This window comes from Camelus bactrianus, chromosome 1 (assembly GCF_048773025.1).
Source record: "Camelus bactrianus isolate YW-2024 breed Bactrian camel chromosome 1, ASM4877302v1, whole genome shotgun sequence".
NCBI classification, from domain to species: Eukaryota; Metazoa; Chordata; class Mammalia; order Artiodactyla; family Camelidae; genus Camelus; species Camelus bactrianus.
In genome coordinates this window covers 11,146,663-11,390,455 of record NC_133539.1, presented here as the reverse complement: position 1 = coordinate 11,390,455, position 243,793 = coordinate 11,146,663, and the positions used below count along the sequence as shown (strand labels likewise).

Here is a 243,793-nt window from a genome sequence, read left to right as displayed (position 1 = left end):
TATTCTACATGTTTATCTTAATGACTTCTGCTTTTTTGATTTCAATCAAGTCAGTAGTGCTTTTGAAAAGAAGTATCAGGAGGCTTTCTAAAAATATCCATCTTTACAGGAACGTTCAGATTTGAAAATGAAATGTGTCCCTAGTAATCGAATCCCCCTGCAAACCAATTCATCTCAGTTCTATGTAGCAAAGAAAATTGCAGAGTGAGAGGCGTGCCTGTAGCTCATTACTTGTGCTACATGGCTTGCAAACTTGCTTGAACAAAACCCTGGAGCCTAGATGTCCACAAAGAGAAAATTTAAGTTTTTAGTTTTATGATAGTGATATGACACTTCATCTCTTAGAACACGATTGTATTCTATGGGTTTTCATCTGGTTAGGGACTGTCTTGTCTCTTTCATTTTTTGCACACCTTTAGTTATATTAATGATGGGTGTTATACTGACACATAATCTAACTTTTATAGTTTTGCTAAAGGTGCAGAGTAAAGAAACTTGCTATCCTATCATATTATGTAATGTGTCTGTAGCTGCATTTATAATTTATTGTCAATATATAATCAAGCTCTCCCTAAGCTTGTATTGTAAGTTCCACACGCTTAAAAGTTGCACGTTCTAGGAATCAGTTGCTTTCGTGGTACCTAATATTTAGGTTAGCCAGTGTGATGTTCAACTGCTACCATTGTATTGGGAAGTTGGCCTGCAAAAAACATGCATCTATCTGTTTGTCTCTCTTCGGGCAAATGCTATTAGTGGAATAAAATGCTAAAGGCTTCCAGTTTTTTTTATTAAAAATAAAATGATTCATAGTAATTTTCTCCCCCAACTTTTACTGAGATATAATCAACATATAATATTGTATTAGTTTAAATTGTACAACATGATTTGATACTTGGATATATATTGCTAAATAATTACCACAATAAGTCTGATTAATATCCATGACCTTAGATAGTTACAATTTTTTATCTTATAATAAGAATTTTTAGGATCTAGTCTCTTAGCAAATTTCAAATATACAATACAGTATTGTTAACTACAGTCATGATACTGTGCATTACGTCCTCAGATTGACTTATCTTATAACTAGAATTTGTACCTTTTGACCACCTTAGCCACCTCCCACCAGCAACTACCAATCTATTCTATGTTTCTATGAATTTGGCTTCTTTAGAGTCCACACGAATGAGATCATACAGTGTTTTCTTTCTCTGTCTGACTTATTTCACTTAAGTTCCATCCGTGTCGTCCCAAATGGCAGGATTTCTTTCTTTTAATGGCTAATATTTCATTGTGTGTATGTGTGTGTGTATATTCTATTCTGTGTGTGTGTGTGTGTGTGTGTATATATATATATATATATATATATATATATATATAGTGTGTGTATATATATATAGTGTGTGTATGTATATATGTGTGTGTATATATATACACACATGTATATATAATTTATCCATTCATCTGTTGATGGACACTTCCATTGTTTCCATGTCTTGGCAATTATAGATAATGCTGCAATGAACATGGGGATGCAGATATTTCTTCAAGATAGCCTTTTTATTTCCTTCAGATATATATATACCCAGAAGTGGAATTGCTGGATTCTATGGTAGCTCTATTTTAAATTTTTTGAGGAACCTCCATGCTGTCTTTCCGTAGTGGCTGCACCAATTTACATTCCTACCAACAGTGTAGGAGGGTTCCCTTTTCTCTATATCCTTGCCAACACTTGTGATCTCTTGTCTTTTTGATGACAACCATCCTAGCAGGTGTGAGGTGATATCTCATTGTGGTTTTGATTTGCATTTTCCTGATGGTTAGTGATGTTGCCTATCTTTTCATGTACCTGTTGGCCTTGTATATGTCTTCTCTGGAAAAATGTCTACTCAGTTCCTCTGCTCATTTTACAATCAGATTGTTCATATTTTGGCTATTCAGTTGTATGAGTTCTTTATGTATTTTGGTTATTAACCTCTTAGCTGAAGTATGATTTGCAGATTTTTTTTCCCATTCTGTAGATTGTCTTTTCATTTTGTTTAATGGTTTCCTTTAAAAAGGATGTAGTTTGATGTAGTCCCACTTATTTATTTTTGCTTTTGTTGCCTTTGCTTTTGATGTCAAATCTAAAAAACAAATTGTCAAGACTGATGTTAAGGTGGGTACTGCCTATGATTTCTTCTAGGAACTTTATGGTTTCCAGTTTTATGTTCAAGTCTTTAATCCATTTTGAGTTGATTGCTGTCTGTGGTGTGAGAGAGTGGTCCAGTTTCCTTTCTTTGCATGTGCTGTCCAGCTTTTCCAGCACCATTTATTGAAGAGACTTCCCTTCCTCTGCTGTAAATTTTTGGCTGTTTGTTATAAATTGATCATACAAGCACAGATTTGTTTCTGGGCTCTCTATTCTGTTCCACTGATCAATGTGTCTGTTTTATGCCAATATTGTACTGTTTTGATTACTATAGTTTTGTAAGATAGTTTGAAATCAGGGAGTGTGATGCCTCCAGCTTTGTTCTTCTTTCTCAAGATTATTTGAGCTATTCAGGGTCTTTTGTGGTTCCATACAAATTTTAGAATTATTTTTCTATTTCTGTAAAAAATGCCATGGAGTTTTGAGAGGAATTTCATTTTAATCTATGGATTGCTTTGGGTATTACGGACATTTTAACAATATTAATTCTCCCAGTCCACAAGCATGGGATATCTTTCCATTTATTTATGTTTTCTTTCATTTCTTTCATCAATGTCTTGTAGTTATCAATCTACAAATCTTTCACTTCTTGGTTAAATTTATTCCTAGGTATTTTATTCATTCTGGTGAAACTGAAAATGGGATTGTTTTCTTAATTTATCTTTCTGATTTTTTAATTGTTATTGTATAGAAATGCAACTGATTTTTATATACTGATTTTTATGTCCTGCAACTTTACTGAATTTGTTTATTAGTTCTAACAGTTTTTTTTTTTTTAATGGAGCCTTTAGTGTTTCCAATATATATACATGTCATCTGCAAGTAGAGACAGTTTTACTTCTCTCTTTCTGATTTGGATGCCTTTTATTTCTTTTTCTTTCTTATTGCTCTGGACTTCCAGTACTATGTTTAATAAAAGTGGTGAGAGTGGGGATCCTTGTCTTGTTCCTAATCTTAGAAGAAATGTTTTCAGCTTTTCACTGTTGAGTATGACAGTATCTGTGGGCTGGACATATATGTCCTATATTATGTTGAGGTATGTTCCTTCTATACCCAGGTGGTTGAGACTTTTTATCATGAACAGATGTTGAATTCTGTCAAATGCTTTTTCTACATCTATTGAGATGATCTGTAGTAATTTTCTTTGGCTGTTTCACAGCAGCAGCAGATTACTATCCTGTAGCAGAGTTCATTTTCAATGACATTGTCACTACTACTGATGCCAGCTTCTAATGAACAGTACTGACATCTTTGTTCAGTAAGGGTTTCTTACTGAGTCTTTCTAAGTCCTCGCCCTTTTAACATGTTGTCTTCCTGTGTCAATTAAGTGACCTCTAGCATCACGAGGAATTCTTCGAAATAGTTTGAATCTTGGTCCAGCCACAGCTTTACATGCTTCAGTATGTGGTGATGGACTCAAACCCTTGCTTCTTCTTTAGGGATACTGGCGCTTTCTTCCAGCTGCTTCTCTGGGTTCTGGGAAGAAGATGAAAATTTGTACATGAAGGGAATATAAATTGAATTTTAAAAAGATGAACTAACTAACCGTTTAAGATCTCTTTTAAAAATTAAGGAACAAAAAATTTTCAGATGTGAAATTAGCTCATGTAAGTTCATTTAATGGATTCAGGCCACATTTTGTTTTTCTTAGACCAAGAACATTTTTTTTTATATTTGTACTCTGTATCAGCTAGGGCTTTGGGGCTTGAATTATGCAAGAATTATGCATTTGTAGCAGGGTCTCCTAGTTGGATGAGGTTAACAGGGCTCTAGGGATGTCTGAAGCCTAAAAGATAACAATGGACACATAGGAGTATCTGTATTATTTCTTGTCATTTTTACGAGGTCCAGAACATCCTTCAGAAAGAAGTTTACTCCTGTTGTTGGTGGTCTGTATTCGTAATTCATGATGGATGGCATAAGACACTGCAACTTAGAGGAAAAGTTGTCAGTTTTTCACCATTGAGCAAGAAGGTGAAGAATTCCAGATATTTCCCTAGTCCCCACACAGGGTCTCAGGTCTACAGTAGATTTGTCTGATCCTATTTAGAGTTTGCAGAAGTTGTGAAAAATACCCCTAAGATATTTTTATTCTTAATTAAAATTCCAAGAAGAGGACTGGCCAAGATGGTGAAGTAGGAAGACCTTGAGCTTACTTCCTCCCACGACCGCACCAAGGTTACAGCTCTTTACAAGCCAATGCCTGGTGAGTAAAACCAGAAGCCTAGCACAAGAGATCTGCAGCTAAAGATATAAAGAAAGAGCCACAGTGAGACAGGTAGGAGGGGCAGAGACGTGGTATAGTAGTCAAGCCCCACACTCTCTGGTAGGCGACCCACAGACAGGAGGATTACTACAACGGCAGAGGTTGTCCCTGAGGAGCGAGGGGTCTGAGCCCCACACTGGGGTCCCTGGTCTTAAAATCCTGCACTGGGAAGATGGGATCCCAGAATATTTGTCTTCGAAGGCCCATGGGGTTTACTTTCAGGAGAGCTAGAGGGCTGTGGGAAATAGAGACTTCACTCTTACAGGGTGCACACACAATCTTACACACCCTGGAACCCAGGGCAGAGCAGTCATCTGAAAGGAGCCTGGGTGGGACCCACCTGCTGATCTTGGAGTCTCCTGGAGAGGCAGGAGGCCACCAGAGCTCACTCGGGAGACAGAGACTGTGGCGGCAGCTATTCTGGGAGCTCATTCTACATGTGGGCACTGGTGCTGGCAAGCACCATTCTGAAATCATCCTTCTGGCTTTCGGACCCAGCCCCATCCACCAGCTTTTCTGCACCAGTAAGGGGAGGCCAGCCTACTAGCTGGGCAGAGACACAACCCCACCCACCAGCAGGCCTGCTGACCTAAGACCCTCTGAGCCCACAGCTGCCTCAAGATGTGGCCCTGACCACCAGAGGCCCCACGACCTGGCTCCCAGGACCCCCAGGGTCCTGAAGCCAGAGACCTTAGGACCTGGCTCCATGCACCAATGAGCTGGCACCAGCCCTGGGATCCCCTGGGCCCTGATCCTGTCTACCTGCAGGCTGATACCAGCACTGAGACACCTTGGATCCCTCCACCAGCTGCCCGGGATCCAGCCCTACTCGCCAAAAAAGCCGACACCAGCTTTGGGACATCCCAGACCCCACAGCCAGCTATGTCAGGAACTGGCCCCACTCTCCAGCAGGCCTATACTGCTGGATCTGAGCTCCCTGGCCTCACAACCACCCACCCCAGAACTCAGCTCTGCCCGTCATTGGGCCAGCACCAGCCCTGGGACCTCCGGGGCCCTGCAGCCAGCAGCTTTGTGACTTGGCCTCATCAACCAGCCTCTGCACAAGGCAGGACCTGGCAACCAACCAGACTGAGGGCCAGCCATACCTACAAGATCACCCACAGTAGTCAGCCTGCTATAACAGAAGGACCCATGCAGCCCACATAGAGGGCACCTCTAGAGCATACATCGATCAGAGGGGAGTGCACTGTTGGGATGCATAGGGCATCCTACAAAAGGCCACTTATCCAGGGTCAGGAAACATCACCCACCTGTGAGATACATAGAAATAAAAACAGCAAATTAGGCAAAATGAGGTGACTGAGGTACATAGTCTAAACAAAGGAACAAGGTAAAACCCCAAAAGAAGAACTAAGTGAAGTGGACACAGGCAGTCTACCCAATAGAGACTTCAAGGTAATGATCAGAAAGATGCTCAAAGAGCTCAAGAGAAGGAGGAATGAACAGAGTGAGAAGTTAGAAGTTTTAACAAAGGGGTAGAAAATCTAAAGAAGAACTAAACAGAGATGAAGAACACAACAACTGAAATGAAAAATGCACTGGAAGGAATCAACAGGAGACTAAATGATACAGAGGAATGGGTCAGTGAGCTGGAAGAGTGGTGGAAATCACTGCTGCTGAACAGAAAAAAAAAAAAGGAAAAAGAATAAAAAGAAATGAGGGCAGTTTAAGAGACCTTTGGGACAACATGAAGTGTACTAACATATTATAGGGGTTCCAGAAGAAGAGAGAGAGAAAGGGGCAGAGAACATTTTTGAGGCCATAATAGCTGAGAACTTCCCTAACCTGGGAAAGGAAGAGACATCCAGGTCCAGGAAGCACAGAGAGTCCCAAACAGGATGAACCCAAAGAGGAACACACCAAGACACATTGTAATTAAAATGGCAACAATTAAAGATAAAGAGAGAATATTAAAAGCAGAAAGGGGAAAGCAACAAGTAACATACAAGGAAACCCCCAAGATGCTGTCAGCTGACTTTTCAGCAGAAATTGTCCAGGCCAGAGGGGAGTGGCATGATATATTTAAAGAGATAAAAGGGAAAAAGCCTACAACCAAGAATGCTCTCCCCAACAAGGCTCTCCTTCAGATTTGATGGAAAGATCAAAAGCTTTACAGACAAGAGCTAAGCGTTCAGCATCGCCAAACCTGCTTTACCAGAAATGTTAAAGGGACTTCTCTAAGCATAAAAGAAAAGACATAACTAGAAACATGAAAATTACAGAAGGAAAAAGCTCATTGGTAAAGTCAAGCATACAATAAAGGTAGTAAATCAGACACGTATAAAGCTAGTACGAAGGTTAAGAGACGAAAGCAGTAAAATCATCTATAGCCATGAGAAGCAGTTAAGGGACACATAAAACCGAAAGATGTAAAATATGACGTCAAAACCAGTAAACATTGGATGGTGGGGTGAGTGAAAATGCATGACCATTGAGTCTGAACTTAAGAGAACAGCAACTTCAAATAATCACACATGAATGGATAGCTAGCTAGCTAGATAAATACATAGACAGAGAGATACAGATATAGGTGTATATACTACCATGTTTAGTGTGGGAAATGTAGTCAATATCTATGTAGTATCTGTGTAGTGGCATAACCAAGCTTATCATGGTGATCATTTTGATATGTACAGAAATACCAAAATCACTCTGCTGTGTAACAGGAACCAACATCATGTTATAGGTCAATTATACTTCAAAACAAACAAACTCAGAGAAAAAGAGATCAGATTTGTGGTTTCCAGAGGTGGGGGGTGGGGAGGGGGAAATGAATGAAGGCAGTTAAAAGGTACAAACTTCCAGTTATAAGATAAATAAGCCCTCGAGCTGTCACACTCAACATGGTAAATATAATTAGCACTGCTGTATGTTATATATGAAAGTTGTTAAGAGAATAAATGCTGAATTCTCATCATAAGGAATTTTTTCCTATTTCTTTCATTTTACATCTATATGAGGTGATGGATGTTCACTAAACTATTGTCATAATCATTTCATAATTAAGTCAAATCATTATGCTGTACACCTTAGACTTTTACAGTGATGTATGTCAGTTATATCTCAATAAAATTGGAAGAAAATAAATCCCGGGAAGCCCAGAAATGTATTGACAGCATAAGAAAATCAAAACAGAAATACTCCACTATCTCCACTCAGGAATGATACCTCCTCACATTTTTTTCTTCCTGACTATTAAATACGAAAAGAAAAAAAAAAAAAAAGCCCAGCGGTTTCTCAGTATATTTCCACCAAGTTGTTTTCACCTTGCTGCCTGGGTTTTTCTTCCTTGGTGGTCGTCAGCATTCTCTTGGAAGTGAGGACACACCATTGGTCCTTCACCAAACTTTGTTTTTCTGCCTGTTTTCTTTTGCACAGTGTACCACATCACCAACAAGGCTATAATTTTGACTTTAATTAAGGTAGACCTCATTGAAATCTTTTATTACAGTTTTAGTACAAGTCTGGACTCTGAATTTGCTGTTGTGTGTTTAGATTTGTTTGTATAAGCTAAAATGTGCATATTCTTAGATTCTCTTTGGGGATTGCTTTGTATTTTAAGTTTTATGCTTTTGATCTAAAAATAACATTTAGCCTTTGCATTTCTTTTACTTTTCATGCCCATCTTGACATTGGAGGATGCACTTTTCTTTACCATTATAGTCTCATCTCCCTGTTAAAGGCTAGCACCTCCCTCTTGCTTGGGCATGGTATAGAGGCCTTGGTCTCTTGGTCCAACCTCCCCTCCTGGCCAGGAGACCAATAGCTAGGGTTAAGTCACAACATAATACAACTGGTGGAGTGCTGGTGTGAATAAGGGAGCAATACAACCATTTGCTGGAGGAGCTGCAGGACCCAGCCAACATGTACTGGCAGAAGTCCAAAAAGAACAGAAGGAACTGGCTTCTCAGGTACTGGATGAAGGGAAGTGGAACATACAGTTGGATAAAGGACAGCGTGTCAATTTAGGAGTACTCTCCTGAGATATAGGATCTAACAAGCTGGGCAAATATATGTATAATTATATGCATACAATAAATAAATATATGTATTTGGACCTGACAGACAATAAAAGAATAAAAATAGACAAATGGGATCACATCAAACTGAAAAGCTGCACAGCAAAAGAAACCATCAACAAAATGAAAAGGCAACCTACAGAATGGGAGAAAATATTTGCAAACCACATATCTGATAAAGGATTAATATCCAAAATCTATAAGGAAATCATGCAACTCAAGAGCACACACACACAAAAATACCCTGATAACCCTACTAAAAAATAGGCAAAGGACCTAAATAGACATTTCTCAAAAGAAGATATACAAATGGGCAACAGATACATAAAAAGGTGCTCATCTTCACTAATTATCAGGGAAATGCAAATCAAAACCACAATGAGGTATCACCGCATATCTGTTAGGATGGCTATTGTCACAAAGACAAAAGATAACAAATGTTGGTGAGGATGTGGAGAAAAGGGAACGCTTGTGCACTGTTGGTAAGAATGTAAATTAGTGCAGTCACTATGGAAAACAATATGGAGGTTTCTCAAAAAACTTAAAATAGAACTACCATATAACCCAGCAATTCCACTTATGAGTATATATCTAAGGGAAATGAAATCAGTATCTTGAAGAGATATCTGTACTCCCATGTTTATGTCAGCAGTATTCACCATAGTTAAGATATGGAAATAACCTAAATGTCCATGGATGAATAGATAAAGACAATGTGGTGTATACATACAGTGGAATATTATTCAGCCATGAACAAGAAGGAAATACAGCCATTTGAGAAAACATGGATGAACCTGAAAGAAATTATGCTAAGTGAAATAAGCCAAACACAGAAAGACAGATACTGAATGTTCTCACTTATATGCGGAATCTAAAATTGTCAAACTCATAGAAATGGAAAGTAGAATGGGACTGGGAGGAGGGGAGTATGGGGAGATACTGGTCAACAGGTACAAAGTCATACAAGATAAATAAGTTCTGGAGAGTTAATGTACAATAATGTGACTATAGTTAACAATATTGCATTGGATGCTTCAAATTTGCTAAAAGAGTACATCTTCAGTGTATTCAAACCACATATATGAAAAAAGGTAACCCTGTGAGGATATGTTAATTAACTTGATTATGAAGAATATTTCACAATGTGTGTGTGTATAGCTATATCTATATCTGTGTCTCAAACCATCCAGTTGTATCCCTTAAATATACACAATTCAAAATTGTCAATTAAAACTCAATAAATTCAGGAAAGCAGAATAATTGAGGCTCCTGCCTTGCCTTCTCTTACAGATTACTGCATTGGGGGGAAGCCAACTGCCTTGCCATGAGGATGTTCGAACCACCACTTGGAGAAGTTCATGTGTCAAGGAACTGAGGCCTCCTGCCAACAGCCAGAATGAACTTCCCATCCTTGCATCTTGGAACTGCATCATCCATATTTCCAGTCATGCCTTCGGGGATGGAGCATGAGGAGGGCCTGAGGGCCCAAGCAAGCTACTGAAGCAGGTAGCTCAGACCTACATAACCTGCATCCTTGTTGCACCAGCAACTCTCTATCAGCTCGTATATATGACCACATTTGGAAGGGGGATCCCTGATGACATACTTATGGAAGAAGCCAATGCACGAGCTTTGTTCTTGCTTGGTGTGTGTGGGTACAAGCCCAAAATACACAGTAACTGCACTACAGCTGCCCCCAGAATTGGCCTTGAAGACAACAGGGAGGGGAGTTCCTTCCAATGGGTGGAGTTTCAGTGCAACTGGTCACCTACTGGTCCAGATGAAGAATATATACTATCAATCTTTCTATTATCTATACACACAGATTCATCGGCAGTAACAAATGGCTTGTCAGTTGACCAGGGACCTGGAAGGAGAAACATAGGAAGATCATCGTTAAGGAGGTCTGAGGTGGAGGCATGTGGATGGTCCTACGATGGTAGGCACAAAGCATGATGCTTATATCCATGTCAATATCCCCCAGAAAGCCTCTACCTCAGAAGGAAGAGGCTCTAAATGACCACATCTTTTCAACCCTTCACCTTCCATTTTATTTTAAATTCATTGTTTTCCAATGTATGTCCCACACACTTTCGACTTTGACTTAAGATGACAATAACCAAGGTAGCTTTTATATTTGTAGCACATTCATATATATTTGCCTCATTTTATCCAGGCAACAGTCCAGGGAACTAGGAAGTACTGAAAGGAGTTAATCCCTTTACAGATGGAGAAAACTGATGTTCAGAGATGATAAATGCCCTGCTCAGGGTCACCAGGCCAGCTGGTGAGGGAGGTTCTGGGTTTCCAGACTGGTTCTTTGGGCTTCCTGGCAGGCTGTGAGGGAAAGCAGAGGGGAGTCAACCAGCAGGGGGCGCCTGACTCTCGTTGTCTGGGTCTGGCCACTGCCATCCTGAGCAGGCTTCTGCAGTCACTCACTGTCTGAGTGCCAGACCCATGACTGGTGAGTGGGCTCAGTTCCAGAATGCCCTTCCTCTTGCTGACCCTCCACCCACTGGTCACATTTTAGAGTTGTCCCACTGTGTGCTGAGTCTCCAGGTGCCACTGCAGACCCAATGATCCTGCTCGGTTCTGCCCAGTCCGCAGCCAGAAATGGACAGTCATTAGCACCCATATATGGAGGCCATCAGTTTCCAGCCTGAGTGCTAATAACCACCTTTTCCTTCCTGCCAGAGTACAAATGTGTGTCTTGTTCTAGAGGTTTATCTTTGTGGCATGAATATTGATTTTTTTTCCCAATCTGTCTTTATGAGGCATGCTTTCCTCAGCAGAACTCACTTTTGCTGGGTTTCTTTTTTCTGCTTTCTCATGTATTATGGTCCCCTCTTTGGCAATGGGAGAACCTGTAAATTACAAATTCACTCAATCACAACACATTTGTATTGCATCCTTCCTAGGGGGCATGCACCACACAGAGAGCACTGAACAAAAATCACAGCCCTCATGGAGCCTCCATTCTAAGGAGGGAGACAGACAGGAAACAACATAAATAAGGAAACTATAGGGTTTGTCATGTGGTGTTCAGTGCCAGGAAGGAAAATCAAGCAGAGAAGGAAAAGAGGGAGTCCCGGAGGTGGGAGTCTGGGGGAAGTCTGCCTTGTAAACGAAGTGGTCAGACATAGTCTCACAGAAGGGGTGGCATTTAAGTCAAGACCCAAAGATGGTGAGGGGGCCAGCTCATGCTGGAGTGAGCTGGGCATGTGTGGGAGCAGCACGCAGGCCAGTGTGGCTGTGGCAGAGTGAACAGGGGGAGGTGAGTTCAGAGAAGTAAAAGGATGGGGAAGGGGTGTAGGTCATAGAGCGGGAGGGGCCTCAGGGGCCGTGAGGATGGTGCTGGGGTGGACCGCCAATAAGAAATGCATGCAAGGAGAAACGGTCCGGAGGAGTATGTGTGACGCCCTCTCACTATATAGTATTTTAACTTCCATTCCTCCTCAGTAGCCTCTATCTGGGATTTGAAAGAAGGGCCCAAACCCCAAGGAGTGGCCTCCTAAAGCCCCAGGTTCCCCTGTGGCTGTGAGGTGGGGGATAGATTTTTCTTACAAAACAGCCATGGCATCCGACTCTTGGGGACTGATGGAGGTACAACCATGATAGAGTCGGACTCTCCCAGGGGCAGCCATCAGGATCTTGTCTGAAGAATGCCCCTTTCTCTTCCTGATATCAGCTGGGTGCTGCTGGGAAGCCGTCCTGGGAGGGCAGACTTGGTATCACCAGCCACTTTCTATGCACGAGCAGACCAGGAGTTGAGATGACGTTCTTTGGGTGCTGCTGAGCTCCTGCAATATGCCTGCCGTGCACAGGGGCTGCGATACAGACAACGTTCCTGGCTGCGTGCACAGAGTTTTGAGGGAGAGAGAGACAATAAACACATACACAAACCAATGTGCACTCTTCTGTCAGCTACTGACGAATGGCTTGAGGAAATACTGAGCGGAGTGTGGGTTAAAGATGGCAATTAAGGGACCTGGGGAGGTCTCCCCGCCTCTCTGATCCAGAGAGCAGAGCCCTGAATGAATGGAGAAACAGACCATATGCAGATAGAGAAGTTTGTTGTGGGCAAAGGGAAGAGCAAGGGCAAAAGCCCTGAGGGTGGCTTGTAGGACGAGCGAGAGGGAAGTGCAGCTAGTCAGTCTCAGGAGGTCGGATGCTGAAGAGGGAGGCAGGGGCTGTGCAACAAGGCACATGGGGTATCTCTTCTGTGATGGGGTTCTCTTGGATAGTTTGGGGAAGGGAAGTGATGTTGTGATCAGATTTCCATTTTTAAGAGATAGTTTGGGCTCTAGTGAGGCATCAAGGGTTACCAGTTAGGAGGAGAGAGATGATGGGGGCTTGAAGAGGGTGACAGAGGTGAAGGGGGATGAGCAGTGGTCACATATGCGTGTGTTGTGAAAGCAGAACCCATAGCATTTGCTGAGGGATTGGATGTGAGACTCAGGAAGAAGAGGCAGCAAAGGATGACTCAGATTTTGGGGTGAATTTGGGTGAAGCCCTAGGATTGGAGTGGGGAGGGGTGTGTGTGTGTGTGTGTGTGTGTGTGTGTGTGTGTGTGTGTGTGTATGTGTGTTTGTGTGTTGAGCCCAGGTGAAGTCTGAGACCCTTTGAGACCGCCTGGTGGAGAAGAAGAGTGCTGGTCACAGGACTCTGGATTCAGGGAAGTGATCCAACCTGGAGAAAATGTTTGGTTTCCTCCATAATAAGGACGGTTGTGTTTGTGGAATCCTGGGGCATTCCTGAGTGACTGCTCCCAGTGTTTTGATGATGATGGTATTGACTGAAGGAATGAGAGCTCAAATTCTCCATAAGCTTATAAGTGCCAGGTACTGGGCTGAAAGCTTTCTGTGCATAATCTCATTTAATCCTCACACTTCCTTAATATCACAGTTTTACAGATGAAGGAGACCCAGGCACAGAGAGGTGATGAGTCACGATTCATTTTTAGAGAAGAACTTCACTGCAGGGTGTTGCAGGCTGCCTGCTCGCCAGTACCAGGCTCCGCTGTCTCCAACACCCCAGTCTGTGGTGGAAAGACCCTGCCTTCCTCAGCCTTTGCACCATGAACATTCAACAGCTGGGCGCTGTGCAAAGAGTAACGGTGGACCAGAACTCTGGGGGCATGAGTTCAAGTCCTGCCTCTATGATTTATTGGAAGCTTTGTTTGGAGGAGAATTAACATACAGAGTTCACAGAATGTCTTCCAGGCAGTTTATGCCTGCCGGCTGTCTTTGCTCTGCTATCCGTTCCTTCTCCAGTAACCAGCCAGCTTCTGCCAGCCTAACCCCTCTAGCCAACTTTCATTTCCTGGCTGTGCCAGCCTGATTACTTCTAATTGTCTTTGACTGCTTCCAGCTGGGTCTCCTAGCTGGCGTTCTGTGGGAGCACAGAGACAGTCTCCCAGCCATATGGAGGAAGGAGATGGGGAAGGAGACAGGGAGGAAGGAAGCAGCCGGTATGAGTCAACTGAGAAAGCTTTTCATGGCTTTCCAGCCCATTGCAATTCGGTGATTTTTTTTTTAAAGGGTTAACTCACCCAAGTTAGAGAGTGGCCCATCTTTGACAAGACAAACAGTTATATTTGTTGACCCCCAAGGGTAACCAACTATGTGACTGCAAATGCTTTTAGAAAGTTATTTGAAATATCTTTCCCCAGGACAGATGGGGTCTGGCTGTCTGGAACAATGAAGCTCCACTCACTCGAGAATCAGTGAAAGATAACTTTCATTCATTTATTTGACAAATATATATTGAAAGATGATTATGTCTCAGGCACTGTCCTACGTGCTCTAGAGCAAATCGAATATGAAATAAGGCAGCTCCAGTTCTCAATGAGTCTAAAAGAGAAGGACTTTCACAGGAAGTAATATTGGACTTAAGGAGAGTAAGTGATATATAGTAAGAGAGAATGGAGGTGTGACCCGTCTCTTCTAGTTCATTGATTATGGAGGGCTTCATGGGAAAGGGAACCTCTGTGCTAGGTAGAGATGGGTCAGAGGCAGCAGACTCGGGGTGGGGGTGGCAGATGCAAAGGTGCAGAGGTGAGGAAGTCAATCCCAGATGAAGACAGCTGAAGTGTAGTGCTCAGGGAGATGCCCCAGGAGTGGGATTGAGTTTGGGACAATTGGTAGAAAATCAGTGCTGGACCACTGTCTTTCAACCAGATGTTTTCTGCACATCTATCTAATATGCGGGCAGTACAATGTTTTGTGTCCTAATCTGTCTTACATAAAGGAATTTCTGGGGTTATTCCTTATTAAACAGGGCCGTTTCAGGGAACAGGACCTGTGGTTCAAAAACCAGTTACTAAGCCCAGGCAGAGTAGGATTTGGACTTCTCTTTGGCATCCATCCCAGCTGATGGAATTAGCAGTGAACTTGAATCAAACCCAGGCATCAGGCTTGAAAAAGAATTAATGGGCCTGGATTTTCTCTCTTCTTCACCTCTTTCCTGACCTCCACCCTGAGAGCATAATTAAAAGGAAAGAAAATCTCTTTCATTGTAAGTCTTTCACCATTTTTGAAGTAAGCTAACTTTTTTTTGGCCATAAAGATCCTTTGATGAACTGTCTCTGACATTTATTTGCCTTTACTATAATAAAGTAATTTCTAAATTTTCATCTAGAGCTAATTGTCCTAAAATTGAAAGAAATTCATACTTTATTAATACATATGCTATTAATTTGCAAAACTCTAAAACCTTTTTTGAAAGAAGATTCCGAATGGTTTTGATCTCAGTGTGAGCTCCTCATCCCTTAGATGTTTGCTGAGCGTTCACTCTGCAGGCACTATGCTATTCCGACAGCTCCCTTCTCCCTCCATGTTATTGTCCTAAAATCTGATGATTGAATAGGAGACATTATAGCAATTAGATTGGCCTTGCAGAAATGATAGGGGTGGAGTGGCCGCGAAGAAGCTCCTTAAGCACAACAAGAAAAACATCTGAAAGTGTATTTTTAATACTGGCAGAAGGGAACAATGAGAAGACTGATGGAAAAAACACGCTCAGTCAGAACACGTGAGTAGTTGATCATAGCATATTAGATCTACTTAAAACAGGCATTTGTCTGGGTCACTTTTCAGATGGGTCAGGAAGCCCCCAAGACATTGGATTATTGACAGCTGTACCCCCTCCCAGTCCCGCCCCAATCTACGAGCATTTACGTGGATTGTGCCATAATTGTTTACCTAGGAAAGAAAGGAACTTGTTTAGGACCGAATCCTCCCTTTCAACTCTGCTGTGGTAATATCAGGGGTTAAGTGTGCATTAAACGCTGGCGCCTTTTATCTGGCTGTTCAACAGGTAGCATTTTGTAAATGCCTCCCACTACCTTCTTCCTCCCCCCGCTTCTCCCTCACGAGTCTTCATTTTTGGTTTGAGAAGACACTGGGGAGCCCGTAGAAGATCAGAGTCGTCAGGGCAGCTGCACTTGTTTACGAGGGATGAGCAGAGTCAGGGCGCGCACAGAACAAAAGCCTCCAGGAGCAGGGAGCGCTGGTCCACCTCCTCCTGCAATCGCCCGCATCATTTCAATGGAAAGCAGAAAAGGTGTAAACGTACAAGCAGCGACAGCAAGCGCCCTGGTTCCTACGTTACCGCTGCTACTATTATTGTTGCGGCTGCTCCTCCTCCAACACAGTGTTCCCGTCTGGTGTGAGCCCGGGCAGACGCCCCGCCACCTCTCCACCCTTTCTTCCATCCATCCTATTTTCCACCCATCCAGGGTCCAGCGGGCCCTACTGTGTGCAAGGCCCTGGGCTGTACACCCACAGGGCACCTAACCGACAGTCCACCAGGTCCGAGAGCGCCTCCCTCCCTTCCTCCTGCCCTGGTGGGTGCGGCCAGTGGTGGGGGATTTCATCGCGGAAAGGACCAGAAAGCACAAGCCCAGAATCCGGGCAAGAGGCGCAGCGGGAGGCGGCCCGACTTGGGCGGCCCGGGAGCGCGCGTCTCAGCGGCCGCGCGGGGTCTCCCCGTCTAGCGCTCAGGTGGCTCCGCCGCCCACTCGCCGCTCCCCTCCCCGGGCCCTCCCCTCTCCGGCGAGGGTCGAGTTTGGCTGTTGCGCGCGGAGAAGGAGGGGCTACGAGGGATTTGAAAGTGCACAGGCTGCGGAGTGGAGCTCGCATCTGTTCCCGCCGCCCGCGACCGGATTAAATTTCTGCAAATTCAAACTGAATGGGGCTTTCTTCTGCTGCCTTCCAGAGGGCGCCTGCAGCCCGCCGCGCGCTCCTCTCGGGCGGGAGCGGCCGCCTGGCGCGCAGCTAGGAGCCAGCGAGCCGGACCCGAGCCCGTGCGGGCCAGCCGGCGGCGGCGAGGGCGGAGGCTGCGGAGGCGCCTGGGCTCGGGCACCAGGCACTCCGGCCCCGGGACCCGGCACCGGACCGCGCCCCCCGCCGCCCCTCCCGGACCAGCGCGCCCTCTGCACACCCGAGCAGGGCGACTGTCACTAGCCGCCCGGACGGGACCCGGAGTGGGGTCTCTAGGTCCCGAAAGGGGCCCGGGTGACCCTCCGAAGAAGAACTTCTTGGGGGCGGGTCCCTGGGACCCCGTGGCCCAGGCGGCCGCTATTGTCTGCGCGCAGCGCTCGGCGGCGGCTCGGGGCGCGGGAGCCGCGGGCCGGGCGGGGCCGAGCCCGGGGCGGCGGCAGGAGGAGCCGGGGGAGCCGGGGAGCCAGACTAGGAGGAGTAGCCGCGAGCGCGGGAGGCGAGCCGGAGCGGCGCGGGCCGCGGGCTAGCGCGATGCCGGCGGCGGCGGGGGACGGGCTCCTGGGCGAGCCGGCGGCGCCGGGGGGCGGCTGCGGCGCTGAGGACGCGGCCAGGCCGGCGGCAGCCTGCGAGGGAAGTTTCCTGCCGGCCTGGGTGAGCGGCGTGCCCCGCGAGCGGCTCCGCGACTTCCAGCACCACAAGCGCGTGGGCAACTACCTCATCGGCAGCAGGAAGCTGGGCGAGGGCTCCTTCGCCAAGGTGCGCGAGGGGCTGCACGTGCTGACCGGAGAGAAGGTGAGCCGCCCGGGGCGCCGGCCCCTGGCCCTCGGACTGGGCATTCGGGGCGGGAGGGGCAGCGGGACCCTCTGTGGAGAGAAACGCGCTGCGAGTCCGGCTGCGGAGCCCGGGCCGGGCGCCTGCCTCTCCGCTTGCCTTTGCTCGCGGGTTGAAAGAGCGGTCGAGCCAAACGCGCGCGCAGGCCCTCGCAGCCCTCCCCGAGGGGTAATCTGGGGTCGCTCTCCACGGTGGGCGGCTGGTTTACCCGCGAAGCCGCCCGCAGCCTTTTTGCTCCTCGAAAGGCGCCGCCTGGCGGACAGCGGCGCGGGGGGTAGGGTAGGGGGACGCCGCGCTCGGGGCCGGTAGGGGCTGCAGATCAGCGCGGAGGCGGGAACCAGGGCTGGAGTGTGTGGGTCCTTCTGTTGAGGGTGGGAGAGCTGATTAGCCAGCCCTTGGGGGAACTTGTAGTCTGATCCCCATCCTAGGCTGTGGGGAGGAGGTGGGGGAAAGGCCGAGATCCCAGGGGCATTCCCCCCTGTGTACTGGGGCGGCAGGGGGAACTTTTTCGTGCTCAGAGTAGTTTTCACACGCTGCCTTTCCCTCCACCCACCCTCCCCACCCCTGCATCCCGCTATCACCGCCCATCTTTTCACCCCCCCCCCCCACCACCGCCGGGTCCTCACTCCGGTTGCTGGGGTGGGAGCTGCAGTCAGGACCCTGCTCTGGCAGGTACAGAAGCACACACTGATACCCCCAGACTGCAGAGGCTGGGAGACTCTTATCTTTCTAGAAGAGGGGAAAGCAGAGGAAGACCCCCAGAGTTGTGGAGGAGCACCCCCTCCAGGCTTGTGAGAAGTTGTTGGGTTGTGAGCCCTTGCCAGGCACGGCCCAGATAGACCTAAGTTATAACTTAGAAGACACTGAAAATATGATGACTTATGTTTAGGTGAGGATGCCCCAGCCTGGGAGTTACTCCAAGCTTGGAACTATTTCAGACTAGGGCTGCCCCAAGCTCATGGTCACCTCAGACTCAAGGCTCCCCATTTTGCCCCTCTGCCCCAGGCTGGGGCTTGCTTAGTACAGGTGAGGTAGTACGCCCTTTATGTGGCCCATTCACCAGGGACGCATCCGCAGTATGGGAGGGCCAAAGGAGCCCCTGGCTTCCTACCTGCCCTCCCACCCTCTGCCCTGGCATCTTCTGCCCAGCCTGGGAGTTCCTGGGAATGCTCTGCAGTGACCTCTGATTACAGGGCTAGCAGCCTGCCCTCTGGTCCCCAGCCTCACCTATCTTTAGTTACCATCCTTGGTTCCCTACTGTGTCCTGGAGCCCCTTGCATTTGAGTGCAGATCTCATTTGTCCTCTGTTTTGCAGCTGCTCTGGGTGGGGTGCTCCTTTGTTTTGAGTAAGTGGGGTTAGAGTGAGTAGTTTTGGAAGTGCCTCTTGCTTGAATTTCCATGCAAAAGGCACGTGTTCAGAATTTACTTTCTGAACTGAGGATCCCTTCAAAGAAGAAGGAAAAAAAAAATCCTCCAAGCCTCATTCTCGTCTGGAGGGAGCGCCGCGCACTTTCCTCCTGGGTTCTCAGTGGGCTGAGAACTTACACAACCCGTCAGGGCTCCAGGATGCCCAGGGCCCAGCTCGCTGATTACACTGTGCTCAATTCTCCGTCCCTGTGTAAATTCCTCTTGGCACAGGTGGCAGGACTTCATTTTCATTCGAAATGTGTAGGATTCAGTCAGGTTGTGTATGCTTCCTCTTGAAACTTAACAAAAAGAGACCAGGCTTTATGTTGACAGTTTCCTGCGTGGTGTTGTGGCTCCAGTTCCTCCCCGGTGCATTTTTGCCCCATAATATCAGGCTGTTAGCCTTGGCGGAACTGCCCGAGGATGCTCTCAGAGCTCAGTCCCCAGCCGGGTGCTTGGGTTCCGGAACACTGTGCGGGGCCCATGGGCAGACTGGAATGCGGGAGACTCCTGCCCGAATAGGGTCCAGTGAGGAGCCCTCTGCACCCTGAGGTGCTCATGCCCATTTATCTCTTCTTCTTCCTTAAGTGGTGAATCTCACTTCATTTCTGCGTCAGGAGGAACTATAAATTGGATGTAAAATTATTTTGCTGGACTGACTGGATCTAGTGAAGGAGGATGGTTCTGAGGATGGAGGAGGGGCTGGGAGATTTTTCTGACATGGTCTACTTCAGCCAGGAGAATCGGTACTCCAGGGACTGTAAGAATCATGAGAAATCTGGATTTTAGTTCACTTAATTGCCAGCTTTAAGGAAACATTGGGTGTCATTCATAGCCCTTATCTTCCAAATCCAACACCTTTAATGCTTAACTAATAGATTTAGTTTTTGGCAGGTCATAGAGATTCAAGTGATGTGTGTGTGTGTGTATGTGTGTGTGTGTGTACAACTCTGCCTGGGAAGGATTGCTGAGTTCATGAGTCCCCGCCCCCACTCATGTTCTGGATATTGTCTTACTAAGGCCAGGACAAAGGTGAAGTCAACCTCACACTATTTGCAGCCTTCAGGTCTCATTAAAAGGTGAGCTATTAAGAGGGTTTTTGCCCAGAGAAAGGAGTAATCCTGTGAGCCAAACAAGGGGAGACCTTGAGATGACAGGACCCGAGGCAGGGTAACAGGTGTCCCCAGAGGGTGATGTTAATGTCCCAGGAAGGCCTCTCACCTCAATACTTCCCTCCTTGGCGGAGGGTGTACTTTCTGGAGAAAGCACTTCACTTTTTTTCCTTTCCTTTTCGAAAGGCCACAGACCACTGCAAGAGGGGAATTAAGTCATTAACACTGTAGTAAGAAATAGATGTAGCCCCTTATGCCACCCCCTGGGTGGAAGGATCCAAGGAAGTTGTTGTGAGGAATCAGTTCATTAAAAATCTGAAAGGGGGGATGGAAAAAGGGAGGAAGAGGAGATGCCCCACATTTGGTCTGCTTCACAGTTGAAGTCTCAAACTGTATACATTGTTTTGGGTGATTTATGCCACAATTGAGAGTATTGCTGGTTTGGGGGAACTTAGAGTGTGTGTGTGTGTGTGTGAGAGAGAGAGAGTTGCTTTTTGACTTGGCACATATTCCCAAAACGTTTTGGGTTTCTCCCATGGTTCGCGGGGAATTACTGAGTCCAATTGACAGAAGGAGCCCCCTGACGTTCATTTCAGGCTTCAATCCTGTCTTATTACGAGGCTCCTTTCCCCACCACTCCTGCAGGACAGTATTTTTTTTTTTTTTTTGCCTGCCTCTTACTGAAGTTGTTTGAAAGTCATTTGAATCAGGACTGCCCTTTTACTGCCTGAAAATAAAGGCTGGCTTTGGGCAAGACCAAATTTTGTCCTCCTTTAGCTTTGAGTTGGTGCGACCTCCGTTAATGTGGCTTTAAAAGTAAATAATTCACTCGATCATGTGAAACTCTTAATCGGCGCATTCTCAGTCTGTCTTGGACTAGTTGATGATTAGACGAGGAAAAACGATCACAAAATCAGACTTTGAAAAGTATTCTCGGTAGCTTTGAGACAAAGAGCAAAGTTGCTGAGCAGGAGAATCAAGTGACAACTTTAAAAGACCCAGAGAGAGGTGTGCTTGCGACCTCTGATGCTGGTCCTCAAAACCTGGAAAGCGCATAATCGCTGGCACTTCACAGGTTGTTATTGCATTTAAAAAACGATAAGGTGTAGCTGCAGAGGCTTACAGAGAAAAGCACAGGTGTATCTCAGGTGTCGAGCTGGTTTCACAGGCAGGCAAAGCTGCAAAAACGGGCAGAGAGTTGATGCCACAATTACCTTTTTTGTGATTGTCTCCCTAAGAGACAGAGTTGGGTACATAAAATGATTGGTTAAGATGTTTCAATATCTTGTTCTAACCATTGGTTTAAAAAAAAAAACCCCTGAGGGGAGGGTATAGCTCCGTGGTAGAGCATGTATTCAGCACGCATGAGGTCCTGGGTTCAATCCCCAGGACTTCCATTAAAAAAAAAAAGCCTGTTTATCACTTTCATTGGAGCTATTTTGGGGCTTAAAAAAAGGATTGCCTGCTTAATAAGTTGCCAATAATTATACTTCGGGCCCTACAGTGCCAGATACCTGGAGTGAAGGAGTTACTAAAAATACAATTTACTATGTTTTTCAGAGCAGGAAATATGACTAATTTTAGAGATCGCCTTTTGGCAGATTGTTTTTAACGAGTATTTCTGAAACAAACAGGTGCTAAATCCTTTTTTTTTTTTTTTTTTTTTTTGTAAGAGCTAGAAATTTAGGGGTAATAGCTCTGAGGAATAAGAAATACTTAAGAGAACTGGAAATTCCTATTAATCCTCAGCAGGGATTTCTTGGCAAGCAAGAGGCGTTTGGCAGAAGCACCTGCTCAGCATGTCATGTGTGACAAGGCAGTGCCTATAATTTCCGAGATTGCAGTTTGCAGGCACAAGCTTTTTGAACTTCCTGCCCGGCCTCATCTTTTTGAAGTCCTTGCGAACGGTGGAAATTGGCACTTAGGGCTGGCTTCTCAGTGTTCACTGATACACAGGTCCCATGGACTTCAAAGGGCGCTTGGAGTCGGCACAACAGTGCTGAGCGGTGCCCACGAAGAGGAGTGCAACCCTCAATTTTCTCTGCAGGTGTGGAGTCACCGGCACAGGCTGGGCTCAACTGCATCATGTCGTACAACGCCGGCTGCGTGGCAGTCGTCCATCCCAGGGCTTATCGTCCCAGAAGGTGTGGGGGGCGGCAGCGGTGTCTGCCTGGGGGGAGGGCCAGGCGGGGTGTGCTCTGTGGGAAGGCGGTTTGGGCACGAAGTATCATTTACCTGGGGATGGACACCTCGTCTTAATTATTCGTGATAACCGAGTGACCTGCTTGCTCCCCTGGCTAATTGAAACCCACAGATAATCCCCGAGCCTTATTTTTAGCAAACTGGTGAAACCTTTTCCTCCGCTCAGCCTGGGCTCTGGCCACTTTCAAGTGCTGACCTGAATTGAATTTCACCCTCTCTAACGTAGATGCTCTTGCTTGCTAGGATGACCAGAGCAGGAGAGGGGTGAATGGCACCCGAGGAGACAGGTGGAGAGAGCTGTTGCCTCTCCTTTCTCCTACACACCAGCTCAGTGGTATAGTGCTTTGTGGTGTATTCAGGGTCTTCCATGCATTTTCTCGTTAGATGCTAGAAGTGACCCTGGGTGGGTGAGAACCAACTTGCCGGTGTCCTTATCCCCATTGAGCATGTGGAGGTATGCCCTGGCTAGATTCTTCCTCAACCCTTCTCTTCTCTGTGGCTCAGGCTGCCCTAACAAATGACCTCAAACTGGGTGACTTAACACAACAGAAATGTCTTCTCTTCTACTTCTAGAAGCCTGAAGACCAAAATCAAAGTGTTGGTAGAGCCTCTGAAGGCTCAACTGGAGGGTGCTTCCATGTCTCTTCCAGCTTCTGGTGCCTGCGATCCTTGGCGTCCCCTGGCATGTAGCTACCGCACCCTCATCTCTGCCTCTGCCTTCACGTGGCCTTCTTTTCTCTAGGTGTCTTCCTGGGCGCCACATCTCCCTTTCCTTATGAGGACATCAGTCGTTGGATTTAGGGTCACCCCTAAACTAGTAGGAACGCCCTTTAACTTGATGACATCTGCAAAGACCCCATTTCCAATCAGGCCACATTCACAGGTGCCAGGGGTTGGGACTTGAACACTTGGTTTGGTGGGATGCAGTTCAACCCACAACACCTTCTTAGCTACGAAGCTTGCGTTGCAGGTGATTTCCTGGGAAGTGGACCTTGAGAAGGAGAGGGATTTGGTCTTAGGGCTTATACGCAGGACCAGCACCTGGGAAGGGAAGTGAGGGGAGGGGAAGAGAGGGGGTGCAGCAAGGCAGCATTAGGCAGAGGAAGAAGTTGGGTCCTGATGCCATCCCAGCCGAAGCCCCCACCCTTGCCATGGTGAGCTCGGGAGCTGAGATGTCCAAGCTGGGGCTCTATATCTTTATATTGGCTGAGGTGTCCACATTGGGGCGAGGGGACCAGGCCTTTATACTTTTGGACCCATCATTAGATGGGGGCTGCCCTGGGAGGGGGCATGGCTTTGAACACTTGCTGAGGACAGTTCCTCTGGTGAGCTCACAGCAGACAGCCAGCAGCAGCAGTAGCTGGGGAGGAAGTTCTTAACCCAGAAAAGTGAGCAGTGAGGCCGGATGTCCACGGCTTGCTGGGGGAGACAGGGCCAGAGCACAAGGTCTCAATCTGAGTTCAAGCCGGTTCCATAAACAAAGTGGGCAGCTTCCCCAGCCCACTTTGCCGACCAAGTTGTGGTGCCTCCACCTGAAATGAGGGAATAGCCGACAGAGTCTATGTTCTAAACGCTCTGAGTATCGTGGGACTATTCTGGGCTCACGTTTCTTTGCAGTGAGGATCCTCAGGGCTCTCTGGTCTGTGGGTACTTTTAGGGCACTTTCATATGTTCTCTGTGTTTTCTCTTGAGGAATTTATGTCAACAGAGTTTGGCGAACTTGTTGACCAGTGTGTCTGTCTAATCATGAGACAGTGGGAGAGACCTTCCCTCCCCCATCACTCTGGAATTGTGGGAAGTTGGATTACTGTCAAATAGAGTCACGGTCCCAGACATTGGGATGACAGAAAGATTGCTGGAGGGGCTGGGGAGCCATCTCTTAGCATCCTCTTAACCATTTTCTCCTTCATAGCACCGGCACTGCTCTACCAGGCTTTGCAATTTCTAATTACTAGGTTCTTTTTGGTTGTTAATCACTCACGTGTGCGTGTTTTAAGATTCATATGGTTACATTTTGGAATAGGTAATGCAGACACATGGTCTACAATGGAAAAGTTTCAAGAGGGGAAGCAGTGAGAGGTAATTCTGCCTTCATCTGTGGGCCTCAGTGATGAGTTCCTCTCCCCAGAGGCAGCCCGACTTCTAGCCTCCTGTGTGGCCCTCCAGACATACTCCATCTGCATATAAGTGTACATACATCTGATACTCTATGTGCATACATTTGTAAATGTAGAGAGAAAGATGTATTTTTACACTGTACATGCTGTTCGGTATCTTGCTTTTTTAGCAACTTAGCAATATGTCTTGAACATCTTTTCCCTAAATTACTACAGAACTGCCTTATTCTTTTTAATTCCTGCATAGTATTCATTGTATGGTGGTACCGTGTTTACTTTTCCATTCCCTGCTGATTCAGTCCATAGATGTTATTTAAAAAATTGAGCACAATTGAAAAATGGGCATTTAGGTTGTATACAATTTTTTTTTTACTCCCAAATTGTGCTGCAGTAAATTTTATCTGTGCCTATGTGTCATCTTGTAAATGTTTCAAGTATACCTAAGGAATAAATTCCTAGTCTTAGGTGAGAGGGTATGATTATGTTAACTGTTGATGAATATTGCCTGCCATAGAGGTTGTCCCAGTTTATACTTCCATTAACCTGGTATGGCAGTATCTTTCCACATCTTTGTCAATATAAGGCAGTCTCAAACTTTTTGATCTTTGCCAATCTAGTAAACATGGTATCTTGTTTTATGTGGATTTCTCGTATTTTTGAGTTGAGCATATTTTCATATGTCCAACAACAATTTTCATTTCTGCTAATTTTTTCATGTCCATTCACTATCTTCCCTTGGGCTTTTGGTCCTTTTCTTATTGATTTATAGGCACTTTTTATATATTAAGGCAGTTAGTCCTCTTTCAGTGATATATTTTGAAGCCTCCTCCATCTTGCCTGCTCCCTGTTTATTCTTTTTTTTTAAATTGAAGTATAGTTGTATAGTATAACATAACATTGTAGTTTCTGGTGTACAGCATAGTGATTCAGTTGTACACATATAGATATTCTTTTTTACATTCTTTTTTATTATAGGATATTATAAGATATTGAATATGGTTCCCTCTGCTATACAGTAGGACCTGTTGTTTTTCTACTGTATATATAGTAGTTACCATCTGCAAATCCTGAACTCTCAAATTACCCCTTCTCCCTCCCCTTTCCCCCTTGGTAACTTTTCCCCTTTGGTAGCCATAAGTTTGTTTTCTGTGTCTGTGAGTCTGTTTAGTAGATAAGTTCATTTGTATCATATTTTAGATTCCACATATAAGTGATACCATATGGTAAGTTTTTTTTCCTCTTTCTGACTTACTCTACTTAGTATGACAATCTCCAGGTCCATCCATGTTGCTGCAGATGGCATTATTTCATTCTTTTTTTTTATGGCTGAGTAGTGTTCCATTGTGTATATATACCACATCTTCTTTACCCAGGCAGTGGATATTTAGGTTGCTTCCATATCTTGGCCATAGTAAATAGTGCTGCTGTGAACATTGGGGTGCATGTTTCTTTTCAAATTAGTTTCCTCCAGACACATGCCCAGGAGTGGGGTTGCTCTCACCGGCTGTATAGTTTGCTAGTGCTGCTGTAACAGAGTATCACGCGCTGGGTGGCTTAAACAGTAGAGATTTATTGTCACACGGTTCTGGAGGTCAGAGTTCAAAATCAAGTTGTTGGCAGGGTTGGCTCCCTCTGACGGCTGTGAAGGAAGGATCTGCTGCTCTCCTTGGTTTGTGGATGGCTGTCTTCTCTCTGTCTTTTCACACAGTTTCCCTCTGTGCATGTCTGTCTCTGTGTCTGCATGTCCCCTTTTTATGAGGACGCCAGTCATACTGGACTAGAGCCCGCCCTACTGTCCCCTCTTTAATTGATTACCTCTGTCAAGATCATTGTTGCCAAATAAGGTCCCATTCTGAGGCACTGCAGTTAGAACCTACTATAGTCTGAGTTTTGTGTCCCCTCAAAGTTCATACGTTAAAACCGAATCCCCAGTATGATGGTATTAGGAGGTGGGGCCTCTGGGAGGTCATTACATGATGGAGTTTGTGGTCTTAAAAAGAGACCCCAAAAGGCTCTTCCCCTTCTGCCATGTGAGGACGCAGCAAGAAGATGGCTGTGTGTGGACCAGGAAGAGAACCCTCCCCAGACACCAAATCCGCCTTGACCTTGGACTTCCTCACCTCCAACTCTGTGAGAAATAAATTTCTGTTATTTACAAGCTACCTAGCCCATGGTATTTCTTTTTATAGCAGCCTGAACAGACCAAGATAGGTCTTAAACATACGAATTTGGTGGGGGGGTACTCAGTTCAGCTCAAAATCTCACCTGATCCCACGGTATATATTTATTTGTTCAGGTGTTTATTTGTCTCCCCACAAGACTGGAAGCCCCATGAGGAAGGGGTCTGTGCTCCGTCCTCGGTGGCTAGAATAGTACCTGGTACAGAGGTACAGGAGGTGCTCTGTAAGTAAACATGTTTTGAATGGATGAAAGAATGCTCTGCTCTCCCCAGGACATGAGGTCAGCCTTCTGGACGACAGTGTCCCCATTTGGCCAGGGATGGGTCTGAAAGCCCTGTCTCTCTCACCTCTTGCAGCCCCTCGGTGTGTGTGTGTGAGCGATGAGTAGATGGGACAGGCTGTCTAACCGGCGCTCTTTGGGAAGTATCCCAGCCCCGGAACAGCCGTGTCTCCTGCAGGGACTTGTTACGGGACTCGGTATCAGAGTGACCAGGCAAGGCAGAGGAATATTCTGCAATGTCATGGGGCTGTTAATGGACCCTCAGTTCTTTCCTGAGAAAATGTTCCAACAGTGCAGCAGATGGGCGAAGTTGCTATTTGCAAACATACATTTTTTTTGGATGTTTCCCATGGAGATATATGAAGTTTTGGATTCTGTCTCTTTGACTGCAGTTTTTTTTTTTTTTAAATAAGTTTATCAGTCTCTTGGCCAAATTGTTGCCAAAACATTTAGCAAACCTGCTTACTTCTCTTACCCGTTCTCTGAGCCATTTGCTCTGTTCTCATCCCTTTCCTTGCATTACTCCTGTCACTTTAATCTCCTGTGAGTTCTTGTCTTACATCCTGCCCCATGGCTTTTTGGGAAGGTGTCTGGCCATCTTTCTGACTCTGTTGAGACAGTCTTGTTCCACGAATTTCCTCTCCTGGTCATGACTTGCTCTTTGTCAGCTCTGTGAATAGCACCCGGGAGGGTGGACAGCGGTGATGGATGTACACACTGCATGTGGTGCTGAGGGACAGACTGTTTAGGATGATGGGATGAAGTTCAGGTTCTGGAGCAGAGCAGGGCTTTTGTGACCTTCTGAGTCACCAAAACCTACAGGAAAGGACTGAGTGCTTCCTCTTGGCTTTGACCATGAGGATGTAATACTGATAACGATGGTAATAATTAACATTTATGGATTGCATACCATCCGCTAGGCTATGTCTGAAAACCCTGTCCCTCTCTGCTGCATAATAAAATTTATTCCTTACAATGTTATTCCTTACCATTGTCCCGGTTTTGCAAGTTAGGTTGACCAGCCATCTTAAGGTGCCCGAGAGTCTGGAAAGTCCCGAATTTTGGGAAACTCCTCAGGTAACAGCAAAACCAGATGAACCCAAGGGAGTGTTTCATCCATGTTTGGAATCTTACTAAAGGTTTTCAGATACAAGTATTAAAAAGCAATTCATCAGATTGTGAATCAGGGATGAATGAACCAAAGCCCAAAGCCCAAAGCCCTGGGCATAACTGGGATGCTTGCTGTGGGTGATGACCTCCATGGATGGTCCCGGGTAGTGAGGGGGGCCTTTTCCCACCCCTTGGCTCCAATGTGCTAGGTTCACAGTGCACTCCAAGTCTCCAAGCGTGGGCAGAGGTACTGGGCTGTCATCTTTTCCAAGTTCATTATGAGATGAAGAGCTTGAGCCTGGGGTGTATGTATGTGTGTGTGTGTGTGTGTGTGTGTGTGTGTGTGTGTGTACTATTAAATAAACATCATAGTACCAAGCTAATTTTAAACACAACTTTTTGGTAGCAGATTTTTCTTTTTTTAAACTTTTGAAAAATTGAAGTATAGTTGATTTACAATGTTGTGTTGGTTTCTGGTGTACAGCATAGTGATTCAGTCAAACATATACATATTCTTTTTCAGATTCTTTTCCAAGATAGCGAATATAGTTCCCTGGGCTATACCGTAGGTCCTTGTTTATTTATTTGTATGTATATAATAGTGTGTGATGTTAATCCCAAACTCCTAATTTATCCCCGCCTTTCCCTTTGATAACCATAGTTTGTTTTCTGTGTCTGTGAGTCTATTTCTGGTTTGTAAATAAGTTCATTTGTATCCTTTTTTTTTTTTTTTTTAAAGACTCCACATATAAGTGATATGGTATGTCAGTAGCAGACTTTCTTAATGAAGGAAGCAGTGGGGACTGGTAGCTACTTTGAGTTGCTCTGGTTAGCGTTTGGTCTTAGCTTTAGTACCATTTTTTTGCCCTGGAGGAAGAAAAATCTGTATGAGGGGAGAGAAGATTTTTTTTTTTAGAAGATTTTTTTTTTAATAAACTTTATTCTTTTAGAGCAGTTTCAGGTTCACAGCAGAATTGAGCAGAAAATACAGAGAGTTCACACATAGCCCTCCCCACCCACACATACATACTCCCCTACTGTCAACATCCCTCATCAGTGTGGCATATTTGGTTTACAATCGATGAACCAACATGGGCACATTATTATCAACCAAAGTCCATAGTTTACAGTAGGGTTCACTCTTGATGTTGTACATTCTATGGGTTTTGACAAATGCATAATGACATGTAGCCACCACTACAGAATCATATAGAATAATTTCATTGCCCTAAAAATCCCTTGTGCTCCATCTGTTCACTGGGGAGAGAGGATTTTTGAATCTAATGGTGAAGCTGCAAGAGGACTTCTTACGTAGCTCACTGAACAGTCTGTTAGAGCCTCCTTGTTAGACCACCCTCCTTCAAGGGTGAACACAGATTGTTTATTAAAAACAAAGCGAAACACCCAGTGCCTTTGTCTTGCTTTTTACACTAGGTTGGAGCTAGGCTAGCTTTTGGAAGCCTTTGCTCAGCCCCCATTTGGGCTGAGAAGGGTCACCAGAGGCAGATGGAAGGAGGAAGTGCCCGAGTGAAAATGAAGCTTCAGAAAAAGTTGGCTGTAAAGTCTGGGATCAGAATATTCTAGCATTTTATCTGAGCCCTACTTCAGTGAAACCAAAGGGATGAAGATAAGTGTTATCAGTGACGTAAATCTGGTCTTCAGTCGGAATTACTGGTGCTCTGATGTAGAAGTCTGGCTTTTTAAGTGCATTCTTTATTCCAGGTTAAAAATTTAATTAGAGAAACTAGTCGATGACTCAGTTCTCAGCTGAGCATTTACATTATACCACTAATAAAAAACTTGTTTTGAAAACACTTCTTCAGGTTTGTAAAGTGTCAGTCCCACAGGATGACATTTTATTCTACTTAAAACTAACATTTGTGAGCAGTAGTTGTAATTTCAAGCCCAATTTGACATAATGAAACTTGAATTTCCCTCTGGAGGGAAGGTGCTTTATGGCTGTTGTACTCCCACCCAATTCATTACCCTGAGATGCTTTTTCTTAGATCAAGAATGAGCTTTTTATCATAGAGGGCCATCAAATTAAAGCACCTGAGAATGTGTAGGATAACAAGAAGTTTCTTTCCAATAATCAGACTTAGAGTAATGTCCTACATGTTTCAATGGGGCATATTTATATTTATAAATATATATATAAATGAAATAAATCATATATAAATCATCTAATATAAATTAGTGTTTTTTCCTGTGATCAACTATAAATATTTAAAAAATAATTTAAAAAAATATCTTGGACTAAGTAACTTGTGTTTTAGGATTCTTTAAACTAGTCCAGTCACAGGTACATTCTAGAATATTTGAGGTTTTTAATAAATCAGGATAAATCCTAGGCTAATATTTGTTAATTGCCATGTATTTTTTTCTTGCATAGCCACTTACAAATAATATTTCATTCTTAACTCTGCCACTTGCTACCACACTTGACTAAATACATTTCATCATTTACTCCTTTTCTGTTTTTAGATACCCTAAAACAATTATCCTGTTTTTTTTCTGATTCATTAAACATAATTCTCCCCTGTCCCCCACCTCCGTTCTCCCCCCTCCCCTGGTTCCTCATGGAAATTAAAACAGAAACACAAGGCGGAAAATAAAAATCACCTGTAATCACACTACCCAGTGATAATCACTGGGTTAAGGTGTTCGAGCTGGTTACATTTGATACAGATATATATATATATATATTTATACACGCATACATATATATGTGTGTGTATATATACACTTAAAAAAGTGTATTTTGATAATTAGTAGGGTGTATCATAATTAGTGTACTTGATTGAAAATGTGTTTTCTCTTTTATTAACTATTGTTAATAATTTTCCCCCATTTTCTTCCTGTTTGTCTTATTGATTTGTACAGACTCTTTACATATTAAGGATAATAGCTTTTTATCTGCTTTATTGCAGATATTTTCTCCCAGTTGGTATTTAGGTTTTGATTCATTTTATGATTCCTTTTGGGGGGGTACATAAAAATTTTATATTTTGTCTAGCCAAACCAATTAGTCTTTTTTCTTTAGTTTTCTCTTATTTTTTGATGCTTAAGTAAACTAGAGGGTTTGTTCTTGGTTTTGCTTTATAAATGATCAGTAAGTCTTGCCAGTGTTTCATTGTTGTCTGCAGAAAAATCTTTGTGTTGGACAGGTATTTTTGACTGAATTTTTTAACCTCTTGCATAATGATTTAACCTAATGGGGTCATGTAGTAAAGCACAGACTCAAGAGGTGACAGCCTTGGGTTCCTATGGCCTTTCAGCTGCTACCTAGTAGCTGAGTGATCTTGTGTAAGGTATTCAAACCCTCTAAACTTCAATTTTTTGTATTTGTAAAATGATGATAATAATACCTCATTGGTATTCAGTGGAAATTTGATTAAATGTGTGTATAAAATATGTATGTATGCATATGTATAATATACATACATATATGTTTTACGTACTTTTATGTGTATATATGTGTAAAGCACATCATTAGTCCGAAAATGTATTCAGTGCTGTGTTAGTGAACTAAGGCAGTGGGTTATTTTCTTCTGTTAGACTTTCACATTTACATTTAACCCTTAAAGATATGTGCTAGTTAGGCTCTTTTAGACAGCAAGTAACAGGTACCCACTCAATTTATCATGGAAGATGAAGTGTATTTTAAGGATGAAGGGGAGGTGAGGAAGATGACTAGGGCCGTGTCTCCCACCTCTGCAGGAAACACCGCCCTGAGGACGGGAGGGTCTGCAGGACTCCCCAGGGGTCTGGATGTCTGCTTTCCAAACATTCCTCTTCCCTTCCCTTCCTCTGCCTAGAACTTCTCTGACTCTAGAGAACATTCCTCTGTCTGCCATCCTCTCTGCTTTTTGGCATCTCTGCCTCCTGGTTTTCCCTTTCTAAGGGTTGTTTCCCTGACATTTCCTGAATTGGGAACATAGTGCTTGGAAGTCTGATTGCTGAATCCTTACTGTCCTGACCTTCTGGTCTCCTTTTTTGGCACTGAGCATCCTTTAACAGTAGAAAATCATTTTAACAATAGAAGAAAGAGTAAATTTATAGGTGATTCCCCATGAGTTCCCAGATTGGTACAGTTTAGGAAAATTTATTAGACAACTTAATTCCTCATGTTTTTGATTTGGTTGCCAGCTCTTTCCTCAACACTCAGTAAAACATTCTACTGCCTTTAGGGGTTATGATTTCTTCTCCATTTGTGGTTTGGGGGATATGGGGCTACATTTGTTAACTGGCCCGTTGCTGGAAGTTTCTGTTATTTCCAGTGTGTTCTAAGATCTCTTTAGAGTCCAGGATTGGGTTAAGAATTTTTTTTTTTTGGATTATTACTGCCAAAATATGTGTTTCCAGTTCCTGTAGTGCCCCCCAAACTTATCCCCCGCTTCAAAGGCAACTTTATTCTTGTACTTTTTTCAGCTCCATTTGGCCGCCAGTCGTCCTGTGATGTGAGAATAGAATATTGATTGTTTCCTGTTGCTTGTGGGACAGGAATGCTTCTTGAATTAGAGCTCATTTTGGAGTTTAAAGTACTAACCGCCAACTTTTGAAGATAGCATGTCTAAGATCTCTTTGTTACACAAGGGAAGGTCGTCCAGGGCCGAGGGGAAGGGAAGGGAAGAAAGAGAATGGAAAAGAGAGGACAGCTGATGACTTCTCTCTGTTCTAAATCATTCCATCTACACTCATGGAAGACCCTTCCCATTTCCATAATATCCTTTTAGAAGATTTATTCCTTAATCTGAAGCCGTTGGCTAGGTGTACTATGATGTCAGAATGCTCATGGCTAGACATTTCCCGGCTGTGAACAGTTTTTAAAGAAAGCCTTATCTCTCCTTGGCCCTTGGAGATGATAGTGTGTTTTTTCATTCAGGCATTTATTGATTGCCGTCTTCATGCAGAGTTGCTGGCCACTTGTATGGGCTTTTGTGTAAATTAGAAAAGGCATATGTGTCTAGGTAGACTTCTTAGAAAAAGACGTTGCCCTGGGCAGACTGTTTAGAAAAAGGCATCCCCTTTGGTAGACCAGTTGGAAATGGGCGCCTCCTGAGTGGCTGCAGCTCCATGGTATGTGGTGCCACCAGGCCACACGGGTTGGCAAGCCAAGTGGAGTCTGGGTTTCTGTCCAAAATGGCCCCCTCCAGTGGATGTTTTGTGTGTGTGTGTGTGTGTGTGTAATGCACTGTGAACAGGCACAAGAATCAGATCTGTCCTCAGGAAAGCGGGGACTTTTTAGAGTCAGAACCAAGCCGTGAACCACAGACACATAACTCAAAGTATCATGGGAAATACATTTCCTCAAAGAGTGACAGATGAAGTGTCCTAGGCTTTTAGGAAATCTCAAGTAAACTTCTGCAGAATCAATCCTGCTTCCTCTCTGGAAAAGTCCTCTCTAAGAGAAAGACAAGCAAGATGAAGAATCTGGATGAGAAGTAAATTCAGTTGTGTTTGTGTTACTCATTGCCTGGGAGACCCGAGGCATACTCTGGCGTATGTAACATTAAGATCTTGGGGGAAATGCCCTTCCCTGGAGCCTCAAGACCTGTGACCCCCTGTCTCCTGAGTCATCATTCAACCCGATGGAGAGGCCTGAGGCTCAGATCTCCCGTGTGTTAAGAGCTGCAGCAGCTGTTCAACTGGAGTCCCATGGATCCTGCTCTACAAGTCCGAACAGAAGAATTCCCCCAAAGTGCTGATTGGGCCTCAGACCCCTTCTCACGATCCCTTCCTTGGATGGGTAAATAGTGTGACAGTTTAATAAGGGGTCGGTGACAATTACATGCAAGTGGAGAGAATGAAGAGCAAGAGTCTTTGAACAGAGTTGGTTTTCACTGTTGTTTTTCTGGGAAAGGAGCGTAATGGTTTGGGGTTTCTCTGTGTGTCAGCTGAGAGGCACATCTATCTCAGTGTGACAGAGGAAGATTTCAGCAGGAAGGTAACTTTTGATTTATCACACACAGCTGGGTGGGCCATGCCTCACTGGTGCCCAGGCATAAGCAACCTTTTAAATATAGCTGCTCAGTGTGGCTTCTGCCCCCCCAGGGGCTTGTAAGCCGGTGCTTGGTGTTTGCAGTGGTTATGATCCACTGTCCTGAGCATCCTCACACAGAGGTCCAAGTCTTGCATCTCTTTGGTTTTTTGTTATGGGCTGAATTGTCCCCCTTCCTGCCCCAAATCCTTTGTTGGAGTTCTAACCCCCAGGACTCCAGAATGTGGCTGTATTGGGACTTTAAGGAGATAATTACGGTAAAATGAGGTCGTGTGGATGGGCCCTAACCCAGTACCACTGATGTTGTCATAAGAAGAGGGGACCCGGGCACAGATTAGGACAGAGGGAGACCATGTGAGGACCCAGCCAGAAGGCAGCCATCTGCAAACCAACGAGAAAGGCCTCAGGAGAAACCAGCCCTGCTGGCACTTTGGTCTTGGACCTCCAGCCTCCAGAACTATGAGAAAATAAATTCTGTTGTGTAAGTCACCTGCATTGTGGTATTTTGTGGCAAATGCATACAGTGTTTATATATCCAAATTGGCTGGGTGTCCCGAAAGCTAGGGCCAGCCTCAGGAATCGTGCCTGGAAACTTCTGTGGGTTATCGAGACCACGTCCTCTTGCTTCTTCAGTACTTTTTTCCTCTTGGAAAGGACCTGAGATTTTTTTTTTTCCCTCACACTCCTTGCCTCACTGAGTTCTGCTCTGTAGTGAATTGCCTTCTGTCCAGAGACTATAATCTCTGGAAACAGCCACCTCCTCGCAGTAAGGAAAGTGATGTGGCCAATTGAACTCCTGGTTTGTTGCTGTTGTATGATGCTGCAGGCTGTCTGATTCCATGTAGGAAAAGCAAAAATAAATAAATAAATAAATAAATAAATAAATAAATAAATAAATAATCCTTCTGAAAACATTTAGTGCCGGTTGTGATTTCTGTTTTCCTGATGTATATGTTTCTACAGCCTTCAGAAGAACAAAAGCGGTTTAAATTTCTACTAGAATTTCTTAAAGGACACATTTAGGGGTGTGAAATCACGAAGACAGTTCGAAAAGATACTTATAGTTTGTTTGTTTATGAAATATTGGCAAGTGGCTTATGAATAATTTGCATATGATGTATGTGAACCCAAAAGCGTATTCTGTGAACCTCAGTGTGTTTACCCTGAAAGTGTTATTATTGCCGACAGCATTTTGTCAGGTGTGTTGGTTTCCTAGATACTTTGCCGTAACCAAGTATCACAGACCAGTGACTTAAGCGACAGAACTGTGTTCTCTCCCAGTCCCGGAGGCAGGCGGGAAGTCTGAAATCAAGGTGTTGGCAGGGTTGGTTCCTGGTGAGGCTCTGAGGAAGGACGGCAGCCTCAGGCAATTCTTGGCTTGTAGATGCCACTCTCCTTGCACCTTCACACTGTCTATCCTCTGTGTGTCCAAATTTCCCTTAATATAAGGACGGTTATGCTGGATTACGACCCATCTAATGCCCTCATCTTAACTTTATCATCTGCAAAGACCTCATTTCCAAATAAGGTCACATTCACAGGTCCTGGGAGTTAGGATTTTAGCCTCTTTTGTGGAGACACAATGCAACCCATAACATCGTGTTAGGATTTCTCTCTTTCTTATCCCTTCTCATTCACTTCACTCGTCCCTAAAAGGCCTTTGGACCCTTGAAGCAAAAAGCAAGAGACAAATGAGGTCAAGGGGAAGGAAGTGGAGTGGTTAGGGCCAGAATACAGACTGCCCGGGCTTTGGTGTTCCTTGGGCTTCAAGTGACGCGAGCTGCCTGGACCTTCTATGGAGTTTCAACCCCTCTGTTCCCCCTTATCCACCCCTGTCCCCCGTTCTAGCTTTCTGGGGTACTCAACCAGCCTCACTCCCTCCTATGCTAGTCACTGTTAAGGGCGCTTGGGGCTCATGGTGGAGGACCGTTCACTTGGGGAGAGGCTCAAGGGAGGTGTGTCATGGGAATGCAGATGGTGATGCTAATTAGACATCAGAGGACACACTGGACCCTGGACCCGGACCTGAGCTCCACCTGAGCTCGCAGCCCCGGGTGGGCGGGCTTCCGTGGGGAAGGCAAAGAGGTGAGCGACTCAGGGCAGTATTTCTCAGCCTTATTGTTCACTCGCATGCCCCTGGGTTAATCCCCACCTGGCGAAACCATTTTATGTTTCGGGGTTACTATCAGGACACGCTTTATCTTTTGTGGTTTTATTAGGGCAAAAGTAAGTGTACTGAATGTGCGTTTTGCAAGCTCTCTTTTCTTCCAGACTCTGAAGGCCTGTCCGCTGTCTCTTGGTCACCTCTCTGAGAGGCCTGGCGTTGAACTTTGGGGTGGGGCAGGGTGGGGATGGGGCTGAGGCTGGTTGGAGACTAGCCCTGGGTGAAGTAATGAACCAGAAGTTTGGAGGAAAGGCAGTTTCTGCTGATACTAAAAGAGACTGATTTGAAAGCCAAGCCTTTGATATGCACAAAGCCCAATCAATGCGCCCACATAGCTTGTTGGGAGCCTCTTGAGGAATATGGTTAGTGAACTTACTCTCTTTTATGGCTTAACGTTACAAACATTCATGATGCATGTTACAGTGGAGACAGTCTCAGTGACTGTAAGTGATACCCTCTCCCACTGTGCTGGTAGAAGTTATCTGAGTATAACCAGGAAAAGCAAATTCCACACTTTGTGCTGTGGACGAGACGCCTTTAAAGCTGGCAGTGATTTCCCGATGAACTAACCCTCCTTCCATCTTCTGTTTTCACATTCAGTGTTCATTTCCTGGGCCTGCTAAAACAAAGCACCAACAAGGTGGCTTAAAACAACAGAAATTCCTCATCTGACAGTGCTGGCGACTGGAAGTCTGAAATGAAGGTGTGGGCAGGGCCAGGCTCCCCGTGGAGCCTGCAGGGGGATTTTTCTTGCCCCTCTCCCAGCTTCTGGTGCTTTGCCAGCAATCTCTGGTGTTTCTTGGCTCATAGCTGTATCACTCAGTCTCTCCCTCCGTTTTTACAAGGCGTTCACCCTGTGTCCCGTCTCTTCCTATAAGTATACCAGCCACATCGAATGAGGGACCCTTCCTGCTCCTGTAGGACCTCATCTTGTCTTAACTAATTGCATCTGCAATGACCCTATTTCCAAATAAGGTTCTATTCTGAGGTCCTCAGAGTTAGGATTTCAACATACCTTTTTGTTTTCTTTTGTATTTTTTGTCTGAACTTAAAAAAAATTAATTAATTTATACTGAAATATATTTGACTTACAATGTTGTGTTAGTTTCAGGTGTACAGCAAGGTGATTCAGTTATACATATATATTCTTTTTCAGATTCTTTTACATTATAGATTATTAAAAGATATTGATTGGCTGGTGCCTTTATTATCTGCAGAGTGGATTCCAAATGCCGTCCCCTCCATCCAGGCTTCTCAGTTTTCAGTCTCCGAGCCGTGTCCTGGTCCCCTCCATCCGGGCTTCACAGTACTCAGTCCCTAAGCTGTGTCCTGGTTTCTCTCCCACCAGCGTTTGTGTCAGCCCAGGCCAGGTGGATTCTCTGTCCTCCGCATGTCCTTTGTTGGGGCGTGCTCGTGTGCCCCTGCTCCTTGCTGGTGCCACCTGCAGACCCACCCTTCCAGCCCTGCTGAGATTCACCTTCTTCCAGGGAGCCTGCCCGGATCTGCCTGGTTCAAAGAGATGTCTCCTGCTTCTGGGTCTCCCCTCCCCCATCACCTTTCACACTCATGTGACATCTTGGGCATAAGCGAGTGTGTGTTAGCTCCTTCATCAATTTGCCGGGTTATTTAGGCAGAACCAGGTTTGAGCTGTTCAGAATAAAAAATACTCCTCTGTGCCTCTCCTGGTGTTTCGCAGATGGTGAGTCCCGGACAGCTTGGTGGAAGGCAGGTCTTCCTGCGGAGTCTCCGGCCATTCTTCTGAGGCTTTGTCACCATCCAGAGGTTTCCTTTGGACAACATGACTCTACTGAGCCCTGTGTGAGACCTCAGTTAATCAGTACTTTGGAAGTAAGCCTTTATCCCAAGTCAGCCTCCGGTTTACGTGGTTTATTTTTAACTTCCTGATGGACTGGATGTGGAGGGCTTGGGAAGGACTTCCCAGAGGTTTCAGGGTGCACTGGGGATGAGTCCTGGATTGGTTTCCTGGGGCTGGGTAACAAAGTACCACCAGCTGGGTGGCTTAGAACAACAGAAATTATTTTCTCACGGTCCTGGAGGATGAAAGTCCCAAATCGAGGTGTTGACCGGGCCAGGCTCCCTCTGCAGGCTCTAGGGATGGCTGTGTTGCAGGGCCCCCTCTCCCCAGCTTCTGGGTGCTCCTTAGCCTGTGGCAGCGCAACTCTGATGTGCACGTGGCCTCTTCCCTGCGTGTGTCTGTGTCCAAATCTCCCCTTTTTACAAGGATGCCAGTCATAGGTTTAGGTCACCCTAGTGACTCATCTTAACTAATTGCATCTGCAGCGACTCTATTTCTAAAGGTCACGTTCTCAGGTACTGGGGGGCTGGGAAGTCAGAGTGAATGTTATGGGGGCACACTTCAACCAGTGACAGCACTGAGCTCTGGCTCTTCTGTGGGCCAGGGATGTGCCTGCCTGGGTGCCTTGGGTGAGGCACTGATGTCTGCCAGGGAGGAGGGATGCATGCTCGGAGGTGAAGCAGGTGTGGAGAAGAGGGTGCCCGTGCCCATCCGCGCTGCTCCCTGTGGTCCTGGGAAGCCACCTCTGGGCTGTGGGCCTGGCTGTTGATGCATCACCAGCAATTCTGTATGGAGGCCTCAGCCTGATGGAGGAGTGACCTGCTGGGCTCGGGGATGCGGGCACTGGTCCGCAGGAATTGGCAGTCCCTCCTGGAGGGGGCTTTTAAGGTCTCAGAGCTAAGGACCTTGCATCAGTCACACCTGTGTTTAGCTAATGTTTAAACTTGGGACTTGCCCTTTTCTGTTTGCACTGTCCCACCTGTCCTGTTTCTTCCTCTGTTAGCCAAGTTCTGAGCATCAGTGGGACCGGACTACTTCCTCTTGGCTAGCACAGGTAGTGTACGATGTCCCAGGAGGCAGTGGAATGGTGTAGAGACTTGGGATTATGCTTTTAAAGTGACCGTTGTGCATAGTAAGATGAGTTGTTTTTGTTTTTGTTTTTCTGGGTTATATTGAATTACCTGATTTATCAGTTTACAGTGATCAAATAACCCACTGGGTCATCCAGCTTGGACTCCAACCCAGATCCAACAGCCCCTCTACATGGCAAGAAGCAACTTAGCTGTGGGTTGAGAGTCAAACTCAGGCTGTACCATGTCCCAGCTGGGCCACCTGTGGGCAAGTTTCTTAATCTGTGGAAACCAAGAGTTTCCTCTCTTGTAAAAAGGGAAAGTAGTAGGGTTGTGGGAGACACATGGGACAAATGATGTAGAACGTCTTGCAGAGTCTTGTTTGGCAAGTGCTTAATGAATAGGACTAGTTCCGATTTGAGCTTCATGTGGCTCAGTGACTGTGGTCTACACGTGTGCCTTTCATGTTTTCACCCCGGGTGACTGGCAAAGAAATGGCAGTTGTCCAAATAGCTCATTAATTTTATGCTTATAGACAGCTCAGCTAGACAACTTAGATCATGAAATGGATCCCCAGCCAGTTTGAATATTTACACAGCTTTTAGTTATTCAGTTGATTGACTGATCGATTTATCTGGACTAGGGAGAATGACCCCTAATTACAACATGAATTTTTAATACTATTCACACTATTAATCTTTTCTTTCTGTAATGATAAAAAAATGTGTTCAATATAAAGAGATTATCACTACTGATCCGCTTAAAAAACTTGATAATGATCAAAGTGTCTTTTTTTTTTGGTGGAAGGGGAGAGGAGGTGGTGTTTGCAATGGGTAAATCTTGTCTCCTATGAAAGACTCTATTAAAATCTTTCCATCCTGATTTTGACACAACAAAGCTCCCCTAATTTTGATGGAAGAAATAGATAACTGGTATTTGACCCAAATTCACATTATGGGACCCAGTAGCGTTGGAAATCATAAACTGAGAGTAATAACTCCAGTCACAGATACCCCTCCACCAAAAATGAAAAAAAGATATCTCAGAATTTAAAATGTATTTTCATAGTGATCACTTTCTTTTAAGTGGGAAACATCTCTTTGAAGTCGATGATAGTCTGCTCTTTTGAAATGATTCTTTGATTGGACTTGACTATATAAATATTCATGTTGCTGTGTGTGTATGTTTCATGTTGTTTCATTAGTTACTTTTTTGCCATTGGAATAATAAAAAATGTTTGCTGGCTACCGACAATACTGTTGAGTTCAAAATAATTTTAATTCTTGGCCAAACAGATTAATTTATTCTTGCCCCCAAAATCACCTTTGCAGCAGGCAGTTGACTCAGTGATGAATAAAAAGCCTGTATTTTAAAAGAATTCTGAACATTGGTATCCTGGATCAAGTTGGAATAATTACATTCCAGTCAGGGAATTGCCACATTGTCTGCGTCATCCTCGAGAAGTCCCAGAACTCCTATTAAATACAATTTACTCCCTCCCATCAGTGGAAACAAAACTAAACTCCCAATCCTTTCTTAATTGCTCAAATTTTCAGACAGATGTGCTAAGAAAAATGCACTGTCACAAGAAGAAAGAGATTTTAGAGAAAATAAAAGGAAGGTTTTAAGTCTTTCTAAAACATAATCAGGTTGTATCTAATGGGGTGAACAACGTTGCTTAAAAGTGGTTTCCTCTTCTTTTTGATAGCTGATTTAAATAATGTTACTCTTAAGTCATGATACCATTTAAGAAAACTAAACAGTATTAATGGAAAAATAGGCTCCTTGGGGATGGGTGTGAATTTCTCATTTGACACTTGAAGTTACTACAAGAGTTTTAAAGACCTCTTTAAGGAGGATGGAGGCAAAAAGCAATTCTGTTCCTTCCTAGAACCATCTCGAGATCCCCTTTCCTGTAAGCTAAGCAATTATTCACAGCTTCTCTGTTCAGCATTCAGATTATGACTATTCACCACAAAGGACCGGATTTTTATGTTCACATATTGAAATCCTGGCAGATTTTTGACATGGATTTGCTTCAGGAAATCTTTTTGAGTCTATTCTTGCATCCTCTTTCCGTCTCTGTTAATTTTTTTGCTAAACTTTAAATGAACAAATGGTAAAGAGTAGAAAGTGTTTTTATCTGATTCCTAAACTTTGTGCATCACTAAAAGCAGTTGAAAAAAGAAAAGAAAAGAAAACCACAAGGACAAATGCAAATAAAAAGATGGTGACCTCCTTTTTCAAAGATGAGGAGGAAGTAAATGTCCAAAATTAAGATGCAGGAGATATACTTATTTGTAGAAAAGTGAGTAACTTAAGATAGTAAGTATGTTGAAAGTCATAAGCAGGGAAAACAGGTGACAAATAAAAAGAAACTCAAAGCAGTGTGATTGTTGGAACTGAGTTTACTCAGGTCACATTGTTGGTGAGCTTCCTTCTCCTTTAGATTTGTTGCTTCCTTTCTCTTAAAGTTTGTGAGACGTTTTACTGGATGTTATGGGTTGAGTTGTGTCTCCTCGCCAAATTCCGATGTTGAAGTCCTAACCGCTCCCCCCCCCCCCCGAGTTAGGGTCTTTAAAGAGGTGATTAAGTTTAAATGAGGTCACTTGGGTGACCCCTAACCTAATATGACTGGTGTCCTTATAAGAAGAGGTGATCAGGGCACAGACATGCAAGAGGGAAGACCACATGAAGATGCAGGCTGAAGACAGTCATCTACAAGCCAAGGAGAGGCCCCACAAGAAACCTACCTGTGGACACCTTGATCTCAGATTTCAAGGACCCTGAGGGAATAAATTTCCATTGTTGAAGCTGCCCGTCTGATGTGGTTTCTCATGGCAGCGCTCGCGAACAAATACGCTGGGAGACATTAATTAAAGTGATTGCCAGAACAATCTATATTAAAAAGAGAAAAAAGAATCAAGGGCTGGTGTCCTACGGTTTCCCCCAGGCACTCTCCACGCGGTCCCCGTTCCGCGCACAAGCGCAGGCAGACACGCACGCCCCTCCCTCCTAGTCCCGTTGTGACCTGCTTGTGAATTCCTTGTCTCCCCTAAGAGCCATTATCTGCTGTCAGTGGGAGCAGAGCATTCAGGATTCCCAGCAAGAGGAAGGGAGACCAGAAGGATTTATGGTGTCACTGCAGGAACACAAATTCTGCTTTCACCCAGACTGACACCATAAATGGAGGCGTATAAATCAGAGCGGAGAGGGAAAAAGACCTAGTTTTCTCTTTCTGATGAACACAGGCTCTGAGGCCAGCCCTGATGTTTAACGCGTGATTTAAGGGGCGAGGAAGGAAGCTTTGTGCGCACGTGGCACAGGGAAGCCTTCAGTAGACGCTGATTGAGGACATCGTGGGAGAGGGCATCAGCCGTCCGTCCGGGGCGCTGGAGACGGGAGGGCTGGTGAGGATTCCTGCGCTCAGTTAGTGCACAGCTATTATTCTATCCTTTCCTGGAGCCGCATCTCTCCCTCCCCCGGGCCTTTGCCCTCCCCCATATCGTGAGGACCGGTGAACTCTTTTCCACCTTGAGCAGCACATCCCTCCTCTGCAAAGGTTTCCATGAGACACTCCCTTCTCCCCCTGCAGTCCTCCCTCCCTCCCTCCCTGTCTTCCTTCCTTCCTCTCCCCATTAGCACTATGTCACTAGAGCAGCAGTATCCTGATCCTACTGTGTTCTTACTATTGTTTGCTCAGTTTTAACTACAAATAATGTGTTCACTTTGTGCCAGGCACTTTACATGCTATATCTTGGCCACCATCATCATCCCTCAGTTTACCGATGAACAGCCTGAGGTTTACTGAGGTTAAGTTTTTTGCCTGAGGCAAGACCTTGGTTGGCTCCAGAAGGCATGCTTTTATTTTCACTACAAATTGGTGTGATTGGTAATCTCCTACACAATTTGCAGATGAAAACAAGGGAGCATTTCTTCATTTCTTTCTTCATTCACCAGACTTTTTTCTAGTTGAGTGCTTTGTCTCAGTCTCAGGCAGACATTGTGCGGGGTCCTGGGCTCAGAGGGTGAGTGACTTGGCCAGAGCCATGGAACCAAGACTGCACTATCCAACCCTGGCCGCTTGCCACATTTGCCTGTTGAACACTGGAAGTGTGCTTGATCTCAACTGAGATCAGCTGAGAGCGAGAAATACATGTCAAATTTCAGAGAGTTAGTGTGAAAAAAATGTAAAACTGTCTTGTTAAGAATTACTCACAATAGCCAAGATATGGAAACAAATTAACAGATGACATCTGTTGACGGATGGATGGATAAAGAAAATGTAACATAATGCATATATAATAGAATATTATTTAGCCACGAAAAAGAAGGAAATCCTGCCATTTGTGACAACATGGATAAACTTGTAGGACATTATGCTGAGTAGAATGAGCTAAACATAGAAAGACAAATATTGCATGATCTCACTTATATGGAATCTTAAAAAAAAAATCAAACTCATGGAAACAAGTAGAAAGGTGATTACCAGAGGAGGGGTCGCAGGGAGCTATTGCTTTAAGAGTACAGAGCTTCAGTTTTGCAAGATGAAAAGAGTTCTGGAGATGGATGGGTGTGATGATTGTATGACAATATGAATATACTTAATACCATTGAATGGTGTACTTGATAATGCTTGATTTTCTGTTAGGTGTCTTTTATCAAAATCAAAATAAATAAGAAAAAAACAGACAAGAACTTAAGGAGTGTGTATGTCTATTTTCACTATTATGTGAAAACATTTAAAGAATGAAGACTTTATGGGACTGAAAGCAGTTGGGCTAAATGAAAGTTGATGGGATGCAAGCTAGTCAAAATAAAATTTGGTTCAAAAAGAAGCAGAGGGGGAGGTAAGGGTGGCAGGGTGCTAGTACCAGATTATGAAGGATTTTTAATTTCTTATTAAGGAATCAAGTTTGTATTAAAGATTTCTGAGCACAGAAGATGATCATAACCATCCTTAGAAAGAAAACATGCCTCAGTGTGTAGACAAGGAAGAAGCTGGAGACTTGAGGGAACCTCAGGGAGCCCTCAGGAGGCTGGACCAGCAGCAATGGGGGTGGTGAGCAAGGAAACTTACAGAAGAGACTTGGTGATTGGTTATCTCTGGGGAAAGGGGAAGGGGGTGGAGGGAGTGGACTGCTCAGCCAGTAGATGGGGAGGATGATGGCCTCAGTGTGGAGAGCACAGACAGCGATTGTCTTAGGGGAGGAACATAGTGGGTGTGCTCTTGGAGAGGCTGTGATGGGAGGTTTGGGTTGCAGGCTGTCCATGTGGGTGTCCCCGGGGCAGTGGGGAGTTGCTGTTCTCAGCCAGTTGACAGTGATGGCTGGGGAGAGGTAGTCATGCCTAACCATGCCATTATCTTTTGGATTCCATGGATCAATTGCTTCTAGATGATGTAATTTGAGGCTTCCTCAGTATTGTCCCCGAGTTACGTTCTAGGTGATTAAAAATGGGGCTGAGTTGGAAGAGAGATGGAGCAGGATGAGGCTGCTGGGGGATCGGTGTTGAAGGGTATTTGAGACAAATGGGCATTCAGTTTTTTAACCAATGTATTTAGTGATTTAATGTATTTTTTGCTTCGGGAGCCAGGCGCTGTGGGGAATACCAAAATGAATTACCCCTGGTTTCAAAAAACTTGTATTCTTGTTACTGAGCTGGGGCTTTTTGACTCTCTTCCAAAACCAAGGAGGAATGATTCTAGCATTACCTGTTTTAATTTGTACCTCGTCTCCCCTTAGGATTCCTGAATTTTGGTGAATTCCAGCTGGGCAGGGAATTAGGGGTTACTTTTATCCTTATGGATAATAAATACATTTTGATGAAAAGGAAGCACACATATTTTAATGAAGTAGATGGGCTTTTGGCAAGAATTCCAACAATTGCACAATTCTGCCCTTCCTGAGGCACCTGGTCAGGCCACCTTGCTGTCTCAAATTTCTCTTGCATTTTTCCTCCCTCACAGGAACCAGTTTCTCGTTTCGCACCAGCAGGATGTTTCCAGGGTGTCAGGACGTGATTTGCTTTCTGAATCAGAGCTGGACTCATGGCACAGAGACCCGGTTATCGTGGCTTCAGAACTTCCCGGGGAGGACATGGGAGGGTCTCCCAGCCCTGCATTGTGAGCTGGCTTGATTTTTTTCTTAAACTAGAGTTGAGCTCTTTGCATTTATCCAGCTCTGGGTTCTGCTCTTGTCGCCAGGATCGGTCCTAATGAGCTCTGTTGTTTAAACTGGGGAAGGCAACTTTTCCCCCTCATTTCCACAAAGACATTTGAGCGTGCCGCCGCGGGAGGGTGGCCGGCGGGGGGCCCGGGGTCAGAGCTGTCCTGTTTTGCTGTATAAATAGCAGCAATTAATGGGCCCCTAGAAAAGAATTTGGCCTTGCTGTCTAGCATCCTTTCTCCGGGAATTGGAGCAACCCTGAAATTAATTATAAAGCCGGCTGGGGATATTTTCTGCTTTCTGTTAAATAAGTATCCTCCACACAGGCGCCCGTTTCACTCCGATGCGTTTACACCAACCGTTTCTCGGAAAGAAGGCGTGAAACCAATTTATTTCCAATACGTCCCACTGGGTCATGCTAATCACCACAGTTTTCAGCCCTTTTACACCGAATTCAGGCTTGGGCTGGAGCCTGGAGCCTCAGAGCTCTCGGCCCCTTGCTGTTTTCTTTGTGGCTTTCGGGGCGTCCCTTCCAGCTCAGCCCCGCTCAGTGGACTTCATCCAGTTTTGTCACCCAGATTTGATTGTTGTAGTAACATCTACAAAGCAAGCCATCCTGTCATCACTCATAACTTTCACGAAGGTTCTGTGTTAGTCTGCTCAGGCTGCCACCACAAAATACTCCAGCGTGGTGGCTTAAACAACACATTCAATGTCTCGCTGTTCTGGAGGCTGGAAGTCCAGGAATAAGGTGTCAGCCAGTTTGATTTCTCCCGAGACCTCTCTCCTCGGCTCCCAGATGGCCGTCCTCTTGCTGTGTCCTCACATGGCCTTTTCTCTGTGTGGGCAGATCCCTGGTGTCTCTTCCTCTTCTTACAAGGACACCAGTCCTATTGGCTTAGGGCCCCACCCTTATGTCCTCACTTCACCTTAATTACCTCTGTAAAGACCGAACTCCAAGTTCAACCTTGGGGGTTGAATCTTTAACATGTGAAGTTGAGGGGAGACACAATTCGGTCCATAACAGGTTCCGACATAGTTAATAGAATCATTTCTCCCAACTGCACTTGCATTTATTCTTTCGTTCATTCAAGATGTATTCACTGAGTGTTGTCCATGAGCCAGAGACCCTTCTGGATGATTAGAAAATGACAGCGGAGGAGACAGAGGACTGTCTCTTCCCTCTGGGAGCTGCCATGGGTCAAGCAGGTTCTACACTCAGTAGATGAGTTCTGTAGGATTAAAGAAGGGATAAGTATGAGGGGGACAAGCAGACGGAAGGGGATGGTGAGTGCCGGGTGGGTGTGGCTGTCACTAGGTGGGTCAGGAGAGCCCCTCTGAAGTGACACCTCGGCAAGTCTTGGAGGCGAGGGAGTGAGTCTGTGGCCAGGGCGGGAATACACCTGTCACATCCTAGGAACTGCAGGGAGGCCAGTGGTTGAGCAGAGAGAATGAGGAGACTGGAGGGGGATGCGGTCAGAGACGTAGGCAGCTGTGTGTGGGGTCTCCAGTCTATGGGAGACATGGGATTCTGGTTGGTTCTTGCTTTGGGAGAACTTTCCTGTCCCTTGAGATTAGCTGTTCTAGAGAAGGTGACAGATGGTTCAGACAAGCTTAGGGGGGAGAAAGGGTGTACCTGGCAGGGGTACAGCCCAGAATTAGACGTTGGGGTGGGAGGGAACTAAGGGCACACGGGCGTGGCTGATGAGAGAATGAGGCTGCTTCCCTGATGGACGCCAGGTGCCCAGAAAGCAGGCTTTAACGCAGATCATGGCTATCTTCTCCAGCACCCCTTCCCCGTAGTGACTTCTCCCAGCTCTCAGCCAGACTTTCAGGAAGTAAGAACCTGCTTTCTGCAGCAAGATGGCTGTACAGCTGCGGTCCACATGTGGTGAGCAGGAGACCACTGTCCCTATGCCTTTAGCTTGGCAGTGGTCCTGAGTTTCAGTCTCTGCTCTGGCTCACCCGAGAGGGTCACCAGGGATACTGTTTGTTCAGGGTCATCTGATCTGTATTCTAGCAGGAGACCTTAGTGTGCGTCGTCTGGCTTCTGTAAGGCATGCATGTAATGGGGGTGCTGTGGCCACCTGTCCACCCTCCCTCTCCCCTGGCCTCCTCCCTTCCTTCCTCTTTCCTTAACTTGCCCAGACGTTGGCTGTGTTCTTGGTCCAGTACGTGTTTATTGAGCTTCTCTGTTCCTGACACTGCGAGGCACTGGGCATGGAAGGGTGAGTGATGTTTGCAGTGACAATGGGGGCTGGTGCCAGGAATGGGGTTCTAGAAGAGTATTCTATGTAAAAGGATGAGGCTCGAAGAAGAGCAAGAAGGATCCAGCAGGGCTAATTCCAGAATCTAGGGAGGGGATCTGGAAGTGGGAGAAATGTGTGCCGGGGAGGAGGAACGTCCTATTGTTGCCCAGTGGAAAAGCAGAATATAGAGTAAAGGGATTGTGGAAGCTGCCGGCTGGGAGGTGGGGGGAGGGCGTGGGAGCAGCTCTAATCAGGCCGGTTAGGGAAGGCTCTCTGAGAAGTGGGGGGTGGGGGCTGTGTTTCTGCACCACAGTCACACATGAGCTGAAACCACGTCCACAGGTGGCATCACATTTGATCATTCTAATGGTTGAAGGGAAGGATTTTGGTCCCCCTGTGTTGTCGCTGAGGAAGGCGAGGGCTTGAGGGGCTAGGTTACCCAAGGCAGGCGTAGAGATGGCCCCAAACTCACCATCCTGACCGGCCATGGCAGATTGGGGGGATCTTTTGTTCTTTCTTTTCTTTCTTTCCTTCCTGTCCTTGGTCTTGATGAGCCAAGCCCAGGGCTGGAAGCCGGGAACACAAAAGTAAGGAGGCCAGACAACTCCTGCTTTACTGGAAATGACAGCGGGGAGGGAGTCCCCAGTTGTTCAGAGTGTGTGTGTGATGGGTGTGACAGCTGGGGAAGTAAGTGCAGGGTGACACGAGCCAGTCTGGAGGGGAGAAGCCAACTGTAATCTGAGGTCAGAGAGAGGACTGGGAGGTGGGAGTTGGCCAGATGGAGAGCGCTGGGTGGGAGGGGATTCCAGGCAGGAATAGGAGACCGGAGGTAGGGAGAGGAGCCCCATCCAGGCCAGAGAGGATGGTGGTGCAGCACGCAGTGGAGGGGAATGGGGAGGACAGATTTTAAGAGGTGGAGGTGACAGGCCCTGGTGATGAATGAGCTGTGGGACTAGGAGTGCGGTGGGTGGGGGAGGATACACAGCTGGGGTTCAAGGGCGCCTGTGGAGGGAGGTATCTTGGGCTGAGCTGGGGAGCCTCAGGGAGGAACAGGGGTAAGTGATGGCTTTGGAAGCCCATGGACCATCCAGATGGAGATATCTACAGGCCCGTCAGAGCTCGGGAGAGAGGTATGAGCGGGATGGAGGAGTTGGCACTTCTCAGCATATGGAAGGCCATAGGAGTCACGGAAGTGGAAGAGATGGATGGGACATCCCTAATGTGAGGAGGGAGGAGACCCTCGGGAAGGCTGGGCTGGGAGGAAGAACAGGAGGTGCAAGGCCCGCAGACGGCAAGGAGAGGGAGTGACCTCATGGACTGGGTGGTCAGGAGGCACCAGGGACCCTGGCAAGGACTTAGGCAGTGATGGGGATGGGAGCTGGGTGACGGGGGCTTCCTGGCTTCTGCTTTTACTCACTCTTCCTGCACAAAATATGCAGATCCTAACAGTGGACCCTTATTGAGGGCTCCCATGAATGTGCCCAGCACTCAGCATCCTTCCTGGGTCTCCTCAGTTATATCCCCAACATCCCTGTGAGGTAGGCACTATTCTCCGCCTCAGTTTTTATAACAGTGAAGGAACTCAGGTGGCAGAGGCAGGCTCTGAGGTCAAGGCGCCCAGCCCTGGAGCCTGGGTGCCCAGCTGCTGTGCCGGACCACCATCTGAACTTCCACAGTGTGGAAGGCAGGGTGATGTCAGGAAAGGGGCCATCAGATCTGACCCCGGCCCTTGGAGAATGGACGCTAGCCCTTGGTTCTTACTTAGAGTCAGGCTCTTCTGCAGGGCAAGGGAACCCTTAGAACTGTATGATGCTCAGACGGTCTGTTCTGCTTGGCCAGCTATAACAAAAGACCACAGACTGGGTGGCTTCAATGACAATCATTTGTTTCCTGACAGCTGTGGAGGCTGGAAGTCCAAGATCAAGATGCCGGTAGGGCTGCTTTCTGGTGAGGCGTGCCTCCTTGGTTTGGAGGTGGCTGTCCTCTTGCTGTGTCCTCACATGGCCTTTCCTCTGTGCATATGTGGGCAGAGGGATCTCCAGTATCTCTTCCTTGTCTTGCATGGGCAGCAGTCCTACCGCTCTTATGACCTCATTTAATCTTTTTACTGCTAAAGGCCCTATCTCCAAATATAGTCACGTTAGGGGTTAGGGCTTCAACATGTGAATTTGGAGGTACACAGTGCAGCCCATGATGAGTGGCTGTCTTAAGCCACTATAACAAAATCTGAATTATCCCTGCAAATGGGCCTGAAGGTCCACATCTCTTTCATAGTGTGCGTTTGGCACGTAGGACAGTGTCAGGTATATTTTAGGTGCTTAATAAATGTTTGCTGAAGAAGAAAAGATTCATTTGCGTTTAACATGTAGTATTCATTAAGAAACCAACATGTTTTGGAAACAAATCTCTTTTTGGCTAATTTCCATGTAAAAAGAAAATTCAGGGGGCTGGGTATAGCTCAGTGGTAGAGCACATGCTGAGCATGCATGAGATCCTGGGTTCAATCCCCAGGACTTTCATTAGAAAAAATGAAAAAAATCTATAACAAAATTGAAAAAAAAAAAAAAAGAAAATCCAGCTGATCAGGGCCTCCTATTCTCTTTGTGTTCTGATTATTTAAGATTTCACGGTATAAAAGCACTTTGATTAGAGAAAGACCAAACTCAGGGAGTGGGAGGGGACAGACTGGGATTTCAAAATGCAGAATAGATCACCAAGATTATACTGTATAGCACAGGGAAATATATACAAGATCTTATGGTAGCTCACAGAGAACAAAATGTGACAATGAATATATGTATGTTCATGTATAACTGAAAAATTGTGCTCTACACTGGAATTTGACACAACATTGTAAAATGATTATAACTCAATAAAAAATGTTAAATAAATAAAAAAAGAAAGACTGAACTTACAAAAACACATGATACATTGTCTAATGGGTAAACATATATGTTTTTGTGATATTTTAAAGAGCAGTGTCTTTGATCAGGGGTTTCCTTCCTCAGCCGTTTTACATCTGCCTTTTCATTCTGGAGATTGGCTACATGAACAATCCTTGATGTGTTGCAGAGGAATGAATTTAAAGGCAGTGAAGGGTGACTCGGGATGAAGGGATGCGTTTTAAATCCTGTTAACTCTGATCCCATGTAGACAGTCTCCACTGAGTCAATATTTAAAGAAGATGGGAGACTAGACTGATATTAAACCACTGCCTTGGGATTTAAAAGTGACTCTATTCCAGAGAGTTCAAAACACTGAAATGTAGTTCAGGCTTCTCCTTCTTCTTTGTAATATGCTAAAGCACCGGGTCAAGGAAGTCACATTTTTTTTTTCTTAGCTGAACTTAGCTTGAATGCTTTTCGCCCTCTCTACAGGTTGCCTCAGTGAAAGTAAAATGGTAATGATAATAGGGGCATCAATTTCAGGAGCATTTACTAGGTGTCAGATGTTGTTCTGAGTGCTTTACACAGTACGTTATCTCAGGTACCGATTGGTTTGTGGAGGTGTGAGCCGTGACCGGGGCCATATGCCTTTGTGCATCCTAAGTAAAATTCTATGCTGGAATTTTTCTCCTGATACATAGCCAGGGCCGTGAAGCGTGAATGCCTTTCTGCAGCTGGCCCCTCTCCTAATGACCTGGGATCCACGTACTCCCGTTCCTTCTTTCCTGCGGTGGGGACGGTGGGGGACAGTGGTGCCCCTCTTCCCTGCAGAGAGGAGTTCCTCCCCCTGTTCCTTTCCTCCCTCAGGAACTCCTTGCCTGAAGTCTTCCCTTCTCTCCTGTATCTTCTATTTCTCTGCCCCACAGGTGCTGCCTCTTCCTCTTAAATCTGCTCTTTTTTTTTTTTTTTTTTTTTTTTTGGCCTTTGGGGATTTCCTTTTCTTTCTTATGGGCTTAGCTATTTAAAAGTTTACTGATCTTGTCCATCACTGGTAGGTATTTTTCTGGTGGTGGGAGGTGGGACTTGCCATATTGTGAAAAGTGCAACTTCTTTTCACACTGAGGGAAGTTGCTGAATAATCCGGTTCAGCTGTGCTATTCAGGAGCCGTGTCATTCTCTTGCTACTAATTTCCCGCCATTGGAAATACGGGGGCAGTCTGTGAAAACAGATTCCTCTGTAAAATTTTAGGAGGCTTTGCAACTGGGATCCATTGAAGAGAACCAGGTTGGGAGTTCCAGTCTAGTCCTTGGACTTGGTCCTCAGTCAGTCCGCGCAGATTTAATCTTTAAAACTCTCCTCACTAAAGCAGTTTATCTTTTCAGCTAGAGACCCATCATCACACTGGGCTCCACCCTGGTAGGATCAGTGCCTGTAAGTCTCTGATTACTGTCAAATTAAATTAGATGCTTCCCTTTGGTAATCATTGATCATTGCCTTTTCCTTCATTTCCCATTCAGTTTTCCCATTTTGATTGTTACAATTGAAGTTGATGAAATGATTTTGTGTAATCAAGAATGGCATTCTATTTGCAGCATTATCAGTGCAGAGCTTACAAGTTTAGGGATGCTTACAAGAAAGGGTGTTTAAAAATAGAGAGAGGGCTTTATAGGAAACCTTCTCCAGGTAAGGCTGCCTAAGGGTCCAGGTTTTTCACTGAGGGACTCTGAGAATCAGTAGAACTTGGGAACCAAGAAGTCAGAGGGTGGTGGGGCACACACCTGGTGTGTTAGTGTCCTGTGCTGCTGTAATGAATTATCACAAACTGAGTGGCTTAAAAACAACAGAAATCTATTCTCTCACAGTTCTGGAGGCCAAAAGTCCAAAATCAATCTCATTGGAACAAAATCAAGGTGTCGACAGGGCTGTGCTCCCTCTGATGGCTCCGGAGGATCCGTCCTTTGCCTCTGCCAGCCTCTGGTGGCTGCATTACTCCTTGGCTTGTGGCCCATCACGGCCATCTCTGCCCCCTTCATCACTTGGATGTCTGTGTGAATGTGTGTGAAATCTCCCACTGCCTCTATTTTAATAAAGACACTTGTGCTGACAGATAGGGTGCACCCAGACAATCTAGGTTAATCTCATCTCAAAATCCTTCCCTTTTTCCAAATAAGGTCACATTTACGTGGTCCAAGGATGGGGACTTAGTGTCTCTGGGTAGCTGTTATATAACCTGCTACAGGCAATTAAAGGGTGAAGCAGAATATCCTAATGATAATCGTGTGCTCTGTTAGGGAAGGCAGATCGTATTACTGCTGGGCTTTCAGGCTGTTGTTTATTCATAGTACTTTTAAGAGTTTCATTGCCAAAGGGTGTAATTTTTAAAACATTGTAACATAGACTCGAGCAAAGATGGAATCTTATTGTACTTTCCAGCATCCCTCTTTCTCTCCACCCCCCACAAGATGATGGAGATATATATATATATATGTATATAGTCACAAATGTGTACAGTTTTAAAAGCTTTTAGTCTAGTATCTGTTGAACTAGGGGGGGTCAAACTACAGCCCGCTTCTGTGAGTGGACAGCATCACCCTCACATTGCCCTGGGACAGTGCAGGCACCCGGCTTGTGTGGTCCAGTGGCTCGTTATCCCCTCTTAGTCATAATGGGTCTGAAAATCCCCATTAAAATGGGCGAAGGTGATCAAAAGGTACAAACATCCAGTTATAAGATAAAGAAGTCCTGGGGATGTAATGTAAAATGTGATGAATATCGTTAACGATGCTGTATTGTCCATTAGAAAGTTGCTAACACTGAAGATCTTAAAAGTTCTCATCCTACACACAAACTTGTAATGATGGTGATGGATGTTAACTAAACTTATTGTGATAAATATTTCCCAGTATATACATATACCAAATCCTTATTGGATACTTGAAACGAATACAGTGTTATATGTCAACTATATCTCAACTCAAAAACTAAAAATGAAAAAAAAGACTGTTCTCTAAACATTAAATGTTTAAATGTTGGTCCATTAAATTGATGTTAATTGGAAGGGTGTTTAAATTTATAAATGAAAACAAAACACAAACAAACAAAAAAGACTGTTCTCCAGAAGAGAGAACAGATGAAGCTGTTTATAGCTATTTTTGCTTCAATGATCCAAAAAAAAAAAAAAGTTCACTGATTTCCTCAGTTGGTGACCAAGTGGTCACTTGTTTACAAAGTACCATGTGAGGTGAAGAGAGGAGGGTCCCCGCAGGAAGGGATGGGTGCTTTAAATGGTATCGCAAGTGGTGGGTGTGGTGGGAGCGTAAGGAAGGAGAGGTAAAGAGACTTTCTAGAAGGCGGTGGGACTGGGGTTAGCCTCTGCAGGAGAGGGGATTTGAATGGGTGAAGGGGTGGTGTGAGTACAAGCTTGGAGCGTAACTGAGCGTTCTGGGAGGAGACCTGTGTTGGGTGCTGGGAGTCGGGCTGGAGTCCATGGGGCTGGGCTGGGGTTGTGGACCTGTGGGTGGCAGTGAGCCTCCAGAGAGCTTTAAGCAGGAAATCAGAGTTTTAGACCTGATTTCAGGGCAGAGCATAGAGTGTATTCAGGGGTCCAGGAGGAATATATTGATGTCATAGTCCAAGCTAGTGGTGGCCAGACTTTTATTACTTTTTTAATCAGAAACCTATGTCAAGGAAATAACTTTTGAACCCCTCACTGCAAACATGTATCTGTCTACCTACCAGTCAGTCAGTCGTTTATCAATCTTCTATTGATTGATCACTTCTGTACTTATACATTGAGTGCATTATGAAGCAGTTACAAAAAAAGGAAGTAAACAGACATGGAAGGCCCACTGTTTTCGTCCTGGGGCCCAGTGAGTCAGTACCTTGTATGAGAATGTTCCTTGGGTTACCAGCATCTTGCTAGAGACAGCGCGTCCGGGTGCTATGAGGCAAGGTCCTTAATGAACCCGATCTGCGTGGGAACAGAGAGGAAGGAAAAGTGAGGGAGGCGGTCAGCAGAAGGAATCAATGTGGCTGGTCACATTCAAGAGGAGTGAAGATATAAGGCAAAAGGAGGGCAACCAGTGGTGTGTTTCAAGGCCAGGTGAGTGGACTGGTGACAGCCGTCAAAAGACAGGGGAGAGTGGGGAAGGGTGCAGATTTGGGCAGAAGACGATCTTCCCTTCCTCTCCATCCCTCCGTCCTTAGGTCCATTCTCCTCTCCCTCCCTCTGTCTTTCCCTGTCTTTATACAATGCTGGGAGGTCCACACATGTGATTTTGGTTGTGAGGGAAGTGGCCCAGGAGAATGTCCAATGGGCAGTTGAGATGGGACTCTGGGGCAGCAACAGGCTGGGGCCTGGCTTAGGGCCAAGAGTTAACCTGTGCAGCGATCACAAGGGGAAGAGGTAACCATCGGAGGGCAGAGGCCGCCTGGCCTGAGGGGGAGGGGCGGGGTGCTGCATCACTGGGCTTTGCCACCCCCAGCTCCCGAACCATGCCCTCGAACTGAAGATGGGGGCGGATTTGGTGTTTCAGAAATGGAGGCGCTGGGGGGGGGGCAACCTTGAGGGATGGTGTTGAGGCCTGAGAGGGAGTAGGGAGGGGCCTTTGCTGGAGGAGAATTTGTTTTCACCTTGCGGAGAACCAGGTTTGACACCGACTCTTCACTGAGCCTTTCAGTCAACCATTCAAGTTTGCTTAAGTAAATTTCATTCTTTTCTCTAATAATTGAATCTTTAGAGCTTTGCTGATGTTCCATTTTTCTTTTTTTCCCTTGATGCTATTTCAGATAAGGTTTTCTCCTGGTGCAGAGGAGTCGCTGTGTGTTTTCCTAAGGCTTTGTGAATGGTCAGGGAATAAATTTTGCCTGCAGTGTCTGAGTGCAGCCATATTCCTGGTGTCTCTTTAGGTGGCCATAAAAGTCATCGACAAGAAGAGAGCCAAAAAGGACACCTATGTCACCAAAAACCTTCGGCGAGAGGGGCAGATCCAGCAGATGATCCGCCACCCCAACATCACCCAGCTCCTCGATATCTTAGAGACGGAAAACAGCTACTACCTGGTCATGGAGCTGTGTCCTGGGGGCAACCTGATGCACAAGATATATGAGAAGAAGCGGCTGGAGGAATCTGAAGCCCGCAGATACATCAGACAGCTCATCTCGGCGGTGGAGCACCTGCACCGGGCCGGGGTGGTCCACAGGTAAGGGCCATGCCGTGCTGCTGATCGCCAGCTCCGTGCCAAATGGACGGCGCTGACACAGTGTGCTCCAAACAAGGCTGAGTCCTTGTAGCATGTTTTACAGTTCTTCTACATTTTCGATTCATGGAACTGTTTTGTGAGTTGGGTTAATGCTAATGTGGGGTTAAAAGAGTGGTGTCTGAAGCCAGAGGTGCCTGGATTTGCATCCTGGCTCCGTCCTTTAATAGTTGCGTGGGCTAGTTACTTAACCACTCTGAACCTCAGTCTCTTCTTCTGTAAATGGGAGTAATAATGATATATATCTCATGGTTGGTGTAAGGGGAAATGAGTTAATATATGGAAAGAGCTTGGAAGAGTGTTTGGTACATAGTTACGGACTTGTTAAGTGTTGGCTGCTCTTATAATTATTTGTAAAGTTATGAGAACAGTTACTCAGGTGCCCGAAAGAAGCATCAGTGTTAAGATGGCATGAAATGGCTTTTCACTGAGTGATGGTGCTTTCATTGTATTTGCTTTACATATGGTTTTTGTTCAATAGCTGTTTTATTCAATTGAATTGAATCACCATTTGAATTGTGAACTTGCTTTTGAAAGTGAGGGATGTTCCCCATAAGCCAAACCCACCTTGCAAATTATTATGAAAATCAACCTTTTTTTTTTTTTTTTTCAACAGCCTGCTTCCTCCTGAGCAGGAGCTTTGCAGGCAAAGTGAACAGAAACAGGATTCTTAGCAGTGTTGCCATTGGTGGTGGGTACCGACTTCTCATGCTAGAGTGAAATAAAATCAGTACAATACAGTAAAATGAAAAAGGAAAGTGCCCTCTTTTCCTCCCAAGAAAGTGTTGACTTCACCAATAAATGCATTGTTCTTCCTTCATGGAATTATAATTGATAATTACTCTGAGTTGTTGAGAAAGATTAGGGCTGATGTTTAATTGATTCTCACTTAAAAATCAAGAGGAAGGAAATTATATATATGTGTGTGTATATATATATATATGCACACACGTGTTTAAAATATTTTGTATTGAGATACAATTTACATACTATAAAAGTCACCATTTTAAAGTGTGCAAGTCAGTCATTTTCAGCATATTCACAGAGTTGTACACCTATCACCACTATTTAATTTTAAGGGGGGAGGGTATAGCTCAGAGGGGGAGGGTATAGCTCAAAAGAGGGAGGGTATAGCTCAAGTGGTAGAGTGCATGCTTAGCATGCACAAGGTCCTGGGTTCAATCCCCAGTACCTTCTTTACATAAATAAATACATAAGTAAGCCTAATTACCCCCCAAGAAAAAAAATTTTTTTAGAATATTTCCATCAACCCCCCAAAGAAACCCCATACCCATTAGCAGTCAGCCTCCATGCCTGCCCCTCTGACCAGCCCCTGGTAGCCACTAATCTCTCTGTCTCTATGCATTTGCCTATTCTGGACATTTCATATAAATGGAAACAATATGTGGTTCCTTATGGCTGGGAACATAAGGAACATAACATAATGTTACAAGATTCATACCTGTTGCAGTCTATTAGTCCTTCCTTCATTTAATGACTGAATAACATTCCATTCTCTGGATAATCCACATTTTGTTTATCTGTTAATCCACTGATGGACATTTGGGTTGTTTCCACCTTTTGGCTGATGTGACTAACGCCACCATGAACATTTACATGCAAGTTATTGTGTGAACGTATGTTTTCATTTCTTTTGGGGAATTCTACTCTTAGGTGTGGAAGGGCTGTATCACAGGGCAGACTCCAAAGTTTAACCTTTTGAGGAAACATGTCTTTTAAAAATTCAACTCTTAATGGTGCCTTTTATCTGTTTGAAAGCCATTCATATTCTGATCAGTGAGAATGCAGCTTCCAAGTCTTTAATCAGAAGAACTCAAGGTGGAGAGGGCTGTCTCTCTACCAGTGGGGTTGGCACTAGGGGATGATCTGCCCTCTGTGCTAGAACCTGGGACAGTGTAGGGGAGGTCCCAGGTTCAGGGGGACACAATGAGGAAGGTCCTGTGTCTCAGGGGGACACTGTGGGGAGGTCTTGGGCTCAGAGGGAGACTGTGGGGGAGGTCCTGGGCTCAGGGGGACACAGTAGGGGAGGTTCTGTGTCTCAGCGGGACACTGTGGGGAGGTCTGGGGCTCAGAGCTTTCCAGGAGCCAGCCTTGGCCAGGCGCCATTCAAGCAGATCATTTCCTCACCAAGGTAAGGCAACCTCTCCATGTACGTATTTTTAGTCACACATATTGTCACGAAATCACGCCTCATTAGAACTCTTTGAGTTTCGATCCACAAGGAAGGGAACATTCAGAAATTTGAAGTGAATAAGACTATTTTTGGCTCTTTCCAACAATACCCTTGTGTAACCTGCCGTGTCATAGTTCTGCCATTATTAGGAAAATGATGGTCGTCAGAGTGCCTGGTTCTGTCTCCGTTGATTAAGATGACAAAGGCAGAAACCTCACGAATGAATCAGCTTGGATTACTGACTCCGCAGGTCACGGCGGAAAATAGAACCAGGGGAAGAGCTTTCTGAGGGACTCAGGGTGTTATTACAAGGGTTTCCTGCTGTCAAAAGTCAGATGCACACTGGACTTCGCAAGATTTTGAGGACGACAAAGGAAAAGCCAGTGAAGGCTGTGCCTTGCTGGCTGGTCCCTCCTGCAGGAAATTCTCAACACCCTTTTAAAGTAATTTTAACAAAAATCCAATCCCTGTCAGCGCAATTACTGTCAGAATGTCAAAGGAATGAATTTAATAATGTTTTGATAGCAAAGATGGTGTGCCTTTTCTTTCTCTGCTCTCCAGCATTCTAATTCTTCCTCCCTCTTTGGAAATATATTCATAAGCCAATCCTGGCAAAGCCTCAGGTCCTGTGTCTTAGCGGGACACTGTGGGGAGGTCTGGGGCTCCCAGTCAGGGAAGACTGGAAATCTAGGTGTCATTTCAGAGGAGTTCTTCATTTTCCTCGCTAGAAATCAAGTTAATGAGTGTCAACACACACGGATACAAGTGATTAGGTGGCTGAAACCTCACGGGACAACGTTTGTTTAGAATAGACTCATGAGTGGCTTTACATGGAATATCTTGACTTTGAAAAGTTCTATACCACTAATTTTTAGTAGACATATCTGGCTCCCTGCTGGTTATATCCTGTAGCCCTTTTTAGTGATGGAGAATTTTCTCCTTTGTGCTGCAAAGGTGGAATGAATTTCATAAATTATTTTGAGGTTAGATTTTTCAAATGAGTAAGAGAATTTAGATAGCATTTCAGAGATGTCCCGGAGTCCCCAGCAGGCAGATTTCTGAGCACACAGATCGGATCATCCGAAAGGATTTAGGATGAATTTGGCTACATTATGTGATTTAAAGGGTGTTTGGTTGTGTGTATTAGAGGATGCTCTAAAAGTTCCCGATTAGGCTGATACCATATCGTCATGTCATCGTCAACTTAATGCATCTTAATAGCAGAGTCCTCATTTCCTGTGAAATTAAATCTAAATATTTAATTATCTATATGGAACTATTTAAATACCATTTAAAGGAAGAAGATCTTTAAAAATCATGTAACTATGACAAGTAGAAGGGGAAAAAGAAAACAAAACGTCTATAAAGCAGACTTCTTTAGCTGGCAGAGAACTTCGTTTTAAACTGGACCTGCCATAGCTTTTGTGTCTTTTGCTGCAATAGGGCTGTTTTTAACTTCTGCAAAGTTAGAGTATGGTCTTAACTTCTTTATTACATCGTTTTTGGATTGCCTGAGATACTTTGAGTTTAAAAATCTAATGAGTTTTTTTTTCTTTTCTCAACCATGCTCACCCAGCAGGGTGCCAAAATCTGATGGTCCCCTAATCTAGGTAGACCGTTGACTCTTAACATCCATCATCAAGAATGCTGATTCTGCTGAGAGGCTAATTTGAGATTCATTTGTTCATTCAGAATAACAAGGTCCAATCAAGCTATGCAGACAAAACATACCAGGGTACCACAATACCACTGTCCCTAAGCAGGAAGAGACAAGCCATGGGGGCCCGAAGGACTGGGAGAGAAAGAATGACATATGATCAAAGGGAACCGGAGCCTGGGCTTGGCTGTGTGTCATCGCGGCCGCTCCCAGGGCCATGACCTTCCTCACTCATCAACATTGGGAAAGGGCCTTCTGCACGTGGGAGGAATGCAGGGCAAGAGAGGGGACCCTTCTTTGTTCTCGAGGGCCTGACAAGAAGCAGGCCCAAACCTGTACTGGTGGGGTATTAAGAAGTTCTTTTAACTCAGGCTTTCTCGGAGAGAGGAGGGAGGGGAAGTCAGATGAGAAGGGAGTGACTTCTGCTCACACCCAGGGGCTGTTGGAGATCCCAGGGCCTGAGCACCTATCTGGAAGTGCTGATTATATAGATCAAAGGCTTTTCATTTAATTAGGCTTGAAAAAACATGATGGGAAATAGATTTTACAGAGCTCTAGCCCCACAACTTTATGGATTGTGATGTACAGTGGTTAGCCGTGTGGATTCCGAAGCCAGACCGCCTGCATCTGTCCACATGCCGGGTCTGCCTCTTAGAAGCTGCCCTGGGCAGATCACTCAGGCTTTTGTGCCTCTCTCTCCACCGCTACACAATAGAGATAAGGGATTATCCACTTCACGTGGCTGTTGTGAGGATTAAATGAGTCAATTCATGTAAAGTGCTTAACACTGGGACCCTTGGTAAGTACTGAGTACGTGTTTGCTGTGATTACTACTCAGTCTACCTCATTCATTTTATCCACGGAGGCCGAGTTCTGTGTACTCAAGGCCTCACAGCTGTTCTCTGCTTGTACTGGCCTTGCTGTCTTTGGCTGGCTGAGTTCTGCTCATCTTTCAGGTCCCAGCTCCTCCTCCAGGAAGCCCTCCAGGCTAAGCACCCCACCCCCCACCGCCCCTGTCATAGACTCGCCGGAATTCTACTTTGATCTCCAAATACTCTTCACATGATCACTTGCTTGTTTGGTAACTGTCCTCTGCACAGGCCACCACCTAGCCCAGTGCCCAGCCCAGCATGCACACAGTAAGACTGTTGGATGAATGAAGGGAAACTGAATGAATACAGCTAGTGTCGGAGTTAGCACTGGCATGGAAGCTTCCTGGTAGCCAGTTCCATGTTCTTTCTGGAATGTTTCATATTCTCCCTGGAATTTCAAGGGAGTCTCTTCATTGACGTCGTACCAATTTGTTTATTTTTCAGGTCACGATTTGTAGAGTGGCATCTTTTTAGTGAATGACTAGCTGTTTCATTTTATAAACAGAATTTGTTCCTGGGGCATTGTAGGAGCTCAATACAGGTTTCGTTTTGAATAAATAAGTTAGGTACACGCTTAACAAATTATTCATGTGTTTTACCAAATTGCTCATATTGTAAATAAATCAAAGATTAAAAAAATCACTTGGTTTTAATACGGCGCTTTTGAAGATAAAACCTAACCAAAAAAAAAAAACCTCTTGTTCAACCTCTGCAAAATGCCTGTTGCCTTGAGGAGTTACGTACTTTCCTTGAATGCTTTATTCTTAGCTTATTACTGAAATCCATCTTGTGGCCGTCTGCACAGGCACAGCTTCCTCCCCAGACCTAATCCTCTGTGAGCTTGGTCCAGCCTCCCGCCTCCTGCCCCAGTCCCTTCTCTCTGACCTTTCATTTGAGGGCTCGTGCCTCGCAGTACTGTTTGCTTATCGCCAAATGAACCACCTGTTTCAAGTCTTTTCTGGAGTCTCCCCCTTCACGTTGTCTTAGAATCTTTAACGGCCTACCCTCACCTCACCTCACCAGCCTCTCACCTCTTTTCAGAGGTTGTTCAGCTGGGAGCGGCCCACTTTCTCATTTCCACCTGCAAACGGCCCTCTTATGATGCCATTTTCCAAAGAAGAAGCCGAGGCTCAGAGAGTTTAAACAAGTTGCCCCAGGCCACTCAGCGGGTCAGAGGGTCGTTGGAGAGACCTGGCCTCGGCTGCCTGTCTTTCTCGCCTCCCCAGGCTGCCCTGTTTGTCCAGGCTTTGCCCAGCCCCCCGACTTTGGGCCTTTGCTGGCTCCTCACCAGCTGCTCCAGGTCCCACTCCATCCCTCTCTCCCCTCCCTGGAATCCTGGCAGCTTTCTGCCTCTTGGTTCCTCACTTTCTTTTTGGGTCTCAGCCCTGGGTGGCTCCCGCAGGCTCCTTCTTGAGTTCCTGTCTCTCCGTTGAGGCCTGGGGCTTGTTAGTAGCCCGACCTTCGACCTTCGCTGCATGGCCTGGTGAGGCCCAGGAGAGAAACTTCCTTTGTTCCCAGCCCAGTATTCTGGAAGCATGTGCGTGCACACACACACACACACACACACACACACACACAGAGCATGCCCATGTGTACACATGGGCACGTGTGCTCACAAACACACTTGCAGGCATGCATGCAACATATATAGTCACACACATGCACCCTCATACACGTACCCCTCCATGGAGTGTGTGCACTGCCACACACGTGCACACCCATGCACAGACTCAGGTGAGTGTGCACACACGCACTCCCACTCCCCACTCCCCCGTGCTGCTCCTGTCTGCCTCTGCTCTGCAGGGTCCTAGCAGCTGCCACTTCTCCCCACCCCACCCCCAACCACAGTGCATGGGGACTCTGTGTTTTTTAGGGCAATGGGGTACCTCCCCACCCCTCTGTTTGGGAGGGCAGTGATTGGAGTTCACTGTAGCCAGTCTCCAAACCCTAGAGATTACCATCTTTTAAAAAATGGAAGGAACCTTGGAGTGGTTGGGTGGGGGGAGGGGGAGGCGTGCTTGGTAGCCCGTGGGTGAACTTCAATTGTTAGTCATGGCCTGTTTGAGCTTGTTCTTTTGAAATAACCTAGAATAAAGGGCTGGTGGTTAGGGCTCTCCCCTGGGCCTTCTCTCAGTCTCTGGAAAAATGCCTCCCCACCCTGACTCCCCACCCCCAAACAGTGCAGGGAACAGAATCCAAGGTCAGGTCTGCCAAGGGCCGCCATGATGAGCCCCATTAGGCATTTCTCCCTGAAATGGCCTGGTTACCAGAGAAGGGTCCAGAAGCCTCTGAACCTGCACTCTGGTTGGCCTCCTCTGGTCTGGGCTCCCTCCTCATGCTTTGCTGAAGGGCCACTTCACTGGCCACTTCCCTTTGTTCCCAAGACACACTGTTCCCACCGCTGCCCCTTAGCACTGTCCTAGTCACCAGGTCCTCCATACGTGCTCCCTCCCTTTTCTTGCTTGTCCTGATGTTGGAGCAGGCAGATAACTAGATATAAACAGAGAAAGGTGGGGGGGGCATGGTCCAAATGGCAGGAAACCATACATCTTGTGAACAGCTGGGGTCCTTGGGAAGACAGAAGAAAGGAGGAACCTCTGGACTGATAGATGACACATTTAGGGGGTGACAAGTGTCCTGGAGGCAGGCAAAGAAAGGTGGGAAAGGGCAGAAATTTCCAGTGTCCAAGTGTAATTTTGCTCATTATGCCCTCATTACAATAAAATTAGCCTTGCAGATTAGAAGTACCCCTCATGCACCGAGGCCATGACACTTCCGATCCAGACTAAATAAGGACAAAACCCCTCCTCCCCTCGGATAGGTGGAGTTGGGATGAAAGTCAAGGACTAGGACCCCAAGCCCTTCCCTCCCCAATGAATATTCCACCCATTCGTTTTTACACCCAAGGTAGCCAGATGCCCAAGAAACTCAGGGAAGCTGCTCACCTGAGCCTGCCTGCCCTCCCCTTGAAAGGGTACTGTCCATCACTTAATAAATACTCGCTTAACTTTCTTGACCTCCACATCTTGGCTCTGAATTCTTTCTGGGATGAGACAAGAACCTAATTGCCAGCAACACTGACTCCTCTTGGAATTCCCTTTTGGCCAAGGAAAAGCTATTGCCTCTCCAGCAGGGACCATTTTCATTCCTTCCCTTTGGCTTTCAGTTATAAGTTCATACCACGTCAAGTTTGCCTGCCACGGAGAGGAGCCCCTCACACTGTAGGACTAGAGGAAGAGCCCTCTACTCTCTCTTCACCACAAAGTGAGTAATCCAATCAAGGAGCGTTAATGCAAAAGTGAGCATCGCCCCATCATTAAGTGCAAACCATCAACTGTCAGAACCTTCCTTCCCATCCGGTGGCTCTGACACTTAACACAGCCACCTAGTTTGCTCTCGGGGTGGAGCTAGGGTAAACCCCATGCTTTTCACTTGGACCACAGGGAACTTTCTGGATAATAGAGGCCTGCCAGTATTTTTTTTTTTTTAATGTTACATGGTAATACACTAACACTAAAACCTTAAGAATAAGTTCATCCTTTGTTTATTATTCAAGACAATAACTTTCAATTCTGTGGCCTCTTAGTATTATCTGTGGCCTTTGGGGTCATTGCTGAGTAGCCAGGCAGAGGGTCTGAGTGGCCCACTGTACTGAATGGATTCTTAATTAACTTCAGGTGGTAAGCATGCTCGAGCATGAACATCCTGAGTGAGGCAGTTGGTGGTAACCATAGCATGCCTAGTACTGACCTCGTAGGAAGAGGGGAGATATCCAGGTACTACTTAAAAAAATTAATAGACTTTAATTTTTAAAGCAGTTTTAAATTTATAGAAAAATTGTGCAAAACTGCAGAGTTCCCACCTCCCTCCCACATTGTTTGACCTATTATTAGTATCTTACAATAGAATAGTACATTGGTTACAATTGATGAACCAATACTGATATGTTATTATTAATTGTTTCCATTAGGGTTCCTTAGGGTACTCAGTACATTAAGATACTCTTTGTATTGTACATTCTATGGGTTTTGACAAATGCATGATGTCATGTTGCCACCATTATAGTACCATACAGAAAAGTTTCACCACCCTAAAAAAATGTGCTCCACCTCTTCACTCTACCCTTCCTCCTGCAACCTGTGGCAACCAGTGACATTTTCACTGCCTATAGTTTTGTTTTTCCCAGAAGGTCATGTAGTTGGAATCATACAGTACATAGTCTTTTCAGATCACCTTCTTTCACTTAAAGACATTCACTTAAGACTCCTCCATGGCTTTCATGGCTTGATAGCTCATTTCTTTTTGTTGCTTGATGCCCCACAGTTTGTTTATCCATTTACCTACTGAAGGACATCTTGATGCTTCCCAGTTTTGACAATTATGAATAAAGCTGCTGTAAACATTCATGTCCATAAGTTTTCTGTTTGTTTGGGTAGATACCTAGGCTAAAACTACTTTTATTTGTTTTTATTTTTTATTGAAGTATAATTGATTTACAGTGTTGTTAAAACTATTTTTATTTTGGTGGGGAAGGTAATTAATTAGGTTTACTTATTTATTTATTCTTAGAGGAAACTGGGGATTGAACCTAGGACCTCATGCATGCTAAGCATGCATTCTGCCACTTGAGCTATACCCTCCCTGAAAACTATTTTTAAAAATGTAATTTTAGAGCCTTTTTCCCTAAAGAGTTGGAAGGAAAGTATCCATCCCCTCCTTCTAGGTAAGTCTCCAAAGACAAAGCAGGAGGTGGAAATAAAGCCAGAAGAGATCTAATGTTCCTTTCATTTGGGTAGATTGAGTACAGAGACAGATGTAGCTACCTTTCCATTAACTAGTCCTGGAACCTTTAGGCAGTTAGATTGGTTATTGCTGAAATCTTTTAGAAACCTTAACAAAAGGGTAAGATCTGCGTAAACAACCAGTTAGCCAGATTTGCACTGAGCATTTTTCCCATGGGCTGGGGTAGGTTACTATGGGATGCAACGGGTGAAAATAAACCGTGGTTTCATTTTTTTCATTTTGCCTAATAATTACCTTTTAATACTTTCTCCCCTGGTTTTATGACATTTTCCTGATTTTAAAAGTGGGCATTTTTTTTTCTTCTGCATTTTCTCTTATTTTTAGCCTTCCATTTATATCATTTTTCTAATCATTGTGGTTGTTCCCTGGGCTTTTGTGGCCCCAGAATTATCCAGCTTAGTTTTATTATTCTTGTCAATTGCTTTCCTTTACCTCCTGTCTTTAAGAGGTTTTTCTCCATAGTATTTGTTCTGAACCAAATTTCTCCTTTAATGCCTTAGTGTGGCTTCCATTCTTCCCAGGGAAAGAGGTTTAATTTTGCTGGAAACAAACTGTGGCCCTCCTTTAGATGAAAATAGTGCTGCTGCTTTATAATCAGTTTTCACAGAATCACAGTTTGGGCTATTGCTGGCACACTGTTTTGTGAGTCTTTGCAAGTAGCTGGGAATTACCGTATATGCTTGAATATAAGGTTAAGGTTATATTCTGTCCCCATCATCTCCAGGGAAGAGGAGGTGCCTTACAGAGTGCTTGCCAAGTGTCTCACAGTATGAGGGCACAATCTCAATTATTTTATTTTCAACAACAAAGTACCAGTTAACCTTGACCTGACCCACTGATGACTTTGGGAACTCTGGAAGTCACCTGAGGAAGCCAATAGAAAGGGAGGCAAAGACATTTTATATAGTTTTAATAATAACTTCTAAAGGGATATGACATAATTGTGAGCACTTGTGAGACGACTCTAAACTCAATTCACTGAACAGTGAATTTATAGACATTCAGAATGGATGCCTGGGATAGTATTTCCAGCAAGTGCATCATGCACAGGTTTGAAAAGTGCTTCATCTCAAACATCCAGTCCACCTAAAGATCACGTTACACTGGAAACACCCTGTGATGATGCTGTCTGTCATCCTGCTCCTGCCTGTGACAAGTTTGAATGAAACTGTTTCATAAAATGTGGAGTATGGGAGTGATATTTCTAAGGTTAATTATATTAACCTTATAGTATCTTGAATATGACGGTGCAGCTCTATAGATAAATATCATTTGGTAATTTCATTGCATTTCTAAAAATTATATCTCTGTGCTTTTCAAAACCCCTCCTGAGGGGCAGGGTCTACCCACTGGAAGAGTGAGGAAGATCACCTTATACTGGGGGACATCCTGCATTTGGACACATGTGATATATTTTAACGGCTGGGCAGTTTTTCAGTACTCTGTGTACTGTTTCGTTTGAATTGAAGTGAAGGTATACAATTCTTCCTCCCATTGGTGGATGGGTGTGTGTGTGGTTTGGGGACCGTCTGTTTATCTTCCCCAACTGCCAGGTTCAGCGCAATCTCCCTTCTCATCCAGGTGTCCAACCCTAAGGCTACCAGCCGCCTTCCAATTTTGCAATCCTCCGGTCAGGTTTTCAGAGCTGGTCTTTTTCTGCATTTGACTTAACTCTTCTCATCTTGAAATGCTGCCTCTTGTCATTCCTGTGCTGATACTTCCCCGACTGTTCCCTCCCAGCCAGCTCTGAATGTCAGTGTTCCCACCAAGATGTCATCCTTGGTTCCCCCGCCCCCATCATCCTCTTCCCTTTCCTTGGGCATCTCCTGTCCTTTCAAGGCTCAACCTCCATCCATACTGAGGTTGAAAATTGGTAGCCTGTGGGTTGTATCTTGCCTGCGAGGTTGGCCCACGCATTGTGGTAGTTATTGTTGTTTCAGATGTGAATTTGTTGCCAACATTTAAAAATTGGGATTGAATCCAGATTTCTGGCTTCTCTTGGAAAACAGGAGGCGGTGGCTGTGCTGAGACTGAGCTGTGAGCTGCTGTCCCCGTTAGATGGGACACTTCGTGCTCTGCTGGGCTACCACAGTCCTAGAAGCTGCTCCCTTCTGCCTCAGCTCTTCTGACACCTGCTATCAGTTGTTGTTTTTGTTTACCATGACCACGCTATTCTAGTTCTTACAACAGAGATAAGAGGACAAAAATAATTCTTTTGCCCATATCTCTATTCACAAGTGGGAAAAATAAAAACTGGACCAAGGATGCTATGTTTCAAGACAGTGGAAGAAAGCATTTTGTGTGTGTATAGAAGGGAGGAATATTCTTCTATATTTAATATTCATGGTGTGTCTGAGTTGAGAGGCTACAACGTAAGATGCTCATAATCATTGATGTAGATGGTTTATTATTTTGCCCACAGTTTTAAATTCTGGAATTCTAAACAATCACTTTGATAATTAGATGCACTGATATTTACTAGGTATAGAATGTGCAAAGGTACTGGGGCACAGTGGTAAGTAAGGCAGACGTGTTTCCTGCCTTCAAAGGGTTGACAGTCAGCTTGTACGGATGCCACAGGCCCCTCACTCAGCATGACCCTGAGTGCATTTCTTCCTCCCACCTCCTCCAGTCAGCTCAGTGTCCACTATCAAAGTCACCCATCATCTGATTAGCACTTAATTCCCTTTGGTCATGTCATGTTAACATGTCCTCAGGCATAATACCAGGGATTAGGACCCTGACATCTTTGGGGTTTATTTTTCTGCCCACTGTAATAGCTGCTTGCTAAATAGATTAATTTATTACCACCTACCAATTTGTGGGTAACACCAAGCTTGGAGGTTGTAGGACTAATGATTATGTCAGCTTTCATTTTTTTTTTTTTTAAACTGCTTTCCTCGATCTTTCTTACTCTGGCTGGTGTTGCTCACCGACTCACAAACACGTGGCCACATTTGCATTTCCCGACTGTTCTAGCGGAGCCTGCCTGGAATGATGTCTTCCACCGTCTCCCAACCCCGGTTTCCTTCACTTCCAAGTTTCAGTGTTGGTCCCGCTTTTCCCAGAAACTGGTTTGTTCTGCCCTCCTTGCTGTCTGTCTTCTCTGAAATCATGTAGCTTTTTCAGTCTGCAGCAATTACTTATATCACGTTCTATAAATATTTACTTATCGATTGCGTGAGTTTTGGCAGAAAGCTTTATGAGTTGGTTCAAAGTGGCTCTTAAACATTTTCCTTTCAGAAGCAAAATGTTATTCAAGTGCTTATCTGAAATGTTGTGTGGTTTTCTTTATTTCAGAGACTTGAAGATAGAAAACTTGCTGCTAGATGAAGACAATAATATCAAGCTGATCGGTATGACTTTTTTTTCCTTAAGCAAGATTATCCTTCAAGTGGTGTGTTGTCAATTCTCAATTATTTATTTTCTGACTTTGAAAATTATCATGGTCTATTTCTAATCCCCTGACAATACTTCTAGAGCATCACCTTTTACCTCCAATATTTAATAATAGTTTTGAAAATGAAAATTAACTTTAATAATAATTTAAACATAAAACTAGTTCTTAGGATTATTCAAACTTCTGCTTCTCCATTAATTCAGGTGGAGCTGAACTTTTCTAGGGGCTCTTTTCATTTGAATTCACCAGAAAGCTTCTTAAAAATAGTGGAAAATAGTTTGATTCAGAAATGCTGCCCTTAGCTTGACCACGCCTTATTCCACTTTTCAGTGAATGCAGAGGCACTGAAGTAAGAGGAACATGACTTGCTTTCTCTTTTTAATCCCTTTATCCCAGCCCTGTAGTACACTGGTGGTCATGCAGAGAGAAACCCCCACGGAGGGCTACTTAGAGGTCTGTACCAATCAGAAGGAGGTTCTGGAATGGAGTGAGTCACCATCAGTTTACAATTCAGGGTCCATAAGTGAATTCACACTCACTGTTTAGAAGAGTCCTGTTTCTGTTTGCCTGTATGTTTGCTCTTGGCAGGCTCTCAGGGGATCATTTTTATACCCAGATGTGAGCACCATCTTTTACTCCTTTTTTTCTTTACCCACCTCAAATGCAAGTAGTTTCCTCCACCTTGATCAACTTCAAACAACTTTATATTAGGAGTAAAGAGAAGAATCAGTAGAACTTTGTGAATTTAACGTTCATACCCAAGAAGGAAATTCTGTTTGGCAAATACTGAAAACTATCTCAAGACTTTCTAAAACATATCATTCAGATGACCAGTTATATTCTTTGGAATCCCAGTTGGCTTCCAACCCAGAAACAGGCAAGGTGCTGCAGGGACACCAGACCCCTTGGCTGGGTGATTAAGCACCATTGACAGGTGTCGATAAACGCACTCGTTGTTATTAGAAGATTAATAAGAGGAAACTGATTCCTGCCACCCCCCCCCCCCAAAGATTTTATAGGATGTATTCTTAAAAGATTCTTGGGCAATTTGAAGAATTTTTTTTTTATCAAATTGTTTTGCTATTGCATTTTCGTTGTCCTGAGGGCCAAATACAGCAGCATTCAAGGCAGACGTTGAAATGCCTGTAGGATGTCTTTCTGGCCCTCATTTCCAGGATCTGTGGCGTAAACAAAGGCACATCCTAGTCCGGGGGTGAGGGATGGAGGAAAGGAGATTGTAAGTTCCCTGGCAGGCTGCTCTGGGACTAGCCTTCAGATAATGTGGTGGTGACAGTGACAGGGTTTCCCTAAAGCAGCAGAGATTGTAAGAGAACAGGCTGTGTGAAGGCCGGATGCACATTCCAGTACGAGTTAGAATAATTCGTTTCCCTGTGCATCGTCTAGATGGAGGCTGGTAATTCTGGCAAACTGCAGACCACGGAGGGTGGTCTCCATTCCTGCTCAGCATCCCGCATCTTCCTCTCACTTTGCCTCCCTCTCTGCCTCTGTCCTTGCTCTCTCTTCTCTTTCTTCAAGCCTTAGGTGACCTTTTATAAGAGCAGGTGTGTCCGAAGGAATAAACGATGTTGAAAAGCTCAGACGTTTTCATTGCTGAGAAGATTCTGAAAGAACCAACCTCTAAATAGCGGATGAATTTATAAGTAGCTCATAGATTAGTTGCCTAATAAACCCTCTTAGAGGAGACCTGCGCAAAGAAGATGAAGGAAGGATAGACCTGAATTAGAGCCCACGGTTCCCCTGGAGGTGAGTGGGGGGACCCTTTAGATACCAGGAACCATTTTATTCAAGTGCCTTCGAGTTGTCACCTCTTAGCTTGGCAGTCACTGGACTGGCACCCACATAGGCATTGCAGCTCATCTGGACAAAATGTCAGAAACCAGGTGTCAGAAACCTGAATTCCCAAAACTGCTGGGAAGGAGGCTCCTATCCCTGGATGTCCCTTTGTTAGAACTTTTCACTTGGCGCCCAGTTCTCTCCTGACCAGCTCAAACCCAAGAGCGCTAAGGCACAACTCAATGGAAAGAGACATTCTGCCATCCCAGAGGGCAGCTGCGAACTGCCTTTAGTTTAGCAGAATCTGCATTCCCTCATTTTTTCTTACAGAGTAGGCTGGAGGAGGGAAGGAAAAGTGCTGGAGGCAAGGAAGGCCCAGTGTCTTGTGGGCTTTCTTGTCCCTGGGTTGGGCAATTTGGAGCAAATGCCTCCACAACTGTCTCTTTGCAACTTGAAAGCCCTTTGAACCTTTTCTTCAAAGGGATTACCTAGTTGCTTATTCAAAGGTTAATTATAGCTATTAGCATTTTCTCTTAATAGTTTCTCTTTCTTTGAAATAATTTGATTTAAATAAATTTACTTAAGCCATGTAAGCCGTGTTTCAAGTTAACTAGAATTAACCAGAATAAGATTTGATATAATCAGGGTTCCCCCTCCTTAAAAAAAAAAAAAAAAGCAGGCTGATGTTTTTAGTTTAGTGTAATCTTAAAATGTAAGAGCCACAACTTACAACAGTTTTGCACTTCAGTTTTCCAAAACAGCGTTCGTTGGGGCATTTTTTGAGATTCATTTTGTAGCTCTTAGAAAATTGAGTGGTAATTGGCTTATGTGTTTACCAAATCTAATTGAGGCAGACCAGTGTGGCATTATGGGGAGGCGAACTTCTCCCTCATTCCACAACTCTAATTATAGGCATATGTGTAAAACTTTAATGCTTACAATTAAGCATGTGAAACATACCAGTTATTCCTCTACAGTGTATTTTAAATTAAGCCCTTTTGGCTGGGTCAACATAAGTCACTTAGAATGTAGATTTTTATCTTCTTCATTCCCCAGATCCTCGGCTAATTTATCTTCTTGAAACTGTGCTTAAGACAAGGCAAGACGCTGTGTTAGCAAGCTTGCCTGGGAGCCTGGGGGGTGATCTGGCCTCTTATCTCTCCTCCCCTGCCCTTTTGTAAAATCAAGCGCTTTGTCGCTTTGTCGTAGACCCAAGTCAAAAGTTGAGGGAAGAAACTGAAGGAGTTAATGGAACCCCATGGAGATTAGGAAGGGAGGTTTTTAGGGGCTCCTAGGAGATTGGGCTCTAAATCACTGTTTATGAAAATTTCCTTAAAATGTTGCCCCAGTTAATATAGTCTTTATTCCTTGGTGCTATGTCTCCGTCTCACCATAGAGGGCGCTCTTTACGCGTTGGCTGTTTCCTTCAGTTTCCTTTAGGAATTGTAAAGGGCCATTCAATGTAAAGCTCAACAAGATTTTCTACTTCCGACCACACCCTTCTCCCACTTCCGTGATACTACGGGGTGGGGCCTGAGATCAGGGGCCCTCAGATCCTTTTGAACAGCAATCTCCTCCTAAAATACAAATCCAAGAGAGCCTTGGGACTCATGAAGGGCCTTTTTGGCAGGTCGTGTGGGGCCTACTGGTGCTGACTGGGCTGATGGGAAAGGAAACGGGGGCCAGGTGAGGGTGGGAGTGGAAGAACTGGGAGCAGAGGAAGAGAGGAGGAGGGAGGTTAAGAGGCAAAAATAAAATCATACACCCCCTCCCCTCCAACCCCAACCCCAAAAGAAAAGTGTGTGAACAGGCAGCATTCCTGGTTGGTTTGCCAGTCCCCGTCTTGGCTCTGATTCTTCGTTCCAAGTATGGGGTTCCGTTTAGAAACGCTCTTTGACTATACAGCTTAACCCAACGACTGTCGGGAGGACTCTTAGCGGTGCATCTTGTAACTTCGTGGACTCACAGCTCTACCCGCCGCCCTACCGATGTTTCTCCTTTCCTGAGCTTTCCTACAGCTTTCCCAAGAGCCACGGCTTTGCAGGTAGAGACGTGTTAAAGTCGAGGAGAAAAACACAGTAACAAAATTAGATGTAAATCCTGCCAGTTGAGAAAGTGCGAGGGTTTTGTCCAGACGTGAAGCCTGTCTTTGACCACAGCCCCTTTCTGACTGAGCCCTGTGGGCTGAGTCTTCTGTTTGGGGACCAGAACCATAATATTTACATTGAAGTTCAAAGGAGGAGCCCTGGTCTTAATTCTGAGATCAACAAAGATAGAGGAAAGCTATCAGATGAGGCCCTGACACTAACAGCTCTCTAATTACCTGTCAGTTGCCGAGTCTGTAAGAGCAGAAGTAAACACAGCACAAAAGGCGTAACGGACCCTTTAGGTGCCCTGGGCTCGTCTTTCTTCTTCCCCGCTGCCAGGATCAAAGCAGTGCTGGGAGGTCACTTAGTCTGGTTCTCATTGCTATCTTTTCTGGCGTTATTTTTCCAGCCAACATTCAGCATTGTCTGAATCGCTGGGTGTATTTTTTCCCCCTCTTCAAATCACCATATGTTGCCGCATGCGTTGGGAGCATTTTTAAGAGACTTGCATGAAATGAAAACATTCAGCCGCAAAAGTCACCTCTTAACTGGTAGGATCGCATGTCACCTGGGATGACACTAGTGCCAGCCAGAGAAAATCGATCTTCCTTCATCTTTTTCCCACTTGGCCAGTTGGAAGCCAGCAGGCTGACTCCAAGGACTTCTGCGTGTTCTCTCTTCCTGCCTTAGTCCTCGAAAGCGAAGACTATCTTTTTTCTGGATGACTCATTTCCAAGATTTGATGAAAATATGTTTTGGTTCAACATACGTTTTAGCTCGAGTTGGATTTTCCTGGGAGGCCTGATGGAAACTGTTTCCAGTTCAGCGAGGGAACCACTGCCTGAGATTCTTTTGTCTTGAGACCCATATCCAGAGGTTATGATTCCCAGCTGCTGGTTTTCCTTTTGGATGTGAAACGATGTGTTAGCCTGAGAATGTTTCCTGCCCCGCTGCCTCACCCTCTCCTTCACTTCCACAGTTTTCTAATTCAGAGCCTTTTTTCCTCCCCTCTTTGCAGACTTTGGTTTGAGCAACTGTGCCGGGATCCTGGGCCACTCCGACCCTTTCAGCACGCAGTGTGGCAGCCCTGCCTACGCCGCTCCCGAACTCCTTGCCAGGAAGAAATATGGCCCCAAAATCGATGTCTGGTCCATGTGAGTTATTGAGCTTCTGAGAGTGAATGCTCCCTCCTGCTGTCTCCACCGTCTCCTTCTTATGAAACAACATTTGAGTGTTTGATGAGAATGAGTTATAGGCTCTGGGATGTGTATCCAGTGATTCTTTGGGGTCCCACTTTCCATCTCTGTTCTTTCTGTCTTTTATCCACAAATTGCCCAAGAGGCTTTTATTAAAATTTGTTAAGGTGCCCAGGGAGAAGCAAACATTGCCCTGCACTCGCCGAGATCATGTGCTGGTTTCATGCATCACTCATGTCCTTCCCCGGATCAAAGTCTCCCAAAGGTTTCCATCAACATCAGCGTCAAACCCAGACTCGGTGCCCAGCCACGCTCCTTGCGGGTCTGGCTTTTGCCCACCCCTCCTGCCTCTTCACCCACCACCCCACCCTCAGCTCCCGGTTCTTCAGACACGTTGGCCTGTTTTATCTTCTCTACTTCTGGTCTATGCACTTGCTATTTCTTTTCTTTTATTGAAATATAGTTGATGTTATATTAGTTTCAGGTGTACAACATAGCGATGTGACATTTATATATATTATGAATTGATCCCCACAGTAAGTCTGGTCACCACCTGTCACCATACAAAGTTATTGCAATGTGATTGACTATATTCCCCATGCTGTACATTACATTCCTGTGACTTACTGATTTTAGAATTAGAAGTTTGGACCTCCTAGTCCCCTTCACCTATTTTGCCCCACCTCCCACCCCCCTTCCCTCTGGCAAGCACTCTCTATTACTTTTGCCTGAAATGCCGTTTCCTGGTCATTCAAATGGCCTGTCCAGTCCCATGTTCCAGTGTTAATCCAGTGTCACCATGCAGGGTCCATCTCTTGTTGTTCCAGGGATTTCTCAGCACCCAGCATAGAGCCTTGGCTGGAGAGGAAGGAAATAATGAAGGAAGGAGGGAAGGGAGGAAGGGAGGAAAAAAGGGAGGAAGGGAAAAAAGGAGGGAAGGGAGGAAGGGAAGGAGGGACAGGCATTTGGTCCAGGTGAGCTGAAGCCGGAGGATCTGGGCTAAAGTTGGCAGAGGAAGCAAAGGAAAGTGACCCAGTGAGGGGACTTCAGGAAGTTCTGGTTGGAGATTATTCAGAGGAACCAGAGATAAGAATGCCATTCTGAGGGCACCAGAATTCTTGGAACTTTCCCAGAAAGGACCAGCTCTCCCCGGCACCCCAGCTTAGCCTGTTCAGCCAGGGGCTGAAGTGGGTTAGTCAGGGACAGCTGCTGAGTGCATGGAGTTAACTGTCCCCCGTGGTCCTCAGGACAGTGTGTGAGGCCATCTCAGCATGCTTTACACAGACGGGGGATGCTCAGTGGTTAGTGCAGCCCCGGGACACACGGCCTGCACACGGCGGAGCTGTGCTTTGTGCTTGAGCCTGAGCTCCTGGTTTCTTTTCCTACCTCTCGAGAGGAGGTGTAGTGGAGGCTGCATATGGAGTGTGTGGGTGCTGATGACTTGTGCAGGAAGGGGGACAGGGGTCGCCGGGGTGGGTGGGAGTGATAGCAGGGAGCAGCGGCAGAGGACACCTTCTCTTTTGAGGTGCCCCGGGTGGCTTGGGCGGCATCGCTAATCACAGAGTTTTTATATGGTGCCCAGATGGGCCTCAGAATCCTTCTCAACATAGCCCTCCAGACAGCCGACACCAGTGGATTAGAGTCAATATACAGGTGGAATCCATTCTTGGTCTCATAAGTGTCTGGCACATAATCTGTTCTCAATAAATATTTATTTATTCATGAATGAATAGAGCTGTTTTGAGTCTATAATCACCTTCTTCCCTTAGGTATAACTTATTTATGCTAAATGGGAAACTCTGAAAGAGAAAATCTATGTGCCAAAAAGAAGGCTATGGAGAATGGGGCGTCTGAAAGACGAGGAAGTACAGGGGTGTCTCATAACTATGGCAACAGGGAACAGGGTGGGCGGCATAGTGATCAAAGGGAAAGAAAGGTCGGTAGGTTGGAGAGGAGGTTACAGTGTGCTCCTGAGATCCTGCTCTTGAGGGGAATGGACAATACAGTGTCATCACCGGTTGTCATGGTGATGAGACTCAGCCTGTGTAAGGGGGACCTTTCCAGTCCGTGGCTGATACAGCAGGCATCTCCAAAAGGTCTAGAGCTGCTGGTAGAAGGAAGGAGTGTGTGAATCGTCAGAGCTGCAGGAGAGCACCTGGCCTTGTAACCAACACTGAGGCCTTTACTAACCTCCACTTAATTGCATTTTTTTTTAAGAAGGTGACTTGCAGCTGAAGATCTCCTGAAAGCTCTAATCAGGCCTTATTCTTAGTCATGATGCCATCAGGTAATGTATGCAAAAGCCTTTGATACACAGTAATGCACTGTACACACTCTGGTCTTCTGTCCATCGCGGCAAAGCTCCGGAGTCCCACGTGGGATTTCCAGGTAGACCGGAAACCACAGCCCCACGAGTCCCTGTTTGGGTGCCCTGTGGCAGGGAGTTGGGGTGGAGAGTTTTACCCTTGCTCAGCCACAAAGGACCGTGTTTTAATCTTTGTTAGAAATGAGGTTTGCCTGGAGCAACCCTGTGTTAGCCGACTCCATCCTAGGGGGTGAGACCCCATGACCCACACCTAATTCATGGGGATGATATAAACTAGGCCCTTTTTAGAAGCTGTTGATGAAGCTTAAAAAAAAACAAAAGGAAGCTGCATGAGCCAAATGTTGGCTTACTAGAAATTTGTTCATTCGGCAAATATTCGTGGAGCCAGGCGCTGAGCCGAGTTCTGAATGCACAATGGTGAGAAAGACAGCCTCGGTCTGTTCTGCTCCTGTGATGATCATTGTTAACCCTCACACCCTCCGACTGAGTGATGGGCAGTGTCCTAAGGGCTTTGCATGTTTCAGCTCATCTCACCTGCCTAATAACGCTTCGAGGGAATGCTCTGTTGTCCCACTTTACAGATGAGGACACTGATGCCCGTGCCCAGATAATACAGCTGGTGTGTGAGAGAGCCAGGACTCAACCAGCTGGTTGGGCTCGAGTCTGCCTCATCACCCTCTGCTGCTCCTCCTGTGTTGTTGTCCTTCTTCTTGGAGGGTTTACATTTTAGTGGGGCAGACGGACAAAATTTTTTTTTTAAGTTGTAAATTCAGTGTGGTCACTGCTGTGAAGGAAGTGGGTGATGGGGGATGCAGGGAACGAGGATTGGGTGGCCTTTTTTTATTGAAGTATAGTTGATTTACAAGGTTGTGTTAGTTTCTGGTGTACATCAAAGTGATTCAGTTATACATATATATATATATATATATATATATATATATATATATATATATATATTCTTTTTCATATTAAGTTACTGCAAGATATTGAATATAGTTCCCTGTCCTATACAGTAGGACCTTGTTGTTTATCTATTTTATGTACAGTAGTTTATATCTGCTAATCCCAGACTCCTAATTTATCCCTGCCCCCTTTCCTTTTAGTAACCATAAGTTTGTTCTCTATGTCTATGAGTCTCTTTTGTGTTCATTTGTGTCATTTTTTTAGATTCCACCTATAGGTGATATCATATGATATGTGTCTTTCTCTAACTTATTTCACTCAGTATGATCATCTCTGGGTCCATCCATGTTGCTGCAAATGACATTATTTCATTCTTTTTTTATGGCCGAGTAGTAGTCCAGTATATATATATACCACATCTTTATTCATTCATCTGTTAGTGGACATTTAGTTTGCTTCTGTGTCTTGGCTATTGTAAATAGTGCTGCTACGAACATTGGGGTGCATGCATCTTTTCGAATTAGAGTTCTCTCTGGGTATATGCCCAGGAGTGGGATGGCTGGATCATATGGTAAATCTATTTTTAGTTTTTTAAGGAATCTCCATACTGTTTTCCATAGTGGCTGCACCAAATTACATTCGGGGGAGGCCTCTTGAGAAGACCTCAATGTCAAATCCTAAGGATGAGGAGGACTCAGCTATGGGAGGAGGGAGGTGTTGGGGGAAGGCTCTAGGCAGACGGAACAGGATGTGTGGAGGCTGTGGATGGAGGGTAAGGTGTGGGTTTGGACTTTGTCCTAAAGGGAATGAGAGGCCATTGGATGCTCGTAAGCAGGTGGGTAACAAAATGTTATGTGTTCTTCAGAAAAAGATATGTTGGAACTCTAAACCCCAGTCCCTCAGAATGTGACCTTACTTGGAAACAGGGTCTTTAATTAATTAAACGAGGTCATGAGGGTGAACCCTAGTCCAGCATGACTGTGTCCTTTTATAAAGAGGAAGTTTGGACACAGAGAGACCCAGGGAGAAGGCCATGTGAAGATGAAGGCACGAATCAGATGACACATCTCCAAACCAAGGAGCCAGAGATGGCCAGCAGCCTGCCAGAAGCTTGGGGACCAGCAGGGACAGAGTCTCCCTCATGGCCTCAGGAAAACCAACCCTGCCGACACCTGCTTCTCAGACGTTGAGCCTCCAGCACTGCGAGGTGATGCATTTCTGTTGTTTAAGCTCTGTGATCTCAGGAAAGGTCCAAGGGGAGTAAAAACTCACCATGCCAGATCCCAAGAGCCATTCTCCTTCCCAGGGTACATGAAATATTTCCTTTACTGAATCAAGTTCGCTAATTGACAGATGAAACGGACTAACTGAAGTCTTCATCATCCTTCTCCCAACAGTGGAGTGTAAGTCTCCGTCAGTCCTCCCAACAGAGGTCACTCCATGGTCAGATCAATAAACCACAGTCTCAGTCCTGGCTGTCCCCAGTAGGCCATACATTATTGGCTGCATGAAAACCAGAAGCAAAAGAAAACCACAAGTAGAACTTCGTTCACATGATGCTGGAAGAGTCCCTGGAGTAAGAGAGGACAAGCCTTGGTGCATAAGCACTTTTCAAGAGGCCTCTGTGTCACATTTGCTTACGTCTCTTTGGGTGAAGCAGATGGCATGGCCGAGCCCAGCATCAAGACGAGAGGTAGACTCCACCCCTTGATGGAGGGAGTGGCAAGACATCCGTGGCTTTTTTCCCCCCTTAACGGAGGCACTGGGGATGGAACCCAGGCCCTCGTGCATGCTAAGCATGCGCTCTACCACTGAGCTATTACCCTCCCCACTGTGGCCTTTTTTTTTTTGGCAATTGAACACACTCATCTATTGCTATGGACTGAATCATGTCCCCCCTGCCACAATTCATATGTTGAAGCCCTAACCCCCAAAAGTGTTTGTATTTGGAGGTGGGGCCTTTGGGGGGAAGGTCATGAGGGTGAAGCCTTCACGATGGGATTAGCGTTCTTATAAGAAGAGGCTCCGGAGAGCTCGCTCACTCTCTGACATGTGAGGACACAGGGAGAAGGCGGCTGCCTACAAGCCCGGAAAAGAGACCTTACCAGAACCTGGCCTTGCTGGCACCCTGATTTCCAGCCTCCAGAACTGTGAGAAAATAAATTTCTGATGGTTAAACTACCCTGTCTTTGGAATTTTATTATGGCAGCCTGAGTTGACCAAGATACCTGCTTGTAGGTAGATGACCTGTAAGTCACACCTGAAAACAAAGCGGGGATGTCAGGAGGCACAGTGCAGAGAACAAACAAAGCCCCCAGCTAGCTTAAATTCAAGAAGGATCAGAAGAGAGTTGAATCTGCTCCTGATGGGTGAGGTGGACTTTTCCAGGTGGACAACAGGAAAGGAAACTTTCCAGGCAGAGGGAACAGCCTATGCAAAGTCAAGAAGATGTGAAAAATCTGTTTCCTCTTGCTCTTCATCTTGGAGAAAACAAAACTTCAGAGCCTTCTTTAAGAATTCAATTTTCCACCGGTTTGGGGTGTTATGTCTGAGAAACTGGTCGGGTCTGTGTCTGGAAAACTGGTTAGGTTTCTCTTTGGTGCCCACGACTTTGCTGCCAGAATTGGAAATGGAAGACCCAAAAAGAATTTAATTTTAAAGGCTGTTTAAAAAGAGAATGAAAGTGGACCGATCTTCTCCCCGGGTCAGGCACTGTTATTTTAAAACATCCCTTTTTATTGCTCTGAAACAACGACAGAATGAAGGGTTCACTTCCAAAATCAAAAGCAAACTCTTGTCTCCAGAATTTTTTTTTGGACCTTGGCAGACAAATGGGCCTTTCTTCAAGACTTCCGAGACTGACTTAGGAAGAAAACCAGCTTGTCATTCAAGGAAACCTTGCTAAAGAAAGCTCCTCCCCACAAATGGGGCCCCCAAGATCCTCCTCATCTAGTGAATCAGGAAATGGAAGATGGCACCTGCTATCTTGAGGGTTTCCCATTATTTTCAGTGGTCATTGTTTTCATATTTGGAATCATATATGAATGTTTTTACATTCATTCACTTCTTTCCCTTAGTCCGTGTGAATGAAATATCTCTATCTCTAATGGATTTTGAAATTTCAGACACAAAAATAAAATGTTCATTCTGGTGCAGCGAACCTTTTTTATTGCTAACTGACTTGTCCTCAGAGTGGCATATATGCTAATTAAAAAAAGAACTTTAATGCAGATGTACTTTTTAAACGAAAAGAATCAAAATTAACTTAATTTTCAGAATATTACAATGGCCTTTTGAGAACTTTGGTGAGTCTCTAAGGATAAGGAAAACAGGAATTGAGAATTCTATCCTGGAAGGATTGAGAATGCAACATTTTTTTCACCAAAGCTGCTCTTTGGTCTCATGTGGATGTGTGAGGTGGCGGAAGCGTTTGTGTGAAGTCCTGGTGCTTAGTGGAATGTCGTACTGATATGCCCAGACCACCTTCCTGCGATCACTGGGTCTGTTTTCACCTTGTGAGAAAAGCCTCTGTCCCAGCACTGTCCCTTTGGGTAGACACGTTGGCCGAGGGCACCATCTTGTTTCCAGCCCTACTATCCCCATATAGGCCTAAGCATTCAGGAGGGAGGGTGGGAGAATCTGTTCCAGTCCTCAGGCCGTGTTTTGTAAAAATACTACCAGACACCATCAGCTACTTCCAAGGGCAAAATATGGCAAAATAGCGCCTCCTCTCCATTCACACCCCCTTAAAATGAAAGTAGCAGGAGAAGGAGGCAGAAAGAGGAGGCTGATGGCTTCTTTTAGGTCCTTTAGGGCTTCTGACTTTTAAAAGAGAAGATTTATTTAGCTTCTGAGATTTTTCAGTTATAAAATCCGAGACTTTTTTGTTGTTGTTGTTTGCTTTTTGTTTTTGTTGCTAGCATGTGCATTTAAAACAGAAGGGGGAAAGGAAGAAAGGAGTGGGTGGGGGGGACTCTTAAAATCCACAAGAAAATAAATTCTTGCTGAACACAGACCATTTAACGGGGAAGTCGTGAAGTTTGAGATTTTCCAAACGGGTGGATCTGTTCCCAATCTGCTTTTAAGACGTTAAAGCGGAAGTTGTACTGAAAGTTGATACTGAAAGATGGAAGGATATTGCCTTTAGGCAGAGAGTTGTTTTTAATTTTTCCAAGGCAGTTTCTTGAAGAATCACGCAGAAATAAGTTGTGTTGGCTGAAGGCTCTCTCAGTTGCACGCTGGTATAGAGTGGGCTGCCCACCAGCCCCCTGAGAACCAGTATTCACACCCTCCCCTGACACCACACCTCTGTCAGTTGCTTTGTCCCTTGCGTCTTGTTAAAGTTGCTGGCTGACTTCTCCAGGGAGCTGTGTCTCCAGGTCTTTCCTTTCAGAGATGCCGAGTGATACCCCGGCTTTTCCTCCAAGGATTATTTTTGTGTATCCGACTAAATATCAGGACCCCAACTTGGCTCCTGATTTAATCCCAAAGATTCCACATCTACGTTTCCGGGGCCCCTTTCTCTCTTCTTCCAGCATCAGCTTTTCTTTCTCTTTTGACCTCGGAGTATTCCACCTGGCCAGTCTCCTTGGATTTGCTTCCATCCATCAGTGACTCACCCTTATTTCTTCCTGCTTGGAAAGCCCTGAATTATATTTGCTTGTTGCCATCTCATCACTTTCTTTAAAACTATCTGTGGTTCTTGGGGGCCCCACGTCTGCCGTGGAGAAGCTCGAAAGCCCCTGGGCCATGTTTCAAAAGGCACATCAGGAAATTCTGAACATGTTTTGAAACTCCTACTAATTCTACGGGATTACGGAGGTTTATAAACTGCATTCCACATTTCCCCTTGGTATTCTCACATACTTCCGAAAAGTCAAAGGGACTAGATTTCTCTTTATCCAGATATGAAACGTGTATGAAAACTCCCGGGGTGGGGAATTGAGATGCTCAATCTGGTTTCCCTTTTAAAATCTCCTGTGGTTGTGTGACTTAATTAATTAAGGTTTCCGTTATTCTTTGGCAATAGGGTACAAATGTATTTGCAGCTTTTTATCTCTTGTTTTTGAAAGTTTTGTGATGAAACAACAGATCACATTTATCAGGCACTCAATTCTTGCCAGGCATAGCATTCAGCATTTTCTGTGGCTTAGCTCATTTGACCCACGTACAACCTAAGAAGCAGGTGTTGTTACTAACTGCATTTTATAGATGAGAGACGCTGGATGAAACAGCTGTGTCCTCCTTACAGATATGGGACGTTTCTGTTGATGATAAATTCCTCCAAGAGAAATGGAAATCTGGAGGGAGTTTGGTAAAATAATCAGTTAGAACGCCTGTAAAAACCACTTGCTCGATCCTGGTCTGACCACAGAGTTCACCAGCACTGTCTTTAAGACAAGCATCCTTCTCCTTGATCTGTGGTCACCACCAGGTAGCAGAGAGGGGCAGTAACTGGAGGAGATTTTTGTCATCTTTTGTAGCCAGGGGTGACAAGAAGACACGCAGTTTAATGTATTAAGAACTCTTTGAAGAAAGAAACTTCATGAAGATTTTAGAGTTGGTCCTCTGTTCCCATATTACATTCGCCAAACTCCTTCAGTTGGATCCCTGCCCCATTACCATAACACCCCACCTCCTGTAGCATCCTGCATTATTTTAGGCACCCCACCTGTGACAGGACGCTCAGCATCCCTAAAGATAAAGGGAAATACGAAAGGTAATAGGGCAGCATTCGTCAAACTTGAGTATCGTCCACTCTTCTTGTAAAGGAAGAGCATTCTTGGTAACCCCTCATGTTGACTTCTCATTTTTATTTAAATTTTACTTCTTGGGCATAAATGTAAAATTAAACTCCTTTTATTTAGGGTCCTGTACAAATGAAAAACCAAAGCTAATTTACAAGTTAAATCTAACCAAGATGAAAAAGGACCCTCAAATATTCAAAGTAGCAACATTCATTAAATGCCATGGCTGCTGTCCGCAGGAGCTGAATTGCTGTACGCAGTCTGAGTGGGAGTCTCACTGCTGGGCACAGGCTCTTTGAGCTGCTCAGGCCCAGCTCACTCATCACTTTTCACTGTCCCAGTGGCTCTCAGCCTTGAGTGTGCATCCAAAGCACCTGCAGGGAGCCCCCCCTACCCCGAGCCTGATTCAGAAGGTGTGGGGCCCAAGAATTTGCATTTCTAACAAGTCCCTAGATGCTGCTCCTGCTCCTGGTCAAAGGACCACACTTTGGGAACCACTGTGCTCTTCAGATCATCAGGAGGCTTTCTTTCCCACAGATAGAAATACAGGAACGCCATTGACAAATTAAGTCTGCCTCTGCTCCTTTCTCATTAGCCTGTGAGAATCAAGCTGATATATTTTAGCAAAAAGTGTGTGTTGGTAAGTCACAAATGCAAAAAGCAGGTGAAATGAAATGAAATCAAGTGTGCACAGTGGAGGATGACTGAGGAGTATAGTGGCCGTCTGATGTCCCTGGTTGGGCTTTGTCAAGTGTTTTAGTGTGTCCCCAAGAGAAAATCAAAAGTGGGGCTGCTGTGGGGGGAGGGTATAGCTCAGTGGTAGAGTGCGTGCCTAGCATGCAGAAGTCCTGGGTTCAATCCCCAGTACTGCCATTAAAAAAAAAAAAAAACCCTGATTACCACCCCCCAAAAAACCCCTTACAATTAAAAAAAATTATTAAAAAAAAGTGGGACTACTGACCCCCTGAGGTTGTGTCCATGGGCCTCAGGGGGAGAATCACTGAGTATCATAAAACACTCACTTGTGGGAAAAATGATATTATTTAAGTACCAGGTGCTTCAGCTTTGGGTGAGCATGTTGGAGCCAGGATTAAGGCACACAGAGGTGAGCAGGGACCGGCTGACTGGTCGTGTACACAGCCAGTGGGTGGAAGTTACAGACTTCGGCTTAGTATTTGGAAGCCCCTTCACGTGCATCGAGTTGCCCTGAATGGCAGCCTTAGGGAGCTTGACCCCGAGGCTCTTCAAGGGTCTTCCAGCAACAACCCTGTGGGGTGTCCTACGAGGTTTCCAGCCATAAGAGCCTTGTGTCCAAGACCCCTTCGAATGCAAAAATGATACAGTTTGGAGGCCCTCTTAGCTTTCCCTCTGTCACTCTCCAGGGCTGACGGAAGCAGGGATGGTTGGCTCTGCCTCAGACACACCCACAGTGCCGCACTGCATCGTAGGTTCTCAAACATGTCACCTCCCCTGAACCCCCTCCCTCTGCCCCCCAAACTGGCTCCCCTCTCAGCCTCTTCGACTTCATCACCATCGTCGTCCTGCTTTCCGCCTTTGCATCCTGCCTCGTCCCCTTCAAATGTCTCCATTGCATATTTGCTTTTCTCTTTCCACTGTACACCTCCCCTCCCGCTGGGACTTTATTCTCAATGTGCTAATTATTGCCACAGTCTCCTGCTCCCTGTCCTGAGCCCCTTTCCTCCCCTTAATGCCAGATGACTGCTTCCCACATTATCTGGCTGTAGAACTTTTATCCCCCCCCACCATCTGTTCTTGCCCTAGGGAATGGTTTCCATGAGGCACATACAGGGAAATGCTGCTCTAAGCAGCTCTGGCTGTGTTCCGTCCATTCTTACCTTCTGTGCTTGGACTATACAGTTTATCCTCATATGCAGCCAAAGACAGATACGCTCACACACATATACTTACCCCCGAGAGGCCACCCGTCTTCACGTACTTACTACGGTCCTCTCCCTCCCTTAATTGAACTCCTCTGGGGTCAAGAGCAGCCAGAGCGTTTTCTTACCCTCTCTGCACTCACTGCTTGAAAGGCTTGTGCTTATTTATTTGTTTACTTGTGACTGTCCCTTCACCCCACTCTAAGTCCAAGATGACGAATCCTTTTCTGGTCCTCCCTCCGCAAGGCCAACATCTATACCACTGCCTGGGGCCAAGAGCCAGCCCGAAAGCATTTGTGGAATGAATGTGGAGGTGTCTGTCTCTCTAACTCAGCTGTGACTTGCAGAGCAGGAACTGGGTCTCAGTGGATGTCTGCAATTTGAGAAGGATTTCTGGCTGGAGCTGGGGGGCTCCAGACCTGTCCTTATCCAGAGCACTGTGGTTCGGAGGCACCTCAGTGCAATGGGGCCCCAGGGATCTTCATTTCAACCTGTCTCATGGGATTTGCTTTGACTGGAGATCCTGTTGCCTGTTTTTAAAACAGATTCCCTTGGGCACTTTGAGCACTTGAGGCCTCTAGGCAGGCAAGGCATTTCATCCCCATGAGGAAATCGCATCAAAATGATAGTAGGTTTGCACATCGGGAAAATAAAAATCCTCCAAGAGATGTTGCTGTTCTCTAGTTTGGCTTTGGACGTAAGCAGTTAAGCCCATTTGGAAGGCCTTTTGACCACATCTGAGATATTGGGCCGGGGCTACGTAGCAGAAACTCACAGTACACAGTGATATAAAAGCATAAGAGCGAGAAGGAGACCCCTCCCCTCCCCTCCCCTTCCCCTCCCCCTCGCCGACCCCTCACAAAGGAATTTCTCTAGTTACAGGTCCAAACAGAATTCGAGGCAAGCGCTAAACACCGGCTTGGGGTATAAGACTTGTTTCAAAGGGCGGCGTGGAAACCAGGCAGGCTGGCCAGGCTGTGACTTGCCCCTCCGTGCAGGGTCTTGCCCTGAATATTTGGTCTGGCCTCCTCCAGGCTCCGCTTTGTAAACCACACTTGGAAAACCACATCGTGGCAGAACTAATTTTATTCAAGGTTCCTGTCGTCCCCCAGGTATTTTTTCACATCATTTGGTCTGGCCAGCCTGCCTGGTTTCCTGGTTTCCTATGTCCCTTCTGGAAGGGACATAGTTTCCCCTCCTGAAGGGGGTGGGTAGCTCTGGATAAACCCCTCTTACAGCCATCGTCCAGGTCCTCACAGTTCGCCCATGCCTTTCGCATTTGCTGTTTCAAGGCAGAGCTAAGGATTCTAGGAAATGACGGAGAAGGCGTATCGAGGGGCACGCGAAAGCGACAGGGCTGCCGCCGGGCCAGGTCCGTGGCCTCTTTGTCACCCTCTCCTGGGGGTTCTGGTCTCACGCTCCGGTGTCTCTCTTTTCAGAGGTGTGAACATGTACGCCATGCTGACGGGGACCCTGCCTTTCACGGTGGAGCCTTTTAGCCTGAGAGCTTTGTACCAGAAGATGGTGGACAAGGAAATGAACCCCCTTCCCACCCAGCTCTCCACAGGTAATGCACCTGCTACTCCGATTCAGGGTCCAGGGTACTCGATCTCTTCCTAGTATTAAAACGAAGTCTCAAGAAACGATTGGTTTCCTATCTGCAAGGAGCCACTCCCCTCATCTGCCCGCAGTCCTTTTTCCGTCATAATTCTGATTCCCTAACTTCCTCCTTCCTCCTGCACAAAACACACCTGTCAGAAGGACCGTAGTCTCCATTGGAAAAATAATGGAGGCTGAGTTGTTTTAAGACTCACCCTTTTATAGTGTTGACTTTGAAAACAGTGTTTGTCATCACATTTCTATTGTGTCTTCCTTCGGCAAGCCACTCTAAAGAGATATTAGTTTCATTTGAGTTTGGTCTGGGATTTGTTTTGCAATGTGGGTTTTTGAGCCCGTTCAAAAGCGTTTAAATCTACATGGGTTCAGTTACTCGATTAGACTGAGTCATCAGGTGTGTTTGGAAAGTACACTCAAACTTTAGCTGGTTCCCATTTCAGTAAACAGTTCCTATAAGGTTTGGTTTCAGATCCAGCAGATTAGTACAATTTGTTCTTTTGTTTGGTTCACAATTCACTTCAAGTTCCTGGCCTCGGCTTGGCCTTGATGGTCGTTTAATTGGCTCCTTAGAATAAACTCACCTTCACTGAGGTAAGGCACGTGGCCAAAAAAAAAAAAAAAAAAAAAGGTGTAATTATTTAATTTCAATTTATGATACATGGTTCAGCTAGAGCACTTTTATTTTACTACTGTTAGGTTTTTTTTTTTTCTTGAGTTTACAAAGCGTCTGTGAAGCTGACCCAGAATTTATGGTTGCCAAATGGTGTCCAAGCTGAAATGTGTTCTTGTCCGTAATTACCTAGTTCGGTTCATACTTTCACCTCTGCTGGGGAGGGCAGAATCTCTGCAGGCTGAAAGCGAAGCAGGCACTATGTTCTTGGGAAGATGAGTTACAGTTCCGTCCATATAAAAGAAATAGTTCTGTACTGAGAGCCGTAACTCCTGGAGTTAGAAAATGTGTGAAATGTTGACTGAGTTGTTATACTTAGGTTTTAGAGCTTTCAGAAATGTTGAAAGTGCTGCAGTGAAAGCACATTCGTGCCTTCATTCCACGTTTCATATGCATTCACTTGTTCTGTGACTGCCATTCACTCATTCCATAGTTCACGTGCATCCACTTACTCCACGAATATGTACTGAGCATCAACTATGTGCTAGGAACGCTCCGTCACCAGGAAGAGAAGTAAGACAGTCTTTACCCATATACAGCTTACCTATCAGCAGGGGAGGCAAAAAACCAACCAGATAAACACATGTGATGTTTGGTGGTTTAAGTGCTCTAAAGAAAATAAGAGAAATCAGGATAAGAGGATAGAGAATAAAGATAGTTTTTTTTTTTTTTTTTAAAGCGGTTAAGGTTTTCAAAAACCTTTTTAGTGTGGTGTGATTGTAGATTCATACAGAGAGACCATCTGTCCTTCATCCAGTTTTCCCCAGTGGTAGCATCTTAAATAACTGTAGTTCAGTATCACCACCAAGACATTGCTGAAATCCATTGACCTTATTCAGATGTACGTGTCGCTGTGTACTTAGTTCTGTACAATCTCATCACATGTGTAGGTCCACGTGACAGTTACCGCAGTCACGATACAGAACAGTACCATGACCAGGATTCCTCATCCTACCCTCTAAAGCCACAGCCACCTCTCTGTTTCCCACCTTCCCTAACTCCTGGCCACCACTCACCTGTTCTCTGACTCTGTAATTTTTGTCCTTTCAAAAATGCTGTATATATATATGTGTGTGTGGATAGATAGATAGATAGATAGATAGATAGATAGATAAGCTTTTTTTTTCATTCAGTGTAATTCCATTGAGACCCATCCAAGTTGTTGCATGTATCAATCCTTTGTTCCTTTTTCTTGCTGAGCAGTATTTCATGGTAGAGATATACCATAGTTTAAATATTCGCCCGTTGAAGGACACTGGGTTGTTTCCAGTTTCTGGCAATGATAGATAAAGCTGCTATCAACATTCATACATAGGTTTTTGTTGAACATGGTTTTGTTTCTCTGAGATGAATGCCTAAGAGTGAAATCACTGGGTTGTATACAGTAAGCACGTATTTAGTTTTGTAAAGAATTTCTTCACTCTTGTTCCTAGTGGCTGTAACACTTTGTGTTCTCTCAAGCGATGCATGAGTGATCCAGTTTCTCTGCATCCTTGCCAGCATTTGATACTCTCACTATTTTTTATTTTAGCCATTCTGATAGGGGTCTAATGATACCTTATTGTGGTAACAAATAAGATTTAATGTTTACAAATAAATGCAATCTTTCAAGGTAGTCTCTTTTAAGAGTCATATAGTCATAAATCCTGCCACCTTTCAGAGTGATTCTGAAGTTCCTTTTATGGTTTAGAGGCTGTTTTGTTCTAAGTGGTCCAATACAAAGAACAGTAGGAGGATGTTGGTACCCTCATGCCTGGAAAAAGCAGACAGTGCTCACTTTGAATCCCAACGAGACACTGAAGAACTGGAACTGCTTCTCACTGTAGTAGTCAGGATAACCCAGGTTATGCTGCAGTAACAAACGGCTCCCAGATCTCAGGTGCATAAGACAACAAAGATTCATTTCTTATTCATGCTAGATATCTGTTGAGAGTTGGATCAAGGGTTGGAGGGTTCTGCTCATCCTAGTCAGTCAGGATACCAGATGGTTGGGGTAGCCACCATTTCAAACGAATCTGGTCCCCGCAGGGGGAAAGAGAAGCCTAAAAGTTCTCTTGTCAGTAATGAACTCTCCCACCCATGTTCCAGTCATAACTCCTGACTTTGTAAAACATGTCACATGGCTTCACTCAGCTAAATGAGCTGGGGAAGTGAACTCTGGATGGTGGAAAGCCAGGAATATCTGTTGATCAAACAGCATCAGTGTGAGCTGCAGGCTGTAGGAGGAGGAGCAGGTGGGACCTGGCGATCAGCACTGGGGTGAGTCGGGTAGCTGGACAAGGACAGGTAAATTAACAGCACAAGAAAATCAGTGTCATTGCTTCTGAATCACCAACCTTGTTTTTACCCCAATACTATTATCCAGACTTGGCAGGCTAGGCTCTAAGTGTTTTCTTATTGTGACAATTAAATTTACCCTTAAAGAAGTAAAAGTTGCACCCCTGAAAATGTTATTAAAAAAAGTAGTCCAAAGAAGTTCCTCAGAAAGAACTAGAAATGTTCCAAGCAATTTTAGCATCACTGGAGTTAGTGTCCAGCCTCACCTAGCTCCTGCCCTGAGCATCAGTTTTGACTTTGGCCTTGAGCTCTGCGTGTGTGCTTGTTCACCTTCACACTCCTGCTAGACTTTGTGGTCTTGACCTGTCAAACATGAACAAGCATGAACTGCATTTCTAGGTCTGATTTTACAATTAGGGAATTTGGACCTGTCCCTCCCCCTTTGATTCTTTTACTATTGGGATTATGTAAATGTCCACTCACCTCGGGCTTTAACCCGTTGTGCCAGGTATGAGGCAAACATTTGCACCTAGTAGTTGCTCAGGGAATCGAGGTTGCTGACACTTATGTTAAAGTGTGTGGGCTGGGAAGGCAGCCCATGGATTCACTGGATTACTCGAGGATGGGAACTGGCCCGATGCGGCAGGACCCAGAGCTGCAGAGGACGCCCAGGTCATCTTATCTTGTTTAGAGAGTGAATGACTTTAGTTTGGGGCATCAGCCACTCCCCTCATGCCAGCCCCCAGCTTCTCCAACCCTTTGTCCTTTGCACCCCAAGTGTACAACACTTCTTTTCACCTTCATTTATGATACCATCTTGTTTACATCCCATAATACTAGCTTGCCAGTAACAAGAGTAGCTGCCATTTACTGAATGGCCATGGGTGAGGGCTTTTCATAGTATCTCCTGTTGTCAGGACAGCTCTGCATGATAAGTTCTATTATCCAAGGGGGAAACTGAGTCTCAGTGAGATGGTATATAGCTTCTCTGTTTCTGAATTTACACCTGCTTGACTCCCACACCTGGATTTCCCTACTATCCTGGGCTGCTTGTCTGTCTTTCCTTATTTTATTTAGCATAAGATGCCCCCACTCCCCTCCCCACCCCAGATTCAGCGGCATCATCTGTTGTGCCTCTGTTTTGAGTAATATCAAAATTGAAATGTCCAACTGGAGAATGTGCCATTTAAGGGTCTCACTAACACATCTTTATTAATTTGATGATTCTGTCACTCATACTTGTAGTGCTCTCGCCATGTCTATTATAATAGTACTCTTTTTTAGATTAAGTTGGAAGAATTTCTGCCAAATTTGAGCTGAAAAAAAGCACAGCGTTCTTGCCCTTGGGAGCCCATTCTGCGCGCTTTCGAAGAATTGCCCCTCTTCTCTACCATGTGGGTTGAAAGCATAAGCTGTTGGGAGCTTTCCCATTCTGGCTTCTAGACAGTTTCTCTGTCTGCTTTGTTGGTGCTTTTACATCACAGAGTCGTGACTGCCTTTCATCGGTTCCACATTTGCTTTTCCATCACGACGCCTCAAGGATGGCTCTTAGAATGCATGCCAGGCACTCACTTTAAATCAAGAGGGTTTTGTACCGTGAAGTCACTGAATTGATGCTGAAGGTGGGATGTTAGCATTTGCAAGGGATGAGCCAACACCAATTAAGATTTCCAAGAAGGCTAGACGGTCCAATACTTGTTGATGCTGCTTTCTCCTGGGAGGTGATGAGGGAAGAGCCTCAGGTGGGGATGGGACCCTGCTTGCATCCCATGGGCTGCATGAAAGTCCGATGGCTTTGTCTGTTTCCTGTGGCTCTTTCCCTAGACACAGGGTCAGGGTGCTCACACAAGCCAGTCCAGGCTTTGGAAGGCTGATGCTCATGGAGGAAAGCAGGTTTTGCACCCAAAGAATGTGCACCTTCTGTGACGTGGAGCACAGAGCGGGAGCACGCCCCATGTGGGTCGTCCCTATGCTTAGGTCTGAATGGAGACCCCCAAGCACTGGATCAGAAGCCATGCCTGCCACTGCTTTCCAGGACAATGGAGACTACCTTAATCCCTTTTGCTCCTGAGTCATAGAGATACTCAAGACCCTAACATAAACTTCAAAGGCTCTCAGGATGTCTTTAAAGTCCTTTTCGGGTAGTAATTCAATATCTGTGATGTCCAAAGAAAGAAAACTCACCAGTGGAGATCTGAACTAAAATTACTTGTGCTCATCAGCAATTTGTGAAGATGCAGAGTGCTTGGTTCTGAAAATAGAACGAACACGCACATCCAGTCTGTTCTTAGCTCTTCTGGTTAATCATACTCTGAAAAAGCCTGGGTTGCTGTTCAGGTCCTTTGAGGGTAAGCAACAGAGATGTCTCAGAAACATCGCTAACTGAATAGCCTCCCCATTTCAATTCATGAAGCCGGTGTCTTTTCTTTGACCAATAGATGCCCCTGATTAAGCATCCTAATGACTCTTACAATGAGGGGAGTCGGGAGAAGGGAGAAGAGGGTCCAACAAGAGGAACCCCTCTTCTGGAGCCCCATTTGCTTTTCAGACTATTGAAGAACATTTTAGAAAAGTTTTATTTGAAGACCCAGCTATAAAACTTAGAATATTAAATGTAACGCATGATTGCTCTGACGTCTACACATATACTTTTACCCACTACGTTTTCAAAGGGAAATGACCCTCTGGTGACCTCATCAACGGTATAGGAACCCACCTGGAGGCATGACCTAGCAAAAGGTATTTCTCTTGGGTTGATTCTGGCATCCCTATTAGCCCCTCTTCTGATGCCTTCATTTTTACCCTGCAACAAATGGTTGACAGTCACACGCATCAGTCTGTAAAGGACAGTTTTAAAATGACAACTAAAGCTTGTGAGAAAGTGAGAATTTTTATGACTTTTCCTCGAAAGGTTAGATTATCTTAGAAAACTGAAAAACAGCTTTGGAGAGAAGAACAGTAAAGTTTGGGGACCAAGCAAATGAAGATTATTTTCCAGAACCTATCATTTGGTATATTGGAAATTGGAGTTCATGTATTTTTTCTCTTGCAAAGACGTGATCACAATGCTCCATACAACGAGTATAAATAAGAAACTATCACGATCCCACAGCTCAAGCAAAACAGACTATCTTCATTTTGAAATAATCCCTGGGATTCTTTTTCCGTATGTGAACCTGCATATTCTTGTGCTGAACAATTTTGGAGGCTGTGACCTTCATGTGCATTATAAACATATTTTTCCATGTTGTGTAGTTGTCTCCATTGTTCTAAACCTTTTTTTTTTTTTTAATAGCGGTACTGGGGATTGAACCCAGGACCTCCTGCATGCTAAGCACGTGCTCTACCACTGACCCATACCCTCCTCACTATTCTTATAATCTTAAAGGATACAAATGTTCCATTTAGGGACAGACCAGTTTCCTAACACTAATGCCTGGGTGGACAACAGATGCTCTGTACATGTTTATTTAATGAAAGGAAAACAGGGCATCTGAAAAAAACATTTTTGCCTGGGATGAAAGGGGAAGGGGAGGTGAGGATTTCACGATTTGTCAATCATGTCACACATCGTTTGTTTACACCCCACGGTCCACATGACTGATGTGCTGCAGCGAGCTTCGGTGGGCTAGAGAGTCAGGACAAACTTTATTGGCATATATTGTGCCCAAGACAGTTCAAAAGGAGCGGGCCCAGCAGGTTGACGTGGGTTTAGAGTGCATGAATTTTGTCCATGAACTAAAATTTAAAAACTGGAGTCCTTGTTACAGAGTTTACTTAACACTTTAACCAAGTCTGGCTCTCTGGATTTGTTTTGCCCTGACTGGCTCAGCTAAGTGCACCGTCCGTTCACAGAGTCTGGGGAGTAAATGGTGACCCCGGAGAATGGCTGTAAAAGAAGGGCCCAGAAGGAAAGCAGGACGTCCCTGTCCTCTTGAGACTCTGGGCATCAGTGGTGAAGGCCATAGTGGAGGGTCTAAGTGAGAATGTCTTTACCCTCTGTTTCCTTTCTGAGTCCTCAAAACCCTACCTTGCGATCAAGCATTGTCTTTTCACTTCCTTTCATCCCTCTCTGGCTCACCTTTAGAGGTGAGCCTCCAGAAAAGACCACCGGTGGTTCTGGGAAGTGCAGGGCGTGGGAAGACCCACACTGGTTCTTGCTTTACCACGTCCCAGGTGCGTCCCTTGGATAGATATCTTAAACTCAGGACTTGTGGTACCCAGAGAGCCAGAAAATAGATCAGCCGTGGCTTGGCGGCGTGGCGGGCCGCCTGCCTTGAGTCTTTGTTCAGCTTGTGACATGTGCCCGTTCTTTGCCGAATGTCTTCCCAGGAGCTGTGAACTTCCTGCGTTCTCTCCTGGAACCAGATCCTGTGAAGAGGCCCAACATCCAGCAAGCACTGGCCAACCGCTGGCTCAATGAGAATTACATGGGCAAAGTGCCATGTAACGTCACCTATCCCAACAGGTAATCCAGTGCACCCAGAGGGACCCCTTCCTGGGCAAGATGGGCCCTGTCTTACAAGCCCTGAATACTTCTGGACAGGAAGCTGTATGTGATTCAGGGAAGAGCTGCATCTTCTCTTGGCTGCCCTTTCCCCCTCTGCACCCCCAGGCCCGCAGACGAGCCCACCTCAGCGCATAGGAGGAGGTGTGGACAGGGCCACCGCAGGCGGCTGTGCAGAGCGCACCCTGCAGGGGGTGCCCGGAGGCGGGTGGGTGCAGGCTGAAATCCAGGCCACACTCCCATGGTCAACCCTGTCCCTGAGGATGTAAGGACTTACATCTCTCCAGAGTGGTGCCTCTTTCTAATTCACACAAAGGGACCGTTTAGACTAGCCATGGCTTGAGTGTGTGTGTGTGTGTCTGCGTGTGTGGTCCACTCAAGAGCTCTCCTGCCAGCATCAGGTAGAATCCTGTGGAATTGCCCCCTCCCCTTTCAGATCACCCCTGGGCTCCTGTTCTGCCACTTCTTTGCTCCGATGTGTGTTGCAGTCCTGGATCCCCCGCCTTACAGTGTCGGGGCAGGAAGAAGGGCAGGAGCAGGAGCCCTCGAGGCCGTGCTTCCCTGTGGACTTCCCAGGAAGGCTGCACCTTGGCCGTTTCCATGGGGAGGGCTCTTTCAGGAAGGCTTACAGGCCGGAATGCACAGCGCGGAAACCCTGAGGGACACCTGATGGCCCACGCGTCCCCATGCGGGGGTGTCGACTCCAGATTTGAGAACAAGTACAGGAAGGAAGACATTTCCTTGTACTTTTTTCCTTCTCATTTGACCTACTGTTAACTCACCGGAGGGAGGGAATGAGGACCCCTAACCCTAACCCTAACCCTAACTCTTCACCTTGGTGACTTTAGAGCAAACATGAAGACCACGTGGGTCAGATACCCTCCAGGATTGGGAGCTACCTTGAGTCCTTCTTCCTTCAGACCGAGAATGGCCTGCACATTCTAGATCTGAAGCTCAGATGAAGACAGAAGAACCACTGATGAGGGGGGACAGATGGGGGACTGACAGGCTAGGGAAAGAGGTGTCCTCTATGATCGCATGTTCAAAAGGCCCAGGAAGGTCTGGAAGCATCCACAAGCCTTATGAAGGAGGCAGCACTGAGGTCTCCAGCTGAGACGGGCAGGCCGGGCTCTGCCTCGGGGAGGACCTTCTAGGAGAACTTCAGGGGGTCTGGGGGTGGGGTGTGGGATGTGCATCTAGGCTACTGGGCCACACTGATGCTCGCCTGGCCATAGGTGGGGTGCTTTCACTCAGCTGCCTTCTAGAATTCTAGCGTTTCACCCATGGGAGGTAATTTAAACGAAGTCTAGGCTACTCAGGTTACCAAGGGAACCTGGAAATAGACTGCTGGTTTCCAGTGCTGGCTCGGTCTGGTCTAGTATCTGAAACAGACACCAGGATTATTACCCTAACAGAAAGCAGAGCCGAGGACCCATGCCTCGTTCCCAAGGCTCACACCGCACTGAAGCGCACAGGTATGCTCTCCGTTAAAAGAGGAGGCATTAGTAGCTTCCAAATGAGTCATTAACCTAATGTAATCACTGTCAAAATGAGCATAATCAATCCACTCAACGGGGCAGCTGTTGAAGGAAGGGAAACCGGTATTAAATACAGCCTCCTCCCTCCCTGCTGGCCGCGTCTTCATCCACGAAGGCTCATGCCCTGGCATCTCATTTTGTACCTTCTCCCTGGGTTATAGGCAGGCTTTTGTAGATTAAAACTTAAATTCTAGTAATCTGTATTGGCTTTGCCAGATTGATAATTTTTGCATTTGGACTTGGTCAAAAGCATAAAGGCTACACGTGATTAATTAGGTAGATCGTAAAAATGGTTAAAATCTTGTATATTAACGAAAACAGCAGCTCAGTGCCTACTGTTTGGTTAAAGCCCATTATTCATTTTATACTAGAGCCAAATCCATGTGTGGTTTTTAAATAATGAAACCAGAACTGTAAACTATTGGGGAAGACACGTGTTATTTACAGTCTTTTTATTTTAACTGAAATATAGCTGGTGTACAGTTATGTTAATTTCTACAGTCTTTATTTTGAAAAAAATATATAAGGCAAAAAAGTGCTTTTGATAATTATCTTTCTGGTTTTACCAGCACACAGATAAATGGAGTAAGGCTATGTGACCAGGAAAGGAATATTTTCTTTATAAGGTCTATTTTATAGCTTCCCAACATGTGTAGCCCCAGATTTAATTATTTTAGGTGTTGTCAATGTTTTACTTCTGGGAAAGAAAGAAAATAAAGGTCCCATGCTTTACATCACTTTTCTGTAAAGCCTTCTGTTCATTCATTTGGGCCTCCAGGTTGACTTCCAAGAGGCAAGAGGAAAATGTCTTTAAAAGTAAACTTTTTGTAATAAATGTTCATGCCAGCCAGTCACAGATGTTGCCGTGTGCCGGGCTGGCCTCCTTGTTCTGGGAGCTGACATTTTTTTCAGAGCAGACCCTAAGCCGCCCCCTCCCATTGCGCTGCCTGGGCCTGGTCAGTCTCCCACACCTGTAGTTAGCGCTGGTGATGGGTGGGAGGGGAAGGAGGCCAATGGTAGCGCAGGACAGAATTAGACCTCAGTGGAATAAAATTGGATTCATGTTACTCAGAATTATACCTAGTGTTCCGGAACATTTTATTACCATCGTCTCTGTAATCCAAACATGGAGCGATGATACAAGTTCAGTAACTGACACAGGAAAGCACCAAATATACACATTGCTTATTGAAAATATTTAAAATATTCCTCTCAGTCAGGAGTCAGCCCACAGCCTATATGCTGGCAGAGCTCATGTGTTTTTGAAGACAAAGGATATGAAGGGCAGAGATGGGGTGTCTGCCCTTGCTCACTTCCTCCTCTCTCCTCCACTCCCCAGCCCCACCCGGGTGGCACCCCTTCCAGGGCCTGCTCCCCAGGGAACCATGGTTGATGTCAGATAGCCAGGGCCTTCTGGGGGTGGGGTCATCCAATGTAGCTGTGGGTTGATTGGTCAGGGGTGGAGGGAGGGTCACAAAAATCATGATCTGATTGGCTAGGGGTGAGGCCACGAAGCCATGGTCTGATTGGCCAATGTCAGGGGCACAGCAGGGATCTCACTGGCCAGGGGTGGGGTCAAGTGGGGGTGGTGATCTCCTTGACCAAAGGCAGGCCTGCCCACACTTGGATGTTACCGGCTAGTTTCAAACAGTTGTGCTTTCTGTGTTAAGTGCTTTGGCAGTCTTCAAGTAAGTGTATCCTTTTTAAACAAACGTTATTATTTTTAACCATTAATCATGCCAACCCTACTCAACCTTTTTTCTAGCATTTGTCATTTTGTGGCCATCAGGAGTGAAGAAGGCAGACCTCCTGGTTTCTTGGGTGTGTTTTCTTTGGCCGGCACTTAGCCAAATGTAGCAGAGGGAGGGCCGACGTAGGTTACACTGAGGGTGGTGGAAGGTGGCCAGCAGACCTGGGTCTGCCCTTCCTGCCCCTACTAACTGGCCTGTGGACTTGGCAAGTCGGCTTCCTCTTCTGCACCATTATGGGGGTGTACTGTGTGGTTTCTCCGGGTGTTACGGTTCTGAGGTTCTGTCAAAAGTTGCAGCCCCAGAATTCAAACCCGAGCAGCCTAGTTCAGTGTCTAGATGAACCTCTACACTCGCTGCCTCTCAAATAGCATCTTACTTTATGGCTGAGCCCCAGATCCCCTATTTGTGAGCTCGTAAGCTCACATTGTTCCTTTAAACACGGGCTGGACTGGCTCCTGAACACTCTCCTTTCCCACACCAGCTTCCACCCAACTTAAGTGCGGGCTCCGCCCATGTCCAGTAAATACACTTTAAGGGAAAAGAATGTCAAATTGCAAAGACGTTTGGGACAATTGAGGACATCTGAATATACTCTAGATATCAGAGAAGATGAAGACATACTAGAATTTTGTTGAGTATTTTGATGGTATTGTGATTCTGCAGGAGATGCCCTTGGTTTTTAAAGATGCACACTGAGGTGTTTAGGAATGAAATGTCACGATGTCTGGGATACAAAATACTATAGAAAATAAATAAATAAAGCAAGCAAGCATGTATGGTGACACATTAACAATGGGTAGAGCCATGTATGGGTGCACACGTAGGGTAATCGTACTATTCCTTCTACTTTTCTGTACATGGATTTTTCATAATAAAAAGTCAAGTGAATGAAAGAGTGAATGATGGATGTGGTTGTCCATGGGGGGCGTGTGTGTGTGTGTGTGTGTGTGTGTTGGGGGTGGGGGTCTCTGTGCTGCCATGTTTGTGAGCATCACTAAGCAGGCCCCAGGGCCTCTCAGGGAGGATGGAGATGTGACTGGTCCTCTGTCCCTCTGCCGAGCAGGATTTCCCTGGAAGACCTGAGCCCCAGCGTGGTGCTGCACATGACCGAGAAGCTGGGCTACAAGAACAGTGATGTGATCAACACAGTGCTGTCCAACCGTGCCTGTCACATCCTCGCCATCTACTTCCTCCTAAACAAGAAACTCGAGCGCTATTTGTCAGGGGTGAGTGGGGCCCCACGGCGGCTCTCTTTACCCTCTGAGGAAAGAGGAGCTCTGACACCCAAAGTGTTTCCTTCCCGGTTGCTGACACTTGATCTGAGCTGTTAATTGAAGCGAATGTAAGGCTGGGTTTCCTGAACGTGGGAGAAAATAGTACCCAAACCTGCTTCTCAGAGAGCGCTTTTGATCTGAGGTGTTTTTCAAATGTTCTCCCACAGAGTGAAGGTCTGGGCAGACTCGGGAGAGGTTCGAGCTTCTTTTTCCTTCAGTTTCTGGTAGCTCCTTGGGTTCCTCACTTAAAAGGCACCAGGGACGTGTGTGGCTTTAAAGGTTGGGGAGCAGAGGCTCTCAGGCATTCACCTCTAAAGCTCGGGGTATGAGAAAGCCACTGTTTACATTTACTTTGCTAGAAAACAAGAATGAAATGGAACTTCACCAGCTTGACTTTGGCCCCTTCACTCCATCTGGGCATCAGAAAGTCCAGGTGTCATGTGTTGCAGATGAGGGAGGTACAGCTGGGAGTCGGGGGGGATGGTGGTACCCGCTTGCTTTGGGCACCTTCATCCTTCTGCCACCTGCAGTGCATACGTGCCTGGGTAAGGGAATTTACATGCTTCCGTATCCAGTCAACTCTTTCTAAATGGACAATGGCTAAAAAAGAATTCTGCAAAGAAAACTGGATCAAAGGCAGTGATAGATCCTGTGTATCACTCCTTCTGTTTCTCTGACTCGGAGTGACGGGGGCTGACCAGATCTAACAGGACGCCAGCCCGAGAAATTTGGAATTGTCAGGGAGCCCATCTGAAAGCTGATTTCATACCCACTGTCTTGAAGGATGATCTTCACCCCGTGTCTGTGGCGCCTTGAGATCTGATTGTGGGGGTTTGTCCCTGTTGTGACATTTACAATCCAGAACATGAAGACGAATTTCTAAAGTTTTCCAGTGCAATTTAAAGTCACGTGATAGCCCAGGATATCACAAAACTTCACTAAACAATAGTCTTAGAAACCTTTTGTGAGGCTTTTATATTAGAGCGAAGGACAAAAATCCACTGACAGTTGGGGAAATGATATTCTCCCTGATGAGGCAGAAATGACCAAAATGACCAAAATGATGCCCGGAAGACAAGATGGTGAGAATGTGTCTCTTGTTATCAAATAGATTTGGGAGGCATTTCAAAAACATTGCCGAGCAGATGAAGGAGCTTTATGGGCGTTTTGTTAAACAACTGAACAGCAGTCTTGATGTTTCTAAGTGGATTCAGCTTAGGGTCCATCACAGGTTTGACTTCAACAGGAAATTACCCACAGAACAACTTTTATTTGGTGAAACACCAAAGGAAAGATGTAGACAAGAAGAGACATTCTCTATAGTAAAAGGCTTTTTTAAAAAGAGTAATGTTTTATGGGGGGAAAATAAAACACTCTGTAAGCAGTGATGGGACGACACTTTGGATGGAAACAGGTATGCAACTTTGAGGCTAGATTTCAGAGACAGTGCCATGGTCACAGGAAAGCTACTGCCGGAGAGACGTGGAGGCCAGGACCTTTGACACGTAGTGTGTTAATTATATCATTTTATTGTGCAATAGGAGTGATTAAGAGATTCTCCTGTACTGTGCAGAGGCTCCGTTCACCTATGGTGATGAGCATAAAAGACATGTTAGGCTTGAAGCTGTTTCTCATTTCTCTTCTGTAAGGAGACCATATGCCCTATATTTCTTCCTTATCTTATCCTTTAAAATTCCTATTTTATTGCATATTTTATAGTGTACGTGATATATTAGTACAGTACATGCTTATAATTTTTAAATAAATATGCACGTATTATTGGTGCCTGCTGACAACTTTTTCACGCGTTATGAGCTCAAGGTCACACACCATTTGGGGGGGCCACCGTGCCAGGAGACTAGTAGTTCTCAAGTAGAAGGAACAGAGGAGGGTCAACACACTGATTTTCTGTTTGAAATGATGAATTTGTTCAAAAAGTAGTTTTTAAAAAGTGTTTCCACGAAACTGGCTGTAAAGTTCACGATTTCACATATTTAAAGGATGACACTGCTCTTTTCTCAAGTAAGCTGGCAGATTCAGACATTCTTCTTTTGGCAGAACTGGTTCTCTGGCTACTGATCAGTAAGATAGAGGGGCTTTCGCTTTAAAAATAGTTTCTTTCTATGTCAACCTCCACATCTACAGATGCAAACTTTGGCTGCTCGCGCCCTTAAACAATCACGCGGCTCCTCCCATGTAAGAGAGGTTTGCCTGAAGCTCTTGGGCTGTGTCTTGGTTTCTCCGGGTGTCTTGCCATCTGCTTTGTTTGCCCAGCATCAGGGCTGCGAATGTTGCAGGGCTGCAGAGCTCTGTGGTTTTATCTGCTGAGAAGTTCCCAGAAACTCAACTAATGTAGTTCTAACTGGAGAAGGTTCTTATTTGATTGTGTCTGTTTCAAAATTTACCCTTAAATCATAGGACGTAGCTGGTCTGAGAACCACTGTCGAGGTGGGTGGCTGCTTTTAAGAGTGAATTATTCCCCACAGACAGTCATATCTGGTCTGATAGTAATTTCCACACAAGGCTACTGTCATTGCACTGTCCCAGTTAATAATATCATTCGCTAGTTACTAACAAACACGTATAATTTTGAGAGTGAAACTAGTGAACTAAAAAGTAAATATTATACCTTAATTATTTGTCATTTCTCCCCCTCTCCCTTGATTCTTGTTTCCTCTTTCTAAGACCTAGAGGCCTGGACTTTAATTTGGAGAGCCTGTAAAGGCATCCCATGAATATTTGTTGGTTGATCAATTAATCAGTCATTTAATTACACCTGCCACCAAAGAGCATTACACCTAAGTCATGCTCCTGGGTCATCTTAGGGGTGGTTATCTGTCTTCTTGAAACGCTATTATGAATGGATGTGACTTTTATTGGGCGGGGCGGGGGAGGGGGCAGGAACTAGGGCTGTTTTTAAACAAGCAAGATCTGTGTCCTAGTCAGTAGTTCGATAAAATAAGTTGTCCCTCCCTGCTCACATATTCGGTCTCCACTTGCACGTCTTAGAGGGGTCTTCTCACTCTCACAGGTGAGAGTGCTGAGGCCCAGCGAGGAGCAGTGATGAGCCCAGGGCCGCCTGGCCCTCTCCTGGCAGAGCCAGTAACAGAGACAGGTCACCTGACTCTGGGCCCGGCGCTCTCCCCGGGCTCCTACGGGCTGACCTCCGATGAGGCTTTGCACTGCAATTAAGGGCCTTGCCAACCACATTCTGCCCTTTCTCAGCCGAGCGCTGGTTTAAAAATTAATGACTGCTTAATGGACATTTCTGCTTCCCATGAGTTAAGCCAGGCTTTTTTTCCCCTCTTCTCTGGTAGAAATCTGACATCCAGGACAGTGTCTGCTACAAGACCCAGCTCTATCAGATAGAAAAGTGCAGGCCCACCAAGGAGCCCTATGAGGTGAGTGACCCCCAAACACAGACCAGGAGCTCTCCGGAAGAGTGAATTTCCATTTTTGTGGGGGTGGAGTGGAAAGGAAACCAATCATTATGGGACACAGAAGTAGCCAAAGGCAAATACTCGCTTAATTAACTGAGCCTTTGAGACATGGTTTATAGCCAGACCACCATCGCTCAGTCTCCAGACTGTGGTTCTTAGCTGGGCCGTACATTCGAATCCCCGGGGAGCGTTTGAACATCCGGATGCCCAGGCCGCACTTTGAACTGATTCTGTGGAATCTCAAGGGGTGGGGGTGGGGGTCAGTATTTTTTTAAAGCTCCCTGGACGATTCCCTTGAACAGTCAAGGTTGGAAACCACTGGCAGAGCTCCAAAAGGCGAAAACGAGATGCTGAAAAATGGAAGTGAAGGTAACACTGGGTATCAGAAGAAGAAAGTAAGATGAGGAACTGCAAAAAGTGTCAGATGGAATCAAGCCTTTCCAGGCAGTTGTCCTTGGTGGCTGGATGCTACCTACCTAGAACATACCTGAGAGAAAATACCAAGGTTCTTTGATTTCAGGGTAAAGACTTGTATCATATTATCCCAAATTTGGACCCCAGATACACGCTTGTTAAGAGAATATGCCTGGGAAATTCAGATCCGGGGTCTGGAGCCCGGTGCCCCCAGGGACCCTCATTTGCTGTTTTGTTGAGTGCGGCTCCTCTGCCTTCTCAGTGATTTTCCATGGAAAACGGAACCCACTTCCATTTCCCCTCCAGAGCCTCTTCCATGTGCCTGAGTCCCCCTGCCACCAGAGCGTCTCCTGGGACACCCAGGAATTCCTTCATTTGAGGAGAAATCAGAAAGGGACCCGCCCTCCATGCTCAGTGGGAGGCAGGTGGCCTGTCCACTGCCTCTTCCCTCTTCTGACCCATAAGTTTTCACCCTGATTCCACAAGCCTCACATGTCACTGGAGAAGGAAGGTCTCCTGGGTCTTTGAGAGGCATTGAGGGGCCGGGGGGTGGTGACTGAACACTGCTCTGGGCTCCTTGGTGACAGCAGGAAGTAATTGGGACACGACCCAGGCCAACCTGGTGATGCAGGTGATGGGGTACAGAGCTGCCAGATGCCACGTGTAAAAGTGGCTGCCCCAAGTGTGGAGGTGGGCAAGGTGTGGAGCTGGGGAGTGGTGAGGCTGACCGATCTAGACAGAGTCTGGAGGATGGCATGGTTCAGGGAGGCAGAGGAGACACTTTGATGACAGAGAAACTGTCAAAGATGACGGAGCAGCCGGAGACCCAGGAGGGAAGGGTGCCCAGGAGGACACAGTTAAGGTCAAGTATAAAACGGTCCGTGGTGACAACTGAGCAGTTAGACGTCCTGGAGGAAGTGGCAAAGGCAGAAAAGAGATCGCGTGTATTTGGGGGAGTGACGACAGGGAGCATAGGTCTCTGGCAATGATGAGGAGAGGATGTGGCTTCTGCTTGGAGATGTGGGGTTGGGGAGGAGCCGCGGTGGGGGAAGAGGAAGGAACACCAGGGGTGAGTGGGGAGGGGTGTGCATTCAGAGCAGCCTGAGTGGGCCTCGCCTTGACCCCAGGCTGGAGGTGAGCCTTTGGAGGGGGATGTGCAGCCTGGGGCTGAGCTGCAAGCACACACATGGCTTTTAGGTGGAGATGGTGTAGGGGCCAGGCTCCCCTGAGCCCCAGACGCCTCTGGCCAATTGCTAACTAAGCCTCCTCTTGCATAAGCAAGATGTCTCAAATCTAGCACACCTGGAACCTCCTCTCTCCTGACCCCTAGTCTCTGTCTCCAAATGGCAGCCCCGCCCTCAGTACAGGGCAGAAACCCGGGAGTCCTTTTGATTCCTTGCCCTCACCCTGAGAAGCAGCACCGCCCCCACTCTCTCCATCCCCATTCTCCCCTCTTGCCTGGACCGCTGCCACAGCCTCCTAACTGGTCTCCCTCCTTCCCCACGACTGCCTGGCACTCTGTCCTCCACACACTAGCCAGAGTGAGCTATTCACACTCAAGTCAGACCGTGTCACTTCCCTGCTCGAAACTTTCAAAGGCTTCTTTCCATATCCTGGAAGGCAAACTCTGTGACGTGGCCACCATGTCCCGGATTGGACCGGCTTCTGTCAGCTCCTCCAGTCTCCTCTCCCAGCCCCATCCACCCCTCACATCCCCAGCCCCAGCCCTGCTTCTTGCTTTGTGCTCTGTCCAATGGGTCTTCTAACTTCTGTGCTCTCTTGGCTGCCAGGACTGTGCACGCCCTGTTCCCTCTTCCAGAATGTTCTCCCCACCCCTTTCTGCTGAGTTGATGTCTATATATCTTCAGATCCCAAGGCAGGCTCCTGTTCTCCTGGATCTCTGCCATTGTCTGACCTCTGCCATTAGATTGCACCCCTCCAGTGCGGGCTGTCACACCACGTTCTGCATCCTGGGGCTTGTCCCACTGGCAGGGTTTCATTTGTTTAGGGACTATTTGAATGTCTCTTTCCCACTCTGGACTGTGAGTTCTTAAGAGCAGAGAAAGTCCCTAGAGCCCCCACAAAGCCTGGCATGCAGCAGGGGCTCAAGAAAAAATTTGCTAAATCAACAAAAGAAATAATCGAGTTGACTTTGACCCAAGTCTCAGAAAAATAGAATTGAGCCAGCACCTGGAGAAGCTTGAACATGCCAGGTGGGACATCTAACTTGATCAAGGTAGAGGCACTGCTTGCACTATAGTACACAGATTGAACCCTCATCCCCTGATGGCCATGCCCTACGGCAGGGAGGGACTTCTTACAGTCATTTGTACTGTGGGCAGTCACCTTGGCTGGGGCCCGGGGTTTGCAGAATTCACTCTTAGGCTCCCCTGCCTCTTGCTTTGCATTTGACCTTTTAGGGCCTCAGGTAATAATGCAAACTGAGATATACCACGTGCCCCCACGTGTGTGCCCCGGGTGGCCTCTAAGCCACTTGGCTGATGCCCATGTCCTTCGTCGCTCTGGTACCTGACCCGGCTCATGTGTTCAAACGTGTCGGAGCCACGATGGAAAAGGGGCCCCCTTTTTTTCCATCCAGCTTATTTTTCTCAGCTGATTATTTCTTTTGGCCCCAAAACACATGGTAAGCATTTTCAAACATTTGTTGAAATATTTAATGGTTAGGGTTTGAATAGGAACACTAGTGGGAAAATAGCATTTCAGTTTTCTATGATCCATTTGTTTTCTCCAAACTGCAGCGATCCTTGTGCTAATTAAATTACAGGCTATGACTAGATTATCCAACTCGGCTCTGTTGGAACCTAGAAAGTGGAATGGGGCCAGTTAGAAAAGGTGGTAAGAAAGTCTGAAGGAGGCCAGGTTTCCCAGGTGAAGCCCACTCAGAGCCTCTGTGGGTTTCCTTCCAGTTCCCATCAGCGGTCCCGGAGGAGAAGCCACCAGGCAGCAGGGGAGCCGGGGTGGGGAACAGGAGCAGTGGACAGAAGTTCAAGGTTGCACACAGACGGGCTCTGGGGCCGTGTCCAGGCATCGAGGTCATGTGATGGCCTCTTTCTTCTTCTCAATTCCAGTTCTTTTTCTCCTAGGAGACAAAGGAGCCAAATTAAGTTGAATTAAAAAACTTCCCTTGGGATGACAGTGCTGTCAGTTTACGACTTGAACACTTTCTCTACCTCTTCTTCCTGTAACAGGCAGAGTGTGTCTGGAAACATGACACACTTGTCTCATCGAAGAGCACCATGGGCATGTGACGCCTCTGAGACTCCTTTCCCTAAAACAGAGGCCCTTGAGGACTGTGGGGGTCATGGAAGGGTGGTCATCACTTTTAAACTGGTTTATTGAAGCCACAGAGAGCCATTTTTGTTCAAGTTTTTAAAAATAATGCTGATTTGTAGGAAACTGTACAGTAGCACGAGGAGGGCTTCTCTGTAGTGTCAAAGCAATATTGCAGTTTGGGAAGAAAAGTGGTGCCGAGGGTGGCGGAGGGACCGTATGAGTTTGCTCCGGCGGCCATAACAAAGTCCCCCACACTGAGTGCCTCAAACAAAGGAATGTGGCATCTCACAGGTCTATAGGCAAGAAGTCCAAGGTTGAGATGTCGGCAGGGTTGGTTCCCCTGAAGGCTCTGACAGGGATCTCTTTCATGCCTCCTAGCTTCTGGTGGTTTGCTGGCCACCTTTGGTTCCTCGACTTGCAGAAGCATCACCCCGATCTCTACCTGCATCTTCACATCGTGTTCTGTGTGTGTGTGTGTGTGTGTGTGTGTGTGTGTCTGCGATCAGTTTCCTCTTTCTATAAGTGTACCAGTCACACTGCATTAGAACCCACCTAGATGACTTCATCTTAACTTGACTACCTCTGTAAAGGTAACATGAACAATTACTCTTCTCAAAGGCAAAGGAGAGTGAGCTTTCACACCCCTCCAACTCCCCTCCACCCCCACTCCCGTCCCCAGGCTTCAAAGGGGATGTGACAGGCCTGTCTTGACCCTGTCTTCAAGCAAGGTCACATTCTGAGGTCTAGGGGTTAGGATTCCAACATACGCATTTTGGGGGACTATAAACACTTAAAGGGGACTATAAGTTTAAAGGTAAAGTATTACAATGTTGGCTTTGTATCTTATTGCAGAATTTGTACAAATTTTAAAAATAAATTTTGGAATCAGGTCAAGCTGTGCTGTTAGAAATCAGAATGGTAGTTACCTTTGGGGACGGGGCGAGGACATGGGGCACAAGGGACTTCCAGGTGCCCGCTCGGTTCTGTTTCTTCATCAGGGTGCCATTTCCATACATGCTTCTGCTGTTTGAGAAAACACTGAACTACTTACTGGTCATCAAAGCACCCCCTCTATTACGTGTCCTAGACTTTAATAAAAACCTTACCTAGAAAATCTATTCAGGGCAGGAATTAGGACATCTGATGCCTGCTTCCACCACTATTTGATTTCTTGTCTATAAATATTGAAATGAATAATCTTTCATCAGAGCTGTCAGTGGTAGGGGGTAGAGTTTAGGGAATAAACAACAGGTGCAGCTTCTTGAATTGTTGAAAAATGCTGCTTTTTACAGGCCTCCCTGGACACCTGGACAAGAGACCTTGAATTTCATGCTGTACAGGTAAGAACTAGGGGGTTGTGATGGACAGTCAGAGTTCTCCAGAGAAACAGATCCAAAAGGGTGTGTGTGTGTATGTGTGTGTGTGTGTGTGATGCCTAGACACCCAGGGAAGAGTTGATGTTTCAGCTCGAGTCCCAGAGCCTTCTGGAAGCAGAATTTGTTCCTCAGGACACTCCGTCTTTTTCTCTTAAGGCTTTCAACTGACTCCATGAAGCCCACCCAGATTGTGGAGGGTAGTCTGCTTAACTCAAAAAGCCTGCTGATTTAAATGTTAATCACATCTAAAACATACCTTCACTGCAACGTGTAGACTGGGGTTTGACCAGACACGGGGTACCCTGGCCTAGCCAACTTGGCACATGAACGCAGCCATCACTATGGCTCTGAAGGCTGGCGGATCTCTGCCCGGGGCTCTGGACTCTACACACCCTCATCTTGTCCAGAATTAAAACCTGCAGAATCCCGCTGTAAGTGGATTTATCAGAATCTCCTCGGATCAGACCAGTTCTTTCTATGTTTAGTTGACTTCTATTGTTTCTTTAAACTGTCTTGCTATAACTACACGCTTGGCTATGCGTTCATGTTTCTATCTGCATAGATGTGGGGGTTGCAGCAGTCCAGGGCTTCCCGGCTCAGTGGCCTAACTTAAGAACCAAGCCCTCTTTTTCTCAACTCATTCGTGTGTTTCCTAAGGCAAAATCAGGCCTCTGTGGCTTTCCCTTATGTTATGGGCAGCAAGGAACCAAAATCAACGAACAAATGACAGCTGGGTCCCTGCGCCATCCCGGGTGTCCACAGTCCACATCTAGTTCTGATGCTCCAAACTGCCATGTGAGGTTGCCTCATCCGCACGGGGACCCCAGGCTCCAGAAAGCCCACACTGAGCCCGTCTTGATGGTTTCTCAAAGGGGACACTTTGAGACCCTCTGCCGCGCCATCACGCTCTGGGGTCAGCTCTTCGCTGTGCGAGGGGTGAGGGGGGCCCCTGCCCCCGCCCCCAGGCAGCACTTCTTCCTACAGCCGGGGTGGGGGGGTGGGGGGGAGGAGCTCAGGAGGCATTGCCGCATCTGTCCTTGTTAGATGGATGCCTTAGCCTTGCAGGCAATGAAGCAGGCGAGATGTGAGGTTCATTTGTATCCCCAAAGAGCTGGGAGGGACCCATCCTTTTGGTTACAGATGGGGAGGTGCAGCCCTCAAGGGGAAGTGACTTGCCGAAGGTCACCTGACGATGCCTTCAGGAGCAAGACTGGGAAGGCAAGAGGAGGGGTCTCTCTGGAACCTGGAGTCGCAGGGAACAGTCTAGAGGCACCAGCCTCCGGGAGCTCACGTCTCAGAGGCTGAGGACCGGCTTCCTCCTTGTTCAGGCTGCGGAACCTGCAGACCTCCCCCTCTAGGAGCCCAGTGGGTCATCCTCACTGGCTTCTTCCTCTCCTCCCTTAAACAGTCCATGACATCCAACACGTCTTGGGTAGATAATCCTTCACAGGGCCACACTTTCAAAGTGTCCAGTTTTGTAAATGTCCTTGCACATGTGTGGTGGGTGGAAAATGGTTTAAAGGAAACAAAAAGCTGTTTTGTGTGGGGCTTGCTTGCATCCGGTGTGTCACGTGGTCTCCTCTTGGCTCTGCCTTGAGGGTGCGGGATGAGCGCTGGCGGGGGCAAAGAAGACCCCCAAACTGGCAGCTTCAGCTCCATTGCCCACCGACAGGTGCACGTGGGTGAGGGGTGCACTGCCCACCCGTGAGAATCAGCAGGACACCAAAGAGGCCTGCAGGCAGCCAGCATTGCTGGGCGGGGCGCGGGAGTGGGTGCAGGCCTGTCGAAGGGGGAACATAATTAGTCCTTCTGAAGATCTGTTTCTGTTACATAAGGCAATTTAGCATCCTGCTCCCTCGGAAACCTCCTTTGGAGAAAATAGGCCATGCAAATGAAAAGGTAAAACTGGATGATCGGTTGCATTTGTAACCTGTGTCTGGAAGACAGGAGGTTGGCTGCTTGTAAACAAACCTGTGTCCTGCGGGCTGGTGATCCTTCCATGTGGACTGACCCAGGGGTTTGTCCCCTGCAGGGAGCGGTCAGGTGATGAACTCTTGGCATCCCCCTAGAAAACTGGTCACTATGAAGTCAGCCATCCTTTTAAGCTGGAGAAGGGTGCTCTGGAGGGTTTTGGAGGAAGCACCAGGGTTCAAGACCCTGGGGTTAGTAAGTTCAGCAGGGGGGCCTAGGCAGGGCTTCCCGGAATCTTTAGTCCTAATAAATCCACATACCCATTCTTCTGCCCGCATCCGGGCTTTCTACTGATTGCCAAATACCCCTTGGTCAGTTACAGCAGAGACTTCTAGAACCAAGCTTGGTCTATTTCTGCAGAAGAATCATTCTTGGACACCTTTTGATTCATGAACTCTGGGTGGTGATACTGGCCCCTTAAAAGTTTGTATCTTGATCCTCCAGCGTTGAGGACCCAAGGAGACTTGGGAAGGAGCTGAGGTGAATGCAGGGAGCCACGCAGGAAGCCCTCTAGGTGTGGGGACTGCAGAGCAGCCCGAAGGACGGAGTGCTCATCCTTCTAAAAAGCACCCTTAGACAGGATGGAGGGAGGGGAACACTCAGTTTTGTTTTTTCTTCCAAATGCTGTTTTATAACGTATCACCAAAGTACATTTGATTTCTTTTTTCATGTTTAAGATGTAAACAGGTAGAACGAATGAGTTTTCTCATAAAAACAGAGATAGGAAGAACGGAGCCAAAGGATGGAATTCTGCCAGACTTTTTGGGACAGGAATGTGGGGAGGGGGCAACGTGAAAACTCACTCTCCTTTGCCGTAGAGAAGGGGGCCTGTTCGTGTTTGGTAGATACAGGGAGAGGAAGGTGGTGGAGAACTGTGCTTGGCCTTGACCAAGATGACCAGGAGCAGATGTCCCCTTTCCCCTTCATAGCATCCTGCACATGGCCCCCACCCCCTGTAGCATCCTGGATACTGACCTGTAGCCCTCGAACTACAATGTGGTCCCTGCCCATGGCCAGTCGCTGTGTCCAGCCTCTCTCTCCACCCCTGGTACCGCCTGGCCCTGCCCCAGGCTTCCAGAAGGCAGCGTGGAGTCAAGGGTTCAGAACACGGACTTTCAGGGAGGAAGGTGAAAATCTGGGATGTTGTCTGGCTCCTACGTGAATGATTTAACCACTGCAGGGTCCTCTGGAAGAGGGGAGGACAGGATTTGCCTCATCGTGGGTCCTGCCAGAGCAGCATCTGGCATTCAGGCATCCTCAGTGAAGGCATCGGTGGCTGTTCAGATGCCGGAGGGGAGGCATTTGTGGAAGTGTCACCCCTCTTTTCCTCCCGCCTCACCCCCGCGGGACGAGCCACCTCAGCCAAGGCCCAGGCTCCTGGGAGCTGCTGTCCCCATGGTGACACTCAAAGCTGGGCTGGGGGTCCCCACTTCCCTTCTCTTCCCTGCTGTTCTTTCCCACTCAAAACCCCGGCATAATGAACCCCAATCCAAAAAAGCTTTGAAAATCCTCATTAGAAAGGGCTCTGCAAGTGCAGGGAGATGTTTCCTTGAGAAGCTTTTCAACAACATCCATGAAAAATAGATGAGCTCTCTTGAATTGCAAATGCTCTTAAAGTTTAAGGCAAAAATGTGAAAATCTGTCTCCCCTTTGCCCCGTCCCCCCTCACTCGGGGTGAGGTCAGGGATTGGGTTGCCTCCGTTTACCAGCAAGCATCAAACACGATCTTTAGGGCCAGGAAAAAAACTTCTTAGTGTCATCACCCTTCCCAGAAGCTTGAACTCAATTCATTTTAATTCAGTTCAGCTTCCACTGGCTTTTTTGTTTTTGTTTTTCAATATTTCAATAACTGTTTATTACACTTTCTCTCCATGCCTTGGCTTTATGCCAGAGGCTGTGGGGTTGAAGATTTAGAAAACAGTCAGATTCACTCCCATCAGACATTCTAATTGAGTTCAGTCAAGGTAAGACTGACAGCGCAAACGCTGAATCGAGCCAGTTTAAGTACACGAGTAAGTGCCCCACGACCAGAGGTGGGAAAGTGGTCAGAAACTCACCCAGGCTGGCTCCGGGCTCCTGGGGGCTGTTGTCCACCCCCTCGGATTGACTAAACACACCAACACTGAGGTTAAGATGGAAGCGGTTATGTTTCCTTTGCAAAGCTGCCTTTGCAAAACCACTGCTGTGGGCAGAATCTTAGGGCCCTGCTTTCAGTAAGACGGCAGATTTCCTCAGGTCCTCATCTGCTTTGCCTCGGTTTGTTCAGTGTGTTCTGGAGTCACTGACCGCCCAGGGATGACCTTGTCCTTGTTGGAACACCTTGAAACAGCACAGTGCAGACAGCGAGGGACGACTGAAGCCTGCTGTGCCCAGAGAGAGGGAGGCGGGTTCCCCGGAGCATCACTGGGCCTCGGCCCTTCTGTTGTTCAACATGCAGCTAAGAGCATTGTGTTTTGAAAAACTGGGGTTTCTTAACTCTACTTCGATAACTTTTTATTTTTCAAGGTGTGGCTTTTTTAAAAAATTGAAGTATAGTTGATTTATAATGTTTCAGGTGTACATCAGAGTGAGTCAGTTATACATACATTTTTTTCAGATTTTTTTCCATTATGGGTTATTACAAGATATTGACTGTAATTCCCTGTGCTATATAGTAGGTCCTTGTTGTTTATCTATTTTATGTATAATAGTGCATATCTATTTATGCCAAATTCCTAATTTATCCCTTCCCCCAACTCTTCAAAGAGGAATCACATTGTATATTCTTGTGTGCATCTGAGTACATATGTTTCCTTCTGATTTGAAGGATAAAAAGCCCAAAGAACAAGAAAAAAGAGGGGATTTTCTTCATCGGCCATTTTCCAAGAAGCTGGACAAGAACCTGCCGCCACACAAACAGCCCTCAGCCTCGCTCCTCACGCAGACTCAGAACACCAGGGCCCTGCTGAAGGACCGGAAGGCCGCCAAGCCCGGCTTCCCCGACAAAGGTGCGTCAGCCCCGGGGTCTCTGGCCAGGCCACTCGTGTTCAGCGACGTGGCTGTGTGGGCCCCCGGGACAGATCCATTCTCATGCCCGTGGGAAAGCAGAGTTAACACATGTGAGGTACCCAAGGACAATCAGGGTCCATGCGGCATGGTGCTGGCCACCTGTGCAGGCAGGACTTGGGAAAGTGGAGATGGTATGCACGGTATTGAGGACAGGTCTTTGTTACATGGAAGGGGGTGGCATGGGAGAGATCATGGGGTTCAGTACAATCCCTTTGTTTTAAATAGAAGTGACTGAGGTTCAGAGAGGGCCCTGGCTGTCTGACACCAACCAGCGGTTCCCTGGGGAAGCAGGAAAGTGCTGGGGAGGCTGAAGCAGCCCCGAGCGGCACGGGTCTGCGGACCCTGAGACACTGGCTCTCACCCGGAAAGGACAACCCCGCTTGGTCCAGTTTTGTCCTGCAGGTCTCACTGGAGGGCCTGTGCTTGTCCCTCCTTGGGAGATTCTCCTTTCTGGCTTTGGGACCAGCAGCGAATCTGGGCCCTTGACAGCGGCGTCCTGTGGAAATACCCGCAAGAAAGTCTAGATCACTGCTGTGTATTTGGGATAAATGTGCGGCCTCAGAGGTGGAGTCCATTCCTTGGTACCTTCCCAGGCCAACAGTCTTCTGTTTCTTTGTGTTTTTCCTTCCTCCTGGGAGTTGAGAGCCTGTTGGCTTAGAACAGCCCGGAGATGGTATAACTGCTAACACTGACCACTCACTGTGTGGCAGGCGCTGTTTCAACTCTTACCTCAACCCAGTGAGATCATTCTCACCCCCATTTCTAGAGACGAGGAAACAGCAGAGAGCTGTCCGAAGTCGGAGAGCTGGGAAGTGATGGAGTCCAGGTTCCCAAACGCGCAGCCTGGCTCTCGGGCTTTCCCTCCAGGCCTGTGTAGCCTACGGCCTCCCGGGAGGGCAGGGCGAAGAGGAGCTGGCATCGTGCTCAAGGGTCGGGCCGGTGTCCACGCCCTCCTTGCTGGGAAGGATGCAGGGTCTGGTCGGTGCCCCGGGGCTGACTCTGATGGGGGAGATTTGTAGGGCGAGTGTGTGAGGCAGCCTCCCAGGATCTACAGGTGTGGGAAGGTGAAGGGAGCAGGGCTGGGCGGAGGGACAAGCTGGGCTGCAAGGTGGGAGCACGCGCATCTCAGGGAGAGGGGAGGGGCGCCCGTGCCAGCTGGAAGCCTGGAAGACGTTAGCCGTCAATGAAATCTTACTTCTTCCTGCCAGTGAAGCTCAGGCATCTGTGCTGGCCTGAGGAGGAGGTTTATTTCGGGATCCGTGTGTTTATTTATGTAAGGCGAGGAGGATTCCCAGTGCCCTTGGCTGCCCCTGAAATCACTCCCGGTGGTGGCAGCTTGTTCCTGCCACTCGGCCCCGACGGGGCCTGTAAAATGTGACGGTAAAACAAGGCAGCTGACACAGAGCCTGTTCCCCAGGAACTTGGCTTTACTTCCCTTGGCTCCACATTCGTGGGGATTTTCCCTTTCTTTTCTGGCAGAATCTGCAAACCTAGATTCTAGTCTATGCCAACTTGAGATGGAAGCCATGGGGATTGGCTGGTTGCCCTAAATATATAGATGGAAGAGTGTTTCTCCCTTGTTCAGAACTAGATGAGGCTCCGGGGAGACCAAAAGTCATGAGGGAGTTCTCAAAAAGGAAGGGAACTCTGACCCCATGCTACAGCACCGGTGAACCCTGAGGACGTTACCTTCAGTGAAACAGGCCAGTCACGAAAGGACCAATATTGTAGATTCCACTCATATGAGGGACCTAGAGCAGTCAGATTCACAGACCGGTTGCCCCCGGCAACAGCTATTAGATTTGCAATGTGAAGAGTTCTGTTTCACAACAGTGTGAATGCAGTTAACACTACTGAGCTCTGCACTTAAAAATGGTTGAGATGATAAACTTATGTTATGTATTTTTTACCATAATTAAAAAAAAAGTCATGAGCAAAACCCTCCTTCCAGTTTTGATTACCTGAGGACCAAATTTGCAAGTCCTCAGCATGTTGGATTCCATGTCCTTCCAGCAGTTTTCTGGTCATTCTGTTGAGCCATGTGCCTTTGTATTTAAAGGTTCTTTGGTGGGGTCCAGAATTTTAAGCAACCAAAAGGAGAGCAGAGAGGGCTGGGGTATAATTTAGTGGTAGAGCACGTGCTTAGCATGCATGAGGTCCTGGGTTCAATCCCCAGTATCTCCATTTTAAAAAAATTAGAAAAGCAATTTTTAAAAAGTAAATAAAAATTTTTTTAAAAACTTACTTTGAGGGGAAAAAAGAATTCAAAAGGAGAGTGGATGTTAAGCTGGTTCCACGAGGTGAATCGGAACCCAGGAGGCCTCCTGTCACCAGCCTTCTGTCCCCTCTGTTCTAGGACGACCATCTGGTTTCCCATAGGGTGAGTCAGATGCTGAGGCCGTTTGCTTCTCGGTTTCTCCTGGCCTCCCTGGGTAACTTCTCACTGTCTCAGTCACGCTGGAGGTCGGAGCAGGTGGCAGCAGGGCCGTTGGCCCTGTTGGTATAGCCATCTTCATGATTTCCTTTGCTTCCTTGATGTGCAGATTCCTTCGGCTGCCGTAATATTTTCCGCAAAACCTCGGACTCCAATTGTGTGGCTTCTTCCTCCATGGAGTTCATCCCGGTGCCACCCCCCAGGACCCCCAAGATTGTCAAGAAACCGGAGCCCCCTCAGCCAGGGCCTGGGAGCACCGGCATCCCCGCCAAGGAAGACCCCCTGATGCTGGACATGGTGCGCTCCTTCGAGTCCGTGGACCGTGACGAGCAGACGGAAGTGCTGTCCCCATCCCATCACTACAGGATCCTGAGCTCCCCCGGGGGCCTGGCTCGCGGGAGTCCCGGTGAGCGGACGCTCTCGCCCGTCCTGCTGCCCGGAAGCCCATCCGCTCTCCAAACCCCTTTGCACCCAACTCTGGTCTCCTTTGCCTACGATGATAAGAACAGCCCCCCCAAAGAGGAGGGCGTGTGTTCCCCACCCCCAGGGCCAGGTAACGGCTCCACTCAGCCCCTGGGGAGCCCACACTGTGTGAAAAGCCGAGGCAGGTTCCCCATGATGGGCGTCGGACAGATGCTGAGAAAGCGGCACCAGAGTGTGCAGCCCCCAGCTGACAGGCCCCTGGAGGCCAGCATGCCCCCGCTGCAGCCCACGGCCCCCGTGAGCCTCTCCTTCAACGTGGCTGACGGGGTCAAAGGCCAGTGCTAACTCGGCCAGCAGCGGGGTTCTGGGTGTTTCCACAGGAAGCAGTGAGCAGCTCCATGCGTCCATCAGGGTGTGAAAACTCAGAGGCCTCTCACTGAGCATTTTCCCGGCCCCACCTCCTCCTGACGTGTGATGTCCCCACAGCTGAAACCTGCAGACCCAGAGCCCGCATACCCTGGTCTCAAGTCAGGTTCCCCCGGGGATGCTGGGATCCCCGGGGAGGTGGCCTTCTGTGCAGCCAGCTCTGATCATGCGTGGCCTTCCTCCTCCCACCAATCACCGACCCTTTGCCCGCCTCCCAGCTGGGCCCGGGCAGGCAAAAACCGTGCATCGGCCTCTGGGCTCCTCCAATTACAGACCTTTCGAACTCTTTCTCCATTTTGTGTTCTGTGTGTGCCTCTCAGCGGGTGGTTCCCTTTTCAGCAGTCAGAGGGGTTCACAGAGGGGTTCACCCAGGCCACGGTTTCCCCTCCTTTCCTAGAAGTGAATCCCTGCAGGGTGGCAAGAGCTGGTGCCCCAGAGCACCAGCCTCCAGGAACCCTTGAAGAAGATGGGCAGGAGCCTCTGAAACCAGCACCAACCCCTCTGAGCAAAACGGGGCATCTGATCAAAGACTGGTCCAAACAGCAGGGACCCTGGTGAGAGGAAAGGACCAGTGGGGACACTCATTTGCCAAGCAAGGTTTTGACTTTTTTTTTTCTTTTTTGGTTGAAACTTGCTAATAGTTGAATTATCTTTCCCAAAGATGATTTTTCTTTATGTGATATCATTGAATCAAAGCAACATAATTCTTAAAAACCTGGATGGAGAGATGGAAAGTGATTTCGGCAAACTCCTGTTCTTGCGAGAGGATATGCGTGGAGGGCATCAGAGCTCACCCAGGTGATGTTTTTAGTGGCTGGTGGTCACTGATCACAGCCGGCCCTGTGTTCTTCCCATCATATCCTCAGAGCCCCCATCCTTCTGGAGCTATAGAGCATAGTCAGATTTGGTTATTTAGAAAGAGAGAAAATGGTTAAGGTTGGATGTGGATGTACCTAGAAGGCACCATTACCTCTGTGCAATGCAGTTTTCCAGCTGCCAAGAAAATAAGTTTGGTTTAGAACTCCGCCAGTTGGCGGTGAGCTGTGAGAGGCTTGCCTGGAGAGAATCACGTTCAAAATACAGCACCACGTCTTCTTTGAAGAAAGCGGTGTTCCCCAAACAGGCTTTGAGTCCTTGTTTTGTTTTCACACCTTTTGCCAAGGATGGAACCAAAGATGCATCTCCGGGTCTGTGTCCATGCCGTCGCTGCATACGTGTTTTGTGGACCTCCATGTTGTGTGACTATGTCTGGCTGGAGCTGGCTTGGGGCTGGCTCCCCTGGGCCCTGGCACTTGGTGGGGACCACTCAGTCATGAGCAGAACCGGAAAAAGAAGAATCAGCACGGGTTGGATAGCCGTCAGCTTGGGAGACAGGTTACACTGTGGCTTGGAGTCTTTAACTGTTGGTTGGTGCAGGCATGACCAGAAACCACCGCTGTGGCCACCCCAGGGCTGGTCCTCTCAGCTCACTGATTCTGAAGCAGGCCTGGAGCATTGCAAAGCCTGCCTTCACTTCTGCTGGCAGCCAGCCTGCGCCAGAGGGCAGTGGGAGTGGTTCCTCATTCACCAGCGGTGACCTTCTGCCCCACACGTCTCTGGCTGAGTGAGGAGGGCACGGATATCTGGCTGTCCCTGGAAGCCACCCCCATGCCCAGTCTTGGCTTGACAGGATCTTGGGCTGCAGCTTCCCGCTTGATGGGATTGCCCCAGCCCAAGGCAGTCAGGCTCCTGGCTGTTGGTGACATTCCTTTGTATGGCTCCAGACCGGGTTCTGGAACTTTCCATTGAAAATAGAGCTTTTTAAGCAGAGAGAAAGAAAAGAAGCATAGGAGAAAGGTCCCTCTCTCCATCTGCCGTGAAGTTTTGGTCTTTGATGGGTGAAGAAGCCGTTTCGGAAGCTGGTTTCCAGCTTCAGGGGCCCCCTCTGCAGGTTTGAGGGCTGCATAGCTGTGCCTGTGAACTTCGTCTGGCCTTTTATGTCTCTTTCTTGTGTTTTACTTGCCTTGAGAACATGAGTGTGTCACCGTTAGCTTGTTGGGACGCTTCCCGTCCCTCGCACGCTTCAAGAACACTGCAGACGGTCCTGCAACTGACCAACCGTGTCACCATTGGCAACTTGAACTGTGAACTCAGGTCAATTCTGAACCCAGTGAGGGGGTGCGGGGGTGGGGGGTGGAAAACTGTATTGTGTGTGTGTGTGAGCACCTGGCCAATCTATGAAATTGAGTAAAAGAAGAAATGTTAAATTCTTTTATTATTTTATTATATTTATATGGAAAACTTGACTCTCCCTTTGGTAAGGACCAAGTGTGTCGTTCGTTTGAGCCATGACTGTCTCTCGTTAGTCTGCGCCTGTGAGCTCAGTCAGCCTGTACTTAACCGACGGAGGTGGCTGAACCAACATCATGTGACGTCCTGGAGGAAAAGTCAACCTTAATTGTATGATTTGGTCACAAGTAAGGACTGTATTTATGTCACCATGATTAAATATATGTGCTTTTATAATGACTGTGAAATACACTTTTCCCTCACTCTGGCTGCTTTGTTTGTTTTGCTGATAAATCTGAAAACTAAGAGGAGGTTGCAAAATAATCGTATCATCTTCGAGGTAAAGTTCTTGGCGCAGCAACTGACAGGATGCAAGACGGAATCGCGTTGTGGGTATTTGAAAGCATTTTCGGCTTCATTTCACTTGCAACAGGTGTGTCTGCAGAGTCCATCTGCCTGGCGTACAGCAAATGGCAGCTCAAGGTGAATCAGCATTTTTCTTTCTGGGTTGGGGGCCGGGGTCATGATCTTCCTTGAAGATTCTGAAAATGGCACATGAGGAATAACACCTGTGAACGTCACTTCTAGATTTTGTCCTTGTTTCAGGCCTTGGGGAGGGCGGTGGGGAGAGGGGCGATGAGGTGGAATGGGAGGGCTCCTGGATGGGCTGTTTGGATTGGGCCTGTTCCAAATTTATTCGTAACTCTTCACAAAAAGTTTTTCCTCTATACCACCCATGTCCTCCGTGCAGTGGGGCTCAGAGGGTGGCACGGTGGAAAGCAGGAGGCCCACAGTTTGCACTGCATGAAGCTCTCTCTGAAGTTGGGTGGGGTTGGGGCGTAAGAAGGTGTATATAGTTTTCATGATGATGTTTTCTTTCAGGAATCAGATCATTTTAGAGCAGAGAGGGACCAGAGATGAAAGAAGGGAAAGCTGGGGCCACAGATGGTTTAAGGACTCACCAGGGCCCCTGAGTGAGCTGGCCTCAGACTGAGTTTAGGGAGCGGGGCTCCTCCCTCAAAGAACACAGAGCAATCAGAGAGCACGGCCACCGTGGGCAGAGGGGAAAGTCAACAGCAGATCAAACCGTCATTACAACAGGGATCTGAGGTTTCTGCATGGACCAGGGCTGCAGTTTTAAGTCCTTCCCAAAATCGTGCAGCTTCTTGAGATTTGAACCTCACACATTATCCACTCACTGTCTGCTATCGACTCGAAGCTGCAAAAAGACTTTCCTTCTCAATAGATCCCCCAAGTAAACATCTACCCCTGGACAGCCCTGTTATCTGCGTTGGCTGTGAAAAGGCTGTTATGTTTTACTGGATTAAGTCAATAAAGTATTTTCTGTATAGTCATGTCATACAGCGATACAAGTTCAGAAAGAATGCAAGACTGCTATTTTTAGGGGGCGTCTGGAAGCCTCTTGGTTATTGTATTTGTTTTCTCTGTAAGGCCCTCTATGTGCTACAGACAGTTAGAATAATTCAGAGCAGTACTGGGAGCTGGTTCAACTTAATGTCATCACTTTCCAATGAAAGGAGTGTATTTCCTGAGTAGTAAATGAGTGTATTATTTGTGGCGGGTTTGTTTTGTCAAGGGAGCTTTTCAGACATCTGGTTCCAAAGACAAATGGGGTCTATATTTGCACTTTTCTGCGGACCTGTTTTCAGGACACACAGTTATCTCTGAGAGCTCATGTCTATGGCACCAAGGGACTGGGGGTGGGGAAGGGCAGGGGACACCTCAGCCTTGGCAATTTCCTTCCACAAGTATATCCACGTTTGAGCTGGTGTGCCAATAAGGAGGAGTTTGGGGGCACCAGCTCGGGGAGTATAGAGTAGACAGATGTGAAGAAAACTCAGGGACCAACTGGAGTTGGGCAACTAACCAGTAGGGCATTGCAGAGAGGACAAGGCCAGGAAGCTACATCATTCACGGAATAAAAAAGAAAAAAAAATGGCTCTGACTTAAGGGCCTGAGCTAGTTACTCAACATATTCCCTGCTCAGAAGGCGGCCCATAGTTATTTTGAAAGGAAAATCTTTGGCTGATATTATACATAAGCCTCTCCAGAATAATGGAATGTATTCTTTCTAAGCCTTGTTACCACAGCCTGCTGGACAAGGGTGGGATGCCAGCCAGTATCAGGACCAAGGCTTCTCATCCAAGGTTAGGTGGTGCATTCATGGCAGGTCTGAGATGAGAATGCCTCTGTGACCCCATCACCAGTGTTCGGCTCCTCTCTGGCAACCAGTGTGTTAGGTAGATCAGACTTGGTGATGAGAAGAGATTAAACCCCAAATCTCTGTGATTTGTCCCATAAAGGTTTGTTTCCTACTCCCATGAATGTTTATGCCATTTGGCTGACTCCAGAGCACCTGCCTTCCATGTGGTGACTCAGGGATCCAGGCTGCTTCCAGCTTGTGGTCCTGTTCACTCAAAATGAAGCTCCTCTGGCCACCACAGCAGAGCAAGGGTGAGCTGAAGAGTTTCCACTGGCCCTTGGGTGCTCTGTGAGGGCTGGAACTAGTCCTGTGCCTGCCTACGAGCACGAGGCTGAGAAATGTGGGAGATCATGTGGATATTTGGGATGCAGGTAAAGTTTCTGCCACAAGGAAGGTACAGAGGCCTGTCACTTAAAGGTCCCCTAAAATTGGACCAGCCTTTCTCATTGTTACCCAGTTGTGACACCTCTTAGCGTGTAAGGATTATTTGTTCTGAATAAAGGGATAAACATTGTTACTTATTAATACTTCCTTTAATTTAAAAGGGAGTGTTATGGGCTGAGTTGTTTTCCCCACAAAACTCATCTGTCGAAGGCCTAACCCCCAGCACCTCAGATGTGGCTGTATTTGGAGACACAGTTTTTAAAGAGGTGAATAAAAATAAGGCCTCCATCGGGGTGGGCCTGATCCAGTCTGACTGGTGTTCTTTAAGAAGAGGAAATTTGGACCCACAGAGGGACACCAGACAGAGAGAGGACCATGGGAAGACACGAGGAGGAGGCAGCCATCTGCCAGCCAAGGAGTGAGGCCAAGGGGGACACCGAACCTGCCGACACCTTGATCTTGGACTTGTGGCCCCCAGAGCTGTGAGAAAAGCAACGTCTGTTGTTTATGCCGCCCGGTGTGTGGCATTTTGTTATGGCAGCCCTAGCAGACTAACATGGGGGGAGGCCAAATAGAAATATTTATATATTCTACAAACCCTACAGATTTTGTCCCATATGTTGAATCTCATTTACCCTTTTCTTACAACTAAATTACTCCCTGAAAACCATCCTCTTTTGGTGGTGAAATTCTACCTTTACCAAACGTCCCCTGTGTGCCAGGCCCTGTGCCAGGTATTTTCAAGTGTCTTTCTTCCTTCAATCCAGAGACCCACAGACTTTTCCGTAAAGGGCCCAGTAGCAAGTCCTTTACGCTTAGCAGATGACCATGCAGTCTGTCCTATGTTCTTTTTCATGTTTTGCTTTAATTTTAACAACCCTTTAAAAATGTATAAACTGCAGAGAAGAACAAGCCACACAGATTTTGGCCCTTAAGCCTCCTGGGTTTTTTGTTGTTTGGTGGGGGGGGCGGCAAGTAATTAGGTTTACTTATTTATATGTATTTTAATGGGGGTACAGGGGATCGAACCCAGGACCTCATGCGTGCTAAACACTCACTCTACTACTGAGCTCTACCCTCCCCCGTCCCCCCCCAGGCCTCCTGCTTTAGTCCTCACAAGGCCCCTGTGAAGTGGGTGAGTTGTTTCTGTTTCACATGTACGTTTAGGTAGCTCGCCCAGTTCACAGAACCAGGATTAATGCTGTCACAGACCACAGATGTTTCATTTTAGGAACCCACTACCTGCAAGAAAGAGAGAGAGAGCTCCTTCCTGTTTTGTTTTTGGTAGATTTCCAATGCTGGCTGCCCTCCACAGGCAGGGCGACGTGTCAGGAGAGTGTCCTGGTCACAAGTCTGCCGCTGCTACTTCGTCCCCCCTACCCCATCTCGGATTCATCCCTGCTTCCTCTGCGCAGAACAGAGCGTGGCCCTGGTACTCAAATCGCATTCCATTCAAGACATCTCCCATTCTCTTTGTGAACAGCCTCTCAAAAATGGGCTCTTGCTTGCTTATGAAAAGAGAGAGCTTAGTCAACGTTTTAGGGAACAAGTCTAAATTGAGAGCAGATGTGGAGCTGTGTGATGCCTCGTAGACAAATCGGGGCCATTACTCACACCTGAATGACGCAGCACGGGACCAGCATCCCCTCCGCGGAAAGCGGTCTGAGTCAGAGAGCCCCAAAGAGCCCATTCAGATCCTTCCCACCCATGGCCGCTTCAACTGTGTGAGCCAATCTCATTTTCAGAACATCCAGGCCCAAGTCACAGAATCACAAGGAACTGGGGGTCACCTAGTCCTGGGTTCAGTGCTCCCAAAAGTTTGGGGCAGTCCACAAAGAGCAGCAAGAAATACGGGTTTCCAGGATAAGCACGAAGTGACTGCTTGGAGCAGAGTTTTTGTAACTCACTGCTGATTTGAAAAAAAAAAAGGTAACACCTTTTTTTTTTCCCCCTTAAAACTACCATGTGTCATGGATTCAGATGCAAAATCAGTGTGAATGTTGTGACTCCGTCCCTGATTGTCCTCTCAGCTTTGCATACTTCAGGGAATAATTTTAAGAAGCAGAGGTCAGGGTACGGATGATGCATCTGAGGCCAGAATAGAGACAGGGGCACGAAGAACTCCAACTATCTACCTTCACGGTCAGTTCTCTTCCCACTTCCTGGCGTGAAGAGCCCAGAATTGAATGATGCCCTGGAGTTGCTTAGGAGTGTCATGACGTCTGGGGTCTGCTCGCTCCCTTTCGCAAATTTTGGGCCAGAGGATGGACATGGTGACGACCATATTAGAAAGAAGGAAACTGATTTGTGTTTGAGGGAAGAGAGTATGTGGAACTGCTCTTTCCACATTCCCAAATGATTTGTCTTACCTTCCCCTGAACACTTCTAGTCCTCCATGAGTACATCTGACATGTTGATGGGTGGTGGATGGATGGGTGAATGATGGATGGATGGATGGATGGATGATGGATGGATGGATAGATGGATAGATGGGTAGTGGATGGTAGATGGATAGTGGTGAATTGGTGATCAGTTTGGATTGATAGCGAATGGATGATTGGTAGGTGGACTGATGAATAAATAGGATTAAGAGTAAATGCTGAGAGGAGTTAGATGAAAGATTAGTAGTTGACTGAAGGGCACTTAAGGGAAAGGAAAATATTCCTCTAATCCAGAGCACAGGTCCTCAAATATGTTATAAACATTAAAGTGGAGGACCTGGTAAATAAATAGGACTCTAAGTTTGGGTACTGGCATCTTTCACAGAGCACAGCCCGAGTTCTGCCTCCTCCTAACACAGGCCCATTTGCCACCCTGGAAACAACTAATCATGGGTCTTGGTTGTGTGGTGAAGCCATTGTCCCCATTTCTCAAATGCATGTATGTCCTTTTGACTGTTTCCCTTTGGTGACTATATGGAGATTTGGCAAGAAGGTGCCGTGATTATGGAAGAAGCTGGGACAGTCACCTGGCTCCCCCTCCACCCATGCAGCTGTTGACTAGGCCAGTTTACTGAGGCCCAAGCTCTTCTCTGAGATGCTCTTTCTATTTACTTCATGTCTTGTCACCCCCATCTTTCAGCTCTGCTGCTCACAAATCACCTAAAAGCTGCAAACAGATGATGCATTTTTACAAGGGAGACATGATGGCTAATCAAGATGGCATTCACACAACTCTGTCTCACCCCAGCTGACCTGGTCTCTTCCAAACTGCTCTGGGCTGAGTCGTGTCCTCCCACAAGTCATATATTGAAGCCATAATCCCCAGTATCTCGGGATATGAATGTATTTGGCAGGAGAGCCTTTAAAGAGGTAATTAAGTTAAATTGAGGCTGCTGTTAGGGTTGGCCCTAATCCAATGTGACCAGTGTCCTTACAAGAAGAGGAAATTTGATCACACAGAGAGACACCAGGGATGCCTGAGCACAGAGGAAAGGCCAAGTGAGGACACAGAGAGAAGGCAGCCACATGTAAGCCAAGGAGACAGGCCTCAGGAGAAAGCAACCTGCCAGCACCTTGATCTTGGACTTCCAGCCTCCAGAGCTGGGAGAAAATAAATTTCTGTTGCTTAAGCCACCCAGTTTGTGGTGTTTTGTTATGGCAACCCTTGTAACTCATACACCCGCAGATTCCAGGTGTGGAAATAATGACGACCACCCAATGAGAACAAACAGAGGCTATTTCTCAGAGCTCACTGTAGCAAGGGAGTCAGAACCATCACTTGGCAATTGGCAGAGACTCAGCTGCAGGCAGCGGAGGGGGAAAGCTGCATAGTGGAATCAAGGGAAGGCTTCAGGTGTGCTCCATTGGAGGCTGTTGTCATGGAGAAGCTGGAGGCAGGCTAACTGAAAGCAGGACATCCTATGTGATTGGTTAGGGGAGCAGAGTAGGAAGCAGGGGTGAAATTAGGGGGAGTTGGCAGCCACTGACCAAGTCCTGAAGGCTGGGCTGATTGCTGCAGACGGTGTGGTTTGGGTTTGCAGGCTGGTTACTGCAGAGGTTGAGAATCAGGGTTCCATTGCTCTATGTGATCTGGCCATTGTCCATGTGTATGTTCCATATCTCACAGGTCTTCTCATTGCATTATTTGGCTGTGTTAGTTTCCTAGGACTGCTGTGAGAAAGTACCCCAAGCTTGGTGGCTGAAAACAACAGAAATTTATTCTCTTACAGTGCTGGTGAAGAGATGTTTGAAATCAAGCAGGGCCACGCCCTCTTTGAAGGTTCTAAGGGAGGATCCTTCCTTGCCTCCTCCAGCTCCAGGCAGTTCTTGGCAATCCTTGGCAACCTTTGGCTGTAGGCTCATGACTCCAATGTCTGCCTCCATCTTCACTTGCCATTTTTCTTTGTGTGTCTTCATATGGCCTTCTTACAAAGACACCAGTCATTGGATTAGGGCCCTCTCTAACTCAGTATCTTATCTTAACTAATTATATCTGTCATACTCCTATTTCCAAGTCAGGTCACGTTCTGAGGCTCCAGGTGGACATAGAGACACTATTCAACCCAATCCACTGGTTAGGGACTCTCTCCCACTGTCATCAGGTCTAGAGGCCTGGCAAGTCTGGACCTGACACAGGGCTTTGGGCACAACAGGACAGTCAACTCTGTGAAGTCTTGAGATGTCAAGAATTGAGGGTGTTAGGAAGTGATGCTTTGGGTAGGGCCTTTGGAATGTTTAGAGGCAGGAAGGAGAGGAATCCACATCTCATCACGTGTAGTGACCGGCAGGTCCACCCCAAGGAAGGCAGACTCTGGGGCCGGGTTGATGCTCTGGTCACCTTCTGATGTAGACTTTCACAAAAGAACCACTCAGAGGGACAACTTAGAGGTGAGGAGGCGTTTAATTGTGGGAATGCTATGTTCAGGGGTTTATGAAGTATTGATGTGATTGGCCCTAAAACTCTATATTCAGATCAGAATATTCTCTGGAGCTTCAAGCATGCTTATCAAGCCCCAGAGAAGGTCCACGTTCAATTCAGTGTATCCAAAACTAATGATCTCATCCTTCCGAGCAGCTTCTCTTGAGCTCCCTCTTGTAATAAAGGGCATTGCAGACTCTTCCTTGCCCAAGCCCCATCCTGAGCATCATCCTGGACCACACTCTCCTCTCACCTCCCACATCTAGTCCATTCACAAATCCTGTTTGTTTCATCCTCCAAGGATGAAGGGCTAGCAAGGGCTGGTACAAACTCCACATGGAGGCATGAAACCCACTCTCCACTCATGCCATTTAGCATGGTGCAGTGGAAGATGCATCAAATCTAGAATCTTCTGCAAAATAGGAATTCAGGGTAATAGGGTAAATGAGGATTAAATGGTTAATATATACAAGATGCTTAGAACAGTTGGGTACAAAGTAAATGCTATAGAAGTGTAAGCTATCCTGTGGCAGTGGTGTTGTGCTGTCACACGGAGCACCAGAGTGGGGGACCTGCATTCTCAGCCTTGATCGGCATTGAAGTTGCCTCACTTCCTAGGGAGAGATGCCTCACCGAAATAAAACAAAAACAGTCGAGTTCAGCCCCTTGAGAGAATGAACTCAGAGTCTAACTAGTGTTCCTGCCATTTTTCAAATTGTTATTGTGGAATTCTGTTTTGGTATTGCCCTTGGAATTCACAGTAGTCTTTTTTTAAAAAATGATTTTATTTTGAAAAATTAAAAAAAATTTTTAATGGAAGTATAGTTGATTTACAACATAGTGTACAGCGTAGTTGTACATATACATATTCTCTTTCATACTCTTTTTCATTTTAGGTTATTAGAAGCTATTGAATATAGTTCCCTGTGCTTTACAGTAGAAACTTGTCATTTATCTATTCTGTATATAGTAGTTTGTATCTGCTAATCCCAAACTCCCAATTTATCTCCCCCATGATGCTACCTTTGGTAACCGTAAGGTTGCTTTCTATCTCTGTGAGTCTCTTTCTGCTTTGTAAATAAGTTCATTTGTGTCATTTCTTTAGATTCCACATATAAGTGATAACACTTGATATTTGTCTTTCACTTGATATTTTACTTATTTCACTTAGTATGATAATCTCCAGGTCCATTCATATTGCTGCAAATGGCATTATTTCAGTTTTATGGCTAAGTAATATTCCATTGTATTATATATACCACATTTTCTTTATCCATTCCTCTGTCAGTGGGCACTTAGGTTGCTTCCATGTCTTGGCTATTGTAAATAGTGCTGCTATGAACATTGGGGTGCCTATATCTTTTTGAATTAGACTTTTCTTATTTCGGAAAAATTTTAGATTCACAAAGATAGTACAAAGAATTCCCGTCACCTATAAACTCCTCACCCAGTTTCCCCCATTGTTAACATCTTACATTATCAGAGTGTATTTGTCACAACTAAGAAACTGATGTTGGTGCATTACTATTAACTAAACTCTAGATACTTTGTTTGGATCTTACCAGTTTTCCCATGAACGCCTTCTTTCTCTTCCAGGATCCAATCCAGGGAACCATATTGCATTTAGTTGTCATGTCACCCCAGTCTCCTCTGGTCTGTGGCAGTTTCTCAGTCTTTTGTTGTTTTTCAGGAACTTGAGAGTCTGGAGGAGTACTGACCAGGTGTCCTGTAGAATGTCTCTAATCTGGGCTTGTCTGTTGGTTTCCTTGATTAGACTGGGATGTGTATGGGTCCTTGTAAGGAGAGGAGAAGTGCTCTTCTCATCACCTTGTATTAGGGAGTACATGGGAGCCACATGGCACCATGATGACATGGCCCTCAGTTATTTGGTTAAGGTAGGTTTTGCCAGGTTTCTCCATTGTCAAGTTCCTGTTTTTCCCTTTCTCTACTATAGTTTTTAGAAGTCAGTGACTAAGTGGAAAGAGGTGGAATCGAGCTCTACCTCCTGGAAGAAGGAGTATTACACACATTATTTGAAATTCTTCTTTAAGGAAGATGTATCTCTTTCCTCCCATTTATTTATTCTTTCAATCACTTATTAATATTGGTATGGACTCAGGGACATCTGCTCTGTACTTTAAGTTATAACTCAATATGCACAATTTATTTTGTCGCCCAAATTGGTCCAGTCTTGTCCATCAATAACTTTCAGATTGGTTCCTGTGTCCCCTTGATATGCTTCTTTTCTTTTGTTTTTTGAGCACTCCCTTATTTTCTAGCACTCCTAGGTGCTCCAGGCTCATCTTGTGTTTTGTCTGCCCCAGTCCTAGAATCAGCCATTTTTCTAAGGAGCTCTGATTCATTATGTACTTCCGAATGCCACCAACAGTGTCAAGTCCAATTCCTTTTTGAGTGGATTTAAAAAATACTTCAACAACCAAAAGTCATTTGGAATCTTATCTGGTGAAATAGTTTGGTAATAGAGTCAAATAACGATGTGACAGAATGTAAGTGGTGAGCCAAAGCAATGCCGGTGGTGAGATGCAAATCATAGACAGTCTTTAAAAAAAGTATTTAACATTTCCCAATCACTTTTCTGTTTATGCATAAAAAAAATCTGATCAACTCTCAGCTTTTGCGAGATGAATTGAGCATGAACAATGTCACTGATGTAAAAAAAACAAATGAATACTTCCTTTTTGTTTTGAAATGAGTGCTTTTCCTCAGACTTAGGGTTGTTGAAGTTTTCTACCACAAACGTTGACACTTAAGCTTCTGGATCATAATAGAAACACCATGTTGCATGATCAGTTACTATTTTTCTCAAAAACATGTGTGGTTTCTTTATTTCTTCAAACACCCCTTGAAAAGTCAGAGCAAATGCCAAGGGTTTTTGCTTTTAAGTTCATCAATCAAAATCCTTGGCAAGTTTTCACAGAAATTTCCCTGGTGTTCAAGTCCTCTTGCATCTGAATGTAACACTTGAGCCGTCATGCTCACAATTAATTGTCCAACGTGCTGACCTTTCAGCATTTCCATTGCTCTTCTGAGTGACAAGGCAACTCCCCCCTGCTCCATCGCTGAACCGTCTCCTTCCTTTCTTAAATCTTCCATGACAATCAAAAACTCTTTTCTTTGCCATCTGTTCTTGGCTTTTTTTCCAAATGCTTTAAAAAAAAAGTCAAATGTCTAGCTTGCTCATTGTTTTTTTGTTTTTTTTTAATGCAAAAATTTGAGACTCTTTGCTCCTAAAACCACCATCATTTTTACTCAGGCTTGAGGCAGCAGTCACGTCCTCTTCAACCCTCTGGCACAGACCTGCCTGCTTGGTGTAGGAGGTCCTGCTGCCTCCAGGCAGACAGGTTACAGCAAGCCCCTTTGAAGATCTGTCTTTGACTTCCAGTCTCACAGGGCACCCCTTTGGATTCACAGAAATCCACTTCAGTGGATGGGCAGATATTCATGGAGCAAACATGTAGAAGTGTTTATCTTGTCTGTGATGATTAATTTTACCTGTCAACATGTCTGGCCACAAAGTGCCCAGATTCATCATTATTTTGGGTGTGTCTGTGAGGGCGTTTCCAGATGAGATTAACATTCAGATCAGTGAACTCAGAAAAGCAGACGCTCACCTCCCCGATGTGGATGGGCGTCATCCAACCATTGAGGGTCTGGAGAGAACCAAAGGCGGAGGTAGGAGAGATTCTCCCCCTTTTTTTTTTTTTTACTGCCTCACTGCTCAGCTGGGACACCTCATCTCATCTTCTCTGGCTATTGAACTAAGATTTACACCAGATGCTTCTCTGGTTCTCATGTCTTTGGATTTGGATGAAATTATATTACCAGCTTTCTTGGGTCTCTAGCTTGCAGAGGGCAGACTGTGGGACTTCTGTCTCCATAATCACAGGAGCCAATTCCTCATAAAAAAATCTCTCTCTCTCTCTCTTTCTATATATATGTATAATCTATTGGTTTTCTTTCTCTGGGGAACCCTGAATAATACACTCTCCTTAGAAGGACCACATGTCATCTGGCGAGGAGCCACCCCCAGAAATTCCCCACAAAGCTGTCCGTACACCACAGTGAGCCACTCCAGTCCTGCCCTACATTGACCCCACACAGTTCCAACTTGGATCTGTTGTCTCTTTCACTTCTCATCCCAATAGATCCAAATTTATTAAAGATGCCCTCACATTCGCTGCCTCCGTCTCTTCATGCTGTTCCATCCAGCAGGCATCACTGTCTTCTGGCATCTTCTCCTGTCTCTTCCCTGAAAGTGTTCTCCAGCATCATTAGAAACTTCCTCCTTGCCAAACACAATGAATGTTTTTTGTTTATTTCACTGGACTCTCTCTCTTACGGACTGAATCACGCCCCCCACCTCCCAAATTCATGCATTGAAGCCCTAACCCCAATGTGACTGTACTTGAAGAGAGGACTTTTAAGGTGGTAATTAGGGGTAAACAGGGTTATAACGGTGGGCCCCAAATAGGGTAAGACTAGGGGGCCTTATAAGTAGAGGAAAATACACCCTGGATGCAAAAACACAGAGGAAAGACCATGTAAGGACACAGTGAGAAGACTGACATCTATACAAGTTGTGGAGAGAGACCTCAGGAGACACCAACCCTACTGACCAACCCTGACTTCCAGCAATCTGTGGTATTTTGTTACAGCAGCCTTTGCTGACTCATACATTTTTTCCCCCTAGAAACTCTCTACTCTCCCAGTCCTGTGATTCTCCTCTCATCTCTTTGACTCTCCCTTCTTGGTCTCCCTCTGGATTTCCTCTTCTCTCACCTGCTTTATAAATGTTGGTGTTCCACCTCCCACCCTCACCTCCCAGCCATCACACTTAACTTTCGTTGTTTAAACTCCTGAAGTTGTTAACATCGAGATCCTCCTGAACTTCAGACGTGAGTGTCCAATTTCTGGCTGGAAATCTCAGCTATCCCTTAGGTACCTCAAAGTCAGCATGTACAGCTCCAGAAGGACCAGTGTCCCACCTAAATCTGCTCTCTTTCCTCTATTCTCTCCTTTCTTCTGCACCGAGGTCCCCGGGGCCAGAATCCTGGCTGTCATGCTTGATTCTTCCCTTTTGGCTCCAATGTTCAACCAGTCTCAGGATCTTGCTTTTTTCATCCTTTCACTGTAACCACTTCCTTTCAATAGCCCTTACAACAATCTTTATCATTTTGGGTCAAGCTTATTGCAACAACTATCTAACTGATCTGAAATCCATCCTTTGTCCTCTTGGCCACTGCTTTTCCTAATGTTAAACTCTGACCATGTCACTCACCTGCTTAGGGCCCCTCATTGGCTCCCTAACACCCATAGGCTAGACTCCTCTCTGCTTAGCAAGAACACAGGGCTCAGTGCAATCTGGCCCCTGCCTGTCTTCCAAGCTCAACTCTCACCGTTCCTGGCCTATAACTTCGTGCTTTAGCCATGCTCAGCTGCTCATATTTCCCTGCATGTATCTGCTGTCTCCGGTGCTGGGTGGGCCCTCTCTCTCACTTTTCCTGTCCATTTTCTAAGACTATGGCCAATGTTCTGTCCCCAAGGAGATATCATTGTCCCCATTCCTACCCTCCTGGAATGGGTCCCCACATGCCTGTTTTTTATTGTTGCTCTAACAAACAACCACAAACTTAGCGGCTTAAATGATACAAATGTATTCTCCTACATCTCTGGAGGTCAGAGGTCTGACATGAGTCCTATGGGGCTAAACTCAAGGTGCTGTCAGGGCTGGTTTCTTCTCGGGGCTCTGAAGGGAGAATCTGTTTCTCTGTCTTTTCAGCTTCTAGTGGCCGCCTGTATTCCTTGGCTTGGCCACTTCAGAGCACATCACTTCAGCACCTATCTCGGCCTCCATCACACCTCTTTTTTCTGACCCTGACCCTCCCCTTCCATTTTGTAAGGACCTTTGTGATTAACTGGCCCCCCTAGATAATCCCGGACCCTCTCCCCCGTGGTAACATCCTTACATCCTTAATTTAATCACATCTGCTACGTTCCTTTTGCCATAAAATGTAACGCCTGTAGGTTCTGGGGATTATTAAGATCTTTGGGGGGAGGGCGTTATTTAGTCAAATGCAGTGGCCCTCTCTGATTCTCCTGTAACTGTTGGTGCATATCCTGAGCACTAACTTACTGTGTTAGTTTACAGTTGTCTGTTTCTGCATCTGTCTTGCCCCTTCTACTCACAGCTGCTCTTCAAGCTTCAGAACCATAGCTTTCTCATCTTGTATTCCCAGGCCCAGCTGGGCCTGGAGCATGATAGGCATTTGGCCAACATTTGTTGCACAATGGCATGAATAGAGATCTGACCCTGGTTTTAAGACCTGATCTTTGGCTGGACTTGATGTGTGCTGAGATCGCTCAAGAATTTAGTAGTTTAGAGAGAAAAGGGCACAACAAGTTGTTTCCCCCCGTAACTACCCCCCTCCCCCACCACCAAGCCCAGAGAGCAACACACACGACTTTAAAGGGGCTGGAGGTCGGGATGCACAGACAGGGCAGCCCTGCAGAATCGGGGTGGGGAAAGCGCCCCGCAGGTCCTTCCTTCCCACACAGGGGAGGTTTGAGGTTTGGAGATGTTAGTATTGTGAGTTTTTCATGTTGCCAAACCACTCAGAGCTGGAGCTCGTGATCCCATTTGGACCCACCAACTACCCTCCCCATTATGATGTGTGGGCTATGAATTCCCTTGATTCTGGGCCAAACCATCTGCTGTGGATTTGGGCCACCCGCCAGTCCTCCCAGGGCGGGAACCTGGTGCCCTGATCTGGGGCCATGCCCAAGCACCCCACTGACCTGGGAAATGCAGGACTGCATAACAGCTGTTTAGAAAGGTTACCCCAGGGCCACATGTCCTGTCCTTTGGCCTCCCAGTGTGGCTGGTGTCTAGGGTCCTGAAGGTCATCAGGTCCCATGGTCCCTGTTTTGGGCTGTGGCCATGATGAGCTGGGGGAGGGGCGTTCCAAGTGGTTGTCAGTATTAGGAGTCAGTTTTTTGGTGAGCAATCCATCAGACTTAAAAAATAATAATGCAAAAGGGCTGGAGATGACAAACTTGTGTCTTTGAGGTTGACATGGGAAAACAGCCATTTCAGATTTGGGTCCAGGAAGGAGAATTTAACAACAGCTGACGCAAAGGCAGAGGCTGCCCTTCGGTGGCCTGATGTGGGCTTGTTGGGAAAGCAGCCGCTGGGAAGATGCAGTGAAGCCCAGTGTGTAAGTCTCCCAGGGCTCCCATGACAAAGTGCCACATACTACAGGCCGGGAGGCTTGAACAACAAACAAACCGTCTCACGGGGCTGGAGGCCACAATCCTGAGACCAAGGAGCTGACAGGTTCAGTTCCTCCGGAGGGCGGTGAGAGGGTCTCCCAGGCCTGCCTCCTAGCTCCTGCTGGTCTTGGGCTCTTCTTGGCTGGGAGATTATCTCTGTAGGGACCTTGTCTCCAAATAAGGTCACATTCTTTGGTACCGGGAGTTAGGACTCCAACTTATCTTTTTTAGGGGGGAACACAATTTAACCTACAATAGCCAGTCAGCTAGGAAATGAGAATTTTTGCTCAAAATGATGTTTCCTCTGGAGTAAACCTTCCTCCACATTCTGTGGGGTGCGATGTGATGGGGGGGGCCGGAAAAGGACAGAGGAGTCTGATGAAAGACACCAGAGCCCCCATGGAGTGACTGACCTTCATAGAAAAGCTTCCTGATAGCCAGTGACAAGGTCACTAGTCAGTTGGTGACAATGACATTCTTCCCTGTTCAGAAGAGAGCATCCCGTCCTCAGCCTGGGCTGTGACCGACACCTTTGTTTTCTTTTCAGCAATTGCCCTGGTTTTCATCTCACCGCTGATTAGAGGGACGGTGATTATAATTCCTTCAACAAAATTTTCTTTGTGTTTATAAATATAGATTTATACATCTATAAATATTTATTTATAAATCAGTTGTGTGCGAGTTGCTGGAGGTCTAGAAATGAGACTCTGTTTAGGCCCTTTAATATCAGAGACTCGTGTTTCTGCATTTGACTAGAAAAATAGCAGAAGCCTTTTGAAAAGGAAGGGTTTCTTCCCCCCTAATTGGAATAATACGGCTGAATTTTAGCAAGCCTAGAAGATAAGAAAAAAAGGAGAAGAATGTTTCCCCCAAATCCCACGTCTAAAAACATTTGGTGTATCTTCTTGTAATTCTTTCCTACGCACTCATAAATACATTCTTACCCTGATAGGATTTGCTCACTTTATTTATTTTTTTGACTTTTTATTAAAAAAAAAAATTTTAGGCTCCTATAAGTTGCAAAACCAGTATGGAGAGGACCACATACCCTTCCCCAATTTTCCCCAGTGATAATATCCTTTTTACTCATTAAAATTGTGGTAAAATATACACAACGTAAAATTGACCGTGTTGAAGCACTTTTAACAGTCCCACTCAGTGTCCTCAAGTACATTCACATCGTTGGGCAACCATCACCACCATCCATCTCTAGAACTTTCTTCATCGTGCAACACTAAAACACGGTACCCATTGAACAAGAACTCCCCATCACCCTTCTCCCAAGCCCCTGACCACAGCCATTCTACTTTCTGTCTCTGAATTTGACTGTTCTAGGCACCTCACAGATGTGGAAGCAGACAGTGTTTGTCCTTTGGAGACTGGCTTATTTCACTTAGCATAATGTCTTCAAGGTTCACCTGGCCTGTAGCACGTGTCAGAATTTCCTTCCTTGTTGAGGCTGAATAATAGCGCATTGCAGGAATGGACCACATTCTCTTTATCTAGTCATTTGTTGATGGACACTTGGGTTGGTTTCACCTCTTGGCTATTGTGATTGATGCTTCTATAAACACGGGTGTACAGATGTCTCTTCATGATCTGGCTGTCACTTCCTTTGGCTGTATCCCCGGAAGTGGAATGGTAATTCCATGTTTAGTTTTTTGAGGAACTGCCACACTGTTGACCACAGCGGTGGCACCATTTTACATTCCCATCAGAGACACACAAAGGGTCCAGTTTCTCCACATCCTTGCCAACACTTGCTACATTCTATCATTTTGTTAATAGTCATCCTAATGTTTGGGTCCAGTGATAACATCTTATATAACCACAGGGCAATATCAAGATATATGATTTTTTTTAATTATCTTTTTCTTTTTAACTGCATATGCAATTTGTGTGGCCACTAGCTTTATTTACGTAACAAAATATAGATACATAACAAAAGCATTTGGCCCTGCCTCTAAAACCTCCCCATAAATACTGTTATCCTTGGCTGCCTCATACTCCTCCGAGGCGCTGTGGCTTCCCTGCCATGAGTGGTCTTACAAGGAGCAGCCTCGTGGTGCTCACTGTGCCCAGGCTGCAAAGCCAGCAGGTCACTGGGTGACCTCCTGAGCCTGATGACCTGGAGCGGGGACGCCAAAGGGGAGAACCGAGGCTTCCTGATACGTGATGCTCCTTTTCAGCTTATTGGTGCAATAAGCCGCCAGGCTTGGAACTATCACACTAGGAGGCCCACAGGGCATCCTGATTCCTAACACATGTTCTTGAGGCTCAGAAGGAAAAGAACCGGCTGGGGTCAGCTTTGGTCTGGATGAGGTTTAAGCTAACAGTGGCTGATTGCAGAGGCAGCGTTTTTCCAGTAGAGACCCTGTCTGACCTGGACATCGAAGCCAGGGCAGTTGGTCCTGAGGACCTCAGCAGCAGCTGCCCTTGCTGGCTACACTCACTAGAACAGCCTTCCACCACCTGGGGCCCTTACAGCCACGCCCCCGAGTCCATAATTACACAGCCCTCCTGTCTTGGTTTCCTGTGGCTGCCATAAAGATGTACCACCAACTGAGAGGCTTAGAACACAAACATCATTCTCCTGCAGTTCTGGAGGCCAGAAGTCTAAAATCAAGGAGTCCCAAACTGAAGCTCGTCAGTCTCATGCAGATTGCTTAATCTCCCTGCACCACACTTTGCTCATCTGTAAAATGGGAGGATATTGGCAGCAGGGGACGTTCTTGGTGTCCAGAGCTCCAGGGCTCCCTTTTACCCATTCCGGGCGTGCATCCCCCAGCCTCTGCGTGCTTCGCTCCTACCTGCTTGCACCTGTGACCTTCGGACGCCTGCTGCTGGATCCGCTTCACCTGCAAGGGCACTGAGGGGAAGTGCCTGGGAGTTCACGCCCCTGCAGGTGGCCCATGGCCCGGTGCTGACTGGTGCACTTTAGAAAGAAGGCAAAGAGCAATGGCCTTCCCATGGTGGGAGGGGGCCTGCAGTACACACGCTTGTGGCTTTCCAAGCGGGGAAGCGGAGGGCATGGGGACCTCCAGGTAGGGTAATGACCTGTCCTGGTTTTCCCTGGACTTCCCCGTTTTCACACAAAGTCTATTGGCCTGCTGGGGCTGCCGTAACAAAATAGCCCAGGCTAGGTGTCTTGGACAGCAGACATTTATTTCCTTGCAGTCCTGGAGGCTGGAAGTCCAAGATCAAGGTGCTGGCAGGGTTAGTTTCTGGTGAGGCCTCTCTTGCTGGCTTGTAGAGGGCTGACTAGCTGTGTCCTCACGTGACCTTTTCTCTGTCCCAGTGCAGAGCGGGATCCAAAGACTCTTCTTGTAATGACACCAGGCATATAGGATTGGAGCCTCACCCTTATGACCTCAGTTAACCTTAATTACCTCCTATAGGCCCTGTCTCCAAATCCAGTCACACCAGGGCTTAGGGCCTCAACATAAGAATTGGAGCGGGGAGGGAGCAGGGAAGACGCAAGTCCATCCTTAACATCCCGCGCGAAGGCTGGTCACCGATACATTAGCAGGACACACAAGCCTAAAAGGCAGCCTAATCCTGCTTTGGCCTCCACTCGATGCCTCTGTGATCACATGTATGACGTGGGACCCTCGCCTTGGCTGCCACAGGTGTACCTGGCGCTGCTGCTGAGGGCCCCCCTCCCCGTCTCTCCCCCAGCCTGACCTCTCTTTTTGGCAGCTGATTGCAGCCGCAGGGAGTTTGAGCCAGGAGTGTGAGTGGCAGGGGCGTCCCTGGCATTGCCCCCTTCCAGCGTGACCAGTGGGGAGGTTCCCAGAGGAGTTCACGCTGGCAAAGGGCAGGGAAACTATGAATGAAAGGCAGCCTCTCAGACATCCTAAACAGCTGCCTGGAATCGGCATGTCGCCCTGGCGTCCAGCCTGTCCCCATCCACATGGTGCCAAACAGCTCCTGGGCGGACACAAACGGGAATTTCAAGGCAAGGCCCGTAGCTCTGGTCCTCTCTGCTGGCTGTGAACCCCAGCTTGTTATTTTCAAAGGCTTGAGGCCAAATGTACCACTGTAGTGAGTTAGACCAGTTTATAAAAGAAGCCCCCAATAGGAGGTTTTGCCAGCATTTCTGTTTCACGTCATCCTGCTATTTGATTGAAATATTTTGGTGAACTTCCCTGATGGTCACACTGGTGGGGGCCAGGGAAATCTCACCAAATCTTCTTGCATTCATACTGGGAAATGATTCCAGAAGTCTTAATGCAATGCAAGAATTTCTCTCCCTTCATCTCATTCAGGATGATTGCAGACCTTTTCAAGGGATCTGCCAGGTTCCTTGTGGAAGGCGACCCTCACTCATCCTGCATTCCTGACACTTTGCAGAGCTGTCACTTTATGAGGTAGGATGTGGAAAGACCCCTTCACAAGAGAAATAAATGCCTTATGGCATTTCTGCAATGCTGGAAGTTTCAAGTTCATTTCTTAACTTTCTTCTTTCCTGGTGGGAATAGGAGACTGAGAAGGGAAGGAAGTAGGAAACGGTTTTCGGAGGATCGAATAAAAATCAGTTCTTCAACAAGTGAGGAATGGAGGGGACACGTGGAAGTTCCATCGTGTGTATTTCTGCTCACAGGTGATGCTAGATGGTTTCAGCTTCATTTCAGAGGGGAACCCAACCAGAAAGTTCTCAGCTGAGCCCCCACATCTCAGTTTTCTCTAGGCATGGAAGGAGAAAAATCTAACAAAGACTGTACCCTGAACAGCTTATTAGTTCTACTACCCAGACTCCAGTGGACACATGAGCAGGCAGGACTGGGTCGGGGCAGAGGCAGGGAGCGGAGTCCAAGGAAGGAAGAAAGAGAAGGGTCTGGGTAGCACAGAGATGGCATAATTTCCTCTTGCAAAACTCAGTGCTGGTTGTCGGCTCTGATTTCTCCAAATGAAATCTCCACATGATAACTGCAAAGAAAAAATGACTATCATCTCTCAAGACTGCCTTGAGTTATGATTTCAATAAACCCTGGATACCATGCTTTTATTAAATCACCAAATACCTGCAACTTTTGTTGGTACAATAGTATTATTTCACTATCATAAAAAAGAACTCTGAAATCAGAATCATGTCCATCTTAAGGCAGACCCAGGGAATTATATGCTTGAAAGTCTCCTTATCTGGAAGAGTTGAGACCATCTCCCTCAGTTGTTTAAAACCCTCCAAAAGAATTGTGTCATTGTTTTTAATTCCCATTTCCGGAGTTCCTAATGATACTGAGCATCTTGTATTTACTGGTCATTTGTATTTTTCCCCGAGCCTTTGGCCCACATCTCTTTCCTCAGCGCTCTCCTGGAACCGTTTTGGAATTATTGGGGATTATTAAGGAAAAGATGAGAAGGGAGTGGGGATGATGCTGGGGAGTGGGCAGCAGGGATGAGAGGAGGAAGGTTCTGAAACCCAGTCTCCTCCCCTAGCAACCAATCACCTCCCACTCTTTTGGCTAATTCCTCCCCACCTTATTCCCATTTTTTCCTCCAAGGCCAAGTCCAGTCTCTTAGGGAAGATCTCTCATCTCCTAAGATTTATTTTCCCAACGCCTTTCTTTCGCAAGCATTTGACCTGGAGAGAAAGGAACTTTAGTCCTGGATCCTGACTCCTGTCTTGGGTAGAACTCTGCTGAGGACATCTCATCACCAGGGCATGGTGATCCTGTCTCATTTAAAAAGTGAAATACTAGTATTTTAATTGATATGAAACAAAAGAGGTACCCGAATCCTGGCTTCATGATTTTTCCTTCCCCCATGGGAATCACCAAGGCACCTAGAAATTGAGGAGAAATTTACCAGCCTGTGCAAAAAAGTAAAAGCTGCAGATCAGGACTGTGACCTCTATAAGAAGATGGCCGAGGACTTGAGCAAAGAACTGGAGAGAACCACTTCCTCCCATCAGAAGGAGATCTGTATCCATGAGGAAAGAGCCCAGCATGCTGGATAGCGGCTGTGGCGATGGGGAGAAAGCTAGGGGACCTGAGAGAAGACAATGACCGCAAGTGGCAGATGTTGGCCGGATGGAGTCCAAGTTCCAGCCTTTTCCCAAGGGTCCTTGTGCTCCAGCTGCTCCACCTGCAGCCCACAGCTGCGGGCAAGCGAGGGCACTTCCTGGACCCCTGGGCCCCCAGGGAACTGGAGGGTTAGGGCCCCGCCGTGAGGGCTCAGGGATCTGAGGTCACCTGCAGGCTTCACTCATTGTCCACAGCAGCCGAGTCCTGAACACTCAGAACTGCAGCACAACATCCTCATATGTTTTCTCTTTCAAGCAACCTTGATGTGTCTCTAGTTTAGCTGCTATTTTTTGATGCTACGGTTGCTCTTATTTAAGTAGATACAGCATTATAATCTTAAGATAATATTTTAAAATAAAGTTTAATTTCATACAATTTTTATGAATTCTTTGTCTCAAACTATTTTTAACATAATTCTTATGAATACATTATTTTCACAACATCGGACCCTGTAGAATTAGTTAAGTACTACTGTAGTATTTTTACTTAAATAAAATGTTCACTATTACTCTGTCCTTCACTGAAGTTTGACTAACATGGAAACAGAGATGATTTTAATAATAGAGATGATTTTTTTATGAGCTGTTATTAGAAGTCTGTACAAGTAACATTTAAGTGAACAAATTTTGATTGATTTTTTAAAAAAACAATTGGGAAAAAACCCTAAACAGCAACAACACTCCATTCAAACTTTTTAATAATTTTAATAAATTAGTCCTAAAGTTGCAGACTAATCTTGAGGAGTTAAAATTTTGCAGCCATTTTTTTGCAAGGTAAATTTTTAAACCTTTTCTGTTTTGTTTAAGATATTGTTTGTTCTTTAGAGGGTTCTAAATTTTGCAGTTATAATAAAAGTTCTCCCTTGATGTAACACACACACACACACAATGTAGATACAAGGCACACTTAGTTGTTAAGTCAATCATAGAGAATAATGTAAAAATAGAGTTGCCAAAATTTTTTAATGTTTTTAAAGAAAGAAAAATTATGCTCACATAATTTGTTTCCACACAAAAGATACTTAACTCATATATTCGTAGAAAAGGAGAGTTGCCTGGGTTATCAGACAGGATTCCAGCAAGAAACACTTCATCCCAAATGGTGTAGATAAAGAGACTGTGATGAAGGCTCAGTACCTGAGCTGGGCAGGGATAAGGGAAGGACCAAGGATGGGAGGGGGGCCCCAGGTGCCAACCAGAGGGGAAGCTGTCCCCACCCCTGGGCCTGGAGGGAGGAGGAAGAAGGTGGTGTCATCTGGGCCCAGTGAGGAATGGCTGAGGGGACGAGGAGAGCTGCCTGCTCTCTCCCCTCCCCTGCTCCATGGGCTGCTGGAGCAACAGCCACCAGCGTCCCAGAGGGCCTGGGTAGTGCAGGCAGGGGAGTCAGCCTCCCGGCACAAAGCAGCCCAGAAAAGGGCACAGAGGAATCTGGAGAATGACCAGCAGAGTTGAGTCTATTTGATCTAAAGCGTGCATGTATTTTGTTGTATTTCTTCACATCCATCGCGTATGTTTCTTTCATAAGCATCTATTGAGCTTCTCTGATGCTTTCAGCACTGTCGTAGGTGCCCGGGATGCAGAGATGGGAAAACCACCCATTGAGGACTGTGGACCCACCGAGCTAATATTCCAGTGAGGAGCAGGGTCAGACAATAAAAACGAAGCAGAAGGTGGTGATGGTGGAGAACCGGGAAGAGGAAGAAGGGGTGGGAAGATCACAGTCTTGTTCTGAAGCTGTAGCTGAGCTGCTCCACCCTCTGCAGGGACCTGACCCATGACAGAGCCCTCCTGGGCAGCAGATTCAGTGCCCGGCACGCAGGGCTGAGGCTGTTTCCTTGCCCTGCTTGGCGCTGGGGCCCCGGCCTGGTGTGGAGAGGCTATGCTCCCGTCGGCGGGCAGAGGTGGCCGGAGCGGAAGCCTCACACCAGCCTCACCTGGGGGAGCCTCTCGCCCTCTTGCTCTACGTGATCGCTCCCATCCTGAGGGTGTCATTTTGTGGCTGGACCTAGCCTCCTCTTTGCCTGACTCAGCATAGCATGGCTAAGTCTTGGTACAATCACATGTCAGCTTTGTGCCCTTGGCCCAGTCTCTCAACTGCTCTGTGCATCAGTTTCTCATCTGTAAAATAAAAATGCCAATAAATAGTACCTGTTGTTGGCATGAGGTCACATGATGACAAAGCGCTTTAGATGGTAAAGTACTCAGAACAATTCCTGGCACGGAGCAGAACCTAAGTGCATAGTTACAGCAGCAGCAGCAGTTTCCCCCTTGACCGAATGGCGCTCCGGGGCGGCGGGTGAGCCAGACCTGGAAACCAAACAGGCCATCCGTGGAGAGATAGGTGCGTGGGGATCCAGCTGATGGGGATGGGGATGAAGGAGGTGCAGCCAGCCTGGCCTGGGCTGGCTGAGCAGAGGGTGACGGCAGAGGGCAGGCTTGGCCCTCAGGGTGCTCAGGCAAGTCTGCCGGAGGTAAAAGGGGGCCACGGGGAAGCTGCTGGGGGCCCCAGGCCACCATGATTCGCTGAGCCTTGGTATCCCAGCTTTTTCAGTAGTCCTCCCTCAGGCTCTCAAGGGTGGGGCAGGGCTGAGCCTGGAGGTTAAACTGCTCTTTGAGGCAGAGCTGGTCACCTGCAGATGGGGAACCGCCAGCCCAGGTGGGATTTGAATGAAGCTCATTCACCAGCGGTCAGGGAGAGTGAGACATACGCTCACAGGTGGGTGGACCCTTGGTGTTACTGGAAGGCTGGCGGGTTCTCTTTTCCAAGCTCTTGAATATCTGTTTTCCCTAATCCCCTGTGTGCCTGGGACTTCTACGCTGCCCTTTAGGCTGGCTTCTAATGATCAGCCATTTAAGCCTGACCTCCCCCCCCCCCCCCCCCGTCCCCCCGGGTCGATTTACAAGTCACAGTTTCTTCTCTTTCTTCCACTCTAGTAGCCTCATTCCTGAATACTTATCTGCGGGGCCTAATTGATGAAACTTAACCATTGGACCCATTCTACACCTCGAGGGGCTGACGGCCAGGAACATTTGTAGTTTTTAAAATGATGCTGGGCAGCCAAAGGGCTGGGATTTGAAGTGTCAAGCAGGTTTTTTGTTTTCTGTTTTCTTCCTGATTCCAATACCTCTTGTTCCTTTTCTCTCCCCATTTTTTTCCTTCTCTCCCACCTTCCTGCCGTGGAAGGTGTTTCTGCTCCCTAAAGGTGTGCGGCAAGAGGGAAAAGGGGACCAAAGAATTTTTCTTTTTAAAAATTGCACTGCCCTTTCATTTCCACCTCCCTGAGCAGGAATATTTTTTTCAGGCCTTTTTTTGTTGTTATTGTTCACTGTGAGCTTTTCTGGCCTTTTCTAAAGTTTTTTAAAAGAAAATTTTCATTGCTAGCTAAGATACCTACATGCAAGTGTACCTTACACACAGAAATGTCATGCACGTACACTGCAGGGAGTTATCACAAATGGACACACGGATGAAGCCACGGTCCAGCTCAAGAGGTGGAAACTTAGCAGGGTTTACAGGCCTCCTTCCCATGCCTGCGTCTGTGTTTAAAAATTTTCTATTTGTCTTCTTTTAAGCCTGGGTTCTTTCCCTCCACATTAAGTCAACTTCAGTCAATGCTGCCCGAGTTCTCCAAGGCCACGTGCAGGGTTACCTTCTGCTCAGCAGCCTATGAAGAGTTACACCTGCTCCATATCTTTGCCACCAAATGACTGGGTCAGTCTTTCTCATTTTCGCTTTTCTAGTGGGTATCTATGGTTTTTCTTTTGACTTTAATCTGCACTTTTCTGGCGGCGAATGAGACTGAGCACTTTTTTAATTTATTTTCACTTACTTTTCTTAACTAATTAAAAATCGTTTTGGCTTTGGCCTCAGCAGGGCCTAATCCACAGCAGATCCGTGACAGGGAACTTCAGATCTAAACGCATTTCCAAAATGTTCTGGTCATCTTTATGAGTTTCTCTGAGTTGCCACAACAAATGACCACAAACTTGGTTTTTTTTTTTTTTTTTTTAATTGATTTTGTTTATTTTCGCTGCTCACTTGGATAGCCTCGTTTGTGAGGTGCCTGCCTATTCAGACCTCTTACTCATCATTTCCTCTGGGTTGTCTTTTGCTATTGTTGCTAAATTAGTAGATATCTGTATATAGTCTGGATACAAGTCCTTTGTCAGTTAAGTAGAATGCAGCTGTCTGGTCCCACTCTATGTTTTTTCCTTTCCACTCTCTTCATAGTGTCTTTTGATGAACAGAAGTTCTCCATTTTGGTGAAATCCAGTAAATCAATATTTTCCACTATGGTTATTGTTTTATGTGCCTCGAAGACAACTTTGCTTCCTCCGATGTCATGAAGACATTCCCCTATTGTGTTTCTAGAATTGTTATTGTTCTGCTGTTCGCACTTAAACCTTCAACTGCTCTGGAATTGATTTCTGTGTATGGTGGGAGAGGGCTGGCCAGAGAAATATTTTTCCCTCTGGATAGCCAATTGACCCCGTACCATTTATTGAAAAGCCCCCATTTCTCCTCTGTTCTGCAGCGCATATCTTTTGTTATAAATCAAAAACAAAAGTGTTCCTTTGTATGCGTCTCTGTTCCTGAAAACTCGATTGTGTTCCGTTGGTCTATTTGTCTTTTTGCCAATAACACACTACGCTAATGACTAGCTTGGTAATAAGACTCGATTCCCAGGGAAGGTAAGTGTTCTAGCGTCGCTGTTGTCCCTCGGATTGTCTTGTCTGTTCCTGAACTTTTGGACTCTCACACACATTTTAGAATCAGCTTATCCATTTTCACAAATATCAACCTAGATTTTCATTGTGGTTGTATTGACTCTACATTATGATTGCATTAATCCATTTGGAGAGAACTGATATCTTTACATTATGGAGGCTTCCAATTCATAAACTTAATATATACCTTCATTTATTAAACCATTCATTTTTCTTAATAATATTTTGCTTTTTTTCTGTGTAGTGGTCTTGTATATCTTTCATTATATTTATTCCTAGGACATTTAACATAGTTGATCCTATTATAAATGGTAGAGATTAAATCTTTTCTAATTATTTATTGATTGTTGATTTTTTATATTGATCTTCTATTCAATAAAATCTAAATTAACTTCCAAAAATATCCTTTGCAGTTAGCATCTGAATTTTGTTTCCCAGGGCTGCCATAACAAACTACCACAAATTTGATAGCTTAAAACAATACAAATTTATTTTCTGTTAGTTCTGGAGGCTGGACGTTCAAATATAAGATGTCAGAGGGCTATTTGTGTGCCTTCTGAAGTCTCTAGGAAAGAGTCTCTCTTTGTCTCTTCCAGCTTCTGGTCACCCCACGTGTTCTTTGGTTTGTGGCAACGTAACTCCAATCTCTGCCTCCCTTTCCATGTGGCCTCTCTACGTGTCTCAAATCTCCCTCTCCTGCCTCTTTTAAGGGCACTCATTGTCAGATTTAGGACCCACCCTGAATCCAGGGAGACCTCATCCCAGGATCCTCAACTTGATAACATCTGCAAAGACTTTATTTCCCAGTAAGTCACATTCACAGATACTGGGGGGTTAGGACTTAGACATAGCTTTTGGAGGGGATACAATTCAACCCACTACAGCATCCAAGCAAATACATATATTCAATCCTTTCTTCACCCAGGTGAAGTTCTGCATCTCGCTTTTTTTTTCTGCTCTGCCGTGTGACTTGAAGATGCCCCCTCAGCCCTTCAAGAGTACCCTCGTTCTCTTGAGGGCTGCATGGTTCTCCCCTGTGGGGAACTCCCACCATTTAAGGGACACATCCTCTAGGGCTGGGCCTTAGAGCCCCCTCAGTCACAGTCTGGCAGGTGGCTCTGTCCGTCTCGGTCCTCAGAGGCCTCCTCTGAAAGACGGATGGTTGGAAGGATGGTCGCAGGCTGCCCTCCAGCTGCCAGGCCTCGAGGTCTGCTCCCCTTGCCCCAGCCCCTCCTCCTGGATGCTCCAAAGTCGGGGTCTGGGGGAAGGAGCAGGTGCCCTGACTTCCCTGCTTCCTGCCCAGGCACAGACTGGTGGTGGTTGGTACCCGTGGGAAGGACGTGCAGGAGGAAGCAGAGGGTCTGACTCAGGCGGAGGAAGCTTCTTGAATGAGGTCCAGATGTCCGAACACTCGTACCCCATCCTTCGTGTCAAAACCAGAGGCTTGGGGTGTTGGGTGGAGTCAGATTGCCAGCTCGCCGCCCTATGCCCACGGCACTGCTTCTCCTTAGAGCACAAACAGGAGGGCCCTCAGCCTTCACGGGGTCCAGGCTACTTGTCACCTTCTTGCCTTTGTTTTATAATCCTCGGGGCCACTCCCAGGCCTTATTATGGTTTGGGTTTCTGAAATCAAAACCAGATGCTTGATGGTCCTGTGAATGCTTTTCTAAAACTGCTTCTGAATGCCTCATCTCAGACAGTAACCGGCTGTCTCAAGTAGTGTGGCTGTCGGTGGCTCCGGGATGCTCAGGAGCCTGCTGCAAAAATCATGTGTCATAATATTATTCTTTAGCATGAGTTAATTATAGTCATTTTTCTCAGCTGGCAGCCACTAGAAAAACCTCTGTGACGTGCGAGGATCCAGGTTGCTGGGATCTGGGTGCATCTTGCGTTTATTTCCTACTTGCCTCGGCTCCCCCGGCCTTGGGTCAGCCTCTAGGTCACCTTGGTCAAGGTCTGTGCAGAGGCTGGTCACACAGTGTAAGCCGGTCTGCCTTCACCCACTGGCAAGTGAGTTCCAGATCTTTAATAGGGGTCGATGGTCTTAGGTGCAGCAACACGTGTCTAAACTGTCTTCCCCTGTTTGTCCTTTCCACCTTAAATGGTTCCCATTTATTGGTAAGAGTCAAGTCTTCAACTACCGAAACCAACAGCCGAGGCTTGGGGGTCTACGTGGCATGAGTGTGGGTAGAGGGCTTGGGGTTAGGACAGACTGGTCTTCTGCCTCTGCTCCACCGTGAAAATTCTTGACCTTGGGCTCTACCATTACAGATGCTGAGTGCCCGAGCCTCAGTTTACCTGTGTGTGCATTCAACCAGGCGCCGAGGCTACAGATCAGGCACAATCCAAGCTCTCAAGGGGCTTACAAGCTAAGATGGGAGACAAATATGAAAACCAGGACTGGAGGGCATTTTAGGGGCTTTGATGGGAGTACGTAGGGGTGGCCATGAGGACATGGTGGAGGGATAGCTCAAATCTCCCCGCGCTGCACAGATGCACGAGACAGGGCTGCACTGAATGTTGAAACATGAGCGGGCATTTCCCCATTAGGCAGGAGGGCACGGGGGTGGGGAAAGCCTGCGGTGCCTGGCTTGGCGTGGCTAGAGCGCGGGGAGTATGAGGGGCCACGGGGAGTGGGGGCAGGGTCAAGTCTGGGAGGACCTTGTGTGCGCTGCAGGGATCCCGGGCTTTACTCCCAGGGCCCGGGTTCTCAACCAGGGTCATCTTGCAGTATCTGAGGACATTTTTGATTGTCATCACCAGGGAGGTAGGGATGTTACTGGCGTCTCCTGGGTAGAGTCTAGGGTTACTGCTGAACATCTAAATGCATGGGACAGCCCCTCATCCCCCAACAAAGAATTACCCAGCCCCAAATACCAATAGTGCCAAGGTTGAGAAACCCTACTCTTATGTGAATGGGGGGCTGTTGGAGGGTTTTAAGCTGGAGAGTGGTGCTCACGTCTTCCTTCTTTGGACGATCTCTGTAGGAGCCCCGTGGGAAGCAGACTGATGGGGGAAATCCTGGAGGAAGAAGGATTGTTTCCAGAAAGAGATGCGACGTCCTAAGCGAGGAGGCAACAAACTACGGCCCATGGTCCAAATCTGGCTTGCCATCTGTTTTTGTATGGCCCAAGAGCTAAGAATGGATTTTACATTTTTAAATGGTTGAGAAAAATCAAAAGATGAATAATATATTGTCACATGTAAAAATTATATAAAATTCCAACTTTAGTGTCCATGAGTAGCTCTGTTGGAACACAGCACACTTATTTATCTGTTATCTGGGACTGCTTTTGAGCTGCAGTGACAGAGTTGGGCAGTGGTGACAGAGACTAAATGGCCCACAAAGCTAAAATGTTTACTATTTGGATCCTTATAGAAAAACTGCATCAACTCCTGACTTAAACCAAGGCGCTAAGGTGGAAATGGCAGAAAGATACAGGCCTAGAAATGATGTAAAAGGAGTGGAATTGATGAGCTTGGCCACCAACTGAATATATGGACAGGGAAAGAGATAATTTTCTAGCTTGGGAGCTTTGGTAAGAAGGAAAAAGGGGAAGATAATGAATTGGGTTTTGGACATATTGAGTTTGCTATGAGACACATGGGAGTAACTGTGGGACATTTGGTCAGATACATAGGACTGGAGCTTAAGAAAGCTCTAGGGGCCAGAGATGAAGATTCACAAATCTTCAGCCTGTGGAGGGTCGATGAAGTCAGGACAGCAGGTGGAATGGCCTCAGACAATGGGTTTTCCTCTTTTATGGGTCACAGCACTCTTGGGGAGCCTACTAAAAGCTCTGGCCTTTCTACCTGAAAAATAGCACACTCAAAAATCTTCATAGGGTTTCTGGTTCCAGAATCTTAATGAAGTCCTGGACTCAAGATTAAGACTCTCCTGTGTGGAATAAACTTGAGAGCAGAAAAAAATGGTCAAAGATAGCCTTTTGGTGGCACATCAACATTGAAGGTGTGGGCAAAGAAAAAGAAGTCTGCGAAGGAGGCTGGCCTGAGAGATGGAAAGAGACCCAAGATGCTCTAAGAACTAAGCCGAGGAAAAGAATGTCCAAGAAGAGATTGAAGCATCAAAGTGTCCTGTGCTGTGGAGAAGATCAGCCACATAGTTGAAGAGAGTGTACGAGGGACTTGGTAGTTGTGGTCATGGGTGAGTTTGTCTGGACCTCTCAGGGGAAAGTGGAGATGAAGGGCTGGAGTTGGGGAAGGGCAGACAGTGAGTGCAGGCTCTTCTGTCGGGGGTTAGGTACCAGAAAAGAAGAAAGCTATGGCAGTAGTTATGGGTGGGGTACAAGGACCTGAGGGACATTCAGTGTGTGTTGTTGGTACGGTCTTAATCTGAGATGGACCTGAATTTTATAATATTTTGGCAATGAACCAGCAGACAAGGAGAAGTTGAAAATACAGAAGAGAGCAGAGAAAGCTGATGCAAGATTCTGGTCCTGGGGGAGATGGTGCAGGTGGATGGGGTGGGGGTAGAGGGATGGGGAGGTCAAAATAATTCACTGCTGACCTTCCAGGTTTTCACACTCCTCTCCACCCACCGGGCAACGCTTCTGCTGTTCACTATAACCAGACTGGCTTCAGCTGAACATCTCTAGCCTCTTTTAGTCCTTCCTGACACTCTGATAAACGGTCATCTGGGTGGAAGCGTTTTGGGAATTTGTATCCAAAAAACTTAGCCTAACTTGAATCTCACCAAAGAAGTCTGGAGCCAAAGCAGTACTGAGCTCAAATTTATTGATGCTATGAGCTGCTATTAAGGCAATGACAAGTAGATGTTGGTATCTGAAGAACAGTTATCTTGTTGAGGGGCATATATAAAAGTAGTCAGTTTAAAAACCAATCAAATACACACTATGTCAAATGAGAAGTACAAACCAGTACTAAAATATATATAGGGAACCATTCTTTCACAGGTATTGGTGAATTTCAGAATTCCTATATAGGGAAATATAAATTATATTAGTAATCAACCAGAGTATATTTCCAGATAAATTGCTGAAATATTCCTGTCAATGCTGAGTGTGGGAGATTGCTTCTTTGGTGAAACCAGCCTATCCCAGGACTCCCTCCCCTTGAATCTGGGCTGGTCAGGACCTGCTTTAAAGGATAAAGTGGAGAATAGGGGACACACCCCACAGTGATAGCCAAGGCCCCAGACATACGATCCCAGCTGAAACAGTTCTGCCAGCCTTAGCTGCTCCAGCTACTAAGTTAGTGCCATTCGGAGCAGAGACAAGCTCTTCCCCATCAGACGCTAACCAATTGGTAACATCTTGAGCATATAATAAAATGGTGACTCTTTAAGCCACTAAACTTTGGGTATAATATTTTGCAGCCAAAGACACAGAAGCATGGAGCTTCTTGGTACAATTAAGATTATATATAAAATGAGAGGAAGTCGTGCAGAGTAAACATTTGCAAAGGATAAGTCAATAGAGCCAGATCAGTTGATTAGCCTTGGGTGGGGAGGAGAGGGATAAAATTAGATCCTTCACTTCAACAAGAGGAAAATTAATTCCAAATGCTATTTGTGTGACACTTCTGTAAGATATCATAAGACATGTCAGCAAGACTGTATGTTTATCAGCTTTTGGTCTACTTTGTCAGGGTGCAGGGGTAGGAAGGGAGCAGAGGCATAAATACTGTATGTTCTTTGTATAAAAATCCTGAAGTCCAGATAAGCAAAAAAGGAGAAAATAAAAACTTTCCACAATCCCATCACACAGAGATAACCACTGTTGGCATTTTTGTTTATATTCTTCTAGGGAATTTTATATGCATGCTAATAATAATAAAAAGTGGGCTCATACTGTGTAATTGTCATAATCTATTTTGTTTAACTCTACACCATATCATGAACATCTGTTCATGTCTATCAACAATGTATGTATTAGGGCCACATAATATAACATCCATGGATATCCAACAAATTTCTGATTGCTGGACATTGAGGCTGGTTGCAATTTTTCAATTCCATGGTGAATGTTTCAGTGAACACCTGTGTAGCAAGATCTTTGTGCACATATATAATATTTCTTAGAATAAATTCCAAAAAGTGGAATTGCTAACTGAATAAGTTTGCATTAGTAAAGGCTTTGCAATATGTAATTTCAAATTATAGTAAAGAACGAGATAAAAAATGTCCACCCTCCCCAGTAGTACCAGAGAATAAACTGTCCCTGCGTGTGTGTTCTCCCAAACCACAGGTAATATCACTCTTGTTAGTTTTCAAAAAAGGCACTACTTTTTGAAAATTGCTGCTAGTATTTGACTAACATGTACATAAGCTCCAACTGCAAATAAGTCAAATACCAAGTGGGGAAGAGCCAGCTGGTAAATAATTTAGGCTTTGTGGTCCAAGAGGTGAAATCGAAGATATTATGTAAGTACTTAAATAATCATTGAAAAATATAAAAACAGTTCGTAGCTTGTGGCTGTACAAAATAGGAGGTGGGCTGTATTTGGCCCTTGGGCCAGAGTGTGCTGGTGGCTGCTCTAAACTGTTGCTCCCCAAGCCTGAGGCACTTCCTCTGATCATTTTTAGGAGTCAGAGAGGCAAGTCCACGTTGGGTAACTCTCAGGGGAGAATTTTCCACAAAAGTGGAAGAATTTACCAGAATCCTACATTGCCATCATTTTCTGTGGTCTATTAAAATACCCAAACCATGGCTCTGGGATCTGGGTGGCCATGGCCATGATTGTGTAAGTGTGCACTCAACCAGCTAGCAAAGCCTGTGCCGTCACCCCTCTGTTATGAGACGGGGCTCTCACTGCATAATTTATAATATGCATGTGGGGTTTTTCTGATCATAGACATATTACATATTTGTTTAGAAAGTACAAAAAATTACTAATTCACTCACCGTTCAGAGATAACCTTTATTAATATTTTGGTTAATTTTGTTGTACTTGTGTGTGTATGTGTGTGTGTGTATCAGAGAGACACAGAAATGGAGAGACACAGAGAGAGACAGAGAGACAGAGCCAGAAACAAAGACATGATGGAGAAGAAAGAGACACTCCACAACTGGGATTATATTTGAATATAACGTGTTATAGTTGTATTCATTTAGCATTGAGTTATGAGTGCCATTTTATTCATTTAGCATTGCGTTATGAGTGTCATATGAGTGTCATAGTTGATACTACATCACACGGATGTACCTTTTTCAAATGAATATCCAGCTGATGGACATTTGGGCTTTTTCCAATTTCCCGATGTTATAAATAATGCTGCAGGAAATATTTTAAAATGTAAGTCTTCGTCCATGTCTTATGTCTCTTATTGTTTCCTTAGAATATATTCCAAAAGAAAGAATTGCCTTTCTAAGAGTAGGCAAGTATTTAAAATCTTTTATACATACTTCTAGTTGCTTTTCCCAAAAAGTTGCACTAATTTATGGCAATATACTCATGTGATCAAAATCACATCTTCAGAATGACAGAATTTTCAAAATTTGTGTAATTTTGATAAGTCAAATTTATTTTGTTGTTGGTTTAAATGGTATTTATTTGATTTCCAGGTTTTTTTTTTTTTACCATTTTGTATATATATTCTCCATTAGTATTTCTTCTATGAAATATATATATATATTTGCATTTCTTACCCACTTTGGTAATTTTTTCCACTTTCTTATTTTCTTTTGTAGGAATTTTAAAAGTATTAATAATTATTAACCCTGTTGTATATGTTACAAATATTTCGTGACTTGCCCTTTAACTTTTTAGGGTGGTTTTCTGGTGCAGAGAAGTTTTGTATCTTTATGTATTCATAGCCAGTAAGCCTTTCTTTGTGACTCCTGCTTTTGTTTTTATGTTTGGGAAATTCATCTGTGGGATCATCCTCTAACCCGCTGCACCTTTGAAGCTGTTTTTTTTTTAAATGGTTCCATGTTTTATATTTAATTCTTCAAGCCATCTGGAATTAATTTTAGTCTAGGTTGAAGTGAAGGCTCTAACTTCATCCTCCATCCCCCTCCCCAAAGCTAACCATCTGATCTGGCTTTATGGACTAATCCTTTCCAAACATTCAATGCATGACTTTCTCCCACCCTGCAGTCTTGAGGGTAGGGGAGCGGGATGGGGAAGGAGGGAAGAAGGGAAGGAAAGACACAGAGAGCCTCTGAGCCACCCTCGGAAGCTGCCCGGTAAGTCCTGCGAGGGCTTTGCTCCCAGCAGCCAGCGACCATTTGTACATCGTGTACTGAAGATCCTGTGCCCAGAACTGCCGTCCTCAGCAAGGACCAACAGCTGGTTGACCGAGGCCATCTCTGGCCCTGGCCCCACCTCGGAGGCCTCTGATACCAGTTTGGTTGATGCTAAATTCTCAGCCTGAGTCTAGGGGACATCGTCTCCCCTCAGACATTCACATGTGCACCCACAAGCTTTGCTGAAACATTGTACTAACTATCCAGGTGAAGACCCCCCTCCAGGCCCCTCTTCCAAATGTGTATACATGTGTCCCATTACCCAGGGATTTTTCAGAAATTCGTCCGTCTGGTCATCTGTCTCCTGGAGGCCAGGCCCTTGGCCACACCAGTGGTTAGTTGTGCTCCCCTCACTGGCTGCCACTCTGCCATTTTATTTGTCTAAATATTTATTTTTACCATTTGGACAATGTGGGATGTCAACCAGGACACTCGCCACCTTTGTCACACCCATTTTGCAGACTGGAAAACTGAGACCAGAGAAATGAAAGAACTAGTTTAAAGCCACAGGGCTAGTCAGTGGCAGAGCTGGGGTTTGAACCACGCTTCTTGGCTCCAGAGTCTCCACCCCGGGCCCGTAACACTAAGGCTCAGTTTACGGCATTATTGTCGCGTGTTGGAAGCATGCCTGGCTGAACTCTAGTAGTGGTGGCTGTTAGTGCGGGCGTTTATGTCTTCTTGTACAGCCGTCCCAGGTTGGAGTCACATGTGGATGTCCACGTTTATGTCTTCTTGTACGGCCCCCTCACAGTTGGAGTCACATGTGGATGTCCACGTGCGGATGGTGTCCATGTGTGGATGCAGGCCCTGTCTTCATGAGCAATGCTAAGCTGAGAGCTGTTCCTGCAGATGGACAATGACCTCTTTCCTTCACCTTTGAGTTAATCCACTTCCAACACAGGCCTCCCTCCTCTTTCTGCTCACCTCCGGCCTTCAGGTCGGGCTCCACCTTGGGCCCAGTTCTCCACCTTTTCCACCGTGTCACCACCTGGTTCAGAGGCTTCCCAGACGTGGGGCTCTGCTCTTGCTGGCCCAGGGACCGAGGTGCTGCTTCCTGTGGACCTAGCCCTCCGCTTCCAGCAATTCTGTTCATCACCTTCGTGACTGGGCCTGGGTCTGGCTGATTTGTCTGGAAGCATCCCCTGCCTGCAGGCCTCCAGGGATTTTTCAGAAATTCGTCTGTCTGGTCATCTGTCTCCTGGAGGCCAGGAGGCCAGGTCATCTGTCTCCATCAGCCTCTAGGACAATTTGGAGCCTAAATGTCCCCTCGGTCTGTTACCAAATCCAAGATTGTGCTGCTCACCACACGACAAGCCAATAAATCGAGAGACGAGTTGTTGGGGAAAGGAATAGAGACCTTATTCAGAGAGCCAGCAGATTGAGGAACGATGGGCTAGTGTCCCAAAGCGCCATCTTGCCTGAGTTAGAATTCAGGCTTCTTTTATACCATAAGGCGAAGGAGTAAAGTCAAATATATCCTGGCTCGGGTCAGCCTCAGTAGGGGATGTGTTAATTTCTTCCGTCCTGCGGTCATTCACAAGTGGGCCTGGTCAGGCTGTTTCCTAGGAGCTAACTAAGGTATTTTAGCTTAATGCTTGTTACCTAGGAGGCAGGGTTCCCAGAGTGGGCCCTTATGTATAATTTAAGCTCAGAGGCAAAATCCCTTTAATGATTAACTTGTAGCAAAAGCAATAGAATACAAAGGTCAAAGTAAAAGAAAGAGATCCAATATGGAGTCAGACTTGTCCCCCTCTGTTGCAGGTCCTCTCTAACTTTGGCAGTGAAGGGCGACCACAGTGGAAAGCCCAAGAGAGAGAAGCCAGGGCCAGAGAGAGGAGCTGGGGAGCAGAGGGTGGGAGAAGGCACCTGGGGAAGGGATCCATAAGCAAGTGAGAAGTGGGTGCTGCGGTGTAAGTGGTGCTCGTGTGGCCTGGGGCAGGGCTGGAGGGAACCACTGGCTGTGTCGGGATGCTCTGCCCATCATTGTGGTTCCCTCCGTGCTGCCAGGAAACATGAGCTGCCATCCTGCCATCGCCGCAGCCCCGGGTGTAGAAGTGGCGTCTGCAGCTGTAACAGGTGCCTCTCAGAGAGGGCTGCTCTGAGCCAGGGCGGTGCCCAGCTGGTTTGCCAGCTGCACAGGCATTAAGGCTCAGAGGCTCACAGGTATTCCTGTGCATTGTGAGTGGTGTGGTGATTTGCTGTGAACAGGCACATGCAGGTTAGTGGATAACTGCACCTGCAAATAGAATCTCCAGGAGAGCTTATTAAAAAGGCCAATTCCTGGGCCGACCCTGGATGCTCCCAGCTTGATCAAATCTAACACACACTCTGTGCCAAGAGTGGCTCTACGCACTTTACATGTGTTAATTCACTTAGACCTCCCAGAACCATGAGGTGGGTGCTGCTATTGCCAGCCCCGTTTTACACATGAGGAAACTGGCACAGAGGAGGCGAGTAATGTGCCCCGGCCACACAGCTCGTGAGTGGTAGAGCTGGTACCTGAACCCGGACTGCACAGCTCCAGAGCCCTCCGTCCTGCCAGTTTGCGAGCCTGCTATCTCAGACAGAAAAGCCCTTCCACTCTCAGGAATAGCTTTTCCATCTACTGGTTTGATCAGTGTTCAAGTCCATCAAGAAAACCTCATGGATCTATAAAATTCATATTAATCCAGCGACAGTGTTCCTTTTAACCAAAGAAGTTGACAGCTTAGGTCCAGACAAATATGTGCACATGGATATTTATAGCAGCTTAATTCATAATTGCCAAAACTTGGAAGCAACCAAGATGTCCTTCAGTAGGTGAGTGAGTAAGTAAACTGTGGTACCTGCAGACAATGGAATATTATTCAGCATGAAAAAGAAATGCGCCATCAAACCATGAAAAGACATGAAGAAACTTAAATGCGTATTACTAAGAGAAAGAAGCCAATCTGAAAAGGCTCCATACTGCATGGTTCCAACTGTGTGACATGCTGGAAGAGGCAAAACTATGGAGACAGTAAAGAGATCAGTGGTTACTGGGGGTTAGAGTGGAGGGAGGGATGAAAAGACAGAGCAGGGGAGTTTTAGGGCAGTGGAACCACTCTGTGTGATGCTCTGATGATGAACACCCGTCATACATTTATCCAAACAGCATGTACAGTACCAAGCACAAATCCTAATGTGAACTTTGGACTTTGAGTGATAATCGTTTGTCGATGTCGGTTCATCAATTAGAACAGATGTGCCACAGTGGTGGGGGATGCTGACAGCTGAGGAGGCTATATATTCACGGGGGGTGGGGCGCACGCGGGAAATCTCTGTACCTTCTGTTCAGTTTGGCCGTGAACCTAAAACTGCTCTAAAAATTCAAGTATATTTTAAAACATCACATTATGTGGTTCTTGGTTGATCAGCCACCTCACTGTCCTCTAAACTAGGTGGAATTATCTTCCCAAATGCTGTGGGAAGGTTATGAATCTATTTGGGAGTCACCCTTTTGAGAATCTGATGAAAGGATGGCTTCTCTGCACATCAAAAAGGCACGCACAAACACACGTGCACATTTTATATGCGCCAGCAGAGATTCGCAGGAAACCCACGGGCCCCATGTTGAGAACCTCAACCTAGGCAAACATATTAATTCTCCGTCAGCCTTGTCCCCCTGCTCCAGCCCTTCTCACTGTCTCTTTTAAGTTTCTTGGTAAGAAAGAAAGAGTACCTAGGAAAATTATTTGGTTGGAGGTAAAGTAATTAAGGCACAATTTTACTTTTCTTCGGTGCTTATAAACATTCATCTTAATTAAAGTGCTCATTCTGAGATCAGAGCTCATGTCTGCCAGGAGGCAGGATGAGACAGAATCCCTTGGGATTACGCAAGGCCATTGCTTGCTGAACCTGAGATTCTTGGTACTGAAGTGACCCTCTGCCTCTGGGTAGCTTAAAAAGATTCTATCTGGCAGTAGATGTGGGGTGTTTTTTTCTTTGAAGTCAGCTTTTGCCATAAATTGTAGAGTTATATTACTATGTGTTGTTTAATAAATGTTCTTTCCTTCCAATTCTACCTTGGGTAAATGTAAGTTAATTAAGAAATATCTGGTGATGGTTAGTTTCATATGTCAACTTGGCGAGACGATAGTGCCCAAGTGTTTAATCAAACACTAATCTAGGTGTTTCTGGGAAGGTATTTTGTAGAAGTGGTTACAACTTATGTAACCACTTATGTAACTGCTTCTACATAAATTGACTTTTAAGTAAAGGAGATTACCCTCAGTAAAGGGAATGAGCCTCATGCAATGAGTTGAAAAGCCTTAGAAGGAGAGAACTGATGCTTCTGGGAGAAGAATAAATTCTGTAGCATCAATTCCTGCCTGAATATTCAGCCTCGCGGCCTGAACTACAAATTTTGGACTTAACAGCCCCGATGACTGCATGAGCCTATCTTTAAAAATAAACCCTGTAGATGAAAGGTGGATGGATTTAGTGATCTACTGATCCATCCATCTATCATCTATTATCCATCCATTCATCTGCGTGTATTTCCCATTGGTTCTATTTCTCTAGAGAATCTGGAGAACCCTGATTGATACACATCCCAAAGAACCTAGTGATCCGTGTGAATACAGTTGCTCCCTAATAAGTGAAAGGTCTGTGTGTTGTCAGATGCCACCTGCTTATCCACACCCCACACTCAGAGCGCCTGGCCTCTGGGAGGAGAGATGTGAAGTCCGGATGGTGAACTGGGAGGTGAGCAGTCAACGTGCTGCTCCTTCAGCTTTCCTGGGCAGCAGCCTCACCGAGGCCAGTGTGGGAGGTGGCGGGTAGGGAGAGTTTGTTAAAAATGCAGATCCCCAGAGCCCCACCTCCCCAAGTTCTGAATCTGTGGGTCTGGGCACAGAACCCTGCATTTCAACAATCCCTCAGATTGACTCTTCAGCAGGTGACCCTTTGAGAAACAGAGCTTACAGGATGGACTCCCCAGCCCCCAGACCAGACTGAAGTCCATTCTCCACTCCCAGGACTTCCCACCCTATCTGTCCCTCAGGTTCCAAAGCTGGAAGTGGAGGGTCCAGTTGTTTTTATCCTCTGGGTCTCTTGACAAGATTAGTGCTCTGCCTAGCTTTGCCTGTTGAAGTCCGAATGCTTAATGTTGGGGAAGGCATGTCGCATGGCTCCCATGGTGCAGCGGGTAAGGTTACAGACGCTTAGACCAGACTGCCTAGCGTTCACATCCCAGCCTGGTCTTTCACTGGTTCTTCTTCTTCACCTTTTTTTTTTTTTTTTAAACTATTTTTATAGTTGCCTGTCACAGCATTTCTCTTGCCCTGCAGTCGTGATACCGACATGTAGTGAACTTGCTTAAATTGCCAGTCCAATGGCAGTTTTGCCTTTTCCCCCCACCAAGTTTAAACAGTAAAATATGAAGGTTTTGGTCTTAATGCCCTGGTGGTTTCACAGTTTGATACTGACCTGCAGCCTATTTTACGCTGCAAGCCTCACTTAGTAAGAGAGAAAGGAAACTGGGACTCACAGCAGGCCCTGGCCCCACAACCACTGCCGCCTGGGGCCTCCATCCCTTGCCCAGCCTCCTCCAGTGCACACAGGGTAGCCTGGTCCCTTCTGCAGCCCAGGGGTTGGCCCATCCCTGCCCAGCCTCGGGGTACGTGTTCCCAGCAGATGATGGGAACGTTGTGGGCCTGCATTTGAGGGTGATGTATGGGGCTGACCTACTGCCTCCCCTTACTGGGAAGAGAGCGGTCAGGATGCTGGGTGGGTTACTGGGGCAGAGGGAGGAGGAAAGTGGGGGTGGTTCTGGTCATAAAACATGAAGATAAGGAGGCACAGTGCTGGTTCAGCGGATGCAGATCTCCCTGCCCTCACCTGGTCCTGAGCCCCCCCTTGCTCTTCCAGCCCTAGCTTCCTCCCCGCCCTCCTTACCTCTGGCCCCTCCTAGACATGGGCCCCAAAAAACATCTGGAAAAATAGTGCTGGGCTGCCCTGGCCAGTGAAAGAGACCTCGTGGAGTCTGTTTAGCTTTTAAGTCTCGATTTTATCTTGTTTATAAAATCCATCTGGAGAGAGAAGGGAATGGGAGCGAGCGCGGGGGAACAAAGAACGTGAGGCTGTTACGGGAGTAGGTGCGTTCGGCAGCTGCGACATCTCTCCTGGGCCGGGGGTTGCTTTGCCTGTTTTGTTGCTCATAGCATCTCCTCAGGACAGCCTGTCTACTCATCTGAGAGCGACTCATAGGAAATCTTTACTCAAAGAGGAAGCTGAAACTCAAGGTTTAAACTCCAGTGTTGGGACCGCTGCCAACTTCATCATCCAAGCTCGTCCTCTCCAATCAACCGAAAAGAACTGGGGTGTATCTATTCTGGGCTGGGCTCGAAGACTGGTGCTGATCTTTGTCACCTGCTGGTGTGTGACCCTGGGTGAGTTCATTAACTCTCTAAGTCTCTATTTTCTCATCCAGAAAGTAGGAGTGGTGCCTGCAAGGATGGCTCTATCCGCCACAGAGTGAGGGCTCAAAAGACGTGAACTGTTTGGTGTCATTTGTGCCTCTGAGCAAATGCCACATTTCCTTTCCTGGCATCACCCTCCCTACCTCATAAGGTTGCTGGAGAATTGATTGTGACAAAAGTTGGGAACACACCTTGCAAACATGATTTGGACTCCAGATTAACCCAAGGATTATGATCATTAACTGCCCAACCTACCCCAATGCTGTTGCTCATCTTTGCTTCTCTATCTGGAATGCCCTCCTTCTCCCCCATTTTCTGCTTAACAAATCCCTACTTAACTAAATGTCACTCCCTCCAAGATGCCCTCTCCAGCTGAATCAGATTTTTGGCTATTTCCCTCATTGAACACATGGAGTTTGTAGTTTTAAGTTTACAACATGACCCCACCACTAGAATCCAAGCTCCTCTAAGGGCAGGAACTAGGTCTTATTCTTTTGTAAATCCTAAGGTCTAGCAGAATTCTTTGCACAGAGTAAGGAACAGTGAATAAATGGATGGGTGGATGGATGAGTGGTTGGATGGACAGATGGATGGATAGATAAAAAGATGGATGGAAGAATGGATAGACAGATGGATGGATGGACGGAGAGATAAATGGATGGGTGGATGGATGGAGAGATGAACAGATGGGTAAGTGGTTGAATGGATGGAAAAGTTTTGTAGACATGCCTCAAGAACCACCAACAGTTGATCTCTCTCTTCCTCTCTCCCTCTCTTAACTGTCTCTGAATATTGGGCTAAAACGAGTCCCTTATCTTCAGCTAACATAATCAGTGATCTGTACAATAAACATAGGACTGATGGACTTTTAGCAAAAGGTTAGTTCACTCAACTTCACACCTAAAATATGGTCCCAGGAGATTCCAGCCTGCATTTTCTCTCCCTTGGGGAAGTCTGCCTGCAGCAGTTTGGGCACTTGTCCCAGCTGGGAGTCACAGTATCTACCCCATTTTTCAGACTCGACAAAAGCTCTGCCATGGCAAACCTGAGCAAATACATCACAGCCTCAGCGATCTGAAAGCGTTTCACAGCATCCTTTATGAATCTCTCAGGCTGTGGAAGAAAATCACTCCCTCTTGTTACGATGGAACATGGTATTTAACAAAGATTGCTGGATTGGAAACCAGGACATCTGCTCGTGGCCTGGTTCTGCCACTAATTTGTTCTGGGATTTGGGGCCAGTCACTTCACCTCAGCCTCTTTGTGAAAAAAAAATGGAGACTGTATGATTGTCAAGGCCCTGTTCAGCTCTACAGAATGTGGTTTTACATTCTGCAGGGCCAGCAGACTCTGGAGGGACCTCCACCTTGCCCCTCACAACTCAGGGGCCTCTCCCAGCCCTCCTGGCCTGCCTGCTATCTCCCTGAGGACGCCCCACAGTGGGGAGGACGTAGCCAAGGCAGACCCTGTTTAGCGTGGTGGTTACGAGCACAGAGCTGGGCTCCACCATCCGCTAGCTCTTGGGCAAGTTCCTTAGTCCCTCAGGCCTCACTTTCCTTGTGTGAGAGATGGGCTAATGAAGGACCCTCCCACCACCACACCACCACCACCACCACACACATACCCCGAACAGGGAGAGGATGAAAGACGCAGAACACATGAAGTGCACGTCGTAGTGCCTGACGGGGACTGTGCGCTGGGCAGATGCGAGTTGCTGTTACAGAGTCTCAGGAGCTGAGAGGGGACGGTGGATGCCCAGGTTCCTGGCCTTTCAGCCTAGGTCCTCCCGGAGGGATTGACACCAGGATGCTGAGATCTGTGGGTTCTGGTTTTTAAAGGTGCATTCAGCCTACACACAGCTGGTGTGAACTTAGGCCAAGGGCAGAGTCCCAGTGGCTTGAATTAAACCGTTGTCAGGATAAAAGGAGCCTGTTCTAAAAGCAGGTCATTAGGAGGCGGCGGAGCAGGCTTTCTGGCTGCCCGTGCGCCTCTTTGTCTCTTTCCTCCCTTTGTCCTGTGGCCCCGTGGAGGCTTTAATCTGAGCCGAGGGGCTCTGACCGCTGGCAGGGGGACGGCCGCCCTCTCCCTGCGTGGTGATCATTCAAAACTTCAGCAGAGCGGGAGCCTCCTGCGCCCGGGAGGCTGCTCTCGCAGGAGGGGCTCAGAGGAGGCGGCTGCCCCACGGCTGATCCTTTAGAGAATGGCTTTGCCTCCAACCAGCAACCCTTTGGCTGCTGGACCCCCTGCATGCATTCAAAGAACAGGGAGGGAAGATGGGCCGCCACCCACAGAGGAGGTGACGCGCGTGGCTGTTCCCGTGCAGCTGGGAAAGCAGCCCTCGGTTGGTGCTTCCCTCTGCTCGGGCTGCCCTGACAGAGCACCCCACGCTGGGGACCGAGACGACACCCGTGTCCCCTCCAAGGGTCTGGAGGCTGGACAATGTCAGCCGGGTTGCTGCCTCCCGAGCGCTGTGAGGGAGAAGCTGTTCCAGGCCGCTCCCCTGGCTTCTCGTGTTTTCCTGGCGCTCTTTTGTGTTCCTTAGAGACGCATCTGCTCCCTCTCTGCCTTCGTCCTGATGTGGTGCTCTCCCCCTGTGTCTGTCTGTGTCCGGATGGCCCCCTTTTATGAAGACACAGTCATGTTGGATCAGGGGCCACCTTGCTCCTGTATGACACTGCCATCACGAATCACATCTGCAGTGCCCCTATTTCCAATTGTTGGTCACATTCCAAGGTGCTGGGGTGAGGACTTCAACATGTGAATTTTGGGGGGACAGAAACCATTCAACCCGTAACAGCTGGCTTTTCCAGAGGGAGGGGGTAGTCCTGGGGGCAGCTGTGCCTGAGTTTCAAAGCTCACGGGAGACTGTGTGTGTCCTAGGCCTCCGTGTAGAAAGGAGCTGGGAGGTCAAGGTGTTCCCACCTCTGCCAACCGGTCGCCTCTCTGGCACCCACGCTGGTGACTGTCCATTCTGAGTCTGAATGCCTCTAGCAAGTGGAACTTACTACTACCTTCCCCTCTGTGGGCCACTCCTCAATAGAGCCGAAATCTTTCCCAGTAGCTCCACCCAATTGATCCCATTTCTTTCCTTTGGGTCACGAACAAATGAAGCACCTTTACTGCTGGCCTTCTGAATCCCAATAGCTAACATGTATTGAGCACTTGCTCTGTGCATGGAACTCTTCCAAGCATTTCACACATCTCCTTACGACAGTCTTACGCAAGAGGTATTCAAACTCAGAATGGACAGTCGCCAGCATGAGTGTCAGAGAGGCAACCAGTCAACAGAGGCAGAAACAGCTTGACCTCCAAGCTCTTTCCTACACAGAGGCCTAGGAAGCACACGCTCTCCTGTGAGCTTTGAAAATCAGGCACAGAGAGGTTCAGGAGCTTGCCGGCGGCAGCACACCTGGACGGGAGCAGAGCAGTGTTAGCCCGGGGCTCGTGCCCTTACCTCGACCCCACGCACAGCAGGCCCGCTGGCTTCCCAGTAGGTGGAGGCCTCGGTGGCTCAGTTTCGGGGAAATATGTCAAAATGTTAACAGAGATTGTCTCTAGGGATGGAATTGAGGTGCATTTTCTTTCCTCTTTTTTCTTCTCTGTGTTTTTCATAAATACGTTACAAAGTTTATGTAATATTATTGAAATAATGCAGGGTATTATTTTGTTGGCTTCACTTTTTATAAATTTTTTTAAAGGGCAGTCAGGAGGCTTGGGGGGACACCCGGGCCCGGGCCCGTTCTCTGTGTCTGCGGGGCTGGGACAAGAGTGCGAACAGAGGCCCACTCTCCGCTCTTCTCCCCTCGTCCTGGGCATCCACTGTTTGTGCTTATGTACAAGGACCCTCTGTGCTGTGTGTGGGTCCCAGCCTGCACACACACGCACGCACGCACGCACAGAGCCCTCGGCCACCCCTTGGGACTAGGGTGTGCGCCCCAAAAGGGTGTCTGCTGGGAAGAGGCCTGTGCAGGCCCTGGATGTGGGCTTGAAGCCACTAGGGCAGGGGACACCAGGACAGGTAAAGCTGCCCCCAGTGAGTGGCTGGGACCCTGGGATAAAATTGGTGCTTCTAAGGGGCCACTCTGTCTTTTCCTGAGAGGAACAAACCAGTCCGTCTTCAGGGTCCCTCAGCAGCCTCACGATGGTTAGACTTCCTGCCCTGCCGTTTTCACAGGTGGTCCCCTCTGTGGGAAGAAACCCATTAACCCCTCTTCCCTCTTTCACATGGAAGGTGCTGGAGATTCCGCAGCATTAGCCAAGGTTTGCAGAGGCCTCTGGCTACACTCCAGGCCCATCTGGACCTTCCTGGAGGGGCTGATGCCAGCTCTCCAGCTGCTTCCAGGGCTCCCCGAGATTCCTGAACCTGAGCCGTCTGAGGCCCCATGTGGGAGGCGGGGAGGCCCGCACAGCTATTGTCATTGTAGCACAGACCAAGCTGAGTGTGTCACAAGGCCCTGTGTGTGGGAGAGGTGCCCTGGGTGGGCGCTGGAAGATCCTGGATGTGTCCTGCCTTTTTGATCAACTCCAAGAGCTTGATGGTTGGCCTGGGACTGGTCATCTGGCCTTGGCAAAATGGGACTTTGTAAGCAGTAAATAAAACAAGACACTCAGTGTGGACGGGGGGTAGTGGACTCTCAGAGGAGCGAGGTGAGTGCGGCAGAGCTGGGGAGGGCGGGCTCTCGGGCTCCTACCACCCAGGTGACCACGAGCAGGCGACTCACCCGCTCTGGGCTCCCAAGCCCGGGGTGTGGGCATAACAGCGCCTGCTCGAGGGGTTCTTGAAGGTGATGCACGGTGTAGCCCAGGCCGGAAGGGGCGTGGGCCGCAAGCAGGAGGCCCAAGCCGGCGTCCTCTCCCAGACACTGGGCACCCTGATGGGGGCCAAGTCACCAGCTCCCCTTGTGTCCCTCTTTCCTCCTCAAAGTGGAGGTGATGAGAGTTGGGTCTGAAGTGAAGAAGCACTTGTGATGTGATCTGAAAAACGAGGAAATGCTTTCAATGCATTATTATCTCATTCGATTCCATGTCTCCACGGGGGGAATGTCCTTCCCAGCATGCTTTGTGGGTTGGCTCCCCTGCCTGCTGTATCCCCTCTGAAGAAGCGGGGAGGGGCAGGAGGAGATTAAGAGGCAGAGAAGGAAGGGAAGGCAGGCAGGCAGGCAAGTCCCTCCCGTTCTGCTCCCCCGAGCTTGACTTCTCCCAGGAGGGGCCCTTCACCCAGCTCGCTGGTGTCTGCCCGGCCCTGCCCATCTCAGTCTCCGCACACTCCAAGCTCAGAGACCCTCGGACCAAAGCCTCCCACCCAGCTCCCCCAACCTCCCCCATCCACCTCCACAGGGGAACCGCCTCCTGACAGCTGCTTCGCGCTTGCCCAGCCACGAATGCACTTCCGTGTAACACTTGAGCTGAAACTTCAGATTCTCACTTGAGATCCCTCTCTGCAGCTGGGCAGAGTTGGCAAAAAAAAAATTTTTTTCTTAAGTCAGTATTAGCTTTGCAACTATCTTACAGTAAATTTGCTTTAAGCTAAGATATTAAATCATTTATGAGATCCTTCCAGAAATGGTGTACTATCTATTTTTCCATGGAAGACAAGCAGTTTGAAAGATTTTCTTTAAGCAAGGATAAAAGAATAAAATATGCCAGAATATAGTGCTAAAAATATGTTTTTCTAGAAAAACAAAAGATATTCTAGTTATAGCATCCAGCTAATGGATATAAAAAATCTATTCAGGAAACTCTATGGTGATGTGAAAAGCCACCCCTTTGTTGAGAGCAATCAGCTCTGTGAGGGGAGGAGGGTGGCTCTCCTGCTACTGACTCACAGAGAACTGAGCTGGCTGGGACCACCTATGCTGCTCCACCAACCCTTGCATTTTTCCTAGAAGAAGAGACTGCGGTCCAAGTGGTAACTGATGCTTACTGAGCACCAGTCTTTTACCTGAATTAACTCAGTTCTCTAATAGCTCTGCATGGAGATATTAGCATCCCCACTTTACAGGCAACGAAGCTGAGACACCGAGCACAACACAGGCACTATAGGACTCCCTGGGCATTGCTCCTTCTGTCCCAGGAACACCTGCACCACAGGTAGAACTTTAGACGACCTCTCTGCCAAACACGATGCTGCAGGAAGCTTGGGCTAAGCCTGTTCTCCATCCTGAAAGGCAGCATGTGCTTGTGGTGTGAGCCAGTGGTGGCAGCATGAAAAAGAAGGCTAAGAGGGGCTAACCGGAGGGCTGGGGTCTGCCTCTGGGAGCGCCCCCCACTGGTCCTTGCTGTGATCACAGGCCACCTGGAGAGAGGCTTGGGAACAATCTTCATGAGGCCTCCCAGAGAGACCGTCAAGGTGCCCGGGAAATATTGGGCTCCACGGACCAAAAGCCTCATGCTGCCTTCCCTCAGGTCCTATTTGCTCCCCAGGTTTCCAACTGTAACCATGTTCCATCTGTGTGGTCTGCCTCATCGTGTCGTCCCCTAAGGTGTCAACCCTCTTCCAAGCTCTGGGCTCCCACAGGCTGTATTTAGGCTTCCACCAACTCCTTTTGAGACAGCATAATAATCTGTCCATGTTCTCTCTCCCCCACGGAGGGGGGGGATGCCCCACAATTGTTTGCCTAATAAGGGACCCCTGCCCCTATCCCCCCATCCCAATAAAGGAGGGAGAGGCCCTGAATCTATTGCTAAAGGAGGTGCCTGGACAGAATGCACAGAAAAGGATTGGCAAAACAACCAACTTTTCAGCTGTGCAATAGAAGGCAGCAGCCCTGGGGCCCTGTGCTCGGCCCGGCGATGTCTCTGTCGTTCCCCGCGACACTGGGCCGGCCACTTCCCTTGTTGGGATTGGGCTCACTCATCTTTAACAAGGGCTGAGCACCCCCAGGCACCTTCGGGGGAGCCAAGAAAACCAGGAGGACCGATGCCCAAAGATCAAATGTTTTTGAATCTGCAGCAAGTAATAACGATGTTGTCCACACGGCTTAGTTATTCGGAGACAGGATTGGCCGAATGAAGCCAGTGACTCTATTTTTCTTCAATTAAATAATTAATTTACACCCTGCCTTGTTCCAGAAAATATTACACCTGGGTGGCTAAAAATTTCCATTAACATCTCTTCTTTACTCCCAAAGTAATTCATTTTCAACATAGAATATTTAGAAAATACAGACTTAAAAAATGCTGCCCATCCTCTCTCCTCATTCCCACACTCATTGTATTCTTCTGTTCTTTTTTTATACCAAATACACTTTTAAATATTTACTTAAGGAAAACAGGATCTTACCAGATTATTGGCTTTGAACTTTATTCTTTACCTCGTAAATTGTATCTTACAATGTCAATAAATAGAAATCTGCCATTATAATTCTTAGTGGCTCCTAGTAGTCCATTTCAAGACCACGTCATACATTTTCAACAGGTCATTTATTGTTTTGTGTATCGTTTTTTTCTAGTTTTTCATTACTGTAAGTATTAATAGTCGATTGAATGTCCTTATGCAGAGTGCAGACCAAGATCTAAAGATAAATGAAACAGTGAAAAAAAGTCATGGTTTCTTCCACTGCATTCCCTTATCTAGTTCAAATGAGGGACTAAAACCAAGAGTAAAATTACAAAAAAGGTGCGACAAAACTCTGGTTTATCTATGATGATAGTTCTCTAGTCCTTTTTGAAATATCAAATATATAATTCTTTTCTTTTTAATTTTTATTGAAGTATAGTTGATGTACAAAATTACGTTACAGGTGTACATTATAGTGATTCACAATTTTTAAAGGTTCTTCTCCTTTTATGTAGTTATTATAAAATACTGGCTGTATTCCCCGTGTTGGCCAATATATCCTTGTAGCTTATTTTATACCTGATAGTTTGCACCTCTTACATCCCCCTTCCCTCTCTTCTACCCCTGTAATTCTTTTATTTAAAAAAAAAAAGATTTCCTTGCCTTGCCGATGCCTAAACATTTACTTAATTTTATCTCTTTGTGCTTTTATGTCATTGGTTCTTAGAATGACTTCCCCAAAAGGAGACTGCTGGACCAAAGGATATGAATCTTTGAAAGACTGAAGATTTAATGCTTAATTGTCTCCCAGAAATGATGTGGTCAGTTTATATGTTTTGGAGGTGAATCTATTTCTCCATTTCCTCTTTGCTAATCTTTTAGACCAAAGTGGCTTCTCTTGGTTTTCATATGAGTTCTATTAACTAAGAAGGTTGAATGCTTTTTTTTTTTTTTTGGTACATTAATTGGCTGTGTGCACTTATTGTAGGAAATTAGCTCTTATTTTATACTAAACTTTTTTCTTTTGTCTGTCAAATATCTTTGTATTTCAGGATATTAAATCCTATGTATGTCACATATGTCATGGCTGTTTTCCGAGATGTGATTTACCTTTCATGGTTTTTTTTTTTAGATTTATAAGTCTACAATATTTTTATAATCATCTCTCCCAGTATGTGACTTTATTGATACTTCCTTTGGTGTTATGCTTAGAAAGCTTCCCTACTACAAGTTTACATAAAATTTTACCTTCTTTTTCCTTCTGGTACTTTTATGTTTTTTTTTTAAACATATAAACCATATGCAAGTTATTACTGTGGCTATTCTGAGGAGGAAATCCAACTTGATTTTTTCCAAATGGTTAGCCAGTTATTCCAACATGATATATTGAGTGGTTCATTCTTTCCCACTTAATTGGAATTCCATCTTTATCATATCCTGGTTATTTATAATAATTAATTTAGAGTTGTTTCTGTACTTTTCATTCTGTTCCTTATCTGTTTGTTCCTAAGATAGTATCTTTCTGTTTATATTTTTATCACTTTAAAACTATGTTTTGATATTTGGTAAAGATCAATGCTCCTCCCTCTTCTTCTTCTTTTTTTTTTTTTTAACTGACCAGCTTCACACTTTCTGCCAAATCAACTTTAAAATCACTATCAAGTTCCAAAAATAATTTTATTGGGGTACAGACTGAAATTCTAATGAATGTATATAGTTAGTTTGGGATTTACGATGTTAAGCTTTCCTGATCTAGTCTTTCTATTTATGAAGTAGGTTTTTAAAAAACTTACTCAGTAAAGTTTGTAGTTCTCTGACTCTAGATCCTGTATATCTCTTGTTTCCTCAGCATTTTGTGTTTCTGTTGCTATTGCAAGCAAGATCGATCTCTCTCTCTCCCTCTCTCCCTTTATGTTTTCTTAACAACAGGCCAAAACCTTGCTATTGCTTTTATATTCTGTTTCCATGAAGGCAGAAGCTTGGGGTCTGCAGGCCATTTGAGATCATCTTTCTCCCCATTAATGTCAAAGTTGAGAGTTCTGGCGGAAGGTTCTTCATAGACTTAAATTTGTTGGAAGCTTCTGGGAATTCATAGAACACTCTTTAAGAATCTCTCACCACCCCTAGACCTGATAAAGCAAGACACAGCTCTCCCGGACACTTCTCATTTGCTCTGTTCCACGGGCAGCCTGCACTCAATTTTCTATTCAGCTTCTTCTTACAGGGAAATCCAGACACCCCAACCTCACTCTGGGATGGCCAGACTGAAGGCTCCTTGATGGTTTGTTTCACACTTCTGTGCATCCGTCACACCAAGCACAATGATGATGGGCACAAAGTTAGGACTCATAACATAAATAGCTGACTTGGACCACTTGGAGACCAGACTCTATTCAGTGGCTTCTCAATCCTGGCTGAATATTAGAATCATCTGGATAGTTTTAAATACTACTGATACCTAGGCCCTACACTTGGAAATGCTGGTTCAACATCTGGGACTGGGCCTCAGTATATTTTAGCCTCCTACCTCCATCCTTACCCCCAGGGACTCTTATGTACAGCCAGGGCTTAGAACCACTGCTTTAAATGATGTCCAACTTCTCATTTAGAAGCAGCAGGAACAAACTATTGATGATTTCTGAAAAAAAAAAAAAAAAAAAAAAAAAAAGAAAGAATTTATTTAAATAATATTTAAATATTTTTCTGACTTTTGGGAGGGCCAAAGAACAATACAAATGCCTCCTACCATATTATAGACTGGTACAGTGATAACACTACTACCCACTGCTGTACACATACACCTGTAATAGGGAAGAACAAATGTGACTCCATATGGGATCTGTTTCTTTTACACCTTTGTATTCTATCGCTTTTGCTATAAGAATGCTGCCTATAGCCTGAGATATACAGGATGGCCCATTCTAAGGACTCCAACCTTTAAAGGTTCCATTTGTAGAGAGGTAACATGTTGCAGAGCAGAGAATAACTTTTGTCTTGGTGGAGGTTTATAGGAACATTGTGACCTGACCTACCTGGACAGCTGTAAGAACAAAGGATACCATTCTGACACCAAGAAGTTTGCAGCAACCAAACATACTCGTTTCACTTTTAGTATAATGGAGCCTGAATTCTAACTGGGGGAAGATGGTTCTTTGGGCCACTAGTCCACCATCTTCTCTAATAAAGTCCATATTCCTCACCCCAACAGCTCATCTCTCGATTTATTGGCCTGTTATGCGGTGAGCAGTAGGAACTTGGTTGGACTTGGTACCCAGAGGCAGATTTGGATTTCAAGGGGCCATCCTTAAAAAAAAAATCAGGAACAGAAAATTAGGCAAGAAAGCAAATATTTAAAATGAGAGAAAAAAAAATCACAGAAATTTAAATATTTTAAAAATTGATAGATACCATAAATATCACAAAATCCAGAAATATTACATAATAGTTTAATTATTTGCCTGACACACTGGCTACATTACATTTTTTCCATTTCATTTTTGGGCTATGTATATACTTGTTACAATTAATGAATCAATATTAAAACATTATTATTAACTAAACTCCACACTTTATTTGAATTTCATTAATTCTTCCCTAAGCTCCCTTTTCTGTTCCAGGATAACACATTACATTCATTTAGTCATTATGTCTTCCTAGGCTCCTCTGGTCTGTGACAGTTTCACAGACTTTCCTTCTTTTTGGTAACCTTGCCAGTTGTGAATTTTATAGATATTTTGTAGAATGTCCAATCAATTTGGGTTTGTCTGTTTTTCTCATGGTTTGATTGGGATTCTAGGTTTGGGGAGGAAAACCACACAGATGAAGTACCACTCTCATCCCTTCAGATGTTAACCTTGGTCACCTGGCTGAGATCCAGACTGGTTTTATATTTTTTATAATTTACAAAAGTTTTTTGCAGCTTCGTACCCATTATTAGCAATGTCCTGTAAAGTTGGGTTGTCATCAGATTTGGGAATTTTCATTTGTAATCCTCAAGAGTTTGAAAGCTTTTCCATAGCTGAGCTTCTGGCACTGTACATTTGTACATTTCTCTTCCACTCTCCACATAGTTCCAGGGCCCGGCTCCAGGGACACATCCACACTGCAGTACAAATTCTAGCCGTGCACCTTCATGACCTGAGGCTGGGTGAATTTGCACTGTGGGTAGTAGAAATGTTCCTGGCAGCCATTCTGTCCCCAGGTTGGCTAGCAGAGACTATGGAAGTAATCATGAACCACATAAAAGTGTCACGCTAAACCCAAATTAAAGGTACCCTAACTCAGCTTCCCCACAATTAGCTTGTTTGCAAAATACTGCAGCCATTCCAACACCACATAGAACAAAAGGAAGTGTGACAAATGGTGAGCTGGGGAGGAAAGAGACAGTCTTAACTAATTGCAGTTAAAATATCTGACCTTTGCAGATTTTTCAAAAATGTGTCAATACATTGCTGGAACCCCCTTCCAGCTTTTGAAAGAGGCTCATTTGAGTGAGGAGGCCTGGAGTTTGAGTCATTAGATTCACTGTTAATCTGGGTCTGCAAATGCCTCAGTGTGCACTGCTGATCCCATTGGCCCTGGACCCCAAATGCTACAGTTTGAACCAGTAGCTTCACTGGCTCTGGAAATGAGATGTAGCTGCTCCTGCAATGGAAAAGACTCTCCCCTGAGCTGGCTTTAGGATGTCACCTCCCTCCAATTCCAACTTTGGCTGAGCCTAGATCATATGATCTTGCCCTCGCTGTGGAGAAGGCTGGAGAGTTATCTGTTAATTTGAATTTACAGTTAGAGAACAAGCTCTGAATTCTAGTGTGGGGTTCCCCAAACCAAAGATGAAGCCTCATTTCTTGTATTTGCATAAAGAAACAAAATGATGCAAAAGTGGCTACCTCTGGGGAAAGAGCTAATGGGGGAAGATTAGGAGCATGACTTCTTAATGTGGACATTTGCATGTCATTTTGTTTCAAAACACGTGCATGTATTATCTAGTCAAAAATAAAAATTTTTAAAGGGTAATATAATCATATTACCAAATGTCACAAATCAAGGTAACTTCTTTCTTTAATCAACATTCTCAATAAAGATTAAAAATGCAACTCTACAAAGTATACCACATTTAGATCTGTGATTTAATGCCACCAAATCCATCAGTCCAATCTGCTATCCTCCTTTCTTTGCTTATTTTGGAACTCCTCCAAATGACTCATTTTCACAATAGCACCATGAATTGGCAGCAATTACCCTCACTAGGGAGGAGGGGCAATGGTGTGGATTTCCCATACATGCAATATAATATGACTTGTTTTTTTGTTGGGAGATTTCAGAACAGTTTCTCACGCACAAAGAAGCCTTATCAGAATCAAATACCACATTGGGTCCTGAGGTGAATGAAATAGGGAAATGATTCTTAATATTTGCTCATTGCCCAGAGATGAATCCTTAGGGCTTATAAGTTGTGGGGAAGAAAAAGGTCATCATTCAAGGAGAGAAGTGGAAGTTTCCAGAAAGTGTCCTCTAAGGCAATCTTTGTCCATCAAGCCCAGGACTCCTCTGAGAAGAGAAAGCCCTTGATGGAGAGGAACCCTTGCAGGAGAGGATCCAGCCAAATTGATATTCCAAATTAAAAACTTGTGTGGGTTGAACCTGCCAGATCAGAATGTACTCCAGCCATTCACTTTAGTACCAGGTGTCCAGCTGATTTTCTCAGTCCTTTCCCTAATCATTCACAGCATTTTCCTTTTCTTGGTCACTAGGGATTCTAGAACTCCTCCAAAGCTCTGAAACCCATGGGGATCCAGGAAGAGAAGGTAGAGCAACAACTAGACCCTAACTACTACCTTTCATGGACAAACCAGATGCCACCATCACATAATCTATATAGACCCTGGACAAATACGAGAATGTGTACCTTGCACTTAGTGGGCATTCAATAAATGTCTGACTTAGAGTGGAACATAAGCTCCTTAGTAGTAAGCTTTATGGTGATATCCCTGGAGTTAATCCACTGACAGGTACACAGGAAGTGTTCAATAAATATTAAGTATAAATTGATTAAGTGACTGTGCTGGCTACAGGCTTTGCCAAAGTCTTTTTATAAGCATCTTCCATCTGATTTCTGGCTTAGAGATGCTCTGTGCTCAGTAATCCCATTCCAATCCAATATAACCTAGTCTAAGAAATGGTGGAGGAGCCTGGTTTTGGATTGTTTCTTCTCCTGGCAGGACAGACATGGGTATAGACTCTGCTATTCTTGAGCTTGTGAAGAATCTTCCTGAGGAAATTTGAATTCACCTGTGGTCACTCCTGCTTCCCAACGCAAGAAGAAGGGGAGCTTGGCCTCTTTGAATGCCATTTGGAGACTATTGTCTACTCCTACACCCAGGCCCTGTGCTTGTCCATCAGCCTAATTGGAGTGCTGGTTATTCTGGATACAATTATCTGCTCTACAACCAGGTCAAACTATATATAGAAGGAAAATTTCGGGTGCCCAGATTAGTCATCATAACCAATGTGATCCCAAATATCTATTTGGTTGGATATTTTTCAGTTGGGCCACTCCAGTCCCAGACTTTTTACCCAGAGAGAGGAACCCAAGCAGCACAGGAGAAGCACCCAGTAAGAACAAGTTCTTGGTATCTCAGCCCTGGATGTGACTCCCACCTTCATGTCTGCTCATCTTCCTTGTCCAGACTTTGGGGCTTTATCTCCTATGGTAATTCTGAGATTATCCCTTGAATACAAGAACAGCTGAGTTTCTATCTGATGCTCTGCTATGGACATGATCCTTTGATCTGCCCTGGGGATAGGGCCGCTAATCAAGAATGACCCTTGTGTGTGGTACAGGACTTACCTTGCTCAAAGAAAGGTTGGAACTTTGCCCTCAGCTGCTGAGATAGCCTGTAAGCCCTTGGAATGCCCTGCCTGATAAGTATGCCTTGTTTATCCAGGAGTCTTGGGCCATGACGGAAAGTTTATGCTAACAATGTTATTTGTGGTGGGGGACCTTGGGCCACATGGTATTAACTTGACCTCTGGAGGGGCTGGAGACAAAGGTCAGCCATGCAGTCACCAACCATGTCTACATGACTGAGCCCCAGTAAAAACCCTGGACACCAAGGCACAGGCTTCCCTGGTTAATAATATTCCATGCATATTGCTGCACATCATAAAGTATCACGGAGAATTCGGTGCCGTTGGTACAGCTTGCATCTGATGACTCTTAGACCCTGCCTTATGCTCTCTTCCCTTGGCTGATTTTAATCAGTATCCTTTCACTTTAATAAACTGTAGCCATGAGTATAATGACTTTTCTGAGCTCTATGAGTCCTTCTAATAAATTATTGAACCTGAAGGTGGTCTTGTAAGCAGATAAGGTAGGGGGTCCCTGGAGAATGAGAACCAGGCATGGCTCTCTTGACATAAGAGAAGCCATTTTTGGCCTGAGCCATTTTGTGACCTAAGCCACAATGCTTGTTCTTGCATAGGTCTCAGTAATTAATGATTTTAAAGGAACAAAAGAATGCAGAAACAAATGACTGTTGTTAGGTAAGGAACTTGACAATAGCAAAGATAACAGTCAATTGTAAAGTCTCCCAGTTCTGGGGCAACTGTAAAGAAGAGCTGAAGAGCTCAACCACCAGATCAACTGGAACCGAAGGGATGATGATGTTGACCTTTTCTGACCCTCATGACTTCTTCCATCAACTAAAGTTTGGGCTCTCTCTACCGCCCAAACCCCTTCATGAATACGCGTGTTCCTTTAGCTTCAAACCTCCCCAGTTTGGGAGAGACACTGCTTTGGGCCAGATCCCTAGCATCCGCCTTACTTGCTGCAAGTAATAAATCTTTCTTTCTCCCAGTTTTTGACCTGGTTGTATCTTTTGGCTCCACACCCACCAAGAAGCAAACCCAGTTTTCAGGTAATGGTCTTGGCTCAAACTTGCAATTGGTGTCAAAGTGAAAATGTTCTTGGAGACCCACAACATATTAGTGACAGATGTGATGGCAGTCCTGAACTTTGCAACTCTAAAAAGTGGAATTCCAGCATTAACCCACCTGGCCAGAATTCCCATGAGAAGCAATCAGCATCTTCATTCCAGACTTTGGAGATATTCCAGTCTTATTCCTGTCCAAGTTGACAGGTCTCCTCTAGTCCTCCCAGGCTGCTTACAGCAGCCTCTTCCCACCACTGACCTCCTAGTTGCCCTTTGCAGCTTTCACTGCTTCATGTCCAAGCCATCCTTCTTTTTGCTTGTTCTCCTATAGAATTCTTACTTTTCTGTATTACTGCCTTCTCTGATCAGACACACACCCAGGCTCATACCTATCCAAATGAGATCCTTTTTGTGACAGTCAACTCCTGAAGCTTCAGAATTCACCACATCTTCTGGGCTAGCGTTTGCATATCATACCAGCTTGATTTATACAAGTTCCAATATACAGACACAAAATGATCCAGTTAAAATAACCTGGGAAATTCACTCTTTACCGCACAGCTACATGTGGAGATCTTGATGTGAATGCAGAAAAGCAGGAGGTCCCTGAATTGAACAGCAGAAAAAAAAAAAAAAAAAAAAAAAAAAGACATGACAGCTGGAAAGGACAGTTCTGTAGGTTTTATAAGGCAAACTCATCAAAATAGAGAAAGTTAGATTTTCTATTCTTTTTTTCAGTAGTGATCCAATTAAAACTTGAGCTAAATGCCATTTACAGTACTATCATGTTTCCTTAAATCTCAGATTAAATGTTGGAGAATTGCGGTAAAAACACAATAATTTGGATCAATTGGCAAAGAACTCAATACAAGTTAATGAAAGTTAGAATTACAGAATATAATAGAAGAAACACAATTATATTACTTCTAAGCACCTACATAGACTTTTTTTTTTAATGGTAATTAAGTAAAAGTCTTATGGGTCGATTATAATAAGTAGACAATTTTCATGTGCCATTTCACATTATTTTAATCCAAATTGGTGTTTCTCAAGTGCTTTAATAATGTGGAAAATAGTTTTCATTCTTAATCAGGTTAAATGTTCTTCTTCCAAGGCACATAGATTGTTTGGTAAACTTTGTAAAAGAGTAGTTCTTATCCCTCATGAAGATAAAGCTTGAGGAAAGAGGATGGATGGGAGGGAGGCAGGCTTAAATTCAATAAGGAATTACTTGATTTGGGTGAATTGGTATATTATAGATCTACAGTATCAAGAGACAGCTTGCTTTCCATAAATAAGAGCAGGTACATACTGAGAAATGTATGGTTCCAGAAGGTATTATTAATTCTTCATCTGATTTATTTATGCATTTTTATTTTCATGCATTCATTCATTTACCAAACATTTTTTTCAACACCTATCTCATTTCAGGCTTTGTGATTTTAAGAGGTTCAAAGCACTATTTCTGCTCTCAAGCAGTTTGCAGGTTCCAAATGACTACAGTCCAGTGTGATAAATGGCTGTCTGGAGTGTCCTCAGAGAACACAGAGTAGGGGATACTCCCCTTCTTCCTGAGCATAGAGTTACTTATTTCCCAGCCTCTTCTGAGGTCACATGTGGTCACAAGACTCAGTTCTCGCCATGGAGTATCGACAAAAGTCATGCTGTCTACAGTTGAATCTAAGCCTCAAGAGATGGCATGTCTATCACACTCTTTCCCTTGGAACCGGGACAGAGTGGTCCAGCTTTGGCCATAGATGAGGACAATGTCCTTGGGTCTATAGGCTGATGGAGCAATGACTTGACAACTTGGAAAAAAATTGAGTCCCTGCCCACAAGCCTGGCACCCCTGAATGAGCAGATGGGACAGAACTGCCCACAAACCTGGCACACTCACTCTGGAACTGTTACTTGAGGTGGAGAAAAACAAGGAGAAATTTAAAGCCACTTTATGATGGGGTCTTTTTATTTGTTTTTATTACAAAAAATATCAAACATAGAGCAAAGTTTAAAAAAAAAATTGTTCAGTGGGCAGCCATATGCCCAGAGCTTGAATCTACCATTAATATTTCACTACCCTTTTTAAAAAAACTGCAAATCTATCCATCTTTCCACCTAACTATCCATCCTTCAGTCCTTTTCACTTTTTGGACACAATTCAAAGTATATTGCCGACATCTGTATACTTTTCCTTAGTACGTTGGCCTGTGTATTACTACTTAGACCTCAATAACTGTTTTCCTCTTCATGAATATTTTACATACAGTGAAATGCATAAACCTTAAATGCATAATGGTTGAGTTTTGACAAATACACCCCCACATAACCCGAGTTCCTCTCAAGATAAAGATCATTCCATTTCTCCAGACATTCTATTAGGGTATACCTGTTACAGTAGTTCAGCTTTACCCTAACTCACTCACAGACTAATCATTTTAAGAATATTTTTGTGAGTTGAACACCTTTTATGGGTCAGGAATTGTATATGCAAATCTTATTTATTTTTCATAATAATGGTATGATGTAAGTATGACTGGCTCCATCCTATAGATAAGAAAAATGAAGAAAAATGAAGTTTAAGAAATTGTCCAGGTTTGCCCAGCTAGTAAGTGGCAGAGTTGGGTGCTGCATCGAGGGTGTCTAACTCCAAGGCCTGCCAGCTTCCCACTACTCTCTGTGCGACTGACCCTGCCTGGAGGGCGTGAAGAAATTTACATTTACAGAGGAAGGACATTGGAACTACATCTTGAGCCTCAACCTTTGAAGACTGAGTTCATCTGAAGGACAAAGCAAGGATGGGCCTTCCAGGCAGAAGAAACATCATATACAAGGGCAATGAAACATGGTATACAAGTGGGAGGTTGTAGCAGTTTGAGAGCTATTAATGTCTCCATGCCTCCAGCTTAGGGTAATGATGTGGTGGCAGCCCAAGGTGGGAGTTAAAAGTTGACCAGGATTCCAGTGCCTTGCCAAGTGCATGGGACTTGGTCCTCTAGGCAGTGGAGAGCCATCAAAAGGCTTTAAGCAGGGAATTGACATAATTAGATTTGAATTTTAGAATGCAACTTAGAATATTGTTGGTGATATATAAAATTATATGGGAAAGAAACAGGAGCTAAAAAGACCAACTATGGAAATAGTCCAGAGGCTTGAAGACCTAAACTAGGGAGGTCACTGTGAAGTCCAAGAGCACACGTTGGGGAAACAGATCAGAGAGTCCTGATCCAGGTTATGCCCACTTCCTGGACAAACTTCATCCCTTCTGTATGAGCTCTGATGAAGGAAATCCCTATTAGCTTTGTGGTGGGGACTGCTCTTGTTTCCTACAATATTCTTTTCTCCTTTCCATAGTAATAGAAGTTTCAGCTTGGTCAATCCAGCTAAAAGGCAGTGTTTCCCAACCTCCCTTGCAGCTAAGTATGACCAATTATATGGTCAGTTTCAGGACACTGGGACATGAGCAGAAACAGAGGGTGCATCTTCTGGGGTGTTCCCATAATAGGAAAGATGTTCCTGCTTCCTTCCTTCCTTGTCCCTTTCACATGGGCTGGGATGTGAAGATGGTGGAGAGCCAACTTTGACAATTTGTTCAAAGAGAAGACTTTATGGATGGTAAAGCAAGGAGCTGGGAAGGTCCTGGGTCCACACACAGCTGAGAACAAGTGGTGCTGAGAACCTGCACCACTTGTCTGGACTGTTTCATGAGAGAGAAATAAGTCTTCAGCTCACTGAAGCTGCCGTATTTGGGGGGAATATTATTAGTGGAATCCAGTGTGTAACAACGAGATAGTCCAGTGTAGCTAAAGAGACGGAGTCTCCCCACGTAGGTTCTAATCTTGATGGCTCCTTAAGTCCATTCACCTACTGAAGGATATCTTGTTTGCTTTGAAGTTTTGACAACCACGAATAGTTTCTATAAACATCGTGTGTAGATTTTTGTGTAGACACAAGTTTTCAACTCCTTTGGGTAAAAACCAAGAAACACAATTGCTGGATCATATGATAAGGGAATGTTTAGTTTTGTAAGAAATTGCCAACTATCTTCCAAAGTGGCTGTAGCATTTTGCACTCCCACCAGCAATGTGTGAGAGTTCCTGTTTCTCCACACGCTTGCCAGCATTTGATGTTGGTGTTCCAGATTCTGGCTATTCTAATAGGTGTGCACTGATACCTTGTTTTAAGCTGTATTTCTCCCATGACAAATGATGTGGAACATCTTTTCATATGCTTATTCGTCACCTGTATGGCTTCTTTGGTGGGATGTCTGTTAAAATCTTGACCCATTTTCTAATTGGGTTGTTTGTTTTCTTACTGTTGAATGTTAAGACTTCTTTGTGTATTTTGGGTAACAGTCCTTTATCAGATGTGTCTTTTGCGAATATTTTTTCCAATGTGTCTTGTCTTCTAATTTCTTAATATTGACTTTCACAGAGAAGAAGCTTTAGTTTTAATTAAGTTAAAATTAGCTTATCAATTCTTTCTTTCATGGATCATGTCATTGTATCTAAAAAAGCATCTACATATTCAAGGTCATGTGTTTTCTCCTGCGTTATTTTCTAGGAGTTTTATAGTTTTGTGTTTTACATTTGGGTCGAGGATATATTTTGGGTTAATTTTTACTGCTCTTTTATTTTTCTGCCTGGGATCATTTTCCTGACCACAGCTGAAGAGAGACATGATTTTCATGGATGAATTTCAGGAAACAGACTACCTGCTTCTTCTCTCTCCCTTCCAACCCAACTTTCTTCTTAGAAGTGTCAGTTGGCTCTTGGTGGGAGAGGAAAACCTTTCCCAGACTGGAACGCAAGTACCCCATCTCCTCCAGAAGAAAGCACACTTCTGGAGAAGCCCCTGTTCCCCTGGGAAGGCTCTAGGAATAAGAACTCCTTTTTTCCCCCCACTGCAGCTTTGCAATATTCTGATTTTACTGGACAACCAAGTATTTTCTACATCTGACCACCAAAGCATCTGTAGGGAAAGATGAGAGCTTTTGTTAGAAGGGATGTGGGAAGAAGTGGAGGAGGCCAGGATAAAGAGAGTTTAAAGGAGTCTGAAAACATGGCCACTACAAAGCTACAAGGGGCACTGTCCTCATGTCCAGGAGGCACCCTGCAGCAAAGATCACAATCAGCAGACTGCCCCAGCCTCATGAGCTGCAAATGTCCCATCACCTGCCTGTGCCCTCACCCTTTCTGCCACCCCCATGCCAAGGGTGGGCTCTTTGCCAAGGACCGTCTCCATGGCCACTCAGCCCCCAGGATCCACCACCATTTGACCAGGAGTGGCCAGCTCCACTGTTGTGGCCACCTTCCTCAAGGGCCCTCAACCTCATTCCAGAATCTTGTGTCCTAATTTCCTAGAGCTATTATAACAAAGTATCATAAACTGGGTGGCTTAGAACAACAGAAATCTATTATCTCACAGATCTGAAGGCTAAAAGTCCAAAATCAAGTTGTCAGCCAGGCCGTGCTCCCTTTGAAACCTGCAGGGGAAGGAGCCTTCCTTGCCTCTTCCAGATTCCAGTAGCTCCAGATGTTGCTCGGCTTGTGGCAGCATCACTCCAACCCGCCTCCATCTTCACATGGCCTCTCCCTGTGTCTCTGTGTCTTTTTAAAAGAACACCAGTCATATTCAAGTAGGGGGTCTGTCTTACTCCAATATGACCTCATCTTAGCTAATTACATCTGCAATGACCTTATTTCCAAATAAGGTCACATTCTGAGGTACTGGGGGTTAGGATACCAACATGTCTCTTTTTGTTTTTTTTCCAGGGTGGGGGATACAACTGAATCCATAACACCTGGGATGAGGAGGAGTTTGAAATGGAAATGCCTGGGCCCCTAAACTGAGCTAACAAAATAACCTTCCTTCCTTCCTTCCTCCCTCCCTCCCTTCCTCCACCCCCTTCCAACATTTCTCTTGCTTCTTTCTCTCCTTCTCTCCTGTCCCCTCTTTTTCTATCCATTACCCTGCCCTCCCCAATCTGTCCATCTCCTTAGGAGACCCCAGTGAGGGACACAGATGAGGAATGTCAGGCTGCCCATGGTGGCACCAGCCGGACACAGCTCACAGACAGCTCCTGGGCCCCAGGGAAGGGGAAGGAGGCCAGGCTAATCTGAACGTCCTTCTGCTTTGCAAACCTTGTCTCCGCTGCCATTTTTAGCAGCAGCTTAACTTGCAGGGACACTGCCCTGACCCTCACACTGTCATCCCAGACCTGCGGGCGATGCCGCGCTCTCCCTCCCTGCTGTCACGGGACACCCGCCACCCTGCTGACAGCCAGCCTGCTTTCCTGACATTGTGAGGCATCTGCCTGGACAGTCGAGGACAGTGCTGCAGTTTCCGTGGAAACCTGAGTGCCTGTGGGGACTCTAATGGGACTCTGATGGACCACTGGAAAGGTCCTTCTGCATTATATCTTGTCCGTGGCCTGTGAGACATCACTCACTCACCCTCAGTGGGCCCAGCTTGCTTCTCTGGTGAAGAATTATAAACCCTGGCTACTTGCTTGAAATGGGGATTTGGGGCGATATAAGAACCACAAACACAAACTAGCTTTTATAGGGATTACCTTGCCAATTGCACGGGGGCTTTTGTTTTGCTATCTGATGGGGGGGGGGTCATTATACCTGTAGGAAGAGAGTGGTGGGGAGAGGGGTAGAGGACAGGAAGGTGCCTCATTCCTCCGTGGAGAGAAAAGCACAGGAAAGAAGCAGGAGGATCTGTTTTGATGAGAGGCATGTTGAATTTTGCAGCCACTTAGAGTCCAGCAGACACAGTAGGGGAGGAGGGTCTCATTTCAAACTCCCTCTTCTCCTCAATTTTGTCCCAGGTCATGGGGCAACTCAGGACCTCTGAAGGTTTGGCTGTCCTGAGTGGGGGACTTTGGGACCAGACAGTATGTGGTCCATGGGCCAGTTCACCAAGAGCATCTCCCTTCTGGATCTGTCATGCTGGTGAATGGCTATAAAGACCTTCGAGTTGCCAAAGAGAGGTCCCAGGGCTGAAGACCATTGATTCTTTTAACTTTGAGAAATATTCGTATTTGCAGTTATTAGCCATAGCATCCTATTCAGGGATTTTTAACAACATAGAGTTTTGTTTCTTGATTTGTAGGGATGTATATCATATACTGTTTACTGAGCATGGTTCCCCAGGATCTACCCTCCCTTCCTCCCGTGATGTATAGACCTGCCCAGCTGGACTACATTTCCCAGCTTCCCTTGCGGCCAGCCATGCCCACATGACTAAGTTCCAGCAAATAGGATGCTGCAGAAGTGATGTGTGTTACCCCCAGGATCTCACCTTTCAGGGAAGTGCTTGCCTGCCACACCATTTATCTGGGCTGGAAGGTGGACTTAGGGAGAGTGAACCAGGTCCAATGGGGATGAGACCACAGGAGCAGTGGAGCAGCAAGAAGAAAAGACCCGCCTCCCTGGCTGACCTGGTGGATCAGAACTGCTTGTACATCCAGCCCCTCAGACTGCCCTGGACAACTCAGACCTCAAAGGAGAGGAAAACAAACCTTCTTTCTTGTCTAAGTTGCCCCTAGTTTCATCTCTGTTAAAGCAGCTGAACCAATGTATCCTACCTGGATCAGTAAGTCATTTGCTTTTTATCATGCACACTTACTGGTGTCCGGAAAACATGAGAGTTAAACTTGAACCTACTCTTTCCTGTTGAAATGTCTGCTCACACGTCTCCTGCTTTTGCCTGTTAACCAACAAAATCCATAACTTTCCCCTGGATGATATCTTCGATGAGGAAGTTGGCCAGAACCCTTTAAAAATTATTCAAATTCTCAAACAGCCAATGGAAAGGTCAAATCAGATGGTTCCTCTCTGGAGTGGGTTTTAGGAGTTGTAGGAAAACTTCAGGGCCCCATGATGTTATATCCCAGATTCTGATAACACTTTTAATTTAAGATATTCTGGCCCAGTTCACATAAGTGTATTCGTAAATGTGTATGCCGTGGTTTTTGTCCTCTGACTGTCAACCCCAGAGCGTATGAACTCAGAAGACTGAGGACCACTCCCTCTGAGCCACTCACCCTGACCTGCTCTCCTCTCTGACTTACTTTTTCTAGTCTAAGACTTGAACTGAACTGTACTTATCTGGAGATAAGTGCTTTTTTTTTTCACCAGAAATTAAGCTTCTTTAGAGATTAAAGTTTGGCTCCCTCAGCTTCCTTACAAACTCACAGTATTAAAACTGGGTCATAGGAAAATAGTCGTTCTATTTTCTAACCAGACAATAGCCCCAGGCTGTGCCAGGTTCTCCTCCTCTGGGCCTGCGTTCTGGATGGGCCTCTCTGTAACCTCCCCTCCTCCCTGGGCCAAGGGCATTCACCCTCATCACTTAACCAGCTGAAGCTGTACTGTCCCCTTTTTCTTGTCATTAGTAACGTATACTTTTGGCCTCTAGGGGGCTCCTCTCTGCTCCCCCTTCTCTTCCATGCTCCTCCTTCCTCCTCCTAGGATGTGTTAATTTCAAGGGCAAAAGTGCTTTATAGGGTTATGGTGCTAAAGGCTGAATTTTTCATCTGTCCTCAAGGATTTAATGCTTTGAGACTGTCACGGATGGTATTATTATTATTCAAAAATATTTACTGGCCCTTCCTGAAGGAGATGCTCCCTCACTGTCCCCCACCTCATCCTCCAACATCAGGCTTGGCAATGTGACTTGCTCTTGCCAAAAATGCAAGCAAAAGTCATCTGACATGCATCCTCTCCAGGCAGAAGCTTTAAGAACCAAAGCCTGGTTTTCTGTGTATCTTTTCCCTCTTCCACAAGCCAGACAACGATCCAGAAAGAGGCTGCTTCATCAGCCTAGATTCCAAGGAAGATGAAGCATGATGTAGTCTCCCATGATGGACATGAAACTTATGCAAGAAATAAACTTCTGTGGCTGTAAGTCATTGTGGGTTGGGGATCGTTGTTACCGCAGCACGACTTAGCCTTTTCTGAGTGTTCCAGAGCATGTGTGGAAATGGGCTCAGGCTCTCTTCTTTCTATGATGCTGTGGTTGGGCTTGGACTGGGCAAGCAAGGAGACTATTGCATCATGAGAGATTTTGTGGAGAGATTAGTCTACCTCTGCTCTAGGTCTTAGAAAAAATTTTTCCTTCCCTTTGCTCAGCCTTCTTGTAACCTTGATGTCACCTGTTTCCACACGTACCCTTGTTTTCATCCCTGGTCCATCTCAAAGCAGGACATAGCCTCTCTTCCCAGGCCCCAGAAAGAGGACAGCATACCTAAAGAACTAGTGAGCAACACTGATTTTACTGAAGATTTCATAGAGGGGATAGAGAGACTTCCATCACTCATCTCAAAGCCAGCTGCCTGGTCATGCTCTGCATGACATGGTGCAGCCTGGAGCCCAAACACTTGAGCTCAAATGCTCTTCCACATGTTGTGTGGTCTTAGGCATGTTACTTAAATTCTGTATCTGAGTTTTCTCTTCAGTAAACTGTAGATGAAACATTTCCAACTACTAGGGTTTGTGAAATAAAATTCATATTTTATGGCAAGACAAAAAATATTGAAACATAAAAAATTTCTCTGACCTTTGGCGTCCTCTCTCCCCGCACTGTGTGTCTGCGTGATTCATTGACTAAACCTCCCCCAGCAGCAGAAATACCCGCTCAACCATAAAGAGCAGCATTCTCCTCACAGCGACAAGACAAGTCCTTAAAAATAACATTCCTTCTTGATCTCGTAAGGGGTCATGACGGCGCTCAGATCTGGATTCTGTAAGCTGTTAATTATACATCATTTAATGCACAGCCCTCTGACTCAAAAAAACTTAAATAACTGTGTTTTGACATCTAACAGGCAGAACAGTTCTCAGAGCTTTCTGAGATGCTGTTCCCAGGTTATAATCCTCAAATTCGGCTTGAAGAAAAATTTCCACTTCTTTCCTAGATTGGCTATTGATTTTCACTGACGAGTTGCTATTATCGGTCTCTAAAAAGGGTGAAAATTAGACTTGACCGACCTCTTCCTGTTGACAACTTGTTCATCCTTTACCTGTTTCTTCTTGGTCACCTGAGATAACTATGTAAAGGGAGGCAGGAGGGAATACAATGCCTGACACAGTAAATACATGACAATGTTAGGCATTGTTAGCGTTCTTTCTGTTACTGAAAAATCTTCATCAGATATGCTTGCTTTTCTGAGTTGCTTCCTCCCATCATGTCTTTCCTTTGACCTTACTGTGCAGAGCATCCAGCCTCCAGCCTCTTCTCTTCTAGGCTATAGCTCTCCCACACCAATAGAGTCCCTTGTGTATTTGGGATCCTGGCCTTTGTGATTATTTGCTCTCTGTCTCTCTTTCTCTCTCTCTTTCTTTCTCTCTCTCTCTCTCTGTCAACTGTTCCATCCTGGAGAAATTCCTTGCAGAGAACAGCCTGGAACTCACAGTGAAACTCCTTCCCAGCAGGAAGAGACGTCTTGAGGGATTACGTCCCACAGCCCCAGGCACCAAGAATGGAAGCTAGACTTCCCCAGAGCCCCCCGCCTTCCAAGCTGGGTCTTCTCACCTCCTCTGTCAATGCAGGGAGTCGCCGAGAATCAGGCACTCTGCAGAACAAAGGATGCTGGCAATTTGTTCCTAGAATCAGTGAGCTTACATTAAGGTACTATCCAGAACTAGAATGTTTGCATTTCAAAGATTATCTCTACTTGAAGAAAACTCTGGTTAAAAGCATTTCCAGAACAATAGAAATTTCTAGTTAACTCAGGCCAACCAAATATAGCTGTATTCGAACGCCCAGAGCCAGGCTTGGGTGGGGCAGGTGACAATGAGATGACAATGAGAACATGCCCAGAATTGTCTGAAATGATCACATTTGCTTTTTTTTTTTTTTTTTTTTTCAGTAGCTCTGTCACAGTTTTGGCTCATTTAGTCTTGTGTTTCATTAAGACCCTCAGATTTTCTTCATGGGTCCCTAGGATTCTGGTGAAATTCAGTCAGGACTTTAAGGTTCCATCTACAACCTTCACAGATGTGGGAACTCCTAAAAATACCATCTCTGCCTGAAGAAGTTCCCCGAGCATCAGCCAGAGCTCATGAGCAGGGGCTGGAGAAGGTGCTCAATTTTTTTTTACCAGTTTGAATTATTATGAAGTATCTCTTCCTGAGTCAAATCTACTCTCTTAAAAATTCCTCCTGTTCTCCTAGTGCATCTTCTGGAGTAACAGGATCAAGACTGCTTCCTCCTCCACATCACAGCCCTTTAATATTTAAAAGCAGCTGTTCTTTTTTTTAATCTCCAGCTCCCTGGGCTAAATATAACCAATTCCTCTATCCAGTATTCCTACATGATGGTTCTGAATTCCTCACTAATTAGAATGCCTAGACTGGAGGACTCTCAAGGTCGTCAATGCCCCGCCTTAAAATGAGACCCCAGGAACCAAACCCACTGTTAGAACTGGAGGGAGCGGCAGGCAACCCCGGGGCAAACACGGAACCATCCTGCAGGAATACTGTGGTCTGGTGTCCTGACACATGGGCTGCATTCACTTCCTTAGGAGCTGAGCTGCTCTGTGCCTCACTTTGATGTTGACTTTGCACATAAGCTGCTGCCACTTATGTTTTCCCTACCCTGTAAACTTGGACAAGAGAATTTTTTAAATCAAATTCAGTCTTTTGTATTCATTACTATTTAAGTTCATCTTAATCCCTTCAAAACAAAATTCTAGTCAAATTCAACATGTTCCCTTATGGCACGATCTTATCCTTTCTATTTCCTATCATCTTCAAAACTGAAGAAAAAAATTTCTTACACATTTGTCTAAGAAAAATACTGAAAAGAAATTCTGCCAGAGGCAGAAAAAAAAAAAAAAAAAGCATTGGGTTACCCACTAGAGAGAATTCTCCAGAAGAATGTCAGTTGGAAAGGCATCCTGTCACACTGATTATCAACGAATTTTAAGCAGATGGCTTGGAAATTAGTTAGAAAAAGAATGAAGTGATCATCATCAGTCAACCGGCTACAAATGCACTGAGTAAAAGTCCGCCGCTTCCACCACAAGGGTATCATGGTAGACTCTCAAATGCTTCGTGGAAATCAAATCATGCAAAGGAGAAGTCTCTTGAATTAAAAAATAAAACAAAAACAAAAATGAATGAGGTTGGTTTGTTTTTTAAGATGCATGCTGATTCCTAGTAACCACTAAATTTTAAAATGTGAACAAATCATCTTTTTCATATTCAAATCCAGTGGGATTCCAATGGCCACATTGATTGCTTTGGAGGTGGGCATGGGGCCCAAGCCAGATGATTCAGAATCAATGGAGAAACATTTACTGGAGCCATTTAGAACTATTTATTCCTCTTTTCACTGAACTATCCTCCCACTCAGCTTGGAAGATCTAAACCTAGGTTGTCTTCACCAGCACATGAACATAACCTACCTGAGAATAAATTCAACCTGGAGGCAAGCAGGTAAACAGGATGGGCAGCTACTATCTCATGATATTTTTTGACATTCTGATCTAGATGTCTGAAGACAGAGTCTTACTTGGACTTTTCAATTACAGGAGTCAATAATTCCTGCATTTTGACAAAGCCCCTAAGTTTTTGAAATTTATGTCTAGCTCATTTTTTCAGTTCTCCTTGCCCCAACCAATAGATGCATTTAAGGCTATAAATGTCCCTCTAAGTATGGCTTTAGCTGCATTCCCATAAGCTGCAATATGTCACAACTTACTTAGCATTCAGTTCAAAATATTTCCTAATGTCCATTGTGATTGCTTACTGGACCCATGGGTTATTTAGAAGTGTGTTGCTTAATTTGCAAACATTTGTGGCCTTTCTGGGTATTTTTTTCTTGTTATTATTTCCAAGTCCCTCCAGCCTGTAAATATATGCAGAGACTCTCATTTGCTATGTGGTTTTCTTCAACAAATATTTTGAGGACTCCACCTAGGTGTCTTTCTTACATGGGGTCATGAGTAAATTCCACTGTCTCCTAATGCAAATTTGTAACTTAGTGTGTTATCTGCTGCTTATCTCTCACGGAAGCAGGGGCCTACAGTCCTCTAGATGTAAAGCTGTGCCTCATTTGAGTAGCAGAGGGGGAAAGAATGTCCTGTGGTAGAAATATTTCATTTGCCTGCCCAACATCACTTCCTTGGAGGAACTATGCTTCCACTCTTCCATATAGTTCTAATGGGGTTGTCAATCATTGTAAAGCCCTTCCCCCAACACTTTCCTCTGTAGAAATGGGCATGTGACTCGGGGTGGCCAATCAGAGTCTTCCTTAGGAATTCCAAAGGGCTGTGAACAGCTACCCCTTGCTGTCTTCTTCAACAGCAAGGTTTCAAGGTTATGAGTGTGGGGGTGACAGCCCCACAGGAAAGGCCTGCAGAAAGAATAAAGAAACTGAGACAAGCAGAGCTGAGAAATGGAATCAAAGATAGGAAAGAACCCTGCTAACGTCATGTGAGCACTTAGATCCTTTGAAAGCTAGAACCTCCCCTATACTTTCCATTTTCATAAACCCACACATTTCCTTTAGCTTATTTAATTTGGGTAGTGTCCCTGTCACATAAAACCAAAAGAGCCTTATACTGCTTATAGTGTGTTGAATGGTGACTTCCAAAAAGGCATGTTCAATTCTTAATCCTCAGAACCTGTGAATGTGACCTTATTTGGAGAAAACATCTTTGTAGATGTAGTTAAATTAAGGATCTCAAGATCATCCTGAATTATATGGGTCTCAAATTCAATGACAACTATCCTTATAAGAGACACACCAGAGAGAGGAGAAGAAAGCCAATGAAGACAGACAGAGATTGGACAGATGCAGCCACAAGCCCAGGAAAGCTGGCAGCCACCAGAAGCAGGAAGAGGCAATGCAATGTCCCCTAGAGCTTCTGGATGGAATGCAGCTCTGGCAACATCTTGATTCTGAACTTCTGGCCTCCAGAGCTGTGAGGATAAATTTCTATTGTGTTAAGCCATCAAATTTGTGGTTATTTGTTCTGGCAGCCTCAGGGAACTGCTACATCATTCCACTCAACTCAGAGAGGTAGCCAAGGAGTGTTCTTTGAGCCCTGATATCTTATAATGTGTCAGACAACAGGGACTGAGCCAACAGATGTGGTGCTATATTCCAGATTGCTCATTCCCTCTGACCAGCAAAGTCTTCTCACTGGCTTAGTCTGGGCATGCCTGCCTCATTCTTGACTCAGAATGCATTATCTCCCAGGAGTCACCTTAAAAATAGGTTTCTGGTGAATCTGTTCTCCCTTCCCTCTACCTACCATAGGAAAGTGTTAATAGCTCAAGCATTAGAGCTGGTTAGAATAGGATGTGAATTCCTTATCTCTGTGAGCCTGTGGATAAGTTGCTTTACATTTCAAAGTTCTAATTCCCTCAGTTGCAAAAAGATGATGTCTAACTCACTGGGTGTTATAAAGAGTAGATAATATATGCAAAGCAAGTGACCTGGTCCATGGTTCATTTACTCAGTAAATAATAATAATATATAATAATAAATCATCATCATAATAATATATTTATAATAATAAACTAAGTGTATCAGTCAGTTTGGGCTGCTGTAACAAAAATATCAAAGACTAAGTGACTTAAACAATGTAAACTTATTCCTTGGGGTTCTGGAGGATGAAGGTCTGAGATTGGGGTGCCAGCATGGTTGAGTTCTGGTGAGGGCCAGGGCCCTTTTCCTGGCTTGCAGACAGCTGCTTTCTGCTTGTGTTCATGTGGAGGGAATGTGATGTGCAGGGAGGGAGAGAGACAGAGAGAGACAGAGAGAGTGAGTTCTTCTCTGGCTTCTTTGTCTAACAGCTCTAATCCCTTCATGACTCAATTACCTCCCAAAGGCTCCACTTCCTAAAACCATCACATTGGGGTTTAGGCTTCAGTAGATGAATTGGAAGGGAGGGTATAGCTCAGTGGTAGAGTGCCTGCTTAGCATACACGAGGTCCTGGGTTCAATCCCCAGTAACAACATTAAAAATAAATAGAATTAATTACCTCTTCCCTAAAAAAAAAACAAAAGAGAGAGAGACATTAAAAATATATATATATATATTTATTTATATGAATTTATATGAATACATATATATATATGAATTGATTACTGGGGAGACACAAACATTCAATCCATAGCACTATGGTATGTTGCTAGATATATTTGAAACCCATCTTGGGACTTTGTTCAGATACTGAGCAGCAATACATTCAGAGATGGTACACCTAACTTCATGGCGGGAAATCAAAATTTGCCAGGGATGGTTTAGGAGTAGGCTTGGGACTCAGACGAGGAAGTCTGCTAGGGTCTTCTGGGAAAGATTTCCTCCCTGATAAAAATAGGCAAACAAAGAGGCATCCATCCACACTTTGTGCTTTTGGACACCATGATGTAAAAATACAGTGCCTAGAGTGCTGGCAGCCACCTTGTGACCATGAGGCAAAAGCCCAGAAAATCTCAGTGAGAAGGCATAGAGCCTTGATGTCAACAAGCTGCTGAGTTCACCAACTCTGCAAATGCTGTCCTGTAACTTCTTGGTGTGTGACTATAATAAACCCTGATCGCCTAAGCACTCTTGTAGCTGAAATCCTCTTTAAATGTTACCCAAGGACTTTACATTTTGTGTGGTTGTTCTTGCTAGTGATACACTGTTTTTACGCTTAATAGATAATACCTTAAAGCAGTTCTGTGACAGCTACTACTATCTGTGACTCTCTCCTCAATGCCAAAACCAAATAAAGTTTCATTTTCAGTGCTCTGTCTTCTATTGAAACATTTTCCTGTCATTTGTGGAGGGAAAAAAATCATTCTCCACCAAAATCACTCTTCCTATAAATCTCAGCACATGGTGATTAATTTCTGTGGTGGAAATATTTCCCTCATTAAAATCTAATCAGAGCATGTGCTTCGTCTGGGGACTGGGTGAGCCGGAGAGCAACTTTCTAAAACTATGTGCTGGATCAGACACAGTGAGGAGCTGTGTTTCTGAAAGTTGAATTTTATTTGATGGTGAGCTTTGTCTTGTTTCTTTTCAGTCTTCCCTACATAAGTTCTCTTGAACAGAGGCCAGATTCTTCCCTCCTCCCCTCAGCACCAGGCAGGTCTCCCTACAAGGGGCTCAAGAGTTCAAGCTGCTGGGTGACGGACGGTGACTAATCTAAGGGAGGCTGAGGGGAAACCCCTGCTCTTCCGGGCATAAATCCTCTCCACTCAGCTAATGCAGGCAGGACAGGGTCATTCTCCCTGGTTAGAGGAAAGCCCAAGAGAATGCCTTCTACTCGCATAAGAGTTAACCCTTCACTGCCAGGGTTATTCAGAGGATTCAGAGCATTTTGATGCTACAGGGCCAAGTTTCATCTCTTCTTCTTCATCTTTCTCCCCTTCCAGCCTCACCTCCTTCTCACCTGCCCCAACCCCATCCTATTCCTTAGACTACTGCCATGGTCTCCCAACTGGTGTCCATATTTCCATTTTTGTCTTCAACAGGCCATTCACCCAGAAAGTGGAGAGCCTTTATAACCAGAATTACCTGAAGTGACCCTGTCACCCTTTTGCTCAAAATGCACCAGTGCACCCCCTCTTGCTTAGAATCAAATTCAAAGTCCTCACTGCGGTGCACGTGGCCCTGGCTGGCTCTCCTACCAGCCCTCTTCCTCCATCTTGCTTTTCACTGAGACCCTGGTGGGGGGACACTTCTGTCTTCCTGTGGAAGAAGGGGGCTGAGAGGCAGAAGAGGGAGGTGATGCAGATTCCCAGGCTCAAGGACACTTGGTAGGAATGCTTGGGTTTCTCAGATGAAGACTGAAGCAGGGAAAGTTAGTCAACTAGGAAATCTGAGCCAAGTATTTTGTCATTGCTGCCCTCCTGTTCCCAACAGCAGTAAAACGCCTAAGAGAGAAGACCTGGATCAAGACCAAGAAAAGAACCTTCTTCCATCATGGGGTCCACCTGGGTGTGATTGAGGGAGGTGAGTGTCGGGGAGGGGGAATGCATGAGACAGAAAACCCACAAATCCACCTGCAGGATTCTGTGGGATGTTATTCATGGCTCCTTGATGCTGTGGCTCCTAGAACTCCAGAGACATGCCCTGCTGCCATCAGCTGTCACAGAGCCACCCCAGCCTGGCCCTTTCCCTCACTGGAGCCTCCTCACCATTCTTGGCATCAGCCCCTGTGCCCGAGCATACACTTGCTTGCCATTATCTGGGTCAATATAAGCAAAGGCCACCACTCGAGCAGAAAGTCAGATGGTCATTGCACTTTTGATTTGGCAGAAACACCAGCATGATTTCTCCAAATAAATCTGGCTGTGATGTAACTACTATGTCCCATGAGCAAAAGTACGACTAAGAGTCAACATCACACGAGGCCTTTTTTATTTCAGAAGGTGTTTATTTTCCTTCAGAGGCCAAACAATATCGTTTTATTTTGTTTAATTACATACACATGAAGAAACCTAAGGAACTAGGGGTAACTTGAGGTTTCTGTAAGCAACAGGGCTTTCTCCCATCTAAAAGGTGGGTTGTATTCCTGGCTGGACCTGGTCTGTTCTCCGAGTGTGAGATGAGAAGCTTGGGAGATTATTGTCCATTTGAGGGTAAACTGGTGTTCAGCTGGGTCTGCTGGAATGGGCAGACTCCTGTTTATGGTCAGAGAAACAGGGACAAGACTGGAGCTGCCCCATCCCTTGGAGAAGAAAAGCCACGCCCCATAGCCCAGTCTCTGCCCTGATGCGTGTATATGTTTGACTGGGCTCCTGGGTCCCCTCCCAACTTCGTCCAAGTAAGATGTGTTTGTGTTTCGCTTTGTGTCAAGTACACCTTTGCCTCTTCCATAATTTCTGACTGTCTACGGGAATGTTTGAGTCTTTGACTCTTACAGAGGAGGCTATAAATAAGGGTATTGAAAAATAGGATTTTGGAGGGTCATATGTGATTTAGTGATTTTTCCCTTAAGTTTTAACATTTTGTTACATTCATCACATCAAAGGCTATCACCTTAAATAATTTCCCATTATCTTTGGTAATAATTTTCAGACCTTTTTTATATAGGCAGTGGAATTTGTTTTTCTCAAAGGAAATTTCACACAGATCCGCAACATATAAAACAGACAAAAGTGCAGCTTAAACTAAGCTCTTCACAAGCCACTGAGAAGACTAGGGCTTTGACTGACTCCAACCGCTCTGAAACTCTAGCACAAGAACTGAACACACATAAAGATGAGGACCCCGAGTTGAGGCTGGTCGCTTCCATGTTGAAATGATTAGAAAGCCAGAGGGCAAGGAGGGAGAAGGGTTGAGAGAAAGACCATTGCATTTCCTGCCACAGAGCCCCCTCCCCACCAGGCACCCGACACACGGAAGAGCCTTCAGGAAGCCACAGCCCCGCTTCCGGGCTTGGCCACCGTGTGGGAGGCGGAGGGGTGCAGACACACTTGCACATCTGGTTCTGATGACTGAAAACCCATCCATGTGAGAGTGGGTTGAGTTTCCCAGAGCAGCTGTGGCCCCCTTTCCTCTCAAGAAGTCCTTCTCATCCTCCTGTGAGAAAGGGAAGTGAGTCTGTTCTCCACAGGAAACGTGCTCTCAGTAATGCTCACCATCAAATGAAAACATGACTATCTCCTTGCGCAAGAGAATAAGAAGCACTTACAGTGAAGTTGGGATACTGTGAAAACACAGCATTTCCTTCTCCACTTGGCTGGAGCAGACTAGCATTCTGGAACCCATTACTCTCTCTAAGAAAGACAGGATGTGTCACTGAGCAAGGGTTTGGCCACATGTTCATGGTGGAACCTTTACAGTGTGGGATAAATTCTCTGTGTCTGAGTTCTCTCAGCTAGAAAGCTAGGAGCAGAGTTGGGCTCAAACATTCCAGAATTTCTGATAACAGAGCACACAAGCCTCAGGCGTCAAATTCTAATCTCCTTAAGGCATTTGACTCTAAGGCTGGCAGAGAATGAGCTTACCTTCTGCTACTGGTCTAAATCCCTGTAGGTCAGGTGTGATGTCACCCTGATGTGTCCACTTGGCTGGGCCATAGCCCCTGGTGATTTAATCAAACTCTAATCTAGGTGTTGCTGTGGAGGCATTTTGTAGATGTGCTTAACACGTACAATCATTTGACTTTAAGCAAGGGGGGGGGGTTACCCTCCTTAATGCAGGTTGGCCTAGTCTAATCAGGTGAAGACCTTAAGAGCAAAAGCTGAGATTTCCCAAAGAAGAAGAAACTCTGCCTCAAGACTGTAACAAGGAAGCACTGACTGAGTTTCCAGCCTAGTGGACTTCCCTACAGATTTCAGACTTGCCAGCCCCTACAGTTGCATGAGCCAATTCCTTAAAATAAATCTCTTTACGTCGGGTAAGTGGTCCTAGATCACATCATCCCTAAGAAACAGAGACAAGATCAGAGCCCAGATCTCCCTGGAGTCATACTTCATTCTTGTCCTTCCCATCATGACACACAATGCTTCAGTTTTCTCCTCTACAACCTGAAAACTTATTATAAAATGAACTTTCCTTTTGGAATTTTGAGATTACTCCAGCTGAACAGCATTTTTCACTGTGGCCTTAGAAATGAGTACATCTAATGTCATAACCCAATACATCCATATGCACCCAGACACATTCAGCAAGTAACAAAACAAAAATGTCCCGAAATGATATTTTTCAGGTACAATCACCTTAGAGCATTTTTATTCTATTTTACTTCATTAAAAAAAAAAAGTTATATTCATTCAATCACTTGTGTGAGCCAAAACTGCCCTTTGTGGCAGATGTGCGCAGCGTCCATAACACATCTCCTTGAGCCACCTCTGACTTCAGTCACAGCCATGGTGGAAGGTTCTGTGTGAGCCCAGGCCCACTTCACTCTTGGCATCCCACTCCAGATCTGCTTTAACCCCTGGGGGCTTGTGGTTGTCCCTTTATCCCCCACACAAAACAGGCTGGAAGTGCAGGGGACTGAACACACCCTGGGGATGGCCCTCAGCCAGTGGGGAGAGAAGGTGGTAGACAGGAGGTCAGCCTTCCACCCGTGAAGCAGAACATTGGGAGAGGCATTCTGTATGCATCCCAGGAGGACCCCTTCCAAGGAGGGTCAGGCCCCTCCCCCAGCATTGACCTTGATAATGCACCCAACATGAGCTCTTCCCCTGTTCCTCGCCCTGGCTCCTGGATGCTTCCCAAACCAATGAATTGCCCCAAATCTAAGCCTTAGTGTTACTTTCAAGAAAGTCCAAACCAAGACCCTCCTCTTACTGCAAGAAACATCTTTGTACCACCAACAGATGGTGACCCAGTATTTCCTGGTGTCTCCAGGGGTGACAGGAGCTCCTGTTGTCTCAGCTAAGTCTCTCCATTGCTGGACAAGGGGACAGAAGTGAGCTGGGGTATCCAGGGCTTTCCACAGGTCGAGCACTATGTATTCTTTTACTCTCCTTGTTAAAAAGTAGTTGCATTTTTTTAAATAAGTTAAAAACAGGCAAATTAATTTTTATTAATTTTTGAGATACTTACAAATTATATAATTCACTCATTTAAATTGTACAACTCGATGGTTTTTCATATATTCACAGAGTTGTGCATCCATCAACCCAATCAGTTTTAGAACATTTCCACCAACTCCCCCCGAAAACCGGTACCCATTAGCAGTTACTCCCCATTTCCCACCAACCACCCAGCCCGAAGCAACCACTAACCTACTTTCTGTCTGTATGTATTTGCCCGTTCTGGATGTTTCATGTAAATGGAATCATACAGTCTGCGACCTTTTGTGACTGGCTTCTTCCACTTAGCATCATGTTTCCGACGTTCATGCACATCGCAGCAGGTGCCAATGCTTCAGTCCTTTTTGTTACTGAATAGCCTTTCATTGTATGGGTATACCACATTTTGTTTATCCATTTCTCACTTGATGGACATTTTGGTTGTTTCAAAAAGTCATTTCTTATGTTGAAATAAAGTTCTGTTGAACTAATTCTGCCTTGGCTTTGACCTTGCAGGTGAACCCATGACAAACATCCTCCTTCTTCAGTGGGAACCCTTCTAACATGTGGAAGTTCTCCACGCTAACCGTCCACAGCTGCTGATGTGGTAGATGACCCATAGACCACGCCCACCTCCCCACACTGATTATAGAACAAAGTCCAGCTTTACCACAACCTCCTAAAGGTGGGATGGTCAGAACAGAGCATCATAGCAAGCACTTATCCTTTTAACTATTCATTTATTTTATAATTAATGATAAAATGACAAGCTGAATGGGAATTACACTAACAGGCTCTGTCCAATAGAGGACACATCTAATTTATTATTATTATTACTACTATTACTAATACTATTATTAATACACTCTGAGAAAACCAAGTCAGGGCCCAATTACTGCAGTGACATTCCCCCGGGTGAGTAGGAGGGCCCCACTGCAGTAATAAAACCGTTCACTCAGGAAGCCTTTGTGAAGTGACTCCATGACTTTCTTTTCTGAGCTGCGTAAATATGACCACATAATTACTTTCAGCAAAGGAAGGAGTTTGACAGGGATAGGCCTGCTACCCAGCGTCCAGGAGGATGAAGGGGATGGAGGAGGAGGAAGGGGTGAAGAGGGTCCCACGACTCCTTTGTGACTCCTCCTCAGCCCTGATCTTTCTAGCTGTATTATTTTTGCTTCAGGAGTTTATCTTCCCAAATCAAAACAAGGCTCCCATCTTCAACATGTCCCTTGTATCCCACAGAGGGCCTGTGACAGCCCCTATGAACCAAGTGTGTTCTCAGTAAACACTTTTGGAGAATAATAGATAATGAGGGATGAACTGGCTAGATGGGTGGATGATGGATGGATGGATGGATGGTTGATGGATAGATGGATGGATGGGTGGATGGATGGATGGCTGATGAATGGGTAAATGGATGGCTGATGGATGGGTAAATGGATGGATGATGGATGGTGGATAAAAGGATGGATGGCGGGGTGGTTGGATGAAAAGAGGAAGGGAGAGAAGGAGGGATAAAAACACACAACCACAAACAGAATCATCACCTCAGAGGTTAATCAAAAGCTTGTGCTGAGAAGCAGCTAGTCTAGTTTTGAGCGTGGTCAGCTCCTGGAGGCTTACCCTGCCTCTTCCAATTGGTCAAGGAATGTGCCTTTTCCATGTATCCCTGTCTGTTTCAGGCCTCCCAGTAGCCTGGGGGAAACTGGGTTGCTTATCTTAACAATTCAGATAATGTGCATGGAAGTCTTTGTAACTATAAATACCCATTTCTGCCCTGACCCTTCTCAGGACTCTGAGGAAGCTGAGGCAGAAAACTGAAGATTAAAGAACATCAGATGGTTAGAGGAGGCTTAAAAAATGGGATCACCTTGCCTAACTACCTCTGTACACATGAGGAAACTGAGGACAAAAGGGAAATGGTTACTTCTCCAAGGCCATTCGAGTAGTTAATAATTGGTCCAGAATTCAGACCCCATTCACATGATTCCTACTTTCTTTCCCCTGGATTTCCTCTCTAACATCCTTGCTGGACCATTTCATAAAGAGCAGCATTCATCTCAAACCCACTGCCCTCAGCCTTTAATGACAAGTTCCTAGCAACCCCAGCAGAGCCCGGATGAGGACTACATATTCTCTTCAGTTCCTTATTCTGAGCTTGTCGACTAAACGGTAAGGTCTCTGGGCTCCTTTCAGATCCATTTCTTCCAGAGTGTCCCCTAGCTCCCAGTCTGACCCAGTGGCAATGCGTCTGAGATTTGCTGGCGCCAACGGGTGCCTTGGAGAGCCTTTAAGAAGCAAGTGACGTCTTGGATGACGCACCACCTCATTTCAGGGCTTGGTGGGCTTAAAAAAGCTCTTCCAAATCACTCCAATGATTTCCCCTGGTACAGATCTGGCCCAAAATATCCAACAGACCATTCCCAGTGCACTTTTCAAAGCTTAGATGCTGCTAGGATAGTTACCTTCTTGGGAAATGCACCTGTTATTGTAGAGTCAGAGTTAGCACTTTCCTGTTTTAGCAGATAAAACTGCCCCTGTTCATTGGGGTAGGGGGTGAGAACTCACCTAAACGGTACCCCTAACTCAGCCCTGACACGAATGCTTTTTGCTCCAAGGATTCTTCAGACTAGAGATGCACCTCACTTCTGCCTCATTTCTGCAAGCACGTGGGTTTGCGAGTCAAAGACCCGGATGGTGGTGAAACTCAGTTCCCGACTGTGTGAGGTTGGGTGAGGCACCTAATCTGTTTGAATTTTAGTTCTTCTTCATCTGAAGCAACAACCGTAACAACAGCTCTGTCGCAGGCTGGGATTACAAGCAGTGAAAGAATCATTTAAGTCGAAAATACTGCCAAAGGACAGATCATTCAATGACACTTGTGAAAGCACGGTAAGGAAGACTTTATTCAAGGCGGGCCATGACAACAGGCGTAGGACCACTGGAGTGGGGAGAAATTGAACTCATCTCTGTGTACCGCATGGGCAAATGGGATTTCGGAACCAAGGAGCAGGATGGGGGGGATGGTCAGTGGACAGAAAATGACTTAGAGGAAACTTGAGGGGGTAAAAGGGGATTCTTGCTAAACAGACCAAACAGGATTCTTGCTGCAGGCAGGTCAGAGTGATCAGACATCACCTGGGGGGTGGTGGAGGAGGACGCTCAAATATCAAAGATAGGGGATTCTGGTTAAACTGACTTAGCAGGATTCTTGCTAAAACTGGACAATGCAGAGACCAACTTGAAAATCCAAAAGTCAAGGCCTAGTTGCAGAGTTCAATGGCAACTGAGTACAGTTTGGTAGAGGAGAAAATCTTTGTCTCTACAAATATTAAATATCTTCCAATTTGGTTCCTGGGGAAAGGTTGACAGCAAAAGGCGAGTGAAGGGAGAAACTGAGGCACAACCACCCTTAGAAACCAGCCCAACAACTGGCTTTCCAGCCAATCCCACCCCGCCTATGCCAGAGGGCACACACTGCAAAACCCTTCTTCCCCAGGCCCCAGGTGCCATGAAAAGTCCCCTCAGGATTTATTTTATGCTTTTAGGTTGTGCACATAAGGAAATAGTGGAGCAGAGACTAAATGGTTCAAAATTGCACAGTAAATCAGCTGGGACACATTTGGGGATCCCCTGGCCTCCCAGGTACTTCCCACCTGAACCGCAGGAACTCAGGATGCCGCGTGATCTTCGCCGGGAGACCCCAGCTGGAGTCTTCCTTCCCTGGCTCGGGATTTTTCATCACGTTTGACAGGCATTCCGAGGTCCTTTGGACTACAGGTATGTTTAAAAATACCCTTCTTTTTAAAAAGCCAGCTGTTAATTCCACTCATTTGTCAAGGAGGCAAAAAGATGAACTTGATTTAACATATCAAAGGAAGCTGAGTTTCCCCTTTTCACCTTTCAAGCCACCCTTCAGCTAGGACGCAGCAGGATGATGCAAGTTTACCTTGTGAGTTCCCTTCTCACCATCTGTGCTCCCCAACACTTCTCAGTTAAAACAGACATATGGATTGAAGAATTCACCCTAAAGAGGAAAAAAGTGAGAGTCAGGCAAAGACGCACTGAGAGGAAAATTAGATTTCAATGAAAAAATGAGCAGAGCAGACTGTGCGTGTAGAGAGAGCAAGCTGTCAGTCATCACGTGCTGGTTAGTCGTCAGTGGGTACAGCCTTGCGGGGTGTTGAACCCCAAGGGACCCCGCTGGTGGGCATTGGACCGTGTCCTGCTGGTCGGGCAGAATCTATCGCGTCCACCCTCCCCTGCTCAGCCTCCAAGGCCTCACTCTGGTTTACAATTAAACTTTTCAACTTGGAAGAGAAACATCAGGGACCCAAAGGGATTGATTCAGAGGCCCCATGGAGGTTAGCCTGACGACAGACAAGAGAGGCCATGAGCTGGAGGGAAGGGCAGTCAGAGGGGGGAGGTCTGTGTGCCCGTCTCAGCCCCCAAGGCTGGGGCAGGGTCTCAGCCGTGTTAGGAACCGGCAGGCTGTGGGAGGGGAGACAGAGAGACAGGTTGAGAAGAGATGAGAAAGGCAAGTACATAAAAAGAAGAGGGGAGTGAAAGACGAAGGAAGGCGGGGGAGAAAGGGATCATTCGAGGTGCACAACTGAAAGCGAAGGTTCTCACAAGACTTATGAAACCAAAACCACACAAACTTGCCTCCAATTCTCATTTTCTAAAATTAACAGCGGAGTTTCAGAATTAGCCTAGATTCTGAATACAGCGTTAAAGGGCTCTACTTTTTTTTTTTTTTTAATGTCTAAAGGGCATCCTGCCTAACTAAGTGCCTGTATCTTCTTCTGTACCCCAGACCCGCTCCCCAAATCCCTGCGGCTCCTCTCCTTTCCAAAGTGGTTTCTGGACATAAACGAGGCTGCCTTTTTAAAATCTTTTTAGAAAATTAATATTTGTTCTGCGTCATTGGCTTGTTTTGGCTTTTCTAATGTGCTGATGAGACACTCTAGCGTGAGTTCTGCAGATATACCCATTTCAACAGCAATTTGGAAAGTCAGTGTGAAGCCAGAAAGAGCCAGAATTTGATCTAAGGAAGGAGAAAGCTCATTGAGTAGAGGAATGTGAGGCAAACTTTAGCCATCCTTTACGCATGAAAATTTAAAGCGTATCAATTTTCAGTCAACAGGCTAAACCCTGGTCTCCTGTTCTATTCAATAGTTCTCTCCCCTAGGGATTATCTTGTGTTTCAGGTATTCTCTTACTTTTAGTGCTTTCTACCTTCAGCTGAAAATCTTGCTCCAAAGGTACGGATGAGATTAAATGACGATTCGAGGTTTCAAAAGGACTCCCAGTAATTCTTAACTCCCCAAGGGGCTGACATCTGATCTTCCAAAGGCCTCTGCCCGAGCACTGGCTCTGGGGACTGGCAAGGGCATCTGCCTTCAACCCACCACTTAACAGATCAGGAAATAGTCACAAGACTGGAATGCAGAGCAGCCCCTTAACATATTCAAGTGCAGACAGCCGGAGCCAAAGTGAAGACTAGACCTTAAGACTTTCAACCCCTATCCTGCGTTCATGCATCTCACCACACTGCCCTCCTTCAGAGAACAAAGCTTCAGCAGCAGCCTCCCAGAGGAACATCTTAAGCCAAGAGGATGGCATCTTTGCGTTTTAAACACACACACACACACACACACACACACACACACACACACACACAGGAACTCTATGTCTGAGGGGTAGGTAAAGACCCCTGAGTATCAAAAAGGAAGCAGAAATTTGGAAGTTCTCAAGATCTGGAGATCCTAGAACCCACGACAGCAGGGATGTGGTTGGGACTAAAATCAGGGTCAGCATGAGGAAAAGCTCCCAGATCAATGCAGCCAGGGGACTGTCCCTTCCTAACCTGACAGCAAACTGCATTAGAGTTTATGCTCTGGGGAGGTTGACCCCAAGTAACTTTGAGTAGCAGGGTGGGATGAAAAGCCACACTGAGAAAAAAGAGGTTAGGTGAAGGTCAACACGTCTTTTCCCTCACTCTTGAGTTCCCAGACATTGGGATCCAGGTTTATACCCAAACCCAGGAAAGAGATTGTAAATTCCTCACTGGGGAAACTGTACTGCCTAATGGGAAAGGCCACTGGACACTGACACTTGGAAATCCCTAATGAGATGACAGGGTTCCTGGCCAGTGCCCTGGGAGCGGGTCTACCAGTCAGTGGGCCTGACCCATGCACAACAGAGCTCCTAGTCCCAGTGCAGTTTTGTGCTTTGCTCTCTTTTTTTTCCAAAAAATTTTGGTGAGATTCACATAATCTAAAATGACCATTTCAAAATGAACAATTTTGTGGTAGTCAGTACATTCACAATATTGTACAACTAGCACGTCTATCTAGTTTTAAAACATTTCATCACCCCAAATGGAAATCCCTCTTTTGACTAAAAAGGGACAACCACGGGGTCACTAGGCACCTGATGGAAAACTTCTAGCATAAATGACAGATGGAAAAAACCACAGACAAGAGGAACTCAAAGGAGACAGAGGTTGACCAGAGTAGAAGAAAAAATTTTAAATAAAACTTTCAAAAGTTCTCCTCAGAAAGATGAAAAGGTGTTACATATTTGAAACAAAAAGCTGATGCTAAGAAAAATAGATAATGTTTGTAGAACATATAGAATGAGAAAAAGCTCTTGGAAAGTCAAAGTGTAAGAGAAAAAAATTTTTTTAATTAATAGAAAAGAAAAAAAATTGAAGAGTTAGAAGATAAAGTTGAAAAGATCACCCAGAGAGAAGCCAAAGAAGGTAAAATAGGAAAGAGGAGATAAGGTAATTAAAATCTGATCTAATCTGAGTCAGTCTAAGTGAGCCAACATTGAATAATAGGAGTTTTAGAAAAAGAGAAAAGAGAATATAGAGAGGAAAATGTTGTTGAACAAATACAGAAAAAAATTTCCAGCTGCAGGCATTTATCTCCAGATTGAAAGGGCTACATTCTTCTTCAAAGAACAAAAAGGAGACCCACATGAAGGCAAACTGTTGTATACATTAGAAGAGCTGGCACAAAAAAATACCCTAAAACTTCAAGAGAGGAAAAAATAATAGGCCACATATAGAGGATTTGGAATCAGAATGGTATTAGACTTTTTAATAGTAATAATGGAATCTGGAAAAGAATAGAACAATGCTTTTAAAACTGATTAAAAATTATTTGTGAACTAAAATTTTATACCCAGCTATGTTAGAGTTCTCCAAAGAAACACAACAAAAAAGAGAGATGATATAGCTCTAGATGACATAGATGCAAATGTAGGTGGGAGGTGATTTCCTACAGGAATTGGCTCATGCAGTTATGGGGGCTAAGTCCCACAGTCTGCCATCTACAAGCTGAATAACCAGGGAAGCCAGTGGTATAATTCAGTCTGAGGCTGAAGGCATGGGAACTTAGGGACCACTGGTAAAAGTCCCAGAGTTTGAAGGCCTGGGAATCAGGAGCTCTGATGGCCAAGGGCAGGAGAAGATAGACATCCCAGCTCAAGAGGAAAGAGAGGTGAGTTTCCCTTCCTTCACTTTTCTGTTCTATTTGGGCCTGCCCACCTTGGTGAGGGTGGATCTTCTTTACTCAGTCTATTGAATCAAATGCTAATCTCATCCAGAAACACCCCGACAGACAAGACACACCCAGAAATAATGTTTTACCAGTTATCTGAGCATCCCTTAGCCCAGCCAAGTTGACATAGAAAATTAAACATCAAACCAGCCAACCTAGCAATCGAGTTGGTGGTAGAATGAAGTTCTTTTCTGACATTCACAGACTCCACCTACCAAGATGCTGCACCAACAAGAGGAAGTAATTTTTTCAAAGAAGACCATGTGAGGCCAAGGAAACAAAGGCGCCAACGTGGGAAAGAGCTGAAGGGAACGGTCATGGTGGTAATGAAGGGAAATCCTACTACGAGTGTGAAGGCAAGGGACAGAATTGGTGTCTGGAGTCTTTCCAGGGGTCAGTCTGGGGTCTTTCTGGAAGCAAGTCAAGAAATCGTCCAGGACAGATATATCTAAGATAAAAATGGAGCTTGATGTACTGATAGTCACGGGAATTTAAGCTCTGGTAGAGATAACAAATTAATGGCAAGTACACAGAAAGTTAAGCAAAATTTTAAAAATAAGGCAATTACTAACTCTAGGAAAACAAAAGCTCTGTACAAGAAAGAAAAAGAAATCATGATCAGCTCTGTGGTTCTTCTGTGATTATATTTACATGGTCAAAAAAACACAAACCCTGAATACTCTTTGACCAAACATTGTTTCATATATATATAAATAGGATCTTGGGAGGCAGAGAAGTGTAGGTGAGTACTGGGGGAGGGAGGAGTGGGGTATAAGAACATCCAAAGTAGAGAAATCAAAGAACAGAAATATACACATATTATTTAGAAACACAGAGGCAAGCCATAAGAAACATCTTAAAACATTTGGAAGTATTTGCCTCAGGGGAGGAGAAATTAAATATAAGGGGAGACGTGGGTCAGGGGACTGCTGTTTTCAATAGAAGCCTTTTAATACTGTTTGACTTTTTAAACTAGGGCTATGCATTTCTTTAATAGAGATACAGATTAAATTTTTACAAAAACCCATTACTGTAACAACTTGGCCCGCCAACGTAGCTGTAACGTACTGAGTTATACACAATGTCATGTGATGGTCTTCCTTCCTATACACAATTCACCAAGAAGAAATGCTACTCACTGTCAAGTCTCATTCCTGAAAGATGTGACCTCTTTTTCAACCCTGAGGAAATGGAGCCACTAAATACAAGTCAAATCCGGTTACAGTCAAAATCCAAGTGAAGTGCAGCCAAAATATTTGCAAGCCCCAGGTAATGGCCCAGTTACCCAGCATCGTTTGTTGTAACAGCATTTTGGAGCATTAAAAAAAGAGTGGTTGCTTCCACTCTGGGCTCCTACAGCATCCTACTGCTCTCACCAAAGCATTTATCACACTTTCTTGTACTTCCTCACTGTTGGGACTTCTAAAGTGTTTGTTTAATGCACTGTCTTCACGAAGATGAAGACCACTGCTGATTGATTTTTTTTGTCCCCTGCATCTAACACATCGACTGATATGTGGAAGGCACGGAGTCAGTGTTTGAGTAAATGAAGAAGGGGGAAGGATTGAATGAATGTAAAAATATAATAATAATTAAACAGCAGCCAGTATTGATGTCACACAAGAAAAGCATAGAGGGAAGAGGACCAAAAAGTGGGGTCTGTTAATTGTGGCAATTGCTGCAGAGCCCAAGTAATGACAAGAAGGATGGACTCAGTGCCTGCTGTGCTCCAGGCACTGTTCTAGGAGAGGCAGGTGTATTAATCCAACTAATCCTCAGGATAACCCACAAGGTAGATTATCCCTCTTCCCATTTTATAGAGAAGTAATTTATTGGCCCCAAATCACATAGTCAGCAAGCGATAGATGAACCGAGGTCAGGACCCAGGCCACCTGGCTGCAACGTCTGTGCTCACAAGCACATCACACCTGGGGAATGAAGGAATGAAGCCCTTTGGAGTGAACACCTAAGGACATAGCCCCAGAGAGGACCTGGCTGGGTACATGCAACTGGTTTGGAGTTGTTCAGAAAGTTCCAGGGATTGGAGGAGTTAATAAATGGTTGTACTACTCAAAGCAATCTACAGATTTAATGTGATCTCTATCAAATTTCCCAGGACATTTTTCACAGAATAATCTTAAATTTTACATAGAATCACAAAAGATCCCAAGTTGCCAAAGCAATCCTGAGGAAAAAGAACAAAGCTAGAGGCATAACTCTGCCAAGACTTCAGCCAATCCTACAAAGCTACAGTAATAAAAACTGTATAGTATTGTCGCAAAAGCAGACTTATAGATCAATGGAACAGAATAGAGAGCCCAGAAATAAACCCACACACCTGTGGTCAACTAATCTTCAAGTAAAAAGGCAAGAATATACAATGGAGAAAAAGTCTCTTCAGAAAGTGGTGTTGGGAAAGCCCGACAGCCACATGTAAATCAATGAAGTTAGAAGACTCCCTCACACCATACACAAAAATAAACTCAAAATGGCTTAAAGACCTAAATATAAGACATGATACCAAAAAAAATTCCTAGAAAAGAACACAGGCAAAACATTCTTGGACATAAATCATAGCAATATCTTCTTAGGTCAGTCTCCTAAGGCAAAAGAAATGAAAGCAAAAATAAACAAATGGAACCTAATCAAGCTTAAAAGCTTTTGCTTAGCAAAGGAAATCATAAACAAAGCAAAAAGACAACCTATGGACTAGGAGAGAATATTTGCAAGCAATATGACTGACAAGGGTTAATTTCCAAAATATACAAACAGCTCATACAACTCAGTATTGAAAAAATAAACACGCCAATCAAAAATGGGTAGAAGACCTAAACAGGTATTTCTCCAAAGAAGAAGTATATATGGCCAACAGGCTCATGAAAAGATGCTCAACGTTATTAATTATTTGAGAAATGCAAATCAAAACTACAATGAGGTATCACCTCACACTAGTCAGAATGGCCATCATTAAAATGTCTAAAATACTAAATGCTGAAAAGGGTGTGGAGAAAAAGGAACCCTCCTACACTGTTGATGGGAATGTAAATTGGTGCAGCCACTATGGAAGAGAGTATGGAGGTTCCTTAAAAAACTAAGAGTAGACTTACCATATGATCCAGCAATCCCACTCTTAGGCATATATCCAGAGAAGACGAAAACTCTAATTCAAAAAGATATGTGCATCCCAATGTCCATAGCAGCACCATTTACAATAGCCAAGACATGGGATCAACCTAAGTGTCCATCAACAGATGACTGGATAAAGAAGATGCGGTGTATATCTGTATATACAATGGAATATTACTCATCTATAAAAAAGAATGAAAGAGTTCCATTTGCAGCAACATGGATGGACCAAGAGATTATCATACTGAGTGAAGTAAGTCTCAGGCAGAGAAAGGAAAATACTATATCACTTATATTTGGAATCTAAAAAATAATACAAATGAACTTATTTACAAAACAGAAACAGACTCACAGACATAGAAAACAAATTTACGGTTACCAAAGGGGAAGTGGGGGTGGAGGCGATAAATTAGGAGTCTAGGATTAACAGATACGTACCACTACATATAAAATAGATAAACAACAAGGATTTACTGTATAGCACAGGGAACTATATTCAGTATTTTGTAATAACCTGGAATGGAAAAGAACCTGAAAAAAATATATATGTATAACTGAATTACTTTGCTGTACACCTGAAACTAACGCAACATTGTCAATCAGCTATACTTCAGTTAAAAAATAAAAACATTAAAAAAAAGAAAGCTCCAAGGGGAGAAGGGTTCTTCAGTCCTGAATGAGGGCTTGTAGGATGAAAACTACTTGGAGCTTTGGAGTTAGGAGCTAAGCCTCACCCCACGGCCCTCAGCTGCTCAGGAGGAAGACTGCCTGTGTCCTCCCAGGTGCTAAGTTGGGTAGGGGGAGAGCCAGCTGACGGGAGGGATTGCCCAGGCACAAGGGGGTGTGGACCAGAGGGTGGAACTGTGAGGAGCTCCGAAGGGAAAACACTCCAATTGTCTGATGTCCTGGTGCTCTCTGGACATCAGGGGACGTGGGCAGGAAGACTGAGCAAGTGAAACTAAAAGCTGATCAATGAAAGTTTCTGCAGAAACCTGAGAAGACCCAAGGAAGCTCCAGTTGGAAAAATAACAGGACCAAAGACCATGCAATTCACAAGGAAATAGAATATCTTGGCTCCTTCCATGACATCAGAGCACTATGGCGTCCCTCAACCTGGGATAGACTGGTTACAGAAATGGCTGCAATTCCTCACCACTCCCTGCATCCAGTCCTTCCAGTGTCTCTTTGCAGCTCCGACTGCCATGTCCATGTGACAGCCCAGCCAAGATCAGCAGAGCTGCCTCCCTGCCCTGCATCAGATGGATGAGCAAGCCCAGCTGAGACTAGAGAACCATCCGGCTTACCTGTGGACTCGTGAGCACACTGGGGCTTCTTTCTGCTCTAAGCTCTGGATCCCATGTTGATGGAGTCCTTGTCAAATACAAAAAGGGTTCGATGCTGATTGAAACTCCAGATCCATCTCTCGTCTGATCTCTGTTTTCATGGTCTCCAAAGTGTCCAACACATGTGCAGAATTAGGTCAAATTGGAATTACAGAGATGGAAAAATTCACAGAGAACATTTCATTCACTCTAATAATAAATGTGGCCGTCCCTCTCCACTTCAGCCCCGTCTACAACTTGACTTCATGATTGAAGCTCCAAAATGCTACAAAGTCTGGGTAAACTCTCCCAATATGAAGACCTGCATCTCATTCCAAACTCTGGCACCCAGCACCCCCTGGGGAAGACCTCAAGATATGTATGTGGCACTGAATACCTTTTCCAAAAGAAGTGTCTCCAAGTAAGTCTTTTTAACGCCTACACTCCACGCTGCCAGTCAGGTTTACTTAAGGATGCAGACACACGAGTGGGGAGGGATTTATTAGAAGCAGTTGGTACTAGCTTGGCCTGGGCCCCTGGGCTCACCCCATGGCCCCTCATCTTCCAGCAGGTTAGACCAGCTTCCTTACGTGACGTCCTCAGGGTAGCGTTCTGGTTTTGGAAGTCAGACGATGTCACTTTGACTGCATCTTATTAGTCAAAGCGAGTCACAAGGCCAGCCCATTTTCCAAAGGGGGACAAATCCACTCCACTTCTTGAGCTGCAAAACTTTGGGCCAGATGTAACCTGCCACACTATATTTGGGCTTCATTTTTCTTGTTGAATATTATTCATGCTGAAGAGCAGGACCACTCTCCGTAGAGGAACGCTTAGTCATCCACTCGGCTTCAGCCCGAAGAGAGTAACTAAACCTGACGGGAGATGCTGGGGTCAGCACAGATACACACGATTTAGGGCAGGTCAGCTGAGGGAAGGACCAGGGTGTAAGGCCTGCCCCAGAGATGCACCTGAGAACGTGTTCATAGGTGAGAATCAGAGAGAAGCTGCGGATGCTGACAGGGGTGGGGGGTAGTAGGGTGGAGAATCAGGGAAGGAGGAATGGGTTGGACAAGTACCTACCATGTGCCAGGTGCTTGACACACATCATTTCACTCAGTCCTTACAACGACCCATTACAATCCTGATAGCAAACACTCACATCACGGTTACCACATGCCAGGCCCAGAGCTAATTGCTTTCCACATGGTTACGCAGCTAATATTAGCAACAACCCTGAAATAGATACCAGTGTTTATCCCTTTCCACAGATGAAAAGAAAACTAAGGCCCAGAGACGTTAAGTACCTAGCCCAAGGGCACACAGCTAGTAGGAGATGAAGTTAGGTTCCACCATTACACACCTAAGAAAACTGAGGCTCGGAGAGATGAAATCACTTGCCAAAGGACACAGAGCTGAACAAAGATTCACACCTAAATCTGTCTGACTTCCAAATCTGGGCATTTTCCTTGAATACAGTTTTCTCAGGGAAAGATTTCCTTCAAGAGGAAGATTATTGCAGACTCTTCCAGAAAGGGGAGACCGGTGCTATGGGAAGAGATTAATCAAGGCAATCAGACTTTCTTAGTGAAACAAAATGACAAGAAACCAACAGTGGGCATTTGTTTGCAAATAGCTGAGCATAGACTGGGCCCCACATAATACAAGTGAAGTAAGGAAAAGGCACGTGCCTGGTACTTAACATTGGCTTTCTTTTCTTTTCTTTTGATATTTAATGTCTTGTCAGTTAAGAGAATTAACTGGTTCCTGTCTTGAACAGATAGGGGCATCTTTATGGGAAGGTGTGTGTCAACACAGCCAGCGTTTCACAGGGAGATCTATTGCAAGGGGGTCTCTGTAAATCCCCAGCCGGCCAGTCTAGTGGAAAAGCAGCACCTGATGGCCCAGAACAGAGCAAAGGGCCAGAAACTCCCCCCACCGACTCAGGATGCTCCATTCACAGGCAGTGGGGAGGTGTCCCTATGACCCCAAGCCTACTCCTGCAGAAGCAGCATCTGCAGGTTCCAGAAGAAGAAGAGGGAAAGAAGGGATGGTTTGGAGGGCTGCCACTCTGGAAGGTGTCGCCAGGAAGGCAGCTTGAACCCTAATCAGACTCAACATATGCCTGACTAGAAACAACAGAGGGCCTGGCACGGGATCCGTCTAGGTCTGTGCTTGGAGAAGCATCTCCAGAGGCTTTGTCAGTCTGCATGCTATGTTCCAGAGAATTCCACGTGAGCCCGAGGGATGAGGCCATTCTGTGACGGAGCTGGAAAACCCTAAGTGACTGCAGAGACAAGGGATCCTGGCGAGGACCTTGTGGAAGGAGGAGAGGCAGACTCGCCATCCCTGGGAGGGAGCCGGATGCCCCATCTCAGCCCAGCCTCTGAGTTACCTGTTCCCAAGATGGAAGATTTCAGCTGATGACTTTTTCATGAAACATCTTTTTTTTGGAGGGAAGAGGGGAAGCTTGGAGTTCTAGTGAGGATTGGAGTGGAGATCGAGGCGGGTAAGAATAGGCACTGGTGAGAACACGGCAGGATTGCGTGAGAAACCATCTGAGTGAAAGGGTTCCTTCCTGCAGCAGAGCCGCAGATGCAGGCGTTGAAGCCTGATGTGTCCATTGGGGTCTCCCCATTTCGCGTCTCCTGTCCCACCCACCCTCACGTCCACCAGCACACACAGGATCCCCAAGGAGCAGTGGGGGGCCAGGGCAAGTCCTTCGAAGGCTCCTTCTCGCTGAGCCAGCACCCGCCCCCCCTCCCCACGGCTCCACCCGCAGGCATGTCTTCAGCACGTCCAGGCCCAGGACGTCTGCGCACAACCCTATTCCCCTTTAGCAACTGGCCCTCACCAGCATCGGCCCTCTCCCTCCCGTGTGGTCTGGGGGTGGGGGGCTTGACTGCCTCTCACTCTGTCCTCCCTGCAGCACAACCCCAAGAGCCTCAGACATTTCATGCCTCAACGGGAGGGAACGGGCCGCGAAGCATCACCAGCCGCCTCCAGGCTCTTGTGTTTGGGCTCTGGTCGGATCGACCCATTTTGGTCGTTTTCCCCGAGTCCTGGGCTTCAAGGACACCCTCAGACCTTTACAGCAGCGTAGAGCTTTGGCACCTCCAGGTCCCCTGGGACCTGGCAGACTGCAAACATGCCCAGGATGGCCCCAGGAGACTGAGTAGCTTTGAGCCTACACCTGTGGGGTTCTGGAGGAGTCAGGTTCCAGCAGATACCAGATTTGATTCTCTTTAAGTCCCAGAATCTCTCCAAACCTCCAGGAAAGTCTTGGAGTTCCCAAAGTGAAAGCTGGACGAGGTCAGCCCTCCTTACCTGCAATGAATAGGGAGGAATGGCCCCCTGTGCACGTGAAGGTTGAAATGTTGCTTCTGTACCATCAAGAACCAGTTCACTGTTAGGACTGTGACTTTGGGAAAGCTTGGGATGACTCGCTTCATTAAAAGACAACACTCGCTATGCCACCCAGCTCATTGTTTTCTATGGGACCCCAGTGCTTCCCTGATGCACATGGGAAGGCTTCCAAAATCTTTTGCCAATTGAAGGAATGACCTCACCTTCTCACGAGGTGGCCACCACCCTGCCGCCCACAGGAAAAGGGTCTGGAAGCTCCCCATGGTGGGGAAGTTATCTGATGGTCGTCTCTTACTTTGTTTTTCATAGGTCCTCACGGTGGGGACTGACTATGTTCACTGTTCATATTTTACTGCAAAAAATATCTATAACCTCCTTCCCAGAAAATCAAACACTACTTTACATGTTGGAGAAGCAGCATGATGTAAAACTCCCCAGAGCAGAGGCAGACAGAGTGATTCATACCCTCTCTTCAGAGACATATGCTGTGCACGTGTGCCCAGTGTAGACCTCGCAGCAGGCTGGATTCTGAGAGGGGCCCGCTCGGGAGAAAAATCTTTATTTTTACCCGTTGCCAAAAAGGGAACCTCACCCCAATTCTCCCTCATAAATAGCACGCTCAGAAGCCTCGCCGTTTCTGAAGGCTGCTCATAATAAGCGCAAGATGCTCAGTCTAACTTAAACCATAGATGGACGACTGGGTTTACAGAAATCAAATTAGACTCATTCTCTAAAATGAAAGAACTCAGTCTTCTAAAAATACAGTAGCATTTGTTTCTGGCCAGGCTGCTATGTTTGCACACTTTTCTTTGTTTCTGGAACCTACGCCTTTCAAAAGATGCTCTACAGTCCTGGCCCACAGAGGACCTGTCCCTTGGTGTGGTTTAAGATAGATGTGATTCTGGTGCACATCAAGGAAAAGTTGAAGGCGACACCTCCTGAAAGTTGAAAAGACAGGATGTGTGGTGACTGAGCCGTCTGGAGGTGGATTTTTGTTGTTATTTTTAAAAGCAGCTGGAGAGTTCACAGCTCTAAGAAGTAGCCTTGAAAACAAGATTCAGTCCTTGCGGAGAGCTAGCTTGGTAAATACAGTGACACTTTATATTAACACTACTGTCCCAGGATGCATGAGAAATGACAGGAAGACATCTTAATCACTCCCTTGAGAAGAGGGAACTTGATTTATCATTGGGGAAACTGAGGCTACCTGAGATGAAGCTTTTTGCCCAACATGATGGAGCAAATCTGGCTCATTTCCACTGACTCGTCAGGCATGAGTCCCAGCGGCTGGATAGGAGTGGCTCTCATCTGAGCTCTCTGCCCGGGGAAGCGGTCTTTGTTTGTGGGCAGAGAAGGCAAGAATGGGGAGGGGACCATAATGGTGTCTGTTTTGACCCTGGTGGGAAGCGTCATAGGAAGGTTTTCCCCCCACAGTCACCGAAATCTGTTCTGTCCCCTGGTTTGCAGGGATTTTCTCCTGAATTTCCCGAGACAACCTTTCTCCTATTGGGCCACAATCTATGTCCCCATGGTAGGTGGAAGTCATCCCTGCTCCACCCTCAGCACGTCCCTGCTGCAGAGACGTGTCGCATCCTCATCCCTGGACCCTGTTAATGTGAACTTATTAGGGGAAAGGGTCTTTGTAGATGTATTCAAGTTGAAGATTTTGAGATGAAGAGATTGTCCAATGGGCCCTCAATGCCATCACAAGCCTCTTTATAAGACACTTACACAAGGACGGAGATTTGATGCAGAAGAGGAGGAGGTGATGTGTGGTGGAGATGGAGATGGGAGTGATGTGGCCACAAGCCAAGGAAAGCCTGCAGCCACCAGGAGCTGGAGGAAACTCTCCCCGGGAGCCCTCACAGGCTCTGCTGACAGCTTGATTTCAGACTCCTGGCCTCCAGAACGGTGAGAAAAGAAAAGTTTGTTGTTGTAAGTGATCAAGTTTATGGTGGTTTGTTACAGCAGCCACAGAAAACCAGCAGTCTCCATCCCAGCTAAACTGAGACCTAGACTCCGATACCATGGAGGCTCACTGTCCTGTTCCATTATCCTTTTGACAGATATTTATTGAGTGCCGACACGTGCTGACAGAGTGAGGTGCTGAGATACAATGGTGAGCCAAGAGACACGAACCCCATCTTCAGGTCAGTAAGCAAATAAGTACACTGATTCCATTAGAGTCTGCCATGAGGGCAGAAGGACAGGGTGCATGACAGGTGATGACATGGTAATGGCCTTGTGTGGACAGCGACGGGGTGGGATTTAAACAGAGACCTGAGCTCCAATAGGGGAAGGAGCTTTCCAGTAACAGGGAACTGTCTGTGGGAAAACCTAGAAGCAGGGAGGCTCTGGAAGCTCTCAAGCATTACCTAAAGGCAGAAAGGAAGAAGGGCATTGGATGAGGATGGAAGACAGGCCACGCAGGCCTTAGGGTCCAAGCATAAGAACCTTAGCCTGTGTCCTAAAGACCTGGGGAGCCACCTGCTTCATGCACAGGGGTGGCCCAATCAGGTTGAGGTTTCAGAGGACTCAGTCTGGCTGCTGCATGGAGAGGGAGTGGGAGGGGCTGAAGTCAGTAGCATTAGGTCAATGAGGAGGCTCTTGAGAAGCCCAGACGAGGTATGATGGTTGTTTGCACTTGGATGTAGCAGCCGAGATGAGTTAGAAGTGGGTGGATTCCAAAAAGTGTAGGAAGTAGGAGCTGGTGATGGATTGGAGGCGGGTGATGAGGAGAGGGTGATGTACAGGGTACGTCTTGGGTTTCTCATTGGTACCAAGAGCAAGATGGTGATGCCAGAACCACTGGGAACTCTTGAGAAGGACCAGGTGGGGGGAAAGAAGATAATTAGTGTTTTCATCGAAAATGATCTTACTTCTCAGTTTTTCTGAGACAATCCAAGTTATGCCTATTATCTCAAAGTCTTGTCCAGAAATTATTATTCCCCCAAATGCCCTGGTTTGGAGCAATCAATTATACGGTCACCCTGGGCTAACGCTTGCGTGATTTGGAAGGCCTTTGAGATTTCGAGAATGTAGAATGACAAGAAGAGGGCGCTGAGGAGCAAACCTTGATGAACTTAATTTTTTTATTTAAAAAAATTTTTTAAATTGAAGTTGACTTAGTTGACTTACAATGTTGTGTTTGTCTCAGGTGTACATCAAAGTGATTCAGTTACATATATCTTTTTCAGTTTCTTTTCCATTATAGGTTATTACAAGATACTGAATATAGTTCCTTGTGTTATAGGGTAGGGCCTTATTGTTTATCTATTTTATATATAGTAGTGTGTATATACTAATTCCAAACTCCTAATTTATAACCCACACCCCCTTTCCTCTTTGGTAACCATAAGTTTGTTTTCTATGTCGGTGAGTCTGTTTCTGTTTTTATAAATAAAGTCATTTCAATCATTTTTTTTCACTTTCCACATGTAAGTGGTATCACATACTTGTCTTTCTCTGTCTGACTTACTTCACTTAGTATGATAACTCTAGGTCCATCCATTTTGCCTCAGATGGCATTATTTCATTCTTTTTTATGTCTGAGTAGTATTCCATTATATATATATGTGTGTATATACACATATATAATGGAATATACATATATATATATAATGTGCTGGATAAAGAGGCTGTGGTACATATATATATGTATATATATGTGCATATATACATATCACAACTTCCTTATCCAATCATCTGTCGATGGACGTGTAATTTGCTTCCATGTCTTGGCTGTTGTAAATAGTGCTGCTATGAACATTGTAATTGGGGTGCATGTATCTTAATGAACTTTAGTATCCGAGGACTGGCACTCAAAACCAAACTGTCAGGCCAGAGAGGGGAGAACGATCAGGAGAGTGTGTGTCCTGGAGTAGCCAGAAATGTCCCTCTCGTCTCATTTTCCTGGCGAGACATCCTGTAGAGCAGAGGCCAGCAATATTTGGCTTCCTGGGCCATACGGTTTCTGTCACTACTCCCCAACTACGCTAGTGGAGCGTGACAGCAGCCTTAAATGATACATAATGAATGCTCGTGGCTGTGTTCCAATAAAACTCATTTACAAAAACAGGCAGGGAGCCAGAGTTTGCCCATGGGAGCAGTTTGCTGGTCCTTACTTTAGAATAACACTCCAGGCCTCTTTTCTCCTTATTACTCCCCTGGGGAGGTGTTGGGACTGATGGGTGTGTTTTACTGGGAAACTCAGGCCCCACCCTGGGGGCTCTGCCGGACTGTGGGGAGCTCCGAGATGCTGGAATCATATGGGGCAGAGCATCCCAGGGGTGCCTGAGGCTGTTCAGTATGGCCACTATCAGAGCCACGATTCAGCCTCATTCAGGGATGAAGGATTATCAGGACCACTTGGCTGAGAGAACTAACCCTGGTCTCCAAAGACAGTTAGACAGTTTTAGCAGAAATGAACTGATACCGGGACTCCCTCTGCATGACACCCATCTCTTACCGCGACCGCTCCCAACCAGGGAAGCCACCTCCACGGCCAGTCCGGACAGAAAAGGAAGTGCCTATTTACCAGTTCAACAGTCTTTGAGGTTGGATCTCTTTGCGTTGAAGACTGACGACTCTTTTATGCAACCTCAGACAGAGTGTAGCCACTGTGGAGTCTGGTACTATTTGTTTTCTCTTCTAATTAATTAAAAAATATGAAGGCCTTGGTGGTGAGTAATGTACATCATGACTGTGACGTCACTGGTGGTTGGGAAGTGGAGTTGGGGTAAGATGTGAATGGGGGCACGGCCTTTATTTCTTTGGAGATCGTGTCTGGGGCCCACGTTTCCTCTCGTTCCTGCCTCCCTTTAAGACGCCTGTCCTCACTCAACACCAGTGTTAGATTCATACCGATTGAACAAGTAGCATGCATTCCTTATTATTATTATTAGAAAATACAGACACACAAAGAAGGAAGAAATAAAAGCCACCTTCAGTCCCCACCCGGAGATAGTGATTATTAATAGTTGGCTTTGCATTTTTTCCAGATGCAAGAATGAGATCATAATATGCATGTTGTTTTGTAACCCACTTTTGGCATTTAAAATATAATAAATAAACTTCCAGGCTCCAGAGCAAAATCGTACACCACGGGTTTTTGTAGTGACGTGACTCATTTACCTAATCCTCTCTCATTGGCCATCTAGGTTGTTTCCAAGTTTTCTCAAGTAAAATCAATGTTGCAGTGAACACCCTTATAACCAGTTGTGGGAGCACACCCTTAATTATTTACATAAGCTGAATTTCAAGAAGGCAATCATGGCTGTGAAGACGTTTTTTGGAAAATCAAGCATTCTGCATCCTTCTAAAGGTAACTAGGCTTGAAGTAAGTTCACCCAGAGAGGAAGAGCAGGTTTGTGTCTGAATTTAGAATCTCATCTCCAGGGGTCCCCAGCTTCTGAGGACTAGGGGGTTCGAGCCTGAGAAATCCTCCAAACCTGGAAGATCACATGAGCTTGGAGGCTCAACTTTTCCACCTCCCCTTGGAGGTTCAGTCCTGTCAATACTCAGTGGAATGGAGACACCAACAAAATGGAAAAATTGGGAGACTAGACAAATCGCAGCCATTTGGAAGAAGGTGAGCTGAGAACACCCCACATTTGGGAGAGGGCTCCCCTGCATTGGGAGGAGTGGGTGACTCTCCAGTTTTCTCCTTTTTCCTCCATATTTTCTATGTCATTAGGGCTTCGCAAGTTTTCCACAGGGACGAGGAAGACTTCTTGGGAGGCTCCTTCTGGTCTTCAGAACTAGGAGGAGCCAGGGACGGAGGGGAGGGCCAGAAACCCGGCCAACTCAGAAGGTCAGAAAAGGTAGACTAGGGTCAGGAGTCCTGTCAGGAATGAGGAGCGTGCCTTTGCCACAGTCTCACTGATTATTTTCTCAGGCCCAATGAGAGGCAGCTGGTGGGCTTTAGTGCCCACTGCAGAGAGGAGATCTCCCTGAAGAGGGGTCAGCTCTCAAATCACTTCTTAAACGCCTCATCACCTAAGACGCTCTTGCAGTGGCTCTTAGCCCCACTGGGCCTCTGAATTGGTGAGCGGATTTGAGACACAGAGGCTTAGACCCCAGAGGTTCTGAATTAATAGGTCCAGGGTGGAGCCCCAACCTTGGTATGATTTGCAAGAGGGTTAAAAACCACTGAACAATCTCTTTAGACCACATCACGGGTTACTTATGATTAGACAAGGCAGAATGTAAGAGAAGACTTTGGGCTTTGAAATTGGCTGATCAATGTAAGGGGCTGGAGAATGGGAGTAATAACACGTACCCTGTAAGGTAGCCAGCACAGAGCAGGTACTCAATGGATGGCAGCTCAGTGTGTTGAGGACTATTTATTTGCAAAGCTGCAAGAGGAAAATACAAAAGGCAACAGGAGAACAGGGAGTGAGAGAATAATAGAGATGGTCAATCTCTATTGCTCGTCAAGACTGACCTGAGTTTTGGCATCAAAAGAGAGCTTGAACGCTTTGGTTTGCTACGAACAAAAGCTAAGAAGCCAGTCTTCAATTTCAGCGCTTGGGTCCAGAATTTCTATTTGTACCAGGGTGCTGTGCAAATCACGTCTGGATTGAGTGGCCATTTGCTTTATCTTCCTGTCCTGGGCTGCTTTAGATTCGGGGGCTGGGATCTGCTTTGTGTTAAAGATTATCTCCCCAGAGAGAGTGTAATCTGCACTTATGATGTCTGGTAGTGGAGGTCAACTGCTTTCCCACAGTCTAAACCCAGATCCAGCCTTCCTCACTATCCCATTTTGTAACAGCAATTGGCCAAAGGGAAGAAGGAAGATTTCCAAAACGGGCTTGAAGCTTGAGTCTAAACTGAATAGGTGTTTCCTCCTGCACGTTTAGGATAATCTCTTTGTCTGACTCCCAGAGAGGCTGATCCAATTCCAAGTATGGCTCTGAGTCAGGTCTTCACTCAGTGGCTTTCAAGTTCTCCTGAAAAGTTGGGTGTTGTGCTAACGAGTCCGTGGTAATTCAAGCATTCTTTCTCCCTAAGATCACTTTATACTTCAAGATTCTGGTCTCTTGGTTTTTTAAATTGATCTTCCCTTGGCACTTCACACTTGGAACATCAACTGGAAGGTTCTTTGTCCCCTTCCTCAAAAATTAATGATGTGTGGGGAAACTTTTAGGCCCACTGAGGGAGCCCCAATTAAAAGAGGCCTGGGCAGTGGCCGTCTGCAAAACAATCACCCTTTGAATGCGTGGCTGCCCACTCTACCCAAATCTGTCTGCTTTGCAAGTTTGGGTTTTGTGTATTAGAGTTTCTTAAAATAGGACTCACAGTTGAACCTCATTCAGGTGCTGAGATAAAGCCTTCAGCCAGGTCTGCAGGGAGCAGTGTGACTGAGCTGGTGTGCGGTGATGACGGCCACAGCCTCATGCTGGGCTCTAAATCACAGCTAAAACCCCAGAGCTAAAAGCATTATTCCTCTCTGGCACTTTCCATTTAAAAGTCATGCTATATTTTTGTTTCCAATTATAGAAGGGGGAAAATAAAAGCATCTGGAACTCATTACAGTCCCTTTATTCCAACGCCATAACTTTAAGAAAGCAAAACAAGCTCTCTCGAAAGTGCACAGGAAGAGAGGAAGCAATGCCTCCAGAGCTAAGCCCTCACACCCTAGCCCCTGATCCCATGTGCATCTCTGTGGCCACATTGCAAACACATGGAGTGTGGGGTTTATGATGGAAACCTTGACAGCTCGTCAGCTCCCACCAGGAGGGAGCTCAAAGGAGCCTGGGGGGTGGTCACTCAGCTTCTCAGGCTGCTTGGCTTCTTCTCTCTGGCCTTTCCTGATGTGCAAGACTTGACCCCCAGCCCAAGAACCCAAGCCCACAAGATCAGGCCTTCTCCTGCAGGAATTGCAAGCATCCTGGTTCCAGAAACTCAAGGTTCCAGTGGATGTTGTGAAGAAACCAGCTTGGAGAGAGTGCAAGCTCATATCACCTTTAATGTCACATGGAAGGAGATTGACACATGACTCCTGATGGCCTCAGGACTCAAATAAAACTCCTTGGCATGCCACCCACAGCCCCTCCTGGTCTGCTCCCTGCCACTGCCCTGGATTAGTTATCACTCATTCTCCTTGAGCATATCCTCTGCTGCCAGATGATCATTCATTTCTCCAAACACACCACGAACATATATGTCTATGCTCATGCAGCTACCCTATCTTCAGAGCCCTTCCTCATTCTATTTCCATGGCTAGGAAACTTCAGCCCATTCTTGAGCAGCCAATTCAAATAGCACCTTCCTCAAGAGCACTCAGAATAGTCATTGACCTCCAACTATTTTCTAAGTGTGATTGTGGCTGCTAGGTCTATAACAGACAGAAAGATGAAGACCATGCCCCCAAAGAACTTAGAGAGGAGACCCCATTCACTTTGGTTGATTTTTAGCCAATGCCTAAGGTACATCTGACTCTAAGGGGTTGTATTAGTTTCCTATGGCTGCTATAACAAATGATCACAAATATAGTGACTTAAAACAACCAAACTGATTATCTTAGAGTTCTGTAGGCTTGAAATCCAACATAGGTTACTGGGCTAAAATCAAGGCTGCATGACTTTCTGAAGAATCTGTTTTCTTGCCTTTCCAGGTTTCTAGAGGCCACATGCTTTCCTTGGCTCATGGTCCCTTCCTCCGTCTTTACATCCAGCAACAGCCATAGAGTCCTTTCCAAATCAAATCATGCTGACAATCTTCTGCCTCCCTCTTCTGCTTTTAAGGTCCTTTCTGATTACACTGATTACACTGGGCCCATCCAGATCATGCAGCATCATTTCTTTATCTTAAAACCAGCTGATTAGCAACTTGAATTCCATCTGCAACCTTAACACCCCATTCACCTTGTAATGTAACATAGTTATAAGTTCCAGTTAGGATGTGGACATCTTTGGGATGGGGCTTTATTTTAACTATCACAGAGGATAAAATGATAAAGGGGATCCTGGGACCCCCCTCAAGGAGACTTTACTGCAAAGCCTTCCTTGTAAACATGGACAGAATTAATAACTCCTTTTATATTCCTATTATGCTTTTTGCACTTTATAAATATCTTTTTAACAACATTTAACACACTTGAAGCAGTTTTCCCCAGAGTGTGGAACATATGACACTTGGTACTTTGCATTTAGTCATTTTGTATTTTAATAATCATGTACTTTTAATGTGAATTTGAAAAGCGTAAATAACATATCCAATCTGTGATATATTCTTTCTTTTTAAATTAAACTGATTTAAGATTTTGAAGAGTGAGACAAATAAAATATGAATTAGTAGTACACTTTGTATGGGCAAAGGCGAAAACAAAAGTGAGGGTAGTACCTGAAAGACCGCAATATTAAAAAAAAAACCTATCTTATAGTTAATGTTTGCTAGAGAAACTCTGAGTTCCTTGAGGGCAGAGAGTTGTCAGTCTTCTCATTATCATATTCCTGGATCTTAGTAAACTTTCCAGCACAAAATTGGTATTCAATAAATATTTGTAGAATATACAAATAACTGATTAAATGATTAACCTCTGTGTTATTTTCACCCCTTTAGCACCCCTATCCAGGAACTGTACTCATTAATTTTTGTATTTTTGGAATCTAGTACCTGCAACAACACAAGTGCTCAAATGTTCATTGAATAAATGAATAAAATAAGCTTGAGTTGTGGATTTGAATTGTGATTTCTTTTTATACCTTTTAGATTAATTCCACAGTATGGAAATACAGCTAAAGTAATGATTGAACAATCACTATCTGCGTTTTAATTATTTTCTTATAATGAGGCTTTGCTATCATGTGTACTCTGTAGGGAGTAATAGATGAGTATGCAAATATTGAAGATTTAATGTAGCTGAGGTCCAGATTCTTGACCATCTATTACAATTGAAACTTACACCAAGCATCAGAAGATAGAAGTTAATATATACACAAAAGACTCTCAGCTTTCCCCTCCTGGTTCCTGGGTCTTCTTCATAACAGTGTTCTGGTTTGGTGGATATTTCCTGGGTTACATGGTTCATTATTCCATTCATGTATTCAGCACTGTAGCAGGTTCATTGTGTGCAACACGAACCTGTACTTGAAGGACTCAAAGTTGAATAAAACCCAGTTACTAACTTCAACAAGCTTACAGTTTAGTAGAGGAGAGATTCACACTTAAGTCTATAATTGCCATGCAATTAAAAGAGCTATACCAGGAATAGGGCTTGGGGGCATTAAAAGGGAGTTTGTAGTTTGAGTTCAATCAAATTATGATGCTAAAACAAAGAAAGCAAATAATAAGTTAACTCTCTGTGAAAGAATATAACAAATTCCAGAATTCCACAACAGAAACTTTGTAATATCCAGGGTATAATTGAAAAAAATTACTCAACATATGAAGAACCAAGGAAATGCCTCAAGAGACATTTCAAGAGATAAGTCAGTCAATAGGAATGAAACAGATGTTGAAATTAGCAGTCTTGGGTTTTTAAATGGCTTTTGAACTACATTCACTGACTTAAAGTAAAACAGAGAACTAGAAGCCATAAAAAAAAGAGCTAAATAGAAGTTCTAGAACTGAAAAACACAATATCTGGAATTAAAAGTCCGTTGTATGTACTTGAAAGTAGAATGGAAATAACAGAGTCAATGGACTTGAAGACAGAGCCATAGAAATTGTTCATTCTGGGGAAAAAAAAAAACACTACAGGAAAAAATCCTGAAAAATTAACAGACCCTCAGGAACCAGTTTAAAAATGATCACAGATTTAATATACATATAGTTAGAGTCTCAAGAGAGGTGAGAGAAGTTGGGGCACAGAAAGTATCTTAATAAATAATGTATGAAAATTTCCCAAATTTGATGAAAGATATAAATTTACAGATTGAGGAAGCTCAGCAAATTCTAAACAGGGTAAATATGAATAAATATGAAGAAACCCATACCTAGGTACACCATAGTTAAATGCCAAAAATAAAAATAAAGAGAAAATCTTGAAAGAAGCCAGAAGAAAATGACCTATTACATATAAGGGAACAAAGATTTGAATATATCTGATTTCTCATCAAAAACTCTGGAGACTATGTACGCTGTTTGGGTGATAAGTTAGCATGGTTTTGGTTGTACACATGTAGTTGTTTATCAAGATAGGTGGAAGCATTATTTTTCTACTGTCTTTATACAGAAGTAATAGTTTAAAGAGGTGTGTGTAGATACAAAGATAGTAAATTGTACTGGATTGACCACTAAATTGGACATTTCACTTCCAGAATTCTCTTCCCTGTATAGTTCTGGGCTAAAATTGGTCAAAAACAGGATTTGCAAAAAGATTTCGAGGCAGAAGTGAACCAGCACAATTATCTCAACAGAACATCATTAGATGCTGAAACAGCAAATACAGAGGTGCCTAAGGGATCTCAGCTTGTCCTTGCTTCCTCTGTTCCACATCCAGCTCATCTTCCAGAATGTAGATCCCAATGACCAACAGTGGCCCCAGGCTCACTGTCAGACTTAGTGGCAGATGCACTCAGACAGCAACTTCCCATGGACAACTCCAGAAGCTCCCTATTCTTGGTCCTACTTTGGTGGTTTGATACACCAAGCCTTTCAGATTCCCCTGAAAGCTCCAGCTTGCCTACTCACACCAGGGCTTCAGGAAGACTGGTTAGTAACTTCATCTCTAATCTTCTAACTCTCCCTTCCAAATCTTCACTCCCCCAGTCCCTCCCACCACTGTGTAAAGGTCTGATTCCTTATCCCATAGCATTTGTAGTGGTTCCAATTCCCTGGATACACTTTGACTGACATCCAAGTGAGGAAAAGTTTAAGCGGTGACTTGCACACTTGTGCTGAAAGCTCCCACCCATCAGGACGCACAGCACTTCTGTTTGGGTTCCACTGGCCAAAACAGATCCATGGCCACACCTAACTTCAAATATGGCAGGGAAATGCAATCCCTCCAAGTGCCTAGAAGCAAACTTGAACCAGAATATTTGCAAATATCCTACTACACATAGGATCATAAGTAAATGATCACTAGATATTTGGATATTTGGATATGTAGATAAAAGTATGGACATGAGATCGATGGAAATCAGTGAAGAGGAAAATAACCTTTTATTCATTAGCTATCAAGCACCAACCTTGTGTAAAATCATTTCCAAGCTTGTCATTAGACCTCAAAACCTCCCTATCAGTCAGTTTTCTTATTCCTACTTTACAGAGTAATTCTGTAAGATCAGAGACCACGCTTTTTTTTAAATGAATTTTATTTTAAAAAGGATGTTTAGATTTTCTAATTCTTTCAATAATATTTTAAAGAATGTGTTACTATCCTATTTTCTTTAAGCTCAGTGATAGCTGGGAACTTCTCCAAAGCTACACAGTGAAAAAGTGGCCCTGGATTTGAACCGTCTCCTGCTGACTCCAGGGTTTCTGGTCATCCCATCACATTACAGTGGCCTTTCAAAGATGACGAAGTGATCTTTCCTCTTTAAAACTCTCCAAGGACTGCCTTTAACACTGCCAATGAGACGCCTCACTTTCCAGTTTTCCTCCAAGCTCCAGGAACAGTGACCACCTGGCAACTCCCCTAAGGAACATACTGTTCCATATGTCATCACATGTGCTGTTGTCTGTCTTAGAACAACTTCCTCTCCAACCTCCACCCCTCCAAGGGGGCAGGGATCTTATTTATGTTTCATCTACCAGTTTCATCTCCTAACTCTATGAAATAAGCCTTCTCTGACCCATTCAGGCAGACTCCGTCTTCCCCACTCCGTGTGCCCAGCATTCTCAGGACCTGCCTCTCCTACTGCATTGGTCATACCATAGCAATGTTATTGATGTATGACTTCCACTCTCTGAGCAAGGATCCTGTCTCATTCATCTTTGTATCTGCCATACCTAGTATGGTGCCTGGCACATTATCCATGTCCAATAATGAATGAATGAGTGGATGGGTGGATGGATGGATGGATGAATATGGAAAGGTATATAATAATCTTCCAAGCAGGGACATAAAATTCCTGAAAATCAGCTGAATGCTGCCTCCGCACTCTCTTCTCCAAGGCCAGGGGCACGTGGCCAACCTCTACAGGAGTTTTCCATCTTGTTCTTAAATGCATCTTGTTGGATCTATGGTTGAATAATGTCTGGGACCTGGGAGAGAAGAATTGGCCTAATCTCACTATCTTAGTCAGTTAATGGGCCAGAGATTTAGCTGAGCCTCTTCTGTCATTTTGCAAAGAAAATGCAAGAAAAGTCTTAAAGGTCAAATATTTATGCCATAAAGACATTTTCATCAGCTTTAGAGAAAAGCGTCAGATGCATGCTTTAATCCCCCTTCTCTTTTGCTGTCCCTGAGTAATTCAAAGTGAAGTGGAAACCTAGCAGTTAACCAATTAACTTGATTGGAATAAACAGCCCAATTAGATAATTAATGATCATGTTTGCCAAATTTCTGCTTCACTATTTTGCTGGGTAGATACAGCTCTGAGGCTAGAGATACATTTATAAACAAATAACCCAGTTGTCCTAGTGACTCTTCCTGTATCTTGTTTTGAGGAGAGAGGTAATTGGGTTTATTTATTTATTTGTTTGTTTGTTTGTTTGTTTGTTTGTTTTTATTTAACAGAGGTACTGGGGATTGAACACCTGACCTTGTGCATGCTAAGCATGAGGTCTACCACTGAGCTATACCCTCCCCCAGTACTCCTGTATCTTGAATCTCGCATCTTCCATTACCCTTTCTGGCTCTTCTCCATCAGTTAGAAAACAACTAGAGAAAGAGGAAGGCTCACAGCACCAGGAAGTTTACCCTCACGTCTGGCTCTAAAAGGAATCTGATGGCCTCAAGCTTGGCATGTCAACCCAGGCCAAGGTTATGAACTTGCATTTCCTCTCTATATCAGTATCCAAAAAAAAATGACTTCTCTGTTTACTCTTTGTCACAAGAGCCAAGAGATGTGAAGGTCCCTTCCTGCAGATCATGCATTAAATGTGACTTGTTGAAGAGTTGATATCCTTCCTCTCCATTTTGCATGGCTGGGAGAAGGTGCATCTATTGCTTCTCCAAGGCTTTTTTTTTTTTTGGCTGCTGTTGAGTACAGGGAAGATTAAGTGGTAAAGCATTTCTACACTTAAATGTGTGTTTGTGTGTGTGTGTGTGTACACATACATACATATAGATAGATAGATAAAAACACAGATTCCCAAAAGAGGCAGTCGTTTTTGTAATGGAAGTAACATAGCCTACATGGAGGGGTTGTTTTCAGGTCAATAAGAGTATAAATGTAGAAAGCCTTGTGGAGAGGGGTGGAGTGATCTGCAGAGCTGGCATTGGCATAACCAGTCCACACTGCAGCCGCAGTCAATTACTGGTGTTAGAATACTTAGAAATTCTCAAACCTTTCAAGAAGCACATTTTCAATTGTCACAGATTTACCATACACTGATTGGGCCCATGCTAAGACTTTATGCATTTTTTAAAAAATCAGTGAGCACCTATTTCCTGCTAAGTGCTGCTCTACAGAAATAACAATGAATGAGGCAAATAACTTACAGTCTAGGTAACAGGCATTAATGCCTGCTCACTCCTACAAAGCCGACATTAGAACCCCATTTTGGCCATTTCAACCCATTCCAAGGTCTGCACACAAGGTGGAGATGGTAGGATTAAAGCTCAATGCAGAGGACAGATTGATGGTTGCTAGAGGATGGGAGGGGAGAGTGGACAACTGCAAAAGGGACGCACAAGGCAACCTTTAGATGATGTCAGTACTCTGCGTGGTACTACGATGCTGGATACATAACTCCGCATTTATCAAATTCCATAGAATTGTATCTCACAAAGAGTGAACTTTAATATATGCAAATTAAAAAAAATCAGCCGAAAGGCTGGAGAATCCCAACATGAAATGCAGACTGTGACAACAGACATTAACTCTATTACATATGTGTGACATAACCTCAGTAGCCGCGAGCATACCGGCGTTCAGATACTGGTTTCTAAATACCGTTCTCTAATGAAAGAAACCAGAGCCTTGGAGAAATTGCCGATTCCAGGGCTGAGAAAGGGAAAATATAAGATGAGCTGGAAGTATCATAGAGTATTAAGAAAGTAAAGAAGTGCTCAAAATATAAAAGGATGGAGGCATGTCAAAAGGACACAAGCCAAATGGAAAAAGCTCCCAATGGCAAAGCTGGAACAATCTGAGCCATCAATCAATCAATCAAAAGTAATTTATAAATAAATAAACTAATAACATAAAACTGAATTGTAACCCAAAGTATAAAATACTTATACATGAGTCCATACTGATAGAAATATATGATTGAATAAAAAAGTAACTGAGGGAGAAGAAACAAACTTTCCTTACAGAAGGATTCCAAACAATTACGTAGATACCCCCTCCAGGAGATGGAGCTTAATTTCACCCAACTCTGCTTAAATGTGGGTTGGGCTTCATGACTTGCTTCCAAAGAATAAAATATGGAAAGTGGAGAAGGATGACTTTAAAGTGGAGAAACCCTTCAAATACTACCTTGTCTATATGATCAAGGTTAACATCATCAGTAGTAAGACATGTTGATAACATGTACCCCCTGATATGACATGATTAGCAAGGCATTTCACCGTCCAGAAAAAAATAACCTCAGTATAACCATATGAAAAATATCAGATAAACCCAAATTAAGGGACATTCCACAAAATGCCTAGCCAGTAATTCTTAAAACTCAGTGTCATGAAAAACAAAGGAAAGGCTGAGAAACTGTCACAGATCAGGGAACCAAAGGAGATACGACAACTAAATGCAATGCGGAGCCCCAGATTCCATCCAGAAACAAAGAAAAAAAAGGACATCAGTGGAAAATCAGTGAATTTCAAACAGAGTCCAGTATTTACTTAATAATAACATACCGATTTTTTTTAGTTTTGTTTTTAAACAAATACCATGGTAATATAAAACATGAACATTAGGGGAGGTTGGGTGAAGGGTAGACAAGAACTCACTATGGTATCTTTGCAAATTTTATTTCAATCTAAAATTTTTTCCAAATAAAATTTATTTGGAAAGACATGAAATTTGGCAGACCCCATGGAATGTACAACACCAAGTCACCAGGTGTAAACTATGGACTCTGGGTGAAGACGATGTGTCAGTGCAGGTTCATCGATTGTAACAAATGAGTCACTCTGATGCGGGATGTCCACAGTTGGGGAGGCTACGGGTGTGCGGTGGGAGGGGGAGGGGATATATAGGAACTCCATATTTCTTGCTCAATTTTGCTGTGAACCTAAGACCACTTAAAAAAAAATTAAGTACATTTAAAAAAAATTCAGACATTTAATTCTAGCCATGATGGAGTAACTCCTTAGGAGGTCAATGCGCCCATAAAAAAATAAGAAGAACTGGATTAAAAGAAAAAAAATCTGTTTGAAGGTATTACAGAGCTTTCAAGGATGCCAGGGCTTGAGACAGCAGAGCACAGAGAGAAGGAAACTGCACTGAAGAAGGCCAAAATTTTGCAAGAAGCTTTTCCCCTGGAGGCATTTGCCAACTTTGTGTGGGGCTGAAAAACCAGCAGAGCTATATAAATACCTCATAAGGTGAGAGAGATAAAAATTGAGATTTGTGGATGCCAGAGCTGCCAGGTCTTGAGGGGTCAAGATTCAGGAGAGAAAAAAAGCACAGAGAGTTGAGTGTGACACTCAACATCAGTTTTCTTATTGAAGCATTTTCTTCTTAGCTGACATGATGCTAAGAAGTCACACAGAAATAGCTGAAAAACAGAGCAAAGTTTTCAGTGGTTTCAAAGTGCTGAGAAATTAAAATTCAACTTCAGAACTCACCAAGGAAAAGTCCTCAGAAGCTTCCCAGTTCTCAGACCAAGCCTAATGACACCCACAAATCAGTCTTGAGACGTCTCAGCCTCTGATTAGATTAAGTTGGTCTTCCTCTGTTGTCTGCCAGAGTGTAAGGTGAATCCCCTGTAGAGGTACATAGCTTCATCCAATATCTATAATTTATCACACACAACACCCAGCATTCAATCTAAAACTGTCAGGGGGTGGGTGGGTATAGCTCAGTGGCAGAGCATGTACGAGGTCTTGGGTTCAATCCCAAGTACCTCCATTAAAAATAAAATAAAATAAAATAAAATAAAATTAAATTAAATTGCTAGGATACCAAAAGTCAGGAGCAAAAAGAGCAACTATCCAGAGTTAGTGCCCTTACAGGAAGAGACAGAAGAGAGATGATCTTTCTCTCCCTCATGTGAGAACACAGCAAGAAGATGATCGTCTGCAAGCCAGCAAGAGAGTCCTCACCAGGAACTGAATTGGCGAGCACCTTGATCTCGGACTCCTCAGCCTCAGAACTATGCGAAACAAATGTCTGTTGTTTAAGTCACCAGTTTATGGTATTCTGTTATAGCAGCCTGAGCTGACTAAGCTAGATGTCATATTTAAAGTGCTAAGAGAAAATAAATGCCAACATGGAAATCTACACCCAGAAAAAACATCTCATAAAAGTGAGAGAAATATAAAGGAATTTTTCAGGTGTTGTTGCCAACAGACTTGCCTTAAGGAAATATTAAAGGGACTTCTTCAGGCAGATAGAAATGTATGAAGGAATTAAGGGCAACAGCAAAGATAAATATATGGGTAAAACGAAATTTCTATTGACCGGACAAAATAATAGTGATGTATTGTGTGGCTTCCTGTATATGTAAATAACAATGCAGGCAATAATAATACAAAAGGTAAGAGGGAGGAAATTGAGCCAAAGGTTTTAAGGCCCTAACATTATTTGCAAAGTGGTGAAGGTATTAATAAAATAGTCTTTAAAATGGTAATTGTAATATTTAAGATAAGCACTAAAAGAATAGCAAAAGATACATCTTTGATAAGCTAATAGAGGTAAAACATAATCATTTTTTAAAAAGCACAAAATTAAGGGAAAAGGGAAAATAAAATAGATGCAACCAATAGACTATAAATAGTAGGACAGTGGGTATAAACACAAATATATTAGTAATTAATTCAATGTAAACAATTTAAATACTCCAACTGAAAATTAAAGATTGCGCAGACACTTCAGAGATGGCAGAATAAAGACTTCCAAAATTCCACTTCTTCATAAACACAAAGGGGACACTGGCAAAAAATTGTCAAAATGAAGTTTTTCAGAACTCTGGAAATTAACCAAAGGCTTGCACTAATATGAGGAACATTTATTTCAGAAAAATAGCTAAATCTTGGTAAGGACAGTGATCTTTGTGGCATTTTAATCTACTCTATTCCCATCTTCCTCCTCTCTACAGCTACGTGGCGGCCTTAAAAAACCACCAGCCTCACAACCACAGTAATTGTGAAAAACAGCCACTTTGTAGCCACTAGAAGGGGCAGAGTATGTTTGAAGCTCCTCCCCAAAACCCATTCCAGGAGAATTGTTACTATCTGACCTTTCTGACAACTCCCTGGAAAACCCCATTCATAAGCCTTCTCAGAGCTTGCTCAGTGGGTCTTTGTCTAAAGCAGTCAGAGACAATTAATTAACGTCACGGCTGCCTCAGTTAGCAAGACTACTTGAGCCAGACAAGAGGCTGGCCAGAAACACAAAAGGAAAATGTAGGGAAAGAGATGTCCATAGGGGGCTTTGAAAAACTCTAACATATTCCATGGATCTTGAAGGTCATGCTCATGAACAAGGCTGTATGCATGCCTAGGAAATACCTAAGACAGCCCTAACGTCTTACCTCCAGTTGACCTTGAGGCTCTGTGCAAGCAGGAAATGAAGAGAGCAGCAGAACTGTGTATTACTGGAACATTGACAGTATATCCCAACACATACACAGAGCTCCTTGGCAAAGGGCGGGATACTTACTGGATCAAGGAATTTAAGGAAATCTTTGTCTAATAATTAGATGAGCATTAAGCTAACCAAGCAGACACTTCAGTGGCCATCCACAACAAATAATATATCTTTACAGAATAAGTCTAGGAACCTCACTAAACGAACAAACAGAAACAACAACAATAAACAACAACAAAACTTGAGGGACAGTGAAGAATCTGATTTCCAGAGTTGCCATATTATATTATTTTAAATGTCCAATATTCAACAACAACAACAACAACAACAAAAAAGACAAAACATGCAAAGAAACAAGTAAGTATGGTCTGTACACAGGAAAAGAAACAGTCGATAAAACCTACTCTTGAATAAGCCCAGATGTTGATCTTACTACACAAAGACTACAAATCAGCTGCTGTAAATATGTTCAAAGAACTAAAATAAATCATATCTAGAGGATTAATAAAAAGTATGAGATCACTACCTCACCAAACAGGGAATATTAAGAAATAGAAATTATTTAAAACAACCAGGTAGAAAATCCAGAGTAGAAAAGTAGAATAAATGAAGAGAGAAATTCACTAGAGGGGTTCAGCAGCAGCTTTGAGTTGGTATAAGAGTTAGTAAACTTGGAGGTATGTCTATTGAAGTAACATAAAGAACAAAAAGGAAAAAGGATGCAAGAAAAATTAACAGAGCTTCAGAGACCTGTAAGACAGCACCAAACTTAACAACATATGCATAGGGCGAGTCCCAGAAGGAATACAGATGCAAACATTCTCAATAAAATCTTAGTAATCCAAATTCAACAGCATATAAAAGGATATTTTACCATGACTGAGGGACATTCATCCCAGGAATGCAGGGTTGATTTAACATCCAAAATTCAATAAATGTTATGTACAATATTCCTAAAATAAAGGGAGAGGAACCATTTGATCATCTCAATAGACACAGAAAAAGCATCTGACAAAATCCAACATCCTTTCATGGTAAAATATTCAATAAATTAAGAATAGGAAGGAACTTCTTTGACCTGATAAAGTGCATCTAGGAAAAATCCACATCTAGCATCATACTCTATGGTGAATGACTGAATGTTTTCTCCTAAGATCAGGATCAAGAAAAGGCTGTCCATTCTTGCCACTTCCCCTCAATAATGTACTGGGGGTTTTAGTTAGGGTGATCAGGCAAGAAAATGAAATAAAATCCATCCAGATTGGAAAAGAAAAATAAATCATTTCTATTGACAGATGACATGTTCTTGTACATGAAAAAATTTTATGTATTAAAAAAATTTAAGGACTCCAAAAAAAACTATTCAAACTAATAAATGAGTTCAGCAAGGTTGTAGGACACAAGATCAATTTACAAAAATCAACTGTATTCTTATAGACTAACAATAAATAACGTGAAAATGATGTTAAGAAACAATTTTATTTACAGTAGTATCAAAAAGAATACAATACTTGGAAATAAATGTAATAAAACAAGTAAAAGATTTGTACCTTAAAAATGATAAAACATTGTTGAAAGAAAAGAAATCCTAAAAATATGCAAAGACAACCCATGTTCTTGGGTCAGGAGACTACACACTGTGAGAAGGGCACTACTCCACCGAACTCATCTACAGGTTCAATCCAAACCTATCAAAATCCCAGGTGCCTTTTTATTTTTACAGAAATTGATGAGATGACCCTAAAATTTATATGGAAATGCAAAGGAGCCAGATTAGCCAAAGCAATTTTGAAAAAGACCAAAGTTGGAGAACTTACACTTTCCAGTTTCAAAACTTATGACAAAATGGTGTGCACTGGAATAAGACAGACAAATAAATCAATGGAATAAAATTGAGAGTCCAGAAATAAATTCTCACTTTTATGCTCAAATAAATAAAAATAAATCACAGATCTAAATGTAGGATTGATAATTAGAAAACATTTAGAAGAAAACACATGGGTAAATCTTCATAACTTTGAGTTACTTTCTTGCATATGACACCAAAAAGGACAGACAACAAAAGAAAAAAACAGATAAATTGGACTTCATCGAACTTAAAACCTTTTGTTCTTCAAAGAACATCATCAATAAAAAGACAACTGATAGAAGGAGAAAATATTTGCAAATTATATACCTTATAAGGAACTTGTATCCAGAATTTATAAATAACTCTTATAACTATAAAAAGACAAATATTCCAATTTAAAAATGAGTAAAAGATTTGAATAGACATTTCTGAAAAGAAGATGTATCAGTGGCCAACCAGCACATGAAAAGTTGTTCCATATCATTAGCCAGTAGGGAAATGTAAATCAAAAACACAATAAAATACCACCTCACACTCACTAATAAGGCTAGAATCAAGACAGATCATAACAAGTATGGGATGTGGAGAATTTGGAATCTCATGCATTGTTGGTGAGATTGTAAAATGGTGCAGTAATTTTGGAAAACTATTTGGCAGTTCCTCAAAATGTTAAACAGAGTTGCCATATGACCCAGTATTTCCACTCCTACATATATACCCAAAAGAATGAAAACATATGTTTATACAAAAACTTGACTTGAATGTTCCTAGCAGTATTTTTCATAAGAGCCCAAAAGTAGAAATAACCCAAATGCCCATCAATGGATAAATGAATAAACAAAGTGTGGTATATTCATGCTCTGGAATATAATTTGGCAATAAAAATAATGAAGTATTGATGATGAACCTTGAAAACATTATGTTAAGTGAAAGAATCCAGTCACAAAATACTACATCTTGTATGATCCAGTGAAATGTTCAGAATAGGCAAACCCATAGAGACAGAACGTAGATCATTGCTCGCCGTGGTGTAAGGTGGAGGTAACGAAGAGTGACTGTTAATGTACTGTTAATGGGTTTCTTTGGGGATTAATAGAAATGCTCTAAAATTAGATAGTTGTGATGGTTGCAAAATTTTGTGGCTATACTAAAAAAACACTGAATTTTACATTTTCAAATGGTGCATTTTATGATATGTGAATTATATCTGAATAAAGATGTTATTTAAAAATAGCAAAGACTGCCGTACTGGATATATATATATAGCTATATATATTTATATACTGCTTACAAGGTGCCTTAAATATAAGAATGTTGAAAGTAAAAGGGTGAAAAATATACACTATGCAAACACTAACTAAAAGAAGGCTGGATTAGCTATCAAACAAGGTAGATTTTCAATCAAGAAGCATTACTAAAGATAAAGAGAAATATTTTTCACGATAAAAGGTCGATTAATTTATGACAAAGGAGCCAAGAATGTACAATGGGAAAAAAGACAGTCTCTTCAATAAATGGTGTTGGGAAAATTTGACAGCCACACACAAAAGAATGAAACTGGACCACTATCTTATACCACACGGGAAAATTAACTCAAAATGGATTAAAGATGAATGTAAGACCTGAAACTATAAAACTCGTAGAAGAAAACACAGGTGGTAAACTCCTTGACATCAGTTGTGACAATGATTTTTTTGGATTTGACATTAAAAAAAAAGGCAACAAAAGCAAAAATAAACTAGTGAGACTACATCAAACTAAAAAGCTTTTGTACAGCAAAGGAAATCATCAACAAAATGAAAAGGCAATCTACTGAATGGGAGAAAATAAATATTCACAATATATAAAGAACTTATGCAACTCAATAGCAAGAAAACAATCCAATTAAAAAGTAGGCACAGAATCTGAATAGACCTCTTTCTAAAAAAGGCACACGGATGGTCAACAGGTACATGAAAGGATGCTCCACATCACTAATCATCACAATGAGATTTCACCTCACACCTCTTAGAATGTTTATTATCAAAAAGATAAGAAATAACAAGCAAGGATGTAAAGAACAGAGAACACTTGTGCACATTTGGTAGTAATGTAAATTGGTGCAGCCAATTCCTGGAAAACAGTATGGAGGTTCCTCAAAAAATTAAAAATAGAACTACCATATGATCCAGCAATTCCACTTCTGGGTATTTATCCAATGAAAACAAAAATGCTAATTTGAAAAGATATCCACACCCCCATGTTTATTGCAGCATTATTTACAGTAACAAAGCAACAGAACAACCAAAATGTCCATCAATGGATGAGTGGATAAAGAAAATGTGGTCTATAGCTATATCTATATCATATATAGATAGATGTGATGGAATATTATTCAACCATAAAAAATGAAATCTTGTAATTTGTGACAACATGGATGGATCTTGAGGGCATTACTCTAATGAAGTAAGTCAAACAGAGAAAGATAAATACTATGTAATCTCTCCTATCTATGATATCTAAAAACAAAAACAAAAAACAGTTCATAGATACAGAGGACAGGCTGGGAGTTGCCAGAAGCAGGGAGTGAAGATTCAGTGAAATGAGTGAAGGAAGTTAAAAGCTACAAACTTCCAAATATAAAACAAATAAGTCATGGGAATGTAATGTACAGCATGGTGACTAGAGTTAATAATACTGTATTGCCTATTTGAAAGTTGCTAAGAGAGTAGATCTTAAAAGTTCTCGTCACAAGAAAAAAAATTTTGTTAACTAAAATATCAGGTAATTTCCACAGCAAATCTGTTTCCTGGCTTGGGAGGGGAAAAAAAAGAAAACAGATGCAAAAATCCCAAACAAAATATTAGCAAGTCAGATCCAATGATAAATAGGATAAATTGTTCATGATCAAGTTGGGTTTATTCCAGATAAACAATGCTGCTAGCTTAAAATTTAAAAAATCAGTTCATAAAGTTACAACATTAATAGAATAAATAAGATAAATTACATGACCATTTGATAGATACAGAAAAGCATCTGATAAATTTCATATCCATTCATGATCAAAATTTTAGCTAAGCATAGAGCTTTCTTAATCTGATAAGAATATCTTTTATTAAAAAAATCTTACATCAAATATGATACTGATGGTGAATTATTAAAAGCTACCCACCTGAGATAAAGCATAAAGCAAGAACATCTACTTTCATCATGTCTCTTTATACTGTACTAGAGCTCTTAGTCATTGAAAAAAAGCAAGAAAAAAAATGTAGGAATTGGAAAGGAAGAAATTAAACTTGTCATTATTGCCACACAGCATGATTACAACACAATTGTGTGCAGAAAGTGCCAAAGGACTTGCAATCAGACTATTAAGTAATTTTAGCAAGGTTACTGAATCAAAACCACCTTAGAAAAATTAATTGTATTTCTATACCAAAAGAGTGGGCAATTATAAAATGAAATTTCTAAAACATCATTTACAATAACATCAAAAAATCAAAATAGTGGGAATAAATCTAGAAAAAAATTTACACACAAGCTATAAAACATTGCTGTTAATAAGTTACTAATTAATAATTATTAGTAAGTGAAGGGATAGATCGTGTTTATGCACAGAATATATAACATTGTAAAGATGTTGATTATCTCCAAATTGATCCAGTAAAAATTCCAGCAAGTTTTTTTCTGAGAAATTAACAAACTATTCTAAAATTTATATGGGAATGCAGAGGGACAAAAAGTCAAGACATGTTTTAAGAAGTTTATTACTTTTGTTGTTTTATATAGTCATTGTTTCCTTGGGATTATCCAAATGTTTACATTTTTGTTTTTCTCTATTTTGTACTGTATTTCAGATTTTCCTTCTGGGTTCATTTCTTTTCTTTCTGAATTATATTCTTTAAAGTTATGAATAAATATTTGCCTTGTAGACTGTATTAAATCAGCTCTGTAATTCTAGGTTGACAGTGGTTTCGTTAAGTATTTTGAAGATGTTATCTTAATGTTGTCTTGCTTCTGTTGCTGATTTTGAGAAGTCAGCTATCAATCTAATTGTCATTCCTTTACAGGTAATCTGTCTTTTCTCAGTAGTCAAAATCTTTGTCTGCGTGTTCTACCTCCTACAAGGTACATTTTCTTTCCTCGGCATGGGATGCATTGAGCTTCCAGAATCCGATCATTCATGTGTCATTGTTTGGAGAAAATTAGAAGCCATTGTCTCTTCAAATACTGCATCTTCATCCTTCTCTCTTATCTCTCCTTTTGATTAAATCCATGTTAGACCTTTCAGTCTGCCTTCCATGTCTCTTAATTTATCTGTCTTATTTTCATCCTCTGTTTCTCTCTGCTGCATTCTCAATAATTTCTCAGTATCTATCTTCAGCTGCCTAATCTGATGTTTAACCCAACCATTCAAGTTCTTAATCTCAATGACTATGTTTTTATGTCTAGAATTTTATTAATCCTTCTGGTCCTTTGCGATGTGTCTTGTCCCTTCTTTTAACTTTCAATACCCTCCATTATTTCTTTAAACATACAAAACATAGATTTTCTATTTCTCCTTGCTGACTTCAGAATCTGTAATATAGATCCTGGTGACCACACATAGAATGAATTCCAGTTTAAAATTCACATGAGAGAAGGCTTGACGTTAGGAATTCTTGAGACTCTTTTCCTCTGTATTCAGAGTCAAAGCCAACATAGTTAAGAATCCCCACATTTTACTTGGGTGAGACAGGCTTTCTTCCCGCTTGCCTGCTTCTGGAGGTCTTGGCTTTCTTTAGGGGAAGTCTCAAGTTTAGTGGTCTCTGATTCACCCTTAAACCATATGTAGACCCCAGATTTTCTCCTGTACCCTCTCTCATGCACATACACATGAGTGCACACGTCAACACTCTACTCCACCAAGAGCCTGCAGATGGTCCTCGGGTAACTGTCAGCTGAAACACTAGATTCATAGCTTGAAGGATTTCTCTCACTTTACTGCCAGGTCACTAATGTGTTAACTTTTCTTCTGTTTTACTCCGTGTTTTTAGTGCTCTGCCCATTGAGATCACCAATTTTCTAGAAAAAGAAATGCAGGTTTAAGGCTTTCCAGTTCATAAGTGAGGAATAGCACACTATTGAGTTAAATGACTTTCCGTTGGTTTGAGCTGCTATAACAAAGCACCACACACTGGGTGGCTTATTAACTATGGAAACTTATTTCTCACAGTTCTGGAGGCTGGAAATCTGAGATTAGGGTGCCAGCATGGTCACGTTCTGGTGAGGACCTTCTGCAGGGCTGCAGTGTGCTTCTTGTATGCCTACATGGTGGAGAGCAGAGAGAGAAAGCAAGCCCCCTTGTGATTCTTATAAGGGCACCAATCCCATTCATGGGGGCGCTACTCCCCTGACCTCATCTAATCCTAATTACCGTCTAAAGGTCTCACTTCCTCATACCATCACAGTGGAGAGTAGGGTTTCAACGCATGAATTTTGGGGAATACACTAACATTCAGTCTGTAACAATGACTTTCTCAAATTCAGACTATGACTTACCAAGGGGTAGAGGATAAATAAACCCAAGAAGGAGCATGGGGTGGGGGTCGTGGTCAGTCCTGTCAAACTAGATACACAGAGTCCTATTGATGGAGTTAGGAATGAAATCAGATCTCCTGATTTCCAAAGTGAGTCCTTGGCCTAGGCTTGCTGACCACTCTTTCATCAGAGAACAAAAGTCAAATACTGTACATAAGAGAGTCAACAACAGAACTGACAAAACTAATAGCCATTGAACGAGGATGTATTTCAGAGAAATCTAGAACTGGCTTAGAAGGTAAAGAAATTTGGAAATTTCTACATTCAACAAAGTTAGCAAAATATAATTGTGAAATTAACCAGTCATGTCCCCTCCTCAAGGAAATTTACCTACTAGACTCACCTCGGCCAGCTTTTGCTCCCAGGCAGGGGAACCTACAGGGAAATATGGGGTGGCCTTCTCTGGGTCAATTTTAGACGTACATCCGAGGTCAAACTCTATTTCTACTGAGGTCAAACCCCCTTCCTTTACAGAGCAAGGCAGATGCCAGCTCCCAAGGCCTCTGCTGCCAGACCCCATCATGCCCTGTTAATTTCCCAGTGCTCCCCTCCACTTCACACCCTGCCCTCCAGGCACAGCTGACCTTCTTTTACCCTTTCCCCTACAAACCTCTGCAGAGTCTCTGGCTTATAGTCCTCTTCTCCATGACCTTGTCAACGTATTCGATTTTTTCTAATTTTTCACTATCACACAAATGCTACAGTAAATATTCTTGTACACATGCAACATGTTTCTCCAGGAAAAATACCAAAGAGTAGAATTGGTGGATCGGGGGTATGCATGTTGTCCACTTTCCTGGATGTCACAAAAGGCCCTCCGAAGTGGTTTACCAATCATGCTACCAACCACAAGGTAGGGGTGATTCCTGGTTCTGTATCTTTTGTCAACACATGGGATTGTCAGATTTTCATTCTTAAGAACCTTCTTTCTGCAAGCCAATCCAATGAACTCCTTCCTCTGACCTGCTGATGTAACACATTTTTGTCATTCTGGATGTTGGATCTTAAAGCAGGGGTCAACAACTCTTCCGAAGAGTGAATTGAGGTCCATCAATTCTTCCCAACAGATGATGGGGAAAAGAGGTCTGACTCTAACTTGTCTTGAGCAAGAGCACTAGCCAGTGATAAAGACAAAGAGACCCGAGGCTCTGAGAGCCAGGGGATCTATACCAGCCACTGACACTGCTTACTAGTGTGGGTCTTGGAGGTGAAGTCAGCACAACACTGACCTTTGAGCCAGTGAAACCAGGCTGCCTGCTGCCTCTGGCATGTCTTCTAATGAAAGAGTAGCCAGGATAATGGGAGTCCCATGTCCCAGGGCCAAGGGGCCAAGAGACATCTGGTCTTTAAATGACAGATGGCGGTCCGGAGGAGGCCCAGCAAAGAGGAGGCATGAAAACTGAAATGATGGAAATCAAGGTCCTGGTAGATTTCTGGGCAGGTCTGGATATGGGACAAGTGCTTGTTTCTCATCCCCATTGTCAGTGTCTAGAGGCTGCAAAGGTAAACAGAGTGATTAAAGAGTGCAACCTCAGAAAATAGATGATCTGCGAGGTCTTCTACTGACAGTTTCAAGATTTTAAGCATATTACTTAACCTCTCCCTGCCTCGAGTTCCTTCTCTGTAGAATGAGGATATTCGTATATATTTACAAGGTTGCCTTGAAAAGAAATGAGATATTACCAGTAAAATATTTAGCAAGAGTCTGGTTCATAGTCAGGACTCAATAAGTGTTAGTTGTCATTCTCATCACCACCATTATTGTTATACAGTATATATTGGTGTCTCGTGTGACCAGCTCTGTTGGAGCACGTGGCTATATAGGACTGGCAGCTGGTTTTTGTCTGGTGCTTCAGTTCTGATTGATTGGTCATGCCTGCCTGTTGAGAAGGATTCCAAGGTCACCCTTGAGCTCACAGAAAGGAGCAGCAGGCTGTAATCCACTGACCATGTCTGCCGCGGCTCAGGAGGCAGAGTGGTATCAGACACCTCATGCATTCACCTCCCCAGGGTCTGCATTTCAATTCTTATCTGGTAGGAAATACTGATTCAGGAGTATTTCAAGTCCCCATTTCAAGTTTCTAAGAGAGGACCTATAAACAGACCACAAAAGGGCCAACCTTTAAATGAAGCCAACTGCACACAGCTCTCTAAAAAGAAAATGTGTTGAAAGCAGGCACTGCTTCCTTCTCGGTTCTGAGTTCTGCAGAGAATTTCCATTTTATCATTCGGGGCTGCTCACTGCACTGATGCTTGCAACCTGGGTGAGCCTTAGGTGGGCTTATCACAAGCAGAACTGGCACTTAGATATCTGCAGATGCTGCTATAAAGCAGAGAGCCTTGGCAGGGAATAGATTCACTGGAGAACGCGGTACAATGGAAGGAGCTTGGGAATCACAGACCTGGATTCCCACTAGGGCAGAAATCCACAACGTGGGGCTGGATGGGTCACGTGACTTCTCAGAGACCTGGTTTCCTGCCTCTAAAATGAAGTAAATGGTCTCCAAGATTCCATCCAATTGTGTTATTCTGTTCTAGGGAAGGGAAGACATCTCTTGTACTATGTTTTTGGAAGAGAGAGAAGTGTACAGAGATGCATGTATGTGCAAGAAAGAAAGTCCTCAACCTTCCTGAAAAACATCTTCCAAAATGTCCCTAGATTCCCAAATGGTGAAATAGCACAACCACCTCCATTTCTCTTGGGGATGAGATTTTCCAAGGAAAATAGAGTTTATCAGCACAAAAGACGATATCATGTGAAAACAAGGATTCAAGAACAAGTGATCTCATGTGCTATACCCTTCACCCACCCACACACAGATATACAGAAAATTGTTCATCGTTAAACCAAAATCCTCCTTCAGCAAAATTATAAATCCGTACGTGTCATGGACTTCTGATATTAAAACTATAGCTGTTAAATTCACCGCCACGAAGGGTCCATCACATTCAGATTACATAAAGCACCCAGACAACCATTGCTATGGAGTATGTTTTAGTAATACGGCACCAAGAAAATTAAGTAGTAAAAATGCGATTTCTCTTTCCAACAGCTGTAAACTGGAAACGTCATGATAATCTCCCCGAACCCTAATGAGTTTTGTGCCTGTCTTTTCTCATAGACAATGGCAATAATATAATGTGATTTATGAACATAAACGCATAAGAATGACTTTTCATAACCGTTCAGGTCTTCTAATCCTCAGGGAGACGTCCCTTTCAGTATGACCACTTTGGGAGTGAGTGTCCTGACTGCATCGGTGAGGTCACTTTTGGGTTTTTCTCCTTAGAAACTGCTTTCTTGGGCCAGTTAAGGAGTGTTGGAAAGAAATCCTGTCCCAGCTGTTAGCACACCTCATTTTCGATCCAAAATAGCATTTCCCAGTTCCGTCACTCACCTTACGAGATTCACTTGGCTTCAAGTTTCAAAATCCGTCTACAGAGACTTGGCTCCGACTTACTCTTTGTTGTTTTCCAAACCCCAAATCTACCTTTAATAGAGGAAAATTGACCATTGTTCAAGTTACTGGAAAGAGTATGGCATGGGACCTGAAAGCAATTCCTCATGAACTCTGTAAAACATGTTTTGTACTTGACGACATACACAGAATGGTTCTAATTTTGTCATAATTAATTTAATATGTCAACTTGACTAATTTTGTGTCAACTTGACTGGGCTAACGGATGCTCAGATATCTGGTAAGACATTACTTCTGCATGTGTCTAAGAGGGTGTTTCTAGAACATTTGGATCAGTAGACTGAATAAAGAAGTTCACTTTCACCAACGTGGGTGGACATCATCTAATGCGTTGAGGGTCTGAATAGAACAGAAGGGCACGGGAGGGGCGAATTCACTCCCTTCCCTTGAGCTGCGACATCCATCACCCCCTGCCCTTGGACTCTGTTACTCCTGCTTCTCAGGTCTTCAGACTTGGACTGAAGTTCCACCACCCACCTTTCTGGGTCTCCAGTTTGTAGACGGCATATTGTGGGTCTTCTCTGCCTCCATAACCATGTGCACCAATTCCAGTAATAAGCCTCCTCTAATGTATATCCATAGCCACCCTAGAAGTTCTGTTTCTCTGGAGAACCCTGACTAATACGACATCCTTACAGGGCTATGCTTAAAGGAACGACTTATTTGAATTTTTTAAATGTCCAAGTTCTATGAGTATCAGGCATTGCCATCTCAATCTCTGAATCCCCTTTCTGTCTATACCCATTCCTGAGTCTCACCGTCTTCCCTACTTCCATCAAAACGGCTGTGTCAAAACAGCCACTTGAGGAAGCCCCCAGCATCGTAACTGTCACATGGGAATGTCTGGGATTCCACCAGCTCATCACCCTGGGTCAAGAGATGCTATCCCTCTGGTACTACCCTCCAGACATGACTTGCTTGTTTAAACTCCTCCAGGGATGAGGCCATGAGGGAGGACATTTTCAAAGACATCAGCTTAAAAACTGGGATTTCATTTCTGTCTTGAATGGGTAAGAGGAAATGACAAATAAAATGTCCAAACGCTGCCTTCTTACTTATTCCTAATTCTGCCACCAGGTTGAAAAGAAAAAGTCAGATCCAGGTTACATGGGTTTGTCTTTAGGAAATAGAACGTTTGAAGTCTTTTCTCAATCTCTGTTCTTGCATTGACTGTGAAAGGTCACCAGCGACACCCCAACTACTGCACATTGGTTTCCAATCTGTCCTCATCCAACCTGACTTCCCCGGCATCTGACACCTTCCCATCCCCTTCTGGTAGCTGCCTCCCCATCAAACTTACACGGCATCCCTTTCCCTGTATCCCAGTCCCATAGGAGCCTTGGGATGCCCCACTTCTGTTTTCAACTCCATTTGCATAGATACTGGTGGATCCCCACCACCACTTCAGGTTGGGCTCTCTCTTTGGATGCCTTTGTTTCTGTTCATGTCATGCCATGTCTCAGTCATCTGGGCACAAAAGCTTGGCTCCTGTTGGCTGCTCCATCCCTCATCCTTCACAACCAGCCACCAGATCCCAGCCTTTCTGCCACCTCATGGAGCTCCTGGGCCACCCCCAATGGACCCACTTGTTCAGACCCTTCCTGCATTAACTCCGGACAAGCTCCCGCCAGCCTTTTTCCTACAGTCCCTCCTCGCAGGAAATCCATCCCACATTTCAATAAGAGATGAATCTCCCCCCAAGGGGGCTTAAATCAGTTTCTGAAATTTACAATGTTTCCAATTTATCAAAGTAAACTCCATCATCCTTTGCTTGACATCAGAAGACTCTTTATTCGACCCCCATCACTTGGCCATCTCAGGAGGGTTTAGTCACCTTTCCCTGGACCCAATTATTCAAGGGGCTCCCATCTCCTTTGCAACTGGTTCCATTAGGGGGAAGCTCCTCTGGTGGAAGAGAGATTTCTCTCACTAGTGGGTTTGGGAAAAGCAACAGAGCCTCGGAGCCCAGCACCTTTCTCCTCCCTCTTTATCTTGGGGGCCAAGTTGCGCACTTGGCAGAACCAAGCCCAGGTTTTCAGACTCTGGGGGTCCCTGGCTGCCTGTGAGTGTGCTAGGAACCCAGCCCCTTTATGTGTCAGTACAACCCACATCCTCCAATATTGTATTTCACAGTAATAAAAGCAATAGAGATTTTTTGTTTGTTTGTTTTTGTTTTTGTTTTTGCCTCTTATCTGCCTTATTCCTTTACCTACTTCTCAGTTAGTGTCGAAGTCAAGGAAGAGAAGACAGGAGTTCTTAACTGGGTCTCCCTTAACCCCAACGATACCGCCACTTTGCTCCTGTGAGGCCCCCTCCTAGGAAGGCCTGCTACCTCTCTCTTTCTGCCTAGTTCTTCCTGTCCATCAAAACCCTCCTAAAGTTTCACACCACCTTGAATCTCCCTGCGTCTCCTGGGCCCTGGGCTACCCCTGCTGCTTAGCAATGGTACACTGCCCCATAGTATTCTTGGACACCTCATCTCACACTCTGGGGGAAATTCTCACCTGCTTATGTTTGCCTCTCTGGTGAATCGTGCATGAAGGCAGGTACATCTCCTTGAGCTCCTTCTCATTCTTACCTTCCACAGCACCTGCATGGGGTGCTGTTCAAGGTAAGCTCTGGGCAGCTGGGTCTCCCCATCTCAGCTCAGATGCCATGGAGACCCCACAGTGTGGCTTCAAGACAACACCAGCATACGGTGGAAATGCAGTTTGGTGCAACCACTATGGAAAACAGTGTGGAGATTCCTCAAAAAACTAGGAATAGACTTACCGTATGACCCAGGAATCCCACTCCTGGGCTTGTATCCAGAAGGAACCCTACTTCAGGATGACACCTGCACCCCAATGTTCATAGCAGCACTATTTACAATAGCCAAAACATGGAAACAGCCTAAATGTCCATCAACAGGTGACTGGATAAAGAAGATGTGGTATATTTATACAATGGAATACTACTCAGCCATAAAAACCAACAACATAATGTCATTTGCAGCAACATGGATGCTCCTGGAGAATGTCATTCTAAGTGAAGGAAACTAGAAAAAGAAAGAAAAATACCATATGAGATCGCTCATATGTGGAATCTAAAAAACAAAAACAAACAAACAAACAAACAAACAAAAACAAAGCATAAATACAGGACAGAAATAGACTCATAGACAGAGAATACAGACTTACGGTTGCCAGCGGGGTGGAGGGTGGGAAAGGATAGACTGGGATTTCAAAATTGTAGAATAGATAAACAAGATTACACTGTATAGCACAGGGAAATATACACAAAATGTTATGATAACTCACAGAGAAAAAAATGTGACAATGAGTGTGTATATGTCCATGAATGACTGCAAAATTGTGCTGAACACTGGAATTTGACACAACATTGTAAAATGATTATAAATCAATAAAAAATGTTAAAAAAAAAAAAAAGACAACACCAGCATAGTCCTTTTTAACTTCCAACACCCTGTGGCCTCAGACAGCAATTCCACCCCCAAAAAATGGGCAACAATTGTCAAGACCGAGGTAATTTGCAGAGATCCTTTCTCTCAACACATGTCTATACTGTCCCAAATAATTTTGTCTTGAATAAGAAGCAAAATACAAGATAGCAAGGTCATAAGGCGGGCGTGTTTGCTTGCATCTCCCGGGTGCCCGTGGGCTCCTTCAGAACTTACTTTCTTTTGGTCTCCCCAGTGGTGCTGGTGCTGTTTAAAGAGAGGGGTGCTCAGTGGACACGTGTTAGCTCAATGTTTGCTTAACAATGGGAATGATATCCAAACTCGGTTATTAGGGTCACATTTGTTGTTAGATTACGTAATATGGTATTTGGTTACTTGAGGTTAATCTATGCTTTAGTTGCAGATAAAATAAATAATGAAAAGAATGATGTGTATAAAACTCACTTAGGATATGTGTGTATGTGAAACAGGGAAAGAATGAAAGACAGAGAGAGCAAGGGACACAGAGATTGCCTAAGGGCAGACTTTAAATAAAGTGCTATCCACATGGGCAAAACATGTCTCATAACAGGGATTTTGCAATTCCCTAAGCCTCCCTGAGCACGGAATTGGAAGATACACCTCCGATTCCAGCGACGGTGAGTGAAATAAACCATGCGTTCCTGTCTGCTGCGTGGATCTGAGGAGCAGCCCATTCTAACCGAGAACAAAGGTTTGGGGAAAAGCAATTCCATGCACAATGCAGCAGAATGATTGACAGGCTGATTATTAGGCTGAGTTGGCCTCATCTGGCCTTTCTTAAGTGCAATATGGTAGGCCTAACGTGACATACGAATGCGAAACTCCTGGCAGGTCCTGCAAAGGAGACAGTGCAGCTGGCAGCCTGACACCCGAGCAGCTGGGAGGGGAAGGCTTGGTTTCTGCACATTAACACATTTGACATTTGGTATCTAAAGGGGAGAGCTGATAAATAATCCGCCAACGATGACACTCTGTAACGACAGCTTTTATTGCCAGCCAGTTAATCCTCCACGCCAGCCCTGTCCTTTCAGGCCATCTGGTGTTGCAGTCTTATTTACTTATTTTTATTTTCCTGGGGCCTGAACTTGGAAAGTTTGCCTTCTGCCAGTGTCAAGTTTTGAAGCTGATTCAAGGGCTGGGGCAGTGGCTCTTGGTCGGTGACTCAGCACTAAGGTCTGAAGAAAATGGGAGGTTTTACCAGGTGGTCTTGAGTTTGGGGTCCACCTGCATGAAGCCAGTTGTCATCCTGGGACCAGAAGAGTGGGGGAAATTTGCCTCTTGATTCCTACATCTTTTCAGAACCACTGTGCTTAGTTTCTGCATTGAATCCCCCACATTTATTGAGCACCTACTACGTGCCCCGATAATATATGTTCTAGAGACATAAATAAGGTTATTTACATTAAAAAGAATGAAATAATACCATTTGCAGCAACATAGGTGGACCTAGAGATGATCATACTAAGTGAAGTAAGTCAGAGAAAGACAGTAAAATATCATATCACTTATATGTGGAATCTAAAAAAAAGGGCACAAAAGAACTTATTTACAAGACAGAAACAGACTCACAGACATATTAAACAAACTTATAGTTACCAAAAGGAAAAGGAGGGATGAGGGATAAATCAGGACTTAGGGATTAACAGATACACACCACTATATATAAAATAGATAAACAGCAAGGACCTACCATATAGCACAGGGAACTAGATTCAATATCTTGTAATAACCTATAATGAAAAAGAATCAAAAAAGAATAAATATATGAATTACTTTGCTGTGCACCAGAAACTAACACAATACTGTAAATTAACTATATCCCAATTTTAAAAAAAGAGAATTGGAAGATGCCCAAAGACCTGATGGTTCCAAACCTTTGCTTCTGCTCTGAGAGCTCGTGATAAGCATTGGTGAGAGACACCCCTGAAACTCTGGGGAAATACACAGACCTTCTCACCCCTCAAATTTATATACCCATCTATCCACAAATTTTGCAGACATTTACTGGGGTTGATAGAAGCCCATAGCCTCTGAGTTAAAAAAAAAATTACCAAACAAGGCACCCAAAGTAAGTCCCTTCGTGACTTTAACCATCCTAGGTCCTCAGCTTCCATGGTGCTGGCACACACCCTCTCAGAAGAGGGCCCATACCTGCAGCTCTTTGTAAAGCAAACCAAC

General features: G+C 45.0%; 1 protein-coding gene across 2 annotated transcripts; it reads left to right on the top strand.

Annotated features, from left to right (window-relative positions):
- The first annotated feature begins 15,672 nt into the window (after nucleotides 1-15,672).
- On the top strand, nucleotides 15,673-117,442 carry HUNK (hormonally up-regulated Neu-associated kinase). 2 transcript variants are annotated; one of them, XM_074360679.1, is made up of 11 exons: nucleotides 15,674-17,511; nucleotides 55,220-55,512; nucleotides 68,396-68,451; nucleotides 73,395-73,530; nucleotides 85,886-86,013; nucleotides 93,343-93,478; nucleotides 97,870-98,032; nucleotides 101,398-101,481; nucleotides 106,521-106,568; nucleotides 111,382-111,562; nucleotides 114,167-117,442. In XM_074360679.1, exons 1-11 carry the CDS (start codon nucleotides 17,251-17,253, stop codon nucleotides 114,823-114,825), a joined length of 2,145 nt encoding a protein of 714 aa, XP_074216780.1. In that variant the 5' UTR covers nucleotides 15,674-17,250; the 3' UTR covers nucleotides 114,826-117,442. The 2 variants fall into 2 exon arrangements, with proteins under 2 accessions (XP_074216784.1, XP_074216780.1); XM_074360683.1 differs by lacking the exon at nucleotides 106,521-106,568 and having other exon boundaries at nucleotides 15,673-17,511.
- Nucleotides 117,443-243,793: the final 126,351 nt, after the last annotated feature.

Excerpts from the sequence above, each read along its gene's own strand:
- HUNK (XM_074360679.1), top strand. The coding sequence starts at position 17,251 with ATGCCGGCGGCGGCGGGGGACGGGCTCCTGGGCGAGCCGGCGGCGCCG. Across the intron at positions 17,512-55,219 it reads ACGTGCTGACCGGAGAGAAG|GTGGCCATAAAAGTCATCGA; the intron begins GTGAGCCGCCCG and ends GTGTCTCTTTAG. Across the intron at positions 98,033-101,397 it reads TCGAGCGCTATTTGTCAGGG|AAATCTGACATCCAGGACAG; the intron begins GTGAGTGGGGCC and ends CTTCTCTGGTAG.